Genomic DNA, 275365 nt, shown 5'->3' with positions numbered 1-275365 from the left:
AGATTTGCATATAGACTTAAGCTACTAAGACTACTTATCTATAAGCTTAAGTTAAGAACTTTAAGAATAGCTAGAATAGTAAGCTAGCCTTTAATAAGAGTAACTATAAGAGTTATAATTAGAGAGATTAGTGCTATAGTAGTTAGTAAGTAGGTAGCTATATAGGTTAGTCTAGTAGAAAAGTTTAGTAATTTATCTACTTTATGCTTGCGTTAATTATTAATAATTACTTCTCTATAACTAGGCGCTAGTTAGAGTAACTAAGATCTAGCTTAGGTATAATTAATCTTTATAGTAGTAGTCTAAATAAAGATCTCTCTACTCTATCTACTTCTTAAGAATTAAATATTATAAATCTTATAAGTTAAGTAGCTATTTAAACTTCTTAAACTATTATTAGGTAAGTAATTTAGTTAATCTATCTATAGGCATAATTATAGTCTTTAAATACTTAACCTTAAATAATTCTTTAGCATATTTCTACTACAGCTATATGTTCTAGATATTAATATACCTAAGCTAAGTATTAATACACTTATTCTTTCTAATAACTAGCTTAATTATCTACTAATTATTACACTAAATAGTCTAGAGTTCTTTAAGATTAAGCGCTAGCTTCTTAAGAAAGCGCCTAAGCGCTATAGCTTTCTTAGTAGTATACTTAAGAGTAATTAGCTCTACTTCTATAGTAGAGGTAGTAACTATACTCTACCTTATAGCTTTCTAGAAGATTACGCCTTTATATAATATAGTAATATATCTATAAGATAATTAGTAGGTCTCTAGATTATTAGCAAAGAATGCGTCTCTAGCAATTATTAGATTAGACTTATTATAGTTACTATACTAGATTGTATTAAAGCAAGTATAGTAGAGATATATAATTACTTACTCTACAGCCTTTTTATACTTATTACTTAAGTTTATAAGAAAGTATAAGAGCTTTAAAGTAGTATACGCTATATTTAGTTAGAGTATAATTACTATATAAAGTATAGAGCTAACTATTTTCTAGTATTTCTTAATCTTAGGCTTAGTTACTTCTCTAGTGTTCTTAATTAGCTTCTCTAATAGTAGAAGCGTTAGAGAAAAAGATTTATCTCTAAGCTTAAACTTCTTAAGTATCTTGTCTATATACGTATTATAAATAAGTATAATTATCTTTAGATATTAGTCTCTAATTACATAAATACTAAGAAACTATTTTATATCTCTCTAATCTTAGATCTTATATTTACTAGAGATCTTAGCCTATATAGCTATTACTTATTACTCTATATTTTTATAATAGAGTAATAAAATATTATTAACGTAGAAGAGAATAAAAATCTTATATTCTTAATTAAAGAAGAGGTAGAGCTCTTCTTAAGAAGCTATTATACTAATAGCTCTTAGCATTTCTAAGAACTTCTTATACTATAATAGTAAGAAGTTTTATAATCTATAGAGTGCGTAGTTAAGCTATACGCACAATTCTAGCTTTCTAAAGCTATCTAGCATTTTATAAATTACTAGGTTTTCTACTATAATCTTTGCGTTAAGAAACGCTTCTACTATATTAAACTATTTAATCTCTAGATTGCTTTAGGCAGTAATTACTATTATAGCGTAGAAGAACTTTATAGTAAGTATTACTATATAAGTTATATTAATTAAGTTCTTCTCTTAGAGATTACTATAAACTATAATTTAAGCTTTGTATTTAAGAAGATAGCTATTCTAATTATACTTATAAGTCTATACCTATTTTAATAGAAGTAGCTAATCTTAGGCTTTTAACTTATAGATTTCTATCTAGATTCTCTTCTTACTTAGCTAATTAATCTTTCTCTTAGAGGTATCTTTAAAGAGCATACGTATTAGATACTAGATTAGTTATTTCTATAATCTAGGTAGCTCTTAGAGATTATTATAGTATTAGTAAGTAGTCTTTAGCTTATACTTACTAAGCGTAGTAGCTATAATAATAGAGTTTATAGTCTTATAGCTAGCTTAATTATTCTAGTCTTCTTAAAAACTAGAGAGGTAGGTCTTATAAAAGTTAATCTAGGCTTACTTATTAACTAAGCCTGTAATTACTACATTTACGCTACCTACGCTATTACTCTCTAGTTAATTACTAAGCTAAGTAGGCTATTTACTCTTGCCTTTTAGGCGTCTTAATAGTTAATAGATATTTATAGAAAGAGAGCGCTTAGGCTCTTTACCTATAACTTTTCTACTATAGTAAGTTCTAGAGAATTTAGCTGCTAACTAATTCTATAGCTATATTAATTATTAAGAGAAGGCTACTAATTTAGATAGCCTACCTCTTAGTTTCTTTAGCGCTTACTCTAGTTAAGCTAGTTTCTTATCTATTTCTATAGAACTAGAGTCTATTACAATAGGCTTAATAGATAAAGTTAGATCTTCTAATCTATATATAGAAGGCTCTCTACCTCTAGGCTCTAATAAATTAGCTCTCTTAGGCGTGTGCACTACTCTTTAACTATTAGAAACTCTATAATTACTTTAATTACTTATCTCTAAAATCTTACACTTAGGCGTAGGTTCTAAGGTAGTAAGTCTAGTAGAAAGCTACTAATTATTAAGAATTTCTAATAGAATACTAGCCTTATATTCTATCTCTATTAAATTAATAGAGCCTTAATTATATTTAATAGATAGGCTAACCTTATTACTTTAATTATAGTCTACGTTACCTCTAAGATCTTACTTAGTAGTTAACAGCTCTACTATACTTACTATTTAATTAATAGAAAGAATATTAAACTTCTCTATAGAATTAATAAGCTTACTATTATTAAGTATTTTAACCTACTTAATTACTTAATCTCTAGTTAGCTTCTCTTTACGCTTGCCTTAATAGAACTTCTACTTATTAAAAGTAATATTACAAGTTGTAATTACCTAATTAATTACTAGTACCTATATATAATATATATTAGAAGCTTAATAGCTAATAAGATATTCTATATAGCTATAAGGCTTAACTTTAAAGTCTTAATAGTGCTTTCTAGCTACGCAATTACTATTAAGTAGATACGCTTAATAGCTGTAAGTATAGATTCTACTCTAATCTAGGCAAAGATTAGTAGCCTAGTGCCTAATCTTAGGTAGCTAATAATATTAGAAATACTTTCTAAACTATTTATGCAATACCTAATCTAGAGATTAATAGCTATAAAGCTATAATAGACTTATTCTATAGAGTTAAGCCGCTGCGTTTATAATTACTAGCTAGAGCTTAGCTAGAAGATTAGCGCTTATGCGCATCTTAATTAACTTAGTAATAAGCTCTTAGCTAGCTCTCTCTGCTAAGCTATTAAGCTTATAAGTATATAGTAGAGGCGTTATAATTATAATTCTCTTCTTTTTAGCCTATTTCTTATATCTTAAGTGCTCTCTCTAAGGCAATATTATAGTATTATTATTCTAATAGATTTCTATAATCTTCTACTAATAGCGGCGCTTAACTACAGCTACAAAAATTGTAATAACTTCTATTATAGAGTCTAGCGTCTTGTTCTTTAGGTTATAATTATATAGCTTGCCTAAATAATTCTTTTTAATAATTAGAGTTTATTTATTAAGTGCGTAGCTTATAGAGAAGTTAAATAAGTTCTATAATACTCTAAAGAAGAGACGTAGCAATAGCTTATAAGAATAATAAGAGATTTTTTAAGACGTATAAGTAGTAGCGTAATTATTACATTTACTATAATATATACTTATAATCTCTATATTCTAGGTAGCTTTTATAAGAGCCTTAAAAGCTTTCTTACCTAGGTAGCTAGATCTTTAGTGCTAAAGATTAGCGTTACTAGTACGTAATTATAGAACTTATAAGTAGGTAATAGTATTTATAATAATAGAATTAGAAGAATAGATAGAAGAGTTATATTTAATAAATAAAAGGTTAAATCTACACTTAAGAGTTATAAGAATAATAGACGCCTCTAGCGTGCCTATTCTAATTATACAATTATAGCCTATATACTATATACTACTATTTCTAAGAAGCTTCTCTAAGATAATATTAGTATAGAAACTAGAGATAATCTTAACGCTAGTAAGCGTAAGATTAGCCTTTCTAGGTTCTTTAGAGGTGCTAAGAACAAAATAAAGTACGCAATTACTAATACTAATTACTAGAAGAATCTAGCTACCTACCTTAACTATTTCTCTATTAGTCTTAACAAAGAAATTAGGCTTAATTAAAGCTTTATTATAGACTAAGTAGACTATAGCTCTACTATTAAGAATTATACTAGCTAAGAGCGCGTAAGGCTTAAAGCCTATACTAAAGATAGAAGACCTAAACTTAGTAATTAGCTTCTTTAGGCAAATAATTATTAAGACTATATTACCTAGATACTTAGAAGCTAGAGCGCTTATCTTCTAGCTAGATTACTTAACCTTCTTGCGCAGGCTGCTTTACTTCCCTTTATAATAGCGCTTCTAGATCTTTTACTTATCTTAAGCTAAGAGTTCTATTAGTAGAATACCTAGTAGTCTAGATCTAGTAATTATAGTCTATAATTAGTAATATAAAATAGACTTCTACTTATACTTTGCGTTAGGTTTACAGAGGCAAGGCTTAGATAGTAAGCTTAACTACTTCTTACCTAACTTAGTAGAAGTAGAGAGTTAATCTATAATAGCGTTAAAGATTATATTAGCTTTTCTCTTTCTAGTAGTAATTAATATCTTCTAGAGAATAACGCTAAATACCTTACTAAGATTATTAAAGCTTAACGTATTCTTTCTAAGAGCTATAGTAAATAATTAATTATATTACTACTAGCAGGTCTACTTAGAGTTAAACTTCTTAATTATAGTAAAAAAGTTAGTAATTGCAAGAAGTTCTTTAACCTCTAAGAGCTTAAAAATCTTTACTTTCTAATAGAGTATTAACTAGTTAGTAAACTACTTCTTAGTAGTATCTTTCTAGATCTTCTTAAGATAAGCGTAATACTTTGCGTAAACTATATATTATATAGTCTAATTAGTAGAAGTAAGTATAGTCTTAAGAGTCTTTACAAGAGACTAGACTATTCTTCTATTATTACTTATAGTTATAAGTAATAGGTAATCTAGCGTAATAGTGCGTATAATCTAGTTCTTAATATTATTAATCTTCTTACTCTTTCTTAACTACTACTTAGACTTATAGTTCTAGTAAGCTATAAGTATAGTACTATTCTTAGTCTTATAATTATAATTTTGTAAGAGAGTATTATACTTATAGATAGCTTTATTATACTTATTCTTTTAATTCTTAGTTAGCTCTGCAAAGAGAGAAGCTAGAGCTATAGACTCTAGAACTAAAAGGTTAGAGAACTTAGGCTTCTAAGTATCTATATATTTAATATCTAGAAGATTAGAATTAATCTCTTTCTAGATACTCTTCTTATTGTAGTGTTACTTAAGAAGCGTAAACTAGGTGTTCTAGTTAGATTACTTCTTAAGAAGCATACCTATAGCTATAATAGCTATATTATAATTACTTATATCTATAGAGTTAGAGTATAAAATTAATATAGTAATATAGAGAGATAGGTAGTAAGTAAGTAATTACGTAGAAGAGGTTCTAATTACAGAACGTTTAGAGAGAGTAGAGTAGAAATAAGATTAACTAATCTATCTTCTAGTAAGCTTTAATACGTAGTAGAAATTAGTTCTATAATTAAGTAGCTAGGCTTATAACTATTAAAGCTAGAGACAATTAATAATTAAAGATAATTAAGTATATTATAATTAATCTACTACAAAAGAAAGTTAGAATAAAATCTCTAGCTATATACCTAAGAGCTAAGTAATTACGTGTCTACAATTAAGCAATTACAACTACTCTCTAACTTTAATAGTTATGTATTAGAATATAATATAACGTATTTAGTAGAGTATAATATTATATTTAGTCTAAGAATAGAACTAAGTTAGTCTCTTTTATTACCTTAGACTCTAAGCCTATATACTTATTCTTTACTATAGATTATAAGTAAGAGAATAAGAATAATAATACTATAGAACACGTACAAGTTAGTACTATAACTAACTCTACTTTAGAGCTACCTTAAGATTCTTCTATAGTTTAGTACCTACACTAAGAAGCGTAGTGTAATCTAATATATAGTTTTAGGTAATATAATATACTATTTCTAGTAAGTATCTAATAGATATAGAGAAGGTAGATACGCTCTCTCTTTAATAATAGCGCAGAGGTACCTTAAGTAGATAAGAATACTAAGCTAATTATTTAGCATAAATAGAAGCTTACTAAGTATACTATTATATATAAGATTAACTATAAGAAGATGCTTAATTACGCGCGTAGAACTTATTAGTAACTAGAGGTTACTACCTTATATAAGACTATAGATAAGAAGGTTTAACCTATTAACGTTTCTTAAGTAGATAAACTAATAGAGTTTAGATAGAAAGACTAGAAAAAGTAAGCTATTTAGCGTTAACAACTTTACCTATCTATCTATAAACTAGATCTAGAACTATATAATAATATCTTTAAACTATAATACGCTATATTTTTATAAGAAACTTGCCTTATATCTAAGAGACTAGCTAACCTTTATATTAGATTATAAGTTACGTAAGAAGAGAGAGATTTCTTTATCTAAATACTCTATAATAGAGAAGTAGCTTTATTATAAAAATTTACTAAATCTAGTAGAATATACTCTAACGTATATCTACTATATAAGATCTATATAGTTAAATATAAAGCTTAGTAAGCGTAAGGCTTTACTATTTCTAAGAAGCTTAAGCAGGTTATAGTTAATATAGCTAATACTTATCTTAATAGAGGTACCTAGAAATGCTATAATAGTTAGTATTATAACTTATAGCATCTAGTCTCTAAGAAGAATAGAGAAGCTTAATAGATCTCTAATGCGCAAAAGATTAATACTATTAGTATACGTAATATAAACCTACTACTAATAGTAGATAAGTTCTCTAAACACTTTACTAGATATCTTATTAACTTTCTTATAGATCTCTATTCTAGTTATAATTAGATTACTCTTTACACTACAAGCTAGAACATAACAGCCTTTTAGATACTAGTTAGTCTTCTTTATTTATATACTATAGTTATAAAAGTAACTAACTTAGTTATAGTATTCTAGCGCGTTATAATAAAGATTCTTAAGAACTATTAGCTAAACACTATAGTATTTATTAATAATATTACTTATAGAGGTTCTAAGATAAACTATAGAGAAGAAATAGCTATATCTAGTGTTTATTGCTATATCTATAAATATATTCTCTAACTTAACTATATTCTTATAGACGTTAAGCGCGTAGAAAAAATAGTCTCTAGTAAGAAGTACTACTTTTTTATAGAGCGTCTAGAGGTTATTAGCTATAAAATTAGCTTTAAAGAACACTATTCTAATAGTAAGAAAGTCTAGAAGCTTTTAGATTAGCTACTTTGCTATAATATATATAATATTTACTTATTTCTTAGACTATATATCTACTACTATATCTAGGTAAAAGAATTTACTACTATTACTAAGCCTCTCTTCTATTTTCTTTATAGAGATATAAAGTATAAGTAGAGTCTAGATTAGAATTAAGTAATATATATACTTAAGTATGCTATATACTTAGCACTAGCGCTAGTAAGCCTTAACTACTTAGATATATTAAAGTATAAGGTCTTTCTTATAACTAACACTAGTTAGAATAGAAGAGAAGCTTATTTTAAATAGCTATAGACTAATAGTAAACGCTACTTTATTTAATTTAAAAGTATACTCTAGTTAGTAAGAGAACGTTTTTAGTATTCTACTAAGTTAGAATATAAGGTAGTGCTGTAGGCTCTAAAGAAGTTTTGTATATACCTATATAGTATATATTTTACTATTAAAACTAATATAGTAATACTTATTACCTAGCTTAATTACTCTTTTACTAATAACCTAAAGTTAGTTATAAATTAGTAGATCTCTACTATTCTTCTTTAGAACTTTAATATTATCTACGTTCTTAGAAAGAAGAACGTTATTATAGACACTCTCTCTTACTACTCTAAACCTAATAATTAAATTCTACTAGAAGAACCTAAGAATAATCTTAAAGAGTTTATTAACTATATAATTAGAAGTATAGAAGAAGAGCTACTACTTATTAGAGCGTCTTAGATACTTAAGTATAAGTATACTAAATAATCTAAATAGATTACTTAGTTTCTTATTAACCTTAAGGTTTCTAAGAGTATAATACTAAAAGAGCTTTATATATAGAAGAAGAGAGCTTTAAACTTCTTTATATGTAATTACGCGCTCTTCTATAAGACTTTAAGAAATATTACTATACGCTGCGTTATTAATAACGCTAATATCTACTTATAAACTATATAGTTAATATATAAGACTATTAGCTATTATAGAACTAATACTATATACTCTATACTCTTCTAATGTTACTAGTAGCCTAATATATATAAAAACGTTTAAGAAAGAATTTAGCGTTATTCTAAATGCTAGCTTTACTTCTCTAAGAGAAGAGTTAACATATTAACTAATATATATAGCTTTGCGATTTAGAAGTTAGTTATAATTAATATAGTTTATATACCTTACTACTAAGGTAAGAAGTATCTTATTATTACTAGAGAATACTTAAGTAGATAGCTAGAGGCTAGAGCGCTTTCTAATAATAAGTCTAGCACTATCGCTAAGTTTATTTATAAGAATATTATCTATTAATAGAGTATAATACATAAGCTCTTAGTTAATAGTAGACTAGACTTTGCTAAGATAGTAAAGTATCTTATAGCTAACTATAAGATTAAGCGTATCTAGTTATCTTTATATAATCTATAGGCTATAAGTAAGATTAAGAGTAGATATAAGCCTATTATTAATGCTCTTGCTAAGCTATTAGGCCTATAGATAAATAACTTACCTACTATTTTTCTTGCTAACTGCATTTCTACTTAGTCTTAGATAGACTATTTACTATACTAGTTAATTACTAGATAAAACCTAGTTCTTCTATTAGAATTAGAGCTTCTAATATAGTAGACTCTTCTATTCTAAGAAGTAAAGAATTATATATAACTTCTAGTAATACGCGTAATATAATTAGACCTCTAGAACTAATTTACTAAGAATACTATTACCTATACTAATTAACTATATTAAGCTAAGAAGAATTATTAGAATAATACTAAGAAGATACGCTATAAGAAGCTTTAACTTAGTAACCTAGTTCTTCTATAGAACTCTATACAGAAGATTAATATATCTAGAGATAAGAAGCTTAACACTAAGTAGATAGGTCTCTATTATATTTAATAACTATAGCTAGAGTAAGGCACCTACTAGATTAAGAATCTTAATAAAACTCTACTTCTATACACTATTTCTAGTAAAAGGCTAAAGCTCTTTTACTAATAAACACTAGAAGATATTACTAAGTAATATTGTAGCTAGATAAAGCTTTATAACCTAAATAACTAGAAGAACACTAATATCTTAGCTAACGTGCTAGCTAGCTCTATTAACAATAATAAGAAAGATAGCTAGAATACCTTTTTCTAACTATAACTTAAGAAAGAGAAGGTAAGTAATACTCTAAGACTTATTAGCTAGCTAAGCATTCTTCTAAGACTTATTAGTTAGCTAAGTATAGTTATTACTAAGCGCCTTATAGAAGAAGAATAGAGAGTATTTAGACTAGACTTTGTTTCTTTCTCTAATTCTAATATATTATTAGTATTAAATAGAGAAAAGGCTTAGGCTATAGAATAGCCTTTACTTAAGAAAAAGAAAAGAAAGTCTACTATAGGCTCTCTTGTCTAAAAGTCTCTTTAATAATATATAGTCTACTATTACTAAGTATTTAAAGTACACTTCTTTATTCTCTTTTTATTTCTTTCTTTTCTAGTACGTTAACTATACTATAAAGAATTTTAACATTATAAATATATATAGACTATATTAGTCTTATAGAGAAGTATTCTATAAGTTCTACTAAAACTAAAAAGATAACGCTCTTCTTGCTTTTAACCTTAATTTATTCTAGCTTCTTTTCTACTATACTTATACCTTAATAGTAATAATAAGTCTCTACTTATTACACTCTCTTTCTAGCTTCTATTAACTCTTACTACTACTAGTAAGAGAAGTGTCTAACTTCTTTATAGTCTTAAACTATACTAGATAAATATATTATAAACTATAAGATAAGTAGTAATAAAGATAGCGCAGCGCTTATAGCAGCGTTTAGCTAGAAGCTACTACTAGAGTCTAAAGTAAACGCTACTCTAAGTACTCTTTACTACCTCTAACTCTTCTACTATAATATTAATGCTAGATAATATAGATAAAAAGTTTACTATATATAGTAATATCTCTTATTATAAGCGCTAAGTAGTATACGTTTAGATACTCTTAGTAGAGTATAAGTACTATAAACTTTAAGATAAAGTAGAGAAGATAGCTACTACTATTCTTACTACCTTACTATATTCTATCTTATATTAGATTCTCTACTACTAGTTTACTAGACTATAGAGTTGTATAACTACTAAGGCGTTGCCTCTACCTAGTAATAACTACCTAGACTTAGTTAATTTACTATTCTAAGCTTCTTAAGCTACTTAAATTAGAGCTTAGAATAGTAATTTCTAGTTATATTAGCCTACTTATAGTTAGGTCTCTAGAAAGTAACTACTACTAAGTAGATAAGAACATATCTATTCTACTACTATCTTAATATACTTAGAATATCTAGAGAACGTAGTAGCTATAATTCTACGTATAATAACTAGCTATAACTTATACGTAACTACCTAGAAACTACTATAATAACTATAACTACCTTATCTTTAGTAACTAATTCTCTATTACTTCTATACGCTCTTAGAGGTAATAAGAGAGAGAGCTATAAGTATTATAGCTTTTTTACAACTTTAATATTAGAAATACTAGTACTAATTATAATAAGCATTATCTTTTTAACTATTCTATCTAGCTTTAAACTCTCTTTAAACTATATTTATATAGCTATTATAGTCTTTTAGCTATAATTCTAATAATTATAAGCTATAATAGTTCTAATATATAAATTTTAGGTAAGTTAGAATTTTATCTAAAATCTAGTTGTTACTACTACAATAATATAACGCTATCTATCTACTAATACTATTATACGCGTAAGAACACTGCTAAGTATAATAGCTAATTATATAATTAATTACTTTATCTTTACTATAATTTTACCTTCTAACTTTACCTATTAATATTATAATATTATAATACTATAATAGATAGAGGTCTCTTAATTATATATATATATATACTTTCTCTTAGCTATTACTTCTTTTTTTCTTCTCTAACCTTCTTAATCTTTTCTTCTTACTTTTATACACTATAGTTACTTCTTAGAAGTAGGCTGTATCTTCTTTCTCTCTTTATTAACTTAACCTTTCTTATTTTTTACTTTAGTAATTATAATAATAACTATAACTATAACTACTACGCCTAGCGTAGAGAAGTATAATAAGTCTATAGGCTACTTAAACCTTCTCTATAACTTCTAGTTACTATTAACTCTATATATAAGAGCGCGCGCTTAGTCTACTATACTTATAACTAATTCTGTAAATAAGTATATAAGCGTAACTATACATATATATATAAGCTTAGTACTATTAGTTCTATACTATAAGCTAGTCTAGTAAGAGTTTCTTTATAAGAGCTAGTCTAGAATTATTAAAGAAAAATACCTGCGCTGCTAGAGGCTTAGTAGAAGATAGCTAGTAATAAGAATAAGAGTAAGAGCAAAGCTATAGACACTAAAAAGTTAACTTTCTTTTATAATTAAGGCTTTTCTTTATAAGAGACCTCTTTTTAGAAAGATCTACCTTTTAAGCTCTATACACCTAGTCTAACTAAGAATTTTACTACTTTAGATATCTATAGCTAAGCCTCTAGAAGTAATACTAGCTCTTTCTTTACTACTTCTTCTAGTTTACGTCTAAAGAAAGATACTCTTATAATTATCTAGGCTCTATACACTAAAGCTAAGAACTAAGTTCTTACCTTAGTCTAGAACTAGAATCTCTAGAATCTAAATATTAATAGTAAGATAATAAAGTTTATTACTAGTCTTAAATAGTAGTCTTCTAAGTAATAGAAGGTTATTCTTAATACGTTTATAACTAACGTAACCTTTCTATTTAACTAGATTACTAACCTTATTCTTAAAGTATCTAATATAGTTAAGGCACTGCTAGAGCTTATAGACAAGTATAGTAGTATTAAAGTATTTAATAGCTAGTATTAAGTCTTAAGCTAAGCTAAGAATACTAAAGATAAGTGTATTATAGAGCTAACTACTACTACTAAGAGCGTTAACGTATTAGAGCCTAGTCTTATAAGCTATGTCTCTTACTTTTTAAGTAAGGTTCTATATAACTACTAGGCTATATCTAATATATAGTTCTGCCTTAGGCGTCTAGATATTAGCAACGCAGCTCTTTTCTTAGTCTAAGTAGTAGCTATTTATATTTATACTTTGCGCAAAAGCACTAAGACTAATATTATTATATAAGACTAGGCTACCTTAAGAGATTCTATTAAGGTAACTATTTAGTTTACTAAGAAGAATCTACTTTCTAAGATACTATCTTTTTAAAAGCATTCTATTAAAGTATTAAAAAAGAACTATAATAAGTGTAGTATAACGCTAAGTATACTTAGCCTTACTACTAGAAATATTATAGTTTCTTTTACTTATAAGTACAAGAAAGATAGTACTTATAATAGTTAATATAAGTTTTAGTAATACATCTTTCTATATATAGCTAATAGGTATTCTAATAAAAACTACTAGATTACGTATACTCTTTATAGTAGTAATAATGTAATAATTACTAACACTATAGCTAGATACTAGATAAAGCTTTACTCTACCTATTAATTAGCTATCTCTATTATAATAGAACTTAGATTATCTCTATATAAGTTAAGAGTAATTAATAAAAGTAGTAATTATATTAAAGTAGAGCTAAAGAAGATTAGAGTAAGATAACTAAGTAGAGCTAGATTAGTTACTTCTTTAGTAAACCTAAAGAAGTAGGTATACTAAGAGCGCTAGGCTAGTTTTAAGGTAGTTAAGAAAAGAGCTGTAGTAGCTAAGTTATAGAAATTAAGGCTTTATAGTACACAAACTAGTCTTTCTCTACTACTACTACTATCTAGCGCTAGCGCTCTAAAATCTACTCTAGCTTACTAATCTTTGTCTAAAAAGATAGATACTACGCTTAATAAAGATAATTTAGAAGATAAAGACTAGAATTCTAATAAGCTTAAAGCTTTAACTATAGCTAAGAACTATAAATGTCTAGATAGAACTTCTAATTTTCTTTAACTAATTCTTAACAGCTACTCTAAGTACACTAAACTTAATAATTATAAACGTGTTAAAGTTATCTAAGTATAGTATTAAGAAGTTTATATTAGTTACTACTCTAATAGCTTATTAATTAATAGTACTTATATCTATTAGACTTATATATAAGTAATAGCTACCTATATAGATCTCTTTAAGTAAGCTATAAATATAAAAGCTATAAATAATATTCTTCTTCTTTTATATCTTTTCTAAGATAAGTAGTATAAACTCTAAACCTATCTAGTTATATCTATTCTCTTTATTAAGCGATATAAGCTTAGCAAATAAGACTCTAATCTTCTTAGCTATTACTTTTATTCTTAAATAGTCTATAATCTATATCTAATTTCTTTCTAGAAGGTAGTTAGTAAAAAGATAGGTTAAAGTAAGCTAGTAGAAGACTTTAAGCAAAAGAGCAACATTACTATAGAGAACTTTAAGTAGCTATTCTTTAATAATAAGAAACTTAAAGAGATTATTAAAGAATTCTTTAAGATATATTATTACTACCTCTAACACATTAATAGTAATAAGAACCTTAGCTAGCTTTATATTATATACTATTTTCTTATTTAATAAGCTATCTATACTAACCTTTATTACTAGATACTCTACTTAGTACTTTGCAAAGAATATACTATAGTTTTCTACTCTTACTACACTAAGTATACTATACTAGGTAATAAGACGTTCTTCTACTATATTAATCTTAATCTAGTATTTGCCTACGCTTAAGGTTAAGGTATAGATATAATCTAAGAATTAGTCTTAATTAATAATAAGAACTCTTAGAACTATATAGAGGTCTTAAAGAGCTTCTACTAATATATAGAGCTATACTTATAATAGTGTAAGACTACTAAGAAGAATTCTACTAGCCTTATTAAAGAATAGTATAATAATATTAATTAGACGCAAGAAGTATAAGTAATAGCGCTAGGTATAAAGTAGAAGAAGTCTATTTATAGAGAAGAAGACGTTTATATTACCTACTCTATAACGCTCTATAGCTCTATAGGCCTAGTAACTAAGATCTATTAAATAATTCTTTTATAGTATATTATAGTACGCTAGAGCGTTATAGAGGTTCTAGCTATAGAAATGTATAATAAGATCTTAAAAGCTTATTATAATCTTATAGCTTCTTCTATAATACTATCTAGACATTATAATAAGTATAGTAGTATTAAGTAGACATTTCTAGTAGATATATATATTAACTTCTTTTTCTAGATTTAGAAGGCTATTCTTATACAAGTCTTCTAGAATAACTTTCTTATACGTAAGAAGATCTATAAACTTCTTAGTAAAAATAAGAATAGTATTCTAGAGTATATCTAGAAAGAGCGTAAGTATATTATTAAGAAGATTAAAATACTATAGCTAGTAGTTAAGAAGCTTAAGAAGGCTGCCTTTGCTAAGAGCGCTAATAGTAAATACTTAGACGTTTTCTTCTTTACTAATAAGAGTATACCTTCTTCTTATAAGAGATAGTAGTATGTTTAGAATTATAATTATAGTATAGAAGATACTATTAGATGTCTTATTAATAAGATTAATATAAAACTAGACATTTATTACTACTTCTACAACGCTACTAATCTTAATACTATACCTACTCTTTTCTCTCTATTTAAAACTTCTTAAGCTTACGCTAGTAGTCTAGTATCTACTTTATTATTACCTTCTAGCTCTATACGCTCTCTAATAATATTACTACTACTAGTTCTACTACTTCTTTCTTAGTTTAAGATACTAACACTAGCTCTATTAGCTTCTGTAGCTAGCCTATCTAAACTACGTTATAGTAAATAAAACGTAAAGTAGACTAGACGTACTAGTAACGTTACTAGTACTTAGATTTTAGGTAAGCTTCTTATTTTACCTAAAATCTAGCTACTAACTACACTATAGTAGTGTATTACTAATATCTTTACTTAATTATTTATTTTACTTTTTACTTTCTTTTCTATACTTTTTCTTTATCTTTTCTTTATACTATAAGTAATTAACACGTTCTAGATAGTATAATAGAACTATACTACTAAAAAGAGAAGGTTTATACTAGTGTATAAGGTGTCTTTATATAAATTAGATCTTTAACAACCTAAGAATTACCTAGAGAGAGAACGTCTTTTAATAAGAGCTCTTTAGAATTATTTTATCTACTATCTTATCTTTTACTTATACTTTTTAGTATTAGACTCTTATATAATACTTTAGATAATAGAATCTTTCTATAATAAAACTCTTTTCTACTAAACTAATATCTATATACTTTCTTACCTGTGCTAACTACCTTACGTTCTTATAGTAATATATCTTTATACTCTTCTACACCTATACACTACTAGTAGTAGTACTTACTATATATTAAGTTAAGGCCTTATATATATTTTTTCTTACTATATTATAGTTTAGTATAGCGCTAATAAAAAGCTAGATCTAGTAGTAGATAGTCTATATATAGCTTTTAGTATAAAGAGTTTTATATACTATTAGCTAGTAAAAACCTAACTATATTTATAGTATTAGAGTACTAGTAAAAGTAAGTAATAGTAAGTTAGTTAAAGTTTTTATAAAGAGATAAGAAAGTAGAGTAGTACTTATTTTAGATGTACTAGTAGCGCGCGTGTAATTATTAGGTTACTTAAAGCTTATAATACTAAGAGATATTAGCTATAATACTAATATTTATTATAACTTATAGAGTTTAGAAAGTAGTAAAGTATTAAGTATAGTACGTTTACTATAGAATAGAGGTGCGTAAACACTAGAAGTACATTATAGTAGAAGCGTAATATTAGTAAATATAAAATTAGATCTTAGTAAGTATACGCCTTAATATTAGATATATAATATAAGTATATTTATATAGAGTAATAACTATTTTTACTTAGCTAATCTTTACTTCTTATCTTTCTCTTACTTCTTAAACTTACTTACTATCTATAATACTAAGTATATATACTATTTCTATATACTCTCTATTAATTAAAATAGTTTTTACTACTACTAATAAATTTAGCTAGTTAATCTTAGATTACTACTTAATAAGATAATTCTTATTATATTCTATTCTTTACACTAATCTTATTAATAACAAGCGTAATAATAACTTCTTTCTAGAATATAGAATTTTAAAAACTCTAAGTAAAAGCTTTATAACTATATATAACTATATAAGAAGCTTAAAGAAGATAACTATAGAGATATTTAAAAAGTATAGTCTAGAGCTAGAAGATAGAGAAGCTATATATAATATAGTCTTATTATAGAAGTAAAAGCTATAAGCTATTAAGAATATTATAATAGGTTATCTAAATTCTTAGATATATAAGTAGAACTCTATAATAGCTATAATAAGTATATAAAGCGTAGCTAAAGTCTTAGATAATTTATATTAAATACTTAGTAATATAGTTCTACCTAGTAATATATAGATATATTCTAGTTACACTTATAAAGAATAAGAAAATATAGAATTTTATACTATACCTAAAACTAAAAGAAGTGTAAATAAAAGTTATATAAAGTAAGTAAAAGAGAATATAGCTACTTATATAGTATACTAATTAATACTTTTATATAAAATAGTATATATTCTAGTATATAAAGCTACCTTATTATAGACTAATAGCTAATACGTCTATTCTTCTTTAAGCTAGTGTAAGTTCTACTAATTAGGTTTAACTAGACTAGAACCTATATTTCTATCTATAGTTACTAAGCCTCTAAAAGTAGAAAAATAAAGTTAGTTAAGTACGTACTAGTTATATATAGTATATTTCTTACGTATAAAAATAGCTTTAAAACTATTTTACTACTAGATATATTACTTATTAGAACTCTTACTACTATATTTAGAATATCTAATATAGATTATAAGAGTAAAGAGATAGTACTCTAGATATAAAATAATAATAAACTTAGAGAACTACTATAGAAGAAGTTTAAGTTCTATCTAGTTTTATATATTTAAAATACTATATTACTTTTACTAGTACTATATAAAAGAAAGTACACTAGCTAAAAGAAACTTATAAATATTAACTATAGTAAGAATATAGAGTTTTTAGCCTCTTATATAATTATAGACTTATAGCACTTAACTTAGTGTCTCTAGAAAGAGTAAAAGAACTCTTTAGCTATCTTATTTATAGCTATATATAAGCTAACTAAATATAGACTAGCTATATTTAATACTAAAGAAAAAGAGTAATATATAAACTTACGCTTAATTATTAAGCGTATATAAGAACTTAGTATAGAAGTATTATTTAATTCTAGATATAAACTACTTATTTCTTATACTATACTTTATCTAGATAAGTTTCTAATATAAAGCTAGCTTTAGTTTAGTGTAGATAGAGATAACGTAGATAATATAGTTAATAGTATAGTAAGCTATAGAATAGCTTATAAATACACTATACTCTACTAGAATAACTTAATCTTTTGTAGGCTATATAAGACGTAAGTTAAGCGTATTCTTAGATTAAGTATAGTAGATAAAGATTATCTTAGAGCTAATTATAAAGTTCTAACTCTAAAGATCTAACCTCTAACTAATATAAAGTACTAAAACTTACTATAGAAGCTGTTTAGCTATATTAAAGCTAATATATAGACTATAGATACTAAGAAGTAGCTAGTAGATATTAAGAATAGAGTAACTATACTATTTAAGATTAGTCTTATTAACTATAAGAACTATAAGTGTAATATTAATACTACCTTCTATATAGCCTTTAAGTATAAAAGTGTAAGCTATCTAGATTAGATACGTACTACTATTCTTTAGTATAGCGTTAGCTCTTTTATATAATATACTACTATATCTATTAAGAAAGTATATAACTCTATTACTCTATAGCTACTAGAATCTCTATTAAATATAAGATTATAACTCTTCTAAGAAACTAATTTCTATAAAAGTAGTGCCTTAGTTCTATAGTAGAGAAATATACTCTTAGATAGTAAGACTCTTAGTTATATTATATAAAAGCGTAATTATATTAAGGTAAAAAAATATAATATTATTCTTAGATATAAGGTTATTAATCTTTACTAGTTATTTAAAGCTTATATAAATATAAATAAAGCTAATATAGATATAAAGCTATTAATAATCTAGTATTAGTTATTTAATAAGAATAGTATAAAGTAGAAATAGTATAAGGCGTTATAGAATACTACTACTATAATATAGATTATAATCTATCTAGTAGAATATACTAAAGTATAGCTAGCACTATATATATAAAAGTATATATACGTTAGCATCTATATAAGTTTATATATATAGAGAGAAGATTCTAGTTTTAATAATACGCTTAATAAGCCTTCTATTCTTTTATAGATATAAATACTCTCTAGTATAAGATTTACTTATAGACTTATTTAGCTAATATTTTAGATATTATAATAGATTCTTATAAGCTTCTATCTTAATAGTAGTAGAAGTTATATAAAGTCTAGGTAGTAGAAATTCTTAAGATAATAGTAAAGTATTAAGCGTATATTAGCTAGTTACTAGTAAGATAGTAATAGAACTTACTATTAAGACTCTACTTTATTAAAGGCTTAGATTCTAAACTAACTCTATAGAGTAGCTATTAGATTTTATATACTTTAGCTATACTAAAAAGAGGTAGTAAGCGTAATTATAGTAGCTGTAAATAGAATAAAAAGCGTAGGTGTAGTAAGTATAAGTTAAGTAGCTAGAACGTAGTAGAGATTTAGATTAATTTAAGTTATATATTAAACTATAGTAGCTAAAGAGCTAAGAGAGAAAGAGCTAATTAAGAGTATAGTTATAAGAGTGTAGTAGTAAAAAGTATACTTTAAAAGAACTTTATCTAAAAGAAAGTATTTTTAAATATATTCTAATAAAGTAAGAAATATATAAGTAAGCTAAAGTATATAGAAGATTTCTATAAAACTACTCTAAGAGGCTAGTAAGTATTATAAGTATATGCGTACGTATATATATAGTTACTAATTAAGTATAGAGAGATACTAGTCTATATAAATAGTAGATCTTATAAATCTAAACGCTAAAACTATTAAGAGGTAGAAGAATGTAGGCGTAAACTATAAGAGGTAGTTACGTAAGATATTAAATAAAGATATTATTAAGTTATTTAGTAAGTTTATTAAAAATCTTAGCGCGTAAAGTATATATATATATATATACGTACGTATATATATATATATATATATATACGTGTATATATACGTATATATATACGTGTATATATATATATATATATATATATATATATATATAAAATAGTTTATAGCTAATAGTATATATATAGAAAGTACTAATACGTTTATTAAGAAGTAGCTTAAGAAGCTAGAAGACCTAAGAGAGTAGGTGCCTTTTAGAGAGAATAAGAAGAATAATAAGTTTAAGAAAAATAAAAAGAAAATAGAAAATATTTATAAGAATTAGGTAGTAGTAATAAGAGTATAAAATAAGTTAGAGCTATACTTACGTATTTTATAAGCGCCTATAAGGCGCGTAGTATAATATATTAGTTAAGTTTTATATTAGTATAGGTATTTATATAGTAGAGTAATTATCTATATTAAGAGTAATAGTATTATAATATTACTAGTAATAGTATTTCTATAAAAGTAGCTAAATATAAAGCTATATTTAGTATATTAGTGTATATATATATATAATATAATATAATCTATATAGTATAGAGTAATTATATAGTACGTAAGGTAGTATATAAAGTAGGCGTATAGTAGGTAAGTATAGATATAGATATAGGTATATTGTAAAGGTACTAGCTAAGTAGCTATCTAAGGTAGTAGGCGCCTAAGGCGCTATATAGCCTTAGCAGGCTTAAGAGCTATATTAAGTAGGCATACGTAGGTAGATTATTCTAACTTAGACTAGAGAGTCTAGATTAAAAGCTTTTAGCTATACTATTTTAAGATTTATTATAGTAAAATAAGTTATCTTTTATTATAATAAATACGTAAAGTTACTTCTAGCCTTTACTCTATCTAGAGTCTAGTCTTAGTATAAGTATATTAAGAATAGAGAGAAGTTCTACTTCTTTACTTTTAATATAGAAGCTAAGTATATATTTAATTCTTTAGCTATTTTTATACTTATAGATATATATTATATTCTTAGAAAAGAATACTTACTTTTTCTAGTCTTTCTTTGTAATATTAGGTATACTTTAATATATAATTAGAAATATTACTTATATCTACGCTTATTTAGCTATATTAGTCTTTCTTATATACTAGTAAAAGCTTCTTAATATATAGTTAGCTCTAAAAAGTCTATAGATATCTAGAAATATAAGAGTAGCTAATACGTATACTAATATTAGTTTATATAAAATATACTTTTAGAACTTTATAACTTTATAGTTTCTTATATACTTTTACTTTAGCGTTAAGAAGAATATCTATTCTAGTAATTTATACTCTAATACTAGGTTTAAGTCTTAGATTAGCGTATTAAGATCTAACTAAATTATACTATTACTACCTTCTAGAACTTAAAGTTTATATATATCTCTATTATATACGTATTAAGTTTTCTATAATAATAATTCTAATAGAGTAGAGTTATAACTTATATTACTTTTAATAGCTTACGTTTAAAGTAAACCTACGTCTCTTCTATTAATATTACTTCTTATTTAGTTAGTCTAATAAGAACCTAGGCGCTCTTATATATATATATTATCTTTACTCTAACTTTTATTTAACTTCTTAAATTTATAAAGAGTAGGCTATTTTTATTATTATTCTTACTAATATAATAAGATTATTCTACCTTAGTTATCTTCTCTTCTCTTTACTCTATTATATACTTACGCTATCTCTATAATCTATTATAAATATACTATAGATTCTCTTCTAGTAGCTATCTATACTAGTGTATCTTAAGATACTTTATAGCTAATACTACGCGTTTATACTTTAAAAAGCCTATACTTATATAAATAGAAAAAAGATAATTAAAAGCTTTCTAAAGTTATAGTAAAAAATTAAGAAGTAAGGTTTACTAGAAAGAAGTAACGCGAAAATTTTATATAAGTTTACTATTATATTATAGAAGATATAACTAGAAAGAAGAAATATTACACTTAAAAAGATCTAGGCTAATATTAGTATAGTAATTCTTTATTATCTAGTATACTATAGCTATAATATATAAAGTACTATATTAGAGTATATATATCTTTAGCTTCTCTTCTAGTTCTACTATTATATATACTATTAACGTCTAGCTATATATTATTACCTAACTCTAGAGCTTTCTTATCTTTATTATTATCTACTACTTTCTTATCTTTATTATTACCTGCCTTACTTAAGCTATTATTAGTAGTATTAGAGTCTAACTTCTTACTTTCTTCTTTTAAAGTATTATTATTTTTATTCTAGTTCTTATTCTAGTCTATCTCTACGTTAGAGTCTAGTACGTCTTTATAGACCTTAAGCTATTTAGCTAACTTATTATTTATATTATTAGTAGGTATTACTATCTTACTCTCTAGCTCTATAGGTATAGTATTATTATTTTATTAGCGCTTTAGTGCTATCTCTAGTAATTTACTATCTTAGCTCTTCTACTTATAGTTTAGATGCCTATTAGCCTTCTTAGACTTATTATTATATTTACTCTTTTTTCTAACTTAATCTCTCTAAGATAGGCCTTTCTTAGTACTATTAGATATTCTATCTACTATCTTCTACTCTTTCTCTATTACTTATAGGCGCTAATTTTCTATTTCTTTCTTTTTCTCTATTATCTACTAGCGTTAATCTTTAATTACTTACTTCTTTTATTAAATAATAGAGTTAGTTAAATACTAGATACATAATATTAGACTATAATTAGGTATATTATTCTAAAAAGATTAGAGACAAATTACTTCTAAGCTATAATAGTAATTCTAAGGTATTTATAGCTAATGCTAAGTTAGCTTAGACTCTTTAAAGCTAGAACTTAATATTATTCTTTCTTTTAGAGTAGATTACTTTTAATCTACTTCTAAGGTTATTTAATAAGCTAAATAAGGTAACTATAGCCTATAATAAGCTATTTTAGCTTATAATAGCCTATTCTAAGCTAGCGTAGATATATTATATCTATAAAAAAGTAGAAATCTATTATAAAAAGTAGTAGTTCTAGAAAATTACGTATAGACGTGCGCGTAAGGCTACTACCTACGCTAGTAGAGCTAGCGTAGGCCTATACGCTCTAGGTATTTCTAGCTAGTTAGATTTCTTTTTTCTATTTTCTACTTTCTAATTACTCTATAATAGTAAGTATTAGCTCTTTTTACTTATTATTTCTAGAATTCTAAGAAGGTTTAAAGTAACCTATTATAGTCTATTTTAGAGTATAATAAGGTAGTTTAGCCTAAATTAAAAGTTTCTAGCGTAAATTATACTAAATTACTACTAACTAGCTCTTAGTACTCTAACTAAGACTATTAATACGCACTTTACACTAATTTACTCTCTTTCTACTTATATCTACTTTTTATACTCTATATTACTCTATTTTAAGTCTTAATAGCTTTTTTTACTTTAACTTAACTATAGTTAGTAATAATTAGATTACTATAAGCTACTTCTATATATCTAGACTTCTTAAAATTAGTTACGCGCTATATACTAGTTACTTATAGTTATAGAAGCTTAATAAGCTTTATACATTTAACTACTATAGCTATACTTTTCTAGTTTTTAAGACTAAGAAAGAGCGCGCTATCTTTACTAGTATAATTAGAAAAGTTACTAGTATACTATCTAGAGATACTATTACCTAAACTATTCTATATAGCTAGTATTAGGCTATAAATAAGTAGTGCTTTACTATAAGTACTTATTTTACTCTCTTCTAGCTACTATTACCCTCTATTAGCTTTTATAAAGCTAATATATAGTAAATAGCTCTAGAATAGATAGTTTTAGTTTATTTTAGCCTATTTTAGGCTCTTTTACGCTAATACTAACTAATATAGCCTCTAGAGAATCTTATTAACTTAGAAGCTATATTTAAGATTATCTACTAATTATTATCTAACTAGAAGCTTATTAGTAAAAGGCCTATTATTCTATATTCTTAAGCCTTTAATAATATCTTAATAACTACTCTACTAGCTATAGAAAACTTTAAGCGTAGTAACTTACACTACCTAAAGATAGACTTAGTAGAGAAGTATAAGAGCGTCTGTAATAATATTATTAAGTAAGTTTTAACTTATTTTAGCTTATTTTAGCCTAATCTAGCGTCTTATAGGCCTTTCTATTCTTTTTAGAGTTAGTAAAGCCTTTATAGAATCTAAAAGAGCTAGATTAGTCTATAATAGTTTATTTTAGACTTTTTTAACTAACTTTAGTAGTAACTACTTCTTTAATTAAAAGTACTTATAATTTTATTTTAGCGCACTCTATAGCTATACTACTACTAAATCTAGCGCGCGTTCTAATAATAAGACTAAAGCTAAGACTATAGTTACTAGCTTTACTAATAGTACTCTTTGCGTATCTAAGAAGAAGGCTAATAAGGTTACTAGTGCGCTTAATACTAGATTACTATTTAAGTAATTAGTAAGTTTTAAAATACTTTCTTCTAGGCTTTTATAGCTCTAATTAGCTCTTTATAAGTTACTAGTAGCTACTTTACTTTTATTTACTCTTTTTTAGCCTTTTATAGCCTATTTTAGTCTATACTAACTTTTTTTATAGTATTCTATCTTAAAGTCTACTAAGTAAGCTATTATTTCTATAGTTAAAGATCTATAGAACGCTATTTAAAAACTTTAGATAGAGCTTACTTTTTAGCTAAAGAGTAATAAAGCTACTACTAAGAAGAGCTAGCTTAAGAAGTAGATTAAGAGTAAGAAAGATAAGATTAAGCGCTTTAGAGCTAGTATTCTCTAAGTTATCTTTAGATAACCTCTAATAGTTTCTTATAGCTTATTTTAGCCTATTCTAGAGTAGTATAAGCTCTTCTAGTATATTTAAGTAAAGTTTAATAGAGTTTATGTAGAATTAACTAGAGTTAAGAGGTATTAACTAAAACTAGCCTTTTTTAGCTCTATATAAGCTATTATAGCTTAGTTTAGTCTAGATTAATATCTATAAGTAGATCTATTCTTATAAATATAAAAAGGTTTATATCTATAATTAAAGTTATTTGTTTATATAAATTTACCTAAAGTATAATATTTAAATTCTTTAAAACTAATTATAAGGCTTAAAAAACTATTAATTCTTACGCTAGAAAGTAAGTTAGAGTTAAATAGTTATAAGCTATTCTAGTCTAAGGTACTATTAAACACTTTAAAAAAACTCTATATAAAGAAAAAAAGTAAAGGTATACTCTAGTTTACACTAGAATAGCCTATTATAGCTTAATATAACTTATTCTCTTTTTTTATAAAGCTATCTATAGTATTACTTTATAAGCTATACTTTTAAAGACTTTCTACACTACTAGATATCTTTCTTATTCTAAAACTTTTATAGTGTATTAGCTAAGATATTTAGACTTAGTTTCTATAAGTTTTCTTTTTTTAGGTACCTAATCTATTTAATTAAGTACTTCTATTAGTTATTCTTATTACGCTATCTTTTAATAATACGTTCTACTTTATATATATTATTACTAAATTCTTTTAAAGTATTCTATTTAGGCGTCTTAGAGTATAAAATAGTACCTTTTAAGTTAAAAGGCTCTAAAAGTAATATATAGAACACTAGATAGACACTATTAAGTTTTAGAAGGCTAACTTAGAAGGCTAAAAAGCTAATCTAGTCTATAATCTTTCTAGGTCTAAAAAACTTCTAATCTAACTTTTTCTTTAGATAAGTACTTCTAATATATTAGTTAGAAACTAGAACTTAGTTTTCTATTTTAAAGAGTATTAGCGCATAGTACTATAGTAAAGAGATTAGAAGTATCTCTATTAGAATAGGTACTTAATATAGTTAGTTATATTATATATGTATAGTTGTTATTCTTGTCTAAACGCTGTTTAGACCTAGCTTTCTCTAGCGCACTAACTCTTAAGCCTAATAGCTATTTAGCCTATTATTATATTACTAGTTTTACTACTATATTCTTTCTATACTTAAGAAGAAAGCCTTCTCTTCTTCTTAAGCACAAATAAAAGAATAGCTCTTAGATATTCTCTTCTACCTATTATATTACTAGATTCTATCTACTTAATCTAAATATACTATGCGCTAAACTCTTGCCTAGAAATCTAAATGCAAAATCTCTTTAGGCTATTTCTATTCTAGTATATCTCTCTTTATTACTTTTCTTATTTTAATTTAATTTTTTCTACTAGCTTATAGCTTCTTTCTCTATTTCTCTAGTATATTCTAAACTTTATTTTAATTACTTTTAATATTAGTAGCTAATAATCTCTTAGACTTAGATTTATGTCTTTCTTAGGTTTAATCTTTACTTTTCTATAGCGCCTATCTATCTAGCGCTTAACCTTCTATAATATTAGCCTTTTCTTTAATAAATATTCTATTATCTCTAGTATATTACTAGTATATCTATAAAGATATTCTAGAAGGTTTATATATACTGCACTACTATTAGAACTTATACGCTAGTTACTCTACTTTTTTACTTAAGAGCCTTTTAGCGCTTAGTAACTAAGCTATTAAAATAATAATATTACAACTTTTCTTCTTATATATAGTAACTACTACTCTTAACTCTACCTTTACGCGCGTAGCCTTTTACTATTCTCTCTCTATCTTTTTCTCTTCTTTTACTTTACTTTACCTTAACTTTCTTTCTTTACTATAGTTTTATCTAAGCGCTCTAAAGGCAATTTAGCTACTACAGACACTATACTAGTTACTATATCTACTTTCTATACTTAAGAGCTTACTACTAAGCTAGCTATTATAGCTAAGGCTAATAATAGCTTTACTACCTCTACTACTATACCTACTCTTAAGCCTGCTATAGCTAAGTAAGCGTTTACTATTACTACGCTAGAAGCTACTACTACTAAGCTAACTTCTACTAATAAAGTAACTACTAAGCCTAAAGCTATAAATAATTCTACTACTATTACTACTTAGCCTATAACTAAGAGTGCTAGTAATAATACTACGCTATTATTCTAACCTTTGCGTACGTCTAAATAGCTATTAGCTAAACCTACTCTATCTACTCTATCTAAGACTACGCTCTTAATTAAAGCTAAGACTAGCGCTAGTGTTAGCTAAACTAATACTATTATAACTAATGTGCCTAATACTACTCTACTACTCTTCTCTATCTATAACGCTAACTCTACTAGCTATTCTTAGCCTAAGTTAGCTCTTAAGTCTCTAATAAAAGCCTTTTAAACGCCTACGTCTTACCTTTCTAAGAAGTAGAAGAACTAAAGTAAGTCTCTACGCTTTTTTATCTTTACTCTAACTAAAGCTATTAAAGAGAGTAGGCGTAGTATACGTATAGCAAAGTTATATAAGTATAAGACTTCTAACTCTAGTTATAATTAGTATATTATCTAGCGTAAGTCTTTTCTCTTCTCTAGAGCCTTTTAACTAAACATTATTCTAATATCTTCTACTTTATTAGTAACTAACTAGTAAGCTTATATTATTACTCTTAGCTTTACTATAGATATATAGAATTACTTATATACCTTATAAAGTATAGAACGTATACTTAGGCCTTCTCTATCTATTCTAGCTACTAATTAGAAAAGCTATTAGTCTAATATATAGATTAACGCTTATAGTAACTTCTACTTAGCTAATCTAGAGATAACTATTAGCAAATTCTTTTAGTTAGATAATAAGTCTACGCGCTAGCTATTTAACTCTAATATAGAGGCGCTTATACTATCTTATTACTTTAGCGCTAAGTTAGTTAGTATAATTAATTCTTTAGTTAAGAATTCTTCTATTAAGATTATTATCTATAGTTAGTATATATTATTAAATTATAGAAAGATGTTTAGCTAGTATATCTAGGTCTATATTAATAGCTAGCTAATAAAGAGTAAGATTTACACTAATTACTTAAAGCATAGTAATTATTAGGTCTACTCTTTTTATAGTAAGTTACTAACTATTTTTTAGACACTTACTTTCTTATCTCTAGTATCTTTACTAATATATTCTTCTAGAGACCTAAGTAGTAAGGCGTAGTCTTAAGTCTACTATAGTAGCTAAGTCTATAGTTACCTCTAATATAATTGCTAGTCTCTCTAAGAGTGTTCTTACTTGTCTTAAGGCTAGTAAGAAGCTAACTACTATATCTAAAGAGAGTAATAAGGCCTTATTTGCCTAGGCTAGTAATAGTATAGCTACTTAGTATAGATACTATTTAAGTAATATTAACACTAGTTATAACTTAGCTTTCTAACTAAGCCTAAAGAATCTTAGCTATAATTTACCTAAAGAGGCTTCTAATACTAAGGCTACTTCTACTTCTACTAGCGTAACTTATATTTAGTTATTATTGCTACGCTTAAAGATTCTTAGTAAGAGTAATAATAAGTCTAGATTAACTATTACTAAGTATTAGAGCTAACCTATAAAGTCTAATCTATCTACTAGCTAGTCTACTCTAGATGCTGTACTTTCTATTAGACTTAATAGCTATTTAGCTGCTAGTGTTCTTAAGCCTATTACGCTAACTAGAAAACTTTATTATTACACTCTTTATACTATTTCTTCTTTTATCTAGGTTCTAGATAGTAGTTATAGTTAACTTTATAAGTAGCCTAAGTCTAAGAAGGCTATTACTAATAAGGTAGATACTATTAGTAATAATGTTATTAAGTCTAAGGCTTTTACTATTACTACTTTTGTTACTACTTTTACTAGAACTACTAAGCCTATTTCTTCTTTAACTTCTACTAATTCTATAACTTCTAGCTCTGCTAGCTCTTCTATACACTAGTAGTTCTCTAGTCTTTTTTCTCTCTAATTAACTCTTAGGTCTATCTATTCTACTCTATAGTTATAGTAAATAAAATTATAATATACTTCTAAGTCTTCTTTTATTACCTTATATTCTTACGTCTATAATATTGTAATAGCTAAACCTGTATTACTTCTCTTCTATACTTAAAAGAAAAAAGGTCTCTTCTTTTTTAGTCTTAGGTTCTAAATATTATTTAGATATAATCTTTCTATTATAATATTCTTAGGTTCTTAGTAGTTATTATAATAATACTAGATTCTAAGCTGTAATTAAGAAGTACTAATAGTAATAGCCTTAGTAGCCTTTATAATTATATAGAAGATCTTCTAATATCTTTCTAAATTAAAATAGTTTTTCTATAAAGTTAAGATCTATTTCTAAGATTCTTAAAGCTATTCTCTAGCCTGTCTAAGAGCCTTTTCTTATTAGTAGATACTAATCTAAGCGTCTACTTAAGATATCTAGTTAGAGTTTTACTATAGCTCTAGCTAAGTAGCCTTTAGTTAAAATTCTAACTACTCTAAATATATTATATTCTATATTATAGTATTATAATATCTCTCTTATATTGCTAATATATTCTAAGAGTATTATTATATGCTAGCTAGCTTTAAAATTCTAGTATTATAATCTAGTGTTACGTAGTAGTTCTTATAAGAAAAGTAGGTCTATTACTATAGACTTAATAGCTCTTTAGGTAGTAAATATATTAAGTAACTTCTTCTATAATATCTCTATTACTACTTTCTACTCTTTCTACGCTTTAACTACCTTATACTTTTCTATACACTTTTCTATCTCTTCTTACTTTTTACTTTACTACTACTACTATTATTCTACGCATATTCTTACTATAGCTTTTAGCTCTATTAATACTACGCCTAAAAGTAAAACTATTAAGTAGCTTCTTATTAAGAGCGCGTTTATTATCTTCTCTAACTTTAATAATATCTACTCTACTACTCTATAAGCCTTTCTATACGCTATACCTAAGTAAGCGTTTACTATTACTACGCTAGAGGCTGCTACTACTAAGCTAACTTCTACTAATAAGATAACTACTACGTCTAAGGCTAAGAACTATTTAGCTACTATTACTACTTAGCCTATACTTATAAGTGCTAATAAGTTTAATAAGCTAGATACGCAGCCTTTTAATAACTTTAACTTCTCTACCTTAGATAATAAGAGATCTCTTCTTAGCTTTTAAGAGTAGATTAATATTAAGACGTTCTTAGGTATTACGTAAATAGATTTTAACCTTAATTATACGCTAAGCGCCTCTTAGGCGCTTTAGAGTATTATAGATAAGAATACTTTATACTTTACTATACTACCTAACTACTATAAAACTCTATCTAATATTAAGAAATTTAGCTCTTCTATTAAGAGCCTTAGCCTATCTAAGTCTAAAGTTCTTTCTAAGTTACTTACAAAAAAGCGTCTAGTACCTAGAGCTCTTAGTAATTAAGTAGTAGAGTTATATAAGCTACTAAAGCGTATTTCTACCTCTAATACTATTATTAGCTAAAGTAAGTCTACTATCTTTCTTTTTTACTTTCTAAAAGACATTCTACTAATATTATATTTCTTTATAGTAATATATATATTACGCGTAGACTTTACTATTAACTAGATTAAAGACCTCTATAAATATATTATTAACCTTAACACTTTAGAGACTCTAGCTAGACTAGTTCTTATAGTAGCTTACTTTCTAACTTAGAGTAAAGAACCTTAGATTAAGCGTAAAATTAATTTAGCGTCTCTAGACGTATCTAAGAACTATTTATTCTTTTATAAGTTCTTCTCTTTTAGTATAAACTATAAGTAAATTATCTTTAAGCCTCTTGTTACTATACTTATATACTATTATCTTGTTAGCGTAATTAAGTATAAGTTAGCCTTAGGTAAGAATAAAGAGCTTAGTAAATATAATAAAATGTATAGCTATTATAAACGTAGTTTAAAGCTTCTATTTAAGTTATATTACTTAGTTATATTAAATAGCTTTCTAATACTATAGAGAACTTACACTAATTACTACGCAAAGAGCGCAAGACCTTAGTACTCTTTTACTTATAAGTTTCTAACTACCTCTTAGATATCTACTTTCTTAGTATTAGTATAATAGCTAACTTGTTCTTAGGTTAGCCTAACTTCTCTAGCAAGAAGGTTATATTTACTAAGCTAGTAGATCTTAATAAGCTTTCTATAGCATTCTACCTCTTTTATTAATTATTCTAGCTATTCTTCTTTCTTAATAGCTCTAATAGTCTAAGCGCACTTTAGTTATATAAGAAGAGTTCTATAGTTTAGGCTTTGCGTGCTTCTAAGAAGCTAGTTAGTAATAGTAACTATAATTCTACTAAGAAGTTCTAGAACTTAGATATTAGTAACTATAGTAAGAGTATCTCTAAGAAGAATTATAAGCTAAGGCTTACTTAGCTAGAGAAGGCTATAGCTACTCTAAAGAGTTTTCTAGCTCTACTATCTTCTAAGCGTAAGCGCGTTTCTTCTAAGAGTACTATAAAGTTTACCTCTACTAAGAAGATAAAGAAACTAGTACTACTATCTACTTTTATACGTACTTTTTACACTTATAAGTCTACTATACCTTCTACTAAGGCTATAGATATTAATAATAATAAGAGTAATAAATTTCTTACTCTATCTAAGTCTAAGAGCTTATTAGTCTAGAAGACCTCTAGTAAGAAGAAGAAGAAGAGTAAGAAGTAAGTACGTTGCTTAGTTATAGGCTAAAATAGTAGTAGCTATTCTCTATATGTATTTATAAACATAGTTTAGAGCTTAGTTATAGTATTTAATATATATATATCTAAAACTACTTAAAACTATACCTATAATATATATACCTAATACTTATTCTAGTTAAAATCTAGCTTCTTTGTTAGAATAACTACTAATAATTACTAAGGTCTAGATAATACCTATTCTATGTCTTGTTTCTCTTTTATATTAACTAATAGATTATTTAGTTAAGCTCTTAGCTATAGGCTTCTTTAAACTTTAGTTAACTCTAGAGTATCTAGAATATCTTAGCTATACGTAGGCTGTTTAGGCGTTTTATTATTATTATTACTACTTACTTCTTAATCTATATTATTAGTTTTATTAGTAGAGAATATAGTTATAGTATAGTCTAGCCTATTAATCTTAGCGAGATCTACTACTATGCGCTAATAAAAGACCTTTAGATAGTTTTCTAGCGTATAACTTCTAAAAGAGGTACTATTAAGCTCTTCTAACTAATACTAATCTTTCTTATTAACGCTGTAAATGCAAAACAGCCTCTTCTACTTAGGTAGAAACTTAGTAAGCGTAGATTAGTTATTTTTATAGAAAGAGTCTCTTAATAGTATAAAATTATCTAAAGAAAGCTTACTAGGCTAAAGAACTTTTAACTAGTTAAAATAGTTCTTGTTTTTATGCCTAAAATATATAGTATAGTTAATAGACTTCTTAAATTATTTATCTCTTTAGTTAAATTAGTAGGCTTATATTATAAGTAGAGTTAGTATATTCTAAATATTATTCTATAGAAGCGTCTGCTAAGTTAGAATAGATAGCTTAATAGATAAGATATGCTGTTAGCCTAAGACTAAGTAAGCTAGTGTCTTATTTATAGATTATTTAATAGTTATATAGTTAGCCTATAGAATGTTAGGTAAGTTATCTACCTAGTTACTAAAAAGCTTCTTTAGAGTAGCTATAATAGGTACGTACTCTTGCTTAATAAGTTCTTACCTCTAAGAGTAGTAGGTACTTAAAATAACTCTATTAATTCTTTATTACTTCTAAAGTTTTTTAATAAAGCTCTTATTCTTAGAGCCTCTATTAGCTAATATCTTAAGTAGAATACTTTATTAACAAAAGATATTATGCAGTAGAAACTTCTAAACACTCTTTAAGTTATTCTTAGCTAAAGTCTTAGCTTCTACCTATTATAAAAGGTAGTCTTAGGTAATAATAAGAAACTTCTTACTATTACAGCTAGGTAGTATGTAAACAACATTAATAGTAATCTATATAAATAGTATTATTAGTAGCTCTATAGGCTAAAGCTCTTCTTAAACTATTACTAATATATATAATTAATACTTAGAGTAGAACTATATATAGCGTTTAACTTAATTATACTATTCTTTCTAATAGTAGCGCGCCTATACCTTACACTAGGTACTTTTTTTATCTTAGTAGCTAGACTTATTATAGAGAAATCTAATAATCTTATACTACTTATCTATTAAGTTAACTACTCTTTGTAGAGGCTAGCCTTCTAAGAGAATTATAAAGAGATATTATTCTCTAATAGTTATTTAGAGTGCTTTCTTCTTAAACTTATAAAACTTAGTAGTAGATATATACTTAGGTTTTCTGTAGAATAGAAGCTAGCCTGTAATTACTTATAACTTATTACTATAGCTATCTACTAGTAGTTAATTATTAAAAAAAAGATCTACTTAGTATATTCTATACGCGTACGCTAGAGCTTTACTAAAGATAAGCTAAACTATATTTAGGTGCGTATTAATAAAGTCTTTTATATCTTTCTTAGGTTTATTAGGTAGCTTCTAGCTATCTAGCTTAGGTATTCTTAAAAGAGTATTAGCTATAACGTTCTTCTTACTAGCTATATAGATAATATTAAACTTCTATATATTAAGAAGTATAAGCTACTAAGTAATTAGAGCTCTAGAGAGATTTATTACACTTTATTAGAGTTACGTAATAAGCGTCTTTGCGTTTATTTTAACTTAGAAGTTTACTCTATAGATATAGAACTAAAACTTCTTTAAAGAAAGTAGAAGAGCCTTATATTTATACTTACTTAAATTCTAATTTCTCTTAGTAGTAGACTAAACTCTACTCTTAAAGCGTATAAAGTAATAATAGCTATTTAGATTAAGCTGTATAATAACTACACTCTAACTCTTTTTACTACTATTAACTATAAGAATAATCTTTTAGATAGACTTAGTATAATTAATAAAAACTAGCGCTAGAGTAGTTATTAGAGCTGCCTTAAGATATTCTATTACCTACTTCTACTCTAGGCTCTATTTAAATAGTGTATTCTTATAGAAAAGCTTAAATAAAGAGGCTATAATAATAGTAAAACCTAGTACCTATACTCTATAGTAAACGCAGATTCTAAGAAATATTTAGACTTTCTTAGTGTTGTAATAATCTAGCTAACGCGTAATCTTATTAACCTTCTTCTTATTAGAGTAGTAGCTATATTTATTAATTTAATAGCTAATAATAATTATAGAAAGGTAGTAGAAGTTAGACTTATAGCCTAATATTATTACACTTACGCGCTTAATATCTATAAGTACTTTATTAATATTTAAAAGATATTTAGTAATAAACTATCTTATATCTAGTTCTACTTTATAGTTGCTATAGCGCTTCTTTAGCCTCTTAATATATACGTTATTAAGGTATAGTATACACTTATTAGAGATATAGTTTCTATAAATCTTTATTATAATACGTACAAACTCTACTAGAGAGTTTATTATATCTATTAGAAGTGTATACTATTATATAAGTTCTAATAGCGTTAAAAAAGCTATTATATCTCTTAAGTTCTTGTGTAGTTCTACTTAGTTATACTCTAAGAAGAAGTCTAATAGGCTTATAATAACGTATTTTATAAATTTCTTTAAAAACTTATTAAGATTAGGTAGTAGGTTAGCGTTGTAAATTGTAACTCTATTAAGTTTTTAAGCGTTATTAATTAGGTAATACCTCTTATCTTTCTTAGTAACTAAGAACTATAGATTATAATACTAGCTCTTATATAACTCTAAGGTACCTCTATTTATTATAGACTAGCCTTAAAGTATAGCTATAATAAGTGTTAGTAAAGATATTATATTTCTTAGAGAGAGAGCTTATAGTAAGCCTTACTCTATATACTAAGCTAAAGCTTAGATAAAGTCTAAGCCTATTATATACTTTCTGTAGTACTTATAAAATTTCTATAATTTTCTATTATAAGCTAAAAAATACTCTATATAGAACTAATACTTAAGAATAAAGCTAAGTATTCTTAACTATAATAGTAGAGGTAAGATACTACGTAACTCTTATAGCTTAAAAGCAGTAATAATAGAATATAAAAAATAGCTTTTATAATAGATTCTCTACGTAAATACTCTAAGAGTAGAATAGGTACGTAATAATACTACTATAGCTAGTGCTAGAAAACTCTATAATCTATAGCGCGCGCGCTATAGTAGTTATATATATAGATTATAGTAGTAGAGCGTATAGCTAGCGTATCTATATTACTAAGACACTATTAGCTAAGTAAGTTTATATAGAAATCTTTCTAGGCTATATATAATAATATACTACTATATATATATTACTATAATATACTTACGTAACCTCTACTACGCTACTCTACCTATACTTTTACTACTCTAATTGCACTCTATATTAGCGCTGCACTATTACTATAGCGTATCTAATAGCACTTAATAGTAGCTATAGCTTAGCCTTAGGTAGGTAGCCTTCTAAGCGCTCTCTAGGTAATTTCTTTAGTAACTCTATACTAGGCTATAGAGCTAATAGTAGAATTATACGTAAGAGATAGACTATTAATAGATTTAAAGTAAATAGTAATAGTAATAAGAAGAATCTTATTCTAGTAGAGATAGATCTTAATATGCTATGTCTTTCTTATATTAAGTTTACTAAGAATTATAGAACTATTTAGCGCTACTTATATAGTAGAGGTAAGTTTTAGGTCTAGAAGTTTACTATTATAGCACTACTAATATACTATTTAGAGATTACTTATTAAACCTACTTACGTAAGAAGCTACACTATAAGCGTATTAATAACTTTCTTACTACTAATAAAGAGCTTTAAGTTCTCTTCTATTACTAGTTTAAACTAGTATATTATAGTGTTAATAATAATAACTCTTATATTATAATAGCTAGCATAATTAGCGCTAGCGTAGAGCTAAGAAGAGGCTAGAGAGCTATCTTTATATCTACCTTTAACTGCTTAGCTAGAGCGTTCTTTAAGCTTCTTAAGATAGTTTAGGCCTAGAGCCTTATTATAACTCTAGCACTTCTTTATACTACTAAGCGTTATAATAACTAGAGTAGTAGTAGTATAGAAGTTTAGCTAGCTCTATTAATACTTTCTTATAGTTATAGTAGTAACACTATAGCCTTAGTTAATACTATTACGCGTAATATAAGTAAGATAATAGCGCAAATATTAGTAGTTTAGTAGGCCTAGAGTAATACTATTACTAACCTTTCTAATATTATAGTAAGTGCTGTTATAGTAAACTTCTAGCTTTACTTACTAACTTAAACTTTACTAGACTACTAGTACTACTAGCTAGTAGCGCTTCTTAGAGGCTACCTCTCTATTCTTATTTAGGTTCTATAGCTATTGCTATTTACGCTCTCTACGCTACTACTTCTACTTATATACTTTACTATACTATAACTATTTCTAAGACTACTATAGTAGTAGTAGTTCTAGTAGGCACTATAGCTTACGCTAAAGTTACTATAAATATTACTATAGCTATTCTAGTTCTTCTATACACTACTTCTATAATAGTGCGTATAGTAGCTATTATAGTTACTCTAGGTCTAGATTTTATTTACTATCTTCTTTAGAGAGACGCTACTAACGTAACTAGCTAGGCCTATTATAGTAGTATTAGAAGACTTAGTTAGAGCTAGATTCTTAGTAGGTAGAGCTATAAAGTTCTTACTTATAGAATATAGCGTAATCTTAGATTATAACTCTAGAATTTAGTCTAGTACTATTTTATTCTTATACTAGTTTCTAGTGTAAACCTTAGTTTACCTCTCTATTCTCTATTATAGATAAAGTCTAGCGCTTTTATAGTACTAGTAATAAAGAAAGCTTTTTTCTTTAAACTTGCGTTATACTATTATAATATTATATATTTCTATACTTTACTTTAAACTATGCTAGCGCTACTATATTTAGAAAATTCTCTAGAGAGTGCTATAATAGGTTAGCGTAGCTAACCTATTTTACTAGTACTTAACATTTACTATAACTTTACGCACTCTTAGCTTATAGAATTTTCTCTACTCTAAATTTCTATAGCACTAGGTTAGTCTCTTTTAATTCTAAGGTAGGCTCTAGCTAGAAATTAGCCTATACCTAGCTAAAAAGTAGATCTTTAGTAGCCTTTTCTACTAAATCTATATAGATAGTTTTATAAAAGTTACTAGAAAAGTCTAATATAACTATAAGTAGTATAGGCATAGTAACTACTATATACTTAACCTGCAGCTAGTTAAGTTTACTACTTAGCTTATTTATCTTAATATTACGTATTAAGAACTAAATCTTATTACTAGATTAGAAATATTCTATAGAATATTAGCTATAATTAGTTACTTTCTACTAGCGCTACTACTAAAACGTAATAGCTATCTGCGCTAACTTAGCTCTACTATATAGATATTCTAGAAACTTTATAGCTAAGCTACTTAAAGAAGTATCTACTTTACTAGAAATTAGTATCTTCTATAATAGGTCTACTATATAGCTATTTAGAAGTAGGTTTAGACTTATACCTATAACTAAGAAGTCTCTATTATTTAGCGCTAATTAATACGTAGAGAGATAAGTAAGCTAGTTAGTCTACTTAAAGTTTACTATTATATAAAGTACTACTTAAACTTTCTAGTTTACGCGCTCTATTCTACTATTAGCTACTATAGCTTTATTACTACAGTTTTAGGTATATAGAGTAGTAGCATTTACTTATTGCTTAGCACTTAGCACTTAGTATTTATTTATAATCTATTACGTTATTATAATATAAGTATAACTACGTAAATACTAATAACAATAACAACAACAACAACAACAATAACTTATTTCTTTCTCTTTCTTCTTAACACGCTCTGCTAGTTACCTTGCCTATCTAAGCCTAATACCTACGCCTAACTCTTAATTTCTACCTACTTATTAATGTATTCTTCTACCTTATTAATTCTAGCTACGTATTATTAAAAACGCGCGCTTTAGTTAGTTAATTTAATTTATATATAAGATAGCTTATAGAGAAAGCTATATTATTCTAAGAAGAGTAGAGAGATAGCTAAACTACCTAAGCTATATGCTAGCGCGACTATTGTTAGCTACACGCTTAAGAAAGTCTTTCTTCTACTCTAGAAAACTCTAGAGCTTACTATAGGTGTTAACCTTTCTAAGTATAGCGTATAGGTTCTTCTTTTTAACCTAAAGGTCTACTAGTTCTATATACTCTTAACTACTAGAAACTAGATTACTAGCTTGCTTCTTAACAATTAATAGCATGCGTAGTAGTTTATTACTAGTAATATAGCCTAGAATTAATCTAAGAGGCTTATCTATAGTACTAAGGTAGTAGAGAGTAGGTATAGGCTTATTATAGAGGCTAAGGTTAAGAAAGAGGTTAGTTAACTAGGTGCGTAGTGTATGCATATTATTCTAGATAAACTTCTTAAAGAGAGTTAAGAGAAGCGTCTTCTAGCATTAATTATAGTAGTTATTTATGTCTATTCTCTTAGTTTGTTAAAGGTGTAGGTAGTTATAATAGGTATCGCAGGTTGTATAGGTTCGTAGTAGATCTAGAAAGCAGCGTAAGATATGTAGATACCTCTCTCTATAGACACTTATTCGCTTAGTAAAGTATTACGTACTATTACTCTACACTTTAGACTAGCTATTTAATAATACATTATTATAACTCTAAGTTTCTAGTCTACTATACTTTTCTGTCTCTTACCTCTTACTTTTATAGGTATAACGCTAATTACACTATTACTTGTAGTGTTACTCTAACCTAATAATAATTGCGCAATAGTTTATTACGTAATTACTCTTGCTTAATACTCTAGAGATCTTAAAGCTCTAGACGATTACGTATTAACTACGTAAGGCACTTAGAAGAATTTAAGACTAAATAGAACAAGCCGCAAGACTCTTCTAGGTCTTTCTACCTAATGCTAGAGCCTATAGAATTACGTATTAAGAGAGTTATTAACTTATAGCTCTTTTAGGCTAGCTTAGAAGTTTAAATTACTACTATTTCTATATATAAAAAAATAGATCTTTCTTACTATATATTTATTAATTAAAAGTACATAGTAAAGTACTAATTACAGCTATAAACATATAGAATAAAAACAGAATAGCAGCATACTTGTAAGAGTAAAAGCTTAGAACTCTAAATAAAAAAAAAAAAAAATTCTACTATTAGTCTAGAGGTAATACGCAGTAGATAGAAGCTAGTTAATATCTATAAGCTAGTAGAGAGTCTTCTAAAAGCTATCTAACTAGTTAGAACTCTAGTCTATAATAATAGTAGTTAGAAAACTATAGAAATACTACTAGGTGTTGTAAAAAACACGCGCGTAATACTCTATAGCTATTAATATTATAGCCTCTAACTATATATACTTTAATAGTTAGTTTATTATTACTAATAGGTACTATAGTAAGTTAGAAGACTTCTAAAAGAGCTTAGTTATAAAATCTATAGAGATTTACGTCTAATATTACGTAGTAACTAGTATTAGCTATAAAAGACTCTAATATTTCTTTCTTAAAACGTATGCGCTATAGTAGTAGTAGTTATAGATATATTACACTACGTTAGCTAATATACTATTCTAATAATAGTTATAGTGTAGTAGCTAGAATATAGTATTCTTTCTAGAGTACTCTACTAGACTCTCTTTATATATACACTAGATAACTATAGTAGTTAAGAGCTTTTATAATAGTAGCTATATAACACTATACTAAAGAAGTACGCTATATACACTTACTATATAGTTACTAACCTACTAGTTAGTACGCGCCTTAGTAGAGAACTTCTAGAACTTATCTAGCGCAGCCTATAGTCTAGGTACGTAACTATAGTTCTATATAATAGCCTTATTCTATAACTATTATATATACGTATCTATAAAGAGAAGACGCTCTTTAGACTAATATATATTACTAGTATATTCTAATAATATAAGCGCTATAATATTAATAGAGTATATAACTACTATCTTATTAGAGCTCTTCTAGAGCTAATCTTATAAGTATTAGCTTAGCGTGTTAGGCTACGCGTAGAGGTATCTAGGCCTAAACTTAAGGCTATAGCAGAACTAAGATAGTAACTCTATCTATCTACTTTAGTACTTACTAAGTTCGCGTAAGTCTATAAAGTACTCTAAGTTCTTATAGTCTATAAACACTATAAATAGATAAAAAATACTTTGTAGTAGAGCTTATAGAACGTAGCTTATACGTTAACCTTTGTAAACTACTACGCTTATAATATTATACGTAGAGTTTTCTTAATTAGTAGAAGTAAGTAGTAGTTAGACTAGGTAATTTTATTTAATAAGTAGTAATCTACGTAAAAGCGCTACTTACCTAACACCTTTTTAACTAAAAGTACTAGTGCGCCTATAGTAGAGAAGCTAGTATAGATCTAGCTCTTATCTATAAGCTCTATAAGCTACTACTATAGCTCTAATAGTTAATTACGTAATATAGAGTAAAAAGAGCTCTAAGAAAGCGTAGGTAAGCTTTTATTAGGCTACCTAGCTAACTTAATATAATAGTCTATAGCGCTTCTATAAGAGAGTAACTCTAAGGCCTTAGATTTATTAAAAAGATTCTAAAAGTCTACTAGCTTACTAGAGAGCTCTATTATAATAGACTCTTTAAATAGCGTAGAAGTAAGTATAATAAAGTATAGCGTATTAATAGTAAGAGTAAGTTTATAAAAGTTTATTACCTATAACGCTTACGCTACGTTTCTATTATCTCTTACGTTCTATATAAACGTAGATACTATAGATACTACTATAGGCCTAAGCTTTAGAAGAGATAGGCGCGTAGTAGTTTTCTTTATAATTATACCTTCTACTACTCTAATATAAAGTTTACTCTAAAGTATATTAAGAATAATACCTTTGCAGCGCATCTATAGTTTTTCTAAAATAATATTATAGATAAGTTTTAGAATAACGTAGACTACTAGCTATAACGTCTAACTATCTAGATTATATGTTATAGCTATAAGTCTAGAAATATTAGCCTTCTCTAAGAACTCTATAGCCTAGCAAAGAGTTTAAGAAAAGATTATAATATAATTAGTCTATAGCTATAAGGCTGCTGCCTTACTAATAGTGCTATAGTACTTACACTCTAAGTTTACTAGAGCCTATACTACTTTAACACTATCTAGTAGTAGTAGAATAAGAAATAGGCTTTTATTTATAGACTACTAGATCTTATAGATATTATTAGTAAGAAGGTTACCTATAAACTTCTCTACTAAGTTAGCGCTTACTTACTCTTAGTCTAGACTTAGACTAGAGGCTACTAGTTTTCTAAAACACTATGTCTCTCTTTTATTATAGTATATCTAAACTCTACTACTTATAGTATAGTTACGTTAGTATAGCTTTAGTAAAGATACCTTTACTTACTATAGTAAGTGTAAGTTTCTAAAGCGCGCCTAGCATTAAAAACATTCTAGAGAATCTAGTTAGCGTAGACGCTACTTGCGCTACGCTCTAAAGAGGCACTAGAAGTCTTTATAGCGCCTATATTTACTATCTAGATATTACTATTATAGTTATAAGCTAGAGGCGCTAAGAGCGTAAAGTTATAATATAAACTTTCTACCTTAGCAGTCTTAATATCTACTATAATAGCTTTATACTTCTAGATAGCGCTATTAAAATCTAAACGCTAAACGCTTTAGTTAAGAGTAACTACTTATATACGCTTATTAAGCATCTAGTGTAGTTTAGTAAGCTTCTAGTTACTACTTTAGCTAAGCTTATCTACCTGCGTAAGAAGCTAGCTAAAGTAAATAAAAAAGTTAGTAAAGCTTTGCTTTTTACCTTATTATAAGTAATCTAACTATACCTAGGCGTGCTTCTAGAAGTGCTAGTTACTATAATAGAACTTAAGATACTTTAGAAAGGTAATAGAGTTCTAATAGTTTTATTTACTAAGCTTATAAAATAGAGTAACTTTACGCTATACTATAATTAAGAGAGACTACTAAATATAAATAAACTAGACCTTTACGTTTTTAATAAACTTCTAGTTTATATTTAATCTATATTCTATTATAATACGCTATAAATAAAAGTATATTCTATTACTAGTAAATAGCTTCTCTAGAGGTAAGGCCTTATAGTAGAAGGCAGAAGCTACTATAGTAGTAGAAGAACTTAGAGGTAGTAGTACTACAGCTGCTAAAAAGAATAGCGTAGGTACTAATAAAATTATAGTTATAGTAATAGGTAGTAATATTATAGAGCTAGGCGTAGAGTGTATTAAAGTAATAAGGTTATATAGTTTCTTGTTCTAGAAGCGCAACGTTGCTATTATAATATAGTTCTAGACCTATACCTTATAGATAGCTACTATCTACTTAGAGAGCTAATAGAGTAACGTAAGAAAAGAAACCTCTAGAGACTCTTAGGTATTCTATACACTAGGTTCTACTATTATAATACTTAGGTATAGCGTGTAAGAAGAAGAAATATAAATATTATAGACTAGCCTTAAAGTGTAGCTATAATAAGCGTTAGTAAAGATATTATATTTCTTAGAGAGAGAGCTTATAGTAAGCCTTACTCTATATACTAAGCTAAGGCTTAGGTAAAGCCTAAGCCTATTACACTATTAATATAGTTCTAAATTATATTAATTATAATCTACTAAAGCTTTCTTAGAATAGAGAACTAGTTAGCTCTCTAGGCTTAATATAGTACTATATTAATAATAACTAGAGAGATAACGTCTTTACTAACTCTTCTAGATTCTCTAAAGTTCTAGGCTAGTGCTACTTCTTATTAGTAGAGAACTTCTAAGAGTATATCTTTCTCTACTAGTAATAACTCTAATAAGATTTTTATCTCTAAAATATATTTAGGTATTATTTAAGTGTCTTAGAGAAATATAGCGTATTATAGCTTAAAATACTTAGTAAATAAAGCTAATTAGCTATTAGTATTAGGTATTTACTTTACTACTACTCTTTTCTTCTAGTCTAACTACCTCTTAATAGATTACGTTAGTTAGCTAGAGTTATTAATAAGTTTAATCTTAACGCCTTTACGCTTATAAGCTCTATTAATCTAAGTATTATTTAGCTAACTTACTATATACTTAGTAGGTAGGCGCGTAGGTTTACGCAATACTATAACTATATTAACCTTTAGTATAAAGCCTTTATCTACCTTAGCTAGGTTCTTTACCTAGAAGAACACTTTACTTTATTTTATAGTGTTTTTGTTACTAATACTCTTTGTAATATTACTTAGAAGTTAGGCTAATAGCCTATTAACGTCTCTTATTTTAAAAATATATAGGCTTTTATTATCTCTTATTAGTAGGCTTCTATTAGGCCTAAGGCTTATTAACTTACTATTTAATCTTAATAAGTACGCTATTAGATCTTTTTTAGAGGCTCTACGCTTCTTTTATAAAATCTATTTACTAATAAATTATATAGGTATCTAACTACTATTTAGTCTACTATCTCTAATCTTTTCTATTATTATACTTACTACTTCTATATACGCGTACGCTGCGCTACCTACTAGCTCTTTAGTTACGTACTAGAGTGTAGTGCTAGCTACTATACTTCTATATCTTTTTCTAACGTAGGTCTAGTATAAAAACTAGAAGCTATAAGCTTATTACTTCTAGTATATATAAATCTTATATTAGCTTAGCTATCTACACTAAAGATATAATAGTATATTAATCTATTAGTTATATACTTAATACGCGTCTAAGCGTTTGTTAGAAAAGAGTTATCTAGAATAATTAGATTAGTGTAGAATTCTACAATAAAGAAGTTTGTTTAGACTTTAATCTACTCTATAATAATAGAAATACTCTAGATAATATCTATAAAGCTTACTATACTTCTATTTATAGTAACTATCTAAGTAGCCTTTATACTACCTAGTAGTAATATAATTAGTAATATAGCTCTTTTAGCTACTTCTCTCTTAATAGTATTTAGCTTAGCGCCTAAGTCTAAGAAGTAGAAAAAAGAGTTCTCTCTAATATTAATAGAGACCTTTAGGTAGTCTTAACGTAAGTGCTTAATACCTATTAGTTAGTTATACACTTAATTATCTCTTAGGTAGTTATAATCTATGTCTTTAGAGTTATACTCTTAGCCTTAATCTATAATAATGTACTATTATATATAGCTAATCTTCTAGTTAGTCTAGTATTCTATCTTTAGGCTATAGTAGTTAACTACTCTACTAGCTTCTACTTCTACTAGTATATAGTTAGAGAGAGTGCTAAGAGTAATTATATTAACTACAGCACTTAAGAGCTTATTAAACTTCTATTCTTCTTTCTCTTCTTAAAGCTTCTCTTATCTAGCCTATTACTTTAATATCTTAATAATATTAACTTTAAACTTATCTAGCTTCTTATTTATATAGTTAGAGTTAAATAGCGTCTTATAGACTTTAGGTATATTACTAAGAAGAGTACTAATCTAAAGAGAGATTAAAGTGCCTAGAATACTATAGATTATAGCCTATATATTAGGCTTAAGCTTATTAATAATCTTACGCTTTCTTAGTTACTTATTAGTTATCTTAGAATTTAGTTCTAATTATTCTTATAGTATCTTAGATACTCTATTATCTAGTTATATAAGATTATCTTCTTTACTAAATTAGATAACTCTCTTCTTATTTAGCGCCTAATAGCTTAAAAGGTATTTTATTCTATTTTTATAATCTTAGAGATAAGAGATATAATTGTTACTAGGTCTTTATAGTATTATCTTCTTCTAAACCTTAGAAAGATTATAAGATACTACTTTCTTAGGTTCTAAGAATGCTCTAGAAATAGTTACTACTATAATAGTATTATTATATTAATTTAGGTTCGCTAGACGTAGGTAGTAGTCTAATTTGTCTTTAGTAAAGATGCTTAAAAGCTTCTAGAATTATTCTACGTTATCTACTTAAAGGCTTCTAGTAAAGTCTAGTATAAGCTAAACTAAAATAGCGTTATTCTCTATACTAATTAGAGCCTTTAGGTTACTAAACTAGGCGTTAACTATAAAAGAGTTAATATTCTTCTTTAGAAATTATTACTTAATCTTAGCTAAAATACTCTTAGCCTATAGTCTCTAGTCTAGGTTATTAATACAACTCTAGAGGTTTTCTAGCGTACTCTACTAAAGTATATTCTATTTATCTATATAAAGCTAGCTCTTATCTATATATACTTAAAGAGTTAGGTAGTTCTACTTATAATAATTACTCTTATTATATACCTAATAATTTATAGTTACTCTAAAAGCCTATCTATTTATAGTATCTTAATTATATCTAGTTTCTAGATTCTAAAAGCCTTAGAAATTATTACAGAAAGTCTAACTAGTGTTCTATTAGTAACTACTATATTACTACTACTACTACTAAGGTTAATACTAGTTATTTAGCTAGAATTGCCTCTAGCCTTAGAGTAGGTACGCTCTTAGATAGTTTGCGCGTTTATTAGCTTAATAGTCTACTTTACTATATATATTAGAGTTATTTATAAGTTTAGTTTTATAGTAAATCTACTAGATCTTCTATAGTTCTATCTCTAGGCTAGCATAATTAATCTTTAGGTTAAGTATCTTATTAACTAAGTTATCTACCTCTATATTAGTAGGTGCCTTTTCTAGAGAAGACTAGAAGGTATAGAGTCTAAGTAGCTTATTTTAGAGTAGAATATTAAGCTTAGGTAGCTAGAAAGCCTATATGTAGTTATCTTAGAAAGTTAGTGCTAGTTACTAAGATTACTAATAGGCTATTAGCTACGCTAGGTTAAATTTAACTTCTAAAATAATCTCTTTAACTACTTTAGAGAGGTTAAGTATATAAGCTTCTTCTTCTACCTCTAGATAGGTAGTAAGATAGTTACTAATCTTAGTGTAGTTAAATGCTTTAGAGTTATTAGTCTTTAAACTAAACTTATTAAGTATCTTTATAGTATATCTAAAGAGTAGTCTCTTAACTAGATAGAAACCTTAGTAATCTTTATTAATAGTTAATACTTTAATACAACGCTTACTATAAATCTAAAACTTTTATAAATACTTCTTAATATTTAGATTAGACTTTGCTTAGTACTAGAGAAGCTAGTGCTTAAAGTACTTAGTCTAAGCTTTTTATTAGTCTTTGTTATTAGTACAAAAGAGCTTTCTAAGAGCCTCTCTAAACTTCTTCTAGAATTTAGTAACTAGAGCGTTAGAATATTTATTTAAGGCTTAGATAATTACTCTTTACTTAGGTTTATAGTGCGCTAAAAGGTAATTAATCTTTATCTTATCTATAAACTTATAGTACTTTAATATATTCTTAAAACGCTTAAGAAACGTAGTAACGTTAGTTCTATTAAACACTAGAACTATCTCTAATAAGTATAGAGAAAGCTAAGTAGAATAGACTAGAGAGTAATTACTTAGCTACTAGAGAGACTAAGCTATTATCTAAAGAAGCTTTACTATATTATTATTTTAGAGTTATACTAGAGGTTATACCTAAGGCTGCTAGCTAGTAGTACTTAAGAACTCTAGAATGTTTAGTATCTTAATATTCTTCTAGAATAACGTAGGTATTACTTTAGATTTTATAGGCTTAGTTTAGAAAGGTAAAGATAGTTATTTAGTAAACTAGGCTTTTAAAGGGGCTTTAGCAACTAACTTAGATTATTTATTAACCTTAGCTTTATTAGACTAACTCTTACTTATTTATATAAGATAGTATATAAGTATTATAAATAGTATAATAGCTAGTGTAAATATTAAACATATAAGTGCTATTAATTAGATTTAACTATTTGCTTACTAATAAAGTTAGGTATTCTTTACTAGAAGAGCTATTACTACCTTTTTTATATACTATAATAGCTCTCTACTACTATCTTATTATTTAGCCTCTTTCTTTCTAGCTATACTAGAATTAAGATCTACTATATTAGCCTTTCTAACCTTTCTTAGGTCTTGTTATTTATTCTTAGTAGAATAATATAGCTATATACTTTCTATTATATTATTTTCTATCTATATAGCTATCTAAGAGGTAATTAGCCTAGTCTAAACTTTTTATTTAGCTCTTTATGTTACTTAGCGTAGCGCTACTATAGCTATATTATCTATTAGCCTAAGTAGTAGTTATTATTATCTAATTATTTATATTATTAGAGGTCTCTTAGTGCGCCTACTTCTTAGGTGTCTATACTATTAAGTTTCTATAGCTTATAGTTTACTTTTACGCGTCTTTTAGATATACTATTCTATATATTATCTTATTCTCTATTTTATATACTTGCCTATTACTTATTTTATTATATTACGTAATAATTATATCTCTTCTAAAGCTTAGTTAAACTATTATTCTAATAAGCCTTTAGTAGGTAAAATGCGCACTTAAAAGTAGCGCGCAGCCTTTCTAAGGTAGAAGACTAAATAGATTAAGTTTTAGTTAGTTACTATATATAGTAGAGAGATTAGAAGTATCTCTATTAAAATAGATACTTAATATAGTTAGTTATATTATGTGTGTATAGTTGTTGTTCTTGTCTAAACGCTATTTAGACCTAGCTTTCTCTAGCGCACTAACTCTTAAGCCTAATAGCTATTTAGCCTATTATTATGTTACTAGTTTTACTACTATAGTACTTATTAGCGTACTCTTTCTAGTAAGTATTTACTATCTTAATCTTTTTATAGCACTTTTACTATAGTTTAATTACTTATTTAGTAAGGCTAGCCTTTATAAAGCTTTCTCTCTTACTAAGAGCTAAATTAAGCTAATCTACTTTATAAGAGTGCCTTCTATAGTAGACCTAGAAGAGAGTAATTCTAGTAGTAGAGTAGATACTATTATTATACGTAAACTCTCTAATAGATATCTAGCGCGCCTAATTATTTTATTCTAGAAAGTAATAGTAGTAAAGATACTACTCTAAGGTCTAGTTCTATCTTTTAGTTTAGCTATTAGTCTAAGAATAGAAAGTAAAGGTAAGAACTCTTTTAGTATTTAGATAGTAAAGAAAAGAATTTTAATACTTAGAGTTTATTAAAGAGCTTTAATCTAAGATAATATACTTTAGTATACTATAAAGCTAGATAACTTTACGTATTTAGGTCTATACTAGGTTAGTACTATTCTAATTAGCTTATGCTAGCACGTAATAGGCTATTTTAGTTAATCTATTTATAATAACTAGTATAGCGTTATACTTTATACTAGAAACTATACTAGATAGTAGTTCTATAATAAAGTCTATTATTACCTTCTTCTAAGAGTAGTTAGGTATTAGAAGAGGCTATAGTAAGCTATAAGGCTTATACTTTATAGAAGTAGACTTTCTATATATAAGGTAATTCTTATAGTATTACTTTATATTCTTATATATACTTTTCTAAAAGTAGCGCCTCTATAGCTTTTCTAGAGTACGCTTTACTTTAAAGTAGCTTACTAAAGAGTTATTATAATATTTTTAGAAAGCTTATAACTTCTCTTTAGTAGTTACTAGTATTCTTACTACGTAATAGCGTGTTTTAGCTCTATTTAGACTAGACTAGTTAACTTTAGACTTAGACTTGTCTAAAGTATCTAAGAAAGCGTAATTTATTTTATTATACTTTTCTAGAGTCTAGAGCTCTAGTATAGTATATCTACTAGCCTAGTTAAAGCTTTCTAGACTCTTAGTAAAGTCTTATTATTTTTTAGTACGCTTAGTAGAGTATATTTACACTATAGCTACTAAAAGAGAAGTTCTATTACTATTAGTTATAAGATTTCTTATAAGCTAAATAAAAGCTTTATTATACTTCTAGATAGGTTTCTAAGCTTCTACTATATAGTTAGAGTAGTAAAAAGGCCTATCTATAGAGTTAGTAGACTCTACCTTATAGTAGATGTTAAAATTAAACTTAGATAGTATAATATAAGATCTAATCTATTAATAGTTAAGAGTCTTAGTCTTTATAAACTATTTTAGATTCTAATAGTTAGTTTAGAGGTTAAAGTATATACTCTCTAAATATTAGTGCTAATGCTCTAGGCTCTTAACTATTATAAGTAGCTTCTAGTTATATATATTATAATTATACTCTACTATAATAAGCTTACGTAAAAAGAAGTTAACTAAGCGCTATTAGTACTCTCTAGCTCTATTTAGTATATATTAGCTTAATATACTTATAATTACGCTACCTAAGATATTTACCTTAGCTTTAGTCTTTCTATTTTACTTAAAGTAAGTTAAGATAGAAATACTTAGAAAAGAGTCTTTTAGCTTCTAGAAGACTTTTTTAGCTTTCTTATTAAGGTTAAGAACTTAACTCTCTTCTCTTTACTAGGCGCAGCTACTTTTAGCTACTTCTAGCTTCTTTTAGATTAGTTTAGTTAATAGTAAAGTAAGTTAAAAGAATCTAGTAATAAACTATCTATAGTAGTTTATAAAGCTAATAAATACTTAAATTTTACGTACTATACGTAGTTTAGGCTATTCTTAGATTATCTTAATTCTATTCTTATTAATTTATATTCTCTTAAAGAAAACTATGTACCTAAGATACTTAGTATATTAAGTATACTACTTATACTTTAGAAGCTTTAAAAATAGCTTTATATTACGTAATCTACATAAGACTTCTTTAATATAGCTTTTATACTTCTCTTTAGTATTAGAGAAGATAAGAATATTATTTAAGTATATAATATAGGTTATATTAATTAATTTTATAAGAACTTAATAGATATAAGTCTAGAACTACGCAGAAGCGTTTATAAGGCTAAAAGATATTATAGTATACTTAAAACTACTATATCTTATATAAAAGGTAGTTTTCTACTTATTACTTTTCTTAATATATACTCTATAGTAAGCCTCTTTTATATTAAGTTTAGTGTAGAATTTAGTACTAGCTAATTTTTTTAGAAACTCTATAATAAGTAGTAAAAAGTGCTAATTCTTAATAGTAACTTTATTAAGGCCTCTATAGTTAACGTATAAATATATACTACTATTTTTCTTCTTAGTAAAGAGTATAGACGCCTTTACTAGAGACTTACTATACTTAATTTACTTTTATACTAAGTATTTATCTAAATACTTATATAAGAGCTTTAACTTTATTTTAGAGAGATTATATAATAGCTAGTAGAGCGCTATAGTCTTAGGTAGTAGATTAATAGCTAAGTTTTATAGACTATAGTTAGTAAAAACTCTTAAGTTATCTTTTAACCTAAAGTACGTAAACTTAGTATATTATAAAAGTAAACTACTCTTTTTAGCTTTTTCTAGGCTAGACTAAAGCGTTAAGGTAATAAGATAGCTATATATATCTACTATAGAATTACGTATAGTCTTCTTAAACTTCTTAGCCTCTTTTAGCGTAATCTTCTTATAGATAGTTTTTTTTTTAAACTTAGTACTCTAAAAGAGTAGTCTTTATATAGAGTAGCTAATCTTTAGATAATACGCGTCTATCTAGAGTAGACTTAAGTATACTTAATACTTATAAACTTCTATAATAATATATAGAATATTCTAGGTCTTTTATTTTTTATAAAAATCTACTATCTTTATAGTTACTATAGTAGTGCTATAAATCTTTAATTCTTTACTATTTACTCTATCTACTAATAGCTTAGGTAGAAAGTAAACTAGTAAGCTTTACTTTATAGTAAGTAACGCTAAAATAAAGTTTAACTAAAAACCTCTATCTACTAAAGCTTTAATAGGCTCTAATTAGCTAAGTAATACCTTTACTATTAGTAGCTTTACTAGCTTAGAGTAAAGTATATTATAAAAAAGTTTTAAGTTCTAGAATACTAGGTCTAGAGTAATATAGGTAGCTAAGAAGAACTCTAGCTTCTCTACTTACTATCTTTTTTTAATCTCTAACTAGATAAGCTTTTAGAGTTTCTCTTAGACTTTAGATAGTCTCTTTAGAAGTATCTAGTCTTATTATACTTCTAATAGGTTATATTAGAGTTTTTTAGACTATTTTAGTCTAATTTAGCTAGTTATAAGTTAGATTTTACTAAACTAGCCTTTTTAGCTTTTTTCTAGGTCTAAGAAGACTCTAAAAAAGAGTTCTAAGTCTAATAGCTATAGAATTTATTTTTATAAGCTAGATGCTTAGAAAGCGTAGTAATACGCTTTATTTTACTTTAATAGTAGTAAGCTAAGGTATTAAGCTTAAAGACTATATTATAGTCTTCTAGGTCTTAAAGTAAGAGTTCTTTCTAAATATTAGAAAAAAGAGCGCTTATAAAGTTTATATAGCGCTACTCTTTAGCGTAGTTACTTAGTTTACTCTAAAGCGTATTAAGGTAAGCTAAAAGAGAGTTAGAATTCTAATCTAGCCTCTATTTAGTCTATTTAAGCTTATTATAAGCTATAAGATATTATAATAACTTAGAACTAAGCGTGTTAAGTATAACTATCTTAAGTTTCTTCTAGGTAAGTATCTAAAACGCTTTAAGTCTTATATAGTTCTAGAAGTAGGCGTTTTAAGTAGAGTAAGTAGTTTTGTCTAAAAACCTTATAGTAAAGTCTACTTTCTAGGTACTTATAAAGAAAGTAGAGAGTACTTTTCTAAAAATAGCTTTATAATTACGTACTTAGTAGTTATACTATAAGTAGTTACGCGTAGTAAATATCTCTAGGTTCTTAGAGTATAAAGCTTCTAAGTTTAACTAGAGCTTACCTCTTAGAGCTAAGATATAGTAGGTAATATTTTTTTTAAGAGCTAAGTAGTTACTTATAAGTACTTTATACTTTAATTCTCTAAGATAGACTACGTTTTAATAAGTACGCTCTAATTATTTCTACTTACGTAACTTCTTAAGTTTATAGATTAAGATAGCTTATTTATCTTTACTTTTAGTAGTAGTAGCTTATAAAAGTTTAGTTAGCTCTAAAATAAGCTTTAATAGCGTATTACTATCTTTAATAATTAAGGCTAAGTTAGTAATACCTAAAGAGGCTTCTAATAAGTCTATAAGTTTCTTAGTAAGTAGTGTTACTACCTCTAAAAATATAGAAGCTAATTTCTTTTAGTTATTATCTATTACGCGTAAGAATAGTGTAGCTTACTTACTACTACATTATATTACGCTAGAGAGACTTACTTTAGAGCTTATTATATCTAAATAGCGTATATAAAAGTATTATAAAGTAGAGTAATTTAAATATTAAATAATAAAGTTAGTTAAATACTAGATATATAATATTAGACTATAATTAGGTATATTATACTAAAAAGACTAGAGATAAATTGCTTCTAAGCTATAATAGCGATTCTAAGGTATTTATAGCTAATACTAAGTTAGCCTAGGCTCTTTAGAGCTAGAATCTAATATCTTCTATATATTCTATAAGCGCTTATCTTTCTCTACCTTATTAATATCTTCTATTTTATCTCTTATAGTAGTAGCGTTATTATTACTTTATCTTTTCTAAACCTCTAATAATTCTCTATTATTAGCTTACTATTTATTATTCTTATTATTTTATTCTTTAGCTATAACTCTCTAACTAATATAGTAAAATCTCTTCTTATAGGTATCTAAGGTATAGCTATCTAACTTCTATAACTCTATATCTAAGACGTTAGCTAATAACTAGTTAGAATTATACTTAATTTTAGTAGAAGGCGCTAAATTAGTGTAAATAAACTAGATAATAAAGTTAGTAAGTAGTATATATATAACTTCTAGCTAATAGTACTTATAAAAAACTTTATTAGCTACTTATATCTACCTCTAATATGCAAAGCTTTAAGAGTAATACGTAGAGTAATATTATCTTTAACTAGAAGAATTATATTTCTATAGTATATATTCTAGTATACTATACTATACCTACGCTATTTATCTCTAGTAATATAGCTATTCTTTCTATATACCTTCTTAATTAAAAGACTAAAGTTAGCTCTATCTAGAGATAGCTTAGAGTTAGAGTTTTTTTAGTTAATAGAAATAATTTTCTCTAGCTAGATAAGATATAGATCTTCTTTATAGCTAGTAAGTAAATATAGCTTAATAGAAATAGTTTCTAGGTCTAGATAATCTTTGTCCGCGATTAGTAGACGCTTTATAGCTAGACTAAACTTTAGATAGAATATAAAGTTACTCTAGTTTAGAATAAATATTATTATCTTACTAGTTAAGTTATCTAGATTAGTAATTAGAGTAGCTTTTAATCTTATCTAGTAGACTATGCTAATAATAAACTCCTTAATTATTACTTATCTCTAGTATCTATAGACTTATAGGCTATTAAGAAGAGTATAGTTTAATATATATTTCTTAATATAAATATAGTAGACATCTACTACTAATAATTTAGACTTTTTATTTTTATAAAGTTTCTAGTAGAGATTATTCTTAAATAAAACTTATATAAGCTTATACTAAATAATATAGAACTATGTAGCTATAATATTAAAACTTTTATAGAAAGAGTTAATACTAAACTTAATCTTATAGAGTTTACTCTTAGAAGTATTTTTTAGCTAGAAGTTAAAGTTATTATATTAATAGTAGTTATAGCTAGTCTAAGAAACCTTATAGCGTAGATCTCTTAAGGCGTTACTATAATCTAGGTAATCTAAGTACTAGACGTTTTTAAATAAATACTAAGTTAGTATCTTAGTAGTAGATATCTCTATATTATCTATTAGAGTAATATCTAATAATACCTAAACCTAAGACTCTAGAGCTTACGTGTTCTAGAAAGTAAAGTGTAAGAGTAACGCTATAGATATATTATTTAACTATAACTAGAAATATCTAAGTAAAGATATTACTCTAGATATTATAGCTTTTTTTAGACTATAGTCTATAGTAATTAGCTTTTATACTAAGCTAGCTAATACCTAAGCTAGCGTAATCTCTTCTTAGCTAAACGCGCTTACTATCTAAGTAACTATAGAGCCTAGCTAGCTAGAGGTAGCTAGTATCTTATTTAAGACACTCTTTAGGTAAGATATAGTATCTAGAAGTTTAGTTAGAGTGTTAGCTAGCTAATCTATTATATAGTCTAGTTTACTAGAAGTACTAGAGCTATATATAGGCGTCTAGAACTTTAGATTCTTAAACTTATAGAATTTTAGTAAGAGGCGCTTTATAGAAAGTAGCTAAGTAGGTAGTAGAGAAGAAGGTAGAATTAAGAACTAGAACTTAAGTAATAGTGTTTTAGTGTAAGAATCTAGCGTTTTATAAGCTCTTATATTAGATGTACTCTTTACGCTAGGTTAGTTTACTAGTTACACTACTAGCTAAGTTAGTAGAGATAACTTTTTATTATTATCTACTATAATTAAGTCTAGAATATAAAAAGAAATATAATACACTAGTAATTATACTTAGATAAGCTACTCTATAAGCCTATACTATATATAGTTAGATATATAGATATAGTAAAATGTAACTATTACTCTAACTACTAGAAAAGGTAAACTAAAGAATTATATTATACTTAGTTCTTAGTTTTTGTATATCTACTTAGTAAAGCTATCTACTAGTAATATTATTCTACTACTATAGCGCGCATAAGAGTAAGAGATAGTAATATTTCTAGTTAGAATAAATCTATATAGAAGCTCTAGGTAGTAGAAAACTACTTATTAAGTATAGTAGTTATAGATATAATAGAAGAGGTTCTAAGTACGTAGCTATATAATCTAGTTAATAAGTACTAATTCTTATAGATTTTTATATAGTACTATAACCTAGTCTAATAAAAGGCTAGAGAGGTTAGATCTCTATATTTACTTAGCTACTCTATAAGTAGATACTATTATTAGTATAGTAATAATATTATTCTTTTAGATTAGTATTATCTATACTTCTAAATATAACTTTATTTTCTTTATAGCACGTAACACTCTTTTAAGTAAAAGATTACTACCTTTTCTTTACGCTCTAGCTCTTTACTAACTTATCTATTTTTACTCTTACTATATATTAAACTATTAAGATAAGAGTAGCTAACTAGAAGCTATAAATTTTTACTTTATATTAACTACTACTACTTATAAATAAGAGTAGCTTAGAGGTAAAGAAGATCTAGATAAGTTAAATACTACTAGCGCTAAATCTACTATTATCTTCTCTACTCTAAGGCTTTAGTAATAACTCTTAACTAAGCTATATCTAGCGTAGTAATTAAATAGCGTCTTTTACTACTTAACTAGTACTCTATATAACTATAGAAATTAAGTAATCTACTTAATCTAACTTAAGTAACTTAACTTATATAGAATAGGCCTTAATAATAGTAATAGTAAATTTAGTATTAGATTATAGTAAGACACTAAAAGCTAGCGCTATTCTACTACTATATACGCGTAAAAAGCTAACTAACACTAGAAGTATATAATATTCTATATCTTTACTTAAGATTCTTAGCGCGCGCTATATAATTATAAATATATATCTAACTATATAAATATCTCTATATTAGTATATACGCTTTATTAATAATATAAAAATAGAGAATAGTTTAAAGAAAGGTAGAAAATACTTAAAAAGATAAAAGAAATTAGCGCTATAGCTATAGGTCTATAAACTTTATAGTCTTTAAGAGCGTAGTAAAAGAACTAGTTAGTAATATATAAAAGTTTTAGAGGTAAGTATATATAGCTAGTAGCGTGTAATTAAGAGAGAAGGTAAGTAAATAAAAATAATATATATTATTAGATTTAATATAGTCTTTAGTTATATATCTACTTATAAGAATATTCTTTTATATCTAACTATACTTATAAATTCTTTGCTACTAGTAGTATATTTTATATAACGCCTTATCTACCTTTAAGTAGCTTACTTATTACTCTTCTCTAATATCTAAGTCTAATAGCCTTTTCTATACTCTACTTTTTATTAGATAGCTAGAAGAAATAATAGTAATTCTTTTCTAAAGATATAATTCTTACTATAAGCTTAAGCTTATCTTTTAGATTATATACTAGCTTAAGAAATATATACTTAGAAATTATAAATAAGTTTATCTTAAGAAAATTAATTACTAATAGAGTAGCTATAATAGTAACCTTATAACCTATAGTAATCTCTATATTATTATTAAGCTCTTTAATATTATAAATCTTATACTTATTAATAGTTATATTAAATAGAAAAGCTTATTTCTTCTTAGTAAAATGTTCTAGTAGCTTTAGAACTTTATAATTCTTAAAGAGGTTATTAAGTACTTCTATTACTATAACTATAGAGAATTCTTCTCTTAGTATAACTAATATAGCGTAATTATTTATATTAATAACTATTTTTCTATATTTACTTTTAAAAGCTACTACTTAGTAGACTATAAATTCTAGCTACGCTATACGTATAGAATTACTAAGAGACTTAGAAAGAAAAGAAAGTCTTCTATACTTAGCTTAGAACTTATACTTCTATATATAAGCTAAGCTTAAGTTAATTATATAAAAGCTTTATTACGCGTTTAGAGAAATATTAAAGTTATCTTTAACTTACTAGTTCTTAAAGGTAGTATTACTAAGGTACTTTACAATCTTTAGTAGTGTTATTATTATCTAATATAAGTAAAAAACATAACTAAGAGTATATTATATATTAGGTATTAGAGAGTTAAGTAGCGCACTAATAAAGGTTTTAAAGTTTACTATAGCTAGAAGTAATATCTTCTTCTTTTCTTTCTTAACTAAGATAATCTACTTATTATAAAATACTAAGATTATAAAAAATAAGAATTAGTTCTTAATATTAGTCTATAGATTAACTAACTTAGCCTACTTATTATTAATTAATAGTCTATACGCTAACTTATAAAATTTATATAACTTAGATTTTATAAAAATAATTATATTCTTATTATTCTTAACTACTAGATATATTCTTAAGAGTGCGTTAGCTACCTATACTAATATAAACTTAAAAAGACTACTATAGTATTTCTATTATATATATAACTAGAGATAATACTACTAAGTCTAGGCAGCTAGAAAGTATAGAGTAAACTTAGTCTTATTCTTCTAGTCTGCGTAGTTAATAAAGAAAATCTATATAGGCTTTTTAATCTAGTTAGCTTCTAGGTTATTTATTTATAGCTTAGAAATATTAATAATATATTATATAGTAATACTCTTATAGAATTATTAGTTTATAACTATACTACTTATACTCTTATTAATAACTAAGAGGCCTATATTAATACTATACTTTTAAGAAAAATCTATAAGTATAGTAAATATAATAGCTAAAAGATTCTAGATAGATAAGTCTTAACTATATAAGTTATTACAGCTCTTAACTATATATCTATTAGCTATTAGAGATATACTATAAACTAGGTATAAGAAACGCTTATTAAGAGAGTTTAAAATAGTAATATATATAGTAGTTATTATAAATTTAGTAAAAATAGTAGAGAGAGTATCTAGATAGGTATATATATCTTTATAACTAGTGTATAAAATAAGCGTTAAATCTAAAATAGGCGTTTAGAGGTAGGCTAGCAAATTTAGCCTATATAGGTAGTAGATAGATATATTCTTATTAGTAGTGTATATAGTATCTAGTAGATTATCTTTCTTATAGTGTAAGCTCTTTATAGACTCTAGCTACTTTAATAAAATACTTATAGCTATACTATTTATAATCTAGTGTTACTAGATTAATATTAATATAATACGTATCTTCTAGGTATTATTACTATATTTAAAGAAACTAACTATAGTATTTTATAGTATAGAAGCCTCTTAAGCTATTATTATAGTATTCTATATTATAATTTTAGCTACGCTAGTAGCAACCTTAATACTTATATCTAGATTCTTTAGTACTACTAAACTAATTAAAAAGTACTTATATACTAGTATCTAGTTAGTATTAGACTAAGGTAATATAAAGGCATCTATAATAGATTCTAGAGGTATTATTTACGTAAAGAACTAGTATATAGTTTTAGTAAAGCTATTTTATAAAGTTAAGATATTAGCTTTTAGCGTATAAGTAGAATCTAGTAGTTAGATTACTTCTATACGTAGATAGAGTACTTCTATAGATACTAGAGGCTCTTCTAGAGGTAGATATTATATAATCTTTAACTAAAAAGTTATTACGTTAAACTAGTGCTTATTAAGTAGTACTATAAAAAGAGCACTACTATTATAAAGCCTTACCTACTAGAACTAGTCTAAGTAAAGTATAACTATCTTTTCTTCTTTAGATTTATAAAGTACTAGTAACTTTTATAGCTAGTTATATATAGACCTAGAGCTATTAGAGTTACTAAAGTAAGATAAGCCTCTAATAAACTTAGTAAACTATAGTAGTAGAGCGTTACTATCTCTATTCTATATAGAATTCTAGCTAACTATAAGTATTATCTAGCTCTACTTAGCTATATTCTTAAGACTATCTATAATAGGTTACTTAGAAAGAGGTAGAGCTCTAGAAAATATAAAGAGTAGATAACTAGAATTATAATAGTAATTAGTAAATAATATAGGTATTAAGGTTAGAAGACTATATATAGAATATATTTATATAAACCTTTTATATATTATATAGTACTTATAAAGTAGTTAGAAGATACTACGTAACTCTAAATTACGTATAGAAGGTATTAGATTATAAGTATAGCTATGCGTAATATTTAACTATTTAGATATAGTTAAGATAAGAAGTTAAAGATATACTAATAGAATCTATAAATATATAATATTATGCTATTAGCCTATACTACTATAATATTCTAGAGATATATCTATAACGTTTCTATATTAGTATATAAGTAGTATATATTTATAGCTCTAAGGTTGCTTATTCTAATATTTAATGTACTTATACGTATAGAGCTTATACTATACTAGTAATTTCTTATTTTACTATTACTTTTACTAAGCCTACTATTATAACTTAGTCTAGTTTCTATATACTTTTATCTTACTCTTATCTAGTCTTTACTAACGTATACCTTTAATATACCTTTATCTTTACTATTACCTCTATTTACCTACTCTACTTTATAGCTTATACTAACACTATATACTTCTAAATATATTCTTTTTATTTCTTTATTAACTTATACTTACTAATATATTTTATATATAGACGTATATTATAGTTATATAATATAAGTATTACGTAACTTAGATATCTAATCTAAAATAGTTATATTAAGTTTTATTATATTATAAGCGCTATAAAACTTCTTATTATACTCTACTATTATATATCTAGTTCTATATAAACATTACCTTACGTGCTATATATTAGCGTGTATAGTTATAAAGGCCTAAAGAATTTTACTACTAGTAATTAGTAATAAACAAAACTTAAGAAACGTATATTCTATTTATAGCGTCTTACTTAGCCTAATTAGAATAGCTATAAAAGTAATAATACTACTAATAATACTTATAATATTCTTAATATAACGCTACGCTAAACTCTAAGCTATAATAATACCTCTCTAGTTATTATAGTAGACCTAACTAATATAAAAGCGCCTCTTTTAGCTTCTAATATTAATCTAGAGATTACTAGTAATAAGTATATCTAGCGCTTGTATAGTATTTAAGTCTAACTAGATTAGAAAGTATTACGTACTATATAATCTAGCAAGACTTAAATAGCTCTAGATAATATCTCTAATATTAGTAAAGTAACTAGCAACAATATAGTAATTATACTTAATAAGCTTTACTTACTTAGCCTAATATCTAAATATAATAATAATATAAATAACTAAATTCTATTAGACGTATAGAAGGTAATCTATTAGCTATAGAGTTTATACTCTTAGATAGTAATACTAGAAGATTTTAAAATACAAAAACCTAAACGCTATTCTATTAATACCTACGTAGTAATACCTATCTACTTTATATAAAAAGAAGTAAGCGCTTTATTAGATTATAAAAGTATTATTTTAGTAATTAAGAATTATATTAATTATCTTTATAAAGTAGAGATTAAAAAGTTTATTTATTAAAAATCTTATTTACTAGTTAAGTAGAATTATATATCTAAGAAAAAGAAGTAAGCCTATAAGAAAGTAGACTATAAAACTATTAGCTCTAATAGTCTATTAGCTTCTAAGAAACTAAAGTAAATAAAGAAAGCTATTACTCTATATAATGCTATAATAACTACTTTAACTTTCTAGCTTAATATACTCTCTAATTTAGCTCTACCTATTAGGTCTAATATATCTATCTAGCTAGCAGCGTTAGCCTAGCCTAATATATCTCTCTACTTTATAGTAGTAGCCTAGCCTAATATACTTCTTAAGCTAGTAGTAGTAGTCTAGTCTAATCTACGCCTCTACGCAGCTCTAGTTACACTACTAAAGCTCTCTAAAGTTCTATACTATAAGAACTTTATAAATTAGTAATTTATTAGCCTTATAGTAAGTAGAGATACTAAGTAGAATAGCACTAGCTTTACTTTATTAATATATTATTTAACTATAGCTACACTCTATATAATTATAGATATTCTATTTTATAAAATAGTAGCTAATATTATATAATAGCTACTTAGCTCTAATATTACTTAGAACCTAAAGATATAGTTTATTATCTTACTATTATTAGGTAGAGTAATTCTTAACTTACTAGATAATAATATTAATTACCTATTATTAGGCGTAATTAATATTTATAGAGAGAATAGTATAATATTTAAAATAAAGATAGTTAATTACCTAGACGCTATTAAAAACTTAGATTCTATTATACTACTAGTAGACGTAGCTATAGCGTCTTTCTAAGCTATTAATAAAGATCTACTTATTAGAGCTATTTACTACTCTATATATAATAACTATAAATTTAATAACTAGCTTATAAGCTTTCTTAACTAAATATTTAATATAAAAAATAAAAACCTAATTCTACTACTACTACCTCTTATATTAGCTAAAGATATAAATACTATCTATATGTAATTTATAAAAGATAAGTATAACTAAGTATAGGTAGTATTTAATCTTCTATCTATTAGATAGTTTAAGGTAGAGTTAATCTAGATACTATAGATTTAGTAGATATTATAGTTTTATTAACTTATTTAGATTATATAGAGTATAGACAAGTTTAAAGATCTACCTATATACTAGCTTATAAATAAGTAAGAGCTAGAAAAGACTATAGAAGAAATAGTAATACTTTAGATATATAATATTATACTTTTAATAAATAAATTAATTAGTAAATAGCACTATAACTTTACAAAGGCGTACTATAGCTATTATATACTAGATACACTAACTAGTATAAAGTATTTATTTTAGAGTTTCTAGCCTATTAGGTATAAGTGTAAGCTAGAGTTGCTAACTAAAAATTAGAAGTCTACTAATAAGCTCTTACTTATTATCTATATAGTTAAGTTAACTATTAGAAATTAAGCTAAAAAGATTAGAATATTCTATAGTAATAACGCCTCTTTTACTCTTTTTTCTATTATTTACTATAGATCTAAGAAAAGCTCTAGTAGAAGTACTACTATACTTAAAAGTAATAGCTACCTAAAAATCTTTTATAATAATACTATTAAAGTAGCTAATTTAATCTATAGTAAAAATAGGTAATACGTAAAAATAGTTTATAACTATATTCTAATTACTTCTAAGTAGAGTATTAGTAGCTATATTCTAAACTTACTAGAATTAATAGATAAAAATAGAAAAGTAACTAAGTAGCTACTAGATTTCTAAATTAGCTTAGTTAATAAAAGTTACTAGGCTACTAGAGTAGAATCTAGATTTGCTAAAGCTTTAAAGCTCTTAGTATTATTAGCTAAGCTTATTAAGTTAGTTAAGTTAGATAATAATAGTAAAGTTCTATTAAAAAATTATCTAGTTAAGTTTATCTTTATAAGTAGTATAATATTTATAGAAGTAGCAAACTTAGCTCTATATTAAGTAGTTATCTAAAACCTAGTATAATCTCTCTAAGTAGTATAGAAGTATAAAAAGAATATAACTAAACTAGACTAAGTAAAGAAAAAATATATAAGAATTCTAAACTATAATATTACTACTATAAAAGTTATATATACTAAACTAGCTAAGAGTTTAGGCAAATATAGTAAAGTAGAAATAGACTCTAATATTAGTAAAATCTTAGTAGATATCTTAATACGTAGGTAGTAAAATATAAGAATTTCTAAATAGTAGCTATTTAATATACTATTAGTTTTATTACTTATAGTCTATAACTTAGTTAAGAAAATCTTATATCTACCTAAAGTTCTTAAAATGTATAATAACTAACTAGTTAATCTATTTAAGAAGATACTTAAAGATAAAAAGAGTAAGTCTAAGAAGATTATAACTATTAAATAAAAGCTTATTAATTAAAGCTACACTATATAGATATTAGAAAGTTTTCTCTTACTATATAGTATAATATCTAACTTTAATAGTTAGAACTAAAGCCTAATATAGATTAATATAAATATAAAGTTTAGTAGAGTTAAATACCTTACTATATCTCTAGATAATAACTCTTTATGTAAGAAAGTTTAAAATACTTATAGTAATAACTTAAAGATAAGAACTCTTTATAGTCTAATTAATACTATTTTTACTACTAATATAATATATAATTAAAATATAAACATATACTAATAGAAGAATTTTAAGTTATTCTCTAGCGTAGTAGTAGATTACTTAGAGAAGATTATTATTATAGTATAAAATATATTTACTACTATAGCTACGTATAATATCTTATAAAAGGCCTACCTCTATATTAGTATTACTTTATATTATTTAGTCTTAGATAATAATAAAAAAAAAAGTAATTATTAAAAGCTTTATAAATAAAAAGAACACTAAAAGCTAATTTAAGTAGACTTTCTACCTGCGTATTCTAGTAGTAGTATAGTTTCTAATATCTACTAGACTTAATTTATAATATATAAACGTTATTATTACTCTAAAACTATATTTAAGTTCTATCTAAGAATTATAAATAAAATATAGAGTATTATAAATTAGATAATATTAAAAATGCTATATCTACTAGTTTTATATAAAGAGGCTAAAGTTTAAGAATATTATAACTAACTATAAAATATATAGAGAGATACTAAAGAAGGCTACGTACTTAACTAAGACGCTAATAGAAGATTAGGCTATATTATATCTAAGCGCGACTCTAGCTACGTATGTATGCACGTTACTCCTGCTACAAGTACTAATCTGCTAGTATCTTGCTTGTATTAGTCGCCGCGGTGGATGACAAACCCTCACTTGGGGTGATGGCGAAGTTACCTAGGTATCTAAGAATTCGAAGTGGGGTCTTTGCAGTCCTCTTGGCGTGTTCCGAAGTTCTAGTCTGTGGGCTACCTCCTGAGTGAGCTGGGATGCATTGGCAGTCAGTTGGTGTCTGTGATCGTGGGCAATGCTGATAGCGCGAGTCAGGCTGATCACATGACGTCGCGACTTCTTTTTGTCCCGCTCGTGCAGTGCCGACATCCCACTCGCGACAACGCGCCGGCGATGCGCCCCACCCTCCATGTCCCTCTCCAAGCATGCGAAGACGTACTTGGCGAACCAGTCGAAGTACAGACACTTCAACGCGTTTAATTCCCTCGTCGAAGCGTCCATCTCCCAAAGCAGCGATGCCTCCAAATCCCGTACCCTCCGCCGCCAACCCGACAGCGTCGCCGACAAGCCAATCGCAATAAAGGACAACATCTGCACGAAGAACCTAAAGACTACTGCTTCCTCCGGGATACTCAAAGACTTTAGCAGCCCATATGACGCCACGGTGGTGAGGCTGCTCCAAGATGAAGGTGCCGTAGTGGTAGGCAAGACGAACATGGACGAATTCGGCATGGGATCGCACTCGACACATTCACACTTCGGACCAGTGAAGATGCAGAGATACAAAGGAGAGGATGCAAGTGCGGGTGGAAGCTCAGGTGGAAGCGCGCTTGCTGTCGCGTCGTCGCAATGTTGGGCGTAAGTGTTTGACAGCCGACGAGGACGGAGTATGTGTGCTGAGACGAGCAGCGCGTTAGGTACCGATACTGGGGGGTCGGTACGGCTTCCTGCTGCATATACCGGGGTCGTTGGGTTCAAGCCAAGCTACGGACTGCTGTCGAGATGGGGCGTGATTGCCTATGCGAACTCTCTGGATACTGTCGGGATCTTTGGCAAGAACGTGGCGAGTGTGAAGAGCATTTTCTGTGAGTCTATAGAGATGTAGACTATGATTTCCACATCTCTGACTGAGTCCAGCCAAGGTCAACATCCACGATGCGCAGGATCCGACGTCCGTTCCCAACACAACCCGAGCAAAATTCCGTACAGGGAAGCGACCAACTTCGTTGAAGATAGGCATTCCTCTTGATTACAACATCGACACATTGCAGCCCGCTGTCCGAAAGGCATGGATTGACCAACTCAGACATCTGTGGAATGCTGGTCATACTTTGCACCCTATTCGGTTACCCACAACACAACAAGCACTATCAGCCTACTACGTCCTTGCGCCAGCCGAGGCATCGAGCAACCTCGCAAAGTACGATGGTGTGCGTTTCGGAAGTAGAGCCGAGGGCATCGATGGTACACCAGAAAGTGTGCTCTTTGCTAAAACCCGGGGTCAAGGTTTCGGTCCGGAGGTTCAGCGGCGTATACTCCTTGGAGCCTTTTCACTAAGCGCCCAGGCTATCGACAACTACTTCATACAAGCACAAAAGATTCGGAGGCTCGTACAACAAGATTTCAACAGGGTGTTTGTCAGTCCAAACCCGTTGCTCGATGCCGAAGAAACCGTGGCAGAAACAGAAGGAGTGGACGTGATCATATGCCCCACAGCTCGATCAACGGCACCGTCTTTGGCTGAAGTCGAGAATCAGGATCCAGTGCACTCATACATGAACGATGTCTTCACCGTACCAGCTAGTCTTGCCGGGCTGCCAGCAATTTCTCTTCCCACATTTACTCCTTACAAGGAAAAGAGCCAGAGTTCGACGGTCCCGGATTCATTCTTCAACACTGTAGGACTGCAGATCATTGGTCAATACGGAGACGATGAACTCGTTCTGTATACTGCAGAACAGATGGAGATTTTCAGAAGTACTCCGCAGCCCAATGGCAGACCGGAAATAACCGCATGGGGCGGTGGTCTTGAATGGCTTGTGGACGAATTCCTTCAAGCGCTAGGGCCCAGACGTCTTGACGCCGGTGCTGCTATGTGTGAGATGAGCCGGACAGCGTATGTGGCCACTTTCGCTGATAAGAAGAATCCGCTTGCTGCTGAGAGGAAACAGTTTGAGGCGGTTCAATACATTCGGGGAATATGGGGTCATGTGTATGACGAAGGTCGGATATAGAAGGCAAATCGATCTATCAGCCGCACGAGGGTGAATGAGTTGCCTAGATGCATGTGATTTTCAAAGATGTAAAAGCATTTGCTCTGATACGTTCACCACCCAGTCACCACCAGTGTGTCTAATACGTAAGACCTCTCTTCTCTCTGGAGATGTCATGTCAAATGACAGAGACCATCGTTTCCATCGAGATCCTCAAAAGTGTCACTCACTCACTCAAGCACTATTGGGACTCCCAACTATAGCTCCATATTACGTATGCTCTCGCCTCACTCCAAAGGCAACGCATGCCTGATCCACCTCACTTACGCCGTCAATCTCACAAGTCTCGCGCTCAACATGAGCGTCACCTTCCTTGTGCGGTCCTTTGAGGATGTCAAGTCCGAACGTATCAAGGGGCGCGGTCGATGTACCGCTGGCAAGACTACCATATCATTGTATGGGCTTGGTGACAAGACATGTGGAGCCGTCTTCTGCCTTGGAGGCTTGCTAGAAGATCCTAGTCACCTGGTATGTGCGACAAAGTCTGAGCGAACCGCGGCTGCCGCTCTTATGTTAATATGCTATCGCTTTTCAAGAGTTGTTGGGACCGGGTGGGTGTTTGGTATGGAGTCCACTGGTGTTAGGGGGATGACATACTTAGCAGCTACAACTCACCATGTACCGCCGCAGCCGCCATCAACTCCCGAGGTCACACGCCAACGGATTGGAAACTACGTCACATCTGGGGAGTGACTAATTGCTTAGACGCTGTTGTGTGTAGTCAAAAGATACATCTCCTGATGTATCATGTCACTTGTCGTTTTCCAGGGTCCCAAGGTTTGCCTAGGTACCTAGGTAAAGTGAAATGCGAGGCTTCTCCCCACGTGTTGCCCACTAGCTGCATCATAGCTCCACTGACGGACCGTCGCGATTGGCTTCTCGGCCATACTACATTGAGCGCTACCCATCGATGCATCATCAGATCACGCGCTTGAACTTGGTGTAGATCTAGATTCTTGACTTCGGTCGCGCGTCCTTCCAGGCATATTCACATGCATGTAATTGACAGCAAAGATCCCACTGAAACAGGACACAGTTAGGAACTCGCTATTCGAGTTGTATGCACCGTACTATGATTCACATGAACATACAGCGAACTGCCAAGTCCGCAATCAGATAGTGCCCAGAAGCGGGGAATGCGTATGCAGTGCCACCACTCGATTCTGATGCAGCCAGTGGACGTTTGAGACGTAAGCACCGGATTAGGGGTCACCAACATCATCCCACGTTGGTGGTGCTGTGCCCGTGCCGTCCCATGGCTCTCAAGGCTCCAGAGCAGCGGGTCGTACCTAGGTACAAGCGATCTGCATGATGTCTCACACGTGCAGTGCGTCAACTCAAGCGCTAGAATACGGTGAGGAAGTCAAGGCCGAGGCGTCCTCTTTGTCAGTGGTCAGGCTACAGCGTCGAGCAGAGCGAAGGTGCCGTGGAGCCCGATGCACTGATACGGTTGCAGCGGCAAGTGACTCCATAGCCAATACCATCAAGAGATGCTCGTATCAGCTTGAAGGCTGACGAAGGCTCCTCTGCAACCGGCCCGGTTGAGTATACCGGTAAGTGCGGCATATATGCGAGAGGCAGCCTAGAGCGGTACGTCTCAGCACCTAGCACACCCAGTGGGTGAGCTATCCAGCCATTCACCGGTGTTCCTCAACCAACCAGATGGTCTTCCCCTCCAAGTTGTCTGTTGTGTATGGTGTGAGACGAGCGTGGCGTACGCTTAACCGCGGGAGGTCGAAGGACGGTGGCTCTGATGGGGCGGTTAGCAGGTCGATATGTCACTCTCCATCGGACCCCACCGCCTCGCGCATGACCATTTCGAGTGACAGGGTCTCCACCGCGGCGTGGGTAGGGAGTCGTTACCAAGTCGCGAGCTGGTGGCCAGGTGCTCTATATAAGTGTCTGCCCTCAGCACCTTGATGGCTCATCACGCTCCAACACTTCTACAATCCAACCAACCAAACAATCCAACAACCCAATCAACCAATCAAAATGGCCCCCTGGTACGTCTTCCGACCGACTTTGGTGTTTGACACACGGTGGTGTGCTGCTGCTTCAGGGCTAGCGCCAGCACCGTGATGGACACTCTACTGGGAACATGGAGGGGCTCTGGCTAACAAACGAACAGCAACTGCTCCTCCTGCAAGTGCGCTGGTGACTGCTCCAGCTGCGGATGCGGATCCTGCTCCGTAAGTACATCTTGAGATATACCGACGCGGTGTCTTCCTTACGGTCTGGAATGGCACTAACAACCCGAATAGCACTAAGCGTCAAGCTACCCTGAGCCTCGGAACTCTTCCAGCAACACTTCCATCGAGCGATTCGGAGATGGAACAATGAACACTGTTGGAAATCGGGGTGAACTGCCAATACCAAGGGCCATGACTGCTGGGAAATATTAGATGAGATATGATCATGAAATAAGGACACTCACTTGAAAACCACGTCTCCCCACGTGCTGTGAACATGTCAATGAATCTGCTTGATTTCTGAACTTACCTACTGCGGATGAAGCATCGATATTGATGCACCACAACAACACGAGAGGCAGGCTATGCGATGAAAGGGGAACACGCCAGCAATCTGTCGACCCTGTTCTTCTCGGTCATGCTTTTGGCTAGCACATGTATCGCTTTAATCGGTGTTTGGTACATCACTTGACGGAAATCGAGTAAGTTCGTATCAAGGGAGAACGTAAAAACTATGTTCATACAACAAGTCAAGGTAATCATCGAGCGCTCCAACTACTTCAAATATCAAGATGTTGACGAATGTCATCACCAAGCCTCCACTCCTCATCCTTCGCCATGCGATCGAGAGGACTTTGCATGTCGTCCTCGTCACTTCTACGCGTACCAGTCGTACCCGTATCGCTGACGACTGTCGCGCCACTCACACTACCGCTAGTACTCTTGCTCCGCCTCTTCTTAAACCAACTCCGTTTGCTCTTTGTGCTCGCTGCATCTGTATCCGACGCTATCGATGCGGCATACTCGCGTCCATCACCCTCGACTAAAGTAGGGTCTGTACTGGATGCTACACTGAGATTGGAGGAGAGCTTTGTGAGTTGATTAGGGTCAAGGTCTCCGGAAGTATCGATTGGGCCAGGTTTAGGCGTGGGCATAGGCGTTGTGTCTGTGGACGATGTCGATTCGACGAGCTCGGCGTCGCGATACCATTTCCGACGGCGGGTATAACGCCCCCAACCATCTTGACCTCTTCGTCCGTCCCTCCACTGTTGAAGTTAGTATCAGAAAATTATACCAAGTTACTTTGCTTACTTTATTGTCGTAGTATATCCACGCCGAATCCTCCTTGGACGCGCCTTTGTCAGCTTTGCTGTCTTTCTCCGCGCCTTCAACCTTCCATTCACTGCCTTGCACCCACCGCCATCTCGACTGACCTCCTTCAACTTCAGGTAGTTCGAACTGTTCTTTAGGTGGAACCGGGTTCAGGTGCTCATCCGTCCAAGACGCTCGCTCGTAAGCAAGCATAGACGATGTCCATCCGATACCTAGCCATCTTCGCTGGTTCTCATAGATGGAGAAGGTGAAGCGTACGCCTGTAGATTCGGGCCGACGCTTAGCCGCCAATGAAGCTGCAACCTCCTGCGTGCTCTTCTTTCGAGGTGGCAGAGGAGGCGCACCCTTCCTATCTACTGACACAATTTCGCCAAAGTCTAGTCCAGTTATGAAGGCGCAGGTACGTCGGACTGTTCTCGATCTCCACAGGAGGGTTCGGGTTACGCGGGCTGGTCGTGAATGCCAGCTCAGCATCACTGTGCCTACCGCCAGTACCACTCGCTTCGTAGTCAGGATATAGAACGGCGGTAGCGTGAGTGCTATCCATAGCGGCAACACGAAGAGGATTCGGATAAACAACACAGTGAGCGCCGGACGTGTAGTAGCCGAGGTCGCAGTTCTCTGCGTGGATAAGAAGTCTGTGAGGCGTAGAAAGGGATCTAGTAGGATGTTGCAGCGCGAAGTGAAGAGCTTCAGACTATCCACAATTTCTTCCAGGCTTTTGTGATGCTTGATGTTGGTGTCCGACTCGACGCGCTTGTGCGCCTTCTGTCCCTTCTCGCCTGTCCACCCGGTCGACGATAGTGGAGAATATCTTCGCGTGTACATGCCCAGTATCAGTCCAGACACGACGATAATGGGCCCTGCGTATCTTGTCACGGCATCACCGTACATGACGACGGCCCAAAAGCTTGCGACCACGAGAAAGCTCTCCCATGGGTCTCCGGTCGTCCATGTCACCAGCCCAGCAAACTTGTTCAGAGGTAATATGAAGGGGTGCGAATAAGCGAGCACGCGAGTGATCTGTGGTGGTGTAGCCGCAAGTAGGGGCGACTTCTGGTGCACGAGTATGGCGGAGCGCAGTTTTGATTGCGGTGTCGTCTGGCCTAGGTTGGCGGGAGAGAAGCTGGCATACGTCGGGTTGGAATTCGAATCACCGGTTGGCGGCGGGGACGACGCATCGTTGCTGGATTTTGAAGGGGTGGACATGTGCTGTATCCAGGGTGTGTCTATGTGGGCATGAGCATGTTGTTTGCGCAACTCGGTTTTACTTGCATGTGGTTGCAAGTTTGGAAGTTACCAACCTAGTGCTGCCATGCATGGGGTTGTGCGTCATCGCCTGGCTGAGCAGTGGAGGCTGAGTGCCGCGCTCTTGTCAAGCCACGCTCAGTGATTGTACAGGAAGGAAGCCTGCAGCGATGCACAACTGAAGCTCGAGAGATGTTGGAAACTGTCATGCAAAGTCGCACATGACGTTGTCGCCGGGAGTGATGCGGGGATCTTTGAGCATGTGAATGTCTTAGTCCGAGGGCGACTTGCGGAAGCCTCAAGGTGCCTCCCCCGGCGCCAATATCCAGAAGCACTCTGAACGAAGGGCGCACACGGGATGCATCACCGTCATTACCATGTTTGACCGGACTGCACGACTATAGCCATCGTCAGGCGCGCAGAGATGCTTGCGAAGATCGCAGTTTGCGATCGTGCTGTGATTGGCTGAGATCACGTGCCCAGTTGCGGAGGCAGGCCGAGAGCGCGGAAGGCGACCCAGAAATTTTGGAGATGCCCTCATTGCCAACAGCACCCATCCGCCCAAGACAGACAGGCGTGGCTCTCGCATAGGATTCGACGGGAATAGCATATTACACAGACTCTCCTTACCTCGTCACCTCTTACAATGGTATGTTCCTATTCGCTGTCACACCGTCTGCAACTAACACGTACAGGCCCACCGCATAATAACACAAGTCGTCTTCTCCGGCGCTCGAATAATAGGTCGCGCCGTCTCCGAATCGTACCGTCAAGCCGCCGCGTCGCAGAAATATGCAGCCGCCAGCCAAGGTGGTGGAGGCAGCGGTGGCGCCTTCTCGTCTTCGAACATCACCATGGACGAAGCCTGCCAAATCCTGAACGTGGGTCCCGGAAAGATGGGAAACATTGAAATAGAGGCTGTCACGGAGCGATTCAAGAGGCTGTTCGATCTAAACGATCCGAAGAAGGGCGGAAGTTTCTATCTGCAAAGCAAAATATTGAGGGCACGAGAGAGGATAGAGAGAGAGGTGCAGGGACATCAACGGGTGGCGGAGCGCGAAAAGGAATTAAGGGAAGGGTGTAAGTACCCATGCACGCACCGCATGTGAGACACATACTGACCTGGTGCACCTACTTCTAGTCAAGCCTAAGTTTACGAAAGAAGATTGAGATGGCTCTACATGGAGCAATCTAACTTGGCCGCGGTTCCTCTCGGTCACTCGACCTCGAGGGCGAGACACACAAACTGGACTATGTTCCTGACGAACTACACGGAGTGATGAAGGGAGAATTTGTTGCATTTTGGGCGTTGGGCATAGCGTTTGAGCCTTCTATGTTCTATGGGCACAGTAAGCGATGGCGCTTCGTCATCGAGAGTGTGGTTGGATGGGCATAAGCATGCTTCGGTCTCTCTCCACTCTCCTGCTTCTTACATTTCTTTGCGAGTGTTCAATACTGTATTATCACATGTAACGATGCCATATCCATCAATCGAAGAATACCCCACGGAAACGTTGATTTCGATCACCACCTCGCAGCAGCAGCAGCTGGCACAGCAGAAAGCTGTCAGAGATCAGATCCTATCTGAGTGCCCAGGTGTGGGATTTCTTCATCGTACGTATACCGTCTGATGTGTAGCTTCACAAGCTTTGAGCAAGTGTCAGACATGACTGGATGTACATCTCATCCGACATTGCAAAAGCGGAGGGCGTTAGCTTCAGTAACTAACTTTGTCTACGGCTCCAAGCACTGACCAATTCAAGTTGCAGTGAACACCGGGTCCCGGTCGCGGGCACCCCACAAATTCACTGGGTCGCGCTAAGGTCTTGGCTTACTCGCATTGTCGTTGGACAAATCTTTCGCGCCTGAGACCTTTATCCCTCCACAACCCACCGCTATCAGCACCAACCCACAACAACCACTCATCAATTGCGCGCGACAAACCCTCCTCACACTACAAACGCGACACGCCATGGGAGACTCATATCGTCCGTCGCGACCTGCGCGCGACCGCCCGCGACCACTTGCAGACCGCATGACGTTCACTGGCGGTGATGGCGACAACTACCGACCAGGCGGTGCGCGCAACGGCAATCAGTCCCAGTTCACCTTCGAGTCTAGTCATCCCGCTCCCCGCTTTCCGCCTGCTAGCGATTCCAATGTGCCGCGGGGTCCTTCCGGTTCTGCATCGTCAAGAAGGCGCGGTCGTGGTGGGGCCTCGCGAGGCTCGTCTCGCGCGGACGGCAGGAACAACACAAACGGATTCCGTAGGGGTGGTTTCAAGAAAGCTGCCCCACACGAGCGCGCCCTTCTGACCCATCGCGACGGCGGTAGTCCGGAACGCGCTCTAGGTGTTGCCGACGGCTCCAACCGGTTCCACAACCCAGATGACATTTCTGACGACGAAGAGGCAGATATGCAGGTAGAGAGCGCGGATTCTGCCGATGAAGATGGCGACGGCGACGCTCGCGAGCCCAAGGCAGCCCGAACGCAAACCAAACGTGCTGATGGCGATTCTGTTCCAAAGTGGTCCAATCCCGACCCGTACACCGCCTTGCCGCCTCCCGATGAGACTACGGGAAAGAGAACCGACTTTGTCAAACTGATCCGGAAGGCCAAGAATCAGGAAGCCGAGAAGGCCGCTGGACACAATTCAGTTGTTGCCAACGACGATTTCATCTCGTTTGGTGACGAGGACGATGGCCGCGACGCTGTTCAAGGCTCCTTGAGCGAGTTCGCGCACATTGACAGCATTGTTGATAGGCAACAGGCTGCTGTAGCTGAACATCGGGCACCACGTCCTGCTAGAAACAACAACAAACGCAAAGCCAATTTGAGTGGTGTCGTGGACGAGTGGCTACCCGTTCCTAACGTCAATCCAACACCGTGGCTTCCCTCACGCGACCCGTATGCGCATCTCGCTAGCGAACCTGAGAAATGGTAAGTTCTCTTTATTTCCACGACTGCATCTGTGGCAGTTATGCAATACGCAGTCTACCTTGCAACGCGATTGTTGGACTAACACTGTGACAGGCTTCATAACGAGATACTCGACTTCTATGACTTCGTCGCACCAAAGCCCTTCGAGCACGAACAACGTAACCGGCTAGTCAACCGCGTTAACAGCGCTATGGGACAACGCAGGTTCCCTCAAGAAAACGGACGCATCTTGTGTTTCGGCTCCTTCCCTGCGGGTCTTTACTTGCCTACGGCCGACATGGATCTGGTATATGTCTCGGATAGGCACTACAATGGTGGAGAACCTGTTGTCGACATGTCTGCGAGAGGGGCCAACAAGAGTCTGCTCTACAAGGCAGCCAGACGGCTCAAAGACACAAGGTTGGCGGCCAACAACAACGCACTGGTCATCCCTGCGCGCGTTCCCATCATCAAGTTCGAAGACGAGCTCACCAAGCTTCAAGTTGACATCTCGTTCGAGAATTTGAGCGGAGTGCAGGCACAAGCGACATTTGCACAGTGGAAGCAGCAGTACCCCGACATGATATACATGGTGGCACTCATGAAGCAGTTCCTCGCCATGCATGGCTTGAATGAAGTCCATACTGGCGGGATTGGAGGGTACAGTATCATTTGCTTGATCGTCAGCTACATTCAGCATTCCCCTAAACCGGACAACCTCGGAGAATGTTTCCTAGGATTCCTCAAGTACTACGGTGACTTCGATCTATCCCGCAAACGCATTCAGATGCATCCTCCTGCTATCATTGAAAAGGTAAGTCTTCCCATGTCGCTGTGGGATGAGCAGTGGCCTCCGGCTGCTTTTCCCGCTTTCGTATGCATAGCTAACAAACGCAGACGAACTATGGTATCGATGGCCGCCCAGAAAAATATGACGGCCTGTCCATCCAGGATCCTAATCGCCCAGAGAATAACATTTCCGGTGGATCCCACAAGGTTCAGGTTGCCTTTGATGCCTTCAAAGAAGCGTACTTTACCCTCAGCGATCGTATGCAGGCCGCTCGCTCGGGACAGAATATCGGACCCAGCATTCTCGAATGCGTTTTCGGTGGCAACTACGAGACATACACCAAGCAGCGAGCCCACATGAGAAGCCTCAAGTGAGTGACGTTACGCTGGATTCATTCGGGTACCGGAGACCGTTCTGTGCGAAGCTTGGACGAAGGTTTTGTCCTATCCACTAGCTTCTCTGGGATTTCATCATTCCTTTTGCTCTGAACTTACCTCCTCTGCAGCCAGAATCGGATCAGGACAGTCATTGATAAGAAGATCGTGAGGCCCAAACATGGATTGACGACTGGGCAAAAGCCACGAAGAAAATGATTCAGGCGCAACGGAATGGAACGACGATTGTGGTCTGACGCGCCCACAATAGTTTCAAATGCCAGACAGGTGTGGTATGAGGCGGTGTTGTGGCTAGGCGAGTACGAACGCTCCGGCAGGTCCACTCACCATGCGGACAGATTAGGGCGGCATGATTGTTTCCACCATTGCGCGATACCCAGAGCAATCCACGGCGCTATAGGCGTTTGAAAGCTATAGACGTACAACACCCGGATGGATGCCTCATCGACCGGAACAGGCCTCGCACCACCATGTTGATCCCACCAGACCTCGACGCGGCGACACGAGCCCTCCCCGCCACCGATGTTGTCTTCTGTCCGGTTTTAATTGATCGGGAGCGACACGAGATGTCTAATCTCTATACGTTTTCCAAGTCTCTGTTTCTTAGTATTGTAGCTGTCCCATGATAAAAACCGTTCTTTTTTTTTTCGCTGTTCTTCTGCTCGCTCTTAGGAGCACCTAGATGATACTAACGATACGCTTTATGCGTGCAGTCATACCCAGCCCTGCTACTGCGAGGCGAGTCCGAAGCCTGGTCTGATGCAAGGACGTCGCATTGCGGCTTTCTACGTCAGTCCTCTCTTCAGAAATGTCGCCAGCAACGGGACGTCTTTTCTCATTGAGTAGCAGGCTTTATGCATGCGCTCGAGGAAGAAAGACTGGCCTATTGGAGCAAAGGTAAAATCATGTATGAGCTTCAAGAGGCCCTAACAGGCGTTTCACTCGATTAGAGCTGGTCTGCTTGGATATGAGCAGGATTAGAAAGACTGGATGGTGGATCACAACAATATCAAGATCATTGCCAGCAAGATCGATAGGCTATCAAAGCAGACGCTTTCAAAGGCAGAAGTACTCCAAATAGCGCCAGGCTAATAATGCTCGAGTTATAACATAGGAAACCCACCGTCTCCGACTCCATCAGACGCTCATCACAGCCTACGACATGACTGCATCTGCTACCATGCTCTACAACTCCTTCTTCGTCTCCATGACGGTCTCATTCTGCGCCCTGCTGATGAGGTCCTTCGCAACCGCCGCGCTCTCCCTCCAGCTCCTCTGGCGCTGCCAGAATCTGATCTCGGCAGTACTATCCCTGAGACTGCCCTGCCTAGCTTCTTCTTCGAGACTTTTCCTAGTAATCTCGCCACCCTTCTCACTCAACCTGGGCATGTTCTGCAGCTGGCTGAGGTTCTCCTCAAAGTATTGCTTGCGTACCAGGAAGCGTTCACGACGTTCCTTCTGTAGGCCAGGAGAATCGAGTCTGGACAATACCTCGCGAACGCCCCAGCGGAAGAAGATGAAGAGGTGCTCGGAGAAGAAGACAGTTAGGAGGAGGGCCCATAGCTGAATGTTGGAAGGACTGCCGCTGGGTCCAGTGCGGTCGTTCCAGAACATGTAGACGAGAGCGGATGTAGTGAGGCTGCCCATCCAAGTGAGGAAGGAGAGAGAGTCCAGCCAGGGGCCAATGGTATCAGCGCGCCATGGGGTCGGACGTCTCATCTCAACACAGATCTTCATAGCATCGGCACGAAGCTCGATCCAGTCGTTGATAAGGAAGGAAACAGCGGTAAGTGGCCAAACCACGGAGAAGAGAGACAGGTAACCAAATTGCACGACCATCTCACGAAGGTCGGCGGTAACATCGTAGACGTCGAGTTCAGCCTCCTTACGGACACGGTCAAGGAAGGCAGCGTCCTCAGCTGGGTCATTTTCGGTAGCAGCTGGAGCGGAACCACCGTTCTTTGCAGCCCTGTCGGATTGCATTTCCTTGTACTTAGCAAGACCACGACGCTTGAGGTAAGGAACGATAAGCTCCATGCCAAGGTTGACGACCTGGGCGGTGACTGTAAAGTATATGACTTGCTTGCGAAGACGGTCAGGGTTGATGCTCCAGCTAGAGCTTGTCGAGTTGAGGTGTAGCTGCTTCTCGTCTTCGGCGAAGGGTCGCACAGCAACATTGAAAACGTCAAGGTAGGGTACAATGACCTTGCCAAAGGGTACATAGACGAAGGCAGTCAGGAAGATTCCCAAGTACGACATGATGAAGTTCATGACAAAGATCTTCTGAGTCAATGCTTTCTCGTACGCACCCGCGGTCTCGTAATTCTCGAACTGGGTGAGGCGTGTAGCGGCTTGCGTTAGGAGGGTGTTCAGAATAGGGTTGACGGTTGTGAGAATGCCAGTGGGAATGAATACCTGGCGGAAATTAGTTGCATTCGGATATGTAGGTCTGGAGTGATACTTACGAGAACGCTCTTGAGCGGCCCATTGTAGACCTCAGAGATGAAGACCTCAATGCCAAAGCAGGTCGCAATGACAGCTCCGAGGGAACAAGCCGCGATGATAGCGAACGGGATCTGCAGCAACTGCCTCTGGAAGCGCTTGGATGCCGGGAAGAAGCCAACCTGCTCGCCAGTGACCGGGTCGGTGATGGTCTTTTCAGGTGCAAAGTCCTTCTTCCTGACATCGATCTTGGAGACGCCCTTGACGCCCCAGCGAACGCTCAGGTCCACCTCCTGTTGTTTCCAGTATTCGGTGAAGACGGTGCACCACAGGGCGCTCGCGAGGCCGTAGATGGGGGAAAAGGAGCCGAAGAAGAGCCAGGAGAAGAAGCCGAAGCCGGCAGCGGGGATGAGGAAGGTAAAGTAGGACTGTGTGAAGGCGAAGTAGAAGGCAATCTGGGCAGGTTAGCTTATAGCCTCAGGGGCGATGTTGTGGAGACTTACCTTCTCCCCCAGACGGTTTCTGATATCATCCAAGTCCTCGGTAGTCAGGAAGTACTGCGAGGTCCACTTCTTGATCCAGTCCTTGTTGTAGGCGTGGTCGTGCAGCGCAAAGACGGATTCGACATTCTCCCACTCTCCCTCCTTGGGTGTGATGCCAGCGCCGCCTTCGGACGGAGGGTTGGTAATGAGCTGGTATATTATACGCAGTCTCTCGGCCTCGTAGAGGGGCTCTGCTTCGAGCGATTCGCGCGTAACCTTTTCGGGGGCAGCCGTTCGGACACCGTGGATCCAGTCGCGGACTCTGTGCGCGGTTTAGCCACGGTCCTTCCTAGACGCAGTAGCGGCTTGCATACCTGGACCTGTACACCTCGCCAAACAGGTGCTCGTCGGAAGCGACCCTCACGAAGAGCAGGATTGAGTGCGACTCGCCATTGCGCACCTCCGTCTGCAGCCCGACGTTTGCGAGCGCCTCACAAAGCTTCTCGAACTGCGCAATGGCCTTTGTCTTGTCCGTCTTTGCAAAGCGGTAGCTGATCACGTAGTCGACGTCCAGGTTGCTCTGCAGCGCCTGTGATTTGGCCATGTCTGACGACGTGCCCGAGGTCAGCAGGGCAATTTTGATGCGGTAGATGGACCAGGCGAGGTTGGTGAAGTAAGGGATGGCAGCGTCGGTGCTCGTCCCCTCCTTCTGGGTCGACATGCCCAGCAAAGTTGTAAATGGGGGTTGGCCAAGCTACCGGAAGCCAAAACGTCATCGTCGCCTGCATCCCCGCCTGCGCCATCCCTGCACCACATCACTGAATCTTGCACCAGACATAACCAAACAAGATCTCTGCCCATGCGACGACGTATGTCATGCTGCAGCTCCGCATTCCTTCAACTGGAAAAATTGTATAGACGATTACTGCACCAGAACCTGTAAGAACAATACATCTATTGGTGTGTTAGCGAGCACGCACGCTAGACAGGGAGAAGTGTACTGTAGCCTTTGCCAGTACAGCCTGGCGAACGTCTATCTCTACCGTCGAACTAAGTATACCAGTCTTTGTGCTATGAATTTCAGTATAGCCCCTTCGCTGGTACGAATGAACGGCGTGCTCAAGGTCAATGATCGACTCACATGGCTTCTTGCCGCAAGAGGTCATCTTTAACTGCAACACGGGTAGCAAGATGGCCGTTCTACTGAGTGATCTGATAGGAATCCTGTGGACTTTTGGGATTGCAGTCGAATGCCTACCTATGTCTAGACTATAATTATGTTCCGTCGATGCTCGTGCTCACGAAGCAGGAGTTTCGACATCTTCTCGTGCAGTCCGCACAGAATATCGATCAGTCGATCAACACATGCATCGTATTGAAGTTAGCACATGGTACCCCTGATTCTCTGACTTCCAGATGTCGCCAAGTACTTTTCGGTGAATTTTGTGATACTGTATTTATTGTAAAGATATGGTGAACTGGCTGCTGTCCCTTTCCGCGAGGCCATGTTTGCTGCCTTGGGTGTTTGTATGAGAACCACACCTCTCGATGCCTCGCTTGGGACGGCGTCTGATAGTCAAATTGTCCTCAACTAAACGATCTGTCGGATTGACGCCCTTTGGGCTACCCGGTGATCCCTTGCATGAACAGCGACAGTAAAGCGCATACCAGTACCCCTATCCAAAAAAAAGAGGCGGTTCTTGGACGAATAAGACAGACAACCACTTGACCGGAGGGGCGTATTCCATGGTGTTTGGAGCTTGTTGCATAACACTGCATGCACTATTTTCGACCACCAGCCGCATCCGCCCACGTTGATATGCAAGGCCGGTGTTCGTGTTTGCTTGTGGGAGGTTCCCGCTGTAACGGGCAGATATAGGCGAGTCTGCCTTGTGAGGCAGCCTTAGGCAAACTTCAGGCTTTCAGGCACTCATGCACGGAATTTACCCCTCCTTCGTGGGACGACGTTCACAAAGAGGGGTATTCAGGAATTTTGCTCTGATGTATAATTACTAGGTATTTGATTGCTCTGAAACTAGTAAGTGAAACTTACTGTCTTTGCCAGTCATAAACGTATGGAGAAGAGTGAAAAAGGAACAAGAAATGACCAGCTATCATCGACCTAAGAAGTCTCTAGCTGAACTTGGAGAACTGCATGCAAATACCCACCCAACCGCTTTATCCAATATAGAGCCATGCAGAACAGGGGGTATCGTCGTGCGTATGCAGAAGCGACCCGTAAAATGAGGATATCGAACCACCAACGCCCATGATGACACCACCTCCCAAAGCATACAGATAGCACCACCCAATCAACGCCTGAAATCATATCGTTAAACGTATCGAATTGATGGATTACGACGACCCCATCAACTGGTCCACCCGTGAAGCACACTGCGCCTTTGTAGAAACTAGCCGCGCCCCGCTATTTTTGATGTATTCCCTTAGAAGTATAGTCCCATCGGCGATTGATAGCTCCCATAGTGGCCTTGAGTATTCCTGTGCCGGTGAGCTCAGCGTTCCCGTCACCAGTGAAAGGCACCGTGTCGACAATGTCCCGAGGAACTCCCAAGCCCTGGCTCTGCGCTATTTTGATAAGGCCATCATCGAGTTGCATGAGATGCTCCCTCGCACCAGGTTCCTTGCCAACCTGGAAAAATTGGATGCCAAGTTGGTGTGGTTTTGCATCCTCATGGTCGAGCTTCCTGGCGGCGTTGATGATGGGAGTTTCAAGATCATCGGATGGCACACCATCAGTGATGACGATGATGTTCATGGGCTTGATACTATTGTCGAGCATGAATCGCTCGAGATAGGACTTGAGAATCTTGTTCAGGCGCTGACCGGTCGGTGTTGCACCCCTGGGACGCACTGTCTGAAAGATCTCGATGACGGTACTCGCCGATGTGACGTTCTTGTAAATGCTAGAATCGGGGTGGTTGAGGAAGTAGATGTCGATTCCGTCTGCATCACGCTTGGTGCAGATCGGTGCAATCACTTCAAGAGCCTTGCCAGTCTCCTTCCAAGAGCGGCCGGCCATGGATCCAGAATCATCGATGAGAAAGACTGTATCGAAGCTTCGAAGGAAGTCATAGGGATCGTCTTCTTCGATATCGGTAGTCGGGGCTGGGTATACTGCGGGGGCATTCTGAGCTGGGCCTGGTGTATACGCCGGCGGGGCATCGCGGTTAGAACTAAAGGGATTCATGCTTGAGCTGTCTGGCAAAAGGTCAGCTTCAGGAAGAGCAATCGTAAAGTGTATGTATTATGTGGGGTAGTGCTTACTGGGCCTTCGTGTAGCAGGTGACGCCGAGTCAAACGGGCCAGGGTATGAGAACGGTGCAAGGCCACTGTCGCGGGATGCAGAGTTTCTCTTGTTCACCGGTGCACCTGTAGGCGCATTACCAAGCATCTGTCCAGCGCCTTCTATGTCCCGTGGGCTATAGCTATTGGTCGACTTGGACGCCTTGCGTGTCGAAAAGGTCTTCTTCAATTTGCCAAACATACTTCCAGACTTTGGTGATAATGGGTAGTGTTGAATGCAGGGAGTGACAGCGTAGGATAGAGAGTTGGCGTTGTCGAAATACTGAACGGTGGCAAGTGAGACAGACATTGGAGCAGTGGCCAACGTTAAAGTGAGTCAGAGCAAACGGTAAGCACAGGTGAAAGCTGGTTTGCGCAGGTTACCAGTGTCCTGATGGAAGGGACGTGTTGTTCCATGGTTCAGGTGAATCTATATACTATTCACAACCCACAATGCGAAAAGTGTATATGCGCCTTGTGTGTGCCTTACGATCGGCCTTGGCCATCGATGGATTGGGAATGGAAGAAATATCCGGTAGTCGCGACCAGAAGCTGTGCTGTGCAGAAAGAAACTCAGGCTGATTGCTCAGCCACCATGGGTCCGAGGGTAGGCCCAATCACGCCTCTTGCATAGCCGAGCCAGCCTTTCACGAGTCGGCTCACAAGCATTTACCGTTCAAAGAACGAACCACGAGTAAAAGACTTGAGAATTTAAGGGTGCAATGAACCATTGCACTTAGTCCAAAGAACATGCGTCACAAGGGTGCAGGCACTGACTGGGTTAACAAAGCGGGTTAGACTTTCTCTATCCAGCGCCTCAAACGGGAGTATCCTTCCTTCCTTCCAGGATCTCGCGTGTTATTGAGGTCTCAAGGCAGACACAAAACCTCATATTCCTCTAGCTTTGCGATCCCTAGATTCTATGCGGCGCCTACAATATCGCGTGGCTACGGCACAGGATTCCTAGCAAAGATTCTGTCCTAGCGTCGAACACATGATCGAGGCGTTTTGAGACCATAGCTGTATGAGGCTCAAAGGTCTCAAAAGCTGCCTTGATGGTGTACTGTCTTCTTAATACACGTCCCTCGCTGTCCAGTCACGCTCCACAGCCATGAAAAGATCTCTGACCGCCACATGCCTGCTGAGACAGCTACTTGGTGTCCTCTGATGACTCTTACGCGCGACGGCAGTAGTAAGCGCCCGATTACCCGTTAAAGACTTTGGGTGAGCCCACATGACCGGTCGCTTGGCTAGCTGCCAGGCATACTCACTGCGGTGGTTGTTCCAACATTCCGCGCAGATTCCAATGTCGAGACTACCTGTATCGAGGCTGAGCTGATTTTGTATAAGGTCAAGAAGTGGGAGTATGCGTCCGCGCAGTCCGCAATGTCCGTGATTGCTATCGACCTGGTAATTGGAACACTGGCGAAGTGATGACAGAAGTCGATCGATGTCTCCAAGGTAGTACGTCGGCTCTGTATTATCGTAGATTTTGCCTTGCAACCGTACAGTATCGATCTTGGAGAAGAAGCGAACCATCTCTCCTAGCTGAAACGAGTCGCATTGTAGCGATGTATCGTACCAGAGCTTGCATTGGCGTTCGCCAGACGTGTACAGCTTGAGGAAGTGAGCCTGTACAGAGTTGATGGTCTCCAGTATGTACTCTCGTCTCTGTATCAGCTCGTCTTCGACGCCGTTTGGTATGTCCCACCACAAGGCTTTTGTGTGATCCTCCTCTGTCCCCGGTCGCCACTGGACCGAGTCGCGTATGATCAGATGCTTCGAGTACCGCGTTACCCACGATGGATGATCGAAGAGGAGACCGACGAAGAGCTTCTGCCGTATCCTTTCTTCCGTTTGCGCTGGGGCTGGCTTGCCTCTCGACCTGGCATCGATGAGCTGCAGGTATTTTTTCCTTTGTATGTGCTTCGACAAGCCCGCAACAGCATCGAATCGGTCGGCTACGACGGCGAGATTGGCGAGGTTGGCTATGGGCGGGTTCGTGACGGCAAGATCGAGGCCATGGATGGCGCGGAGGAAGTCTGCAACCAGGTTGCGGATCGAAGAGGCTTTGGCAACGGCTACACGACCGACGTTGACGATGGCTATGTGAGGAAGCACGTGGGCAGGCGCATCTGCAATCTTGCTATAGCTACTCAAGGCAAGTGCTTCCAAAGCGGCCGTCAGCCGCTGCCCTTCGTTGAAGCGGTCACTCAGCAGATTCTCAAAGTACCGCGAGTTCTGCTGCAGGGTCTTGGAGTCTACGCGATACGAGAAGCGCTGTCCGCCCTCTTCCTGGGCGACATCGAGGATGAGGTCGCCATCCGCCGCGATGACTAACGCATCCTCGTCGTCCGACATGGTTTAGGATTGGTGCTGTGAGGTCTCAAGGCGGATTTCCTCATGGGTAGGGCCAGAACATTATGACTCGATGGGATGGCAATTCGCTTTTCGTGTGTTGGGTGAGGAAGAAATTGGGAGAGAGTGAGGTCACAGCCCGCCCGCAGCTGAAGGCTGAGCGGCGGCCGCTGCGGAAACAGCCAATGAGCGGAGACTTGCCAGCTACGCCCAGTGGCGTTGGGCCGACAGCTAGGCGGCCTCTACACCACTTCACACCGCAAGCAGACCATCACCATCCATCGCCATTTGCACTGCCGCTGCTTAGCTAGAGTCCCTAAGCAGGCTATTCTCTCGTTGTGGCGCGAAAGCTTTGGAGCACGTGACCTACATCCCATGAGGTAAGATATCATCACACTGTCAATCATCATCAAGGCAAACTTGTAGTCAAAAGAAATGTTGATTTGAGCAACGTAACAACTCCACGCTGAATGCATATGCCGGGTATCCTATGCGAAATGGCCACTGATCTGACGCCCCCAAACCCATTACAAAAGAGATAGTAGCATGAGGAATACACCCCAGCCACACTGAGACCCAGTAACCGGAATCATGGTCCAACTGCCTCCGCGACGTGGTGGACCTTCGTGTGTTGGCAGCGGCCAGCCACTTGTGCTTGTCTAGCACTTTCGGGAAGGAAGCTTCATCCTCATCCACTCATCGCCGACAATGGCATGACCCACGCGTGACTCAAAGAACAGACGTTGCTTCTGTGCGCGTTGGACGTAGGTAAGACGACGCCTGTGTACCCTGCCCTTCTTGTCGCGTGTGTATTCGTACTTTTCTTCTCCCTGTACAGTCGTTAGTATGACGTTGTATCAAGACAAAGATTAGAGGGGCACTTACGATAAGGGCCCAGAGGGACTGCTCTTCCGGGTTCATGTTGCAGTGGTAGGCTGGCTTGGGAAGGGGCTTCTCGCCGCTGAGCCGGCTGTAGATGCTGTCGACACTGGAGCGGACGGACAACATGGTGAAGTGTGTAGTGGCTTTGAAGTGGGTCTCGAAGTGGTGGCTGGAACGCTCGCCGCGGACGGCTTGGGTGTACGTTACCGGACGAGCTCGAGGTCGTGGTTGTAGTTGAGGTATACAGGAGTGTGAAGTTGCAAAGGCATGAAGGAGGGACGGGTGAGTAGTTTTATGCGGGTGAGATTGTGCTGCACAGTGTTTGCAGCGCGAACCGTAGTTCGCTACGTTTGTTGAAAAAAAGCGGTGATTTTAATCGCGCAAATCGGTAAGCGGTACCGGCTTTGTGAGGACCGTGGACCACACGATGCAGCCAACACATGCGCAAGGGATTCGTGGGGATTATATGTGAGTCGGCCAGCAGTGGAACGGAAACAGGTAAGCCTGGGGGCATCATGGGACACCCACGGGGCTCCCAGGTTAGTTGCGCCAACCGCGATAGGCGGGCAGTGAGATGTTCCAAGCCGCATGCCCAGCGCGGCCAGTCCAAAACGCATCTCCAACACTCTGACCTAACCCAACCACGAAGCTGCCGATCGAGTACAGATTGCACAACCAGCGGCCAGAGATTGCATCACAATAGTGCGCTTATCTTGGCGCGTCCCGCTACGCAACGTCGTTGCGCGGCGCCCAGAAACGCGGAGGCTTGTCGCAAAAAAGCGGCGGGCTACGACGACTTATATAGAGGACCGCGCACTGAATGTGAGGCGCAAGAGAGGATCTTCATGTCCAAGACTCTTGGCTGTGATCTACAGGTGAGGATGCGTGTAACGTGGAGCCAGATCGGGGCTTGGAGCTTGCGTGTGGGAGAGAGATCTGCGGAGGCTGGCGCACGAAAGGTTAGAACGAAGCGCCATCCCGCGTTCATCACAGAGCCTCCACGACGCATCAGTTCGGCCTGCGGCCTCTTCCATCACCCTTTACCCCACGGAGTCATTGGTTCTAACTGGTATGGGATGATGGTTTAAACCTTACTGTCCCAATTCAACGTGTCGCTTACCCAAACAATCAGCTTCTAATCTCCCTGTCCTGCAGCGTCCAAAAGTAACCTCTCCCAAGATTGCATGGCACGTCGTGATCGGCTTCTGGCTGTCACACGCGGCTTCCAAAGGTTGGCGCTAGTGCTTCGTGGTGACAAGGAGTGATGTGACGGCAAGTGTTGACCCCTATCATACGCTTCCGTGCACTGTTGTACCTGGAGAACCATAGGGGCAAGCGCACTGCATATTAATGGCTCTTGGCACTCTTAATGAACTACGACGCGATAGTCGTTATACACACACTCGCTGGAAACGTCGCAAGCATCGAGACCATGCCCTTCCCCCTACCTTAGTGTTCTGTACATGCGCTGTTCGTATTACACATGGAAAGTCACGACTACAGAGTGACTTCTCAATCACCGAAACCGCTTGCGACATCGGAGTCCTTGCAAACGGGCTGAAAAGAGCATTCACTGTCCATGTTGCTGAAGCGTCAGGGCGTTGTAAATAATAGGCAGTCGTAGAGCGATGCTCGGCACAAGGCGGCCGACGTCGGAGGGGTTGCGATAGCGGGGCAGGGAATACTGCTTCGTGGGGTAGCTTCACGAATCTTTGGCAAATCCTCGAGAGCGCGCAACCCCCTTTGTTGGATTCCAAGCATACTCAACTCATCATGACTGCCCACAATATTGTTGTCCTTGCCGGTAAGCCACATTTCCAAGTCCGTACAGCTGTGCGCTAATTCCATACAGGTGACGGTGTCGGCCCAGAGGTAGCAGCAGCCTTCGCACTTTCCCAATGCGCCTACTGACGCACACATCCAGGTCGTCGCTGAGGCGATGAAGATCCTCAAAGTCATCCAAAAACATACCGACAACACCTTCAACTTCAAAGAGCACCTTTTTGGAGGAGTAAGTTTCAAGCTATGACGTATGGGACTTGTCTTACTAGTTCTAGTGTTCGATAGATGCACACAACAATCCTCTCACGGATGAAGCCCTCGAAGCTGCAAAGTCGGCCGACGCCATCATCCTCGGTGCTGTCGGCGGGCCGGTACGACTCTACAACTCCACACTCACCCGACGCCATCTGACAACTTGTATAGAAATGGGGAACCGGCAAGGTGCGCCCTGAGCAGGGAATCTTGAAACTACGCAAAGAACTCGGTACCTTCGGAAACCTGCGGCCGTGTTTCTTCGCCTCCGACTCGCTCATCGACGGCTCACCCCTAAAAGCCGACAACGTTCGTGGCGTAAAGTTCAACATCATCCGCGAGTTGACTGGCGGTATATACTTTGGCGAGCGAAAAGAAGATGAGGGTGATGGCAAGGCCATGGACACAGAGCCTTATAGCGTCGAGGAGATTGAGCGCGTCGTACGGTTAGCGGGTAGTCTCGCGTCTGTCGAGGACCCGCCTGTCCCGGTATGGAGTCTGGACAAGGCAAACGTTCTGGCGACATCGAGATTATGGCGGAAAACCTTTGAGCGCATCATGAAGGAAGAGTACCCACAACTCGAGTCCGGCACCCACCTCATCGACTCGGCGGCTATGCTTATGATCAAGAGCCCAAGGGCACTGAATGGTGTCGTGGTAACGAGCAACTTGTTCGGCGACATCATCAGCGACGAAGCCAGTGTCATCCCTGGAAGTCTTGGTCTGCTTCCAAGTGCCAGCTTAGGTGGCATCCCAGACGGCAAGACCAAGCTTAACGGAATCTACGAGCCTATCCACGGTACGTTTTTTTTTTGTTGGCGCGCCGCTGCATCTACGCTTGCTTACAATCAATAGGTTCCGCACCCGATATCGCGGGCAAAGGCGTCGTCAACCCTATCGCAATGATCCTGTCCCTCAGCATGATGTTCAAGTACTCTTTATGTCAACCAGAGCTTGCGCTGAAGATCGATGAGGCCACCAAGATTGCCATCGACAACGGCATCCGAACACGCGATATCGGCGGAAAGTCAAGTACGGCCGAAGTCGGTGATGCGATCGCTGCGGAGCTAGAGAAACTTCTTTAGAAGTAGATTGGCCGCGAACAATATACCTCAATAAGCGTTAAGCGTGGACAATAGATCAGTGCATACGACCTCAACTAGCAACACGGAGAGGAGACACGTCTCGCTTCAATTCGGAGTGTTCACTCTTGTCATACATGTCAGGTCAAGCTCAAGATCTAGTATGTTTGAAAACACCAGGAGCAGTGACATTTTGCGGATCATGTCCGGGAGGGGTCCTCTTCGCGCTTCGAAATGTCTTTGCTGTTTTTTTGTGAACCCGAAGAATATCATATTTCAGCACAAGTTTACCATCGAGCTCATTGATGTGCGTCAGGATAACAAGATCGTTGTTCGTGGAAGACATGTCGTTGTCGGCACACAAGAAGGGATTGCCGATTACGTCCTTAGCGACGGCTTACTATTTACAGGGTAGCAGAGCATAAGTCGACGTTCATTAGCCGGCAAATCAACGTTGTGAAGCTGCTGGGCACATTGAAGTAAGTCAATGTCGAGCAAAAGTGCTCGTATACCAGTGTTACCAGCTGTCAATATCATCTTGTTCTATTGACTTGCCAAAATTGATCTTCCAAGCAGCAGTACCGAAGCAATACGTCCAGTGGTACGATATACATCATCTCTCAAACGTTCAATGTGGACAGATAAGCAGCTGAGAAGATGGATGCGTGAAAGCAATGGAGGGTGTCATCCTACACCTGTCTCTATCTCGGCCAGCGGAACTTCAGCCTTGAGTACGAAAGAGAAGACTTAGTCATCCTTGTGTACGCCTGTCTCATCCGTGCGCTGAACAGTATATACATTCAAGTATCCTACATTCCGATCGCCGAGTACGTGAACTCGTAGGATACAATTTAGCGACATATCAGTCTATCACTGCACAGCTGGACACAGCCTTCACTTAAGACAAGTATGCAGAGTGGGGGACTGGGTTCAATCATGTGCAGTAAAGCGCAGTAATTCCAGGTTTGAGATATGCAAGGTAACGACGCACGGGTTCATATCCGCTCTCTTCATCATTCTGCATCATATTCATAACGGCGTATACTGCAAAGAGTATGTTAGTCTGGACAAAACGACTCAGTTGCCGGATTTTAGACGGCCTATGCTGCACCTCAGAGAATAGGCTGCAGACTATGCCTCATTGCTTGGGACCGGAGGGTAAGACCATGAGATGGTGGGTGGGGAGGAGGAAAGCTGAGTGGTGGAAGTTCAGTGCTTGTGGATTTCATGGTCTGCCGAAGGAACTGAAACATATCACCTCAGCCGAGGCGCAATCAGTCACATGTTTCTTCGCGATTATTTTCTTGTATAGGTTTTGTGGCTCATTGGTACTCTACCTTGGTATCAGGGTGGAGGGTGATCTCGGACACACGGGTACCTAGTGGGTGGGACAGGCCTTAGGAATCTGGAACAGAGTGCTACGACAAAGCAGGCACACGCGACCTGACAAGCTGCAACGCTAAGGATACAACGGTGCCTTTTAATTCGAATGATGTGCTGCCAACGGTCGTGCGTATTCCCCAGCGGCTAGAAGTACTGGATACCGATGGGAGGGATGTTTTGCTATGCTTTTTTGAAAGAAGTCTCTAAATCGAGGGAAAATCCGACGCCAGGGTCTTCGAGATAGTGAAACCGACACAGTAAATTTTACATATTTTGTGTGGTTTGCTTCTCATGCAAGAGTGCAGCACACCTCTCGAGATGTTGAAGTACTGGGCAGAGCAGGTCCCTGAGTCTGTGGGCAGGATCACGGTGTTACGGATTTCGTGGGCGTCATAGCTGCGAGGCGCATCACAGTCAGTTGTAAGATTTGCTTTTTTACTTCAACGGCTTTACGGTATGTCATTGGCTCACACCAGATTCCAGGGCATCCCACAAACGCCCCGGTAGACAAGTCGAGTATAAAAAGTGGGCTCTAGTGAAGAGGTGTCCCGGGGGACCCGGGGAAGCGAGACAAGGAACATCTCGCCTGTCACTCACACTGGCGGCCCGCGATAGGTATCCGTGCAGATATCACTCTCCAATCGATAAGTTAGGTGGTGTCGAGGTGAAACACTCGGGCGGCTCGGGTTGGTGGAACTCGTTAGCTGTCCCACCAGGCGCTTCAAGGCAAGTCTGTGTTTGTCAGCCTGGGCCATGGAATGGCTGGTCTAAAATGGCGCGGGATTCTGCAATATCAGAAGTCTGGCTGAGATTGACGGGGTAGGTAATTTAGGAGCTGGGATGCTACAAACGGTTTTCTCGGGTCATGGGTGTTTCCAGTGAAATGGAACCAGGATGCTGTCAAATATACCGTATGATGATGCCACCCAGGCACGTCTTTTCTGTCACAGTTGACGATGACGCCCGGTTTGAGGCCACGGCGAGGAGAGCCGATGCCATGGTAGCGGCCAAGCAAGCGGCGTTCTCCTGAAAGTCCTCGTGGAACCTGCCAGAGTCTTGACATTATTCAGGAGACCCTCCTCGTATTACGCTGCGTCCAACAAAACTGAATTTGGAAGTCGTGCCTAGATGCCGCCTTCGATGCCCAGTGCCGATATTCCCGAGGCTGTATAACCAGTTCTGGTGCGGACGGATGCTTGGAAGCGTGTCACCAAGCTCCCCTGCAGCCTGCTGTGGGTACACGATGACACCCGGCCGGTTGAAATGGTGAAAAGCTAGACTCAGGTATAACAGTTGCGAAAGGCGGCAGGCGTCGCATGACGGCAGCCGCAGCCCGCTTCGACGGCATCTTGTGGCAAATTGTGTCGCGCAGCGCTGCATTTGTTGACGACCATGTATACAGCATCGGAGCCCGTAACGGAGAACAATCACAGAATGGGAAAGACAACACTACAGTGAAAGCAAATATCGGCAAGGATTATCACGCGCACGTGGTTAGATGAAGCGAGCGATCTTATCGATATGACTTGATGTCGTGCCGATGCATTCCCTGCACGTCAGCCCGAGAACCGAAGAATTCTGAAGATCTCTGATGGTGAAACAAGGGCCCTCGGGTTCTTTGCTAATCATCACAAGATGGAGTTTAAACAGCAGGCAGAATCTCGTATGTGATTCCCCCGCCCTAACGACCTTGGCAGAAACAAGCGCCGTTGCTACGCTCGAAAAAGCAAGACGTGAAACCAAGTCCGAAGCTCGTCAGCCAGGAACAGACAAAACACCTTTGCGGTGCTGAACGGAGCTGCTCCGAAACCCCACAGACTCCCGCGCTTCGCTGTTTCGAAACAGTAAGGCCAACTTCGTATCCGCACGCACGCGAGCTGGCCTTACGCACATTGGCCGCGGCCTGGTCAGGAGATGCCACTGCTGAGCAAATTCGACTAGCATGCTGGTCCCGCAACGGCCTCGAGGCGCTTGAGAGTGACCGTGCTAAACGGGAACGTAGACGAGCCCGACGGTAGTCTTGGTCAGTCGTCAGCAGATGATATAAAGGATGAAAGCCGCCCGATGTGGAAGAGGCCATCACTTCCAGTGACACACAGTCCCTCCTGACAAGCTAGCCTTCGTCGTCATTCATTCTACACTTCACTCTTTTGCATTCGAAAACGCTGGGTCGTCTTTTTCTTATTCACTGGACTTTTTTGTTGCTAAATAGGAAATACTTCTATACACTCCCTGTATTCACAGTGGAACATTGTCAACAGACCACCGTTGTGGAGCCACCAGCACTTGAAGTCTAGAAATTCTTCATTTGATAACCCCCCAAAAGTCACACTCTACGTACACGGTCTTTACGAATCCACCAACAAACTCAACCATGTACACAAACATATTTTCTGTTCTCGCCCTGGCTGGCGCTGCTCAGGCCCATATGTCCATGTACTACCCAGCTCCTCTAGGAGGCGCTCCTTCCATCAACCCACAATCTACGGAGCTAGATCCACAGTTCAACTATCCGCTTGGCTGCTGCGGCCCCGATGGCGGTGACAGCAAGCCCTCTCCTGGCCTTTGCCGTGGCCATCTCGACAAGTTCGACACCGAGGATGCCACTGTTACCTGGCAGCCTGGTCAAGACGCCTACTTCCAACTCACCGACTACGACTACGACCCCGAGGCACCTGGCGGCACCCACTACGGAGGCTCTTGCCAGGTTGGCTTCTCCACCGACAAGGGAAAGACATGGAAGATGGCCGCCTCATACCACGGCGCTTGCCCGCATGCCACCGAGGATGGATCTCCCGAGGCCCAGACCTTCGACTTCAAAGTCCCCACCAACATGCCAGAAGGCGATGCCATCTTCATCTGGGTCTGGCTCAACCGTGAGCACGAGGCCTTCGAGAACTGTGCCAAGGTCCACATCGGTGGATCCGGTTCCGGCTCTGGCTCTGGCGATACCAGTGAGCCCAGTGAACCATCACAGTCTGCAACTCAGCCCGAACAACCCGCTTACTCCGAGACTGAGCCCGAAGAGACTCCCGAGCCAACCTACGCACAGCCTGAGGCACCTGCTGAGGACGAAGAGGAAGAAGATGATGGTGAGCGATACGAGCAGCCACCGGCCCCTACTCCTGTTGAGAACGGCCCACCGGCTGTTGTCGTTACCACCGTTGTAGCGACCACCATCTACGAGCAATACCAGGCTACAGAGACACCCACAGCCGAGCAGAGCGACAACTCTGATCGTGGTCACTGGTGGAACCGTCCTCACAAGGAGGTCAAGGCGAACACCCGCCGCTATGCAGTAGACGGTTCGAGCTGTGAGTGCCGCCGCGACGAGCTTACTCTCGCAGCCCGTTGCGCTTGCGATTCTGCCAACAAGGCCATTGAACGCAAGGCTCTGCGCATGCATCGCCGTACTTTCTACAAGCGTGTCGATGCTTGCGACTGGAACTCTGCTCCTGCCATGGAGGTCTCGTACTATACTCCCGATGCCAACTGCGCACCCGGTGCCAAGGACCGCATGCCGGAGAGCGACACTTTCGAGCTAGGCTGGGACGTTAACTGCGGTGTCGTCGAGGGCCAGAGCGAGTATGAGATCAAGATGATGAGCTGCGACATGTACGGTTAGGTGTGTCTGTTTAAGTCCATATTTCCTCATACCTTATCTTTCACTTCTTCGCTTTCGTTCATCATGTTCCTGAACGCTGGGATACGTTTTACTTCTTCTTAAAGCACAGTGGGGATCACCCTATGCTTCCAAACTTTTACACACTAGATTCGGGATGGATTGGCGTTTTCGTCACACATGGGAGGCTTCACGACGTTCACGCACATAACTTATGACGGTTGGGCTGCGTCAGAGCCTGAAGGGACACATTGTAGAGCACTGGCAATACTGCAAACAATTGATCACTTTCGCAACTAAACAGACTTCACATTTATGAATTCGTGCACTGATACTTATTACAATTACTTCATTGGCGACTACTCAAGGTTCCACAGTCATCCTCTTGGGTGCAAACCAGGAGAAATATCATTGCTACACTCGTGCCAGATTGAGGGACAGAGGAGCATCTAAGACGACTGTCCACCCTTCCTGCCGGCCTCCTTAGCCTTCTCACTGCTGGGCTCGAAACTGCCAGATGAGGCCTTGCCACCCATAGAGGCGATGTCGTGTTCTGTAGTCATGTCAATCCTAGCTATTTAGTATACAAATGTACACTTACGCTTGTCAGCATCCATAGATGCGAAACCGCCGCTATGGGAGTGCTCTCCACCTTTCTGTGCTGCGGCCTTGACTTCGTCCTTGGGACGGTTCGCAAAGTTTCCGGGGTTGTCGTTACCAGACATTGCTTGGTTTGTGCGAGTGGGTTGAGACAGGTATTTATGTGTGATAAGGTCGATAGTCGTCTCGGATTAGAAAGATGCTGATGTGCTCATCAGTAACCTATCGACTGAGCACTTTATATGCCAAGGTCTCCAGGTCAGGATCGTATATATGTCGTCAGTGCTCCGTCACAACAATTCGCATATTACTATGATGAAATTGCATCTTTGTTCGACGGCTACATCACACGTAGCCCAGACATCCAGCTACATGCAATTTACCCGCATCCACATAGTTGCGTACAACGCGGTGCTTAGCCTCGGCTATGTCATGACGGTAGTAAATGACATAAGAAAAAGCCTCTCGCGGTACTCAATGTCGTAGTGGAGAGGCTGACGACATGACGTGACCATTTCGTTAGTCGCTAGCACGGACGCGTCTCAAGGATCGCGTTGATGATCGATTATCGGATCATGGTGGACGCTTTGGATGGAGTGTAGACAAGCAAATGGTCGCAGGTATATTTGTACTATGTAGATGTAAGTGTCATGAGATTAGGATGATAGTCCTGAGCAACTCGTGTGATGTGCGCTAGGCCGATTCCGATGTGTCACGTGACAGCGCGAAAGCGCGCAAAAGGTTAGATACATCTAAATAGGGCGATACTCCTAGGTGGAACAAGCCAATACACTTCCTTGAGGGGAATGCTGAGGTTTATGGGAACTGGAGAGCGGATGAGACATGAGCATGGCTGGTGAGAGCATAGACTGGTGGGAAGATTCGATTGCACACACCTGCGTGGTATGACCACGAGTTCGCGCTCCAACGTATTTGAGAAACACAATAAATACATTTCAACATGGATAGCGGGCAACAATAGACACGAAAGAGCTTGACTGATGAGTCCCAAACAACGCCAGCGTCCAAGTCATCATCGTAACCAAGTGACTCCAATATACACCGCCGGAAATACACCCTCTTGACCCCATATTTTCATTGGGATCTCCATATACCCAAGTCTGATCCCAACCTCGCGACCGGTACCTCGTATCCAAGACCCTTCATAGCACGTACAATAGGAGGCCAGGTATTCTATTCCTGTGTCTTTCCCCCACCCATGCGCTCGATGTTGGACAGTAACCTGCTCTTCCCACCACTTTGACTCCGGTTTAAACCGGGAGCACCTTGGAACTTAAGGCCACCTGGTGCGCGAAGTCCTGATGGTTTAGCGATTCCACTGCCGGTGCGCTCGTTCATGGCACCTAGACGGTCACCCATCGCACTGCCGGGACGTCCACCGCCCAGTGCGGATCCGGGGCGTGAGGCACCGGGGCCACCGGCCAGGAAACCCGTGTTGCGCATTGCTTGCTGAGGCGGCGCTTGTTGTTGGGGGGCAGCAGGTGGTGCGGAAGCCATTTGTGAGCGGCGAAGGTCTTCTTGTTGCATCTCTTCCATCTTTTCTCCACACATGGAGAGCATCTGTTCGGCGGCCGCTACGAGCTCGCCTTTCTCGATGCGCTCAGCTTCAAGGTCTTCAACAAGGGTATCGTGGGATCTGCGAAGAGACTGAAGTTCCGACTGAAGCCCGGCGAGTCTAGCCTTGAGGTTCTCAATTTCAGCTCTCTGCGCTTCTAGCATCTGAGCGTCTTCGGCGTTTCGTGTGGTCTTTGAGGGAGACGCTCCTTGGCTCTCGTCCCTGGAGTCATGCTGGCCTGGATTGATCCTACTGAAAGTGTTGTCACGCTTCTTCTCTGCGTCTTCCACTTGCCCTTCGAGACTAGCAATCTGCGCCCGAAGCTCTTTGCATTTTTCGTCGGCCTTCTTCTGGTAATTGTCCTTGAGGGCTTTGATCTTCTTCTCGTGTTTAGCCTTATAGGCTGTGTGCAGGTCGCGTGCAATCTCATTGACCTTCTCGGCAATAGCAGATTGGCATTCAAGTTCTGAGTAAACCTTCTTGTTCTCATCGCCGTCATCGTTGTTGATGAAAGTCGTCATGTCGACGTTCTTGCTTTCAGCCTCGATGACCTTGGTTTCAAGCTCAGACGAGCGGCTCTCTGCATCATCAGCACGCTTCTCTGCATCGGCCAACCTCGCTAGGAGATCTTCGCGCTCAGCGTCGTTGCGTGCCATCTCAGCCTGGACGTCCTGCAGCAGTTTCTGGACCTCTTCGCCTTTTGATTTCCAGTCAACCATTTGTGTCTCTGCATATTCGCGAGCTGAGCGTTCGTCACGGACGGTCTCTTGGGCTTCGCCAACTCGGCGTTCAGCATCGGCGATAGCTTTGGAAAGAGCGTCGATCTCAGCCTCTTTTCCAGACAAGCTGGCGGTGAGAGACGACACCTGAGACTGAAACTGGGACTTTACAGACTCAAGCTCGCGGATGGTGACAGTAGGTAGCGATCGTGGTGTAGGCGGTGGAGGCAGCTCAAAATCCAACAAATTCAACATTTGGCTTCTCTGGCTTGGTGTTGCAGGTACTTGCGATCCACCCTTGGCCGGCGATCGCTGGTCTCGGTAATAGGAGCGGAGATTTGGCTCTGTAATAGACTTGCTAGGCGAATTGCGCCCGCGTCCGGGTGACGCACGGCGGGATGAAGAGAAGGATTCAATCTGGGCGGTAAAGTCCAAGAGTAAATTTGTGGTATCGTTATCGTTATACGCGCGCCGTGGCGTGGGACTGGGAGTGCGTTTGGAGCGGCGGACCGTAGAGGGTGTCATTTGAGGGCGAGCGCGAGGTGTAGCCTTTCAAACTGTTAGTATGCTACGTGAGATCAACAGCACATGGACTTACATCTGGCATGCCGCTCTTTGTTGGGCTCTGTTTCAGGGATGCGAATTTCGTCATATCGATCCCCGGCATCTCTGAGAAGTTGCTGAAGCAGGTATCATCGATGTCCAAGGATGTTGGCTCTGGCCCGTCTGGATTGAAGTCTGTGTTGTCCATGCTCAGATCAATCTCAAATTCATGGCCCCGAGATGTTCGCTTTCTGGGTGTCTCGCGAGTTTTAAAGTTGCTATCCTCCATGAACTTCATCGCGGTAGTCAAGCCCTCGTTGTCGCGGAGCGGAGACTCTTGGTGAGAAGAGGCCGGTCGCTTTGACGGTGTGACCGATGTTTGCCGCTGATGTGTATGGGTTGGCTTGCGCTGGACCGTTTCGGGCGAAGGTACGCGTGACGATTTCGAGGGCGATTGGCTTTTGTAGGAGTGGCTACTCATTGCGGACCCGCGTCGCTCGGTAGTAATCTCCTTGATGGGCGAGATGTTCTTCTGGGGAGTCTGTCGATCCGCACTGCCAGTTTTGAGTGCCGGTTCTTCAAAGTCGTCCATCAAATTCTTTGCTGGCAGCGTCTTCATTGGGCTTGTGCGCTCCTTCAACCCAAATTTCTTCTCCGGAGACACTCTGAAAGCGGATTGGGGCACGCTGTCCTCAAAGTCTATTAGCGGCTTCACCGGTGTGGCTGCTGCTCCAGGGGCAATGTTCTCCTGGTCTTGGACTCCGATGTGTTCGACGAAAGGCGACGAGGGCGGATCGTTGTACGCCATATCAATATCGTCGACGATGATGTTGTCAGAGTAAGTATTGAGCTTCTCGGGCGAAAGATTCGACATTGGTTCCGCCATGTTTGCGATTCGGGAAATGCGGTGTCTGGTGTTCGCCGGAGCGCGCAATTGTGTGTTGTGGTTGCTTGTTTACAGTCCGTGCGCGCTGGTTGCCCCTTCCCCATCCGGTATCCCCCGTTTTGGCCGAACCCCAACCACCATCTGCGGCGCAGTATGTATGTTGCAAGTACCGTCATCGCGAAACAACAGGACGTTACATTATGCTACTCAAATCCACACAGACAAATCTATTACCAAAGCTTCGTGTCTTGCATGTTGATGCACGTCATTGCAACCAAATATGTGATGTATTTCAGTAGTTAATTGCTCCTCGTAATGCACCCGCCAATCTTTGATACTCTTTCAACAGCTCGTCAACCTCCTTTAACTTCAACTCCTGGGCATCTTTGGCTTCCAGAAAGCGCTTCGCTGGTGGTGTGGTCTTCTTTAGTTGCTCCAAAGCCGCGATCGCTCTTGCACCCTTTTCATCTACTGGTGGCAACTCGTTCGTGGCTGTACGACTGAGTGGTTCTGGGGAAGGCGATGCTTTCGCTTGTTCCTGGCCCGCTGAGGGGAGAACAGGTGTGCTATTATTACTTACAGCGCGCGCAAAGCGAGGCAGTACATTCATGCTGGGAAAGCGGTTTAAGGGGTTGAAGTTGTTGCCCATATTGCGCAGAGAATCCACCGCGGAGGTGTTGCTCGGTGTTGGAGGATCTGCCTTGATCGGAGCTGGCGACGGTATCTTCTCCTCTACGCTCTGGCCTGGGGCGAATGCAACGCGCCGCCCACTGTTGCTACCGCCGGACTTGGTAGAATCGACGCTGCGATCTCTGATCTGCCTCCTACCAGCAAAGAGATCAGCCATTTTGGCATCGAGTCCTCTGCTAATTGGAGCCTCTGTTGGCTCATCACCCTGCACTGAACTTGCTGCACTGATACTCAAGCTGTCTTCATCGCGCTCTGCGCGAGTTGGGGAGCTCACGAGCTTCCTTGCATCTTCCAGTGTCTTGGGAAGTACTGGCTGTTCTTGCACAGGGCCATCGGGATTCTTCTCCTTTAGACCACCAAAGAAGAATTTGAAGCTGGTGTCCAAGGTGTTGTTGATTCTCCCAAGTGCCTGGTCAGCAGAGTCAAGAATCGAGTCCCGAACGGCATCAGAGGCAGCCTCGATCTTGTTGGTCTGTGTTTGAATAAGGTTACTCAAGCGACGCTGAGCTTTAGTGGTCGTTGGGCTGGAGGGTTCTTTGGGAATTGTCTTGGAGATGGGCGTGGCTGGGGTCTGTATGAGATCTGGCGCATCCGAAAGTCCAAGAGACATTGGGGTGATCTCGGATTTGGGAGTTGAAGGTCTGGAATCTGGTTTTGCGGGAGTGACTTCGTCGGCGCGCAACGAAGAAAGATCGACGGTTTCCAGGAATGAGATGGCTGCCTCGAGATTAACCAAGCAATATGCAGTTTCACCATCCATGCGAGTTGAACCGCGGAAACGATGGATGAAGTTTAGATCGCTAATTACGTTCAAGTTGACGGGTGGCATAGTAATGAGGGCGTAAATGAGGGTTGGCAGGATTTCATCAGCAGACGAGGTCGAAGGGAATATCTTGGACAGAGCTTCGACAATGGACTTGTGTGCAGCAGTCAAATGTTGGACCTTGCCCAGCGGGTACTTCTCCTCATTCATCTTCAGGATGTCTTCGCGTGCTGCAGATAGGTACTCGCGAATCTCGGGCTCCTTCTCCTTGGCTTTCTGGCGCTCTTCCTCGGTCAACTCCTCGCCAGTCATCAGGAGTTCCTTTAGACCAATGCCGACGAGGGAGAGAGCAGCTGTGCGTGATCTGAGTTTATGATCCCTTTCCTCGTCATCAGTACTCCTGTGCCGCCATATCCTCTGGTAGACCTTCTCGCATACGGCGCGCTCGACGGCCTCTTCTAGTGCGAACCGCTTGAGCTCGAGCGACCTGCGCGCTTTCTTGCGGTCGGCCATTTCAGTGGCACTGAGCATTTGTTGTTCCCCTGACGGGTCGCTACCCTTTCTTATCGACGATGGCTTGCTCGACGAAGCCGACGCTTTCTTCGCATTCGCGACATAGTTGTCGCTCGTTAGGCGAGCAGAGAGAGTGGCTATGTGTGTGCTTATCTTCGCGGAGGCGCGTCCGTAGAAGTCTTGGAAGAGGTCGGCGAGAGCTTCGGCGGACAGAGGGGTGGGATGCACTTTGGCTGTGAGGGATTCGAGGAATCTAAGGGTGTTACTATCAGAGGACGACGCATGCTATGGGCAGCAGAAGGTACCTCTCGGTCAAGCTACGGATCTCGATAGGCAGCTCCTCGAAAGTGTCGGGCACTTTGGTCTCTTCGCTGTCTTCGTGCTCGTCCTCGTCTTCCTTCTTTGCAAACACGTCGCCGTCGGGGTTCTCGTCTTCCTCGGGCACCATGGCAGCCTTGAGCGGATCGAGCATGTCTGACGCATTCGGTCCTTGCAGCGTATTCGCTCGGCTGCGCGAGAGGGGGCTCTTGGGGGCAGAGTCGAGGCGCGTGAAGGAGCGTGAGGGATGCAGGTTTCTAGGCCGGTCGGCCATGGTGTTATTGCTGCAGAGGGTCTAATGGAAATCTAAAAGTGTCGTGTGCCTGCATTGGAAGGATGCTGCTGTGAAACGGTGCGTGAACGGAGCGCATGCGTTCACGTCATGCGGCAGCACGGCACTTCCGAGGGAACCGAAAGTCGCGGGTGAGCACTTGAGCAATGTGTTGAACGATTGTGCTTACTAGCGGGTGACGGAAGCGGGCGACAGGGCGAAGAGGCGCCGTCTTGGTGGTGATGGAGCTATGGGGGAGCTCCCCGCACGGCGCGCACGTGAAAAGGAGCTGGGCGGGCCTGGGGTCAAGTGAACCATCGATCGTCATCGATGTCCGACGGAGGCAGCCATCTCAGTTGGCGCCTGCTAACGCCTCCTCTGCGCAGGTCGCTCGTTGCAACTCCCTCTCTTACAACCAGAGATCCACCATGCGACGCCCAAGACCCTGCCCCTCCGCCTCGCGCGTGGCTGCTTCCTTCGTGCTGGCGTTCGTCGCCGCAAGCGTTGCGAGCGCGGCCGACATGCCCGTGATGCCGCCGCCGCCTCTCCCGCACAGCACTCCCCACGCCGACAAGGACTTTACGCTGCGCCACATCTTCCACCACGGCACCTACAAATACCCCGAGCTGCACCGGCGACTCGATATTCCAGAGCACGCCGCAGTATGGACCGCCCACGACGACGACGCGGCCAGTCGCGAGCCCGTGCCGCGGTTGCGCGTCAAGTCCGAGGCCATGAGCATACAGCGCCTGGCCGATAGGAGCAAGGAAACCATCACCGGCATACTAGAATGGGGCCGCATCACTGGGAGAGGCGTGGAGCTGCCGGAAGAAGACTGGACTATCGACGAGATAGCAGGCCCCAACGTGACGGACCGCGAGACCGTCCTGAGCTTCGCACGCATGGCCTCGGACGCCTACATACTCGAACCCGGCACGGGCGAGTGGGAGCCTGTTGGCGGCGGCTTCAACTACACAGAAGACTTTGGCTGGGAATCCGACGGTCTGCGCGGGCACATCTTCGCCGACACCGAGAACTCGACAGTCGTCATAGGCTTGAAGGGCACGTCGCCTGCCATGTTCGATGGTTCCGAAACCACTACCAACGACAAGATCAACGATAACCTGTTCTTCAGCTGCTGCTGCGGTCAGGGGGGACAGTACTTGTGGCGACAGGTCTGTGACTGTCAAACGTCGGCCTACACCTGCAACTCTACCTGTCTAGTCACTGCGCTGCGAGAGAAGAACCGCTACTACTACGCTGCACAGGACCTCTACCACAATGTCACAGCACTGTATCCGGATGCTGAGATCTGGATGTCCGGACACTCCCTAGGTGGTTCTGTTTCGTCCTTTCTTTCCCTTACATTTGGACATCCGGCCGTCACCTTCGAGGCTGTGCCCGAAGCCATGCCAGCGTCACGTCTCGGGCTACCCGTTCCCCCTGGCCACCAAATCGGTTCACTACAGCAGCGCAAGTTCACCGGTGGCTTTCACTTTGGGCATACCGCAGACCCCATATACATGGGAGCGTGTAATCAGGCCACCAGCGCCTGCACCATTGGTGGATATGCTCTGCAGAGTGTCTGTCACACCGGGCAGAAATGTGTATACGATACAGTCAAAGACTTCGGCTGGCGCATGGGCATCGGCACCCACAAGATTGTCGAAGTCATCCGAGACGTTATACTCAAGTACGATGCGCCTCCTAAATGTGAGGCTTACGTTGATTGCACTGACTGCTATATGTGGGAGTACTTTGACAGCAACGGCACCGAGACTACTACTACCAGGAGCTCAAAGCCGACAGCCACATCAACATCAACCAGGTCCAGTCGCACAAGAACTGAAACTTGCAAGACGCCAGGTTGGTGGGGCTGTCTTGACGAGGGTTCCACGACCAGATCACACACCAAGACTACGATTACGACGACATCATCGACCTCGACGTGTAAGACACCCGGTTGGTTTGGCTGTAAAGATGAGGACACGACATCTACAACCATGACAATCACTACCACACCTGCTCCAGCACCTACTGTCACAACAACCTCGGCGACACCTACCTCTACCTCATCGTGCAAGTATCCAGGCTGGTTTGGCGGCTGCCTCGACGGTGACGAGCCGCCTGCAAAGACACATCACACACCCAAGCCAACACCCACAGCTACCCCGACCAGCACGTCATGCACATCCGAAGGCTTCTTTGGGCTCATATGTTATGACAGGTCGAAGAAACACGGGAAGACGACTTCAGAATCTCCTGTGACAGAGAGAATGGAAATGTAGAGACGCAAGGTAGGAAGTGACTAGGCAATATTATTTTGACTTTATGGTTCAAGTGTAAAGGAGGCGTAAAGGAAGGCATTATATCCAGGCGCATGGGTTCTTACTTAGGCATTTAGATGCATCGCAAATTCATACAACATCGTTCAATACAAACAATACATACATCACGATATGCCGTCTATTTTTGGCGACTGGTGACGGTGATGCGGAGATAGCGGGAATGCATGTTCGGTAGGTTCTCTTCGGCAGCACCGCGGACCGCTCATGTATGCAGACAAGCTTCTGTTTGACACCTTGGTCTAGAGAAGCCCCTTGTGAGGCATTGGTGGCTATTTGTGCCGAAATTTAAATATCGCTCAACGGCTCTAGTCTTTGGCCGGACGGTGTTATTCAAACTAGTCGAACATGTCACGAGCGCGCGGCATGTCGTACCGAGTGGTCGCGTCATACGCGGTATGCAGAAACACGCCATTTTGAACGTGACATCCACCCGGCTGCAGATGATGTATTCCTTGATCCTGTGCAGAGCTGCAATGTTTGTGGATTTCAGACACGTATCGAGCGAGTTGGGCAGTACTCGTAGTGTCCGAACCATGTGGCAGTACGAACTACGGATCTGCAGCCCGAACAGCATGCGCAACCAGGATCTAGCCAGAGCACGATGCCTGCTTGGTCGCCATTGGCGGCTGATGTCGTTGGCGCGACAAAGTGGCGGTCTGGGTTTGGTGGCAGAAGCTGTCCATCAGTCGCTCTAGAAGATGTGAAGCAGCCGAATCGCCTCGCGCGTGCTATCTAGCATCCCCACCTACCCTTTCGGCAAAGAGCGACGGCGAGTTTCCTGGATGCAGACGTAGCCTCCTCCTCTGCACGGTTCTCGGGTGCTGATCGTCAATGTAAGGGTCCCCGAGCGTCTTGCGGTGGGGCCTGTCGAGAGGTTTCAGGATTGCATGCTGGCTACCGGCGCGCGCGGATGCCCACAACAGGTTTCTGCGAGGACTTGAGGCAGTATCTCGGTGTGTTGCCCTCGATCAGGTGCACTGCAGAGCTGGCCACGGCGGACGTGGTGGGAGAAGTCAGACAGTCGTTGCGGCGTCTCGCAGCCGTTGGCCTGGCCGGTGACGCTAGATTCGCAAATGTCGCAATAGACCAGGGGCCGGTCGACGATAGCCCATACAGCTGACAAGGCGGTTTTAGCATGCGATTGTCGGGCCCAGAGCAGGCCAGCTAGTCGTCGTAGCCGTGCCTTGGAAGTGGCTTTTTCGTCGATTCCTCTTAAGTTGCTCGATCGCCGATACAGCAGCTTCTGTCTCCTCGATCTTTCCGCTCTCCGCCCCGTCTCGTTCGCCCCTCCGCTGGGCCTGTCGTCCGTTTCCGCTCTCTTGTCAGCCCTACCGGCTAGAGTCACGGGACCGTTTTGTTTCCAGGCACCCCTTTGCTGGTTCTCCTAGACCCTGCAGCGGCGGCCTCTAGCCAGCTTTTCCTGCCCTGACGACATCACGCCTACGCACTGCTTTGCGCCGCCTCGCCCTACTGTCGACTCAGCCGCAGCGTGTGGCATCGCATCTGACTGTGAATCAATTCGGCGCTTCTGGGCGACTTTGTGCGCGCATTCGGCAGCACCCTGGGCTGTGCCTGCACATCATCGCTCGTGCCCTCGCTGCAAGGGAGATTGCCTCACTGCACCTACGTCATTGCTCAGCACAGCGGCAATCCCCACCAAACCAAGCCCTAGACCCTTCACCCACCTGCACCGCACCAACCACTCCTGCATTTCAAGTCCCCCATATTCATGCACCTATCTCCTACAACAACCTAAGCTGCCCCTCCCGCCCCTTCGACACTTCACCCGCCCGACGCGTGTGAAGACATTCGCACCATGTCTACACCCGCCCTGTCGCCCAGGCCCAGAGGCTCTTCGCACACATCTTCTCGCCCACGAGGCTCAGGATCGACGCCCATGACGAGGCCAAGTGCCTCACTGCACCCGACGTCTGCGCTACCCCCCCTCACGCCCCGCATGAATGGGGTAGCCAAAACCCCGAGCCATGTCGCTTCACAGAAGACGAAGGAACCCTCGACCCCCTCACCTAACTACTTTGGTCTGGCCGTCAACAGCAATGCCGACCACTTCTCCTCTAGTGCAGCCCAGCACATTCGCGGCAATTGGAGCCCGCCCACGTCCAATGTGCGCTCGACAGCCGCTGCCTCTCCACGCATAATACCCGTGGAGCAGAATCCCGAATTCGAGCAATTTAGGAAACAGTCGGAGAACAACCGAGCGTTTGCCCTGGGCAGCTTCGACTTTGCCTCGCCCGGCCTGAAAGCATCCTCCAAGAGCCCCTTCTTCAACAACATCGAGTCGGCGCAGCCCTCGTACCCCCAGTCACACTCAATGCCACCACCCGACCACCCAGGCGACAAGAGCGACACAAGCGACGAGCAAGAGTTCGCACCCAAGCCACGCTCCCCGAAGCGCATGTTGTCGACGGAGTCCTCCATGTTCCCTGACCGACCACGACGCAACTCTCCTGCCAGCTTTGATGGACCTGGCCGTTCAGACGCCGTAGCTCAGTTCGCCGAACCTCGCATCCCAAGGCCATCGCTACCTTCGAAAAAGACACATCCTTCACACATCTCAATAACTACTCATCGCGCTGAGACACTACCCGCACATTTTGAGGAAGAAGGCAATACCAGCGGCCCCAGCATGGTCACTGCTCAGCACATCATCAACATCCTACAGTCTTCCATAGACGAGGTCCTTCTGCTTGATCTGCGCGTGTCAACACAGTACGCAAAGGCCCGCATAACAGGCGCCTTGAGCCTCTGCATTCCTACGACACTGCTCAAACGCGCATCCTTCAATGTCCAGAAGCTAGCCGAGACCTTCAAAGACGATGAACAAAGAGACAAGTTTGAGCGATGGAGGAGCAGCAAACACATCATAGTATATGACGCCAACTCGTCGCAGATGAAGGACGCAACAACTTGCATTAACACGCTCAAGAAGTTCACCAACGAGGGCTGGTCGGGCGGCACGTTTATTATCCGTGGTGGTTTCTCGGAATTCGCTGAGAGGTTCCCTTCTTGGATTACACACCAAAGCTCCGGAAGTCCAACATCGGGTACAGCTGCTCTCAATCTCAACTCCGACCTACCTGCTGTTGCGCCCGTCATTGGTGGATGTCCTATGCCCGCAACCCAGAACGCTGCGAACCCTTTCTTTGGCAACATTCGTCAGAACATGGATCTTATTGGTGGTGTTGGCCAAATGCCCGTGAAGCTGCCATCCGGCATGACGCAATCGGTAGAAGACGACCTTCCCCAATGGCTTCAGACCGCTTCCGAAGAGCAAGACAAGGGCAAGACCGTCGCGGAGCGGTTCTTGCAGATCGAGAAACGCGAACAGAAGCGTATGCAGAAGGCCTTGTCCGGTGAGGTCGTCTACAATGCACCATCGTCATCAGGAGGTCCCGGGAAACACATTCAGATTGCAGGTATCGAAAAGGGCTCGAAGAATCGCTACAACAACATCTGGCCATACGAACACACACGCGTCAAGCTCGAAGGAGTCGCTGAGGGAAGCTGCGATTATGTCAATGCCAACCACGTCCAAGCTGCCTATTCCAACAAGCGTTACATTGCAACGCAGGGACCTATACCAGCTACTTTCAAGGTAGGCTCCCTCCCAACCCTCACCATGTCATTCACTAACTCTTTGATAGGACTTCTGGAACGTTGTGTGGCAGCAGGATGTTCGCGTCATCGTTATGCTGACTGCAGAACAAGAAGGTGGACAAGTCAAGGCTCACAATTACTGGTCGGATAAGCGATACGGACCTCTACACCTCAACCCGCTTGGCGAACGCAGGGCATCCTTGGAGCCATCGAAGATCTACCGTCACAGGGAACAATCGAGGCCAACGATGGGTCAGCGCCGGTCAACGAACCCACCGAAGCTCGCCAACTTTACCAAGGAAGCCACTACCGGCTCTCCCAGCCAAGAGCAGCCCTATGTCACCGTTCGCAAGTTTACTTTGTCCAACGATGATGAACCTTTCGCACGTATGCGTGAGATCACACAGCTGCAGTATTCCCATTGGCCTGACTTTGGCGCACCGGCTCATCCCACCCACCTGCTCGGTCTGATTGAGCAGACAGACGCCGTCGTCCGCTCTGTCAACGGTGGCTCGCCTTCGCAGCCTGATCCGCCTAACAGCCGTCCGATCATTGTCCACTGCTCTGCTGGATGTGGCCGTACAGGTACTTTCTGCACAGTCGACTCGGTCCTGGATATGCTCAAGCGGCAACGACAAGCTCGCAACGCCAGGCAGAACACGCCAATGGATGCCGACTCCAACGATAAGCTCGCGAAGAACGAGCGTGAAGACGACAGCTGGGTGAACAATGAGGACATCGATCTCATTGCAAAGACGGTGGAAGACTTTAGACTGCAGCGTCTGAGCATGGTACAGAGTCTGCGACAGTTTGTGCTATGCTACGAGAGCGTAATGGAATGGCTTGTGGAGCAACATCCCAAGTCTGCGTAGAACGCGGCAACTCAGGTGATATCTTCCTGCGACGGAAACACCTTTGTTCCCGCAATCATAATATGGAAATGAGAAACACGAATTTGTTAACGACCATGGAATCGGGGCAATGGGCGGCGTATGCATCTTGATTGGTGTAAGACTGGGGCTCATTGGGAGGCGTTCTGCATGCATGCGGCATTGCTTGGCTTAGAGCATATACATGGGTATGCATTGGGATGGGTGTCCTGGTCATTTCGGCGCAGAAGGGGGTCTGGGATAGTTTTTTGTGACTTTGTTTAGATAACTTGAGAATTGCATCCTATTGCATTTTACCTTCCTATTCTACTTTGGCTGTATGTCACCACTGAATGATGGCATAACTGCGACATGAAGAACACTCGTACTGGTGAATGCCCTGAAAGGAGATGGTGCTTCAGCAATCAAACTTATACATGTGCCAGTGGTTTCTCTTCATGATGATATTATCTGACCCATATAACAACAACGTCCTGGGGCTAGTTATACTACACGATTCCCACTACCAGGACAGAAAGAGAACAAACAAACTCAGCAAATTGCACACATCGCAATGCCCGCACGCAAGACAGGCAACCTAATACGCAGCATTCCCCTGATCATGCTCCTTGATGTACTCAGCACCCTTTTCCAAGAACTCCTGCCTAGTAATAAAGTGTTGCTTCGATTCCTTCCTGCCCGCCCATTGCGCTGCTCCATGCCAAGCATCCAGGACGCAATCCCCTGCTTTCCTCACATTGATTGCTTGCTCGGCGGGTAATACAGCGCGAAGTTCAGAGCGCAGGCGTTCCTCGAAGCCTTGGAACATGGTGTTGCCACCGGTAAGGAAAATGTCCTTCAGAACGTTGTCGCGATGAGGTGAATCTGCCAGACGTTCTGTAAGGATATTGGATGCAATTTCGACGATGCCGGCTTGGTCGAGACCCGCAATGGTGGGTTGGAAGACCACTTCTGGTACGCGGATGCGTTCGACGTTGAGATGGATCTGGTTCGTCTCCTTTTGACTTTCAGCGTCGTAAGGGTAAGGGCCGTGGAGGAAAGAGTGGAGGATGGATTTTGTCCAGTCGGTTTGTGCTTCGCGAGTGGATTCTTCGGTGAAGTTTGGGTCGTGTTGGAGAAGTTGGGATTCGATCTCCTTGAGGTTCTTGGAGAGGTCTTCCTCTTCTTCATCGTCGGAGCCTTCGCCTGTGGCGATGGTGCGGTAGACGCCCCAGTCTGCATCGTCGGCACCGAATGTGTCATCATCGCCGCCGCCTCTTCTCCGTTTCTTAGTGGGTGCGTCTGACGCGAGATTGGCAATCGACTTCATGCGCATTTGGTTGGCGAGCGACTTTCGGTTTCCAAGTTCAGCCTTGAGGCGCTCGCGGTCCTTCATCTTCTGAATAATGGCTTGACGGGCTATCCGGCGTTCTTCTATCCAGCCTTGAGGGTCTGTCTCTCGCCGTTGATCGTCGAGTCGTTGCTCTTCTGCTTGGCGCGCCTTCTCCTTCTCCTTTTCGATCTTGGCACGCTGGCGTGCATCGTAGTTGGACTTCATTAATCGCTGCTGTCGCTTTTGCTTAATGCCCTCCTCGTCGAGCTGATCATCCGGAACTTCTAGCAGGGGGAACGTAGGTACTTCGACTTGTTCTTCTTCAACGTCGCCGAGGTCCTTGTTACGAGCCTTCTTAATAGCAGCTTCCAGTTCCTTGACCCGCTTGTTGAGCTGATTCTCGTCGTCAAAGTCGTTCGACTCTAGTACGCGTGCCTTTTCCTTCTTGGTCGTGATCTCCTCCAGTTGCGCCTGCAGTTGTATGCACCACTCCAACTCTTCTTCCTTCTTCTTCAGCTTTTCAAGCCGCATCTTTGCAGCCTGAGCCTGCAATCTTCTACCACTCTCTTTCCGCTTTTCTGCCGCGGCAGCCAGCTCTTCTTCTGTCTTTTGTACTACAATCTGCTCGGTGTAGGGGAACTGGATAGTATGATCTCGGTCTTCGAGGCCCGTCCAGTCCAGATAGTGGCTAAGGTCGTTCTCATAGTCTTGTGATACGTAGCAGTGCTCACGGACGAGATCTTCGGCCTGATTGTCACTGATCTTTCCGGGGAATGTAGGGTATTTCAGCCTCAATAGCTTCAGCAGGTATTGCGCGGACTGGAAACGTCCCCAGTTCAGGCGAGTAGTTTGGGATAGGAGCGGCTTGGAGTTTACCACAGGGATAACATGTGTGGAAGTGTAGGAGGAGTCCATGACCAGACCGTTGCGACCGCCGTTGTAGGAGTAGGAGAAGAGCGAATCGATACCGTATGCGACGGATGGTGCGCCGTAGCACTCGAAGAGGATTTCGGACATGGCTGTAGGATGCATGTTAGCTATCGACACGATGTTATCCAGTATAAGCGCACGTACTCTTTCGTGAGTAGCCCAAATTGGCAACAGGCTCGGTCATAACGATGGGCCTGTCGATGCGCCCAGACCGGCCGTCTACACCCATCTTGACGAAGCAGTAGTCGAGCACGCCCTCCATGACATCCCAGTTGTTCACGATGTTGCTGCCAGGCTCATAGACGGGCTTGGATTGACCTCGCGCGGTGCCGTCGGCGTAGACATCTGACCCAACAAAGGTAAAGGTGCGGTTGAGCTTGCGGTCGCGATACCTAGCCATGTTGGGTAGTACTGACAATCGGGGTTTGGAATCGAAGGACCATCCGGCGCGGACTGCTGACGAGCCTGTGGTGTGTTAGTCGGCATGGCAGCTTTGGCGCATGCGCAGCCTGTACATACCATTGTCGATGACTATGGCGGTTTCGCTGTTGCTACGCGACCAGCCTTCCTTGTCGATGGGCCGGAAGCCCTCAAAAGGCGGTTCCGACACGCTCCAGAGCTTGGGTGGAGGTTTGGGTGGATTGCGCCCTGCGAGTTGCGGCGCCTCGTCGATGGCCGAGGGAGCCATGGTGGTGAAGTGGGAGCTGGAGATGGGGATGCGACAGGTCCAAGATCAGGGTGTTATCTCATGTCGCGGGTCGGAGATGTGGCGTGTGTGCCTGGCTAGCGCGATGGGTGCTGAGGATGCGCGGCATGGCGACTGCGGTGTGGTGAGGCTCTTGCAATGCTCGGTGGTCCGAGCCCGTCTCCGTATGTTAGGTACGCTACTTCACATGCCGACGGTCTGGATTGCAGTCTTGCACATAGTGCTAACATGATCATATCTCATTACTGCTATCTACTGGCCTGTTTGCTGTCCCCACGTCCTGTAATCGAATTTCTCACCAGACTTGGCCTTGCCTTGGGTATTGTCCCCTTCACACCAAGTATATCTCATCTTGCATGCTTAAGCAGGATCCTTCAGACCATTTGTTGCTATGGCTCGTTAGCGGTATTACAAAAGCATCCCAGCATGACTTTGTAGATACCTTCCAGGTGGAAAAGAACGTTAGATTGGTAGTTCTTGAACATCTGAGCCACAAGCTCCGTATCCATGTTTTGGATGTTGATCTCTTGCAGATTCTTGTTCAACATCATGACGGCCTCGTTCAGCTTCTCCTTTCCGGTAGTCAGCATTGTTTCCGTTGTGCATCGAGATGTTGGATTGACTCACGACGTTCACAATGATGCGAGAGAGCAACTGGCTCTGTTGGTGCTCGTGAGGGCTTTCCTAGAAACGCGGTCAGAACTACGCGCCGGTTGCAATAGATTTCTCATGCCGTCCTACCATTCTGGCGACTCGATAGTGTTGCAGTTGATAGTACGCGTTGGAGCTGTTTGGTGGGGAGGATGAAAGCAGTTAGTGCAGAGGATGCACATGCAGGTCCCGAGACGGAACCTTGGAAGAGCTCCACCTCCGCAAGCTCCATCGCGATACAAACACCGAGACTCTTCTACGCCCCCAAACGTTCTTGCCACAACGTACACCCGAGCATCACGACACCTAGACACATCCCATCGGAACCTCGTTCCACAATATGGCACCCCTAACAGCGGCCTCTGACGACAAGACGCATCAAGCGCTCCTGGACAAGCTTGACGTCTACGCGGTACCCAAGCCTTTCCGCAACCCCAACTGGAAGCCTCCACAACGCCGCAACAAGAACCTCAAGCAGATTCTCGGTGAGGCATCGCGCAAAGAAGCCTCAGTAATGGCCACGCAGAACAACAGTGGCAACTCAACACCTGCTGTGGCCACTGAAGGCAACGCAGGCCGCCAACCCAACATCGCCCAAGCAGCACAGAGCCTGAGCACGCTGGTGCTGGAGAAGAACGGCAGGGCTGCTGCCGGGCCGGCGCCTACATACACCAACATCGAGTCAGCCCCGAGCTTCCACCCGAGCAGTCAAAAGAAGTACTGCGACATCACCGGCCTTCCTGCGCCATACACCGACCCCAAGACGCGTCTACGCTATCACAACAAGGAGGTCTTTGGAGGCATTCGGACCATGCCGCAGAATGTATCCGAGGCTTATCTCGCCGCCAGAGGTGCACACACAGTCTTGAAGTGAGCATGTCTCGGTGCTGGCGTAGCTATTGCTGCTCCAAAGTCGACTCATCGGCATGCGTCTTGCACGGGTGGCGCATCGCTCAACTCATCAAGAATACACGACTACTCGTCCATTCGTGGATATGAGCGAGACCAAGTAAGCTAACAACATGCCTCTGAGCCGGGCGAGGAACACTGCTCAGATAGGGTCTTATTCAAGGTTTATGTATGATCATCAAAGTCAAACTACTCTCCACCCACCACATGCCTTTCGGCTTGTGGCTCAAGGAGGTGCTCCGGCTTAACCGTGATCCAGTATTCTTCTGCGCCCATAAGACAGGATACCAGGGCCTCGAGGGAGGATTCCTAGTTACAGCAGCTTGAAGCATGCCGTTGTCAGGGCGGGATCTATGTTGTAATGATAATTCGAGTGTCTTGTAACTACAAGCGAACAATAAATCGATTGCTCTTCCCTGATGAATATCAGAGCCTTGTCTAGCTGCTCTTGCGTTAGATGGACTCGAGAGGTGTAGAGGTTGAGGAGCATGCCACCAGAGTTTTATGCGATTACCCGCGGGAACTGCAGCGCTAGCAGGGGTGAGCTTCGGGCCGACCGTCGATTGAGCGCGCCGCGTCTTCACTCGCAAGGGGACACGAGACAGCAAGACGAAAGGTAGCACCTTCATGCCAGATATACATCGAGACTAGGCGCCACTCTACTACTTCTCCTCTCCTACGCCGTCTTCTTCCACATCGCTACGGAATTTCGCACGCCGCGCACTGTACAAACAACAAAATACCAAGATGCCGACTATGTGGCTTTCAGACACCCAGAGTAAGTTACGCAAACATGCAGCCTCAGTCACCGCATAGGACATGAGCTAACAGCAATGACAGAGATTGGGGTCGCCTTCTGTTCAGGGGGTAGGTACGCGCCCACCACCACGAATGCGCCCACTACTCAGCAGAAGATTGACAGCATGAACAGGCGGACTCTTTCTGATGGGAGGTGTCATGATGTTTTTTGATCGCGCAATGTACGTTTCAACTCTGCATATACGTACAGCCTTTACTGACATGCGAACAGGCTGGCAATGGGAAACGTACGTCTTCGACCTCCTCGAACCAAGTCCTCCGCTATCGAACCCTCCCTAATACCCCCAATAGATACTCTTTCTGATTGGTCTCACACTCATCATCGGAACAACGAAAACCGTCGCCTTCTTCGCACGCAAGCAGAAATGGAAAGGCACAGTGGCATTTGTCGCTGGTATATCGCTTATCCTGATGCGCTGGGCTTTCATCGGTTTTATAATCGAACTGTACGGCATACTTGTGCTGTTTGGGGACTTTCTCATGACCATTGCGGGCTTCGTCAGCAATGTACCGGTGATTGGGCCATATATTGCCAAGGCACTGGAAGCGATAAGCGGTGCGAGGCGAAATGCTGATCTGCCTGTATGAGATGGGAAGGACAGTATTAGGGCTACGAGTTTGACGAGCTATGGTTGGGAATGTTAGGATATTGTATTATACGCAGTTGCACAGGTGGCGGCCGGGAGTTGCTAGATACACGAGTTTGAATGAGCATGAATGGAAGGATGGCAAACACAGTGACCAGATGGCTCACGGAGCGCTTGTCTTTGTATCTTCTACGAATCACTAGGTGCCCGAGGCATGATTCCAGAACACATCCGTATGTGAAGACAGTGGATCTATAGTGACTGCATACATTGCAAGTGTAGCTTGTCCCATCAAAATGCTGTTGTATAATGGTGGCTTGGAAAATGCTCCGAGACGCAGGTCGGGTAGATGGCATGGAACACCTTCACGTGGTTTCGCGTTGACGCGTTTTCAGGTTCCCCGCGATCGCGTAAGTGATCCGTTGCCGCACTTACCAAACTGCTGTCGCGCAGTCAAATTACGCGTCTTTACATCTCACTCAAAGTTATCCAACATCCTTCTCACGCAACATGTCTCGCGAAGAATCGCCCTTCGTGCGCGCCCCGGCCGAAGAAGAAGGTTACAACGGGATCCATCGCGCATTCTTACAGGCGTTCCATACGCACAGCGTCCTCACAGTAGACGAAATAAAGTCTATCCTTGCCCATGTGATGACTGCACACAGTCCGTTTCCTTTACGCCATTGCCATCGCACAAGCTGACGACACCGACAGACCCCGAGCGCCCATGGACAGCAGGCGACGTAACCCAGCCAAACATCACGTCCACCATACAAACCATAAACGCCAAAATCGAAGCCTTCGACTACGAGATCCGATCAACACGCGATCAACAAACCAAAGAAAGCATATACGCCCTCGTTAACAACGCAAGCGACACCGTCACCCAATTCGCTACCACCTTCTCCGCAAACGAAATCGCATACATCAGACGCGTCCTCGACCAAATGTTTGAGACAAACAACACCAACATCCGCGAAGTCATGGCGGTGAAGCATACAGAAGCCTCACAGCTTGCTCGCACCTCACGCCGGAACAGACAGAGTCAGGCAAACAGCAGACAGAGCCAGATCAACGGCGATGCAGACGACACCCAGGCCAGCGCTGATACGGGAATAACGATAGCCGAGGCAGATCAGGTCCTGGAAACACTCGTCTCGCAAGCCTTCTTCCAAAAGTCCAAAGCGGGTTACTATTCCCTGGCTCCACGCGCGCTCATGGAACTCCGCGCTTACCTCAAGGAAACGTACAATGAGTCTGCCGAAGAAAACGAGGATGGGCGGGAGATTATCAGGATCCGGGATTGTGAGGGATGTAAGGAGATTGTTACGTTTGGCATAAGGTGCAACAACAAAGAGTGTGGGGTTCGGTGGCACGATGCGTGTGCTAATAGCTACTATCGAGGCAGGAGCGGGGATCGTAGGAAGTGTCCCAAGTGTCAGACGGAATGTACGGGAGACGTGTTTGTAGGAGAAAGGGCGGCTTGGACGGGAGCAAGGACGAGCACTGGCGGTAATCGGCGCAGCACGCAGCAGCAGGAAGTGGTGGACGAGGAAGAAGATGAGTGAGAGCACGTGATAAGAGCCAGGAACGTCAGAACGAAGATACCCGTGGGCATTCAGGCGTTGGATGTTTTGTGATTTGGAGTTGAAGCCAAGAATTTTGATTGGTTCAATCATGTATCTCGTTCATCGATCATAAGTCAGTCCCTATCGTCTCATCCATATCCCAAACTCTCTAGACTTTTGCCAACGCCAAATACCCCATACTATATACATAATCTAACCCGAACACTGCACTCGACAGATGCGTTTAGTGTGCACCGTTGGACTTGCTCTGGTTTGCCCGCCTCTCGGCGACGGCAGATGCAAGGTTCTCGAGAGTGTCGACGGTGCTGTCCCAGTCGATGCAAGCATCTGTGATGGAGACACCCTTCTTCAGACCGCTAGGTCCCTCAGGTGGGACCTTCTGGTTGCCCTCGTTGATGTTGGATTCGATCATGACACCAACAATGCCGGTCTCACCGTTGCGGATCTGGTCGGCAATGTCCTTAGCTACGAGGGGCTGGTTGCGGTGGTTCTTGTTGGAGTTGCCTATCAGATATTAGTGTGTGTTGGTAGAGCATTCTTGTATACAGGAACGTACCGTGTGAGCAGTCGACCATCATGACCTCGGGCAGGTTCTTCTTCTTCAAAGCCTCCCTGGCAGCCTTGATGCTGTCCTTGTCGTAGTTGGTACCCTTGGATCCACCACGGAGAATGACAAAGCAGTGCTCGTTACCTGCCGTCCTGGTGATAGCAGCCAGACCTTGCTTCGTTACGCCCATGAAGTGGTGCTTGGCAGCAGCAGCACCAATCGCATCTACCGCCACAGTCAAGCCTCCATCGGTGCCGTTCTTGAATCCAATAGGGAAAGAGAGACCAGAGGCTAGCTCACGGTGCAATTGTGACTCGGTTGTTCGCGCACCAATAGCACCAAGAGAGATAAGGTCGGCGAGGAACTGTGGAGAGATAGTGTCGAGCATCTCGGAGGCAATGGGCATGCCCGCGGATGTGAGGTCCACGAACAACTTGCGCGACACTCTCAGGCCCTTGTTGATTTTGTAGCTCTCGTCAATGTCTGGGTCGTTGATCAGGCCCTTCCAGCCGACGGTTGTGCGTGGTTTCTCGAGGTAGGCGCGCATGATGATGCAGAGGTTGTCTTGAAGCTTGTCGGCGAGGGCCTTGAGGCGCTGGCAGTACTCGAGTGCCAGCTCCGGGTCGTGGAGTGAGCAGGGCCCGACCATGACGAGGAGGCGGTCATCTTTCTGGGTAATGATGCTGGCGGCTTCCTTGCGACCTTGAATGACGGTCTTTTCGGCATGTGCGGGGATGGGGATCTCGGACGCGAGAAGTTGGGGTGGGATCAGCGGGTCGTAGCCAAGTACGCGCACATCGTCGCTCGGGTTGATGGACATGTCGGGTGTTTCTGTTGCAGCGGGAGCCATTGTACAGTGGGTAGGCTATCTTTATGTATATTAGTAGGCTGTCTAAGCGACTGTCGATTTGCGGTCAGTCTTACTTGGACTGTGGCACAGACGTATGCGGATGTGCAGCAGCGAGGTTGTACAGGGCGTGCAATAGAGTGCAAGGAGGGGCGTTGAATGTCTCAAGTCAGAAAATCAAGCGCGCAGATGGTGTATGCAGGCGCAGGTCCGAGGTCGGCGAGAATAACAGGCAAAGGGTATAATGAGGGCGTTGCAAATACAGTCATATGCCACCAAATTATTTGGGAAACTTTAGGTCGGGGTGGGGCTGATGGTTGGTTCTGGTCCCGCAGGCTATCGATACACCGTCGACGGAGCTTTGCAGCTGCATGTGCGCCAAGCTCGTTACCCTGGAATTGGGAATCGCCCTCTTCCTGTTGGTCAATGTACGTGTATGTTGCTGCTGGAGCTCGACGACGGCGTGAACATGACCTTTTCCTCTTGGTGTAGTCTGCAGATCGGCCTGGTTTTGAATTCTGGTATGAGGTGGCAGCTGGCAGGCTGGATGGAAGCGTTGGCGGCACTGTCTGACCAAAGCTGCAGCAACGGCTCACTCAGCCCGTATCCCTTCCAACAGCATCTCTCCGACCCCTAGAGGCCTGCATTCAGCTTGCGACATGTCCAGGTGGCTACACACACACGCCTCCTGCCACATCCCGCCATGACAAGTGAACGCATGCTCCTCCCCTTCCCCTTGGGACATGCAGATACACAGCCCACGTGATGCCGTACCTGCCTCGGTTTCGGCGAGTTCAAGGTTTGGCTTCAGTTGCCAATCACCACTCCGCCACGCTAAGCCACACCAGCGTCGACATCATCGCGACTATCTCTCGCACGCACCGCCGGCAAGCGACACCTCGGGCTGGATCTGGACGGGCCTCCAACTCCCGGCAACCAAGTCGCAAGTTCCCCCCACAGTCGCTTGAGGCGCGCGACTCCACCATCCAAGCCTTGGTTCTTTTCATGCGACCTGAAACAGCGCCCCTGATAGTCATATCAACCCCCCGCCCGGCTTGCGTCAAACATACCGACCAGGTCTCTCGATCGCAGTCCCGCTTCCTCAGCCGCACCCCTCTCGACCCTCACTGCACCACCACAATCATCTCGTTACCATTCCACCGACGCGTTGATCGCGTTGCGCCGACGTAAGGAAGGACCACTCGTTTAGTCTACATCACCATGTCTGCATTTCACTTCATGGCCAGGAAGCGAGGGCGCGACGACGATTCAGACTCGGATTTCGACGAGGAAAGGTACCTCAAGGTATGTCGGCAATATCGTGTGCCGGGCTTTGGCTAATGGCGGTACAGAAATCCCGACCGGGCAGCAACGAGCCGACCAACCTTGACCAGTTCCAACATCAATCGCTGTCGACCCCACCAAGACTCTTTACGGACATCCGGTCTATGACACCGGCACATTCAGAATATGGAGGAGCGAATTCGCCGGATTCGATATACGGTGGACCTGTCTGTATATCAAGAGAATCAAGTGGCATGGACATGGATATGGATATGGACGACGATGACATGGATGTTCGGAGCCAGCCGCCAGAGTCGCCCGCCTTCAACTCGTTTGGCAGCAACTTCATGCGACCGCCCATGCTCCAACCATCGCTATTCAACTCAGACGCCGTCAACAACAATAGTCGGATACCCACACCCATACACCCGACTTTTAAGAGAGGGGGGATGAGCGGATTGGGTTATCCGATGAGCGGATCAGCCGGTGGCATAGCTATGAACAACTCGAATGTACCGTCAATGCAGGCACCTCCACCAGCCTGGAAGGGACAGAGGCAGGATGTAGACGAAGATCGGACTAGACGCATGCCTTCACCCATATCCGAGGACGATGACATTCCAGATACGCCAACCGCTTTCACCCAGTCACAACTATCGCGACTTAGTTTTTCGCACACCAGTACGGCCGATCAGATGGATACCGAGTCATCCTCCACCTTGGCCCCACCTTCGACGCCTCGCGGAAGGAAACGAAGCGGTGCTTTGACCGGTATGGGACGTTTCAGTATGGGTTACCGGGAAGACTGCGAGAAGTGCAGACAGCGGGTTCCAGGCCACTATTCACATTTCCTACCATAGAGAAGGTGGGCCTAGAGACAGCGGACTCGGGTCATCGGGGTACGGCAGCGTGGCGAACCTTGGTATTTGCCCATGACATTCGCACCACGATACTCACCTACACGGGCTCTTCAAACTTCGTCATCATCATTATCCACACTTACGGCGTGGCGTTTTCATGCCTCATAATCGGCGTTTCATCAGCATGGCGTTCCAGGAGTCTTATCATGCGTTAACGATATCCCTCTAAATGTACAAGTATTCTACTATTCGACGATAGCAATTCCACAAAAGACACTCGTCATCGTACTTGCCACTTGACTGAACGTATCATTGTGCACCGCTCTGTTTCTTAACTGTGCCCAACTATAGCATGTCAGAAACACTTATCGGGCCTTCTTCTCCGGCACCACGAAAAGAAGACCTGCAACAGTATACATCAGCAAGTTTTTCCAAGATGCAATACGGTATAGCGTTACGGTTAAGGCCAGCAGAACATGGTACTGTGTGAAACAAGTGGGACCTGGGGTGTAGTGAAACGAAACGGCACAGCGCTTCCTGTGGCGCAAAGCGAATCTGGTCATTTGTGAAACGAACGATCTGAGGGTTCAGAGTAGGTCTAGACCAGGTTCGCGGGTGTCTTGTGCCGTGGTGTAGATATCGAACGACAGCGAAGGGACTAATCAGGAAGGTGCGACGGGGATGCTTTATGTGAGGCATGTAAGGCGGCCATTCGGGAGTTGGCAAAAGAGTGCAATTTCCGTAGACGATGGTGTCAGTTGGGGATTTTGTATTGGGAAACCCACCAGTGGTGTACGTCGAACGGAGAGGATCAATGATGTCGATTCATGAAGAAGAGTTTTGTGCACTTGTCTCTACATTACGGGACATGATCAAAGTAGCTTAGTATGTTGGCGCGGTCCTTCTACAAGCAGACGCTTATTTTTTAAGATGCATCATATGCCGGTATACTTGATTGAGAATCTTATAGGAACGGCGGGCATTTTAGGATGTATCCTAAGTCCAATAACAACGAGCAAACTTAGTTAGGTGGTAGTAGCATAACCATCAGGATCAAACTTTGACATCAACTCCTGGGATAGAGCAATACAAAACAAGAGAAACCATCATAGTGATTGTTGCCAGTTCCCATGAACTCACCTACTACCGCCTAGCTAGAATCTTCCTCGTCGGCTGGTGGCAGCCATCGTATGATGCGCCATATATCCCTGATCTCATAATAGCATTCATAATGTTTCTTTGCGTACCGAATGGCGCGTGAGCGGTTATCCATAGCACTGATGTCAGGATCAGGTAAATTCGCGAGCAGCCTCTCGTAGTATGGGTTACTGCGCTCCGCGGGACCCCGGGGCTTCTCTTTCATATACTCACGATACCGGTAAGCTAAGGCATAGGGGTCTTGTCGAATCGGAATAGGTTCAGTCATGACTACAGTGGTTACAATATAGATGTCGTTCCGCGCGAGGGCGAAGTTGATGTGGAAGTTTGTGGCCTGGTAGAGTAGTAGTAAACCAGGCTGACATCAAGCGTTTATGAGTAGGGACACGCTCGGCTGTGTGACATTGTGAATTTTCGCGCAACAAAGGTTGAATAGATGACCTTGATGTGAGGAGCCCTTTCTATGCACAATGTCGTACTAGAGGAGCAGCGGCCTGGGAGGAATTTGTCAGTGGTGACTGAGTATACCTCGGGTGCCGAAATCGCTCCAAACGCTCATGTAAATCGACATGAGATGGCGGCAATATCGTAATCTTCTTCGGAGAAAAACCGAAGGAATTTTGCTGCTGCCCGTGGTGAGCAAGGCGCTCCTTTGCCGGGCTTCATTGAGATCGGTTTGAAGACCAATGGCGGAAAGGCATTCTCAAAGCGTGGCTGTCATCGAGATTGCTCTTGTTGGCCGTCAAAAAGTATGTGAGATGACCATAAAAGCGATGACAGGGAGGAAAAGCAGCATCAGTAACAGGGGACTCTGTTGCAAATAAAGGCATAAAGACCCGTGGACATCAGAAGCTCGTACGTCCACGGGTGGACGCAACTCGAGAAAAGGTTGCCAAATGCATCCTATTTAGAGGTATGATGTAGAATGGGATACGACGGAGTACAGACTCTACCGTATATGCTCAGCGACGTAAACAAGGTGTACAGCGGATATAATGCGAAGCCGTTGGAGCGCTCATGTTCCCTTGACCTCGGTCGCGGCTGCATCTGTTTTTGTGGGGCGCAGCATCTTGGCGCCCGCGCTTGCGGGATAGCGGCTAGCGCTAACGCTAAGAGTCTGGCAAAAATTGAGCTTCCGAAGAATTCCTCGAACACCACTTCAACATGTCGTCGAAGTCGTACGTTGTCCCTACACCACGCGCAGTTTCCAAAGCTAATCCTTACCCAATAGAACTGTTCCCACACAGAGTGAGATCACTCTCGTGCCTGAGAACCTCCTCAAGAAGAGGAAGTCTCAGGAGAAGGCTCGTGAGGAGCGCGCGATCGCAACACGCGAGAAGCGAGGTACGACCAACCCCAGCATGCTTTCGACGATCCATGAGGGCGATTACGATGATTATAACTACCACACTATCGGCTAGACTACGGTCAATGTTGTCGAATTGTTAACCATCTTTCGGGAATGATGCAATCGTCCTCACTGGAGCTCATGGCATGACACACTGTTGCAGACAGCGCTGACATGACACAGACAAGAGCAAGAAGAAGCGCGAGGTCATCTTCACGAGAGCCGAGAAGTATGTGAAGGAGTACCGCGATGCCGAGCGGGAGCGCGTGCGCTTGTCGCGCGAGGCCAAGAAGAGCGATAGCCTATACGTCCCCGCCGAGCCCAAACTCGCCTTCGTCGTCCGGATAAAGGGTATCAACAAGATTGATCCCAAGAAGCGCAAGACGCTGCAGCTTCTGCGGTTACTTCAGATCAACAATGGCGTCTTCGTCAAGCTTACCAAGGCGACTATGGAGATGCTGAAGATTGTTGAGCCCTTCGTTGCTTATGGCTACCCGAACCAGAAGTCGGTTCGTGAGCTCATCTACAGTAAGTTCGGTACAGATGCAAGTTTACTGCCAGATATTAACTGGGATACAGAGCGTGGCTATGGCAAGGTCGACAAGCAACGCCTTCCTCTGACGGACAACGAGATTATTGAAGAGAACCTTGGCAAATACGGCATGATCTGTATGGAAGACCTCATCCATGAGATCTGCACCGTTGGGCCGAACTTTAAGGCTGCTTCGAACTTCCTCTGGCCGTTCAAGCTTAACAGCCCTACTGGTGGCTTCCGCAAGAGGAAGTTCAAGCACTTCATCGAAGGTGGTGACTTGGGCAACCGGGAAGACAAGATCAACGAATTGATCAGGCAGATGAATTAGACCACGCGAGGTCAATATTTTTTGGGTTTCGTCTCTGGTTTGGGCGTGAAAAGCTTTGGGATATACCACGGGAGTGAGCATTTACATCGGCGTTTGGGACCTCTGACCTTTATGTATCACGGTCACTTGACGAGTCTACGTGCAAAACGCATGCAATCTGAAGGAATTTGAACTGTTGCGCTGTGTTCGCCTCATACAACTTGGCCATCAGAATCTCGTGCTCCTTCGGCAAGGACATTGCTGTCGTCGTGTATTTGCCAGTGTCATGCGATGCAGATTAGCGGCATGTATTGCCAGCGCACCACGAACGCGTTGGGCACTGTGTGAGCCGAAAACGCGCGTGCGATCAATCTTCCAAGCAGGAGCCTTGGGTACCTTTGAAATGCGCAGGATATTCGCAGTAATTGCTTTTCATGGCCGGTCTGGAAGGTACCACAGGCTCAGACGTTTGAAATGGGTAGAGAGGAAATATCTCACTACCGCCTCAGCCATCTCACGATGCCTGGCTACCTAGGTATCCTCACACTCGGTCACGTGCTACTCCTGCGCTAAGCCACTTTGATTTGAAGTTATCTTAGCAACATCGCTTGCCAATCCAGTACCGCGTGCATCTCCTTGCCGGCACTTATTTATTCCTTCTCCAGCCCATAGTGTTCGCCCTCACCGCATCCCTGACGTAAACTCAAGTGCCGTGAATATCGTTGTGGACGACGTAGCGTTCGACTCCACACGAGACAAATATTGCCTCCTACGCGGGATGGTGAAGTCAGCTGCATGACCAACACGATGTTTCTGGTGCCTGATGGAAAATCACGGTAAGGGCTGCAAGCGTCACTATGGGTATTGATGAGCTCGAGGGGCCAATCCGCGGCCAAGGACGTGGGCAAGAAATATGTTGGACGGTGTGAGTGGAGCAGGTGCCGGCCTCGAAGGCTCGAACATCCTCACATGCATCCCAGTGCATACAGTGGGCACCTGCTTACGATATTGCACCGAGCCCAGAGGGGGGCGCCGAGCGCTTGGGTTGCCAGTGACGATTGCACGAGCAGCAATTTGGCGACGAGGACGTTGATGACGCTCGCCTACAGGCACCAGGCAGTCCGGTTTCGCCGCCGACGTTGTCACTGCCACGCTACCATGGGCATCAGATTCGGGATCGATTTGCATAAGTCGCGCTGATCGCGACACCCTCCGTCTTGCCCATGGTAGGACGTGGCCCCGCCCGACGGACAAGGCCAGGCGTCGCAGGAGCGCTCAACGGCCGCGGCACAATTTTGCACTGCGAACGGGTCCGAGTCGGTGGTGAAGTGCGCGATGGCAGTGCTATTCTTGGGCCCGGCGTATTGCCACGGCCACGACACGAGAGCAGCCATCAAAACAAAACGCAGACTGGCACGGGGCTGCGCGTCGCCCAGTGCAAATTGACTCCTGTCTTCACAATTCAGGCACTCGAGCACTGTTCACAACCCAAGCAGCTCAGATGACAGGTGCTCACCACGGCGCAGCGGACCAGTGAGGCCGCTACTGCAGGCGCGCCAAAAGAAGAGGGCGATACGTGGCTGGCTTCTGTCGCGGGTGCAGAGGGTGTCCCTGGCAGCGTTCATTGGCCGGGCGCGGTGGAGTTGTGCAGCGCTGCACCACGACTGCAGCGCTCCTGCGGCGAGAGTCATGAGTGCCAGTCACCGCAAGACGCGGGCTGGAGTCGACGCTGCGACCCACTAACTGCAAGAGGCAGAGTTTTCATAGCACATGAGTGGAGGAGCGGGCAAGTAATGAACCATTCTTGCAGGTGCGGCCTTCGGATGGCGACGGTCTTGCGGGCGTCCCAGAGCCCCTTCGCTGCTGCTGCTGCTAGGCCTTCGCTAACGGTGTGTGTCGAATACACCCACATCACCGCCCTCTGCCCTCCCCATCCTCACTCTCCCCCGTGCCCCGTCTCCCCATCTCCCTCGTCCTGTCGTCGTCGCAGGCGTTGCTCGTCGCGACACAGTCCCCAAGCCCCAACGGACGTGCGCCCCCAATCTCGGCTGTCCGGCATCCCCAGCCCGCTCACCAGCACCTCCCGACGCTTGCTCTGTCTCGCGGGCTTGCAAACGAGCACACCTGCACTCACGGGTAGACGTGTCCGTCTGGCTCCGACACCCAACGCCTCGTCCCCTCCGCCGCTGTCCACACGCTGCGAGTGCTTTCTTCGGCTTTGGTTTGGGCTTGTACTGTGTAATAGTCCTTGGTTTCAACCTGTTTTCTTTTGCCGCCCATCCCCAGGGACCTCGACTCTCCGCGACATCTCCCACCACGACCTCGCATCGCCGGATCTATTGACTTAGCCCCGGTCTGCCTGCGCTCCATCACACTCGAGCTGCCCTTCACCTCTCGCCGCGCCCTTTGCCTCCCTTCCAGGCACTTCTCCGGCCACCCACCGCCTCCGCGCAACCACCAGCGCGACCCATTTCCACCACCCACAAACACCTCCCGGACGTCGCATTTCCTTGAATGAGCACATCTTTCTAGAGGGTCCGTAGGCAATTCTAGAGGCGGCGCGAACGAGAAGACTGTACGTCACAAGCCCCAAGCCGCTGGCCACGCCCGTCACGCCAGCACTCACTAACACGACGCCAGGAGCCTCGCCAGTCTTCTCTCTGCGGCAGTCCCACACCATCATGCCCTCCTTCTACCCCCGGCATAACATGCCACGGCTATCTCCCCAGGAGTTCGTCCCCAGCTACCACTCTGCCTGTGGCGCGTCATACCCACCGCAGCAGCCCGCGTACGCTGGCCCCGCGATCCGGCAGCAAGATGATGGTTACGACTTCGCAGACCGCTACGGCCAACTGGCCATCGCCATGCCTCCCATGTACCCGCAGGCCGGCACCTACCTCAGCAGTGCGCCTCCCAGTCTTCCACCTGCGAGCTCCTTCTACGATCCCATGGGCGCAACCACCCTGCCACCCATGCGCGCACAGTCCGGCCACGCGTTGGCAGAGGCGGCTATGCAGCAGCAGCGCGTGCACGAGTACAACCAGCGAATGAGTCAGCCCGCCAAGGAAGAGAAGCCTGTCGGCGGCGTGTCTGCAAAGCTGGACTATGACATGGACGTCATGACCGACTTCGTGTGCGAGACAGCCCTACGACTCATCACGCCCGGCCGCATGATGCCCTCGTCGTTCCGCAAATGGGTACACCAGGTGCTTTGCGCCACACGGCTGCCCTCGGCTACCATCCTGCTCAGCATGTACTACCTGTCCAGCAGGATGCCTATGCTAGCTCACGAGCCCAAGACCGACACTCACCTGTTCCGTCTCCTCACCATCGCGCTTGTTCTTGGTAGCAAGTTCTTGGACGACAACACCTTCATCAACCGTTCGTGGTCCGAGGTTAGCGGTATTCAGGTTCATGAGCTGAATGAGCTGGAGCTAGAGTGGCTCGTAGCAATCAAGTTCAAGCTTCATCGCGATCCATCTGAGCAGCATGGTTGGACATCATGGTCAGAGCACTGGAAGGACTACCAGAACAGTGCTGCTGCCCGCTCTGGTCGCAGCAACAAGCTCAGCCCTATCGACACATCAGTACACCGACGCTCACTCAACCCCAACAAGCCGCTTCCTCCTCTGCCGATGCAACAGGCCTACACTCCACCGTACGACTATGCGCCCAAGTCGGCACACTCTGCATACAACCCTCCGACTTACTCGCAGTACGACCCATGGCGGTCCGCTAGCGAGCACTCTCCTGCGTCAGCACCGACCACGGGCCCTACCACCCCAGAGTACTACGGCACAACGGGTACTTGGGCTCCAGCTGAGGGATACTCGCGTCGCACCATGTTCGGTTTCCCACCCTTGTCTCAGCCCGCCCCTGCGCAAGCGCTTCAGCAGCCGTCCAATTATGGCCCCCCCGCCTACTCCACTCAGTACACACCGTCTGCATGGAACCAGCATGGTCTCAGCTGCGGATGTGCCTACTGCGTGCAGAGGCACCCGCCTTACTACATGGCTCCTGGTTATGGCCCACAGGCTGTTGCCGTCTAATTGCCCGCCACCTACCGGCCGCATATCAAAGCGACATCGCCTTGCCACACCTTCACGGATACATATTCGGCTGCCCATTCCAGCACTTCCTATGTTCAAAAAGTTACCTTCTGTTTCGCGAAGTACCATGGCCTACCAAGCCGACCCAGTTCCGATCACTGGACACATCTGGCTACTTCGATTCCCTCGAGTCTAGACTATCAGACACTCTCAAGGTGCCATTGCCTTATTCCTTCTGCTATCTGCAAGCATATTGGTGCGCCTCCGGATCTCACGAAAACGCACAAGGCTTGCGATCATCTTGCATGATAGATTTCACTGGTTCTTTTTCCTTCGTTTTCCTTCACTCTTTCCTTGTATCACCGGTATTACGTTTTAGACTTTGGTTTGTCCATGGTCTAATAGGAGCATGTCAGCGAAATTGTGGGTTACGGCGTTCCTGCTTTTACCTGGGTGTCATCTCGCACCTTACGATTGTTCATTTCTCTAGCGCTGCCTCAAGAATGTTTACGGGGCTGCCTATCTCGGTTTATGGATTTCTCTTCTCTGGAGTCGGCTTTTGCACTCGGCACACCAAGCCTCTCCATGCGACCAAGCCTTCGGTAGCGACCAGCATCTCGCCACCACCGCAGGGTCGCTTGTTACGTTCACGACTTCTTTCCTCGATCCTCGCCTTCCGCTGTAGTCGGGTTGTAATTAATGGCACAAGATCAGCGATGGGATTCGCTTTATTTCTTTCGGAGTGGTGGAAAAAATACCTCTTGCTTTACACGGTTCTGTTTGGGCATTGCTTTGGGAAACGGGAGGAAAGATTTGCTTAGTGTATAACTGTCATACAACGAGATACCCTGACAAGGGGGTAACATCAGAATGCGAAAAAAAAAAACATCCTAGAAAAGCGGCACAGTCGCACAGGAAACGCCAAATTCAACTCTACTTCTTCTGGCATCCGTGGCTCTCATTGTATGTTCGATTATGTGACAGGTCTTGAAATGTGAGTCAGTCACACATCCTTCGTTTGAGCAAGAAGCCACGGTGCTAACCCCGCAGTGACTGTCATCACGGAAGCAACCCCGACCGGCTTGTGTAAATCAAGCAAGGATGATGTTTCGGTCATTTCGATCTGGGCGTAACATAGCCTGGGTAGTTCGGTCTCAACGCCACCCGGCACCACTATCAAGCGTTCCCGCCATCCCGTAGAACCCGTTCTGACAGACGACGTTGGAGCACTGGATCCCGTGTGCTTCCGCAAGAGCGCATTACACGCGAGCGTTTTAGATCTGCTCCAGCCGTGTGTATGTGCAAGCCTCACGGATGAGGTCGAAATAGATGGCCGCGGCCGAGTTGACTTGCGACTGAAAAGTAATCAGGGTTTGTTTGTATACCCGGTATGTATGAGTGACCCAAAGCTAAGCTTCACTCGATCGATGCTCGTCTTCCAACACGTTATTCGGTGAGTAAGAGCAAACCATGCAGTAACAAGTTGCAGCAGGATTGGTGTAGCCTAACTCTAGATCATCTTAGCCGTCCTGCTAAGTTTGTTTGTTCCGATCTTGGCTGGCTCAAACAAGGACTATAGATCAAGATGCATTTTGGCTATAAATCGTCTTCTAGAGTATGCTCAGGTCTCTAGTACATCTGGAGAGAAACTGAAACTCGCATTTGTCTTATTACGACAAAAGCATGTGTGCTGAAAGATCGGCAGAGTGCTTAAGTAGACGTGCGTGAACTTCCAGAGCGCGTCTGTATCATGAGTTTATATAATAATAGAACCACAATGGAATGCGGCGAGATCGACTTCACGCTTTCCTTCATGATTGACAGGAATGTTGTTATCGGAAATCACGTCTTATAAGTGTTGAAAGGTAGCCTGGAGGGCTCTCGGTAGTAGCAAGTATCTAGGTACTTGCGTGCCAGCCAATGTGCATAGCTGATCATGTGGCCTCCCCAGGCCATTCTTCAACCCACCCGACTAACTGCTTCAACACTCGATCTTGCACCTCTTTCACTCCCGCGTTGACCTTCCCGTTCTTCGTATTCAAGTCACTAGTGTGAACACCGTCAGGCACAATTTCCACTGGTACCTGCTCGGTACTCTGCAACGGACCTCCGGGTCTCCCTTTTGCCGAAACACTGATCTCTCTCCACGGGTCGAATTCGCCGTTGACGAAGATCAGCCGGCTTGTGTTGGTGATATTCCAGCCTCCAAAGTACGTATTGAAGTGCTCTTCGGTTCTCCCCGCTGCGAGACCATATGTTTCTCCATTCGGTCCAGGGGGGAAATATAGTCCGCACTGACGAACCCAGTAGTCTGTTGTTATGAGGCGAGAAATGAGCGATGGCCGTCCTGAGGGAGCGCCGACTTTCCAGTTTCCGAAGGGTTCGTTGCAGTTCATCCAGAACCATTGCCGGTTCATGGCGTTCCTCGGCGTCGTGTCGGTGAATAGTGGGGAGCTTGCATTGTAGGTATTGAAGCAGTCAGTATTACCTGTAGTGTTGAATTCGGGATAAAGATCCCCGGCGCAGTAACCGGGAAGTTCGACCTCTCTCCACCATTCCGCGTATCCTTCGAGCGCTTTATCGACACCAACACCAGCTTCAGACGGAAGGTCGTTGAGGGTGGCATTGACTGCGTTTTCAATATAGTCGCAGAACGTGAAAAAGCCCGTGTTGTAGGTGAACTGATTCCCTAGCCAGAGATAGGGACCACGCGCTAGAGCGTTCATGAAGTCGTCGTTGTGAGCGACGTCTTGCATGCCAAATTTGGCCTTGAGTTCGTGTTGCTCATCCCGAGAGCCAGCGCTGAGGATATCATCCATATGGTCGATGACAAGAGAGATGTCTCTACTACAATTCTTCGGCATAGCTTCTTGTATAGGAAGGAAGTAGGCCCAATAGTCAGAAACAGATTGAACTGATGCACTCGAAGCGTAGTAGGCCCATATAGTGCCCGGGTCGAGGCTTGCAATCCACACTAGCAGGGCAGCGAAGTAGCTACCTCCTATAGCTACCCATGGAACATCTTTGGCACTACTGCCAATTCTCTCGTCGGTAGCGAAAGGTAATTGGACTTGACGTGCGAAATATGTTATATCCTTCATGCTGTTCTCGACAGTAAGGTACTTCAGGTTTTCAGTGGTGAAGTTACGGAATGGTGTGCTATCGCCCCAGTAACGATGTTCGAGAACAATTGTAGCTGCGCCAATCTGCTCAGCCAGGGCTCCTGTTGCATGGCTGGGGGTTAAGAAGCTGTGGTACATAGTAGCGTTGACTTCTCCGGGCGAAAATAGTATCACCGGGGAACCAGGACCCCTCCAGTACGTTGTGTCGTAGTAGTAGAACTGGTCAAAAGTCCCCAGGCTAGGGTTGTTGTGGTCTATCAACTGCTTGAAAGTGCTGTTGTCGTAGTAGTGTTTCTTCGGCGGCGATTCGCTGCCTCCCACGGGTGGAGTACAACCCCAGCCTTAATCGGACGTTAATAGACCTAGTTTGTACTCTACCCATGTAAAGACTTACCTCCATAAGGGCCGCAGTCATACCAGTCCTCGCCATGAGATTTGTCGGCATAGCCGATATGAACGTGGTCTTTCTGAGCTCGAGTGGGAATCGAGAGAGCTGCTAAAACCCACAGTCCTTTCATGATAGGCAAGATAGATGGAACAATTACAAAGTCTACTGGATGTTGCCATCAGCTGTAAGATTCTTATAATCACGCTATGTACGTCAGCAGCATCCGTGTGCCGAGTGCAACCCGAATAGCTGAGGTACCTAACGAATCGATAACACAAGACTGCTGCTATGCTTTTGTGGATCAGCCCCAGCTCTAAATTCGCCTATGAAAGACCCCCATGACGACAATACATGTCTATTTCTCCGATGTGCACACCCTGTTGCGTTGTGTAATGATCGACGATGTCCCCAGGCAACTCAACGTCGCTCAGCACCCGGGTAGGTATTGTGGGCCACACTCGCCTCATCTACAGAACCATCTTTTTTTATACTGCGGATCCGATCGATATCGAAATGCGTTTGACAGCTGCTCGAGATCGCGCTCAGCTCTGTCTACCAAGTCAACGATCAAGACAACGGCCCGTAGCGCTTATGTGGACGGCTCGTATAGTTCTAGAAAGAGGGGTAATGCGAGAGGTTCCTACATAGGTCCGAATTTTGCTTAGACGGTCGCAAGAAAACCCGAGGTGGCTGCAGAAAGCTTCCCGCGTCACCCTGCTGTTGGGAGTTTGGAGGTTGTCGGCCCGGGCCCAGGAGACGGGGCCCGTTGCTTGGCAGCGTTCTGATCGGCCGCTCACGCTCACGCGCACGGACACAAACATCGAAGCTTCACGCGCGCAGAAATCCTCAGAGGTTTTCATGTCTCATCGAATGGCTCAACTTATTTCGAGGCCCAGATTAAGTAAATTATCATCATTGCTAACATAGCATACACAGCTTCAGATCATGTGCTACGCGGCAATGCGGCTGCCTTAGGCATGGCTTCTATACCCCAGCCCGTACTGATCTCAATATCTCTTAATGCAGAGTATTCTTCTCCTAATTTAGGAGCTTGGCGGCTGATCGTATGTGACGAACTACACCACTTTCTTCCCCGAATATTCTCCCGAACGACTACTCATAATCGTCCCGCTCGCATAGCACGTGTCTTCTTTCATCCACTACTCTTGCATACTCTAACAATAGCCGTAGCCAGTATAGCTCCATATCTGCCTTACGGAGAACTCGGCGGCTCCAGATCGCCGCGCCCTCGCCAATGGCTGCGGCATGCCTGTCATGATTCTCACAACTCTTCCCTCGACAACATCCGCCGATAAAGAAGCAGAGTTTGTGCCAAAGGTCGGGAAGACTGCCGAGGTCAAAGGGAACGAAATGTTTATACGGTACGAGCCGCGAGCGGTGCCATTCTTCGAAGATAGTGGCCTTCAACACTAGGGAGCCCGTCATGAGCAATGCGCGGAAACGAGCTATAACTGATGTTATGCCACATATCATCATTTGTGAGAACAAGAGTGCCTACCACTGTACGCGTTGCCATCAATGTCTGGTAAATATTTGTACGTGGCCATATCAGCCATGGATGTATGCGCTGCAGTTCGGAAGTGGTGATCAAGGTAGCTGCAGGCATCCCCGACGTCCCAGCCTCGCCCAGCGCAGCGCAGTTGTGTAAAGGCACCGTCCAGATGCTCGTCCAGCCATTCAGAGTGAGGTGGCTCGGGTGATGCTTGGTTCAGAGAAGCATTGGCCCAGTCGATCTGACCACTGCTAACAGCTTTGAGAAAAGTGGAGTTCATTGACGCAACAAAACGATGGCGATGAGACTTCATCCAGGTCAAGGAATTATGTCTGCCACCAGTATTGGAGCCACGCCAGATAGCCTGCAGAGACGAACATACGAAGTCAGTATATATCTCATATGCATCTGATACAGCCAAAACTTACCTTGTTATGCTTCTCTGACCACGCCACACCAATAGACGAGTTGACCAGATGTTCGGGGAGGGTAAAGCTTGGTATATCCACCCAGGTATGCAGGTCAGGGACCGTGATTTCGGCGCTCACGTGTCGTATGTGTGTTGCCGAGAAAATAGGAAGAAGGGTAGACGATGTCGACACAAGGTGAGGTGCCAGCATCGTGCCGTGGACAGCAGCCAACTCTGGTCGATTGCACACATCCTGAACAGCAGAATCCGAAAGCGGTACGTGATCGGTTGACGCGTTTCTCGGAGGGCAGACAATGCTGCGGAAAGAGTATGGAGGGATTTCTACGTGTAGTCCAAACTTTAGCTGGCGAAGCTTCGCATATGACGGTACCGCAGCTTACCTCGATTCCACCCTTTCACTACGTCTTCCGTTCTAGCATAAAGTGCTTTGCTGACCCCTCCATGAATATGACTTTGTGCGCCTGCTGAGCGAGACACTAATCGACTATGCTGGCGTGCCTGCTGTCGGGCTCTCTCCATGACGTCCCAAGGAACGAGCACACGAGGCGAGGCATGCACACTCACAGCTACGTCAATGTCTGGTAGCAACGGAGCGATTCGTCTGAGCAATCCCAGTTGATCGTCACAGGTCATGTCTTCTCTCGGGCAGTTGGCCCGGACTTCTCCACGTCGGAATGAGAAACCCTGGAGCCGTTCGATTTTCTTTTGAAGCCCGGCGAGAGAGACCAGCGAGGCCGCAGCAGTTTGCGTGGCCTGTGCTGTGATGCCCCAGAATGGCTCCAAGTCGTCATAGATTTGATCCCAGAATGGCTCAATTGATATCCCTTTCAACTGTTGGAGGCGCTCATGAAAGGCCCGGAAGCCTGGAGGTGGACATCGTGCGCGTCGGTGCCGATATGATTCTACCGCCTGTGCGTATGTGTGCGTTTCTTGAACCGCCAAAGACTGGAAGTAGTCCTCGGCATCGTTGATTGAACGCTCGAGAGGGTGCAACGGAGTACGCGTTCTTGGATACGTGATAGACACACTATATGTTGCAATCACAAGAAAAGCACACGCCAGAAGTCGGTAGTGTTGCATGGTCGTAGCGAGTACAGGCACGGTAAAATGTTCAGTGTGAAAAGAAGAACATTTAGATTCATTCTCATTCTTTTATTTCGAACCAAGTCGCCTTGTCCTCGACTCTTCCTTCGTCCACTAGAGCGGCCCGATCGTTCCCTGCTCTCTAACCTCTTCCAGCGCTGGAGCTGGTCCATGATCCTTGAACAGATAAACTTAGGTCTCACGCTTCTCCGATCCAGCGTCCGGCGCGGGAGCTGGTCCGTCATCCTTGAACAGATCGATGTAGGTGTCACGTTTCTCCGATCCAGCGTCTGGCGCGGGAGCTGGCCCATCGTCTTTGAACAGATCGATGTATGTGTCCCGCTTCTCCGACCCAGCGTCTGGCGCGGGAGCTGGCCCATCGTCTTTGAACAGATCGATATAGGTGTCACGCTTCCCCGAATTGGCCCTTTCAGAGCGTTTGTAGGCGCCACCACCCTCTTCCGGCGCGGGAGCTGGCCCGTCATCCTTGAACAGATCCACGTAGGTGTCGCGCTTCTTAACGTCCCTCAATTCTTCTGCATGAGCTTCGACACTTAGTAAGTTTACTTTCTTATCCGTGGGTCAGGGAAGGACATACGCGAAGCGGTCGCTGCTGACAAGCCAGCCAACGCGACGAGAAAAATCAAACTCTTGTGCATCTTGGAAAATGTGCGTAAACGAGAATATGATAATCGTTTATGAGGATCCGTCTTGGACAATACAAGGCGTTTGTAGGGCGAAAGATGATTATTCTGTGGGGTTTCTGCTCAGCTATTTGTACATCACTCTCCACTGGTAAAGACATCGATGATCGAACACTTACCTGGTGATAGAGCTGCTCTTCTGCATCGTGACGCGGCCCGTCGAACTTACGAAAGAGCTGACCGAGCAGCAACGCATATCTTGAAAGCTTAAAGAAGTGCCATGAACCTGTACTCACTACGCTGGTTTACCATGCGATGACTATCCCTACTTGATGGGTAGTTTGATAGTAGTCGGCCGAGCCGTGTCTCGATTGAACATGATTGAACATTGATTGTAAGGTTTGTCACTTGCATAGTGCATAGTGAGGCTACCGATAGGACGTATGGGAGAGTGAGCAGAATAATGACGTATCTCAAGCTTACCGCCGAACTGCATACTGAACCGGAACTGCCGTGTTGTGACTACCTAGGTACCCCCACTCATTCGTTGGGATCTGTCAAGGTGCCTTCTGACCGAATCGAATACTTCGAAAGTGAAGCTACCGTCTATGACGGAATTATACTGCATTCATTTGGTGGGCGCTAATCGCTCCTATACACTCAATGTAACTAGATAGACTGAAGCTCCGGCTAACCTGACGACACTTCAGACGGGTATACCAGCTTGGTTCGCCTCTCTTCCAGGCTAGCGTTGAGCATGAACATCTCACCGCAATGTCTGATATGTCCCTCATCCGATGCGGTCATATGCATCACGATGCCTGTGAATTGCTGTCGGAACTGCTTCCTCCACGAGAAGATGCAATGCACAACATGTTGCTCGTAGGTAAACCATATGGTCCTCCCGGGCTCGATCAGCATGGATAGCTCGGTCCCGTTGATGAGACGGTACTTGCCATCCATCTCCGTCTGGTATAGCCAGGCGCCCCCCTTGTCAGAACGAGAGGCTGTCGTGAACTCATGCGTGAGATCGAAGTCAATGCATTCCGGTCTCAACCAACATAACTCAATCTCATCGAACTGGCAGTTCCGCGAAATTCCCTCGGCAGTTGTGAATCCGCACAGGCATGGGGCGTCATCCCGTGTCAGCGTTTCGATCGCTTGGGCTCCGACCGTGTAAGCTCCGCATATAGCCAGGGTAGCAACGAGAACGGCAGCAACTGTTCGTAGGATGAGGTTCTTCCGTGGCTTGGATGTGTCCTTGCTGCTCTTTGGGTAGAGTGAGGTAAGGCCGATTCGCTCCTCTATGGTGCTTTCAGATTCGGCTTCCGCGCCCATGCTCGACTGTTGGAGAACAGTCATGAAGCGTTGGAACATTGATCCTGTATACTTATGATTAAGCTGAGTCCTGGCTCCGCATTCGTTCCATGTGGGTTGGTACCTTTCTTCCTGTTTTACGGGTTAAAAAGAGAGAAGTGGTATACTTCACGAGCGAGAAGAGTACGGGCGTGTACGTAAAGACTGCACAATAGTAGCGTGTCGCTCCGATGGTGATGTTATTATCTTCGGTCGATCTTCTTGTAGTTGGCTTCAGCTGACATAATATCCAGGAAACAACAAAGTTTGACTAGAAAACGCGCAGTCTTCGGCTTCGGCTTCGGACGCGGAACTCGACCTTCAACAGTTCTAACGTGGTACCTAGGTAGCTTTCGACAGGCCCGCGGATGTGCCGAAGCAGGACCGTACCTACGCAACCTGCATGCAGTACCCCTCAGTAATGATGCTCCGAAGGCTCCGTCCCGCGACATCGATCGTAAGTATCTCATTGTGATGCTCGTTATCGTTGTTGCCCCCCAAAGCGCGCAGCGGGCTCAGCTATCTCCCGATGACTTTGTATGCTGAAGGCATTGCACGTAATAGATTCTCACACTTTTTCAGTGCTTACCCTGCAATATGAATCACTCATCGCGTAGAGCGCCTCGAAGTGAAGACCCCGAAGAGTCAGAGGGGCTTTTGCCATCCACGGTTCCAAGCGGTGAAGCTCGCACCAAATCCGCCACGTCTCTCCCACTGCTTTGCTCATGCTTGAGGTACGCTGTGGTGGCTATCTTGTTCTTCGTCTTAGGCTTGATATCCAACAGTGGATACCTGCGCAATGAACAGGGCTCATCTGGTACGTGGTCTTCCTGTCGCTGAATACGTGACTAACACAGTATGATATAGAGCCATCGTTTTTGGAAGAGATCAATCGCAGCACTCACCCCAACCATACCAACGTTCCTGTCTTCGCAAGAAGTAACGGACCCATCTGGCAGCAACCGCCAAGTCCAGAAGTTGACGCAGCATGGCATGCGCTAACCTCCGGTTATCCATTTTTGATAACAGAGGACGACATGCGCATCCTTGGCAAAGATCCAGACCGCTATATCAGTGTCCCCCAAAGCTTCGGCTACGGCGAAAAGAAGTTCATCACCCGATTCGCGCATCCACATAACATTCACTGCCTCGATCACATCCGGAAGCGCCTTTACCGTGATTATTACGGATACCCAAAGTAAGTTGTAGCCGCGCAAATTGCATGTGAGATATACACTGACTCCGTATCTTCACATTTGTAGCGATACAATGGATTGGATCCATACCGAGCACTGTCTCCACGCCTTGGTGGATCATTTGACGTGCTACGTCCAGTACGATGTTCTCAACTACATGTGGGTCGAAGGAGAGCCAGCGGCGGAACCTGAGCTCACCTACAATCGTCAATGTCAAGATCTGGACGCGCTGCTACGCTGGAGCAAAGATAACCGTGTCGACAAAGATTTGCGAGTATACTATATTCAGCCGGCTGCGGGTGATAAGATCTTTCCCGCAGACGCAGAGTTCCGCAATATCGAAAACGAGTACGACCAGAACAACCCCGACCGACCGTCAATGGAGGATCGACGGAAGACTTACCAGAAAGCATACCAAGATGCGATAAGCTATTGGAAAACAACAGGAGAAGTGCCGATTGAGGAACGACCTTGGTAGTAGATGTTACTTCTATCACTTGAAGATACCGAAGCGCACAAGGGGATTTGGTTGCAAAGATATCGCTATCGGACGAGATTGGGATATGCACTGTTAGTATGGAGGCAGTGTTTCGTCACTTACACGGGTATGGGCACTGTATTCACACTCCCCTACTGTGTGGTATGATCTGTTCAGGCATCACCTCCAGTCAGCCATCAGGAATGCGAGTTTGAGGTGGGTGTGATCGCCAAATTCCGAATTATCAGCACTGGCGATATCTAGTCAGCGCTGATGTAGCATCCAGCTTGGCCCATTATTTCATTATCGTTATGAATGTATTACCTCTACTCTCTCTTTCAGTTGAATGGTATCGTGGGTGGACACAGTTTAGTACAAGCTCCGCGTATTGTATGCGGCGCAGGATATGCGGCGTGCGACGTGCGTCATGCGGACGACATCGGGTTCCGCCGATTCGACCGCGATATATCGTGCGCTGCGATCGCGCAAGCTGAAGAGTGTCTGCCCAAGCGAATTTGGGCGTGCGCGCATGGCGAAAGATTCGGACAAGGAGACAAGCCGCTCATCCATTGCTGTTGTTGCCTGGTGGGCCCGGCCAGTAGCGAGCGAGTTGCATGACGACTTGTATGCATCTACGGCCTTAACGTCGACGATGGCTATCTCCGGTCTGGCCCAACTTTTCGCCGACTACATGAAATGCGGCCGAGGGTGGGCGCGCATTGTTTTCCTCTTTCGCGAATACAATATAGCTCCTATTTAGGCCGCTTGAGTTAGTCTAGACGCGTGTATATATCCAATGTCTCGCCTGTCGCTTCCGTCTCGCATCATACGAAGGCTACTCAGTGAATCGCGACACTACCAGGTTTGGGGGAAACGTCAGCCCTTTTGGCAAAAACCACACTTTGCTCGGACGCTCAAGATGAGTTCAATAGGTGGTGCAAGTATTGGCGTAGGTCTTTACGCCGTGGTAAGCAATCCAGCACAGATTGCTGCGAAACCCGAGGAAGCCGATGAAAAGAGACATCACCTGAAGAACGGCAAGGGGTTTACGAACCCGTGGGATAGCTATATCGAGTCAAGTGCTTGGGAACTGCAAATCAAGGGTATGCTCTGGTAAGTCCGGCATACGGGAATTTTATGAAGACTTTACAAGGTGCGAACTAACACTCCGTGGTAGGCGCAAGATTACCGGTCAAGCCCACAATCCAGACACCTCGCCACCGACAGTACCAGTCCACAAACCAATGTTCCTTCCCTCCCGAGAGACACCACGACTTCGTGCAACATGGCTCGGTCACGCATGCTACTATATAGAGTTCCCGAGCGGCTTTCGTGTTCTCTTTGACCCTGTCTTTGAAGAATGCTGTGCACCGTTCACTATAAAGAGCCTTAAACGCTACACGCCCCCTCCGTGTGAGATTGAAGATCTACCAATTGTCGATGCAGTAGTTATAAGCCACAATCACTACGATCACTTAAGCTACCCAACAATCCAGCGCTTGAAAAAGAAATTCCCCGAGGCGCATTTCTTTGCGCCCCTAGGAAATAAAGAGTGGTTTGAGAAGAGCGGGGTTACGAAAGTCACAGAATTGGATTGGTGGGAGAGTAGAGATGTCAAGTTGGAGGAATTGTCGCAAAAGGGGGGTAGGGCTGGCTCTGTTTCTGTGAGTTCGGTGGACATGGGCAAGACTAGTGGTATTACAGCAACGATTGGTGCGCTGCCTTGTCAGCATATCAGTGCAAGGACGCCCTTCGATAAGGCCAAGACGCTTTGGGCAAGCTGGAGTGTGGAATCTGGCGGAGCGAAGGTCTACTTTGCTGGGTACGTCTGCTTTGTACCACACTCATGACTCATTCTTTATGCTGACCCTACCCAGTGACACAGGCTACCGCACGGTTCCGGCTAGCATTCCAACCACAGAAGACGACTACTCGGCTGCGTACTCGCACTTACCCACTTGCCCGGCTTTCTCACAGATCGGTCAACATCGCGGCCCCTTCGATCTCGGTCTTATCCCTATTGGCGCCTACGAACCTCGTTGGATGTACAGTAACGTGCATGCTAGCCCCAAAGATGCGGTCAACATCTTCGTGGACACGAAATGCAGGAGAGCGCTAGGCATGCATTGGGGTACTTGGGTGTTGACCGAGGAAGAGGTCATGGCACCGCCAAAGGAGCTGCAAGAGGCTTGTGAGTGGAAGGGGATCAAGGGAGGCAAAGAAGGTTTTGGGGTTTGCGACATCGGGGAGAGTACTGAGTTCGAGTCCGGACAGGCTACAAGAAACTAAATGTGAAAGCGGCCGACACGATCGAGTTGTGGAAAATCCAAGTGCGTAGTTTGAAGGACAAGGCGTTGGGTCAGCTGGGTACATGAGTATGCACGTAATGTATATATTTTTGACTTCACGACGTGCATTCTACACCTATATGTTATGATCCGTGTCCACTTTCATGCGTATAATTATCGCAGGGCTTTCCTTCAATATCTACTAAACCCTTGATGGGTTCTACTCAGAACCTCAAGTTTCCTGAGTTTTCTGCAAGATGACCTTGATCATTTCATTCCCTAACTTGGTCGCCTCCGGGAACCTCGGTTCGAAGTATCTCTGGATCTCCTCAAACTTCTCCCGGTAGCCATCAAAGTTACCCAGACTGACACGCGAGCTCCAGTCCCGGGCGGCAAAGGTGAACTCCAGGTCGTCGGCCCGGAACGTGTTGTCGTCGATGGCCGTGTCGATGGCTTCCTCGAGGAGCGTGGGGTTGCAGAAGAGGTACTCTGTAATGCCGAGCCACATGCGCGAGGGCTGAATGTGTGTTAGTGGATAAGAATTTGGAAGAGTAATGTAAAGAGGAAAGAAAACTGGGGACCTACAGGCGTCGAACAGATCATGTGGTCGTAGGGGACTATGCCTAGCTTCCACCAGCAGTCTACCATGGCGAGTAGACTGAGATGGTTGTTTTTGAGTTTCTTCTCTGGGATTGTGCCTAAAGCGAATCGGTCAAGCAAGTCATCTCGAAGGAGCAGCTTCTTGCCATCCTCGTTATCGCCAAACACAGCCTTGCGAGCGGTATGCACACGTTCACGGAGCTCGTCCCGCTGCCCTGCGAGCATGAGCTTGAACAGCTCGGTCACAGATTCGGCATACTGCTTAATCTGCTTCTTCGCGTCTGGGTTGAGGATCGCAAGACCTGCATAGACGTGCCACTTATTAGAGTAGATGCGGAGGGTAATGTTCATCTTGACGTTCTCAATACCACCGACGTAGCGCGAGCTGTCCCACGGGAATTGGTTGTTCGCGAACCATGCACCGCCCATGCTGAGGAAAGCGGCATGAGTAACAGCTTGTGTGTCCGCTGTAATGCGATCATGCTGCTCGGCGGAAAGATAGACGTGCTTGGACCCGAGGCAGGACATAACATTCTCCACGAACGCAAAGTCAGCATCCGAGGCGCGATACTTGATTAGCACCAGTGGCTGCCCTTTCGGGTCTATGCCTGGCCCGTGGAGGGAGTGCACGGAGACAATGCTGACGTCTTTAGGAAGGTGTTTGTCAAAAGCCTCCATCTCCGGGGCCTTGCATGAGGTCTGACCACCGACTATTGCGCCGACCTTTGTAGCTGAACGTAGGCTCGAGTCAGTAACAACACTGATCCGTGACAGGAGACGGCATACATGGGCCGAAGGTCTTAACGACCGCGTCGATGTTCTTCGCCTCGACGCTGTATATGATGAAGTCGCTGCAGCGAGACACAAGATGACCACTTTGCATGATCTCAACTCTGGGCTGGCGCAGTCTCAGCATGCGTTCGTTCATTGATATATAAAAGCGCTATCCTACAAAGTCCCGAAACTCTGCCACTAATGTATCAAACTTGTCTGGAAGATCGCAGGCGTGAACCCTTCAACGAGAGCATGTCAGCGCGTTCGACGGAGAGGAATCAATCTGTGAGCCACTGGTTAGCAAAGTTCGCGCCATAGTAATGAACAATGCGATGTAGTTGGTCGTAGTTCAGAGGTGTATAAAATAAGGTAGCGAGAATTCACATCATGGACGGCAACATGCCCAATTACTGCAAACCAAGACGGCAGCAGTGTGGACATGCGCCGTACTCGAGCCAAATGCACTCACGGTCATCATAACGGGGGAGGGGAGGATGAGAGAGTGAAGGACTTACCATTTGCAGAAGACACTGGAGCTCCGAAGCTATCAGTCGCGAGTGCACTCACTTCCAGCCAGCTGTGCTCAGCCGGCGGGCGTACATCTTGCCCATGTCGCCCATGCCGATAATACCGACGCTCTTGCGATCGTCCATGGCTGCTGTTGTGTCGCACGCTCTTGTGCGTGAGTGAGGTGGAGGAAGTCAGCCCATTGTAAAGCGATGGAGGAACTGCAGGTCGCTTGCGGCAGCCAAAGAAAAGTTAAGTAGGCGGCTTGGCGCGCTAAGCACGGCGTTTTGGTTACTCCGACACCCGCGAACAAGCGAAATTCCACCTCCCACCACCGAAAGTTCGACTCGATCGCCGTCAGTGCTACGAACCGCCAGTCACGTCAAGAAACCCATATTACCGCCAACATGCCTCCCAAGCAGAAGGTCGCCCGCGCTCCCCAGGAGAACATCCAGCTCGGACCCCAGGTCCGCGAGGTGCGTGACCAGCAGACATTGGAAATCGCGACGACACGGACTGACAGCAACGCAGGGTGAGCTTGTCTTCGGTGTCGCCCGTATCTTCGCTTCATTCAACGACACCTTCGTCCACATCACCGATCTTTCTGGCCGCGAAACCATCTCCCGTGTCACCGGTGTAAGTGCAGCCATACCGATTGCATGCGACAGCCACTGACCAGTACATAAGGGCATGAAGGTCAAGGCCGACCGTGACGAGAGCTCTCCCTACGCCGCCATGTTGGCAGCCCAGGACGTTGCTGCCCGCTGCAAGGGTAAGATGATTGGAATGGATAATCTGGAACGGGAACAGGAGCTAACATATGCAGAACTCGGTATCACCGCTCTCCACGTCAAGATCCGTGCCACCGGTGGTAACGGCACCAAGACTCCCGGCCCCGGTGCCCAGTCCGCCCTCCGCGCTCTTGCCCGTGCTGGTATGCGCATCGGACGTATCGAGGACGTTACTCCCACCCCATCCGACTCCACCAGGAGGAAGGGTGGTCGCCGTGGTCGTCGTCTCTGAGCATGTGCGCAAATCATTGGCTCAGTGGTGGAATATGGCATGGCATGGTATGCACGATTTATGGTTTCATGACCACAATCAAATAAAGTCGCGGGGAACGGCGAATCGCCTGGTCTCCTTGTTGTACTTGGCTTCTCCTACGAGATAGTCAAGCTAAATCAACAGAACCCTTTTTAGTTCGAAAAGAGTTCCCGACAATCAAGTGCTTACTGCTGTGTTGATTATGAGGTTTACACATTACGATTACGACTGCTTTGGGTATTACGTGACGGACAATATCAAATGTCGACGACTTGGATAGGATTGCCCAACTTGCCTGTATTTCCACACGTCTGGGCTGCATTGACCATGATAGTATTTGGACTCTGCCCGCCCCACACGCGATCCCAGAGCAGCTCTCGCATGCCACGGTACGCGACCCTGACTACATTCCACCAAAGCTTTGGATTCAGGATACCTCGCGTCCACTTGGACTTGATTGAAAGCCCTCGCACATATGCGTCGTGAGCTCTGTCCCACCAAACTACAGTTTGCCCTGCGCCCCAATGCACATGGCCGAACACGTGTAGTGTTGGCTTCACTCGCCTGACCTCAGCAAGGAGGTGCTCGCAGCCGATCCCCGTCGGCAGGGACAGATCCAGATGGTATTTCGGCGGTGTATGTGTGACCAATATATCGATATCTTCAGGCACAGTTTCTGACCACGCGTCTCGTCCCCTTTCATACTGGAAGGCATGCACGTTCATGTCTCCACACGCTGGTATATGTGGTGCGCCGTAGATTCGTATCCTTCTCTGACCTGGCTCCGCTGCGAGCAAGGGTGTGGTAACATCCATCTGATCGCCGTCTTTAGGCTCAACCTTGATCGTTAGGCTCAACCGTCGGTGCTGCAGGTAGTGTACCCTCTTCCAATTGAGCCTTCCAGTCCTGTGCTGTTCGGACAGCGATGGTCGTGTCCTTGGATCCAAAAAAGTATCATGGTTCCCACTGATCACTACAATCTCTCTATGCGGGAGCGAGCTCAGCCAGTCTATTTGTTTCTGTATTTCCGCCACACTTCCGTCATTCGTCATGTCACCAGCGTGGATGAGCAGATCGCCTTCCGGTACATCTTCCGGTATCAAATTGTGCGTATCGGATATGCAAACGACTCGAATGGGTGGGCGTTGTAGAGGCTTCGGGGTTGAGCGCAGACATGTGATAAGGTGGTATGCATGGTAGAGGAGTAGCTTGACGGGAGCTCGGAAGAAGAGGGCGATGAAGGGCGTTGGCTCGAACTCTGATGCGGGGCGATACCAAGGATTCAGATGCTCGAGAAGCATTTCCGGGGGGCCAGATGCCCGTCGTAGCTCTGGTGACCGGTTCGCCTGTCACTGGTTTGGTGGTGAGCAAATGGGTGGCAGCATGCGACGCGTCGACCAGGGTCCATGTTCGCGTGGCTTCTTAGCGTGGCTGTGCGGGCCGCGGCTTTCCTCGAGGCATACACCCGTCAACCTATCACCTCCAGGTGATGTCTCTGCTGCACCTAACGAGTTCAGCAGAACGCTCCTCAGCCACGATTGCAGCCTTCGTCATGTATCGCAAAACGCCATCGCGCTGTTACCCTTACCGGACCCCACTATTCCAGCCTCCTGGATTGGTCTGGGATGTGATGACGGCCTTCAGCTCGAGGCCACGGGGCAGTGTTGGTTACAGATCAGGTTGCGCGCCTGCATCGCGGCGTGCTATGCTCTCATGTCGCCATGAAGGTTTGATAGAAATATCAGCCTTCTCGCTGCTTACCCTTGAGTAATTCTCCAAGTCTGCGTTCATCTCATTGCTTTCCTCTCTCGGCGAGACCGTCCAGCTGTCCCTTTCAAAGGTTACTCCGAACAGCCTTAGAGATGGCAGAGTTGGCTATCGGAGGTGTATCCTTCTTCTTCCAGGTGTTTGCGGGATGTATCCAAGGTTGGCATACCCATTGACCTACGCCTGAAGATGCATTAATAATCTTGATTAGGTTACGAACTGATCGCAGATGCTTGTCATCTTCGCAAAGACTGCCAAGCGCTTCTGGTCAACTTCAAAGTGGAAGAACATCGACTTCTCAACTGGGCAAAGCTTGTACAGCTCGATTATCGAGACGACAAACTGGTCCTGAATCACATGTCGAAAGGCCTCATTATCAACATCATGGAGCAACAACAAAAGCTTCTTTTCTCATTCGGCCGACTAGACAAGAAGTACGAGAGACTTACAGAGCCTCTCCTAGAGGAAGCAGCTGAAGCATTCGTCCTACAAAATTTTGATCGCCTGATCGAAGACGATACCAACGGCTCTGGTGAAGGGAATGCAAGGTCTGTCCGGTTCCCGCCTACTGACGAGCTGGTAAAAATGTCCCTCAAATTCGTGCAACAGTTCAAGGATGTACCAAAGAGGCTCAAATGGGCTGTATTCGATCACCTTAAGATGGAGAAGCTAATCGCGAGACTGGCCGACTTCAACGACAAGATGCACGAAGCGCTCGACAAAGCTCAAGTAGACCTGCTCATCGATATGCAGACGCGTACAAATGACCAAATAGTCTTGCTGAACCGGACGATGTCGCACATGGTTCAAATCTACCAATCCCAGCAATCAGAACAGATTGGCTTTCGAAGGGCTTATTCACTGATAGAGATGGAAGATTCCGAATATGATGGTATGATGGACAGTGGTGCCGTCGCAGCTCGTGGTGCCGCCCGTCAGCCTCTTGCTGCTTTAGCCCAGCAAAACTTCATTCACCTTGCTATCGAAGACTCTCACGAAGATCTTACCACAAGCTATGCAGAAAAGATCAACATGCCAGATCTTCCAAAGGACATTCGTGATACCCAGCTCCAGTACATGGACATACGCCCTAAGCTAGGCAGTCAATTTCCCCTGGAGATTGATGAAGGTGTACGCACGGAGGCATACTACAAGAACACACCTGTGTGGATAGAATGGAAATCACCCGATACCACGGGTCCCATGCAGCAGGATGGTGCTGTGGACGCCAAGATCCACGCTCGCGTCAAGAAACTGGCCGCCTTACTCAGTAAGCACAACAGAACAGTCCGGTTTAGAGCACCCTTCTGCCGAGGCTACTTTATCGATGAGGACGAAGGACGTTTCGGGCTAGTCTTCGAAAAGCCCGCGTCCGTCCCGGCGGACACTGAACCGACATCTCTACACGCACTCATCGCAAACCCCGAGAACGATATACCTTCGCTCACTGACCGTATCACACTCATGAGACTTCTTACCGAGACAGTTGAACGTCTCCATGCGGTGGATTGGCTTCACAAGGGCCTACGCTCGGCCAACATCCTCCTCTTTCCGAAGAAGGGAGGAAGAGTTGAAAACGGTCAGGTCACGCACGGCGAGGTCAACTACGCGGATCCTCTGATTAGTGGTTTCGACTATTCTCGTCCGGCAACCAGCGATGATATGACTGAACGGCCTCTTGACAATCCCGCTGCAGACATCTATCGTCATCCCTCCGTACAGCATAGAGGGAATCGCGAAGATGCCGGCGGTCGTGAGTCTTACAAGAAGTCGTTCGACCTCTACTCGCTCGGTATCGTGCTACTGGAGATCGCTTACTGGAAAACCATTGACCAAATTCTGTCTATCGATCTTGAAAAGGCGCGGCCTAAGCATACGTGGGCTGTGGAGAAGAGGTTGCTACAGACGGAACCACAACATCTACGGGGCGTAAAGAGTTATCTAGGTAACACGGTGGAGGGTGTTATCAGGGCTTGTTTGCAAGGGCCTACCGCGTTTGATCTCGATGAAAATGCAGATGAGAAGAGAGAGGTTGTTGCTGCCCAGCTACAGGAGGCATTTGGAGAAAAGGTCGTGAAGAAGTTGGCATGTATGAAGGGTCTTTAGGCATTTTCTCTCTCATTTATCGCTAGGACACCATGAACATATCTGACCCATGCTTGTTACGTATATGCCCCATGATGAAATGATGTGAATGCGCTTGATCATACATGTGCTCCGGTGTGCTTGTCTCTTGTCGCTGTTGTAGTCAACATGTGAAGCTAGACTGGCATGTTCGGCGGCGAGATGCACAGTACTCTTTGGGACCTGCAACAAACAAGGTTCTGGTTTAGGGGTTGAGAGTTGTCATTGTATCGAAGAGGATCCTCCAATGCCGCTATTTCATCCATCGTCAATCATATATATGTCCATGAGCAGTCGCCCATGATGCCATCCATCGCTCCGCAACTCGGTTATGCAAATATCCCTAAAGTACAAACAGGCTCGAATCGAAGGCGCTTTACATTCCGTGCTTCTTCAGGTACTCGCCGAGCTCAACTACGGAGTTGAAGGCGTTGGGAGTCTGGATGGTGTCGGGGTGGTGGGCGATGATGACGGCTTGGGTAGTCTTGAAAGCGACGATGCCCTCTTTTCCCTGAGGTCGTTGTCAGTGCTTGAACACTTGATGGTGGGCAATGTCTGGCACCTACCTTCTTCGCCTTGAGCGAGTCGTCGCTTGCCTCGATGGTCATGTACTTGACACCGTTGACCTTGACACCTTCCGAGATGACCTTCTTGGGCTCTGACTTGTCGTTGAAGGATTTGGCGATGGCAGCCCTTTCCTCAGCGGACAGCTGTAATTGGTCAACACCAATCTATTGTTTATGCGCCACCGGAGCTCTGATTCTGGAGTACTCGCTGTGTCCGGCGCGTATTGTATCGGACGACTTACCGAGAAGTCGGCGGAGGCGGCCCAGGCAGTCGAGCCCTCGATGTCGCAGATGAGGGCCTTGTCGATGTTACCAGTGCCGACGAGGCTGTGATAACGTTAGTCATGGACAGGTGATAGATTGGGAGGCTTGATGTACCTGGTGTCAACGTATTCTGCGCTCAAAGTTAGCCAGGACCTTCCAAACTCGACGCCTCGAGCTGCTCACCTTGCCAGGACATGGTTGCGGAGGGTTGATGTGCGTGCTGTGGAAGCTTGTGGTGATGGGAAGACGAAGAGGGATGCGGCGAAGTAGATGCAGGTACTTTTGACTAAGCAGAGCAAGAGGGTAAATGCGGTGAGGGTGTTCAAGGCTGCGTTGTTGGGCTAAAGTTGCGATTTGATAGTGGGGCTGTTTTGACCCCGCCTCTCGCGATGAAATCTAACGGACGCAATTCACTCCTCCAATTCCAGCACGCAAACCTCTGAGCTTCTAATCTGACGACCCGTCACGCGTCCTACTTGCGCTATCATGCAGCTGCTTACTTGGTGGGGGTCACCACTGCCCTCGATGCCTAACGCGACGGCACTGAGCGCGCCGCATTTAGCTATGCCCACCGCGATACCCGCCTAGTATCCGCCGCGCTCTGGGGTCGAGGACGGATAGCGGGTCAGAGTGCTGGCAATTCAGCAGTCGCTCCAACAGTCACGCAAGAGCGGACACTGGAACCGTCCATGTCCAGGTCCTTCACACGTCTACTATTTAACCCGTCTCTGGCCTGTTTGGAAGCAAACGTTGAAATTGCAGACATGGCAAATCGAGCTCCGCGGCAGATATGAAAACGTATTAGCTGGAGTTTGAGGGACGACTGGCTTTTCATCATGCACCTTGTGCAAGCTGTACAAGCTGGCGATTCAATTCTCTTCCCACATTGCCGATCTATTCCCTGTGGTGGCCCTTGACTATGTGATGGCTGTTTGCGAACACGTCCCGCTAGTCACGTGCCAGCGCTAAGACGAGCTTGAAGCTTGGAGCTACCATCCAAAAGTTACGTCGCGTTAGACATGACCAACAAAGTAACTACAAGCCCAACCACCGAGTGTACATTGAAGAGCACGCGATAGGACACTGCTACGACTGAAATTGCGCGACAGCCAAGACATGCCATCTCGTTCTCCATCTCCCGCACGCTCGCGCACGCGCAGCCCTTCTCGCGACCCGTCGCACACAACATCACCCAGCCGCCCTCGGTCGGCGCAGTCAGGCTCGCCGCGCCGCTCCGTCACCCCTCGCTCGCCTACACGGTCTCGTTCAATTACTCGATCGCGCTCGCCGACATCACCGTCTCCACGGCGCAATGGGCGACGGAGCTACACACCAGAAAGCAGATCGCGCTCGAGAGGCAGAAGTTATTCCCGGAGTTTGACTCCAAGAGATCGGTCGCCAGCACCTAGAAGCGCAAAGGTAAGCATACTCCCTGTGCTAGACGCAACTTTCAGAGCTGCCTTGCCTCAGCCTTCCTGCACCAGCACGCTGACCCACCAACAGATCGTAGTTGAAGCCTTGACCAGGAACGTCAAAGAAGACCACGTGCGGGAGATATTCGGAAAGTACGGTGTCATCAAGGAACTCACCATGCCCATGAACCCCACCTGTATGTTTCGCCCTACCTCCCCACAGAGCAGGACTGACTATTGAACAGTCAACATCAATCGCGGCATAGCCTACATTCTCTACGAGGAGATCGACGACGCCGAACGCGCAATCGCGAAGATGCACGACGCACAATTAGATGGAGCCAAGATCCAAGTTTCCATTGTCCTTCCCCGCCGTCGTTTCTCACAGACACCTCCGCCCGCGCGTAGAGGCCCGCCGCCACGCGACGACTACGAAGGTGGCTATGGGCGCGGTGGACGGGGACCGAGGGGCGGAGGCCCACCTGGCGCGTACAGGCCACCACCTATGGATGGCCGTTATCGATCTCCACCGCGTCGAATGTCGCCCGATCGAGGTCACTGGGGTCGGGGCAGAGGCGGAGGCGGTCGTGGTGGACGAGGGGCCTACGGAGGACGGCCACGGTCGTACACACGTTCTCGCAGCCGGTCACCACGACGAAGCCTATCGCGCTCTTCTTACAGTCGCTCGCCATCCAGAACACCACCAAGACGAAGTGGGGGAGGAGGCTATGGCAGGCGGGACAGTCCACCAAGGAGGGGAGGTCGCGCGGGTGCAGGCGGCGGAAGGAGGAGTCCAAGCTATAGCTCCTATGGCAGCGACCGGAGTCGAAGCAGAGACCGCAGATGAGAGACGCAAGATTGTCTTCATTGTCGGCTGGAAAAGCCTAGAGGCATCCGCACAGTCAAGTAGGAGCTCGGTTGGACTATTCGGTTGGCCAGACCAATGGTATACATTAATTGAAATCGGTCGCAGGCTCAGTTGGGCGAAGTCCATCTTGCCTTGAAAGAAGTTTCCTACATGCCCACGCGTCTTCGCAATCAATCAGGTCATCTTCAACTGAAATCCTGCTCCCTTCTCTTCTTCCTCTCTGCCCTTGAAAATACTACTAAAATCCACGTTGCCCTGCATTCCGGGCGCCTCTCCTCTCTTTGGCGCATTCGGACTCTTCTTCCTTCTCCTCTCCTGCCCGGCCTTGCTTGGAAACGTGGGAAACATCTCGGTCGGTTTCGGCTTGGGTTGCTCTCTGAAGTAAGGATGCTCCAGTACTTCTTTCGCTGTAGGCCTATGGTCTGGATTCAGGGATAGCAACGAAGAGAGGAGTTCAATGCCAGACGCTGTCAAGAAGGGAAATTTTGCACGGTTGAAGCCTGGGGCGCTGCGGTGGTCGCGTGGTAGCTTTAGTGATTTGGAGTTGGGCAGGCGGTAGAATTGTGGCCAAGACTTCTCTGATGGGAGACCACAAAGGGAGAAGATGAGTGAGAGCTCGTCGACCTCGTTCTTGCCTTGTAGTAACGGCTCTTTTGCAAGCAGTTCGCCGAATATACAGCCTACGCTCCACATGTCGACTTCCGTCCCGTAATCTCGAGTCCCTAGTAGAAGTTCAGGCGCACGATACCATAGCGTGACGACCAGTTGTGTGAGGGGTGCGTTCGCCGGCGGGATGTATCGTGCCATACCAAAGTCTGCAAGCTTCAGCTGGCCACGGTTGTTGAGTAGGATGTTTGATGTCTTGAGATCGCGGTGCATGATGAAGTTCTCATGCAGATAGCCGACGCCAGAGACCAACTGTCGTAACAATGTCTTGACTTCACTTGCCATGAATGGCTCACTCATGTCTTCTTGTAATGTCTTGAGGTCATGTTCGAGGAAGTCCATGACCAGGATACATTCTTGCGGGTCGTCACCAGATAGAACCTCCAGAAGATCGACGACATGGGCATGTCTGCAGCGTTGCAGGATGGAGATTTCTCGTAGCGCGGTGATAGGGAAACCGTCTTGGTTGTAGTCCATTTTGACTTTCTTATGGGCGACCACGGAGCCTGTAGTGATGTCGCGCGCTCGTGAGACCCAGCCGTATGAGCCTTCTTCGATCTGATTGAGGGTCTCGAAGTTGGAAATATGTCGACAAGGGTTCCAAGCTCCGCCTTGAAATCGCAGGAGCTTCCTCTCGGTCTCTTCTTCTTTGGGCTTTGCGGCTCCCTCGTCATCGTCGCCTGTTGATAATCTCCTGCGCTTTGCAGGTCTCGATTCCGCCTCTTGCGTTGTTCGTGAGGCTGCTTCCGCCTCTTGATGTTTCTGAAGCTTCAGGCGTTTCTTCTCTTCTTTCTCTTTCTTCCGACGCGCTTCCTCGGCTTTGTCTGCTTCATCATTTGCCCATCGTGATGCCATAGCTCTTTCTCTTTCCTTTCTGACCAAGAGACCGACTTCCACTATTATCTATGTGCAAAGGCGTGTATTGAGGTTAAGTTGGTTTGGTTTTCCCAGAAGGACCCGGTTGGTGTGTTTCCGTGTAGATGGCGCTGGTTGGACCGATAGCACGTGTGAATCGTTAAATGGTGGTCATAGCTTCGTTCACGTTGGCGTTCCGATCTAAACTTTCTGTAGTTCCGAACGCGCCAACGTCATGGAGCTTCGATAAACAAGACCGACATGAGGACCAAACCTCTGAACCTACTGCGGACAGCGACACAGTGTTGTCGATCGGTACCACGACAAACGTCGATCCGAATAACGAAATGTGCCTCCCGGTGGTCGTCGACTTCTGCCTCTACATCTTCCGACTCGGAACGACAATGGTCGACGCCGCTGGCGAAGACGCTGGCTGAAGCTATTACAGTATGAGTCCCCTTCCCAGTATGAAAGCAAGTCTAACATTAGCTTCAGACGACAGGTCCAATCTCGGTAGCGGCGTATATGCGACAATGCCTCACTCACCCCGATGGCGGTTACTACACAAGACAAACATCGACTGGACAGGATCAATTTGGCACAAAGGGTGACTTTGTGACATCGCCAGAGATCAGCCAGGTATTTGGCGAGCTTATTGGTATATGGCTATACGCAGAGTGGCTTGCCCAAGGAAGGAAAGACAAGGTGCAGATAATCGAGGTTGGGCCCGGACGAGGAACGCTAATGGACGATGTACTGAGGGTATGGTTCTCTGCCAATAGTAGAGAATGCGAAGCATGCTTACAGGATGGCAGACCATATCTAGTTTCAAGGCTTTCACAAATAGCATCGAGGCTATTTATCTCATCGAAGCATCACCTTACCTACAGAAACAGCAAGCAAAGTTGCTGTCTGACACCGATGATCTGAAGAAGAGCGACATTGGTCTAACCGCACAATGCAAGTACATGCCTTCCTGCAGGATCGAGTGGTGTGAAGACATCAGGCTGGTGCCAAAAGGTACGCGCTCGACTTTACTCTCTTCATCAACAGCGTACTGACAACATACACAGAGCATACGGCAGCGCCTTTCATACTAGCCCACGAGTTCTTTGATGCACTTCCAATCCACGTCTTCCAGAATATCTCTCAATCTTCGGTGCCTGCCTCATCGACCATCATCACGCCAACCGGCCCTATCAAACCCAAGCACGGCGTGACAACCCCCAAGAATACCTGGCATGAGCTGGTTGTGTCGCCAACTTCGCCGTACTCGGATATGGGCGCAAGTGGCCCTTCGCCAAAGAAAGGGGATGAAAAATTGGACTTCGAATTGACCGTTTCGAAGACACCGACGCCACACTCCTTATACCTGCCGAAGTTGTCTGATCGCTACAAGAAGCTAGAGAATACTCCAGATGCGATCATCGAGATCTCGCCTGAATCTTTTGCCTACGTATCTGACTTCGCTGTACGGATAGGCGGCAGCGCTCCTAAGCCTAGCAACACCTCAGCATCCCATACTTTCTCGAGCAGAAGTGCTCCTGTTGAGGAAAGCTTCGTAAAAGCGCAGCCGTCTGGTGCAGCTTTGATCTTGGATTATGGACCTTTGGATACTATCCCAGCGAACACTCTCCGGGGCATTCGCTCACATACCACTGTCTCGCCTTTTGCATCGCCCGGTCTGGTAGATCTCTCGGCTGATGTGGACTTTCTCGCCCTTGCAGATGCAGCTTTAGATGCTTCTCCGGGTGTTGAGGTTCACGGACCCGTTGAACAGTCTTTCTTTTTATCGACAATGGGCATTAAGGAGCGCGCTGATCGCTTACTTAAGGCTGCTAAGGATGAAGATACGCGAAGACGCTTGGAAACAGGCTGGAAGCGACTTGTCGATAGAGGGCCAAACGGCATGGGTAAAACGTACAAAGCTATGGCTATCGTGCCCTATAAGAAGCAAAGCCCAGTCCGACGGCCGATCGGGTTTGGCGGAGACATCGTTGGCTGAACAATATGATAGCTACCAAATCAACAGTTTTAGCCTTGGACATTAGGTGATAGGCGTCTGATGACTAAATACGATATGTATTCCCATACTGCGTGCCGCAGTTGATTGCATCCGATTGATCGATCGAATTTCTTCAATGTTAGTTCCACTCGACTGGCTCTCACGATGGAATGATACTTCGCATAGCCATCCTACCATGATTGATGCGCGATACTTCCATCACCGGTACCCTACGTAAGAGAAAGACCATCCTATGGGTACACTCATCTTGCAAGGAAGTCTTGGTGTCTTTGAAGGACAGCATCGAGGAGAGGATTCCTTCTGATCGTAGAAGGAAAGAACAACGTCACGGATGAATGGACGAGTGCTCTGCACGTCAATGATGTTAAGACAATTTACTCCTGAAAACTCCAAAAGAATAGAGTTTAAATCGTATAAGGGGGCATAAAAAGGGAAGAATCTACATACAAAACATACTAATAAAAATCGTTAGAACACACACTGGCATCGCTAGCCCTCCGACGTCTTCCCTTGCCCAATATCATACCCACATTCAGTGCACATCCCTGAGGCACCTCGTCGTCTTCAGGCTCACCCCGCTCCCAGTCCTCAATCTCATCTTCAGCAAGTTCTTCATCGATCACGTCGAAACGCGCAGAATTGAATCCTGCGTCCCCGAAAGCAGAATACATAGACTGGCGCTGCGGCTTCGGGAAGACAGAAGCGTTGTCATCCTCATATTCAGCGAACGGTTCGGGGTCAGGATGGCTAGATAGAAGCTGTCTGTACTTCTCCATGCGCTCTTCTTGCGTCTCAATGTGGTCATAGATCGGGTTGTCGAGAGGATCTATGTATCCCGTGCAAGAGGATGGGCCGCCGGTGTAAGACGCGATCGTGTGCGCTGTGGTTGCGAGTGATCGGCGGGAGATCATTGAAGCGGGAGGATTGAGGAAAGAGTTCTCCTGCCTGGTAGAACCCGCGACTGACGGTTGTGGCACAGGCCTGCGTCTGATCTGTAATGGAGCTGGACGGTCGTCCGAATTGTGGTGCCGAGGAAGGCGAACGGTAGGGAGGCTCATGGTATCATCAGGCGTGATAGTCCTTTCTGGATTATGCGAAGCCATTGACTCGTTATAATGCCTTGACGCGTTTGTCGATGAGCGAGAAGGTATGAGTCCAGGCTGGTTTCGCAAAGCCGGATGGACATCTTCTTGGTTGTGAGGAATAGTGTATACCCGCTTACGCATACCGGGCATCTCAAAACCAAGATCCTCGGCCTGTGACTTGAGCTTAGTGTCTGGAGGCCGGGGATTAGGACCCAGTTTGGGGTCGAACAGGCTCGGAGCTGTTAGTTCTTGTTCTCGCCGCCGTCTTACAGTTCTGGTCGAGGCAGAACGGCTAAAAGTGCGCTGATGAGCAGGGACGGTAGATGAACCTAAACTTTGACAGGGCATCGGACCGACGGAAGTTTTCTGCGTTCTCGTGCGGCTATGTGCACGAAGGTGGCGGTGTTGCTCATGCTTCCACTGAGCCCGAAGATGTTTGAGATCCATGCCCAGATCGCATGCTCTTAACATATTGCTTTCTCCACTCGCCTTCCTGACCCAGTAACGCACGAATCGAAGACGTTTGCTCTTAGTGCTGTCCCAGCCAGCAACGCTACGGATCGCATCCATTGTCGTGAACGCCTTGCTGTTGAAGCGACCGACCATACCGGCGAACAGAGCAAAAAGAACATCCGAATCTGATCCCATCCGCGCCATCATACAAGCCGGGCATTGGTCTGCCTGATAGTGCCACTTCGATCCGCACTGAATCGGCTCATGACCAGGGGGAGCGGAAGCACCCGAACTAAAGTTGGGTTGCCACATCCGTAGCACAGGTTCTAGTTGACGGACTTTCAACTTCTGATCCGTCGTTAGAAGGCCGTGGGTCATTACAAGTGGATAGAGAAACTTGCCGATGGCGCCATCGTATTCGTGACGGATCCATTTGAAGATGTCATTGACAAGATTTTGGTTTAGGCCCTTGTGTGTCGTGCACAGGTTCGTTGAGCCGAAAGAGAGCCGCGAAGCGCGTAGCCGGCTAGGAAGCCGTTGTATAGCTTCCTTGGTATGTTTACGATACAGCGCTTCCTTGCGCTCATCGCGCAAATCATTGGGAGTAGGGACATGCCGAAAAATACGGACAAGTCTCTTCATGTCGCTGTTGTGGAGCCGGCGAGTCTCCATCCTGTGTAGGAATGAAGGCATCGTGAAATGTTGTGAGATGTCTTTGTGGTTGTAATGCATTGTGGGTGCCTTGTGATAATGGTTGTGTTTGGTCTGTTGTAAACATGGAGGAATGTGGAGAGGTTAAGAACACGCACGGGACGTTTGCAATGAGACAGAGTGGTTTCATGATGCAGCGTATATTGCGAGTGATAGGGCGCGGCTGTGTAGTATGTGAAAGTTATCAGTGTGTGTATATCATAGGACAAGCGAAAGAGGAAGAAACAACTCGAACTCAATAAAGTATCAGTAGAGATACCTGCTCATATGATCTGTTGGAGTGAAAGACAGTATCGGTGAGACACTATCAGTAAAGCAGCTAAGGCTGATTGGCACCAACGATCGAAACAGCGCAACGTGAAAAGCCGTCGCTAACGAGCGAAGGTTGTAGTATTTTGAATGGGAACTCAAATTCGATGTAATCCAACCGTCCAGCAAACGCCGTCCCAGAATCGTACAGTCCGTGAATGAATGACGACAAGATACAGGCCGTATTTCAGAAATAGCAGGAGAATATGCACCAGTGATGCAATGCAGCGGATGTGATAGAACCATCCGGAAGTTATACACCCGAGACTATACATTACCTGCTGCAACAGCATGATGTTTGTTTACACATAAAAAAAAAGTACAGATTAATGTGAGCTTTCCAACCCCAGAACATTGGCTCTCCTGCCGTGCAGGTTTTGATTGACCTTGTTCGTCAAATCTTTGAAATTTGTGCCAGCCGTTGATGAGATGCTGCTAGCCTTCTTGCGCGAGATGCGAGGTGTCGATGCGCCTTGTGGCACTACACCCTCGTCCTGTGTCAGGCCCGAGGCTGCCGCGGTCGACATGGGTACTGCAGTAGCTTCGTTCTCTTTTTCTTGGTCGACCTTCTGCTGTGCTGTAAGACGAGCACGCTCATATTTGGCAGTCACATCGCCTTTGTACATTGTCCCGCCAAGTCGGTCGAGGTATACGAAGAAAGGTTGCGAAAAGTTGGTCTTGATACCCCAGCTCTGGTGATGAATGTCGTGGTAAGCGGCATTGTTGGGGAAGATCCAGTGGATAGGGTCGTAGGGGAATGCGTAACCGCCGTGATCAAGCACTGTCTTGATGGTAGAGCCAGTGAAGAACCACATCGACTGTCGCATTGTCATGCCGGTAAGCAGATAGCTCAAGCCAGCACCCAGGGTATCGAGCGCGAACCCTTCGATCGGGTGGTTGTACAGAGCGCCGTAGGCATATGGCACATAGAGACGGTGATGCCGCGAATGGAACGTTACTGCGTGGGTTAACAAAAGTCGAAGAGCATGACACGGGTTGGAACTTACCATATAACCATCTGTTCAGGTGCATGGCACGGTGCAGCATGTACTCCCACGCGTCCATGATGACTATGGCAGCACTGAACTGGATGGCAGGTATGGCATACCAGTACGCAAAGCTAGCCACGGCCATCTCCCAAGAAGCAAAGGCGGGGACGAGAGTCTGCTCGCCCGCAACTGTCGCTGTCTGCAGCAGCGCGGGGTATTTGCCTCCGATGACAACGGAAGAAAGTATCGGCTGTGAGGTAGCGACCTTGGAAGCCAGCGCGATCGGGTTGACACCTACCGCAGACAAGACGTAAGGAACCGCGCGCTGGGCAAGTCTGAGCTTCTGCGCGTACCAAGCCACATCGTACTCGGCTTTGCCGGTTGTCGGCGCCTCGTCGATTAAAGAAAGGCTGAAGGATGCGAGAATCTGAATGACTTGCTGGAGTATGACGTCGCGCAGCACTTCGTAGCGTGAAACATGGTTGCGCTTCAGAACCTCTGCTGGCGTGTGCAGCCGATACTGCGGGAAGAAGTCGTACACGTCAATGACGTGGAAAACCAGGGAGACAACCCAGTATCCGACGACAGGCAGTGCGGCTTGTATGAATGCATCGGAGACCCACGACGTGAGAGGCTGAAGGGGCTCGAGGGTGTATTCGGGAAGCGGCGGGAGGTCGTAGGACGTGATGTTTGCGCTCGCCATGATGCGGCAGCGGTGCGCTAGGAGAGCGGATTATCGATTACAACTGTATGTATGCGAGACTGAGGAGTTGCGCAGCGCAGCCGGCGAAGACGTCGAAGGTGCAGCGTGCTCGAGGCGAGATCGCGGTGCTGGGCCAGCTATGGGGTGACAAAGACGGAGCCGGAAGCCGCGGACCAAGGAAATTAGGGAGAAGGCGCGATGCGACGGACGAGTGATGTCGGTATTCGGGCTGGAGGGCGGATGGCGCGCAATTGACCAGTCGAGCTCAGAAAGGAGAGGCTGAGGTGGGCGGAGCGAGGGTTGGGTGAAAGTCGTGTGAGAGTGGTGCAGCAGCGTGCCTGTGACAGCACCAAGGCATGACGGGGGTTTACGATATACGCGCGCATCATGACATTTCGCCGCCGGGCGCCCGGGCGGGCCTAGTCGCTCAGCCACTTCCACTTCCACCCCTTGCGGTTAGCGCGCTTTTCACACCCAATTTTCGACCCCACCAATTTCTCCTTCACGCCTACAGGCCAGCGCTTCTTTTCCGCTCCAGTCTTCAACCCCTCGCCTGCCCGCCCCGACCAACCTACACTCTTTCTACACATCCCCAGACCCTACTTCCCTCTACCGCCAACATGATCATTTTCAAGGTACGTTGTGCCTGCGCTGGGTCGCTCTTACCTGCGCCCTACCCCGCCTTCCCTGCTGCACTTGATGCTGCTTTGCGCATGCAAAGAGCCTCTTGTCTTCTCCACTAGTCGCGTGGTACTGACTTCTTCCAGGACATCATCACCGGTGACGAGATCATCTCCGACTCCTACAACCTCAAGGAGATCGACGGCGTCGCCTACGAGGCCGACTGCACCAAGATCACTGTCGGAGGAGAATCATTCGGTGGGTACTGCCAAACGAGATGAGGATCTGGCAGGCTAACGACGTGTAGACACCGGTGCCAATGCTTCCGCCGAGGAGCAAGAGGAGGGAGCCGACGACCAGAAGGAGACCAAGATCGACGTCGTCTACTCTTTCCGCCTGAACGAGACCGGCTTCGACAAGAAGGGCTACCTCACATACCTCAAGGGTAAGAACGCTAGGGCAAAATCCTCCAGACCCAGGACTAACGATAGACAGGTTACATGAAGTCAGTCAAGGAGGCCCTCAAGAACAAGGGCGCCGACGAGGCTACAATCAAGGACTTTGAGAGCAAGGCCTCCGGTTTCGCCAAGAAGATCATCGGCAACTTCAAGGACTACGAGTTCTACACTGGCGAGTCCATGAACCCCGACGGTATGATCGTCCTCCTCAACTACCGCGAGGACGGTGTCACACCCTACGTTACCGTCTGGAAGCACGGTCTCGAGGAGATGAAGGTCTAAGTCCAAGAGGACTTGGCTATGGGAAAGACGAGGCTTGGTTCACGGTTCATTGAATTCACGATTACCTATTGCATGTTTGGGAAATATCCGCCATAGTGCGAAAAGCGGAATGGCACAAATCTAGACGATCTTAAGGAGCCGTACACGATACAGCATATTATTCTCTACCCATGCTACAACCTGCCCTCTAACACCTGTGATGGGGCTTGGTGGAGGCGACTATAAATGGTGAAATGTCGAGTATCAAGCAAGTCTCGCGGCGATGTCAGAATCAGTATCGGACCATATCCAGGGCTGGCACTTGAAATTTCGCCTAACTCAGCTTGGTGAAACATCTCATCGCGTGACCACGCGATACCGCGTATGTGCACAGACCATAGGTTTCATCACCTAGCAACAGCAGCCTCAGGCACACATTTAGCAATCCTCAGCCTTCCGCGACTCACCCCGCTATATCATTACGTCCTGAACCTATTCATTCTTCTTTTTTGTCGCCGCGATCCTGCCAATCTTACTGTCGCATGAAGTCCAAGGTACGAAGGAACATTGTTGCCCCGCGTCATGACGGGTAACGGTGGTCCCGCCGTTTCGCTACCGGCAACTCCGCGCCACCGCTCTGGAGCAGCCCTCAACGAGCTGATTTGCTCGCTGGAAAGACAGTGGAACATCGGTCTTAGGCTTCGTGGTAATGGATGGTCACCAAACAAAGCCATCCCGAGCGATGCGGCCGACAAGGTCAATGCGCTTATCCAATTCCTCTTCTACAGCGCACCGACGGCGCTCGAAGAGGCGATTGAACAATTCAAGGGAGACGCCCCTAGTTTGACGCGTGAGGAGCGCTTGGAAAAGCTTCGTGAGATTCTGTCCCGTGTTAAAAAGGGTGAATTGGAGTCGAAGGGCAGGACGCCGAGGAATGAGCCGCCTAAAGTGCGGGCGACACCCTTTAGTGGTAAGTACAAACTTGCTTTTTAAGTTTCCTTCAGAATTAGCGCGTACATTTCTTCCATGACGGTAGACTATATCGGTGCATGATGGGGAACCCATATATCTTGCGGACTCTGTGATAGAGATGGTCCACGTTATGCCTTCCTCGAATTGTAATTGCTTCGTGGGTCGGACTGTCAGCATGAAGCAATTCCGTCATCATGTCAGCTACCATTCTTGATGCATATCAACGAATGCATATTGTTTGCGTAAATAGTAAATTAGTCAGACTGTAGCTCATCGGGACTGGACTGGGAGAATGTCTTTGCAATAGCTAATACAAAGACAGGGGCCAAGCCTACCTCGCAAGTAACAACTAGCTTGCATGATGTTCAGCACGACGAACATGAGTCTTGTGCTACTGCTGATCCAGGATCACCCACAGACGTTGACACCGACGATGAGACGGATCAAGAATACGAAACACCGCGATCACCGTCCCGGTCGCCGTCACCATCACCCTCTCCATCCACTAGGTTAGGACAGACGCTCTTTCAGGCAAGTAACCATGCCTCTTTACATGTCTCTAAGAAACGGCCATCTGAAAGCTCCAACCATTCCGAGAACTCGCAGAAATTGACCAAAACCTCGAAAGGGAAACAGGCTGTCAAATCCTTCAACACTTCGCCGATTCCACCACCGCAATTTGACTTCAAGAAGCCAACACTCGATATGGCTCGGTCTTTCCAACCCGTAAATTCCGTTTCATCTTCGGTCAACACCTCCTTCAACAACACCACATTCTCCTCCCAAGAGACAGCAAATACAACAAACACTTCATTCACCTCGTACGATGGCGCCATCGAGTTACAGGAGAATAGGTTCTCTAGGCCCCAATTGAAAAGGACGAGTTCGACTACAATCGGTTCTCTGGATGATGTGGAGCTTGACCAGGCTATGTTGTATCCCGGGAGCGAAGTGCGTGAGAAAGATATACAGCAAGACCTGAACGAACACTTTACTCAAGGGAGTAGCGGTCAGAACAGATCTACTTATGGCTCTGTTGATGAGACTGGTCTTCTTGAAGCATCTTTCGAGGTTGAAGAGAAGCAGACCGACCCGCGAGTAATCCCACATGACAAGATGGAAAGTTCCAGACCACCCGCCGTTGTTGACAATCGCCATGGGCAATTCCGTGCATCATCGACGCCACGGTTTCGATCTAACGGAGTTCCAAACGGTCAAGAGAAATCGCCGGCTGCTGTGCAATCTCCCTCGAAGATACCACACGAGATTCGCGATCTACCTACCCAAAATCTCTTCGTGGACGCGCTCCCACCAGGGCTAGAACATATCCCATACCATATCTTGTTCATCTGCGAACGTCTAGCGATAGACCACTCAATCTCAATCTTGGACCTGGTAAGCGGTATGGATATCGCTACTGTATCCTCCGATGCAGAGGCGTTTTGGTCTTTCATTGACGAACATCGGAAAATACCGCGTATGAAGCTGCGGGAGTCAAACCGTCTCTGGCAAGCTGCGAAACGCGACTTTGATGGGTTCACTTTCAGAGGACACATCAATCTCAGCCCCAAACGCACTGGCCCGATTCTAAACCTTACATTGTTACCAGTACAATCGGATCGATCATGCCGACTAGAGCGAATGTTTGGCTCCGACCGATTTCTCTACTTATACACGCCAGTCTTCGACTTCTCCGAAACAAATCGTTTCACGGGTGAGCGGCTTCAACAAATTTGCAATCAATTTCAAGCGTGGCTACTCACAGAACACCACTTCTTGAACCGCAAGTGGAGAGTCTTCCATGTTGAAGATGTGAAGAAGCCCAAGACCGCTCGACCCAAGGACATGGTCTATGACAAAAGGATCGTGCTGTTCGCCACCGAAGGATGTGGAATTGAGCAACCCTATTCAGTGGGTCAAATGCTCGATCGATTCCTACCATTCCACATCAACAGACACCAAAGCTTTTGCAAAGCCTTCGCTCGTATTGAACTGGGGCTTTCTCGAACCACCTCTACGTTGTGCTTTGAGACGTCACAAATCATCCACGTGGATGACGACTTGGCCACAAACGATCCGGAGGACACTATGTACAATGACTCGGACTTAGAGTGGCAGGCGATTCCGGATGGCTCGGTCATGAACGATGGATGCTCAGTTATCTCCGTTGGCGCTGCATTAGCCATATGGCAGCTATACAAGAAAACAACCGGGATGAAGGGACCTTTGCCCAGTACATTCCAGGGACGCATTGGCGGAGCCAAGGGACTTTGGATGATTAGCGCGGAATCCTACACCAAAGATCCGGAGCATCTCAAGCACTGGATCAAGATCAACAGGAGTCAGTGGAAGTTTCATCCACCCGCCGACGATTTAATGCATCATCATCGAACGTTTGAGGTCTCCAACTTCAGTTCTCCGCCTTCACAGTCGGAATTGCATATATTGTATATACCCATTCTGGCCGATCGAGGCGTGAAGAAAGAGGTTATTGCTAGTCTCATGGAAGAGCGACTCGAAAGCGAACGCGAGAAGCTGCTACATTTACTACCAGATCCAGTCAAGGTCTACGAATGGGTTCACCAGAACGGTACGAAGACTCAGGCTGAACCTGACTGGCAAGCTGCACTGCCGGTATCCTTAGAGGAAAAGTTGAAGTTCTTGCTCGAGACGGGCTTCGTACCTACCAAGTTTCCCTACCTTGCCAGAAGTCTCGAACGCTTTATCCAGACAAAGCATGTCTTCCAGGAATCCAAGCTACGTGTGCCTCTCGCAAAGTCCGCGTACTTTTATGGAATAGCAGATCCTTTTGGAGTCTTAGAACCAGGAGAGATTCAAGTACAGTTCTCCTCCTCATTTGTCGACGAGGATACCGATGAAAAGTACCTCTGCCTTAGGGACATGGAAGCTCTCGTCACTCGTCAGCCTGCCTGTCGCCGCTCGGATATCCAAAAAGTCCGCACGGTCATACGACCTGAACTGTCGCATCTGGTCGACGTAGTGATCTTTCCTTGCAAAGGCCGGTTCCCACTAGCTGGGAAGCTACAAGGAGGCGATTACGATGGTGATATGTTTTGGACTTGTTGGGAACCTAAACTTGTGCGCCCTTTTCGGAACGCTCCAGCGCCAATGACTACACCCAAGCCTGCGAAATACGGCATAGAGACACGGACTGAGAAGCTCGAAGATATCATGAACACCAGCGAACCTGAACAGGTGGACAACTTCCTCAGTAAAGCTTTCGAGTTTCGTAACAACTCCTCGCTGCTTGGTCTAGTCACCACTTTCGCAGAGAAACAAGCATACACCGAAAACCGCATTCATTCTCAGATACTTGAACGACTGTACGATATGCATGATTTGCTAGTCGATGCGTCTAAACAGGGCTACGTATTTACGCAGACGAAGTTTGATAAGTATGTAGCCAACTTGAAACCAAGACAGCCGCGATATAAGGAAGAGATGAAAAAGTGCGCCAGCAAGGGGGACTCAGCAGGTGTTGAGAAAATCCGTAAAGCAGATCGGCGAGTTCGATCTAACCATATAGTCGATTACCTCTACTTCGACATCGTAAGAGCACACAACATCGAGACAATGAGTCGAGTCAGGTCCATTCTCTCGGAAGCTATTGAGCTAGACGACGCGCTTTTGTATCCAATTGATCACCTCGCCAAGAAGGGATCGGAGACTATTAAGCAAGAAATCCTCTCTCTGACAAGAAAGCTGGACGACGTCAATTGTACTTGGAATTCCGGCTGGCATGGTGATGTGAGCACGACGGAGCGGCTAAACGCTGTTGTAAACAACTGCTACCAGAAGTTCCAGGCTATACAGCCCGAATACCCGGACGACACTGATATCCGGCCTCTGCTTGATGATTACCTTACGCCCGGTTCATGCATGTGGGACACCATCAAGGCATCAGCATTATATGCACAGTTCAAGAGGCCGGAGAAATCCAGTTTCGTTCTGAAAATGGCAGGACGAGAGCTTGCGAGTCTCAAGGCAAACAGCTCTGAGAAATCCAGAGCTATAGTCTCGTGTATACGCATGAACATGAAGCCGAAACCAATCAAGGCACAGGTTCAGTACGAAGAGGAAGAAGAAGACGACTTTCAGACCGCGCTCGAGGAGCTCACCTTGTAGTTACCTCCAGGTCGTACGGAAACGGTGTTCATCTTACGACGCTTTCACGTATCGGCCACCTCTCACTTTGGCACCATACACACATTATTCGCGCAGGATCATTACAGTTATTTGGGTGTTCAGGAGCGCTTATACAATCATTTCGACAGGGTCTTGATCTTTCCACCAGTGTTCGATCCACTGTATTTACTCATTGGGTACTCGAAACATCATTGCACCATCCATGGTTGCCGTTGCAATACCATGTACAAATCAACGTCTCTGGAGTCAGTCCAGGAGTCTCACTGAGCCATTCATAGCCACATCTTTTTAGATGGTGGCACAAACGTAGTATTAGGAGGACGAGGACGAAGAAGGAAGGAAAATGAAGACATTCCGGTTGAGAGTCTGAAGAGATGTATAGAGGGGGTTAGAAGATGGAAGTGGAGGTATAATTCGGGGTCTGCTCCATGTCACTCATTTGTCTCTCTTCCAATGATCGTAGCTCCAAGCCAGTTCATTGTGATTTCGCTCCTTGCTCACAATTCGTTGCTTTTTATACTCTTCTACTCGATCGTCATATGCATAGCTCTAAATGATATAGACCTACACGTGATGAATATGCAGAAGCGCACGCATCAACCAGTGCTTGTCGCTTTGAGCAATAATTGGGTATCTTTAAAAACATCCACGACTCTCCAGTACATCTTTAGCACACGGCTCACCCCATCGTAGGAGCAGCTGCTGCAGCCTTGATCTTCAGATTCCTCCTCTCTTCTTCTCTCCGCGCTTCCACACCAGCCAAAAACTCCATACGACCCAGATAGGCTTCCTTGGTCTTTCCATGTGTATCCAATTCCTCTGCGATGCCCTCTTTGTCCACGAAGCCTGTCCAGTCCATGCGCGATTTGTCCACGACATTGAGCTTCTGCGCCTTCTCGACCTTCTTCGCGACCGATATGTCTGTTTCTGGCGGAATTTCCTGCTCGCGTTGTAGATCGGCAGCGGCGGTACGGGGCCAGGAAAGTTGGTGTTCGGGTGCGAGGGCGCGGACGTAGCCTGTAGGGTTGGGGTCGAATCGGGATGGACGGCGCAGGGGGCGACGGATCTTGGGTCCACTAGACTCGGAGGGATCTTTGGGGGACTCTGTTGTGGGTATTGTCGCTGCGGACGCATCGAGTGTCGTCCACCCATCTTTGAGGTATTTGTCGAGCTGCGAGCGTGGAACTTGCTTCTCCTCGGTCGTGTCCTGCCCAGCGAAGGTGAAGACTTTCTTGATCGTGAGCTGTTCTTCCTCTTCCGCTGATACTGGGATGTTGGCTACGGGTACGTGATTTTGTTGTGCAGCTGATTCATGTGATGCTGTGGAATCCAAAGGCTTCAGAGGCGCTGCTGTCATTTGGGCCCATAGCGCATCGACATCTACAGTTGCGCCCTCGGTCCTTGCAAGCGGTCTCCGTTCTTTTCCCTCAATCCTCCGTTGCGCCCGTGTTTTGACAAGTCCACCCTCCCCGCCTTCATCATCTGATATGATCAGCTCGTCTGCATCATCGTTGCCGCCTTTCTTCCCCTTCTTCTTCGCTCGCTTCTTCCGCGCAGCTTGTATTGTCACTTCGTCTCCAGAATCAAGGTCTTCATCGGCAGGTGCTTTCCGCTTGCCCTTGCGCTGTGTGGGTTCTATCGTGACATGGTCTTCGTCTTCGGAACTGGATGCCTCTTCGGGAGGCGCGGCTTCGGGGTTGAAGTCCTCATCGGACGACTCGTGGTACTTCTCGTCGACGTTCTCGAGGTCTTCGTCGCCATAAGTGTGTGGCATGGTAAAGTGGGTATTGAGTCGGAGGCCTGGGATCGCGTCGCGCAAGCCAAAACGAAGATGCGCCAGATCGACGGCCAAGGCCAATGGGGTCTAGCGTGGCGCAAGGGCGAGCTCCAGACATCTGGAAGTTCATACGTCAGTGACGTGGGCGGGGAGGCAGGCGCGTTCCAGATCAAAACAAGCGAGGCATGCCTCCAGCTGGGCTGGCTTGCTTCTGTCTCCTAACCTCACCGTTGCTGTCGCGTAATGCGCGTTTGACTCTATCACTGATCGCATCACCCAGCCAACATCATGGCGCCAGTCGATACAGTCGCATCTACGCGGAGTAACTCACTCCCCATCGCCATCTTCGGGGGCCAAGTGCTCCTCGTTACAGTACTCACAGCTCGTGTACTTCTCACTACTCGACGCGCCGCCAAATCTCAGCCACCATCAACGCGCACGCGCTCACAAGACTCGGCTCGCCGCCGCCATGCCGTCACCTTCTCCGTCATTGCGCTTCTCTCACTACTCTCCGTCGGTAGCTTTGCCTTCCTCTGGCGCGCCATCTCCTACGTGCGATGGGCTGGAGAGAATACACATGACATTCCAGGTAGCCTCTGGAGTGGCTGGTATGGCACTGGCGAGGAAGGGAGATGGTATCTAGCCGACTGGATCGCGGACATCGATCTCGTGCGCGAGTTTGACAAAGTTGGAATAATGAAACCGGAGGGGTTTCTGTATACTAGCCAGTATTTCGTTGGACTGATCGCGAGCTCCATATTCATGGGCGCTGAAGGTATGTGCAATGCGATCGACGCAGATTCTCCAAGTCCCTCACTGACTGGTCATCTTTAGGCCGCAGGCGCAATCTTTCCAACACAACCATTGCGTCGTTCGTACTACTGAGCTCTATTGGAAGCTTAGGGTACTCTTTGAGCTTGTTCTTCATCACCATCTTGTATACGCCTTTGACCATACACCACGATGATACCCCGTTACACGACGCGCTGTTCACACCATATGCTTTCGTATACGACACTGGCATCGTTGCGTCGCTCATTACTCTGAATCTCTTTCCACAACTAGTCTCCGAGTTCGGCGACAAGAGCATGATGCGACTCGGATACCTGGCCATGCCACTTGCCTTTGCATTTGCGCCACAGTTGGTTCCCTACGCACTGGGTCATCAGCATACGTCTAAAGCAGCGGCTCATAGATCATACGTCAAAGTCTTCCACGCGCTATCAATTGCCTCTATCCTCGTATACTGGCGTGTGTGGACTACTCTGGTGTACGTCAACAGACCTGCCCAGCGCTCCCACGTTTGGGATCTCTTCGCGAATTCTATTGCCAAGAGCGATTCGGCGAATGCAAACAGGCTTCTCGCAAGTATCAGCAACGCGGGCCAAGCTCTCAAGCACATCAGCATGCACCCGGCTATCAGTGTCACCAGCCTCGACGTCCTCTTTGCTGCCATCAGCTTGCTGACGTGGACTTTCACGCGCGATCTAGATGTGCATGCGATCCTAGAAAGCAGCATACTTTCTTTTCTCGTTCCCACCCATGAGAAACACGTCACATTCAAGCAAGACCTGGCAAGAGTGATGGAGCATGCGAGCGAGCCCTCGTCCCCAATAGAGCCTCTTACGCCGAGGAAGCCTGGGCGCCCGGCAAAGAAGGCTGACGTAAATGGTACATCCACTTCCGCATCCACGAGTGCGTCTCTCAGACGCAGCACACGAGGGAAAGCGCGCACTTCAGATGTGGATTCTGACGCAGGCTCATTTGCTGGTGACCCTGATGCTACATACCAACCAACAGAGCAGACCAAGCGCGCTATACAGGGAATGGAGTCAGACGGCTCCGCGCCTGAGGGCGATCTAGTTCACGCGGGAGAGTCGACTGCACTAGCTATGTTTCTTGTCTTCTTCGGTGGACTGGGTCAATTAGCTGCGGGTACGCTGGGTGCCGAGGTGACAGGACCGCGAGACTGAGGCGGTTGAGTGTATTGTACTTCAGATCGCCCGAGTAACGAACGGGAATTATTTTCTTATTGGAAACCTGAAGAGTACGCAATCTATGAGCTGTTTAGGGTAGGCGTACAGGGCCTTTGGTGTACGGGAACAAGGATGGATGGGAATAGCGGCTTTGGCTTTTGATTTTGGATACCCCGGGTGCGCCGGAGCGTCGGGTCGTTTTGATATTGCTTTTTTGGAATACAGTGTTTGCAGGGATATAATGTACATTTTGCGCAAAGTCATCAAGTTGACGAGCAGAGTGACGATAACGCGCATGTTGACATGTCCTACTGACTGGACTCCTACACGTGTGCGACGTCCATCTGACAGTAAAGGGGCACACAGCGCTGTATCAATGACGTTCGGAAATAGTCTCTGCTACGCTGTGTAACCTTGCTGCCGCGGATAACAAATCCTTGTCCACCATGCGGCGTTGATATCGTCAGCTTGACTCAGGTAAGGTTGGGCTGACGGAGGTTGACTTCGGCACAACACTAATCGGGTAACTGTCCCAAGCCACAAAATACCAAGACGTTCGCTCTTCATCGAAGTTGGGCTGGTGTTGGAGAGCTGGGACGAGGACAGAATGGTGGTGCCTGAAGATCTTCCCTTGTTACCGTAAGCGAACGTGGCCTGCACGCGACCAACCGCCTCCTCACAATGACACTCTCCGTCTTCTACGACGGTTCCAGATGCTTCAGCGTCGTGCCACTGCAGCTATTTATCAGCAGCACTGACTTGTCTCCGACCCGGCCTCGAAACGTGTTACAGTGACGCTCTGGTGCCCGACGACTGGGCGCGCGCGGAGAGCCATCCTTGCCGACCCGGCTTCTTCGGCTGCTGGCTGCCAACAGAGAGTGGTTGCGAGCAGTGAAATTGCAGGGCGGGCATCCTGTCAGAGGGCAATCCAAGCATTCCTGGAAGAGTTGTAGTACTCCCGAGCGTTTGGCTGAAGGCGTGATTCGGGTTGGGCGTCGGCTCATCAGCAAGGACAGCGGTTCTGGGGCAGTGGCAGGCTCGGGCCTAAAGACTATCACCACCGTGCGCAACGCAAAGACGCTACACTACCACTGAACAACCATGGAGGTAAGCCCAGATTCCTTCTTTTACTCCTTTGCTTTCCCCACGTGTATCGTCGTCTTCCCTATCTAGCTAGATTACTGGCAAAGCCCCGGCGGTTGCGTCGCGACTTCCTCAGCCCTATGTACGTCTGCACCATGGCCTGAGCTCCCTGGGTGCCTTCCGCTCGGTGTCGACTGCCTTGCGCGCATCACCGACTGTTGTTGTAGAACATCACGGGGGCTCCTGATTGACTCGTCGCTTCTCTGCCACCTCTCCTTTGCATGTACCGCCCGTCCTCGTGGCCTCTCCCTGCTGGTCTCGTACCACACGTTGTCGCAGCGTGCCTGTCACTTCCCCACGAGAGTAGCACGCTTCACTGCGCAGATGCCTGCCAGCTGAAGGGCGATAGGAAGGGCCGGCTCTCTGTTTTCTGTCTTTTCTCGGCGCGGCGCTTTCTTCACCCACGATACCCAATTTTCTCTTAGTTCTGCGACTTCTGCTCTTAGCGATATACACTGTACCACTAAGCACCACCATGGAGAGCCGCTTTCTTTCACACCGCCCTTCAGCAACCTTCGATGCTTCTCGCGACATTGTTCGAGACGATGGCGCTGAGGAGAGGCGGACATCCGCTAGCTCATCTTTACTCAGACCAAGTGCTCAATTGACCATGGACCGTTTTCTGCAGGATCTATCAAACGCAGAGCAGCCACCTGTTGACTTTGCGCCGCAGTATCACACTGGTCGCGTCCCCAATAGCAAGGCGGGAGATGGCAAGCCGCGATTGCTGCTCATGGGCCAGAGAAGGTGAGATCCGTCAAGGTCAGCGTGTTGAGCGCGCTAACCATCCATCTGCAGGAGCGGCAAGTCTTCGATATCAAGTGTCGTCTTTCACAAGCTGCCGCCAAGTGAGACGCTGTACCTCGAAACGACGTACAGGATAAAGAAAGAGTCCATGCAGTACGTTAATCACCAAGTGTACGCATACATGGCTGACTAATAACGCTAGCTCGTTCATGGACTTTCAAGTCTGGGATCTGCCAGGTCATCTGGACTACTTCGATCCAGCTTTCGATACCGACAACATCTTCGAGGAGATTGGAGCTCTGATATGGGTTATCGATGCCCAAGATGAGTATCTCGATGCAATTGCGCGACTGAACATGACCATCCTCAACCTTCAGCAATCATACCCCAACATCAACGTGGAAGTCTTCGTGCACAAGGTCGACGGTCTTTCAGATGACTTCCGCGGTGACACTTTCCGCGACATCATTCAGCGCGTGCAAGACGAACTATCGGATCACGGCTATGAGCAGGCGCCCATATCTTTCTACCAGACTTCCATCTACGACCATTCCATCTTTGAAGCCTTTAGCAAGGTGATCCAGAAGCTCATCCCACAGCTTCCCACCCTCGAAGCGCTGCTCAACAACTTGTGTGGTGCCTGTAACATCGAGAAAGCCTACCTCTTCGACATCATGAGCAAGATCTACATCGCAACAGATACAAGCCCGACCGATATTGGCAGCTATGAGATATGCTCCGACTACATTGATGTAGTCATCGATGTTAGTGAGATCTATGGCTGGGATCGACCCGATGAGGGCGAGGATGAGAGTGAGACTGGTAACAACGATGCCGAGAGTCTAATCACCATGGAGAAGAAGAACAGCAGAGATCTCTACTTGCGGGAGATTAACAAGTAAGCAGACTACCTGCATGGTTATGGAATCGTGAGTGTACTAACGATGGACACAGGTATCTCGCTCTAGTATGTATCATGGGCCAGGATAATCCAGCGGAAAAGAAAGCCATCATCGACTACAACGTCGGCGTCTTCCAAGCAGGACTCAAAAAGGTCTTCCCCAAGAGCGACAGAGAAGCGCAAGTCGAGATCCGCGATATTCACGACGGCGCTGAATGAGTGATTGAGGTGATGCTCATTAAATGAGGAAAGACCACTGAACGATTTCGTACTCTAAGAAGCGGGAAACGCCACGATCCCTACATCATGCAAATCACACAACTAGTGGAGAGAAGATGGAAGATGGACGTTGTATATACACACACGAAGGGAGGGTTGTATTACTACAAAAGTGAAACATTCGCATGACACCTGCGATATCGTACAGTAGCCAGATTACAGAAATTTGCATATTGACTCTACGAGTTATGCGATTCCAAGTCTTTCATGCCGATCTCATCCATTGCAAGTTGTCCAAAAGTGATAGTCCAGTAGTAGCGTCTTGGCCAAGATCGCCAATGACATCAATCTGAAAGTGGCCAATCATCGGAACCGAGATTGTGGTACTTCCCGACAGCAGCGCCTCGGAACGCGCAGGCGAAAGCAATCTATTCTCCGCATCGCGCATCCGACGGTTCCTGGCTTGCGGACACGTCTCCGAATACTTTCTTCGGTGGCTAGTTAGGGTTGTGCCTCGGTATCTGAGTGACGTTGACGCGGGAGTACCACACTTTGAGCTGCGTAACTGTTGGATGAACAGGTATGAACGTCTCCGAGCAACTCTCGCTATATGTAGACTGACCACGCAAATAAAGCAGTGCATCTGAACGCATTACCGTCACTACCACCGCCATAATGTCCTCATCACAGCGATACCGCCGTGCTGCGAAAGAGGAGCCCACAGACACGACCACGTCTTCTATTCCTCCGACCTCCTCGGGCGCTCAAGAGAAAGCAGAGCTTAAGAAAGCCGTCAAGGAGCAAGCCGCTGCGACGTCAAATGGCTTCTCCGTGCTGGACATACTGCGCATACTAAGTGGCGTCCTCCTATTGAGTTGCGGGCTGAGCTATCTGAGTACAAGTGGAGAAAGTATGACATGGGGATATAATGCATGGTGGACCAGAGCTCGAGAGTGGAAGAGCCTCATGGTAAGTTTCTCTTTCACATTCCAACAAGCTCTCGTAGCTAACATGACACGTAGCAAGGAGAACTCACCCTAACCGATGCTGAATTGGCTCTATATGACGGCAGCGACCCCTCGAAACCGATCTACCTCGCTCTAAACGGTACAATCTACGACGTTTCCATTTCGCCTACGACCTACGGACCCGGCGGCTCATACCACTTTTTCGCGGGCAAAGACGCAGCGCGCGCCTTCCTTACGGGTTGTTTCGCCGAAGACACTGTGCCCGATCTACGCGGCGTAGAGGAAATGTTCATACCCGTTGAGCCCGAAGAGAAAGCCGGTCTGACACAGGAAGAAAGAGAAGTGGAAATGGAAAAGGCGCGGAAGAGGAAACCATTGAGCAAGGGAGAACTGAAGAACAGGCGTGCACAGGAACTCAAGAGCGCTAGAAAACAGATGGTTGCCGGTCTGGAGGGCTGGCATATGTTGTTCCGTGGAGACAAGGGTAAGCCGTATAGGCGGGTAGGCTATGTCAAGAGGGAACCTGGATGGCAGGACAGAATGCCTAAGAGGGGCTTGTGCGAGCAGGCCGAAAAGGGCAGGCCGGTTCGGAAATATGAACAATAGGTCGAGCTTCCCTCGGCATACTGTCCTGGCCTTCCAGGCGTATATCCATTGTATATACGCACAAACTTGATGCCCGCGTCCCCAGCCTTCCTACTGTAAATCTTGTCTAATAACTATTCTCACACTCGAATCTTGTCCTTCACTTGCGCGGCAAGTAAATATAGCTATGCTGCAATAAAGTATGTCCTTCTCAACCGACGCAATTTGTGAGGCATCTGATGGGCCCATGTGGCCAATCTATCCTAACAAAATACCAGTATATCCTTGAGTCACACCGTCGCGTGACTTCTTGCAACTTGAGAGATCGAGCCTTCCATACTACAAGCGAAATGATGTGATCCAAAACGCAGAGCAAGCAGGAAGGGATAGCTATACTATACCTACCAGAGGTTCTGACTTCCACAAGCGTATAAGGAACGAACTTGGCATGCCTGACACTTGATGAGATAGAGTTCTAGTTTTCCAACCAGTCCAGATCAAGAGCCCATTCCTCCGCCTCCGTGTACTCTTACTATTATCTAAGATCGGGACGAAATAGGAAGTGTGTAGTAGGAGAACGTGCCGCCTCAGACAGTATACGGGCCTAAATCAAGGAACCGCGGCATGGATTAAATCCATCTTCACAGACCGATGGTACATGTCCGCAAGTTGATCAATACGTGCTCGCGCTCTGACCGGACATATCCTTGTGAGCAGTCATAGCAAGCACGAGGTGTAAGCAAGACAGAGACCTGTCGTCGGTACGTCTCTAGGGAAAAGAGCAGAGTGCTATGGCAATTTCAAGCTGGAGAGTAAAAGCGGTGGAATTCGCGATTGACATGACGCCAGACATCAGCGCTAGTATGCTTGCAAAAGCCAGAACAAGGGGAGGGGACACGAGGGCTGCAAGTATTGACAAAACCAAGACAAGGACAGTGGTACGAATGAACACTCTGTAGTGTGGACTCAACATTAGCACACGAGCGCTTTCACTAATAGCAAGGTCAAGTTGGGTGGTGGTGTTTCGGAAGTCTTTTCATTCAGTACATAACCGACACCTCCAATGGACCCTAGGTGCTGTACCCGAGCCCGTTCCTCTCATTTCATGTCCGCTATGAAGCATGCATCCCAATGTAGTATGACCCGTTCATTTCATGAAGACGCCGATTGGTAATGGAAAGAGGAATGCCGTTAAAAAGCCGAAAGAGGTATCCGAGATTCGCATTTACGTTCGTTTAATTGTCGGTTGCGTAAGGCTTACTCGGCGGCGCCGACAGCTCGTGCTGCAGTGTGTTAGTGAACGCTCATACAATCTCCAAATATTCCAAGGTTTCGTAACACGTGGATCTTTCGAAATGCATTTGTGGTGACATACTGTAGATGCTGAGCTTGGAGTGTCCGACAACCTTCTTGATCTGACCGTTGGCCTCAAGGTCGTTAAGAGCTTGACGCGCGAGCGAACCGTTGATCTTCAAGCGATCGACGAGAGTGGCAACGGTGATGAGGCGGTAGGACTGGACATCCTTCTGGAGCTTGTCGTTGGTCTGCTTGTCGAGAACGACAGCGTGCTGGGCCTTGTCCTTGACTGCTTATGTGTTAGTGGCAAATCGACTCTGGAGTCATGTTGAAGTGCGCGATGGTGAAACAGGGTTGCGGGAGTATCAATAAGGCTTTCGAGCGTTTCCGACGTGTTCGCGAGGTGTATAATTATGCTGAAGGTGTGCAGTGCTGGATCACGTACCCTTGCCCTTGGACCACTTCTTCTTCTGCTTCTTGCCTCCAGTTGCTGCAGGTGCCTGTCTAACGGTCAGCGCCAACAATCTTCGTTTTCGGAATCTCGACCGCGCATTAGACGTACCATTTTGTCGGTTGTTGTGTGGTTGCTGAGGAGAGACGGTCGAACTCAGGTCAATTTCGACTTGCTCGGGGGCGGAGAAGGTGCGCTTTCTTGGCGCGCTAACCAAGCGAGCTACGTCCCCACGTGATCAATCACTCCACCGTCCGACCTACTCGAGATAATGTCTAAGGCATGTGTGACGCAATTCTTATTTGCTACTCAAGTATGTGCGTCAATTCGTATGAATTTGGGTTTCACGTCCACCACGGAACTCCAGACCACAGACACGTGCAGCACCTGGGCGTTGTTCTCCAGAGATACCTACCATTAACAGCGCCACCCAGGCGCCGCACGCTACGATTCCGATCTTTTTAGCGCTTATAGACCGTTGCCAGGAATCACATGTCGCACATTATGAGGAGGGATCACGCGTTCCCTTAGTCGGCGGACATGCTTCCCAAACGATGCTTTCAATGAATTGGAAGACTAGCGCCTGAACCGCCAATGTATGCAACCAATGCGGCGTGATTATAATGATGTGCTTGAACAGGAAGGTGTGGTTTGCTGAACGGCGACAAGATCATGAAGTGGTCTTGACGACTATCAAGGTGTCGGTGGCGGATAGAAGAGGACAATGTCTGTGTGCGAACTTCTGGGGGGCTTCGGAAATTGTTGTCGAAAACTACCAGAATAGACATGGATGCGCGGGGGTCTGACCGTCAATGCAACGCTGCAGGGCATGAGCATACGAGGTTCGGAGAGATGTGTGCACCAAATTTAGCACGCGGTTGGTTGACCGTGATCACGCATTAGTAGAGTGCAGTGTAGATCAATACATGTTCCACACGGACGCGAAGCCCTGCGCCAGCACGCGGACGAAGTGCATAGGGGAAATCCCATTCGATGTCAACGTACACCATGGAGCAAAGATGCGCCGAAGATTGTTTTCCAATTACAAGCTAATCAGCACAAGTCACTACCAAGGACTCTTGCGCCAGCCAAGTGCGTCCGACTCGCCTTTTCGCATATTGTATCTCTCCGATGTAGACAACGCAGATACCCCTCAACCATGACTGATACTGACTCAAGGAAAGTAATGAGAGACAAAGACACGTCTGACAGTAAAGGAAATGGACGTCAACATACGACTGAACCACTAATAGAGACGATGAGGGCAAGGAAAAGGTTGGCTTCAACTAGAAAGATCTCCCTCCGTCTTTTTTGCAGTCCGATGCCAACAATTACTTCGCCCGCTGAGCCCACACGCGAGCACGCGTTCTTCCTCTACGTGATTGCAAATGCTCGCTAAGATGGAAGAACAGTCCGTAGTAACCAGAACATGGAACAGAGCTGACAACTGGTAAATGCTGATGGCTCCAATCCGCAAGTGCAACGATGAGAGGTATTCGCCAAGACGCCATGTCCAAATGATGGATGCATAATCATTAGAAGAAATGGGTGTGTGGTTTCGAGAGCTCGTGAACTTCCATCTCCTGTTCGAGTGGTTAGCTTCGCTCCGGTAACGATACTCTAGCTGCAGTACATACCATCTTAAAGGAGTTCAGTTCCTCCTTGATCTGTTGCGCAAGCATCGGTGTAAGCCTATTACACGTTGCGATGTCGCCTCTACGATCGTAGTCCTGTGGTGACCATGCATCGTGGAATTGGATACGTGGGCTAAAACTGATGTTTCGAAGACCTCCGTGAGGTGTGGTAGGAAGACTCCTCGTGCTGCCGTTGGGAATACGCGGTGGTTTGCCGAAGTAGTCATCGTTGCGAGCTTGCCCAACCTCTGTTTTTGGCGTAGCAGGGGAGCTAGATCTTGATGAGCCCACATTTGGGACGGCATCGACGGGCTTCAGAACAGGCGAACCTGAATCTGAGTTTGTACCGGTGCCTGATTTTTCGTCAGTAACTGCATATGAGGAATGCGTAGCACACGTACGTTTTAGGATGCCCTTCTTCATCGAGGAAAGAACCTCGGCACGATCGCGATCGGACCCAACGATGCTCTTCCTTGACATAGCCTCGTTGCCCAACGCAGAGGGGTTTACAATCTCTGCGGACCGTCCGGCGTCAATCGAATTGCGCTCCAATCTAGGATAGCCAGTGCCGCCTCCGATCTGCTCGTGAGGGTTTGCGTTGACATTGACCTTTTGTCTCTCAGCCTCGACGGTGACAAGAGACACCTGACCCACGCTGGGTCTAGTGATAGGGCCATCGGCGGCAGGGACTCCAATGACCGACTTTGGCCTGAAGAGGCCCTTGATGGATTTTGTGCCCTTCTTCATCCCATGACCCATCTTGCGGAGCATGACCGATGCAGACGACGCGGCTGACTGTATTGAGAGGTTGTCAGTAGAGCCTATGCCACCCTGTCCTGAGTAGATGCCAGCGCCAATACCTGCCGCCTCTTGCTTTGCGATAATCGCCGCTTGTTCGGCATCCTCGTCGTTCTGGTACTTGTCTTTCCTCAATCTTGCACGCTCTGCCGAGATGTTATTCTCAGCAGAAGCCTTTCGAAGCTCAGCTGCGCTTCCAAAAGAAAAGGCCCTGCGTAGCCGGGACTTCATTCCCTTGTCCTTGTCGTTCACAGCGTTGAGGTGTTGCATCGCTGTGCTAGGTAGTACAGGTGCCTTCGCAGGGCTTGCAGGCTCTGATGGGGAGACCGGGTGCGACAGAGGAGATGGAGCTTGCCGCCTGTTAGGCTCAGGTGCTTTGGAAGGACCGCCTGCTGCTACGGAGGCATAGCTGCGCTGCGTGTTCACCACAGGGCGAGACTGGATTCCTTGTCAGCTTGCGAAAGTCTGGTGAAGTCACTCTACTCACTTGAGACCTTGAAGAGTTGTTAGAGGAAGCACTGCCTGCACTGCCTTGCCGTTCATGACTGTGACTCGAGTCGGGGCGGCTTCCTGCACGATTCGAATTCGAGGGCGTGGTGGTGGAGGCGCTCGGTGTCGTGCTTGAACCAGCTCCTGAGCTAACCTGCAATGATGCCATGGCGGAGGTAACGTTGTTGTCTCCTTCCAGTCCGTTGAAACTGCGTCTTCTATATCGCTTAGCGGGGTCTATACCGCCTGAGCGAATAACTTGCGTATCATCTGCACTGTTCGCTCGGTTGTGCCCTGGCCTGAATGGCTGTGGGCCGTCATTCTGCGTGGGTCCCATCTGGGAGTTTCCTCCTGATGTAGAGCGTTGCGTCGGGGTAGAGGCACCGGTCGGAATGCTGTTGGACGAGTCTGTCCGTCCAGCGCCTCGCCTGTATCGTCCTGGTGAGGGCTTGGCAGGCGTATCGCCTATTGAAAGCGAGAGATCGGGTATGGAGGTGGATAGCGTGATGGAGGGCGCAGCGGAGTCGTAAGGTTTCTTGGTGTCGCGGTCATCTCTGGCAGCTGTGGGTGGCCCAGCCGACGAGCGGTTGGACGAGCCAGAGGTGGAGACTGTGGAATCGGAGGATGAGGAGGGGTGAGAGGGGTGGCCGAGTCGTGTCTGGTTGGCGTGGCTGGGAGGCTGCTGCAGGGTTTGGGGGGCTGGAGTCGAGGCAGACCTGTTGTCCTGGCGCAGCTGGGGCGTGCTGTTGAAGGCATACGGGGCTATGGGTGCGGCGGTCCCCCTGTATCCAGTGCCTCCCGAGTTTCCATTTTGCTGGTTGCGCGGCATCTGCGAGGCCCGCTGTTGTTGTTGGTTGGGGTGGTTGGGCGGGTTTTTGTAGGCATCGGACGGCGAGTAGGGCATTGTAATGGGTCCTGTCGTCTGGATGACTGATGTGAGTACCTGAGCCATCGGAGGCCTGCGAGGTAGCGCTATCAGGAGCTCGACGGGGGTGGGCGAGGACTCGTCGGCGGCAGGAAGCGGCGACCGAGACGGGCAAAGGAAGATCTGTGGAGGGCGGGCGCATTAGCAGGGGGCTCTGAGAGTGCGAAGGCTGCGGGTGGTGGAGCGATGGGCATGGTGGCCGCGGTCGCGGACGGGAGGCAGGCGACCAGAGCGTGGCCTTTAGGGACGGGGCATTGGGGGGCAGGCAGGCCTGTGTCGGGGCTCCTGGGGCGGCGACGGGCAGCTGGGGGAGGTGTACCTGCTATGAAACAAAACGGACAAAGTATTAAAACAGAGAATAGAATGTAACGTCGTCAAGCGCTGGGAAGGCTGTCGTGAATCGACGGAGATGGCAGCGTGTACCAAGCCTCCCGAGCAGTTTTTCAAGCCTGCATTGGTCGGTCGTGGAGAGTCGGTCTTCTGCTGCTGACAACGACGTGCGATTCAACAAGCAAGCAGAAAAGGAAATAATAGAGGGAGGGTAAGGTTGGCCGTCGCGGTGAAGAGTTGAGGTTGTCAGGCAAAGGGGCCGCACTAGTCTCTGGAGCACGCACGGACGGGCGCGGCTGGGTCTAGGAGATTCAATAACTTCCTCACGCCAGACAACGAGCACGTTGCCCTGCCTCGCCAGGTGCAGCAGCGTCGTTATGCCAGGCTGCCTGTGCGGCCAACCCGTCGCAGGCGTGTGGGCGACGCTGGATGCCGTGAGCCTCTGCTGGATAGCCTCAGGGCCTCGCGGCTCGTGGCCCAGGGCAGCTGCCGCTCGTCGTATTCACGCAAATCTTCATAGCCGATGGCCGCTGAGCTTCATCCGCCCCGACGTTGTGAAGACAGCGTCCGTCACCTCACCTCACCTCGCCAGCTTCACTTTGACCCTGGTCGCGCCCCCGTCATATAGTGCTCGGGCGCAGCCGATATAAGCAACAATATCGCGGCGGCCCATTTGCACCTCTAACCACATGTTGATCCTGCCACATTCCCACCCTGCCGTTCGGAAGCTTCTCGCTGCATGGCAACGGCACACTGCACCAGGCCCGGCCAACGTCACGGCTGCCTGCAAACCCTCCAGCTCCTGTCGCGGCTGGTGCGTCGACGCGTTGCGCTTAGGCCGAGCAGATACGACGCGATCTGGTAAACACTTACGAATTCGCCTCTGCGAGGGTCCCCGACGGCCAATCCGCAGCGCGCGCCCGGCGTCGCGCGACCCACCGCACCTGCGGCTCAGCCGTTTGCAGCAGTTGGTGAGTAGCGGTGGGCTCGTTAGGTCGCTGGCGGGCTGCGATAACGACGCTCCAAAGCCCGCCCTCGCCATGTTGATGCTTCACCGACACGTCTGTACCCCGCTCCTCTGCACGCCAGTCTCCCGTCCCTCTGCTACGCCGTGCCTGCTCCTACTGTGCCTACCTGATGCCACGGCTCTACCACCACTCCCCACCTCTCCTGCTCCCGGCACTGCATGCATGGCACCATTGCAGAGGGTCCCGGCACCACGTCGGGCCTTCCGCGAGACTCGTGCAGGATCGCATCCCCGTGATGAAATTTGCGGATTGCGATGTTCCCCAAGCCGTGGGGAACGGGACGAGGATGCTCGGCTCAGCGAGATGAGAGCTGTTTGATGTGCATTGTCGAGGCACAACATCATTTCCTCTAATTGCGCAACCGCACTCGAGACACGCCTAGCAGTCCCGTCTCTGCTGTTGTGCAGAAATGGCAGTGGTGCGCGGCGTCGCAGCTCATGGCGTTCGAGGGTGGGTTTTCTCCGTTCCACCATGTCTTTTTGTGCCCCGCTTTTCTCGCCAGGGTGACGCGATCAGCAGAAAGACGCGATCAGTGCGGCTTCTATTTTGAGCAGCACCACCAATCAACGACTCGTGTGGAGAGATCGAGGAAAACCTCCTGCTTCTTCGGGAATCATCTACGCTCACTACCAGCCCTCACCCACACGTCTTCACGTCCTCTTGTGCATCTTTTTTCCTCGCCTTCTTCGGCAGTAAGAGAATCCCGAGACTCGTCCAGACGGAGCATTTGCGCTAGCCTTTAGCACAACGCATATAGAATTGACTCTCGCGGAGCTAACCAGGGTCCCAAATTGGCGGTACTTCATTGTCGTCGCAAGGAACCATCCCTCTCGATCAAGGCTCTATTACTATTCCTATGCTGAGACGCAAATCCAGCTCGCCGATCAAAAGCTGCCTGCTGTATCCTGGACACTGCAGGGAAGGCAATTGCAACCGATCGTTGTGCGTGTCAACACATCACCATGTCTGACTTCTCGACCCGACGGCACCAAGGCTTGGTTGGTTGCCCATGCTCTCGACTGATCCACTGCATCTCTGGGGTATTATCATACCCAGTCCATCCGCCAGTATCCAAGTCCAGATCTCAATCGCCACGATGTCAATGTCGACGCTTCTCCGCGTCCGCGGCAGCTGCGCAACACACTTTCATACCTCAATACACCCCAGCGATTGTAGCCGTTGTGTTTAGTCTCCACGCGTCCATCGACCTAGAGCACTCCCAACGAGTATTCGGGGAGAAATTCTTACCAACAACCAATCAAGCATTTTGGCTCATCTACCCGTCTGGAACCCCACATGCATCCAATCGCTGTCTAGACCGGCCAAGCACGCACGAGGAAGCTTTTGTGGCTGCTCTGATTAACGTCACACAGGGTAAAGCCCTTTACTAGCAATGTAGTCTGCGCATTTGTTAGCAGAACAGCCAATTGGAACGCGCTTGATGTTTGAACGTCTCGCTTGGATGTTTCTTCCGATCGTCGATTGCCGTCCAGCCGCTGTCTGCGGGATCTCCAATGCCCATGCACAGTGCGCCATGGAACTGGATCTGCTGTCCTGTTGTCGGTGTAGTAGCTGTGCAGCTCGGTGCACACGACCTCTTGGGACGATGAACACACACCACAGCACACAGGCATGTTCCATCCTTGCAAGCAACCCACGCGAAGAGTGCTCAGCACGAAAGCTCTGATGTAGTAGCGTTCGCGGCTGTGTGGATTTGCTGGTCAACCGCCAAGGACGGGAGGCAGCGCTGATGTTGCTGTATTCTGACCGCTTCAAACAGCTTTGTTAGGTCTGGGGCGCCTCTCGCATAGTCGTTCTGTCGGGGTCCAGGGATGCATTACATCTTGGCCTATCTGTGGCTGGAAGATCCATGCTTGTCCATTGGAAAGATGACTGATTGCTAGGGAACTTGGCACGATGGCGGGAAAGGACTTCTGCTCACCATCTGTCTACTCTAGCAAATGCTGTATACTCCACAGCCCTTGGAAAGCGCAGGACTCAAAACTCCGCGCTGATCCCAACCCCGTCAGCGTCGAATCTCACTTTCTTCACTGATCGCCCATCTGACATCATTGCGAAGACACGTCAGCCTCCGTGTCGTTGAGGAGCCAACCCACATGCACCGTTGAGTCGCATCCACTCTTTGGTCACCGCGTTTCAGATTCAAGGTTATCGGATCGACAAGAACGGGTATCATAATTTCCCGAACCCTGATTTACCCAAGATGACGCAAGGATCTTCCGCTGCAGACCCGGCAGGTTTGTTTATGTGCGTCAAGTTGCTTGTCTTAATTGCCTTGACAGCAACGCGACCAGGTCGCTGGGTTGGGAAAATGTATCTGAAACGTGACGATCGATGGCTGCACGTATATCGTCCCGCGTTCTGCCACCGGGAGGATGCAGATATCAACAGCCTGCTTGGCATTATAACGAGCGTGTGTGGAATGTCCAACTGCTTGCCGTGACTCGTGTTCAGTACCCGAAGCGACAAGGTAGAGTCGATGGTGGAGATTGCAAAAAGAACGGCCACAACAAAACATGCAACTCCAGACAGAGCATCAGCGTGTTTGAGGAGCGTCTCGATTGAAGGAAAAAGCAAAAATTAAGCGAAGCCCATGGGGATCGAACCCACAACCTGTTATCTGTTAGAGTCTGGTGGGTGTCTCGGGGCGCGGTGAACCATACCTTTGGTGTTTGATGTTTTCAGCCGAAAACCAACGCGCTACCATTGCGCCAAGGCTCCTCTTTAGGAAGTATAGAAGACTGTCGCGAAATCTGCCCTATATAACTACGCTCAGAACTGTGCGTCCTTGCCGTGCGAGCTTCCAGCCAGACTAGAGGGCAAAAATGCGGACTCCAAGTGACGAGTTCCTGCATTCTACCCCGCTGTTAGCCAGGCGCTTAGAGCATCCGGCGTTGGCGGCACCCCACTGGCACGTGACCCCGCGCAGGTCTGCAAAAAGACATGCTCCTCCCTAGGACCACCACCACAACGACGCGCAGGATGGCAAAAGGAATGCATCGGCCGGGAATCGAACCCGGGGCTAGCCGAAACTGTGCTGTGAGGCATGGCAACGGCTAATTTTACCACTAAACCACCGATGCGAATTGGAGGTGTTGTTGATGGAGGATTGAGCAGACGGTAACACTATAGTCCCGGCATCACCACGCGAATAAGAAGCATTGGGCGATAAGATGTGAGAACTGGAGCATTTTGAGTTGATTCGGGTTGTTCAGGGGTAGTGAAGGATTTGCCTGGGCTGTGGGTCTGGAACGCCATGGACTTGTACCACTGAGCTACCCCTCTATCGATAGTAGCGTTGCAAATTCTTAGACGTCTTGACCCGACTACAAGGCTCGGAAGCAGACATGATTGTTTGATTGCGTTGCCGCGGCTAGGTTCGGTGACAGATATTGAACAATCGCAAAATCTACACTCGAGCAACTACAATGGGATACAACGGCAGCGTGAAGCCTTCCTCTAATTCAGGTGCCTCACCCTCACAGAGACTATGTGTACCATTCTTCGAAAGATACCGAATCATCAACTTGGCAAGGTGACAGCATCAATCATCAGATTCTGGCCTTACAGCAGCCCTCAGGTTTCAGCGCTGTACCTCTAATTCTCTTTTAATGCCACTCAATACCTTCCTCGATTACGCAGAGAGAACTATGAAGTTAACATGAGGACTCTACGTAGGAATTACAAACCCTTCGCCATTACATTCACTCCCTCGATCGTTCGGGACCGTTCTTAGCTCGACTCCACTCACGTAAACTCATTCATCCTTCGAGAAAAAGCCAACATCTCCGCTCTTCTGTCCCATCTCCACGAGCCTCTCTCTCATCTTCTTCGCCCTTTCTGCCATGTCAGGTTCAAATCCCTCGAAATCGTATTCCTTGGCCCTGAACGTAGGTGTAAGAAGTCAGTGTATGTCTCACGCGCAGTTCGTATGGGATACTTACCAATCACCGACACCGTGCTGCAACACATTCCTCGCTCGCTCGCTCCCCGCCTGTGTCGTTCCTATACTTCCATGCAACGTCATCCTTTCTTTCGAACTGTCGTACACGCCGCGATGTAGGATGTTGTTATTGTAGAAGGCCACCTCGCCTGCCTTGAGTTGCACAGTAATCTGGTCGGGCATGTGTACTTCGTACGGGTCCGCATTTCGTTCCGTCTCAGTGCGTGCGCGTTTATGCGATCCAGGCACAAGTACAAGGCTGCTGTCGTCGTACAGTGCAAGGTTCCACTGTGCGTGATGCCCTGGCTTCTTCAATCGCTCGAGCTCTTCTTCAGGCGTTGCGGTAGCTGCGACATCATCTCTATGCCAGCGCAGACTGAAGTCCTCGTCTGGTCGAACCAGCATGTTGTATAATTCCATGGTCAAATCGTCCTCGCCACACCCAATTAGTGCTGCGACGTACTTCAGAAGCTCGCTGTCAAAGTACGATCTTGCGAATGTGAGATGATCGGGATTTGACGGGTGGAGCAGATGCTGCACGCCCCAGATGCCTTTCGAGGGATCTTGTGGCCATGGTGGGAACTGCTTCGGCAATGTGCGTATATATGGCCATTTCCCAGATCGTGCCGCTTCTGTCATGCGGGAGGCAGCAGCGCGCAGGGCGTCGAGATCAAAAGACGGGAAGAGCGAAGCCGATAAGACCACGAAGCCATCGCGATCGAGAGCTTCGCGAGCTGCTTTGTACGGGTCGGCGCTCGATGAGGTGATGTTGTTTGAGTCCGAAGGCCCATTTGATGCTGGCTTAGCGGCTGGTTGCGCTATCGGTAGCTGCACCCTGGCCCTTGCACTTCCTTTCGGGCCTCCCATGTCGGGCTGGTGTTCGAACTTCCGCATCTTCTCTGTACCTGGGAGGAAGTGTGATAGAAAGAAAGCGCTGAGAGCTACAGACTTTTGTACGTTCCAACGCGCAGTTCGATGTCGATGTGCTACCCCGCTAGTGCTGTTAGCCCCGCAATGAGGCCCATTTGGGCATGCCGTAGTACAGACGCAAGCCGTATTGTACATCCAGCTCCGACATCCCTACTATAAGGCTCTCGGATTAGGAGATGATGAGGTCACGAGGTTATACCAGCGAAAAAACAGGGAAGAAAGACATGCCCAGACATGGTAGACGCGTTCAAGAGTGGGCGAGTCTCTTCACTTATGAACAGCAATGAATATTGGAGCTGTGGTCTGGATAGTTATTTCCAGTCTGAAGAGTAACGCTTGATTGAAATTCCGAAAAGAGCGACTGTCGCACTAGAAGTAGGAGAGGTTCGTCGACACGTAAGCACACAATCCAACACTGTTTCCCCTCTTAACATGCATCTCAGTCCAAGACCTCGATGTCATCCTAACCAAACTTATTCCGCAATCTCAAAAGCCTTCACCGACTCATCCAGGTACCCGTATCCTGCATTCGCTTTGACAGCTTCGACGAGAATGGTGGTGACATCAGAAGGAACGTCGCCTCCCATCTTAAAGTGACGGTGCTTGCGTTCGACCGCATCCCAAATCCCAGCCACATTGGGCTTGACAGCATCAACAGACCTCTTGGCAAATCTTCCCTCCAGACGTTCGTCCCCACTGTGCCAGAGTGAGCCTCCAGTCTCCTTTGCACCACATCCTTCTTGACCACCACCGGTAGCCCAGCAGAAGTCTTCGAAACCTCCGCCGCCGCCACAGTAGCCTTCCGTAGTCACGGCGCATGGGTCGCCGTCTTCGCCGTTGAATACGGCGAATGAGTCTGGATCGCGGCCATCGACCTGGGTGTTGTTGAGGCCGCGACCTAGAATCGAGCTTGTAGTCTTCCAGAAGTTCGCACAGCAGGTTTCAGCAGGGATGTTGCTGCACATAACTAAGGGTTGATGTATAGAATAAGTAAATGGCCCACACTTGGCCAGCACGGGGGACATTGCTTACAGTAGGCGCCGTCAAGGTCGAGGTTGCACTCTGTGTTAGGAACGCTGTCTTCCCAGATGGCGAACTGGATAATGTCGACAGCATGAGCCATAAGAGGCAGAACCGCAAGGATGAGACTCTGAGTGTACATGGTGAGTTTGGTGGTAGTTCGAGCCGTTTGTGTGTTTGAGTGGTGGTTGATGAGGTGAAGCGAGGGCTAGAAAGCTGATGTTGATATCTGAAGGCCTCATCGTAACTTTATATACACGACTTCAGATATTGACCCACATGCTTTACCCATTACATCTATTCTCAAACGAAGAGATGGTGCTAGTAAGGCAGACTTCCACGCAGTGGTCCATCCTCTACGCGACCATCGCGAAGGATCACAAGTTTACGCCCGTGGCGGAGGTCCAGAGGTTTAATCCACTCCCAACGTCCCTCTTTGACTTGACGCTGCTCGGTTGCGTACGCGATATTTACTTGCTACGCAGGTCTTAGGCAGGTAGCCAAGAAATAATCTGCCGGTCGAAGCACGCATCAAGAAGCTAATCTTTCACCCACGGGAACGGCTCAGTGACTGCACTGCGGCCTTGCATGTGGTCGGTGTTGAATCTGTTGTCGCGTTTTTGAGGCGGAGTCCACCTGGGCACGGTTGCGTCGCGAAGGATCTGGCGCTAACGCAGCGAGGACTGGAAACTCCTAAGCACGGGGTAATGACCCCTATAGGACGCATGTCCGCTTGGTTCAATCAGCTTTAGCCGGTATAGCTTAGACAAGTCGACGCCCTTCGTGTGCGCGGTCGCGGACCCGAGTTAGACGGCCGATTTGTCAGGCCAGGTTGTGTGAATGAACATGTTCGACGGGTGTATGATCTCCGTAGTCTGCACTTTCAACAACTTGTTACCAGTTGGTGTAACCGGGAGATTTGCACGGGTATGGCCGGGCCAGATCCTCGACAGGCCAACAAAGCAGTTGCAATATCGGTCTAGGCCATGGTCTCCGACGTATGCTGCCCTTGACAACGCTGTTCTTGTACCAATCGTCTTGAACTCTGCAAAGGTGAACAGAGTAGCCTCCAAGATGTAGTAGAATACCTGGGAAAGGCCTTGTCTACTGATGGCTGCTGAGCTCTCAAAGTACACTAGGGACTACGTTTCCGTTACAAGTTTGCCAGCCTGCATCTAGGATTAGTGTGACATGCCTACATAGGGTTTTAGACATAGAAATTGCGATGAGATGAGACACAGACGTCCCTTCTTTGGTAGCATCCCTTCGACTTCGTGTGCATGCAAGCAGTGTTTTATCGCAGCCCTTAAAGGACGGATTCTCTTCGCTCATCTTCCACAGACCGCCCTTGGTAAGATCCGGGATCTTTCTGATCGATGAGTTAAGCGTATCGCATTCGTTTATGTATCCACGTTGCGAATGATTAACGAGATGCCTCGGCAGGGTTGACGGTGTAGGTATTGCCGAGAGCCCATTCCGGATCCTCACTATTGGACGAGCACGCTGAGGAGCTCGCAATAGCGGGTTGATGTGACTTCGTTGCTTTCGACGCGGCATTTGATCTTGTCAGACACACGAACAGAGGCCTCGACGAGAGTGATAAACCCTCATGACCTAGAAGCCAGGATGGCTTCACCCCGTGCGGCATTTATAGGTGATCAGCGTGATGTCTAGAGGCTGACGGTATCCCAGGACATAACACAGGCGCTTGCAACTCTAATACGAATTGATGTATGTGATGATACACAACAATCGCGAAAGCTCATTGATTGAAGCAGGACCCATTCTTGAAAGCAAACGGCAAGAGTTGGAGGGCCCCGTGGTGACTAAGCCCCGCGCCAACCAATCCTAGAAAGGAAGCCCCACCATGGCTGCCTCCAGCTCCCAAGGTCTCTCTCCATTTTGACTATTTTCTACCTTCTTTATTCATCAGCTCCTGATTTTCAAAAGGATCGCAAGATTGGAGTCCTTAGAGAATAATACGACGAAATGGGGGATGTGAAGATGGCGTATTCTACCTACGTAAAGACAGTCGGAGACATCGCCAAGTCTAACGCGGCAGCAGAACGCCAACGAGAACTTGAAAGTCAGCTCTGCTTGAGCCACACTTTGTCAAGTGGGAGTTTTCAATTTTGAGTGTCGTAAGCGCTCTTCCGAGACCCATGCTCATTAGTGCAGCCTTCTTTTATCAGTGCCCGTGTATTTGTAAGCACTGTGGACGCCTTACAGGAGTATTCCCACGAGTTTCTACTCGATCCTATAACTGCGGGAAACCTATATAAGTGCCTTCAAAAGCCATTAGTAGAAAAACGATGGCACGAAGAACGGATCCAAGGGATGATGAGTGGAAAAATGTCCAAGATGCGAAGAAGAGGAAGCAGATACAGGACCGATTGGCACAACGTGCACGCCGTATGTGTGGATCATCGCGCATGCATCATTTTATACTCATATAATGTAGGGCAGCGACTACGTCAAGCTCAAAACGAAACCAGCATATCGACATCGCGATTGCCTCAAACCCAACGCCCGGAATCCTCCACGAATGATACATCATCTGAGATCGCAATTAGATCCAGTCCAGACGATATCGCGCATCTCAATACGTCGAGATCACCCTGCCCACATTTCCAGAACGTAGAAGTACATTCTAGCGCACTAGAGATTGATTTAACGTGCAACCCCTACCCCCAAACTTGCTCAATACCTTCCCCACTAGCCCAGACCATGATCCCCTTGACCGTCTTTGCTGCACTCTATGCAAACGGCGACATCCAAGGCATTTCCTGCGCTACTACCTACTCCTCACGGACTCCCATGCCGAAGCCGCATATTCCATTACCTCTGCATCCAACAGAGCTGCAAATGATGATTGTACATCCGCGGTGGATTGACCGGCTCCCATTTCCGCGAATGAGGGATAGTTTGATAAAGCTGATAGGTGTGGTGGACGAGGAAGAGCTGTGCAAGGACTTGTTTACTATGCCGAGTTGGGCCATTGAGCCGGGATACGCATCCTGGGATCCTAGGGCCTGGAAGATGGAAAGGGAGTGGGAAATGAAATGGGGGTGGTTAATGATATGAGGGTATGGGTTACTGATGAGAAAATGCTTTGTTACACAGCCAATGAACCTAAGAGATCAAGAGAATCTCGCATTTATTTTACAGAGGCAGTCTTACTTCCACCGCAGTAGGTACCTGGAGATATCTACGCGGTTTCCATCGTTTGAGCTTGCGGTGTCGCTCAGCCGTCAACCTTCCTTCCTTCCCCTCCTTCAAATCGATGCTTCCCAATTTCCAACACGTCAATCTTATCACCCACCGCGACGGCTCCTGTATCCAATGGCGTGACTTGCATACCCAGACACGCATTCTTAGACCCCTCATCGATAACCCTGTAACTCCTCAACGTAGTCAGAGGCTCGTTCTTATCGGCTACAGCAGTTTTTGGGTCGACGTTAGGCAACTTGCACCTGGTCGTCCGACACGAGATGTGCAGGTTCATGGAGGATGTGGAATCAGATGAAGTAATTTGTGCCTGCTTCCAGTCGTCTTCGGCAAAGGCAGGAGGTCCAGTGATGTAAATGTTTGCGCGGAATCGCAGCGCGTCGAGGAGGGTAAGATGCCTTTGCCAGAGTTCTGGAAGTTCGGAAGAGGGATTGGGGAGCTTGGATGCTACGTCGTGGACCGAAGCGAGATTCAAAATATGGATCGGGTACTGTAGTACTATTAATCATAATGCCGTAGAAGGTCAGGACAGAATCTCCAAGATTCAGGCGCCTGGAACGGCAACAGCTGAGATCAAAGAATAGTAAGACATGACTGAAAAAATCCATACGTACCGAATCGTGCATTCCAATGACCGTCTCAAATCCAACATCCTCCTTTTTGGGCGCGCATTTGTGTACTTCCCGATACGCATTCGTGTCAATTCTGAAGAGCGCAATTGGATTTGCTGCACCAAGGGTATATCTCAACTTCTCGAAGACTTCGCGATCAATCTCCGAGCTAACATTGAGTGCAGTAGGGCTGTCTTTCCAGATACGCAAAACTTCGCTCCGATATCCCTTGCTCTTGATCCTCTCCGGCGAAGGGTTGAAAGGTACTCTGAACTCCAGCATCGGCTCCGATTTTCGACTCAATCTTGCCAACATGATTTTTCCATAGTTGATCAGACCCTCGATCGTGAAGTCGGTGTCGGGAGAAAAGGGGAAACGAATGACCAAGCATCCCTCACTTTTGACCCATTCTCCGTCTTCTTTGTAGCCTCTTGCGGAAGGATCCGGAACCCAGATCTCAGTGTCGACTTTAGCAAGGCGAGGGAATTTCCTTTGGGTCATAAAGTGCCATTCACTGGTCACCTTGCCGTCTAGCGTGGGCAAGCTCGTGACTTGCTGGGCGAGGGTGAACTGGCGATCATATTTCAGTCCTGTGCGATCGATGTCGCTCTTGCTCAACTCGACGGGTGCACCTGACTTCAGGGGGTAGACGAAGAGTGCCTTGACCGTCCATGGCTTCTCTGGAGTGGGGTCACCGCCCTTGGCATATCTCTTAGAATACTGATCCTCCAGGTTACTGCGTCCTTGGAGCCCGAGTTTCCTGCAACCAGCTGGCGGAGGTAGTGGCTTTGGTGTTTTGAAGGCAGCGAGAACAAGCAAAAAGACCAGAGGGGCGATACAAGATGCCGTCGTAAGGAGGACTGCCTGGAGTGTTATGCTGATGCCAGCTTCTTTGAGCATACCATTGGCAGCAAGTACGAAGTTTTCGACATTTTCCGCCATGCTGGTGTAGACGTTCACACGCTACTAGGGAGAGGAGTGTGGCGTGTGGTCAAAGGAGAGATCTAGAAGCTCGAAGATGCGACTCTTATCGTGAAAACATGCCAAGGTATAAGCCCAAGCAATATCGTCGGCGCTAGAACACACAAGGCAGGTGTGCTTGAACGAGTGAAAGACCAGATCACCCAAAACGCGTCTCTCCTGGGGCAGTATGTTTGTCGCGAGAAGGAAGCAAGGCATGTGGAAGTGAGGAGAGGGTGCGAGTCATGATAAACCGCGGCCCGCATTTGCTCTCGACAAAGTCTCCCGAACACCCACCATACGCACCTTCTACCTACACGAAGGCTGTCTCGACCCCATCGCGCACAGGGCAAGCAGAATAACGCGAAACGTCATGCACGTCAACGCGAGATCACGAGACTACCGCACCACCATCGCAATCCGCTGAGGCTCGACCGCAAGCCACGACACACCATGGCCAGTGAAGAAGCACCCCAGCTGTCGCCCTCGTCGCGTAGGCAATTGCTCCTCTCGCGCAGATGGCATAGATAACTGACACTATCACAGACAGGCTGCCCACCGTCTCGGCATCCCAAGCCCTCCAAAGCCTCCATGCGCGCGGAGCCCGCACTGTATCGACGGGCCTGGCACAGCTCGACCAGGTCCTCTCACCGCCGAGCCTACCGGGCCACCATGTCTCGGGCGGATACATACGCGGCAAGGTGACGGAGATCTTCGGCCCGTCCGGAGTCGGCAAGACAGCATTTGGGTAATTGTGCCTGCGTCACAGCTTCACGAGAGACGGCGGCTGAAGGGTTCAAGGATACAGGCTGCAGTCTCTGCCCTGCGCGAGGGCCAGCGAGTGATATGGATCGGTATGTATATGTCCACAACTGCGGACCAGGGCTAATTGATTGCTTGCAGACGCTGCCTGTGCGCCTTTGGTCAAGCATCGCGTCGACGACATGCTCACTGCGCAACCCGATGCGCCCGGTATCTCTCGAGATGAACTGCGTGCTCATTTCCACTACTTGCCCATGCCGACGCTTGCCCATTTCCTGGCGCTGTTCATGCACGCGCCCGCTGCCTTTCCTCCGCACGGCACCAGCCTGGTCGTCGTAGACTCTCTTGCAACCCTCGTCGATAACGCATACCCCCGCAATGTCGACGACCGCCTACCCAAAAACAAGACAGATCAGGCACGGTGGGCTGCGGGACGTCGATATACCGTCATCAACGAGCTGATCGCCACACTTACGCGCTTCGCTGCACTGCACGACATCGCCCTACTAGTGACGAGCCAGACCATTACACGCATCCGTGGCGCTTCACGCGCATTGTTGGTACCGGCAATATCAGGGATCGAATGGGAGAATGGCGTTTCTACTCGTCTGGTTCTCTTCAGAGACTGGCCCCGACACGGCAAGGCCAAGAGCAAGGTACAAGCCGACAGCTTGCAGAAAGCGCGATTTGCTAGCTTGGTCAAGGCGAATGGTGTAGCTCTCGCGGAAGAAGGCAGTGTGGGCAACGTGGTATCCTTCACCATTGACCATGTGCGTCGATATACTACCTGCAGAGCGTTCATCTACCACGATGCGCTCCAACATCCTGTGCGATGAGCTCCCGCTGACGCTATACAGCACGGTCTTTGCGACATGAATGTAGCAGCCGACGATATTGCAACCCCTCTGTTCGTCCCAACAGAAGCCAGACCGCCTAAAAGATCCTTCGCCGAGATCGACGAGGACGTGGCTCGAGAACCAAATTCTGATGAGCTCTATGGCTGGATAGAAGACGATGAAGTCGCCACTGAGGGGTTGTTGATGGATGAAGCAGCCGTCAACGAGAACGACGCTGTGGGACCTCGCCTAGATGTTGTCGCAGAGGGCCATAAGAAGAAGGTAACACGGACATCTACGCTTTGATTGTAGGGGCACCAGTCCACCCTACACCTCTGCCACAGTCAAGACCCGCCAAGTTATTGCTCTGTCGCGACGCGCGTTGCTCGTCAGACGTGTTCTGCTTACATCTGGGGTAAGCTCGTATGTATCTCCCTTCTCTTCATATGCAAGGTCTAAAAACTGGCAAATCTACCAGTTAGAACGTAGATCTCGCATTTCCACCGATGATACAGGCCTCCGGCCCGCGGGAATGGGTCTCGCTATTCAGCCGTGTGGGGTCATACAGTGCCACCCGGAATGAACACCCACACCTTGTCTCCGCACCAACCCGCATGCTCGCCTGCATTCGAAGCGCTCTGACATCAGCACCGAGATGCGTCTCCGCGCGCTACGGTCAAACACTCTCGTTTCCGCGTAATCCAGCTCGGGCATGTACGTATTCTTCCGGCGGTAGATTTGCTTCGCATCCGTCCTCCACTTATACAAATCCGGACACAGAGCCTATGGGTGTCGTCCCCAGGCTAGCGGTATCCACGAAAAGCAACAAAAAGCAAATGCACAACACAAGCCTCATCAGCCTTTACACGTGCATGCATCACCCCGGAACTCCGGTGCTCACAGGGATCGGGGAAGCGCCCGCAAACCCAAAGCCCTGGGTTTCTCACCGGCAAAAGTCGTGCTTCTTTTGGATGATGATGGCTTGAGGCTTCGCGAGTCCGGGGTCAGCGGGGTTGGTGTGTCGCCTGGGCGTGGGGGCTGCCACCTACCTGCTTGTTTCACGTTCTGATTGCTCGTGGCAGACCACCTGACCATGTGATAGGCATTTTCGCGACAGTGTTATAGCAAGCCACTGATACAATCGCATCTGATTACCCCACGGGGAGCATAGCGAACTACACAATCCTGCCGGAGAAGCACCTGCTTCCAATGTGGACTCCGCAGCAAGCGATAGTTCATGTTACTGTCCTGTCGCCAAGGGCGCATACGTGAACGAAATCTAGATTTACTTGCTCACCGCCAGTCAGCCACACAAACTGCACAAGAGATGGTGATCTCCTCTTTCCACAACAATCAGCATCTGTCATGCCAGGCAGAAACAGCTTCAACGCATATCATCGGCTCCACCAACAGCAGGGGCGTCGTTTAACGCCAGATGCAGAAGGTCCTTGCCTTAGTATCAACCGCGCAATGTCACTCCTTCCCCACGCTTCTCCACAAACGCACTACGCTTCGCTGGTCACCGTTGATCCCTTGCCCTGATGGAGGCGGAGGCTGCGTGAAGAGACGGCATTCACGGCCCTAGCGGGCGACTGACACGCGGTATCCGGGGCCGACCCGCCTGTGAAGCAAGATGTTCGCTTCGCTTGGACGCCTGATGTGGGGATCGTGGTGTTGATCCTGAATCTGGTGTTTGGAGGTTTGCAACGCTGTTGCCTCTTCGAGTAATCCGTGAAAGGAGGTGCAGAGGAAGACGGCGTGCGTACGTAACGGTATTGTTGGTCGGGTAACGGTGTCCGAGATGATAACGTAGTGCACACTGGAGGATGGTGATAGCGGCTTCGTATGTTGTTCTGCAATATGCATGTTAAGGCGAACTTGAATTTTAGGAAAGAGAGGCTAGTGACTGGTGTCAATGCGATGAGTAGTACCTACTTTGTTGTCCGAATGATTCGTTTCTGATAGTAATTACGCGCTGTATGAGTATGGGCTGGCGGTATTGATACTTGCTGCTTATAAGACACTTGATACCACGGCCTGTATTGCCTTTTCTGTACATTTGCTAGTACCGGTAGTCAGCAACCCGCCTATGAACAAGATGTGCTCCTGACTTAGATGTATCTGGCTGCTACAAGACACCGCATGGCGTTGTCGTTTATAACATAGTGCTCTGGTGGTATTACAACAAGCATGCGAATCGACGCGCTTACAAGCGAGGGCAGTATTGCACCGCAGGAACATGCAGATCGTGTAGCAAAACATACTTTATCGATTGCTACCTTTCTTGAACGATTATTGTTGCCTTAGCCTTTAAGGACGTAAGGGATAGATAGGTATAGTGCAAGACCATACGCAAACACTAGTGCGAAGCTGAGTCGCTAGTAAAACAAAGTTGAGTAAGACTTTGCACCGAGTGCACATTTTGGTCCTGTTAAACACAAAGGTGTCAAAGTTAACAAGCGGAAGCCGATCTATGGCTATGCAGGCGCCTTGGCTCAGTTGTCATACGGACTAAAGTTCGACATGAAGTGGGTATGCACAAAGGTCTTTGCTGACTGGGTTTCTATCTCCCGCGACAAGCGGAACGGAAAGACACCAGAACCATCCAAGATTGGTACTGAGCGCAGCTCATATCAACATAGGCGCTTGCACAACAGCTCAAGCATGAAATGAACTCCAGTGCTGCGCGGGCAGATATGCGAGACGCGTTCGCCATCGACAAACCAGGCCGGCGTAATAGCGTGCACTCAAACAAAGACCATTAACATCCGAAACAGTACTATGTGGCTCTATAGTACCCGAACGGACAGAAAGAGGATGAGGTCACGAGGGACCAAGCCATCAATTAAGGACATCCCCAGTCTGTCAATCGTGCTCGTGAATACGAAAAGCCCATTATATCAATTGGTAGGCCACTTCCGATCGACCAAAGACTGGAAGCCTCCGTAGTGTACCATCTTCTGTGTTGATCCTCATCACTGTACAGCTGAGAGCCTCGCAGCGGCCCTCGTGTAAGTAACTCTATCCCCGGCCTCAGAAGTTGCGATCATCCTGGCATAACGCGAATCTCCCCGGGGCTAAAGGCAGATCGACATTCTCCCTTCATCCGCGGGCTGCATCCGATTGATTGTTCCCAAGATCACGATCGGGGCTTCGTAGATCCATGAGGGGTTGCTAGTGAAATGCTCTGGGGCATTAGAGCCTGGAGAAGCGCTCAATAATTGCGATAGGAGGTCTATTGAGTTTGTCAAGCGCAGCAATTGCGGACAAGACGACGATCTTTATGCAGACTTGTGGAGATCGTGGTCTGACGTAGGATCGACATGTGACTGGAGATTTGTTCATGTTGGGTGACTGCATTAAAGAAATTTGCAGACCTCGAATTCCGCCATCGGTCCATGTCAACCCCAGCTATGCAGCATTCGTAATCTGTTCCCACCATCTGTGCACTGGGATTGCCACCGAAGCTTGGCGTGATGTACTGGGGTCGTCGCGTCGTTGCGTCTTGTCACTATCTTTGAAGACGACAGACTGACATCGAGTAGTGAACAACATGGCCACTACGGTAAGTCTAGGCAGAGAAGGTCGGATCTGATGAGGTGGCGGTATCATCGAAACAAAACCCCTGGATCGCCTTCGCCTCGTCTCGGTCCATGAGCCACTGTCAACGGTGCGGGGCCCCAGAGCCCGACCCGTAGATCAACCGATACTATCGGGTACTGTTGGCTTTGACGCGTAATGGGGTCTTCCAGACTTGCGAAACACGTCAGTACAATGGGCCAAAGAAACCCTGGGAATTCCAGTCTGAAGTCATTAAGCGCTGCAACAGTTGGTGAGTGTCAGGTCTCGCTGGGCGATGAGAAGGTAAAACCCTGGCAGAACTGGTCCCACTGCGCAACAGCTGTCAGTCACCCAGGGGATTGGAAGGTCGACGGGCACTGGTCCGACCGACGTCGCAGATGGCAATCTGCCAGGACAGAGGTTGCTTGGAACTGTGCCTCGGCCGACGTTCGCTGTCTTCACGAGCGAAACGCATGGTGGAAGAACGTCGGCATAACTAAGCTGGAGTTGTGCTGGTTTCGGGTCTAGCACTGTGACGTCTGGAAGGACAGTGCTTCTACAAAAGCTTCCACAAAGGCGTACCTTGCATATCGGAGGTCCAGAAGCAGCTAAGACGTCACCGAGGTGGAATTGAGCGGAGCCACAACTCCAGCGACATGCGTTCCGAGAATCTCCGATGCCACGTTTACCACAGAAACAGCTCCTGGCTCTGCTGGCGTGAGAAATTTCTGTCGGCTCGGCATAGGCGTACGCTCGGAGGAAGCGCCACAAAGCGGGGCGAGCTATCGAAGGGCTAGCAGTACTCAAAAATTTCTCGAACAAGAGATAAGAATAGCGGACCCGATATTGAAATTGCAGCGTAGCAATTGCATCAGTGCTCTGCGACGGCATCGGCGACTTTAAGGGACGTAGTTAGAGCCGTGAAGCAGTTCTCACATTGGCAACAATACCAAGGAAGTAGGCGTCATAATGTTCGGGACCGCCGGTCCGTTGCAAAGGTCCCCCACGATCTGCTGCAAAGCCACTCACAGGGGTACGGCAGGGTGCGTTGGAGATAACGAGCAGCGGAGATGGGCTGCGGGACCGAGGCGGAGACCACTAGTCAGCGAGGGGCTGCGATAAGTACGGAGTAGGGAAAACTCGTCGCACAGTATGAGCTGATGGTGAAGCCATGCTGATGCTGCTTTTGCCGATGCATCGTCAGTTTTGGGCACGTCTCGGCAGAGATCGCCCTCGCCCTGCGTTGGTTCACCGACTCGCATCTTCATCTGTGACTGTGCGAGTGCACAGGCCGGGAAGACGCATAGAAGGCGGGCCGTAGTATAAGGCAAGGTGGCCGGCTCGGTAGCACGGGGCTACTCCGCTGCGCATGTGCTGGTGTGTAGATGCTGCGAGAGATATTGCGATGCTGTGCGAGGCACTGCAACGAGGGGTCTCGGGGCGACATGGTGGCTCACTGTTGCTTGCTGTGCCTGCCGTACCCCAGGAAATGATCCCCCACAGCCATGGACGCGTCTTGGATCAGCCCCCGGGCTGCGGTGGAACGCGAACAAAGCCAGTGGGTAAATCAGGTGTGCTGCGTGTGTTGGGGAGCGTTAGTGGTCGTCGGCCAGGGCCAATGGGTGGAGGTGATTGCGGAAGCGCTCAGCACAAGTAACAGCAGCGGGGATGCATGGCCGGATCCCTGAGGGTGGGTGAATTCCGTGGTGTTGTGCTGCGGTGTAGGCAGGCACGGAGGAGTCAGGGCCACGAGGGGCAGGCGCACCTATGGCTGAGGAAGGAGCGCCTGTGGCCGCTGAGGAAGGCGCATCCATGAGATGCGGGAGCACAAACAAACCCCAGATGTGTGACGTCTCGAGCACCCCATACAAAGGCCGCCGTCTCCTTATCTCTGTGCCCCAGCTTCGCGGCGCCCGTCACTCGCACCGCAGCGCCCGCCCACCTCTCCGCAGCGACGTAGCACCATCTGACCTGCTGCCTCACTCTGCCCACGTACGCCCACTCGGTGTCCTGGCCTCATCACGAGAGTTTGGGGGCCCCGGTCTGCTGCGCACACCTGTACTGTAGCCCTCTGCAACCTCTCGCCGACACTCACCGCTGCAAAATTTCAGCTGCAGAATTCTCACGATTGCAAATTGCATCGTGCGCTCAACCAACTGTCGCAGCTCCACCGGCGACTGCGCCATCAAAACCAGCGTCGGCCCAAGGCAAGTTCCGCTGGGTACTGCGCCATAGCATCCCATCCCCCATCTCACCCGCGCCCGCCCAAAAAGGCCTCGGACGCACTCAGGACTCGCTCCAGCAGCTCCCTGCACCCGCTGCACGCTCCTCTCCGCAAGTCATCACGCAAGCGTTCAAGGGCCCGCATTTCTTGATACGTCTCCACGACTCGAGCGCCCCCCGAAGGAAGCCAAGCCGCACTGGCGCACCGCGTTTCTTTCTGCGCTTGCTCCGGCATATCCTCGCCCGCGTCAGCACAGACAGCCCTGACGGCCATCAGTCGACCCCCACACGCCCGCCTCGTTGATCCATACATATATCCGAGCCCCCCATCATCCCCCTTCCCCAAACTTTCACCCTCGGTCACATGCAATCCAACTCTGCCTCGACAGGTTTCGCCAACCTGCTGAACCCCGACACGTCCTCCCAACAACAGCACCAACTACCCACTACCACCCAGCACTCCAACTCTATGGCTACTGCTACCGTGAGCCTCATGGCTCCTCTGCTGCAAAACGCCCCGCAGCAGTCGGACGAGCCCCGTCAGGATCTCCCCAGGCCCTACAAGTGCCCTCTCTGCGACAAGGCATTCCACCGTCTGGAACATCAGACTCGCCACATTCGCACTCACACTGGAGAGAAGCCCCATGCCTGCACTTTCCCCGGCTGCACAAAGCGATTTTCTCGCTCCGACGAACTTACTCGGTATGTCACAGCAACCACGTCTTGCCAACTTCCAGCTAACTCTCCATAGACACTCGAGGATACACAACAACCCCAACTCACGGCGGGGAAAGGGCCAGCAACATGCCGCTGCCCACCAGGCCGCTGTTGCTGCCGTTCAAGCTGGCCTTATGGAGCCTGGCTCTGGCCTTGCGCACATGATGCCCCCTCCATCCAAGCCCATCTCCCGCAGTGCTCCAGGCTCTCAGCTTGGCTCACCGAATGTGTCACCTCCTCACTCATTCTCCAACTACTCGCCAAACATGGGCAACGACTTGGCAGCGTACCACCAGGGCGGCTTCAACAGCAGTAACAGCAACAGCCCCAGCGGCTTATCCCGCCCCATGGATCTGCTGGCAGACGCAGCCTCAAGACTAGAGCAGCGCCCTGGTCACTACTCGCACTCAAGTAGACACCACATCACGAGCGGCTACCATCCCTACGCCAGCCGTCTGCCTGGCCTCTCTCAGTACGCGTACTCGTCGCAGCCAATGTCAAGATCTCATTCACACGAGGATGACGACCCGTACTCGCACCGTATGACAAAGAAGTCGAGACCAGGCTCGCCAACGTCGACTGCTCCTCCCTCGCCGACTTTCTCTCACGATTCTTGCAGCCCCACTCCTGACCACACCCCACTCGCAACTCCTGCGCACTCACCCAGATTACGCCCGCACGGCTTCAATGACCTCCAGCTTCCTCATCTACGTCATCTGAGTTTAAACCAGAACTTCGTACCAGCTTTGGCGCCCATGGAGCCATCTACAGATCGGGAACAACCTTACGTGCCCAGTCAATCTTCCGGGTTGCGCATAGGCGACATCATCTCAAAACCAGAGGGCGCCCAGCGAAAACTGCCGGTTCCACAAGTACCCAAGGTGGCCGTCCAGGATCTCCTCAATGGCCCGAGCAATAGCGGCTTCTCCTCCGGCAACTCCTCGGCGACTGCTTCGTTAGCCGGTGAGGACCTGTCGCATCGCAACTAAAACTTTCAACTCCACTCCACTCCACTAGCATGGCATCGGCGTTCTCTATCAGCATTTTCGCATTCCGTCATTCACGTTAGCAAGCGATGAGATTAGACATGGACAAACTTTCATGAGGAGTAATGCTTGCGGCATTTCACGATTTCTGTTACATCGCAGACCCCACCACCCAGATAGACCTTTCTTATTTGTTTTGTTGGATCCAATACCCCGCGAAGCCGCATCTGGCGATTCGCAATCTTGTATAAGTTCCACTCAGCCTTGTTTCATCGGCCTGGCTGTTGTGAGGGAAGCGCCTGCTTATTCGCAGTGCCGAGATGATTAGACAGTATCCCCCAGCTTGGCGCTTAATTGAAATACCAATCCACACTTAGTCACTCTATCTGCATTTGAGCATGTAATTACGAGATGGTTATGTTAGGGTGAAGCATGTCGCTATGCGTGACGTGATTTAGCACCATGGTGATGCAAGTAACGAGAATCATCAGCAGGGAACCAAGCATACTTGCATACACAACCCGGAAAGGTGGAATTTTCCAGCCTATCTTTCTAATCTCTCCACACTGCCCAACCACCACGCCCAGTGTTTCCCCGCAGATAAGTTTTGTCGATTGTCTGGTACACCCACAAACAAATCTTACGATACGGGTCGGACCAACAGCACTCAAACAAGACCGGCATTTCCCCACATTCCGCTGTCTGGTACTACCACACTCTGTCCCGAACACGATCCTCTCCTACGCATGGTGTCTTACCCCGGAGCAGGTAGGGCAAATGTGCGGTGAGGAGAGGCAGGCTAGCCACCCTCCCACCCAACATATCCAGACATGTTTCATTTGCTCACTCATCTTGTGTGAGCAGCTAATAGCTATTCTTGTCCCTTTCCGCATTGTGCGATAAGCTCCGACCCATGACGACTCTGGCACGCACACCTTGCGGTACTGGCGCTAGCAGAGCGATGACACGAGGGCCCTGAAAGTTTTTTTTTTGCGGAGAGGACGGAACATGGGAGGAGTCAGACTGTGGAGTACGTGGCACACGCAATAATAGTGGCGCTTGCCATGCTTCACTGTCGCAGTCCGAAACCGGAAGGCGCCTTGGTGCCAAATGGACAGAATCAACAACGTTGGCAATCTCCGAGATGCTTTGGCTGGGTGACATCCTTGCGGGGATCTATCGAATCGTGCTGGCTTATCTCTGGTCCTCACCACAGCACGAATCGCGACTTGGCTATCGGCAGACGCCGCGTTTCCATGTGAGACTATGCGATTCGACAGCCTCCAAGCGACTCGTCAGATTGTATGTCTCGGATTTGCAAGTGCGAAACTCCCATAGCCTATCTTCACTCGTCACATTTATTTCCCGCCGGTTGATTGAGGCGATCATCTCTGGTACACCTGGGCATGCACCCCGGACTGCAGAGTGCAGCAGCGCCGTCATTACTCCACAGCGATGACGATCGTGACAGTCTCGAGTGTGCGAATCGGCAGGTCTGGCGGGATCTTCTCCGCTGGCTGAGCGCTAGATATTGCGGCGTTTGAACAATGCCCAGGTGTCGGGCCGGCGGGCGCGAAGCGAAGATACATACGTCTCTGTATACAACACCTATCAACACGACCAACAGTAGGCTTGCATTTCGAGCAGCGAGACGCACCAGACCAGCACGCCGCAACCAGACGGCGACATTTGCAGGAGGATGGAGCTGGCAAGCAGCTTCAGCATTACCACGCGACTCCGGCACATGCTTTGAATTGTCGACGTAGCTCCGCCGTGGGTTACCCGTTACAGAAGTGCAGTGCACGCCAATCTGCTCACGTACCTGACCATCGTGGGCCCTTAGCTCGCACGCCTTGTCCCGATGTCGACTTGGCAGCTAGATCCGCCCCTCTTTCTTGTCAGCCCAGAAAAGCAAAGATAACGCACGACAAAGGGGAAGACAAACTTCTGTCCCACAAAAGTACTCTCCATTCACCCCAGAGAACACAGCCGGCGGGACAAATACCACACTCTACTAAGCCTTCCGCCCCTTGCTTGCTGACTCGGGACCGCATAGCAAAGGGCGTCTAGCGAGCTTCTAGAGCCGCCCATCCAGGCCGCGAATCCATCCTAAGTACCAGAATCGCTTACTTGTGGGGTCTCCACACTGGCAATCCGGACCTGCCTGAGCAGGAAATCGCGGCGGTTAAGGCTGGCGACATGCGAGTCACACACATAGTATCTTGGGGGTGGATCACTTGTGCAAACGTACTCGCGTCGAGGAATGCATGCTGCCGACAGTAAATGCACCAGTCAGAGGGAAGGACGAGGTGTCGTGGACTGTGGAGAGGATCCCTTCTCCACATCTCGATCATCGCATATACTTCCCGATACAGCTGGGTTTCCGCCAATTGTGCAGTCGGAGGCAGCACTTGACTAGCATCGTCACAACCGGCATCCTCTCCGATCCGATGCGGCTCAAAGCCAAGCAGAACTGAGCCAAGTGAACAATGCTCAGTCGCAGTTCTCGCTATCGAAATCATCCGGGGGAGTTTCATTGTCGGTCTCACACGCCAATATCCTTCCGTCCGCCCTTGCTCCGTGTCAGCCGAGGGTATCGAAAGCTCGTCGCACGTTTTCTGCCTCGATTCACCCTTTCTGACTCAACCTCCGTCCATGCAGGGGCAACATTACCCTCAAAGGTTTGAAATATGGTTTCCAGAGTGCTCGTTGAGGTCAGCCGCACTTGCACAGCATACGAGATGCAGGATCTAGCACAACGCTCTCTCATCTAAACCCAACACTGTGCTGTACCAGGCTGTTGGTACTGCACTTAAGCGACCGCAACCAGGTCCACGCAAACACTTTATTCCGCAGATCGGTTCTATCTAGACGGTAATATATATTGCTTCCGGTGCCCTGCGCAAGGGCGATGCACAGATGCTTTGCAGCTTGGGCCGCTCGTTCGCCAACCATCCAATGCCTTCACATACGAGTCGAGGTTACATCTCCGGCATAACGATGGAGGGCTTCTGCACTCCATATCGCGGATGTGTGGTCCCGTGACAGCCGTTTGTACCGCCTACCAAGCCGCACAGAAGGACACTATGCAACTATCATGACACGCTAGATTCCAGGATCGCAAGTCTTGGTCTCACTTCATGATGACGCAGCCTGATTCTCACACCTGAGAATACCGTCAACAATCAAGGCAACAGTCTGACAGCTGTCTCCGGAGTCTTGCAATTACATGCACGCTGCTCTAAGCGACCGCGCATCGCATGTGCATCGCGGACCATATACGTCCGATCACCTCTTACCGCTGTTCTTATCTCAATAACCGACTTCTGCGGCGCATCAAGGCGCAACGCTACATATAATCGTTTAATCTAGATTCGTATTTACCCGACCAATGTCGCGGATACCCGAGAGAATGGGTGTACATTGGGATAGATTGCTCAACGCATGTACCAAACGCCCAAGCTACTACTCCTTCAAATTAATTGAGGAGGGGCAATGTACCAAAGTATTTCTGGACGACACGTCGGTGGTTCGAGATGGTCCGACCGTGACATGATAGCGGCGTGCCTCGCTGCACATGCAATCTACTGCTACGATACCGTGAGGTGTACAGGTAAGGCAAGGCATATTGTTGAGATACCTGCATGTCGTCAGATCATCATCACTAGTATAGGCATCACCATCTCGGAGCTCAACAGCGTCTTCAGAGCTTACAGCCCCCCGACATGTGAAAATGACCCCCACGCCGCCAATGTCGAGGCCTCGAACCTCTCCAGCTCTCCAGCCGTTCAAGCAAGGGGCTTCCCCAGACAAGTTAAGACGCGTAATTATGCCGGTCCGAGATACCGCGGGTCCAAACGCGGAAGAATTCTACCTTTCTTCTCTCTGTTTTTGAGACTGGCCGGAAAAACTAAGGATGTGACTGTACCTCGGGCTAAGTACAACGCCACCAACATTTTGCGGGTGAAATACCTCCTCGACATGTACCGCGTCGAATTCATCCTTTTCGGAACACTTTTGACCCAAGAAAGTAGTGCGGACACGGCGACCAGGGTTGAGCATGGGTCAAATATTGCGTTGCGGCTCAAATGGCACCCACGTGCAGGACTTTCAGGGTCTGTGGGGACGATAACGGCGCTGCATCTGTCTCGGCGATCTCGTCTCCAGGATATATGTGAGCTGCAAGCGATGTGTATTGCGCGAAAATGAAGTTCCGGTGGCTGAAAAGGAAAGTCGATACAGAAGATGTGGAGACGATAAAGTGACGCTGACTCAAGTCGTATCGGAGAGAGATGAGGAAGGATTCCTCTTTCTGGATGCCCGGGAGACGATTGCGAAGTTTTTCCGAAACTCACGATGCAATGCGAGAATCCCCAATATCACGCTTTTGTGAAGTGATTTGAGCTGATGATCTCGGCAAGGCTTGACTGTCTCGAGTTTAGTATTTGCCAAGCGCAGATAGACGCGTCATCCACTTCTGATGCTAGTCTTTCGGATTGCTTTGTCGGCGCTTTGCCAGACACTGGGACAACATGTTGAGATATGCAGAAAGAGGAAGATCTTCGAGGCAACTCGGCTTGGGTCGGCCTATGTACCATCGCCTTCCCTTCACTCTGGCCAAAGACCCAGCTGAGGGTTCTCAGGAGCAGGATGAATTCTTGCACAGAAACCACAACACCTGTTGATTATCGCTGCACCTTGGGGTGGAAACATATTTTCGTTCTGTCATGAAATCGTTCATTGGAGGACTGTAAGAAAGAAAGCGACTGGTTCTTAGTTCTCCGTCCTCTTGCGTACGGCATACACCTGGCCTCAACGTCACACGTAATCGACAGTCTGTCCATTTCTGTTGGATATATTCAGAGCCCACGATACGCTCATTATCATACACATCGTCATCTGCGGCGAACTGTTCCTCCTCATTACTCGCAAGCAGGGTTCAGAAAGCTCAACGCTGCTGTTGCACATGTTAGCACTTTCGCATCCAAAGGTGTGGGCAGGAATAAGGGAAACGTACCAAGGTTCTCGCCCATACTACATGTCGCCGCTGAACACGACGTTACGGCATCGAAGAAAGGTCCGCACAGACAGCTGTCGTCTGCGTTGGGATCGCAGCCTGCTACCACTGCGGCTTCGTTCCAACAGTTCATCTGCGCACGCAATCAGCACACATTCTCTCCATGACATATAATGGTGAGTGTGCGACATACCGGGCAAGGTCCTGCTCCAGCGACACCAGCGCCCGGTCCCATAGGTCCTCCCATGGATCCCTTGGGCCCTGGAGGACCTTGTCTCCGCGACACAGGCGAAGACGATGTGATGGGTGACGCAACAGCAACGGAAGCTACCACAGCACCGACAATTGCAATACTGACGCGCATGTTTAGAGTAAGGGAGGCTTAGCAGTAACGATCGTGGGGCCTTTTACAAGCACAAAGAAGGTGAATGATTGGTTTTTTGTTGATTGGATTCGAATTGATTGAGCAATGCGATAGTCATGCAACTTCAAGCCTGCTAACTACACAAGTTCCTTATATGAATTCGACAGCGTTGACCGTGTATTAATTAGGTGGGTGGCCCAAGGCGATGGTGTTAATGCGGGCTTGTTTCGCATTTCTGCCGCACCATCGGTTACAAGTTGGTGTTGAAACGACACCCAGATTCCGACATCCCGCTTGCTAGAGTTCACGAAAACAGGGACGAGACGGAACTCAGAATCGTTTGCTTAGTGTGGCGCGGATAGCGGAAATGCGTGGTTCTTCGTCCATCTCGAACGAGCATGTTGCGATAGCTATACACTGAGGTTTGGAACGGCGACTCGTATCGTCGCGCAAATCATTCTCACGTTGCGAAGTCAAGGTCTTTACCAATGGAGGACAGCAGGTTGTTTCTTATCACACTCAACACGATAGAAACGCATTAAGTCAACCTTCCAGAATACGCCGCAAAGTTCCAGATCTTGTTTTCGCATCTTCAGTACGCTCAGCACCTTGTTTTGTTGCATATCCATCCCAAGGCATCGATTCTTTGTTTCAGTTATATGCGTTCATGCCTTGTTGGTTCTCAGATCAAACGCCTGGCTCCGCCTTGTTGCCTCGGAACATTGCACTCTTCAAGGCATCCCCATCAAGCAGGCGCTTACGTCTCAGCCCTACCTGATAACCGCTCTGCGACAGTGCGTATTGGTGACAAAAGCTAGCGGCAATGAAAGTCGAAAAGAGGTCAGGTGCGTGCAAATTTTGGGGCTACTTGTTTAATCCTCACGCTCTACGCAAATGAACATTCCCTAAAGAGTGTCTTAGAAGCGCCCCAGATATTCGGAACGGTCGTCAGTTTCCAGTTCTGCTTAATCTTTGCATAGACATGCGAGCGACAAAATATCCCGTGTCTTGGGTATACTCAACACCATACTAATGCTATCTTACCCCCATACCGCATCGAGGCAGATTTCCGTGAGCCCGTTTCAGCTTCACATAACTCCGTCACACAGCCACTCAGTCTAGCTGCTTCGTCTGTAGGAGAGCCTGTGCATACATCGCCAGGAGAACGACGAGCAATCTTTCTCACGGTACTTGTGGCAAGTTGAGTATACTTGTAGTTCAAGGACCATGGAGATTGGGATTAGATGTTTGAGGCACCGTCTCAGCACCTTGGTGCGCCCGTCTGTGGCATTCAGAAGAGATCATTGATAGAGAGGAAGATGGGGCAAGAACTTTCTTTGAGATAACATGCTACGCTATATATGCACTGTACAAGCACATCCGATTGACGTGTCCAGAAGCCAGTTGCTCAAGCATTGGAACTTATTCGTTTCCACTGCGGTAAAGGCTCACCACGCGTAACTATTCGCGGCCTCCTTTCTCGACAAGGCCCTCAATCCAAACACTCACTTGCTCTCTCTTCTCATCAAGAACGAGGGGAAAGTGATCGCAGGCGACCTTGGTAACATCCACCTTCATCCCGTCCCTCTCTGTACCGACCCAACTTCCCTCGATAACATCGATGGCAGTTTGCTGTACCCTTGGTACAACGATAAGGTCCTCTTCTGCGAATAACCAAGACACAGGAACATCTTTGTAGCCAGCGTGGGTAAGTACGTCACCGAAACAAGCACCGTGATGCTTGCCAAACTTGGCAACGTACGAGATGCCGTCTTCCAGCGTGAGGTTGTTGAAGCAAAGTGACGCTGTAGCGGCAGGATCGGACTGCGTTACCCATCCGTTTGCATCAACCTCGATTGGGGCACTCTCTTCGCGTGCAAGGGCCTGACCGCAGGATTCGCCGACACGTGGTACGGCGGCCGTGAGATACGCAAGGCGTACCACACCACCAGTCCTGCCCTGATGCTCTCGCTCTTTCTTCGTTACGTCTTTGATACCCTCGGTTGCTGGGCAACCTATATGATATCAGCATTAGTCATTCCTTCATCTATCAGAAAAGGTATGAAAAATCTAGGACTTACCACCATAGCTATGCGCAAGTAGGATGACTTCCTTTCCACCGTCTGCGAGCTTTCTCACAAACTCGTTGACATAAGCTGCGTCGTCATACATGCTTGGTTGAGTAACGGAGTTGGCTTTGTAGCCAGCAGGATAGCAGGGTGGTTCGAGAACGTGGATATCGTAGCCTTTGGCACGAAGTGGCATTACGAGAGGGTCGTACATGCTTGTAGGGCAGAAACTGCCCGGAACAATGACGACGCTTGGTTTTGAGGACATGTTCTCAAACTGTACTGATAGAACAATGTGGGAGAGAGATGGATGTCGGAATGAGATATCAGTGAGTGATTGTAAGCTATCGTGCTGCGTGCGTGTGGATGCTGAGAGTCGAAGTTGATCGAGGGCTGGTTGACATATTTCCTCTTCAGCGGCGCATCTCTTTATATACTTCCTATACCGTCCTTCCACTAACAATCTGGTTATTGTTCGGCATCTGAGTTGCCGCTGATCCTGCACCCTACCGCGATTTAAGAGGATGGCTGCCGAAAGCCACGCACTAGCCAGAATTCAGTGCTAATATTGCAACTGCTTTACAATCTCATGAATTGTCATCATCGTACATGTGGAGAAAGCTGTATATCACGGCTTGACAAGTTCAGAAAAGAGTTGCGGAGTGGTCGTGCATTCTGACGTTCTGACATGCACGATGTCAGAAACTAGTGCCGGGTGGGAAGGGCCTAAAAACCCAGCCAACCGTCGCCACAGCGACGATCAGGATTATTAAGCAAGGAACATCAAGTATTCCCTGTGGTTTTCCGTGTCTGCTGAGTTGCTCCGGGGCGACTGGAAGTAGACGGGGACATTATTGTCAAGCAATATACCAAATCGCACCAAAGCTGTTTTGCATCAAAGATCATCACATAGACTTGGTCAAAGCAGTGACAAAAAGTTCGTTCAGATGCCGAAGCAAGCACGGAAGCAGATGTGTTGGCATAGCGATTAGATTAGAACATTAAGCTAACAAGGAACAAGCTGAAGACATTCTATCCTCCATCAGATCATCACATACTTGCTTTATCCCCTAACAAGAAGCCGCAGGAGCTTACGCCTCGTTCTTTCCAGAGTCAGGTGTGCTATCGGTGTAAGAAGCAGCGCAGATGACGGAGTATTCATCGTCGCCGTAGTAGTAGCCAGTGTTGACGGCATAGCTTTCATCCCAGTACTGAGTGTAAAGTGCGCAGTAAGTACCAAGAGGAACACCGTTCTTGGTCAAGATGTAAGAGGTGAAGAAGTTGCAAGGCTTGTATTCGCCGTTGGCGTCAGCAAGGTGCTCCTTGTCGAACTGGGTCTGCGACTCGCAAGCTGCAGCGCACAGGCTGGGGTCGTAGGGGTTGGTGTTGAAGAGACGCATTCCGTTGTAGGTGTCGTAGTCCTTGCCTTGCTTCTTGATCAAGGGAGCGTTGATGGCAGCGGGAAGGTTGGCGGGAGCGTTGAAGCCCTCGACGGTAGGGGCGGGCTTGCAGACTCCTTTGCCGGCCTTGGAGTAACCTGAGTATATGTTAGTAAGGAGTACTCAGGGCGATGAGCAGGGTTAGAAAGCTTACCGTTGCTGCCAGTGATAACAACATGGAAGTCACCACGGTACTGGCCCTGGTTGGTGGCCGATGCCTCAGCCACGGGGTATCCGTAGATTGAGCACTTGATGTTTGTGACGGGCGCTGGGTCACTGCATCCCTCACCGGGGTCGACGCTGGGGTCGCGCTCGAAGAAGAGGTTGAAACCAAGGCAGTACTTCTCGCTGTTGCAGAAGGCGGCACACTCATCAGGGCTGTAAGTGTCGAGAGTCTTGTAGGTCAAGTAGCCAATCTGTTCGGTGGACCCGATAAGATTGGTAAAGGCCTTGGTGTAACCTTCGGGAGTGCCTGCGGTTTGGGCAGCTTTCCGGAGAGAGTTCTCTTTGTTCAGGTATTCATCAACGGAGCCCTGTCCAGGAACATACTCGGCTCCGGCACTGTGTCGATTGTCAGTCACTCTGCAGTAAAGGTGTTCAGCACAACAACGTACCCAGCAGGCTGAGCCTGGCAGGCATCACGCTTCTTGAGCTCTGCACCACTTGTAGCAACTACTGCAGCAGCAGACGCGGCAGCGGCAGCTTGGTTGTAAGACACTGGAAGCTCAGCAGTCTCCTCGGCCTTGGGTCCAAGAACGGTGGGAGTGGGGACGGCCAAAGCAGCCTCGATGTTGATCATCTGGGGTAGGGCAGCAGCTAGGCCACTGAGGGCGGAAGTAGCGAGAAGAACGTTACGCATGTTGAAGGTTGGTTGGAGGAGATGGTGATGGAGAAGGATAGTGCTGATGAGATGCCAGTGAAGCTTGCTGAGTGCTGCTGTGGATGAGGATCTTCAATTGACGAGCAGAGACGTCTTACTTATACATTGCCAGGACATCATCATGGAATACATGGGGCATGATTTAGCCGAGACCTGTATTGTTAGTTGCAAGCCGCTGTTGTTGCTAACGCCGCTCGATAGCGCTTGGCGGAACGTTTCCAGCTGGGCGCGTTGTGGTGAGGCTCGAGAACTTGACCACATCGGGCCCAGAATCGCGAGCGTGTCGACTCTCATGGAACAGAATGGACGTTTTGGTACCACGATGCAAGTTCCAGCCGTACGCCGCTGTCTGGTGGCTTGTAGCCTCATCGTGTCCGAAAAGCACCGTATCACAGTAAGCATGGGTGGAGCAAGGGATGTTATTGAGAAGTGATACGATCGCAAGCCACAAGTGTGGTGAAGCGCCGCATAGATCGCGTCCACCGAAGAGCCCAGGAAGAGTGCCGGGTGTCCATAAACAACCCGAAATAGTGACGGGAGAGCGCCTGAGGCTAAAGCTTGACGCACGAGCGGGCCCCTTGTCAGTTGCGTCGCCGTGCTGATCTCCTTTAGCGAAGTCTGGATGAGACGGGAGATAGATCAAGCCAATTTCCACAAACGTGTTGGCATTCAGGCACCGTTCCCGCACCACCAACAGCAAGATTGGCTAGCGCGACCGGAGCGGCCAAGCGGGCCCCACTCTCGATAACGCTAGCACGCTGGCTTCTGCAGTTTCGAGAAATCCTCAACAACACCCTTACATGACGACAGCTCTGTCTTCATCTGAGTCGATCATCGAAATCGTTCCAGAGAGTCGGTTGGCGATATTGACGCCTGCCAACGGCGAGGGAAGTATAATGTCTACCAAACCTTCACCACCTACGCTAAGATGCGCTATATTCGGCACACTGATAATGCCCCAGTATGCGGATGCCAATTGCGGCGTTTCTGGCAAGGCGTCGAACCCAAAAACGGCCGGTGAGCCCACGCCTGCCACGCCACGAGGCTGGCGTGGAGCTGTCAATATTGGTCTGCGGTGCTCACCCCCGTTAGTGCACAGATTTCGCAGCCCTTCTCCATGGCAAACGCTATCTTCCTAGTCATTTGACCTGCCAGTTCGGGGTCATCGACAGGACTTGTTACCGATACCGCGTTTTCAAATTGCTGCCGGCTCCGCTTGCACCAACTAACTGGCTCGCGGATTTTCAGAACCATGGAAACATCAGAGCTTAGCTGCCAACCTTGCAGTCGGAGACATTAGCCACCCCACATGATTTCTAACAATGCCATTACCCTGAAGACGTTTCTTCGGTATCCTGAGTTAAACCCGACACAAGTCCTCGCCCAGCGCCGCGTGTTGTACAGACTTGGCACACATTACTCCGCGGATCTAGACGCCGCGCCCACGACGCAAAATGTCCGACTAGACCCTAAAGCCTGTCGCGATGGCTTTTTCTAGAGGCGAGCTGAGATGCGGAGCTACTCCACAACAGCAAAACAGCGAGGATGAAGTCGACGGTGAAGCCGATGCTGGCTGTCATGCATGCACGACCAAACAGCGTCACTTGCATGATGCTAGTCTTTTGTGGAGGCTCAGAAGCGAGCAAATGTCCACGTGTAACTGCCGAGATCACTGATGCGAGGCTGGTCTCAAACAATGGCCTTACAATGACACATGCCAGTAAAGAAAGAGCACTGTTCGCGGTTGACTAAGAGACGTTCGATCGGAAAGTGCGGCACGTTGTGCTCCGCACAGTGTACCATGGTACTCGTCCTCTAGAGATTGTCTGGTATGGAACGCGAAGCTCCATGTACAATGACCGGCGTTAGGGTCTTACTTCACCCCCGCCTTTGTTCCTCTGGTACCTTTAGGCTGGTACCAGACGATCGCGTTCACGCCAAGTGGGAACCTCATGAATCAGCCAGCCTTATTGGACCCCAGCTTCCTACTCAGACATGCCCAGCCACAGACACCAAAAAAGACGTCAAGCGTATGCACCGGTGAGAGTGGGCCCAGACGAGCCACAGCGGTGTTGCATATGTTTAGACCCTTACTACACGTCCACCAGAGGCGAATATGCCGAGGTGCCACTCCAGCTCCCTTGTGGGCATGTTTTCGGTGACGCTTGCATTGCGGAGTGGATGCAAACCAAGCGAACATGCCCCCTCTGCCGATTTGAGTTCTTTGATATTGAGTTTGACCACAACGACGACGAATACGATCTATGGATAAGCGAGACTGAGTCAGCAAACCAGCATCTCGGGACCTCTTCGGGTCACATTTCCACATTTTCGTTTGTTCCAGATTTTCCAGGGGAACGAATCGCAATCGATGGGCTAGGCGTTCCTGCGACTCGCAGCAGCACAGCCGCACACCGCTCCTTCCACACCCGTTTGGGTGGCTCTCTCTCAGCTCCCCCACAATACGCCAGGCAGCCTTATCGCCATGCCCAGACAGGTCGCCGCTATGGCCACGGCAAGAACTCTAGATCCTATTTCGAGAGGGAAGATGTCTGGATCACAGCGCTAACTGACGAGAGGGATGAGCTGGCTGCGACCGGAGTAGGCGATGGCTGGATCATGGCGCCCGATGAGGATGAAGACGAGGCCTATGAACTGGAGCTATATCGGCACCTGTACCTTTGCGATGCGTCAATGCAGCAAGCATGGCTTGAAGACTCACTCCCGGATTATTTGTTCGACGAAATGGTCGCTGAACACATGCAGTGGATGCATGAGATGGGTAGTGAGACCCAATACGATGTATACGACGAGTTCGACTATCTCGTTTGATACATGAATGCGAAGTTCAGGTGCTCAAGACATCAACGTGGCTTATGTCGATGAAACGCTTCCTACTCGGGGCAGCTTCAGCTCATGCTATATACCAGCATTCGATGGGAAAGTGCGGATTCATTCATTCATCCAAGTTGTTAGTTCGCTTTTCACGCCATATGGTGTGCATACGTCTTTTGAGAAAATAGATCTTCTTTGCTATTTGATTTCACTGCTAATAATGCCATTTACAATCTCCTCAAAACGAGGCAAAGCTCGATAACCCTTCCTCCATGGCAAAGCAGATTCTGCGTGCGCAATTTCAAACTCTAGTACCATGGCCATCCTGCAGTGCTGCGATAGCTCACCAACAACTCATATACGACGAGTCACTTACGACTTCCGCAATACCAGCGACGCAATCGATGCCAAAAAGTTCCCATTGCTCAATAGCGACAGCGATGATAACTGCAATTCACCAGCAAAGCTTCGAATCAAATGCCTTTGCACCCCATTCAAACTCCACATCGTCACCTTCCCAAGAAGCCAAACTGCTCCAGGAAGCTGAACTATTACTCCTGCTACCCAAGCCCGACCGACTAGTTCTGTTCCCGTAGTTGCTTCTGCAGGCTTGGTCCAACATGAGAACGCTTTCGAGGGGAGCCGCATCCCGTCCTTCTCGAACAGCTTGCTCCTCGTGCTCTGCACACAAAGGATCTGCAGGAAACCGTGCTGTAGCAGCCAACATTGAGCTAATTGGAAGACGGGTGCTGCAATGGACATTCGAGCAGCGCAAGGTCCCCGGTGTCTTTGGAAAAGCACTGCGTATGTCGGTGTCGGGATCTTGTGTGGAAATAGCGAGGCTGCGTCGCTTGCGGTGACTGGTATTATCGGAGTTTTGCGATGCTGGTGTTGGGGCGGTTATCAGCATGTCGTATGCTGCTAACGATAGCTTGTCGATCCATATCGACGGCGGCTCCTGGGAGGTAGAAGCGGGTGGAAAGATGAATTGTGAGAAGTCTCGCGGGTAGTGTGAGTCCGAAGGGAAGATTGGACGAAGGAAACTTGTACATTCCTCGCATGAACACGCGATATTCAGTTCTGCTGCTGCTGCTGATGATGACGATACAGATGATGGAGAAGACATGTCTGCTACTTCGGACTGATCATCTTCCGACTCAGTACAATGTATTTTTTTTCGTTTTTGTATATGGCAACGTCCTTATCGTAGAGTTCCTAAGAGACAAACGTGTTTCAAAGACACCATCTCCCTCTCTCTCCTACTGTCTTGCCTCCTTTGTTCGTCGCTTGAAGTCTCGACGCAGACAAAGCCCCTGCTCGTGGTATGGGCGAGCAAACAGACTGTACTCCGTGTTTTCGGGCTACTTGTCGCTTTGTTCGCTCGCCTGGTCATCTATGGCTGTCCTGCAGCTTCCCTCGATACGAGTACTGTACGTCCTTCGAAAACAAAAAGACGATGCATGGTTGCCGTGCAGCAAGCGCAGTATGGTGTAGTGCAAATAAAACATTTCGGTAGCGCCCACGTGTTGCGAAAAAAAGCAAGTAGTACCAAACAATACATGCCCGGCAAGCCTTGCTGTCCCTGCGCAAGGCCAACGCGTTCCTGTGTTTTTGTTTCTTTCTCCGGCAGAGCTACCGGGATCGATTTTGGCGCGGGCTGCAGCTGTGCCGTATCTTTGGTCGCGTTTGCGGCAAGCGCTGCGCACATTGCAGACCCTTTTTGGGGCTGGCTTGCGTGGGGGGTTTCTGCACTCACCGATGTGCTCGACGAGGAGGCGCTGCGCACTCGCGACAGTGTGGGAATTGGAGGTTTTCTTTTTGTCTAGATTTTCGAGTTCTCCATGACCATGGCAAGTACTCGTGGCAACAGTAGACTAATAATGAGCGTAGAGGGTGTGACTGTTGCTGATGAGATTTTGTGCGGGCCCCTAGAACCGCGTCGCTGGTCTCCTGCTCTTTTCCTCTCCACCTCAATCCCGCAATCATCCTTCAGGCGTGTAATTTGGCGAGGCTCCCCGTTGGACATTACCATAGTTCCACCAGTCATTGTAGAACTCATGGCATGCATCGAATAAATCGAGCCAGTGTAGAGCGCAGAGGTAATCGCCGTTGTGGCCTGCAGCTATGTTTGAATCCCTTGGAAAGCTACGCGTGCAGCCTGTGTGCCCACAGAGAACGGAGTTCTCGTGCGGTAAGGGCTCTGCGACTGTTGAGGGAGTGGCCGCGACGTGGTCTGGAGACGCGGTGGTGGGAGTCGACATGGTGGAAGATGCGGAATCGTGTGAGTTTTGCGTGTTGCAAGCGTGCATGATTAGTTTAAGTCTGCCTGGGCGTAGTGACTTGCCGAAAACTGCGAGTAATGGTATTGCTTTTCTGTGATAGCGCTTGGAGGGGTGTCGGTACTGTACGAAAGGTTTCGGTACGTTGTGATGGAGTTGGCAGACGACGCAATGTTTGGGAAATGGTGTTAGAGATGAAAGAATATTTGAGAAATGGGACAGCTTTCATGACGGGCAACTTTTGTTTGGTATTGTTGGGGTGACGAACCACTAGTACGTGGTTGGCTGCCTGCGACCCTATTATGATCTTACTCCCACCAGCATCTCGTCTCCGCATCTTTCCTACTGTCACCTCCGAAACGCACATTCGGTAATTTGGATTAGCTATTGTAACTCAATGACAATAGATTGATTGTATTCACTGTGTATTATGCCATTATCGTGAGTCACAATAGCTGAGACCGTGCCGACGAGTAAGGTTAACGGTCGCGTTCGAATATTTGTGGTTGTGTTATGGGGCCGCGCACCCAGCTATCCACACGTGTTCAGCTGTTTACTTCCCAGTCTGAATCACCGCTCGTACATTGAACGTGCGAAATCTCTCTCGTGACTTGGCAAGCTGGACACATATTCATCCAGAAGAGGTCGCAGGTCTTCGTCGAAAGGTTCCCCTTGATCCGCGGCCATCTGCTGCCGGAGTGCATGTGCCTCACATAGGCCGTCCAGCGAGTCCGTGATCATGTCTTTGTCTGCTCGTACTATGTCAGTTAATGCTCGTGCTGAGTCCGACATCGTTCGTGCGCGCGGCTGATGTTGGTGTGCGGTTGGACTGACTGATCTGTGGGCCGTCACCCTCCTGTGTAGGTATTTCCCTGTCTGTATCGATTGGAGGAAGGGAATCCCAACGGCTGAATATATTGATAGTCCCACAGTCACCGGCGCCGACGCACCATTGACCATCACGACTCCAGGAGAAGTGACGGAACGCGAAGGCTTTGTACTTTGGAGTCTCGACGATCTTGTGTGCTTTGATCGAGCGAAAGGGGTCGGATATGCCTCGATCGTGAGATTGCTCATTCAGCCGCTTCTGTTTGGTCTTGGTATTACCCGAGCCTGTACTGATAGCAGATGAGGCAGTAGATGCCGAGCTTCCTTCGCGCACGTGTCTAGGTAGGCTGAGCGGTAAGCCTTTCGAAGTCAGGGAGTCATCTTCTCCGGTACCCGATTTCTCTAGGCGTTGTAAGTCCCAAAAGAAGGTCTTGCTTCTCTCGTTGCCCGCAACCAAAACCGGATGACGACCAAGCTCGTGAAAGATGGAGAAGCGAATGTAGAACTGGTTCGTGTGCGGCAAGTCGAATTGCAGAAGTCTCTGGAAGCGCCCGCCCCATGCCGACCGTGTATTTGAGGTCGAGTTCGCTGGAATTGTCACAGGGGTTCTACTGTGGACCGCGCTTGATGTGGGGACTGGCGGAGGAGGCGTAGACCGATTGGAATTGAATCGATCGATACCCCAAAGTATGATCTTGTTCTCGCGACAGGCATGGCTGAGGATCAAGTCACCATACCATTGGACACTGCATGAAGTAAGCAATTGTAGATCGGTTTCAGAAGGGGATCATTACCAGTCGATGAAGTCAGTGTGTATCTCGGTAGTGGAAAAGTGCGGATAGTGCACTATGGCCGGCTTGTCGGTGCCAGCGTGTTCCTTGAGGTCTTCGGGTACTGCCCACTAGACTTGTCAGAGCATTGTCAAGCAGTAGGCCGGGGTGGTGCATCCTACCAAATTGATCCTGGTATCCATACCCGCTGTTAGGATGTACTGGCCTTTCGGGTGGTATGCCTGGCAATATCAGTATATTAATTGGGTATATTTGCAGGTCACACACAATGGTAAGCACCTGGTCCTTATGGCCTTGCCCGTAACAAATGGCTCCGAGGGGCTGCTTTTCGTGATTGGGGTGGAGGCTCCATATTCGGAGACTATGGTCAATGCTCACGGAGGCGAGAATGGTCGGGTCTATCGGCGATATGGCGAGATCGTTCACGGACTGTAGGATGTTAGGAAGGCAGCTCGCCGCATACGACAGATGATATCCATACATCGCCATGGCCTATCAGCGTCTGGGTGCAAGGTCAGTGGATGCAATACAATCAGTGATATGGCCCGTACTGCTGTGAGCTCCCCGGTCTGGACATTCAAGACCTTGATGCGAGAGTCTCCTGTGACGCAGACGAGCGGGTCGCCATTTTCAGCCTGAGACCATACGATACTGTTGTAGTTGACCTGGTGATGGTTAGACAGGCCGCGCACAAAGGGTACGTGCCTACTTTATCGTCGGACGTGCCGTGTTCAGTAGTGGCCTCGTCATCTTCAAACCACCGCAGGATCTCGACGGTGCCGTTGCTGTCAAGTTTACACCGACATATGACGGTCTTGGCCAATCAGTAGACGGCAGACTGCACACAGGGTGATACATACAAATGGACCTCCGCACACGGCGAAAACAGGGACCTGGCCGGGAGCGGTATAGGGATAGAAGTCTACATCGTAGAACTGAGCTGCAACGTGATGAGTATTGCATGGAGTGACGGCTGACGCGCATGCTTCCTGACTCACTAGAGCTCAGCCTAGACTTGGTTGGGGCCTGTCGAGGAGTTAGTGGTGGCTACGCGCAGGACGAGAGGCATGGGTTACGCCTAGTCTCAAAGTGGCCCTCAGCGAAGGCAGTTCAAAGTTGCAGTCCATCTTGGCGTGCATACCATGGGAAAGCTCGGAAAGCACAGCCGTAATGGCTGATATGCAGGGCGCGGGTCTCGTGAGGTAGCCCAAGTGCAAGGTAAGTGCAAGGTTGTGTGTGCCAATCGGGGGTTAGAAAGAAGCGAGGGCGAGGGACAGGGCTTTTAGTGTCATGGAAATTAAGCTATCACTTGCAGCAAACAGGTGAATGAGAGACATGCGGCGAGCAGCAGGCGGACGGAGGTGGTGCCGCCAATCAGGCGGGGGCCCGCAGGCAGAGACGGTGAAGCAGTGGAAAGAGGCCTTGAGGGTCTTGCATGTGGCTTGTGGCGTAGTTTGGGGAGGATCGTCGATGATGTTGTTCGGTTGAGGGCTTGGGATGACAAGTAACAGGTCCGTACCACGCGCCGCTAGACCCAGTGCCGGGCGACCAAGGCAGGGACGACCAAGGCAGGGACGACCAAGGCAGGAGACGCGCAGGCCGGGCGATGCTGTGGGCAGCGGCAATCGCCTGGGTAGGTTTGCCAGAGCGCTGGCGGAGGGGCATCCGCTCGCAGTTCGCAGGCTGGCCGTGGTTGTGCTGGTGGCGCTAGGCTAAAGTTTGCATGCAGGCACCTGGGCGGCCATGGAATGGATATGGATGTGCATCATCGACGTCGGGTGCGCCAAGGCCAGTCGCATGGATTGACAGTTGGGCTCTTCAGCACACCCGGCGTGTGCAACGCGCGGACAGTTGGAGGCACGACTCGAGGCAGTCCTGACCCGAGTGGCCTGATGCGCACTCCTTCGACCAGAGGTGCAGGGCGACTGCCGGTGCCCCGCGCCGCTGCCGACGAGCTGCTAACCGCCGTTGCGCACACGTCTCGCGTCGATCCTTGGGCGCGGCAAGGGTGAGCAGTTCGTCAGCTCACTTTCTGCACCTCTCTTGCATGCCACGCCGCCTGTCGCATCCTCCACTACATCCACCTGTCGCAACCGTCCTCTTACTTACTCCCAGCCCTCTCTTTGGCCCGCCTGCCGACACAGACGCTGCTGAGCCCGTTGGCGCTCCTCCGGTCCCGCCATTCTGGCCGTCGTCACGCTTCCGCTCCTTCTCCGCTGATTTATTTATGCACCCGACCCAACTGCTCGCTGCTAGCCCCTTCCGGCAGCCCAAGTCCGCGAGCTTTCTCATATATTTCCTCGCTGCTGCCCGCGCCTGCCCTGTCGCGGGTGAGGGGCGCCTGCTGCTTCGTGATCGCCCATTACATCATAGCTCCTGACTCGTATACGTTTCGACCTGCCATCTGCATCCCATCCCATCCCATCCCCACCCCGTGCTCTGGTCGCACCGCCTGAACGGCCTCTAGACACCTTACCCGCACCTGTGCGCCTCTGTGCCACCTGGACCCTGCCTATTTGACCCGCCGACAGTCCCTCGCCTCTACTGCCCAACCTGCTCTTATTTCCACCGCCCGTCCCAGAGCGAGTTATTAGATTCGACAGACCAGGGCGCGTGCGGTAGAGCAGGAACGACCACCACCCCCGTTCTTGCTACCATGGATACCACCTTCATCACCATTCACGGTTTGTCACGTCGACCCTGCCTTTTGCCTGCCAATTCTCACCCAAGACAGACCTCTCCGATGACGCCCACATATTGTACTCTTCCGACTCCATTGTCGACATCCTCGGTCATACACCTGACGAGGTAGTCAATCGGTCCGTGTGGCAATTTTTTCATCCAGAGGAACTCCCGCTGGCCAGAGCTCACCACAGCCGCGGCGTGAGACTGGACAAGGCTGCTGTCTTATCCTATTGCCGCCTGAAGAACCGCCAGGGCGAATGGGTCGGTTGTGAATGCTGCTTCTCCGTCGTCTACGATGTCCTCGTTTGCTGCACCAGCATCTACAGACATGGCATGCAGAGCCAAAGTAAGTCTTTCAACCCGTTTGGGCCCTGCGTCATGCTGATTCCAGCCAATCAGAACGCGCAGTCGAGGCTCCTATAGTGCGCAAGCTATTCGCCTCGTCACCAAAGGACCCGCGCTACCACATGTTGTCTCACCTGTCCAGCAAGTTTGACCTCGGCCCCGATGATCAGACCCATGAGCCGCGAGCTGCCTTGTTCCTCAACAGGTTCACGCGTACCCTGACCGTCATGTACGCAACCAGTGGGATCGAGCAAATCATTGGCATCTCCGGAGAGGCTATGAAGGGTCGCAGCTTCTATTACTGCATTGCTCCCAATTGTCTTGAAGATGCAGTCCGCTGTCTCGAATCGGCCAAAGGCAACGATTCCATTGCATACATGCGCTTTTTCTTCCGGGACCCGCGCCAGGACGATGCGCCTGAAGCTTCCTCGTCTGAGAGCGAAGATGACATCATGACGGATGTTACGGGCTCCGACGATGAATCTGAAGGCGGAGTGGACCTTGACGGCCATTCCACGTCCAACGGCACAAGACATCCGTCAGACTCAAACCGCACCACGGATAACAGTGAAGAGCGGTCTGCGTCGCGCACCAACTCTGGCGGGAACAATGACCCCAACAATACCCACCAAGCCATGTTCGGTGGATCCGCTGCCCGCTCGTCGTTATCGTCCGTGAGTTCGCCTCGTTCCGAGATCCGCGACGATCCTATCGAACTCGAGGCTGTCATATCCTGCACCTCAGATGGCTTGGTTGTGTGTCTACGTCGTGCCCGCCCAATGTTGCCAGGCACCATGCCGGTGGCCCAGCCAGCACAGCAATACAACGGTATCTACGCCGCGCCATGGGCAACACAACCCGTGTTCCATCCTGCTCCACAGCAAATGCCCCAATACCCTCTTGGCGCTCGGCACCCGGCCATGGTGCAGGCAGGGCCGTCTATGGAATTCCAGAACAACTTCATGCAGAGCATTCGCGATGTCGCCGTCTTTGCTTGGGCACTTACTGGCATCAACGGCAGTCTCGTGGACTATGCTCGCGGTAAACCACTAGGTGAAAGTCAGCCGCCTGAGGGCTTTCCGGTCTGGAATCCTTTGCCAGACCCTGGGTTTGGCAAACAAGCATCTGCGGCACCGTCGGGCTATGTTTCGGGGTCCAATAGCTCCTCGAGCAACGATCCATTTGGTTTTGGCGACCCGGGCCTGCGCTGAGAGCTCAGCTTTGCACTTTTGCATCAGGCCAATCCAACACAGAGTAGGCCGCGTGCGACGCGGTGTCGTCAGCGACACTGACGAGCGCAACCTTCTCGATGACCTCAGGCTGCCACAGTATACGACTTTGATGATGGACGCTGTAGACAACTTATGATTTAATGCGAGCGAACAGCGCGGAATATACCAAGCCATATTGGGCTATGTTATCACCATATGGTACGATTTTTTGGACCTCTCCTCTCCTTGTATCTCAGCTGTGAATAGCAGTTAAAAAACTCAATACCTTCAGGTGCTTTTCCGTTCTGGGTCTTTTTCTCTTCCATGTCGTGTGAGTAAGGAACGCGTACCGTCATCCTTTGCTGATGCCGGAATGAACGCCTCGAGTTGTGCCATTGACTATGAGTGGATGTTGTTTCGCTTACCTGCACGTAGTCCTTGGTCTTACGACGCGGCGGGGCACTCGCATCCTTGACCATTGCCAAACTTCAAATTACGCGTTCGAGTGGCCACATTCCCAGATGCATAGCTATTGGAGATACAAGACAGATGAGCTTTGTTGACCTTTGTCGCCCTTGCGATGATCACATGAGGTCACCGAACCCTTGCAAAAGACACAACTCTTTGTCGTAACATCCCTTGAGGCCGACTTCTGGCCACCTTCCAGCGAATAGCAATCTCATATCTACGCCACAGCCACAGAAACGTACCACCATGATTATGGCGTACATGTCTCATCCTGTGCCGTTCTTTTCGTCAATTTGGCCGCTTGGCCTGTTTACGATCCCTTGTTTGCAACGCTCCTACCATGATAGGCTGGCGTATTGCGTCTTTGAATATTGATTTTCACTCTGGTGTCTTCGTCTTCGTCAGTCCCACGGTCCTCTTTTCTCTTGAAGCTTCCGTCGTCCTCTCTGCACGATCGCAACTCTTCTCAGGTTTCATACTGTTATCTTGACGATCGCAGCACTGATTATGTTGTCCCGAGTGCCTGTACTCTCCATCTTGTCTTTGCTGTTCAGTCTGCTTCCTTCAATATGTCTAGCGCAAGGCAACGATGGCCTCAGCAGTGGCAGTCCCACAGCCTCGTTGAGCACAGCAAGCTCGACGACCTCTGCAGCTGCGCAGACACACACTATTTCAGTCGGTCTAGCGGATCACAAGTTCAGACCCGAGTCGACAAACGCCAGTGTAGGCGATGTAAGTAGAAGCTTCATTCATCATCTCGATCGGGCCTCCGTACACATATCAACAGATGAGGAAATACTAATGTGCTAAAGATAATAGAGTTTGCCTTCTATCCACTAAATCACAGTGTCGTCCGCGCAGAATACGGCTACCCATGCATCCCATACGAAATGACGGGGCAGGGTAAAACTGGTTTCTTCAGCGGTTTCGAGCCCGTCGACACTGTCCTTGATTTCCCACCCACCTACAGCATCGAGATCAAAAACACTGATCCCATTTTTTTCTACTGCTCAGCACCAGGGTCTTGCATAGGCTATGGCATGGTGGGCGTTATCAATCCGAATGCAACGACGAGCATCGATCAACAGTAAGTTTATCGGTACGCACTGCATGTGAGACATATACTGACTTAGTACACCCTTATTCAGACATAAAATGGCGCTTGACAGCAGTTACATGCTTAACCCTGGCGAGCCCTTCCCACCAGAGAGTACTCACAAGACACCCGGTGCTGGCCTCACGAACAACGACACCCAAATTGATCTTTCAGCGGGCGCTATCGCAGGCATCTCCATCGCAGGCGTCTCCGTTTTCGTCATCGTAGCCCTACTGTACTTCTTCTGGTGCCGCACAAAGAGCCTGAAGGATGAAGTCGACGGAAAAGCAGAAGTAGCTGGAGCTCCTCGTCTGGATCCAAATCACAGGGGACCAGCAGCCATGGTGGAAAGAGGTCCCAATCGTTCTACCGCCATGGCCGGCAACGGAGGAGACTTTTATCATCAATACCCGCAAAGGTCTATGCTATCGCCGCCCATGGCAGACCCCGCCTATTCACAGTATAACTACAACCAACCCTACAAATCGGCAGCACCATCTTACTACATGCCACAGCCCCCTCCTTCGCATTCGCCGCCACCGCCACCGCCACAGCAGTACCATCCCCATCAGTACAAATACGACATTAACGCACTCATCGACCACCGTATGCATACGTTACCTCCCATCCCACAGCAATCCCCACTCGACATCCACGATGCACTCGCCCACCGCTCCGTAGGCAGACCATACGAACTCTCACCATTGGGAGATTGCATGCGCAGTCCTCCAAACGACCGTCACCACGACAATCACGACTACAGCCTTGACTCGAACGTTGCCGGTGACACTGACGTTATATCTCCGGCTCCTTCCGTTCATCGCTACGCATCACCACCACCGCCGCTCCGCGTCCTTGACGAGACGATACCAAGTTACTACGAAACGGTGTACAGGCCCGATCCCAAGCATATTAATGGCATGGGGACAAGCCCTATAGAGATGGACGGAAGGGCTTTGGCGGGGAATGTCACGCCGGTGAGAATGGTGGCGGCGAAGTGGGAGGAGGTTGGGGAGAAGGCTGTTGGCAGTGGAGGGACTTAGAGGGCATGAGTGGTTGTGTTCTTATGTTGCTGGTGTACTTCTGCTTCTTCTTCTTCTTTTTCTTTGCGTGGTATAGGTTAGATTATGAACACAGCCTCTTCTTTCACACAGTGGCGCTTGATACGAGGGCGAACCTCAGAGTAAATTGATTTGAGTTCTTGTTTTCATTTCATCTCAGCTAAACACAGACGCTCAGCAGTAGAGGACATGGCTTCGCTACTAATCTCCAACCCGCACGGTAGAGGAGGACGGGGCTGCCCGTCTTCTCAACTCTCATTTTCCTCGTTTCTTAGATGCCCAGCGCGAGAGCCAACCAATGCCACGCCAGATCCTTCCGTACGTAGATAGGTAATGTGTGTTTGCATGTAGTAGAAAGCCCATTGGAAGTATCCCGCTTTTTTGAAAATCCCCATCAAATCAATGTATAGTAAACCCGACCGAACACTTCAAGTCGTTGGAAGTAAAAGATAAGAAAGAAGAAAGATAGATAGGGAAAAGTGAGAAAACAAAGGATCGTTTGACTTGTAATCATTACATGTTGTTACACTCCAAAAGGTAGAATCGAAGAACCACGGGTCGCCCTGCGGCCCGCAAGTTGGTTCTGAAAAGGAGCAAAGGTATCGTGAATCATAGCGCTCATGTCGAAGTGGAGGTAGTCGTCATAGTAGGCGCGACAGATACCTCAGACGGCTTCGCCTCCTCGGCAACTGGTGGGAGGATCGGTTCGACAGCCTTGGGTGGCGGTGAGTTGGTATTGGGCAGGCTAGCCGTCGATAACGTGGGTGAGCTGGTTGATTGCGATTGGGCCAGTGGAGGTGTAGCGTTCGAGCCAGTCGACTGCGTTTGCGCCAGCTTGGTTTTTCGATTGCGGTTGGTGTAGTCGCTTAGACTGAGCTTCTTGCGTGCCGGTGCAGGCTTGACGGCGTTGTTAACGGCAGGCGAGAAAGGCGATGCAATCATTGAGATGCCTGGTGATTGCGCGACTGCGCTCTCGTTGAGAACAGACGAAGTCGATCCAGGTGTAACGGCGCGGTTGCTGCTAGTGTTGCCAAAATCAAGCTTCGAGGGCATTTCGACGTGTAGGTCTGCAGTCTTTGGTGTGAGACCGGTGGTGGACTTGGGCGATGGTTCAGCGGGCGTCGAAGCTGACCACGGAGGATCGAGTGGTTGTATTGATGGCTGTGGAGCTTCCTTGGGAGGCTCTGGTGCAGTCACCTCAGGTGCTTCCTCTTGTTTTGGGTCGGAGGCCTTGGGACTTGTGTCCTCGGGTTCGGTCATCTCCACGTCGACCGTAGGCTGCGGTGTAGGCTCCTTTGCTGGTGTAAGCTCTTTGTGTCTTGTATCGGGTACGGGGTCGGCAGATATGTCCATCGCTGTAGGCTCCTCGAGCGGTGGAGATGGGGGCAGTGGCGACGGCTTGTTCGAAGATACGTCCTTCAAAGCTGGTGATTTGGCCTCCACTTTAACGGACGTGGACCGCATTCGCTCGCGCTGCAGCTTGTCTTCTTGCGCTTGCTGCAAAAGCTTACGCTTGAATGAAAGTGGTGGTTTCATTTGGCGTGGCTTGATGCAGATCTGGGATTTTGCGTTGTTGTCTTCGATCGTTTGCGTCGACGCATCGACATAGACAGGCTTCGGACGGGGTGGAGGACGGCCATTCGTCTTTGTAGAGCTGCCCGACGTTTTACGTGCTACACCGTGACTATGTTCGCGGTGCCGTGCCGACGGCGAAGGTTCGGGGTGTCCGAGTCGTCTCTGTATATCTGCATTAGCAGGAGGAAGCGAGTAGGTGGATAAGCGTCTTACCGAGGAAGAGATGCTCGGCGTGTTCAGGTTCGATCCAGCACTAGTCCGTTTCCTTTTGCCTTTGTGCTCATCATGATCAAGCTTCTGGAACAGGAGTTCTTGGTGCTGGATCTTTCTCTTTTCGCGCTCGGAAAGTTTGTCGCCTTCCAATGAGAAGTGGGTTGCTGGTGTGATGTCACGACTGCTGGATTTGTGTGAGCCAGATGTAGAGCGAGCGTCCATTTGGTCTTCGTCGACAGCCTCGCGGTTGACTGTTTCGCTACCAGCACGACTGTTGGTTGCGTGGCCTGTACTCATTGGAGAGATTTGTGACTTTTTGACCTTCTTGCCCTTGGTCTTCAGTGTAGCCGGCTCTGTAATCGTATTGCGACGAGCGCGCTCCAAGAGGCACTCGTTGCCGCTGGATGTATCGCAAGCGCAGCCTCCAAAGTTTGCCAAGACACAAGACACCCACGGTTGTATCCTCCTAAACCCTTCTTTGGCACCGTTGGTTACGACCCTGAGAAGCTGTTTCTTTACCTCAGAATCGATATCCCAGCCGACTGTAAGTTCCTCACCGGGGCTGATCTCGCGCGTCGCTAGGAAGGAGAAGTGGTAGTCGTTGCTGGAGTCAATCAAGATCTTCATAGACATGTTGGGGTTGCAACTTCTCCGGGCGTATCGGAGGATGTTGCCTTCTCGCCGTGTGTCGATGTATATTGGCAGATGGGGTGGGAAGAAGACGAAGGGTTCAGGGTGTCGCAGCAAGTCCCATCTGTTGGATGCATCGGAGTAGTAATCTGCCTTTCGACCGATGAGACCTTTGAGCTCTCCAACATAGCCACCATCTGGTACCGGAGTTTCGGCGGTAATGAAGTGCCATTGTGGGTGCAGACCATGCGCTAGTACACCCGAGTCGACATCTGTCTGTTTCACAATCTCTGGCGCAGTTGTCGTTTCGAGTTCCTGGATGGTCATATCAATGCGTGAGAAGATGTCCTGTGGCTTCTTGCCTCCGCTTGCTTCGGCCAGTGCTTCGGGGTCTTGTAGCCACATAGCAATGTCGTTTGCGACGTCGATTCGGGTGTAAGAGTTGGACTCAGCGGAGGGTGGTTCTGGCTGCCGATAGAGATGTATGAACTCGGTTGAGTAGTCCTCGGTAGAAGCCTCTGGGTTAGTGGGTGACTTCATGGGACTGTGGCCATTGAGCATGACTGAAGCGCCTCGTTTCCGTGATGTTGGCACGAGAGCTGGCGCTTGACTAACGACGCCTACGGAACCCGATGGACGATGGTTTGTCTTTGGACGCTTATTTGGCGGTGGCTGATCTCGTGGGCTACCACTTTTGCGGTCGGGGGTATAGTGCAGGTCCCCATTGGTTTGCACTGGCCATCCATTGGGTTGTCCAGGGCCATGGGCGTCCTTGGTTCGCTTCTTGGGGTTCTTGGCGGAGGCTTTCGGTCTGCCTTTGCGCTCGCCGATGCTGTGTACTTCCCTCCGGATGCGTTGCTTCTCGGAAGCGCTTTTTGCGTCGATAGCTCTGGGAAGGCAGTCGGCGCACTCGTGCACGTCGGGGACGTGTTGGGCAGACTCGTAGTAACACACGATGTGCTGCCACGTATCGCACTTCTCGCACAAGACTGTGTTGCCGTCGTCATCTGAGTATCCGCAGATGCATTTTATCGTGGATGACTCTTCGTCCTCAACGGTGGGTTCGAGTGGAGGCGAGGCGGTCGCGAAGGTGGGTGGTGGTGGGCCAGCGTAGAGGGCGAGAGGAGCCGGCTGATGATCAGCATACGCCTGGACCGACGAGACGTCTGTCATAATCTGGCAATGACGCTCGCTTGTATGTGGTGTCATGTAGTGGGTGCTCAGGCTCTGTGTTCGTGGGATCGCATGACGCCCAACGCGCGACGAGAGAGAGCAGGGCGACCGACGGCGACTCGAGACGGATCAAGTGACCGCCGTCAACGGAGTGCCGGGCTTTGTGACGAGTGGTCGAGCTACACAGAGGGTGTGGCTAAGGGGAAGAGGGTTGCGTGTCGGAGCGCAGCGTGTGCGGATAGGGAGCAGGAGGGCGATGAGGGCTCAGGAACGTCACTGTGGGCGTGGAATCGAACGCCTATCATGAAGAGAGGATATTGAGACTGCGTGTGTTCGAGTTGGAGCGATGCGCCGGCAGGTGAGGCAGGGTGGTGAGGGTGGAGGGCTCGAGGCGGCTTCGGAGGGAGGAGTTGGCTGAGGCGTGCTGTCACAAAGGAAGCGGCGCGCGCACAACGAGAGGCGAGGGCGTCGACAGTCGGTGCGACTGTGCGGTTAGTACTCCAGATGGCGACGGCAGGGCAACGACGGCATCAGGCGGTTGGGGAGTCAGAACGGCAGTGGAGAATCGAGCGTGCGAATGTCCTGAGAATGAATGGCCCCAACTCTCGCGAGCGAGAAGGGCTTAGCTTGCGAGGCCCGTGCACCACCAAGGACATGGCCAGGAGTGAACGCTAGATGTAATTAGTGAACGAGGGGTTACAGCAAGTGCGAGATCAAATTCGTGGCGCGAGGGGCCATGTCGACGCCCGAGCAGAGGCGCCGCCTAGACGGATATCCCGTGGCTGGGACATGCGAGATGGCCTCTGGGGAAGCATCAAGAGGATGATGAAAATGCAAAAACATGTCACGGCCTGGTGGTTTGGGCAATGGATGTGACGAGAGAAAGCGGCGGAATCCTGGAGGCAGGCTAACGCGGCGGGCGAATGAGAGCGCGGCCGGCACGAAGCCTGCAGCCGCGCCAGGCCCGATGCAGATGGCGCTGGTCAGACTGTCGCGCGCAGATCAAGTTCGGAGGGCCGAGCGCCGTGCCAGGCCCCAAGGCTGCGAGCAAATGCAGGCCCAACGTTCTTCTGTGCTTCATTCCACGTCTCTTGAGTCGCATCAGCATGGCGTGCTGTGTCTGTGTGAGCGGTGCTGGCACGGAAGGCGCGAGCGCGAGCGGCTGGTCGGGGCAGGCGCACGCATGCGCTGAAGCGAATAAACAACGATAAGGGCCCCGCCTGGAACGCGATGAAACATGCTGCATTGCTTCGCCACCCCAAACGTCATCAACGGCTGGGGTCCACCGTCGCCGCCTGCTATCTATATGTCGTCGACGCGGAGCCTGCCTGTTGCGCCCAAACGATAACCAACTTCATCCGCCTTGTGTCCTCCGGCTCCGCACCGTGTCCTGCACCTGCACCTGCACCAGTCGCGTCACCCGTTCCGGTTGCTACCAAACAAGCTGACGACTGCACATGTCAACAAATATCAATGCGCCACTAACAATGCAATCGCAGCAATAGATTTTGACGACAACACCACTCTTGCCCGAACCGAGTCGCGCCGGCGTCGATTCTCAACCACCCTCTCCGTCGTCTCATTCGTTTTTGTGATTGTAAATCATGGACAAGGAAAACAAATATTACCTAAGGAAAGATTGAAGGCAGGAGCGTCTGTAGGAGCTGTGTTGGTACCACCGCAGGCATGGGACAAGATCCTAGGGCCATTTAGGACGGACACACAAGGTATCCGACAACATAAGAAGCTATGAGTCGAAATGCGGCATCCATTGAAGGAGAATGTGGACGATTGAGGGCCGAGGACGTTGTTACTTGCCTACCGAAAACACATCCTGCTGCTCTGGTACCGATTATGGACGGCTTATTGCCTCCAACGACGATTGCATGCCATGTCAATCATCCGTTAACGTCTCTATGACACGAACCTCGACTCGCAATTCGAATATCCTCTAGACAAATTCAAGGTGAAAGCATACATTATCTTGGGTTATTTTCACCTGATAGAATTTAATAGTGTGTATGCAGCAAATGCGACACAAGTTTTATGGTCCCTCGGTAACGTGAATCATTCAGTACTTGTCAAACCGTTCAAAAATGCGTTATCGAGAAGATGTATTGAAGGCTGTAGCTGCTTGGGAATCAGCCAACGCGGCAAGACTAACGCTCTAGTGGTGGTGCTAAGGCAGGACTGGAATGAAGGGGCTCAGAGGAGAGATCTGAATAACTGTTTCTAAACGAGGGCAAAGCGCCATAAGTAGGAAAATGGACAACACCGACACATCCTGATGGCATGGCGCCGAATATCAGCGTCCTTCTTCTAGTGCTCGCGCATGCGTAAAGCTCGCCTGCAAATCCCTCTTACTGTCAGTCACTTCGTTCCCCTGGGTTCATAAAGTCAGCGATATACACAGGCGGCATTCATCTATGGGTTGTACCCACTGTATTATGGTTTCCAGCCATCTCATCTTCCGTTACTGGCACCTTATCCTTCATAAAGTCCGCTTGCGCCTCTTCCTTTCCGTAATTTTGGGTGTGTACTGCAGTAGGAGAATAGCGTGACGATGGTTCTCGCGCCCACTCTGCTATGGTGATAAGAAGTGATCGGTAGAGCCATCTCGATCGACGTTGGTGTGAAGGGGTTGTTTGGTCCTCCATGTTGCTGGGCGAAGATGTAGATGAAGTTGTTCTCGAAGATGAGATCGATGTAGACATAGGCATCTCCACCGCAGCATACGAATACTGACAAGCGAATAACGAAGGAAGGAGGAAACCAAGCATCTGTTCTGACTCTTTTTCTCGAGCCCAAGCCGACGATGTGATCTAGTGGAAGTTTTCGAAGAACGTTGAGAGGCTGGTGATTGAGGGGGTCAGAAAATGAAGAGATTCAGCGTACATAGATACCTTCTAAGCATCCAAGATCCGAGTCCTGCGAGACACATTCCTATATACCCAAACGCCTTGGCCCCAAAGTATAGTGGCGGCGCAGCAGCAGGCAGACAGATCCCACCGTACAACGTCATACATGGCGTTCTCCCCCTCCCTAATCTGACATTCTACAGCCAAGGGTTCTGCGCCGCATCCTAATTTAGACATACCTAGGGTTATCGTGTCTTTTGGCCCTCTCCTGTACAGAGCCGCACCAGTCGGAGAATTGTCAAGTACGAGCGCTGATAAGCTCATGCGGTCTTGCTCATTAGCGGTAATAAGCGTGACGCGTGAGATTTGCGAAGCATAGCGCTGGATGTCCAGGGGCAGCTGTGACGATGTCGCGATGCTGCGTGTGGAGAAAAAACAAGGAGGAGCAATATCGGCAGATGACTGACCCGATGCAACGGTTAGTGGACATGGCGAAAAACAAAAGAGAAACAAGGCTTGCGAAGCAGGTATCACGAGGTACATTGTACGAGCAAGAGACATGTCATAATGTACGATGGTTTCTTTATTCGATTCTACTTCGAACCACAAATGTTATTCGGGCAGTCCTGTACTTCGGCAGCCTCCCAATGTATACAATACAGTGAAACTCGCTCAAGGTGCCTCCTGATGCTGTCCCTTCATGCTCTCATCGTGGCTTTGTCGTCAAAGTATGCTTGCCAGACCAATACAGCCCCAAGGGCAATATTAACACTCATATCCAGACGTCAGGGCTGGACCTGCTCTCCTCTCCGAAATTACCCAGGGTCTTAGAAAAGGCATCCTATAGCTGCTCTTCTTTTACCCTAGTGACCTCCTCCCAGAGCTGCTTTGCGTTTTCGGCTTTCAGCTGTCGACAGTCAGTTGCATTCTATCTTTCAGACCAAACAATGTACATACCTTGAGCAGGTGCATCTCCAATTCACCCTCCAGATTAGGCGAATTGAAGAGCAACCGGGTATCCTTCGGCTTGTCACCCTGTGCATCGCCTCCAAATACCAAGCTCTTTGTGACCGCAGCATTTAGCAGCAGTCGGTGGGTACCTTCAGCACGGAGGACAAAGCGGGCCTTCTTGGGTTCATCGACCGTGATGTTGAACTTGAATGTTCCCACGCCACGCTCTTTCCACCCTCTATTTGATCCTTCGCCAGACATGTTGTAAAGCTTTGCGCGGCCGGCCCAGATGGTCTCTTCGCCTTCTTCACCAGTCTCGTGTGCTTCAGGAAGGTTAACAGGATGACATGAGGTGGCGGTGATTGGCTTACGTTGTTGCGAGAGGAGCGGCTGACTTGACTGTCGCTCTTCCTTGTCTGCGTTCTTTTCTGGGTCTTCGTCGTCGTCGCCCTCTTCATCATCAGAAGGCTCGCCGATTGCAGCAGCACCAAAAGGCTTCTCTTTCTCTTTGAGACCCTTAATCTCCAAACTGCCACCAGGAGCAGCGAAAGAGCCTACGGGCTTGGCTCCACCGAAGCCTCCAAAGCCCCCACCCAGCGATCCGCCAAAAGAGCTGCCTCCAAACCCGGATGTACCAGAGCTTCCCAGTGCTCCGAAGCCACCACTTGATGGCGTTGAGGAGGCTACGCTTCCTGCGAAAGAGGACAGTTTGGCCGCGCTTGCCCCACCGAAAGGCGAGCTAGAACTTGGTTTAGAACCAGCAAGGCCCCCGAATGGAGACGCAGCTGAGGTTGCAAAACCGCCGAAGCCAGATGACTTGAACTTTTCGTCCGACGTTTGAGGTAATGATTCGGCCTTATCAGAGGTCTTCGGCGGTTGAGGTTTCGCTGCCATAGCGGCAAAGGGCGATGCGGCGGAAGTGTTGGCAAACCCACTGCCTGGCGGTATCTGGCTCGAGCGTTAGTCTTTGACATTCACGCAGCGCTAGTTAGCTTACCTTGGTCTTCGACTCTGTTGTGTCCGTTGTTGAATCGGCTGCTTCCTTGTCTCGTAACCGCTTGGTGTCTCGCTCCTCGCCTGCCGACTTTTCTGCAGGTTTGCCATTTGCCGAGGCGTCTTCCGCCGCTTCTGCGCTAGCATCTGTATCCTTCTCGACTTGATCGCGTGTGCGCTTGTTTTTGGGGCTTGTTCCGGCTCCTGGGGCCTTATCGGCCGCAGTGGTCGTGGATGTGTTCTTGTTGGGCGATGTCATCTGCTCGTCCCCGTCGTTCTCTTGGATACTTGAGATAGTACTTGGAGAAGGCTTTCCGGGCACACCAGCCTCCAGGTCGGCTGTGATGTCCCTTGACCTCTTGCGCGCATGTCGCTCAACCTTCTTTTCTGGGTGCTTGTCCGCTTCGGCTTCCTCCTCAAAGTCTTCCCGGCTGCGCTTGCGTCGTAACCGTCCGCGCTCGCTGTCTGAGCCAGAAGCGCTGTGTTCGCCAGCTTTAACGCTGCCGTTGGGTGCGTCGTTCATGGGCCGATCGGAACTCGGGACGGGATCCGATGTGGCCTGCGCATCGATCTGTGTGTCCTTGAGCTTTTCCCTAACATTCTTTCCTTCGCTATCGCTGCTCTTATCGCTCCGTGCTGGGGACGTGGGCGCAGCTTTGGTAGTGTCGTCGGAGGCGGCAGCAGCTGCAGTTGTCACCTGCGGCTTCTCTGGCGCGTCTGTCATGGTGCAGGACGGGTTGTGTTCCAGGCGTGGGGTATGATGGGAGTGCGCTTGGTGGATGGTGTAGCAGAGTAGTAGTAGGAGTCGCAGACGTTGGTGCGTGAGAAGGCGGTCCTTGGGCGGTCGCTGAAATGTCTGTGTGGTTTGAGGTTGTGAATTGAGACAGTGCAAGCTTGAATAAGGACAATAGTAACTATGCTCCGCGGTGAAGACCAAGTTGCGGTCGACGGCAGGGACAATCGCAGAGGTGGTGCTCCGCGAGGCTAGTGGCGACCTTGTAGGTGGACAATGCAGCGTGATGGCTCGTTGGGTGTGCGGCGGGCAGACGATGTCGGAAAACAGGTGCAGATATGAGCTGCAGGCTTGGATTGTCGAGCGGACGGAAGCAGAGCAGATGGGCCTTGTGGTTAGTGGAGTCGGTCAATGCGCTCTAGTACCAAATTTCCACTACAATGCGCCGAATGCAACAGTGTCTAATTACACCGTCGAGTCCAGAACGCGACTGCAACGAGAGGAATGCAGACAAGGCGCGCCGTGTGTGTTGAGCGGTTAGGGGGCCGAGTGTTGGCGCTTCAGTCGGCGGTCGTGGTCGAGTGTGTTGTCGCTGCAAAGACCAATGACGAAGTGGGGAAGACAGACGGCTAATCATGAACACGGGTAGCAGCAACAACAGCGTCTACCGCTACTTGGGACATGTACATCAAGTTTACTGTAGACGTCTACTAAGTGCTACTGATTGTATTGGAATGGATTTGTGACGCCCATGAATAGCTATTTCTACAGCTTGTCCGTAACGCCAGATACCCAGCCAAACACTTTTGCATGCACAACAATGCTGCACTAGCTGATGAAGCACAGGCAGCCCAGAGCAACATAAAATACAAACAAAGGGTATACTGCGATGCCGACGCGGTTCCTTACGACTCCAGAGCCGCCCATGATGCTCACTCCCGCTGCTAGCGACCAGGCGATGAGAACGATGTAGACGGGGATGCGCACTATCATGGGTATGCCAACGGCGCTGAGGATGGAGGCAATGACGAGCGGGAAGAGCGTGTAGCCGATAATAGAGATGGACTGGAAGAAGGCACTGGACACGATTAGCATGTCAAAGGCGTAAGGTAGGTGTGCAGAGGGGACGTACATGTTGCCTCCCAGCAGCTTGATCTGCAGCGTCACGACTGCCTCGCCTATCCAGACCATGGCGAAGACGCCGGAGAAGACCAGGTCCTTCTGGTCGCCCTTTGCTCCCCACGAGAGGAACAGGCTCAGCAGCAGGCAGAAGATGAGCGGGCCCCATAGGTCCCAGTCGCGCAGGCCCTCGCTCATGCCGCCCTGCAGAATAACATCTGCGTCCGGCCATCGCCCTGCAATGTTCCTGAGCCCACCGCCAAAGCCGTCTGCCTCGCCGCGCTCTGCGGCGCCAATGCCTCCCCCGCGCTGCATGATGCCGCCCAGCAGGTACTTGGGGTACAGCACCTGCTTCATCTTCTCCCAGATGGCGAAGATGTCGCGGGACAGCGTGTCCCATACCGTCTCGTCGATGGTGTTTGTGGGCGCACGGCGGTCTTCGCCGGGGATGCTCGACGTCAGGTACGACTGCGTCTGCGCAGGGTCGCGCTGGATGTTGCCCGTCAGCGGCGCGCGGTCCGACGTGCCCTGGAGAGGATCGTCGAGGTCATCGAGGGTAGCTGGTGATGGTTAGCCTCGTCCCCCGTCTCGTCGCGCAGGCAGGTGTGGATGCGACGCACCATCGTCCGGGTCTATCAGGTCACGCTCCACGGCGTCGCTGTCATAGGGGTTGCTAGTTGCGGCACTTGGCATCATTGCCGCCATGGTGGAAAACTGAAAACCCTGCGTTCACGGGTCGCGGGCTAATGCTCCAATCGGCAGCTATCGTGGGTTGTTGGAGAGGCTCTGCTGTCCTCAAGCCTACGCGCAAGCTCTCGGGGCCTCACGCCTGAGGGTGCGCTACTCGACTCGGCTAGCATCCCGCCAACGGGGAAAGCTTGAGCGGCTTAGCGTGCAGCCCTTCACTGGCCGGGCGTCACTCCCACCGTCTAGCTCGCGGCCATGCATACTGCCCCTGCGGCCGTTTCGCCGTATTTCGCACGCGGTATATATACACCTAACCACCATCGTCCGCCCTAGACACACTCCACACACATTTCGGCCATCATGACGGACCCCGTTTTGAACGACATCTCCCACAGGCGCTTCAACCTCCTGCGAGGAAGCTGGATACTAGTCTCTCCCCACCGCACCAAGCGACCATGGCAGTAAGCATATCAGTGATACTGTTCACGGGACGACATACTGAAACCCCACAGAGGCATGCAAGAGTCGCCGTCCAAGACAACCCTCCCAGACTATGACCCAAAGGTATCCCTTCGCCCGGGCCATGTCTAATAACATTCCGAAATTAATCAACCCCAGTGTTATCTATGCCCTTCAAACACGCGGGCAAATGGCGAGCACAACCCCAAGTTCGACAACACTTTTGTCTTCGTCAACGACTACAGTGCCGTTATGGAAGAGCAGCAAGAGTACAACCCTGACAACAAGGACGGATCTCTCGCTTCTAGATTACTCCGTGCCGAGGCCGTCACTGGAAAGTGCTATGTCATTTGCTTTTCTCCGTCTCACAACCTCACTCTTGCCGACATGTCGCCGGCGGAGATCGTCCCCATAATAGAGACCTGGACGAACATTTACGTTGCACATCTGGACCCAAAGTCGCCTCTGGCCAAGCTTGCGTCTGCCACTACTATACCACCACTATCACAAGGCACTCTCGCAGTTCCAAATGCTCAGTATCGGTATATGCAGATCTTTGAGAACAAAGGCTCGGCCATGGGCTGCTCAAATCCCCACCCACACGGCCAGGTCTGGACGACCACATCCCTACCGGAAGAGCCCGCCTTGGAGCTGGTGCAGTTGAGCAAATATCGCAAAGAGAATGGAGGCGCTCATATGCTCGTCGATTATGCAGAGCTGGAGTCAACACAAAAGACCCGCACTGTGTATGAAAACGCGAGTTTCTGGGCTGGTGTACCTTACTGGGCAGTCTGGCCGTTCGAGATAATGATTGTTCCTAAGCAACACAAGCGCTCGCTGGTAGACTTCTCTAAGGAGGAGCGAGCGGAGTTGGCTGAGTGCATAGCGGAAATTACGAGGCGCTACGACAACCTGTTCGAGACCCAGTTCCCCTACAGTAAGTCCAAAACAGTCATAATAGAGAGACATGGCTAACGAGGTTGAAGGCATGGGTCTTCATCAGGCTCCCCTTACTGGCACAGCCGATGAGATTGAGTCCAGTCATTTCCACATTCACTTCTACCCCCCACTACTGCGAAGCGCCACCGTTCGCAAGTTCCAGGTTGGCTACGAGATGATGGCCGAGCCTCAGCGCGACATCACCCCAGAGCAGGCTGCAGAGCGTCTTAGGGCGTGCGACGGTGAGCTTTACCGCAAGAACCTCGCATCTTCGCCAGACACCAACGGCGTAAACGGGGACCACTAGAGACCCGGCACGTACTTGTTATTCAATTTTGCTTTCACATGCACATAGGCCAGTCGACACAGAGCCTGGCTGGTCACATACTAAGTGCACGAGCTATTGGAGATGGGAGAGTAGATACCCAAGAAGACGATACACGATACACGATAAACGTAGAAAGTTGCATAAAGCGGAGTGCTGCAGCGGCGTTGGCAGGCATAACAGTGCATTACATTATCTTTTCTCGAATACACGTTCAATCTCAACTGTATCACATACTGTGCGCATGGCCTAGTGAGCAACCGCACCATGTGCTGTGTCCCGCTAAAAACGTCATGCCGCGGATGCTGCCCTGCCCCACCATGATCGTGCGAACCTGATCTCGACCCCGCGCTACTACCACTCGGCAGCAAGCCCCCAAGCTCTCCTTCAACTAGTTCACCGACAAACAATCACCACCACCTACCTCCCTAAACACATCTACCACCGTAAGATTACCCCACGGTCTGGATACAGGAGTAACAGACAAGAAGCTAACAGCAGGACTCCAGAACAATATGCCTGGAGCCAAGTACACCGAGACCTACAAAAAGGTCAGCGCCATGGGCGAGAAGCTCAAGGCGGCTGGAAAGCAGGGACCTAGCAACGACGAGCAGCTACACGTACGTACTTCCTTATTTCCCCACCCTCCCATTCTCTCCCCTTCTCGTATACCCACTATCTACCACACGAAGTCCAGATGCTGACAGTCGGTTGTGAATTCTAGTTGTACGCGTACGCCAAGGTAGCAGAGGGCAAGGACTTCAGCGAGGCCAAGAAGCCTGGCATGTTCGATCTTGCTGTACGTTTATGCATACCTTTCCTATACCTTCGTATCCTCCTTCACGACGTACCGCCTGCCAGCCATACATACCGGTCCAATCCCAACAAACGTACGAGGACAATAACTGATAATATGATTAGGGCAAGGCCAAGTACAACAAGTGGAAGGAGGTTGTTGACGCCGGTACCACCCAGAAGGAGGCCGAGGACAAGTACGTCGAGTTGGGCGAGCAGCTATTGGCCAAGCACGACAACTAAGTGCGGGTGGATCATCAAGGCAAGACTCATGTGCGATTTAAGTATTGCTATGGTTATACCATCGCCTATATATTGTTATAAGGATCAACGATAAGAAGTGCCTCATCGACATATGTGTAGTACATGTGCTTCGGAAATGCAAGGGCCTGCATGCGCTCGGTACGGAATCTGAGTACCGGAGCTCAACGTCCATAGCCGGCCCAGGCGTGCCCCTCTCTGTCTGGCTCCATGTATTGCATAGTAGCACACCAAGGCCTCTCATCAGCCGTATAAGAACGAAGTGGTAAGTCGTATGCCATGCGGCAACCCACGACTGTCATCTTCTTCTCTTCAGCTGCCGTTCCGCTGCTACTATCATCAAGAGCATTGAGACTCTCAGGACCAGGCATATCCTCCCCAAAAACAGGAACCATGATGACTTCCTCCTGTGTCTGAGCACACAAAGCAGGCCAGACAACAACCCCTGCCTCCCACGACTGTATCCAGATCTCATCCTTCTTGTTCACCACATCGCCCCACGCTTGCTTGCTCAGGTTTGCGCTCGTCACCATTGCCCAGTCGATAGTCTTGTGCTCTTCGTCACTGAAACGTATGTATGTTTTGATATGTGGCGCCGCAGAGCCACGATGCGCTTCCTGTCTTGCTGGACCGTTCGAGGACGAAGAAGACGCGTGACTCCAGTGGCATAGCATCGGATGCATATACTCCAGTTGTTTCTGCTGCTGCGCTGATTGAAGTTTCCAATGAATTGACCCACCAGATGCGTAGCCGTCAAGAGAACCCCGGATTTCCTCTGGAGTTGGGAAGATGACACTGTACTTAGGAGTTCGCGACTTTCCTACGTTGGACTCACGTTTGGCGAAGAAAGATGAGGCTTGCGTCGAGGAGGGTGACTGTTCACCGGAGTTGGCTACCGCTGTTGCCGAATGGGATGCAAGCACTGACTGGAAGTTCGAGAGCCATGTGGGCGCCGCACCCAGTGTCGCTATAGAGGAGATTTGCGTCACGATATGAGGGCGCACAGAGTCTCTGGATCCTGTAACAGGAACACTAGAAAGCACCTCCCTCAATCCTAGCCACCCAAAGGAGGTTACCGAAGGGCTAACTGCAGCGGGCTTCTGTCGTGATGGTGCACTTCCAATGAACGCGGCTCTGATACTTGAGAAATCATAGTCCCGAAGTTGCGTAGTCAGTCCTCTCAATCGTTTCTCGTATGCACTCAAATATCGGAGGATATCAACTTTGAAGCGCTCGCCGCTCCCAATAGGGTGAACTTGAGGAGAGTCTGGCTGGGATGGCGTTGCTTGAACCAAAACAGGTAACAAAGGCGACTTCCATACTGCTTGAGTCATGTTGGCCCAGTCGCGATAAATCATATTAGCTGTATGGATAATGATTTGTGCAGTGTCATCATGGCGAAAGAGGATAAGCATCTTCGTGTGGTGAGTTCCGAACGGATCCGGAATGTAGGCGCTCAGAAGCTCGATATTCGGATACCGCTCCGCTGTTTCCTGGATCATTGTCAACTCCTATCAACACTGTGCGGGCAAGAGTATTCACGAGTAGGGCGATCCTATTACCATCATCCCGCTTCCAGAAACCATGCACGATCTTGACTTTGATCATGTCTCTCACATCGCTGTCGAAGTGCTGCCTGAATATGGTTAGCATCAGGACTCGAGCCGGGAGCTGCGTTTAGTCTCGGCGATAGCTACGGGACTTACATGACAAAGTCTAAATCGAACAGAAAGTTAAAGTTCCAGCATTCCTTAATCAACGGATCACCGAGCAAGTCCGACAAGCACACAGCATCGACATTCTGATGTGCCGGCAGCTTCTCGATTTTCGTCAGCTGTATTGGCGAAGGGCAATATCGTGGTTCCCCGGTCCTGTCGCTATCATGATGTGGTGTAGCTGGTTTGGCTGGTCCCGACGCCAATGCTGGTTTCGGTACTCCATCGAAACTCCAAGTCGGCGTAAATGACGGTGGCTCGGGGCTTTTGCGCCGCGGTAATGGTGGGCTGATTGGCTTGTTGAGTCCTGCATGATGGTCGGACTTCGTGACTTCTCTGCTCGGGGAGTCGTCATCAAGCTTGCGGCGTTTTGATGGCGGGGCATCGCTAGGTTGTTGGGACGCCATTACGGTCACGGCGCGATGACGGCAATGCAGTCGCGATCAATCGTAGCTCGGCGCTGTGTAGAGTTGGGTGTCAGGAATCGCGTTGCATCTTGTTGACACGGCGGAGGCACGGTCCACTTGACCATAGCAGGCAGTCACTGGTGTCAAATAGATCAGGAAAGAACACATAGCTGTGGTATAAGGAAACATCGATAACGATCAGACATCACAAAAGAGCAGTCACGACAGCAAATGATGGAATGTGAAGTGTAAATGGATATCATTCTTGATTTAGACCGTAAAGCTCACTTTTCAAAGCTTGTGCTCATCAAAGGCTACAAACATACGCCGTCTAATAGTGTTTGAGCATCGTCTCCATGATGCTTGCTAGCGAACGCTGTGAAATGAAAACATAATTATGCCTACACAAAACGAAAAGGCATCCCAAACGCCGGGCATCGCTAAATGGAAATGAAGAATACTCTAGGCCGCGCTGGCGCTGAGCATAGGTTGTGCGACCTTGGTAACTTGGTTACCCGCCCGGATTATTGGGTTGCCTTGTTCGTCCTTGACGATGTTGACCTCCTTGTTCTCCTTCTGGGCACGCTTCCAGATCTCAACCTCGCATCCACCGCGGATGACACCCACCCTCATTGTAGAGAGCAGGTTGTGGGCGGCGTTGGAGTGGAAGTAGACACCACCGTTGAACATGGCGGTAGCGTCCTTGCCGATGCCGCTCTTGATGAGGGTCTTGCCACCGGGGTGCTCGTTGATGAAGTCGGTGACGTCGTGGACAACACCGGCGACAGCGATCAGACCGCGACCGTTCTTAGCCTGCTCAACGTAGTCGTCCCACTCGATGACGGGAAGCTGCTCAAGAGGAACACCCCAGTCGAGCTTGGCGCGCTTCTGGTCAATCTTCTTCTGTAGCTGCTGGACGCGACCCTTCTCGATCTCGTTGGCACGGAACTGCTTGAGGTTGGAGGCGAGGCCGAGCTTGCTCCACAGCCAGATGGACCACTTGGTGGGGTCGTACTGGTGCCACTCGATAGCGTTACGGTAGTCGGAGGGGAACTCGTGGTGGAAGTTGTGGTAGCCCTCACCGAGAGTGACAAGGGCGGTGATGACGTGGTCCCTGGGGCTGTTGCGGTCGTCGAAGGGCTGGTCGCCGAGCCAGTGGGCAAGGGAGTTGACGCAGAAGGTAGCCTGCTGGACGAAGAAAATGCGGAGGATACCGGCGTAGATGAAGCCACCCTTCCAGTCGTTCCAGAGGAGACCAGCGACAGCCGAAGGGAAGATCAAACCCATGAAGATGACGACCTTGATGTAGTGCTTGTGCTGCCAAACGACGACGGGGTCCTCGTTCAAGTCGGTGATGTCGGTGCGGCCGATGCGCTTGGGGTTCTGCTTCATGACCATCCAGCCAAGATGGCTGTAGAGAAGACCCTTGCGGACGCTGTAGGGGTCCTTGTTGGTGTCGGTGTAGCGGTGGTGGGCACGGTGGTCGCGGCTCCACCAGCGGATGGAGCCCTCAACAGCACCGCCGCCAACGAGGGCGAGGAAGACGCTCAGTGGGAGGGAGGCGTTGTAGGACTTGTGTGCCCAGAGACGATGGTAGCCGGCGGTGATGCCGAGACCAGTCCAGAAGTAGTACACGACGGCCCAGAGGGCGGTCTGCCATTTGAGAGGGGTCCAGAAAGCCGCCACGCAGCCGGCGAGAGGGATGCCGATGATGAAGGTAACCTGATCCAGTGTTAGCCAATGGCTCTGATTTGGGGGGCAAGAGCAAACCTACGTTGAGCCAGTTGACGTGCTTGTACCAGTTGGCCTTGGTGATGGGTGTTTCGGTGATGTGTGGCTTCTTAGGGTCGTACTTGGGGTTGCGGTTCGGCTCCGAGGTGCTCGCCATGGGAGACGGCTGCTTGACGTATTCGGGGTCGACGGCCATCATGCCGGCGGTAGGCTGGTGGGAAGGCATGGTGAGGAGGTGGGTAGGGTGGTTGTAGGTAAAGCGAGGGCGGTCGAAGAAATTCGACGGGAAGCAACTAGCGGCTCAAAAAAGTTGAGCTCCGGTCAGCCTCCGGTGTGAGTACAAAGCTCCAGCAACGATGGAAAGCTTCACCACGATCAAGTGAATGACGGGGTAGAAGATGTGAGGGAAGGAGCAGTGGAGGGAGGATGAGGGGAGGCAGAGACAGCGGGCGGCCGAGCGTGTTAATAAGGCGGCGGGACAGTCTTGAATCCCAACACTCTGCGGGCGTGTAAGCGAAAGACTGGGACCTTGCATTGTCGCTCGAGATCCAGCAATCGCCGCAACTTTGGTCATAGCCAGCCTAGCGCGCCGCACTAGCCGCTGTCTCAGGGTCCCGCACAGGACGAGGGACGGCGCTGGCTGCAACAGCGCGAGAAAATTTCGGGCCTAACTGGCACGTCGTGCTGATCTCGGCATCGAGACAGTCGCTGGGTGGCGGTGCGCGCGCAGACGTGCAGAATATCCAGCAATCCCAGGCCGCCACCTTCCCCAGATTCTGATTAATCCCACACGCGGCGGCCCTATTTCCTACACATGGCCCGGCTGCTGCTTCTAGCCGCGACGTCGCGAAGACGATCGCAAAGAGCGGTCTGGTGCAGACGACCGGCAGCGCGAGCCGGCGAGAAGGATGCCTCACTGCCCAGGTGGGCATAGAACCTCACGCCGTGGTGAGGCCACACGTCTCGTCATCGCTAGCTCGCTAGCTGTCCTCTCCGCTTGATGCCCCGCTGGGCCACGCCTGCAGTCGAGGAAGGGTGAGCCGGATGCAGACGCGACACCACGTTCGTTGGGAAACTGTTGATATCGCTCTGCATCCGCCCTACCCAAGTCTTCTGCAGCCTTACGTAGGCGGCCGCTCGCCAGCCCCAAGTGTCTGGAGAGCATGGCCGCGACGACATGTTTCATGCAGTGGCAAAGTGTTCGGCTTGGATACCCAGTGGGTCTCAGACGTCCATGACTTTTTCGATGGCGCTTGTGCTTGGAGAAAATCGTCAGTGCTTCACAACGTTGTGGAAACCGTGAAGGGTCTTCTTCCGCTGGCGCAAATTCCCCGGCACGCTCCAAGCTCGGGTGCTGGGTGCTGGTGCGCCATCGCAAGCTCTGCTCGATTGGGAAACGGCCCTCCTCAACACCTGCTCTGCCTGTCTCCAGCCCATACAGACACACGTCCATATCAGTCAAGACGCGCGCCCACCATCGCGATGTCGATAGCATGCAACAGCCTACGAATCAACGTGCGTTTGCTCACCTCGGCTCCCGGAATCTGTTGCGTCACACCCGCTGCACTCTTCGTGTGGTCTTATCCTCATGCCACAAGGTCAACGGTCGTCCCAACGTCCTAACGGGTAGGGCTGAAGGCAAACTGCTGGCGTGCGCTCAAGCTATGACGAGCCATTCTTGCAAAAGCTGGTTGCGGCACCCTGACTGCGTAGCCCTCGTTGACCCTTGCCAAGGCGCAGTCTGTGGCAGAACTTGCGCTGCGTTTCGTTGATGAAATAACTGCTTCTTCGCTGTCTTCTACGTCCTACCACGTCGGCACAGTACATGTTTTTCCATCTAGCAGTGCTTTCATGTTCTGTCATCTGCAACCGAAACACGATCAGCCAGAGACCAACTCTTGAGACTTACAAAAACCAGAAATTCTACCTAGAACGTACTCACTTGCTCTACACAAGGAAGTACAATGACCTACGATGGTACTGTACATAGTTGCTGGAATTGTAAATTGGAAAGCTGTGGAGGGAATCAACGTAGTCCTGCGCAGTCTCTCTTGGTAGGTCTCAGCGAGGCTCCGATCACCGGCTGCTGCCAACCAGAACACCAAGTCGCCCAGCATGGACGCGCTCAGCACCGCTGCATCGGTATCCGGCGAACAGGATCTTCTGACAGCAATCGGACTCAGATCTAGATGCATATTCCTCCAGTACAGTGTGGGAGGCCTCTCCTGCAATATCTCCCATCCTCTATCGTCGGAGTGGTCCGCCCGCCAAGTGGACACATTCGCCCAACAGCCAATCACCGTTTTCCTACCTATCAGTACAGGCGATCGTTTTAGCACATACGCGGGTGTCGCCCCTCTGCCACTGCGAAATGCGCGCCGTAGCGACGAATCTGCCGTGGAGAAGAGTAATTATTCGCGGCGGCTCACGACTATCTTCGGCCAGCTCCAATCTTTGGCGGTCCGTGAGTGGCCTTGGATTCGGGGCTAAGACGTTGTGGATGAACAATTGTGTATCGTGAAGGTTGGTGCAGGAGATAATACTCTTTCTCCACATGTTCTATATAGATGAGGAAGTAGCTCGTTGGGTTCACGCCGTCACTCTACGGCACAGCGACTAACGTTCCCACTCGAACTAAGATCCGCCATCTTCACTTCACTTCCCCGCATATCGAACTTCAAGACCACCATCCGAGCATTTCAAGAGCCTGTCATCGGTAGCGCGTTACACTGCACGCGACAGCCCTTAGTCGACCAAGAGGCACGTCTGATCCTGCGACTGGCCGTACAACTGGGTATCTTCAGCCACCTCGCCAATCTTATCAGGATCTTCCTTATCGGAGGTTGAACGGCCGAATACAAAGATCCGGCTCAATCTCGACATCTCTGCTTCTGTTCGGACACGCATCTGGATTGCAGAGTCTCTAAGCAGCCATGGCAGACAGGATCGGTCCCGACCATACGCCAAAGCGAAGCTTTGGAGAGCAAGCAAGACGCGCCATGAAGGCCTTTACAACCAAGTATGATCTTTTGTCACAATCAAAATCTCATCTAACATACTCAACAGAGATGGTCTGGTTGGTACTTATGACTACGCCTTTCTGTTCCGACCAAACCTGCCATTCATGAAGAAGGAGCGAAGAGCTGCACCCTTCTTCGGTCTCCATGACCGTATGCCAGTGCTACTAGCTCTTCTCCTCGGATTTCAACACGCACTCGCCATGTTAGCAGGGCTGGTGGATTCATTTAAAACTCTGGCAGAACTTCACGATAGTCTATGGCCTTTGTGGCCCTCCCCGACCGCCGCATCGGCGGCGCATTCTCCTTGTCGTCGTCGTCATCCTCCTCCTCCTCGTTGTCATCGTCGTCGTCGTCATCAACCTTGCTCTTCTTCTTGTTCTTCTCCGTCTTCTTCTTGGTCTTCTTGGCCTTCTTGGCCTTGCCTTTGGCAGGCGCGGGTTTCGCTTTTCGCTTGCGCGGAACGACACGCGCGGGTTCGCCCGTAGGCTCTATGATGGCTACATCTCGTCAGCAAATGTCTACATTGTTTACAGTGACCTCTATGACAAAGACAATGCAAATGCACATCAGATAGAAGATAGTTGGCCCTTAGATAAAGAGCTTGGATATGTTGGTCCAGATGAAGGAGGTAGGTAGTGCGGCATCCATTGTGGGTGAGTTAAAGTAGATTGCTGCGCTTGCGATGCTGCATCCTATAAACAACCCGATTATGAAGGCGGTAGATTCCATGCTGGGTGGGTGCATCGGATTGTTTGCAAATGATGGCTTTGACAGGTACACGAAATCCTCGACCGATGATTTGGAGGGCGTTCGGGGAAGAGCTTTCCGTGTGTTGATGTCTCCAGGGAAGAGCATTCCGCGTGTTGATGTCTCCGGGCATGAGCTTTCCATGTGTTCACGTTTGGGTAGGACTGGAAAGGCTCGGGTCACTTCGCATGGTGTACTTACAATTTTCCTGCACCGCCGAAGCGACCGCAGCTTCTTCTTGTTCTTCTTGTTCTTGTTCTTCTTCTTCCTCCGCAATTGGCTCGGGGACTAACGTAACGTTAACAAACTAAACTCCGACAGCACGCAAGACTCTATGGGGGTACTCACAGTAATCGTTCGCTTGTACTGTAAGTAGCATGCCTAGTTAGCAACATTGTCATACTGAAGGAGGTGTGTGCAGTCAGGGACTAATGAGCATGATGCGTATAGATAGAGACGGAAGGAGACACTAAGAAGATAACATACGCCAGAAAGGGTGGTCGCCGTCAGGCGTCATGCCCGAGGACTCAGCCCAGTCGGTCGTACTGACCGCAGGGAAGGTGGTAGACGACAAGTAACTACACGTACAACACATTGTTAGTCTCCACAACCATCGTATATATCAATCGCAGCAATTGCACTCACCTCATGTTGTCTTGGGTTACATGAGGTGATTGAATCTCGCGCTGAGGTTTACAACCTGCGCCCGAAGGCGGCCGCGCTAACACTGAGGGAAGGCACGACTGCCACCCATGAAGCAAGTACACCCGCTACCCATGAAGCAGGTACACCCACTACCCATGAAGCAAGTATGTCTGGTACCCATGAAGGCTGTACGCCTAGTGTCCACAAAGTCAGTGCGCGCATTATACACGAAGCAAGTACGCCCAGTACACTGAAAGTCAGTACACCCAGTACAACGGTATCTCTGAAGTAAGTACGTTCGGTACCCTTGAATTCAGTATATCCCGTACCCACGAAGCAAGCATGTTGCATTCATCAAACAAACACTTACACAAAGTCTCCGAGAGACACGAAACGAACCATTATCCATCTCTTACTGCTAATAGTGACTGAATGTCTTGTCCCGTGCTGGTGTGGCAGTGCGTTTCTACAATGGAGTTTATCTGTTTGTCAGTAACTGAAGATACCTCGTGTGTTGCGGGCCCCAATAACAGGAAAGAAGGTACTAAAATCAATTTTTCAATTCGCAAATATGAGCTACAGGATAAGCATGACTTGTTACTGGAATCATGTATAGAGATCGCTATCATATCCAGTGCCCAATAGACCCATGACATCTGAACGCATGCCTGGGTCTAACATGGAAATGACCGCATGTGCATCCCCAAGATATGCTCAGCCCAACGCGAAATGAAACCAGTTGTGAACAGGAACTAATCGAGAACCGATCACCGCTCAGGGTGACCCACCGAAATCTGCATTCATGTTAGCATATACTTCGAGTACTAGCATGAATACAGGTAGCATTGACTTACAAATCGGACTACTCGATTCTGGTGATCATGGCGCAGAGAAGGCTTAGAACTCATTTTCGCCATCGTCGGCACTCTCCAAATCGTCCGACTCGTCCGACTCAGGCTCATCCGAGGTGACCTGTATGTCCGAAGGATCCTCTTCGCGCGGTCCCGACAGATCCAACTCGGCCAGTTTGTTGCTGAAATTCTGGTTTGCTGTACCGAAGATAGAATAGAACTGGTTGATCAGGGCGGGATGCACGATTTTCCAATGTGCCACGTCTTCAGCTGACAAGCCATGGGCATCCTTCGCTGCCCCTGTGATTTCCTTGGTGGTAAATTTACCAGGCTCCCGGATACCCCCAGTGCCCGTCCAAGTACAGCAAGGGCGACCTAACATCTCACAGACTTGACACACGTTCGAATTCCCAACCCTCTTGCAGCCTCTCTTGAAGACTCCGTTGGCGAAGGCTACGTCTGGGAGCATAGTGCACACGTCGCATTGTTTTCGATGACTACCAAAGGAGCGAGTTGAGAACTTTCCAAACTCACCACCAACGTTTTGCAGCTGCAAGTGACTGGATTTGAGTTCTCTCAAGATGTCGCTGGAAGGTCTGAGCGTTGATGGCTGTATAATAAATGGCTCGTTTGAACGCTTGATCGTGATCATCTGGTTATGGAGGTCGAAGTCAGCGAGGAGGACGTATGCACGGCCAGACAAGCGAGGTATCCATGGTAAGGAGTGGTTTGGCGCTTTGCCGAAAAGCCACTGCAGGAAGGAAATGGCGGTAGCATAGCTCCTCAATGCTCCAGGAACACTGGTGTCCACAAATCTAAACATCTGGCTAGTCTGAATGTATCGATAGCGCCATTGTCCAGAATTTGGAGGATGTTCCCACTCAATTCGAATTGCAAATGAGCTTGCCTGTGTCCAGTTCGAGAATGGGCCAATTCCAGAAAGACGCGACCATGCGTGTGGGTGACGGCTTCCATCCTTGTAAACCTCAAAAACAAGATGATATGGGACGTTGGCCAGCGGTGCCTTGGTGCCATCCTTGCTGTCGCTCCAGAAGCTGAGACGGATACCCTGCTTGCCGTGCATCTTCTCCCAAACAGCCAGTTGACGCTTCGTTTGTCCAGGTTGTATAACACTCGCATGGCTCAGTTTCCTAGGGTTGGCGCTGCGAAAGATTGCCACAGGAGTTGAGCGTCCAGATGCCTTGTCCATGGTTCTCGTATCGGTGCGAAGGAAAAGGATCCGGTTAGTATATGCCGTCCATTCTTGTAAAGGTGAGCTGAAGTTGGCACCTTGATACGCTCCGAACCCTTCCCGAGAAACAGCCCCATGCCACCCGGTGCGTTCAAAGACGTTGCGTGCGATATCAGTGAAGTACTTGGCATAGCCAATGGCCGAGAGTATTCCCGAACCACCCGAGCTGGCAACACGGTCCGAGAACATGAATTTGCGATAGGTTTGACAAAGACAAACAAATATCTGCTCAACGACATGGGCGAGATCTGGAATATCGTCTTCAGAAAGAACGCACATTGCGAACATGTCCAAAGATGCGGAGTTTCGGGTCAGGTCACCATACCTGGACGTCGCTGACTTGTGGCTCTGCGAACGGTGGTAGAAATTGACAGTCTTGCCGACGTATACATAGTACGTGTTTGGTTTCCAGTAGGGGACCACAGAATCTGAAAGATGAACTCGCATGTAGACACCGCCTGTCTCTTGAGTGTAATCGTCGATGACATGTGTGGCAGCACCTACCAGATCCTGCCAACGAAAGCCTGGGTTGTTGAGAGTGTCATAGAGGCCTGCTTCCCTGATGCCCTTGATGATGGTCTTGGTGATAGAATCGATGCTTCTCTTTTTGACGACGTCTTCATACTTCGAGCCCATGAAGTCTGCGGGAGAATCGTGAAACGCGGTCAAGAGCGCATGGATGGTACGCCCCAATGTACTCTGGTCATCAGGAGTATCTCGCATCCACTGAATGGCGTTGAAGTCGAAAGCATCAATACTGATATAGATTGGCCAGTCTTTGATATCGGACACCCAGCGTTTGCCTTTCCATACATCATTGGCTGATACCCATATGTTGTTTACCCACACCCGTTCCTGGGTTTGGGGATTCAATACATAACTTCCCGTGACGCCCTCAATGAAGATCTTGGCTTTCTTCTCGTTATTGAACACTTTCTCTTCTATGAGATGACCTTGCATGCCCTGGAGGAACACGGTGCGCGTCGACTGGACGTTGAAGCTCCGATTGATAGTGCAACCAAACTGAGTCTTGATTCTGGTGTGCGGACTAGTCGCGGGTATACCGGTGCGATTGTCGATCCATGAAGCAAGCTCGGAGGAGGAGAAACCGGCCGTAATGTGAGGACTATCTCCGGGGGGTAGGAACGGCATGATGAGCGTTATTCAGTAATGTCTGAACAAGGAGATCAGTCAGTAATGGGATTGGACCCTAAGTATCATGTTACGCTCAGCTTACGTTGGTGGGGGCCGCCCTGAGAGCTGGCGGTGTTTATCGGTGGGGCTACGGTAAGGTGAAGTAGGTCGGTTGGGGTAGCGAATTGGACGATGTCTGAGCGTTCCGAGCACACTGAAGAAGCCTCCAAATAGTTAGTAGTGAAGAGTGCGAGGAGATGTAGAGCTTACTGTAGCAAGTGTGTAGCAAGAGTGAGTAGAAAGTTGCGGGCGAAGGGCAAGGTTTTATACGTAGCCTCAGCAAACGGGTTGTGGAGCGGCCGGAAGCGAGAGAGTGACTCACCACTACTGCAGGCACCGGGCTGAAGGTCCACGTGAGAGAAATGGCGCGTGAATCCAGGGACCAACGCGAGCTCTGACGTAATACCTAGGTAGCTTGCGAATACGCCGTCACAAACAATACGCGCCTGGCTCAGGGTCTATATCACCTGGGCAGCATGTCAAGATATTTATAAGCAGGCTAAAATAAGAGATCATGGAGTAAAGTCGTGCTTAGCATGACCCTTGTGACACTGTAAAGTATGAATTACCCTGTCCTATGCACCATATCAGACCCGCTATCTAGACGCTCAAGCCAGCGTAATCAGATACGTGAGATTTGAAAACGTAATACATGAATTGAATATCGTCTTCCTGTTTGTCGGCGGTCTATACAATCGGTTGGCCGCCTGGTTTCGAGTAATTGTGGGTGTGCAACAAACAGTGTCTTTACACATCAAGGCGGTCAGCCGCCGGACTCCAAGTGATTGCAGGTGTCCACGGGTGGCATTGTCGCAAACGAAGAGATCTGGTAGGCAGCAGCACAAGCGAAAGACGACATGATGCAGCGCTAGCTCTGACTCACCTAGATATCAAGGTACAGGGCATATAAGAAGGCCGCTTCTCTCTTCCGATAAATTGAACCGTCACTGGCGATTACTTGTGGAAGCACTGTGTGGATCAACAATACCTACTTCGGTAAGTATCGATAGACCTTCACTTTCACAGCCTCGTTCTGATACCTGCGGAATCAGAACAGCTTACTTCGCATCATTCCAAGCTCAGATTGCCAAAGCCCTACACGATACCTAGGTAGGTTGGCAATTCACCGCTCAACGAAGACTGATACACTGCTGACACGCGATCCGACTGAACAGCGAACCTTCAAGACAACCCCAAAAACTACGCCGTAGGTGCGTTCGAGCGCACTTACGTCTGTTTGTTTACCCCCAAGCGGTCGATATCAAATTCAACATGAATACCTACGATGAGGATGCTATCTACAACCCTACCATCAACCGTCAGCTCAAAGGTGTCTCAGTGAGCGGAAGCCAGCTCGCCGCAACGCACGCACGCCATATCTGTGATCATGGTCCAGTACCCAGGAACTATTACGTAGAACGCAAAGCTCTTAAGGACCGTATCGATGTGTTCTATGCGGATCATTCCATCGACGACACCATTGTTGCAATGCCTTGGGGACACAAGACGAACCCGACGGGTAGCTACAACCATCCACTCTCTCCCGCCGGTCTGAAAGAGAATCCGAACCCCAACATCTTCAAGGAGTTTACCGACACCCGTCCGAGTGTCCCTGGATTCTTTCAGCCACCCTGCTCGTACGTGCCTGGCGATTTCGAGTGGAAGCACCACGAGAATTGGCACGCGGCATTGGCGGATGCCGCAACGGCCAAAGGAGTGTCCGTTTCCGAGACTACTGTTGCGGATTTGCATGATCAAATATTGAAGAACGCCAAGTACAATCTCCAGGAATCCCATACTCTCTATCACCCAGCCGATCGAGATACCGCTATCTTCAAGGACGAGCCTGCCGCTTCTTTGGTCGCCAGCCAGTTGGGAAGCGAATTCAGCCTGATCATCGTGTGCCCATACGTTCGAGCGGACGGTGTTGACTGGAATCGATTCTGGGACACACGAAATCGGCCTCCCATCATCACGAGATGGTCAACAGGAGAGCAGGGAGTGCATGAGCCTTTGATCTTGGGATGTCTCCCCAAGGAACACATTGCAGGCACGAGGGAATGGTACCACAAGGATGCTTATTGGTTCGCTCTAGAACCCAAGCCCAACACAGCATTCTCTAATGCATGGGACTCGTAAGTGATCCAACTTCAGTACCAACACGTTACTAACTCTATCAGTTATCGTCAAGAGGAGAGTCTTACAAAACTCCAAATGAGTTTTGGGTATCCCGAATCCAGCAACGTGAACATGTTTGTATGGTGCCTTGTTTCCCTCCACCGTAGGATAGCCCTCGGTCTCAACATACCCGACTCGCACCTCGGCTCGTGGATCTGGCAATATGGGAAGCATATCCACGCATGCGGCATGCCACACACGCCAGCTCCCTTCAATGGCGACCCAAATCTGAACTACGGCGGTCGCGCGATCACGTATCGTGAGCTTACTGCATGGATCATGAACCCGAAGTTCAGTACTGTCAGCAAGGAGTATGCCCAGCGTTGGGACCTAGCCATTGAGGCTTTGATTGATCACAACCGTCACAGGAGCGACTTCCATTGGGCTGCGTTCCGTGCGAAGTTACTAGCTGCCAAGACACCTTTTTGGTGAGAGTTTGGTGATGCGGTGAACAGATGGATTATGACGTCAATCCAGAGATCATCAGTCGGTTTATCCAGATGACACAATTTGGAAGAGTGTGCGGCCACAAAGACGAGGGTTTCTATCCAGATATCCATGCGACAATGTTTGGCTGGCTCCTGTCATTTTACATATGGATTTGTTCTGCTTTTTTTGTTTTTGTGTTTTGATCTGACCTGCGCTATTGATTTCTTATTCAATAGGTAATCATACGACGGCGTTGGAGGGTATATGAGCAATGTATTTGCTCATAGATAGGGATTGGGAAGCAAGAGAGGAAGGCTGCCCCCATCTATACATGGAGCTCGGCGGCAGACATGGACTCTGTATCTAGCGTGCTTATGAATTGAAACCTGGTTTTGCATCTTTACTCCTCATGAAGGCTTTCGTGTCATTGCTCTGACGCGCTGTGCGAACCGAAAGGCCGGCTACGCTTGCTGCTTCTGGCTCATTATCATGGGCATCTTCGCCAAGTTTGCGGCGGCCCTTGTTGCCATTCCCTCAGCAGTTCTCGGTGGAATGACAACCTTCCTCTTCAGCGCCGTCGCTGTTAGCGGTATCAGAATCATCAGCACGATGTCTTTCACTCGCCGCAACCGATTTATCCTCACTGCAGGATTCACCCTGGGCTTTGGCGCTACCATGGTCCCAGACTGGTTTGATCACGTCTTCACTTACGATGGACCGAACCACGCACTTCAGGGCTTCTACAACGCTATCATCCTAATCCTCGAGACAGGTTTCGCTGTTGTTGCTTTCATCAACGTTGTACTTAACCTTGTCCTACCAGAGGAGATTGAGGACGAAGAGACACCGGAGTTGACTGCGAATGAAGTCGACGAGCCAGCGGACAAGGAAGAGTGGGCCAGGGTCAAGAAGGGAGCCACTGATGTTGAGGGACGACCAAGTTCGGATATTGAGCCTAGCAAGGCTGCTTGAGCGCAGTTTGATGCATGGTTTTGAGTTTTACGAAAAGCGAATTTCACACTGGATGAATGTCTCGGCGTTATAGTCTTCTTATATTTTACATTACGAAGTCATTTCTTCCTTCTCACCAATTGCCACCCTCGTGCTGCAGCCCAAGATGGTAGTAGTCATCTTACGACACCGATATGCACCACAAAACCACTGCCCTCTCTCAATCCCTCACCCAGCATCCTATCAGGCACCTGCCAGACGTGAAAATACCGATGGAAACTTTTCAACCAAGTTTCAAAGACCTCGGGACTGCGCAGCTGCTGCGCAATAAGACAAAGTGTTGGTTCGTCCTTGTCATCCTTCAACCTACATATTGCAGCACATGTCGTATTGAGCGGCTCAATCAAAGCTTCGTTATAAACGCAATCGCACGATACGATCATGTCCACGGGGTTGAGACGAGAAGTTGCATCTGTCTCCCAATCTAATTGCAGTGTTGTGATGCGATCGCCACTATTTCCTCCTTCTCCCTTCAGCTGACCTTGCTGTTTCTTAATTCCCTTCCCACTCTTTCTTTTTGTCGGTATGACGGTGTCAAGGTTCTCGGCGATATTCTGCCGTAGTATCTTGAGCACATAGTCCTGGTCAGTGGCTGTGTAGCTTGCGACTAGGGGACCTAAGCAGAGTGCGACGATACCGGATACGCCTGCGCCGAGCTCGAGGATGCTGGAGCTGGGTGTGAGAAGGGAGGATGTGAAGAGGAAATTTGTGGGGGAGGCGATCCATGTTGCGAACAACGGGGTGACTTTCCACACTACTGTTTAGGCGTTAGTTGGCGGGAGCGGAGCGGAGTATGGCATGTAGAGCGTGATAGTGCTCATTGCAATGAATTTGGTCCGCTATCTACTAGTCCTGTATGGTCAACCCAGGCCACTATAGCTGAGATGCTATTGTAGGAGCCCGCATGAGAGGTCAAATTCAACTGAAATGGGGAACGTAGGGGGCAACGCGCGACCCCGGAGAAAATTATGGCAAACACAGAGCTACTTACCGGCACCGGTCGTCCCTTCTTTACGACTGGAAGTCAGCAGACCTCTTGAGTGGTGAATGACCAGATCATGGCCCGCCACGCTGAGATCTAGAGTTGCCGCCGGCTCATCGATGAAACCAAGAGACTGAGAAGGAATATCTTGCGAAAAGACAACGAAGGCTTCTGCGTGATTTGATGAGTAACCTATCGATGATGACTTGTTTGCAGTCTTGCGACATGTTCCACATTGGGCGTACGTGAGAGCGAATCGCAACGACACAGCAATATGTTGAGCCGAGGACCAGCATAAGGGTGTGATTCGATGAGTACATTTGTGTACTCCAGGGCGTTTTACACACCTTCTTCAGGGTCCAGGATGGGCCCCGTTGCCAGAATCTCTGTGAGACTCCGCATCTTGGCAACGCTCAGGCGACAGCGGCCTGCGATTATCCGCTCGATCCTTGCACCTGCGTTAAGGTTGGCAACGGAGCGAAAGCGTCAAAAGGAGACAGCTGCGCGTCTTGGAAGAGTCTCCGGATTCCTTGGCCAGCTGCAGGCCGACTCCACTGCGTCTCACGACGACGTGAGGTCGAGCAGGTTTCCAACGCGAAGAATACGTCGACAGGACACGACGGCGGGAGGCTGAGACGACCTGGCAGACCTTGCGATGTGTGCTGCGCTGTCGATCTTCAGTCGCATCTCGTTCGACAGAAAAGAAGTGGAGCAGCGGCTGGCCCCAGGTGCCCAGAGCTTGCGGTGGCTGAGTGAGGTCATCAAGAAGCTCGGCCACCCCAGCCAGGTCGTCGATTTAGCGACCGGGAAAGCATAACAAGCGCATAAGCTCCCAACACACCAACCTCATCACATCCGCCGTTCCCCGCTGGCGACGACACACTCTCCATATACCCTCTCGCTGCTTTTTGCACTTTTTGTGATACCCTTTGCCCTATATCCCTACACATACCCACCCCCATCACACACGGTCGTCACTCTGGACAGCGCCCACCCCAGAGCCGCCAAGATGCCGCAAGACCTCAAGAAGCTGATGCCCCAGGCCAAGAACCACCGGGCGGGGCCCTACACGTGCGAAGCTGCGAATGCAGAGAAGATCGAGGGCGAGACGGTGCCGCGTCGTAACCTGGCCGCGAAAGACGGTCTGGTACTGAAGCCCCACGACAACGTAGAGACATTGTACGACGTGCTGCGACACGCAGCCGCCAAGTACGGCAATGCAAAGGCAGTCGGTGCGCGTCGCATCGTCAACATACATGAGGAGACCAAGAAGGTCAAGAAGATGGTCGATGGCAAGGAGCAGGAAGTCGACAAGAAGTGGCAGTACTTCGAGCTCAGCCCGTACAAGTACAAGAGCTTCGTCGAGTTTGAGAAGATGGCGCTCGCAGTAGGCTCGGGTCTGAAGTCGCTGGGCTTCAACCCGCAAGACAGGCTGCACCTGTTCGCCGCCACGAGCATGCAATGGCTGGCGTCCGCACACGGTAAGCAGCCGCGTGTATCTATACAGGAACCAATAACTCATCATGCTTGCAGGTGCTATCTCCCAATCCATGGCCATTGTTACCGCATACGACACGCTCGGAGAAGAGGGTCTCAGGCATTCTATGCTTCAGACCAACGCAAAGGTCATGTTCACCGACCCTGAGCTGCTACCCAAGCTCGTCAACCCAATGAAGGAGGCCAAGGACGTCCAGGTCGTCGTATACTGCACCAAGAACGACCCCAAGCAGAAGGACATCGATACCCTTACCCAGGCGCACCCGCACTTGAAGGTTATGAGCTTCGACGAGCTGGTCAAGTTGGGCGAGGAGAGCCCTGCGGAGCCTATCCCGCCCAAGGCCGACGATCTGGCCTGCATCATGTACACGTCTGGATCTACAGGCACCCCCAAGGGAGTCATGATCAAGCACCGCAACGTCATCGCTGCTAGTAAGTCTCCTGCTGCGAACATCTAAACGGAGTACTGACCTCTTTCAGTTGCTGGTGTCGATGTTATTGTAGGCAAGTACCTCGGACCGGGTGACGTTCTCATCACCTACCTCCCCGCCGCGCATATCCTCGAGTTCGTATTCGAGAACGCCGTGCTCTACTGGGGTGGTACCATGGGCTACGGAACCATCAGGACGCTCTCGGACCAGTCCGTGCGCAACTGCGCTGGTGATATCCGTGAGCTGAAGCCAACGGTCATGGTCGGTGTACCGCAGGTGTGGGAGACCATCAAGAAGGGCATCGTCAACAAGGTTGAGGCGGGAGGCGCTGTTAAGAGCAACATGTTCTGGGGAGCGTTCGCCGCCAAGGGCTTCCTCCTTGGTTCTGGCCTGCCAGGTAGTGGTATTCTCGATGCCATTGTCTTCAACAAGGTCAAGGAAGCCACCGGAGGTAGACTTCGAATCTGCTTGAACGGTGGTGGACCCATCTCAAAGGAGACGCAGCGCTTCATCTCCATTGCCATTACACCCATGATCAGCGGATACGGTCTGACCGAAACCTGCGCCATGGGTGCGCTTATGGACCCCTTGGCCTGGAACGAGCACGCCCTCGGTGAGATGCCTGCTTCAATCGAGATGAAGCTTGTCGACTTTGCGGATGCTGGCTACTTCTCCACCAACAACCCGCCTCAGGGAGAAATCTGGATCCGTGGCGGTGGTGTCGTAGACGGTTACCTGGACATGCCCGAGGAGACCAAGGAGGCCTTCACCGACGACGGATGGTTCAAGACTGGTGACGTTGGAGAGTTCAACGCCAACGGTGAAGTCCGCATCATTGACCGCAAGAAGAACTTGGTTAAGACACTTGCTGGAGAGTATATTGCGCTCGAGAAGCTCGAGTCTGTCTACCGCTCCGCACCCATTGTCGCAAACATCTGCGTCTACGCTGCAGAAGATCGCCAGAAGCCTGTCGCGATCATCGTGCCCACCGAACCGCAACTGAAGAAGATTGCCGCCGCAGAGGGTGTCCAGGGTGACCACCTCGAGGAACTTGTTCACGACAAGAAGATCAATTCTGCAGTGCTCAAGCAATTGCAGCAGGCTGGCCAAAAGGGTGGTCTGGCTGGATTCGAGATGATTGAGGGTGTTGTGCTAGCAGACGAGGAGTGGACACCACAGAACGTAAGTACCTATGTAACATGGAAGAAAGTCTACAGAGTGCTGACATTACAACAGGGCCTCACCACTGCCGCACAGAAGCTCAACCGCAAGGGTATCTTGAAGCAGTACCAGAAGGAAGTTGACCAGGCCTACGGCAAGTCGTCTTAAAGACGTGTTGTCAGAAGCTAAAAGTTGAAGGACATTTCACGTGATCCTTGAACAACATGCTTGGCATCGTTGCAAATTTCCTATGACTATATGAATTGAGTTGGCGGAATATCCTCTTCCTTAGTATGGAGAAAGCTATGTAGTTATATCCTTGTTGCTATAGCACGGCGCAGGGGTCCTAGTTAAATGCTTATTCTGTGTGAATCTTGATCCCAGAAATTTGTCTCTTTACATATTGATAGATCGCGAAAAAGGTATTCCCTTGCGCATTTAGACATTACATCGACGTGCAGTGGTGCTCGACGAAAGCACCCACTCCCATGCTGCTCCGCAGCGTCTCACATGGTTGAGATACGAGTTGACTGGTTATGTGGTTGAGAAGACAGGTCCACCAAGCGGATAGCTTACTGCTTCTTAGCGTCCCTCTCAGCCTTTCGCAGGGCACGCTTCCGGATGCTCTCGTGCATGCCCCTGTTCACCTTGACAACAGTATCCGAGCGCTCACCCAAGAAGCGCGAAAGGAACCAGTGCATGAGTCCGTGGCTCCAGTACGGTGTGCTCGTGAAAGCTACGCCTTGTGCACCTCCACTCCTTCCAATCTTGCTTAGTGTAGCGTTTACGAATTGCTTGGGGTTCGGAACGAGTGCAGACGTCTTGCGGATCTTGGACATGGCCGTGGTGACGAGGTGAGACTGGACACATTGGACGTATACGCCGTGGGGCTCGAGTTCGGAAGCCAGCGCGGTGGACCATTGTTGTAGGAAAGCCTTGCTGCCGGAGTAGGTCGCAAGGAGAGGTGTAGGGAAGAAGCCGCCAAAGGAGGCCATGGTGAGGACGAGTCCACGCTTGCGAGACACCATCCCGGGGGTGACGAGCTGTGTGACACGGAGAGTAGCCATGCAGTTGATCATGATGATGTCGTTCATCTCCTGCTTGGGTGTCTCGACGAATGGTACTGGAATGCTGTGGCTCAAGCCAACATTGTTGACTAGTATGCTGACGTCGAGACCGTCAATGAGCTTCTTCATATTGTTGTAGTCGGCATCTTTGTTCTGCGCAAAGTCCATAGCCAGCGTCTTGACGGCGATCTTAGGGCCATACTTGGACGTGATGTCGGCGGAGAGGGAGTCGAGCTTCGATTGCGTACGCGAAACGAGGATGAGGTTGTAACCCTTGGCCGCGAGGGAGAGGGCGAACTCCTTGCCAATGCCGTCAGAGGCACCAGTTATGAGGGCCCAGGTGCCGCGGGGTCCGAATGTGCTGAGCTGGTGGGGGTTAGAGATATCCGGGAGGAGTCAAGAATGCTTGGAGGGGCATACAGATTTACCTGGCAGCACAAACAAGCTGAGAAGAACTCGAATAGTGCTAATGACAGGTGCTGCGAAAGATGCAACGCCTACGAGCAGGAAGCCATAGACAGCAGCCTGCACGAACGAGTTGCTTGCGTCGATGTGAACACCGAACGGCTCGAGTATGCCTGCCATGGAGAGCAAATATGGGAGCGGCCAGAGATTGGGTTGGTAAAGCTAAGGAGCAGTTGCAAGCGGATGCAGCATTGAAGTTCGCATACTCCGTTAGCCCTCGCGACAATCTCGCGGCTTCGCTCTGGGCCCTGCCGAGGCTGGCCACTAGGGTCGCGCTAGTCCTCGGCACCGGAGGAACCTTTCTCCACACAAGCGATCGAATATTGCGATCCTAGAGCAACACCGAAAGCTCGACAATACCACCCGACCCGCAACCATGGCGACCGAACTCACGTACGTTGTGCGATACTGCGAATACTCTCGACAAATACTGATTGCGAAATAGTGTCCAGTCGGAGCGCGCTTTCCAGAAGCAGGTACTACACGCCCATTTCGCGAGCCCCCAGCACGTCCGATACTAATGCGATGCGATAGCCTCACATCTTCCTCAACCACAAGGTCGGCGGACCCCGCAAGAACACCCGCGCCAGGAGATGGTACAAGGACGTTGGTCTGGGCTTCCGTACGCCCAAGACCGCCATTGAGGGTACCTACATCGACAAGAAGTGCCCATTCACCGGCATGGTCTCCATCCGTGGCCGTATCCTTACCGGAACTGTCATGTCTACCAAGATGCACCGTACGTGTTAGCCCAATTCTCGGAGCGCGCACACCAGGCCGCAACAGGAATATCAGAAAGAAACGGGCAACAAGAACTAACAGAATGTAGGCACCTTGATTATCCGCCGTGAATACCTTCACTTCATCCCCAAGTACTCCCGTTACGAGAAGCGCCACAAGAACCTCGCCGCACACGTCTCCCCCGCTTTCCGTGTCGAGCCCGGTGACCAGGTCGTCGTTGGCCAGTGCAGGCCCCTCTCCAAGACCGTCCGCTTCAACGTCCTCCGTGTCCTCCCCCGAAAGGGAAAGGCTGCTAAGCAGTTCAACAAGTTCTAAGTGCATAGACAAGGGATGGTGTAACGGTTCATGATCAGCAACGGAAAGAAACTTGGTTGAGGCGGAGTGTGACGGCTTTCGATATAGTCGTCAAAATTCGGCATCAAGGATTGAGGTATCGGAGTCCCATGGGCCATGTATGTTTCTTCAGCTACGATCAATGAAAGTCCTCGAGTGGTCAAACAAGCCCCGAGGCGGGTCAAAAGTCCATTGCTGTTCATGCTGCAGCGTGATGGACCTTGGTACATGTGTTTGCATTGGGAGCCCTGGCGATTAGTGTCTGCATAACATCACGTCTTCCTGTACTATGACATGTCCCTGGTTCAAGGTGTGAGAAGAGACACCGAATGAACGCGTCTTTGTACACATTAACATTACATCACTACCTCCATTTCGATACCCAATACTCCCCAGCCCCCCACGCTAGGCCTTGACGTAGAAATCCCACTGCATCCACATCCAGATCAAACTTGAAGTTGCGACTATCACCGGTCCAGCCAATGGTTTGCCCCATCTTGTAGTTCCATACACAAACCATTCACTCATGAAGTGTCCCCAGGCTATAGCATAAGTCCACAAAGCCAATTGATAGAAGCTCGGATTGTTGATGTTGTATGCGGCGTAAAGTCGAACCATGCCCGTCAAGAAAGTCCATGTTCCGAATGTGCGCGATGAGAGAGCGGTTACGTGTTTCGGCGTGGTAGGGGGCGGATCAATTGCTGTAGGGTTGTAGACGCGCGAAGTGAAGGAGAGCGTGGCGTAGCATTGCAGGCTGTTGCCAACAGAGACTATGGCGACCTGTAAGAATTGTTAGTTTGTGTTACGATGAGAGACTGCATGGAAATGACAATCGCAAGCGCGGAGAACAGGACATACAAATAGAAGCCATTTGGGCAGTAAGCCTTCCGCTTGAGGAAGATAGGATTGTAGCGCGTCCATAATGGCGAGCAATTGGTTGCTTGGTCAGTGAGTAGAGTCGTCGACGCGTGCGCACGTCGAGTGTTGTATTTGGCAAATGTTCGGCCTTCTGTAGAACCAGCGGCATCTAAGGGTCTTGGCCTGTGCTCGTGGCGGAGGTATGCCTGGCATCATACCTCTGCCCATGGCATAGACCTATTACAACAGCATAACAGGAAACGCAGCTTATACCTTTAGCGTCTGATTATAACTGACATTTTTGGTGCAAGGGCGATGATCGTAGACGTGATGATGAGGTGGTTGTTCCTAAGAGGCTAACCAAAGGTGTACGACGTGCCTCCCATGTTAGGTCAGCTGTGTGACAGTAGCTGAATACAATGAGGTCACCAGAAGCAGTAACGACGCGAGATAAGACCATGCACTGCAAAGTCATTCAACTTTCTCTCCAAAAGACAAGGGTGCCCGACACCAGATGGCACTGAGTGAGATATGTTATCGATAAGGCGCCTTGAGAAAATGGCGCTGTTGATCATTCAACATGTTTCATCTCAGACCACAATGTCTATTGTCAATGACTACATTTCTCATGCATGTTCAACTTGCTGCAGCTGACCATGCGCATCTCGTTACAAAGCGGTCCGAACGACAATGACGTTGAAGATGACGCGAGCCACCCTCTTGCTGGAGCCGCTGACAGGGACGAAGAGGCCCATCTGTTGACAAGAGAAGAGATGGACTTCGAAGACAACGCGTTGCCTGCGCGTAGTGGCCGACGTACTTTCCTTCGCTTCTTGCGCGGTCCGGAGCCACCTCGCATCCAGTCCATTCAGCCAGTCTTCCCAGCCATCCAAGCGTATCCGGCCCAATGGACGGAAGCACACGGGTTCAATAAACCCATCTGGCTCTTTGCTGTGCTACTGCTATGGCTTGTTATATTTGTGTGGTTTCTCACTGCACAACTACCGCTTCGCGATGGGGATGGCAATAGCGTGATCAACCTCGATTGCGTAGACACGCTCTGGAAACGAAAGAACGAATGCGGAATCGATGGGATCGATTGCCGCCCTTTCAGCAACCATTCATTCGCCTTCCGGTGTCCAGCGAAGTGCGGCGACGTGCAGATCTTGAATCCGCACATTGTTGGACCTCTCGAAGTAAACTACCGACCGCTTGTCATCGGTACGGGATTTTACCGTGGAGACAGTTTCATCTGCGGATCCGCGATCCATGCTGGCATTGTGGATGGCCGGAAAGGTGGTAAGGAACTGCCCGTACGAACTGTGTGTAAGACATATACTGACATGTTATCTTCATTCTTGTAGGCTCTGGCCGGATTACTCTCGTTGGTGAGCATGACAGTTTCGCCAGTACTAAGCGACACGGCATCGAATCCTTGCCTTTCGATTCGTACTTCCCGCTTGCCTTTTCCGTAGGCTATGACGATAGCTTCCACTCCGCTTCCGACCCTCGGTCAGCCTTGCTTCCTGTTTCACTCCTCGTCACTGCTGCGCTTGCTATCTCCACCACGTCACCCAAGATCTTCTTTGCGATCTTCAGCCTTATTTTTGCCCACGTGAGCTTTGTTTCCGACCCACCGTCAGCGTCTTCCCGAAACACTACTGTTCTTCCGGATCATCTGTCCATGTTCGCGAAGCGACTTTTACCGGCAATGTTCGTGGCCGTTGTCATATACTCCACTACCGTGAAGAGGTCATTACTTGGGATGACTGCTCATTTTGAGAAAGCACTTTTCTGGCTTTCCAGTTTCTGGATTGGCGCACTTTCAAATTATACTTTTGATTGGATACCGATATCTCGACTTACCTCGCACGATCTGGAACAACAACCCGGGGCAAAGCTAGCCTTGGCAATCATCGTTCTGGTGCTGGTGGTCATCATTGTAGGGCAAGTATATTTCTTCTGGCTCGAAGGCCGCCTGCTCCGCTACCTCGGCTTGTATGGACTTTTCATTCTTGGAATCATTGTCTGCTTGACTATCCCAGGCGTAAATCTAAGGATCCACCACTACATCCTCGCGATATTGTTGCTGCCGGGCACGAGTTTGCAAACACGACCGTCTTTACTGTACCAAGGCATTCTGTTGGGTCTTTTCGTCAATGGAATAGCGCGCTGGGACTTTGACTCTGTCTTGCAGACTTCTGCTGCACTTCGCGCTGATGCGAAGTTCAACTCCGTGGTTCCCAAGATAGCGGACGCCACCGTCAATTTTGGTACCGAGGCGCTGGTCGCGACATTTCGGTATGAAGCACACCCGGTCGGAATTGACGGCATAAGTGTCTTAGTAAATGATGTTGAGCGGGACCGCGCGTTCTACGATGATGGGCTAGGTGGAGCTTCTTTTGAGTGGCGCAGGCCACTTGATAGTGGAATCAACGAGTACTTCCGGTGGGCTTATGTAAGAGATGGGAGAACTTTGGATTATACCAGGCCAGGTACATTATCTGGCAACGGCACGTGGATTCCTGGAGAGCCGGTGGAGAAGATATGAGTGCAGCTGGCTGCACGGTTGCAATTATAAGGATACATCGCGTCTAGGCTCATGTGCCTGGGGTGTGGTGGAGGCCCACGAGGTTCGTTGATTGGAGAATATAAGCTTTTACGATCACAAGAACATGTCAGGGTCTGGTCGTTGTTATCGTTCACATCCGAAGACCTGTCATTTGCTGTAGGCGACACCGGACCATGGTATCAGTTCTAAATACCCCACACTCTTCGTCACGAAGCCCGCATCACTATTAGCTTCAACCGCAAGACAGATACGGTCTGAGGCTTCTCCGTAGCCCATATCTCTTCATCCCACCCTTTTCTCTTCCGGCTCATACTCACTCATTCATTCCTTCCAACCCTCACCACCATTCAAGATGGTAAGTCACAATTGTCCAGTTCTGTAGACATGCCGCATATCTTCCGTTCAAATCAGAGTTTCAACACTCCTGGACAAGCCGCAATACAGGATCTGTATCCAAGCAGCGATTTCGGGGCTACATGCGTAATTCCATGAGCTATACTGACCATGCCACAGCACTATACACTCATCGCTTCGACGGCTGCACTTTCTGCACTGGTTCCGCGCCAGATGCGAAACTGCCCCGCTATACCTACATGCCCTCGCTGGAACGGTTGCGTATCTACGTCCACCAACGGTGCTGTATTCCAGCTCACCTGTGCGACCGACTACAACGGCCCCATCATCGACTCCGCCCAGGTACGTTAGAATCCCGAGGAAGACTAGAATACTATTCACACCTTTGAAGGCCGATGTATTCGTCGACTGCGCAGATGCTTGCTCTCGACACAAGGATTGCGTCGCATTCAACATGAAGGGAAGTTTCTGCTACCTTCTGGGCAACCCCAAGGGTACTGCCCGGCCAGCGTAAGTTTGTCTCTAAGGCGTTCATCTATTTCCAACAACTTTCCAACTCATCCTGCAGAACCAACGTGTCCACCGGCAATCAGCTCAAGGGCCCGACCATCGCAGAGCCCGCGCCTGGCTCCTCGACATGCACCGACGTCATCGACTGCCCTACCGATGACAAGTGCAGGTACACCACTGCGAACCAGAAGCCGTTCATTGCACAGTGCAACTGGGACTACTATGGTGGCGACATTGCCTACAAGTCAACCGAGTCCATGACCAAGTGTGTGGACGTGTGTTCTGTTACAACAGGATGCGTTGCCGTTACTTGGTTTGATCAGAACTGCTACCTCAAGAACAACAACACCAACATGATCTACAACAACAATGTTGATAGTAAGCCATTTGTGCAATTGCGAGTTTGATCTCCGGGCTAACGCATGTTTAGGTGTTCATCTTGAAAACTAGACTTCTCATATCTGAGACAAGCTGGATGCCGTCAACGTTGCACATCATCACTGGATCGGTCACCACCATGCCGTGTTGTTGGAGCGGGCGTGTATGGAGTTTTTCAGGCCAGAGTGTTGCATGAAATGCCGCATACCGGCCCGTAGTCTGCTGCTCCAGTCGAGCATTCAATACCACGAATAACCCCCCGTTTCAGTTTCACCTTTCGAAAGTAGTTTCGATGATTGCGTCATTCTTTTGTACTGCGTACACGAGCTAGTTTCACACATCTTTCTCTAGTGGCGCGCCTCGCTTACGATACCTATGCTTGACCGGCAACACAGCCCGAACTTGGCATGGTAGGCTGTGTTCGACACCAACCATCAAAACCCAGCTATTTTGCCCTTAGGTCGATTTTCGACATAGTCGAGGAATTGCGGGGTGATCATCAGGCTGAGACGTCAAGTGCACAGATACGGGACCTGCGTTGAAGGTACGCGCCACGATAAGGCGACCTGTGTGTTGATCAACTTTCTCTTTTGCGCCTTGCTAAGTAGAGGTACTTATAGTGAGAACACATCCACTCAATCTCGCATCTCATTTTATTAGTATTGATATATTGCACTCCCGAGATTCTTCCACAGCTTCATCTACGCGTTACTAAAGTACCTCCAAACATGGGCATCCTAGCATCTTTCACTCGTCCTAAAAGTCCACTTTGGCAAGGACCTCCACGCTTCCATCACCGTGTCTTTCTCGTAAAGGCATTTATTCTTTTTGTCTTTATCATCATCATCATTTCCCACAATGCTTCTTTCAAGTACGGATTTAACGATCGCGACAACGACCCCCGTTGGCAAAGCTATGCGTAAGTCGCAGCACATAGTCTTCCCAGATTCCAAAAGTCAGACCGGTCAAATAAAGCGCATACTAACTGTGTACATAGCAATGATTGGTTCTTCCGCACAGGATTCGCAATGATCCCAGATACCATTTACACCCTCTTCAGCCTCGTGGCTATACCCTCTTCAGCCTCCGCACCAAATTTGTTTCATCCCATCCTTACTCTCACTGTATCTTTGGTCATGGTGTGTCTTTATGGGGCCATCTGCTTTTTACACACGCTCATCATCTACAATGATGAGAGTAACACCTACAACAAGTCGTATTGGGATAGCCTTGGATACGCTGAGGTGGGATTCCAGGGGTTACTGGGCCTTTTACATGCGGGAATGGCCCTGCTGAGTTGCATTGCTGTGCATCAGTGGAGGAGGTCGAAGAAGGGTGCGAGGGCTGATGATAAAGCGGACGTGGAGTTGACGCCTTCGACCAAGGATGGTAGGGCCAGTGATTTGAGTTAGGTGGCTAGTTAGAAGAAGAGGGGACATTGTTTGATGTACTCGCCGTCAGCGGGTTTCGCGGGTTGATCACGCCGGCAGCATCAAAGGGAACGAAAATGAGTAATGATGAGGTGAAATTAGACTACATGTATTTATATAGAGCAATAATGTGTAATTCGTCCTAGTTTCTGCAGTCTCAAGGAGAGAGTTCAAGGTGGGAGTGGATGACGCCTTATCTCCATGATCGCCGTTGATAGCACCCCACTAACGCTGTGGTGACTCAACCAACCACGAGCCATATAAAACACACGACATCTGCAACAGCGTCAATGTAGCCTGTCCAGCTGTCTTTTACCCCGATGGCGCTTCAAAGCCTCGTTGTCAGCGCGATAGCGGCTCATCCCATAACAACCTTGTTCTTCACACCTTTTCTGCTTGTATTGATTCGCTCGGTCTATCGCATCTACTTCCATCCTCTATCCCACATCCCTGGACCCATCTTACCTAAGCTGACCAGCATTTTCCTTCACTGCCACGCCTACATCGGAGACGAAGCAAGCACTATCCACAAACTCCACGAACAATACGGCCCGTATGTCCGAGTCTCACCGAATGAAATCGATATAAGCGACGCGGATGCTATACCCGCAATCTACGTATCGAAAGGAGGCTTTCCGAAAGCGGCGTGCTATGCAAATTTCGACATTGATGGCCACAAGACTATCTTCTCGACTATCGATACGGACTACAGGAGCCCAAGAGCGAAAGCTGTGGTCCCGCTGTTCTCAACAAAAGCATTGAGGGAAAATGAGAGAGCCATTTGGGGATGTGTCGACCGTATGGTGGAGCGATTGAGGGACGAAGCCATGACAAAGCGGCCTGTCAACGTGCTCAACTTGACGCGAAGCCTGGCTGTGGACGCAGTTTCTACACACCTGTTCCGGGAGAATTACGATGGGGTCAGCGAACGTGGTCCAGTACTCAGCGTGAGCGCGTTCGTGGACGCCTTTGTCGCTGTCGGTCGCTTCTTCTACCTCCCGAATCTCGCTTTCACGTGGCTGGAATGGGCCGTTGCCAAATGGTTGCCCGATCCAGAGACTGATGATAGCATGATGCTTGTTGATAAGTTCATCGGCACACTGGTAGCGAATACCTCCGAGAAGTCAACAACATACCCCGGGCGTCTACTCGCTGCGGGGCTCAGCGACTCCGAAGTCAAGGCACAGTGCAAAGACCTCATCTTCGCTGGAACAGACTCTACGGGGATGAACTTGGCAACGATCATGCGCAATCTAGCGTTGTACCCAGATATGTACGAAAGACTAAAGGAAGAGATCAAGAACAACATTGCCCTTGGCCTGGATGGACAGGACGCTCAAGCGCTACCCTATCTCAACGCTATTGTCAAAGAAGGCCTCCGAATCAGTATGGCAAATCCTACGCGCTTACCTCATACCGTCCCTGCAGGAGGTTGGACGTTCAAGAACACCTACTTCCCAGCTGGTTCCATTGTCGGTTGCTCAGCATATGAGCTGCACTTCAACCCGGACATCTTTCCCTCGCCAAGAAGCTTCCGGCCTGAAAGATGGCTGAGCCCAACAGAAGCTATGTCGAAGTACTGGTTCGCATTTGGAGCGGGGAGCAGAGCGTGCATCGCTAGGAACTTGGCAACCATGGAGTTACAATTCGCGACGGAGAGGCTAGGTAGAAGTGGGGTTCTTGATGGCGCAAGTGTCGTACAGAATGATGTCGAGATCTACGAGTGGTTCAATTCGAAAGTCAAGGGCGAGAGAATTGACTTGGTCTGGGGTTGAGTGAGATGGCTCTGCAATCCCCTTGACTAGATGAAGTTTCGACTTAGGAAATGGGCATGCATTACATAAAATGAGAACAAAGGATGTACACTTGTGTCGTATGTCCGGTTTGTATGCGTCCTGGGAGCTTTCATGACAGGCATTCTGCCAGGTCTTATGTCACCCAGTGCCGATTGTAAGTGTATCGGTCAATTGCATGCACGCTTCCAATGCAGGACAGTGTCACTGAAGCAATCATGAGTTGAGTGAGCGGCCTCTTTGAGAACGACTGACCATCGCGGACTCCATCGGCAAGTTGCAAAGCAAGTAGTCAGAACATGCGATCGGTGAGCATACATCAACAAGGAAGCAAGTATCTCAGAAAATAAGAGGATGTAATGTATTCAGAAGAAGCTACAAACTACTAACGCAGAGCAACAAAGGGGAAGATAAACAACAGGGGAAAGAAGCCAGCGCAAGCTCACACTAGCGTGAAACGGAGCGACGCGATCAACGAAGCGTGCAAAAAGACAGCAGAGCCAAAAGCGACAATCCGGCTACCTCATCGGTTGGTGACATCGCAGGATGGCTCGCTTCGGTCGACACGAAGAGAAATGCCCGGCGGAATCGATTCAAGGACGGCACTTCTCGCCTTTCTCGAAGCACAACTCGACAACCTCGCGCGCGCCGTTGTGGAAGCACTTCTTCTTGATGCCGCAGGTGAACTGCCAGTCGCACATCTGGGAGGAGTTAGTCGACGAACTATACCAATGAAGATGATGCAACATTGCAGGGGGTGGGTGGGCAAGGCAGTGACTTACGTTGCAAGACTCATCACCGGACTCGCACAGATAGCAATCCTCATCGGCAAAGGAGAAGTCTGGCCGGGTTCCGTTGGAGATCGCCGGCTGCAAATGGGTGGTCGTTGTATTGGACGTAGGGGCGTCATCGCCGGCGAGCACCAGAAGCATCGCGGCGGAGCCAAGGAAATCGCCGGAAGCCATGGACGTGTCGTATGCTTTGGATGCCTCGGCGTCCTCTAGGAAGCTTATGCAGACCTCCGCTTCGCTGAGAGGGTCTTTGCACAGGAAGTGCTCACAGCCTTGGTCTTCGTCGCAAGCGAAATCGCACCCCTGTTTGTAGCGGAAGTCAGTCAGAAGTTCTATGAGCACGCGACGGACTGGTGCTTCAACTTACATCGCACTCCGCGTTACCGTCGCAAGAGTCGCACATTGGCTTGGCGATAATGCTATCGCGGGGAGACATAGGTGCAGGGGTTTGGTTGGCACGAACTGATCTGGCTACGGTGTGGGTCGCGGTCGTGATCACAGTGACGGGAATCTCGAGCACGTGTGGTGAGCGCGAAGCAGTAACAGTTGGTGGCTGGAGCATGATGGTGGACGCTGGATCCTGGTAGTGATAGGTGACAGTGGAAGTTGTGCCTGGTTGCTGGTAGACGACAGTAGAAGCTGGGTTCTGTACAGTAACGATGGATGTGGTGCCTGGTTGCTGGTAGATTACAGTGGAAGCCGGCTTCTCCACAGTGACGGTATTAATCTGAATCTGAGGGGCTGCCACGACGACAGTGGTAGTCTGAACCCGAGGAGCTGTCATGACGACAGTGGTGGTTTGAACCCGAGGAGCTGTCACGACGACAGTGGTGATCTGTGGACGCTGAGCAACAACTGTCACAGTGCTTGTCTGTGGACGCTGAGAAATAACTGTCACGGTTTTGGTCTGTGGACGCTGAGTAACCACTGTCACAGTACTGGTTACTACAGGTATCGAAGTAGTGGTCGTAGTGCATGGGGAGCTCTGAGGAGCTACGACAACAGTAGTGGTACTGGTAAGAGGGGCGGACACGGTGACGGTGACGACTGGCGAGGACGTGGGGCCAACGACGGTCGAAATGACCACTGTCTCGGTGGTAGTTGTGGTCTCGCTGGGTCCGGAGGCAGAGACGTTGAAGCCCGGGGGCTGCCATTTGGAACGGACGCTCATGCACACCGTCATGTGAGTGGCTAAGTTGTTGCAAAGGTACTTGTCGCACTCTGCGCAGTCGGCGTGGCATTCCTGAGAAAAGATAAGTTAGCAAGCTGAGTACAGGCAAGAAACCTGGGACGAATTAACGTACTGGGCAAGTTTGGTCATTGCAAGGGAAGCATTCCGACTGCTTGAAGGCAGTGCGACGAGTAGGTGACTGATCATCGCCATCGTTGGAGACTAGCTCATCGCGAGGGGCCAGTCCAGTTTGCGTCGGGGGTCCGGCAGTACGAGCAAGCGTGACGGTAGTGGTGATGTCGGAAATCGACGCCTCAGAAGTAGGCATGGCGGTCACAGTGACGACAGAAGTGCTGATGGTGGCTGTCACTGTGTGATTGCGGATGACGTCGGCAAGCTCGGGTTGGATGTCGAAGCAGCCACGGGATTTCAAAAATGCGTCGTAACATTGGTAATGGTCACAGTCCCGACAATCGAAACTGTAAGACGTGCAATACTACCAGACAGAACGTCAGCAAAGATCATCCTATTCCGAAAGAAGAGGACATAAGGAAGACTTACGTCGCAAGGGTCCTCAGTTGAGCACTGCTTGCACGAGGCTTCCGACAGAGCAATGGTACGAGGAGACACTGAGTTGGTGTTGCCAACAGCCACGTCGCCTCCCTGGTAGTAGGAGCAGTAGTTGTTCTTGTCGCAGCCAATGTGCCAGTTTCCGTCCACGACGGGAGTGTGTTGGGCTGGGACAGCATCGACAGGGTCCTCAATGGAACTTGGCTTGACTGCCAGGCCGGCAGGCGTAGCGGCACTGAAGGCGATGAAGCCAGCGATGACACTGGTGGTGAGACGCATGGCGTAGGTCGTGGTTGGAGTAACCAAGCTCTGCCTGCGGAATGCGTTGATGGGGTGGGCTCAGGTATGGATGATGGATGGATGAGCTGGGTAGAAGAGTTGCTGGTAGAGTTGCTGGGCTGAGTTGCGATGTGAGAGAGAAATGGAGGATGGAGACCCGAGGAAGGGATTATATACTCTAGAATGGGCATGCACGTAGCTTGTAGGCGGGCAGCAGCAGTGAGGTGCTGCTGCTCCATGATGTGTTGATGTTTACTGTTGTTGTAAGTGGAGGAAGGTGGAACATGCTGAACCTGACGACGATCCTACTCCAAAGACAGCAAGGCCGACTCCTACACGTGGTAGTCAGAGAAGTCTCGAGTCTCCTCGGTGGAGAAGCGGCCAGTGCCTTGATCTTGCGGCCTCTACTACATGCATCGATAGGCCAGGTACCCAAACATCGTCCGCGGGATGGGCATGCTGCAACAATAGTTGGAACGGCTAATACAAGTGCTGAAGGAGAAGTATTGTCCTTCGAGTGTGGCTGCATCCTCTACAGCCTATGTTTTGTTCATGTCGGGTAGTAGGCGTCGGCGGACGTGCTCCTTCGTGATGAGCGTGGTGTCAGCAGCTCGGAAAGAGCGTATGGGCAGCCTGGGAACTGCATATAGCATGACACAGCCTTGGAAGGGGTGAATCGATGCACTACGAGCGTATGAGTGTGTCCATGTATTAGAGTCATGCTGCCTGGTTGCTGTGGGCTTGCGCTGCCATGTAAAGGTTTTGGGAATGCTGAAGTCTTGTGGCACGCGATGGAAAGGATGACGTTCATTGAGTCTAATGGAGTGGAAGCTGGCCGGGAGTCGCGAGATGGCTGCAGCCAATCAGGCAAGGGGCTGACGTAGCGCGTCAAGCTCCGTGGGGAAGGCGCGACGGTGGGTCAACTGCGACTCCATAGCTACCAGCGACTGCGAAACGACGCATCCAGACCTGAGCGCCCTGTTGGTCATGATGGACCTCTCGACGCTTGGGCGTGCCCCTCAGTGGCTCTCGTCCGCTCCTTCACTTCTGGTCCTGCTCCACGTTGAAGCGTTTCTGGCTACACAAACGCCTGCAAGCCCCGCGCAGCCCACTGCAGGCAACTGCGGCACCAACTTTACTTGAACCCTGATCTCGCCCGTATTCTCTCTCTAGTTTGCTGCCAATCCCGCTCGCAAGCCTCTCTACCTTGCATCTCCCTGCGCAGCTCATTCTACAAAACTCACGCGCGACCAACTGCCCGCCATGACCAACGACAAGGCTGCACCCGCCTTCATGGACCTCCCGCTCGAGGTGCGACACTCCATTTTCGAGCATGTGGCCGCGCGCGACGTCAAGCCTAAGAAGCTGCTCCGCTACTGGTTCGAGAAGAAAGAGGTCAAGGAACTCGTTGCCCAAGACGCCATTGACAACCCCAACGGTCCCACCCCGCGCGTCGTATACGCCAACGACTACGATGATTACGATGACGAGAGTGCTGTAAGCGATCACAACAGTGAGGAGGATGATCAAGAAGAGAACGAAGATGCCGCGGAGGACAGCGAAAACGAGGACGAAGACGACGACGAAGATGGAAATGAGGACGAAGGAGCAGAGCAGGAAGATGGCAATGATGAGGATGAAGCTGAAGATGAGTCTGAGTCTGACTTAGACGGCGAAGATGAGGACGATGAGGTAGAAGGAGCTGTCGCCGGCGCGCACGATACCCAGTCGGCAACTGCTAGCGTCCACGTTCCAGCCCAAGCTACGGCTCAAGTTGACCCCGACCACCACTCCGAAGACGGGATGGCAGCGGAAGAACCTGGACAAGGACATGCCGGTGAGGGTGACAGCGAGGATGAGGGCGACAACGGCGAAGAGACCGAGGGTGCCCAGCTACACAATGACGAAGAGGCCGAAGGCGATAGCGAGGGCGACGAAGATCTGACTGATGACGGCGGCAACGCTGCTGCTACAGTCGTTGCGGCTCAGCCTCCTCCTCCCCCAGCACCCGTATTCCGACCCCATAACAAGTGGCGCCACATACCGAACTTCATGCGCATCACTCACTGTCCTCCGCCGGTCCAGCTCCTGCTGGCTTCCCGCCAGCTGAACAACGAGGCAAAGAACTGGTTCTACGATGTAGCTGTTCTACGTATCGACGCCACTGGTAGCTTCGCCCACACGTCTTTCTTCGAAGAGGCAAGTCATTTTCCTGTGTTAATTAACGTGTGACATTTGCTGACTTCGTACACCAATGTTCAGGCTTTCAGCCAGATCACCGACGCTGCCTTTTCTCCTATGGAGAACATTCGAAAGGTTAATATAACTTTCGTTTGGGATTCAGCCTGGATCCGCGCCGACACTACCGACTCCATCGAGGCCATCTTCCCTGCCCTTCTTCGCCAGCGCTCCAATTTCGTATTCGAGATCCTGTTGAAGGCGCCAGACTTGCGAGAGGTCGTCATTCATTGGTAAGTCAGCCCAAGGTTCGATTTACTTTCGAACAATCACTAACGTTGCGCTCCTAAGGCACGACTCTATTCAAGACGACGAGAGCGCTAACCTCATGCTCGACAATCTTGCACCCTTCCATACATTGGGCGCTACCGTCAACATCATCGAGCACTACATCGCGGCGGACGCCAAGCCCAAAAAGCGTAGTATCGCTGGCAAGCGTCGCGTCGAGTTCCAAAACATACTTGACATGGGTCTTGATCGGCTCTTCTAAGATGCGATGCTTGGCACCGTCGTACGGCGAAAACTCGGTTATAATCTCGTATTTCTGAAGAAGGCAGCCATATGTGGATGTGATCGAGGATAGCTTTCCTTTTTCATGGACTTTCGCCCCAACAAGCCGGGACTCTACGTCCTAGTGCCTTAGCCTGCACATGCCATCGACTCTTGCGGTTACCGTGCATCGATCCATGGTTCCGAATGCGCAGTGTTAGTGGGCTGCAGGGTTCAAGTATCCGAAAGTAGGCCTTCGGAAATTCCAAGATACCTCATTACACTCTTTCACAATCTCTCTTATCTTTTGTGCTCTACGAATGAAGTGTTTGCTAACATCGCCACCACCAGCTCAAATTTGAAAAACTGCGTGGAACACACGTTCTAGATTGTACCTCTCTACGTCCTTCTTTTCACAATTGTTATCCGCGGTTCTCGGACAGGCGCATATGATCGCCGTTAGGTTACGGCCCACGAATGCGGGGAAAGAACACCTGATGTGCTATTCACCACCACCATGGCTGATAGCGCAAACACAAGGCTATTCTGAGTGGACGGCATGGGAGATCGTTCAGTTGTTGTGAGAGCTAATAGCTCGTAGCGTTCCCTAAGCCTTGGGGTCGCCATCTAGATGCGCGGAAAGGGTCCGCTAGTATCACCGGCGCCAAGCCGAAAAGAGCAGAAGATGGGGTAGTGCGGTACTCAAGTTCACAAAAAACCTATGGCATCCGATAAATGGTCTGCGATGGGCTGTAAGTGGCCGAACTTTATTTGCGAGGGGCAAAGAAATACTGAACATTTACTTAAACGGATTGCTGGACTCCCAAATCTGACTCTTGACAGTTGTCTTGTCGTCTGGTATCCGAACATCTTCTCAGAGTGCCCAGATCATAACAGAATTTCATCATGGGTATATACAACAAGCTTGCAGACGACATTAATGAGGTAGATGTCATCATCGCTGGAGGTATGTCTATCATATTCACCCTCATCGAATCCCCCACTGACATCTTTGTGTAGGCGGTACAGCGGGTTGTATCATAGCCGGTCGACTTGCTGAAGATGACCCCTCCCTCTCTATTCTTGTAATCGAAGGGGGTGCGAACAACAAAGATGTCGCCAGCGTTGTCAACCCCGTTTTCTACCTGCAGAACCTACTGCCTGCCACCAAGACCGCTCTCTTCTACAAAGGAAACAAGTCGAAGCAGCTAGCCGATCGTGAACCCATTGTACCTTGCGGTGGTACCTTGGGCGGAGGCAGTTCAATCAATTTCATGATGTACACACGAGCACAAAGATCGGACTTCGATAGCTGGAACACACCTGGCTGGTCAGCTGAGGAGATGTGGCCACACCTAAAGAAGCTAGAGACCTACCATGGACCCGGAGCGAAAGAGCACCACGGCCACAGCGGACCAATCCATGTCTCAGACGGAGGTTATCGCGCAAAGGCTGCTGAAGACGACTTCATAAGCGCAGCTGAGAAGGTCGGCTACCCTGAGATCGAAGACTTGCAGAACCTGGACGACAACAACGGTATTGCGCGATGGCAGCGCTACGTGTCACCAGAGGGCAAACGCCAAGATACCGCACATACATACCTCCACCCGAAGCTTGAGGATGAGCGGTATTCCAACCTTCATGTTCTCGTCGAATCGAAGGTGGTGCGCGTACTGTTCGACGAGAACAAGCGTGCCACTGGTGTCGAATATACACCAAACCCGGAGTTTCAAGCTGAAATTGGTCTGAGCATGCATCCTGTGAAGGCTGTGAAGGCTCGCAAGTTGGTCGTCGTCACATCTGGTGCTTGCGGTACACCACCCATCCTCGAACGTTCGGGCCTGGGCTCCAAGGAGGTCCTTGAACGTGCTGGTGTACCTCTCGTAGAAGAGTTACCTGGTGTAGGAAAGGACTACCAAGACCATCACCTCCTTCTGTACCCCTACAAGACTGCCTTAGCGCCCGACCAAACCATCGATGGCATCCTCAGCGGACGTGCCGACGTTGCCGAGATGATGAAGAACAAAGACCCTATGCTAGGCTGGAACGGCATCGACATATCCTCCAAGCTACGTCCTACTGAAGAAGAAGTCACTGCCCTCGGACCAGAGTTCCAAGACGCGTGGAACCGTGACTTCAAGGATGCGCCAAACCGTCCGCTGATGCTGTGCGGTCTGGTGTCTTGCTTCTTGGGCGACCCAGCAAGCATACCCGCGGGCCAGTACGTCACAGCAGGTAACTACACTGCGTACCCCTACTCGCGCGGACATATGCACATCACCGGCCCGAAGCACGATGACCCACTAGACTTTGACGTGGGTTTCTTCAACGACAAAGACGACATTGATCTCAAGAAGCAAATCTGGGCATACAAGAAGCAACGCGAGATCTTGCGACGTACTCAGTTCTACCGTGGCGAATTGGCTGCGGGTCATCCAAAGTTCGCTGCCGATTCTGCGGTTGCCTTACAAGAGAATGTCGAAGGCCCTCTGGAGGACGTCAAGGATCTGGTATACAGCAAGGAAGACGACGCTGCCATCGAGCAGTGGCTACGTGAGAACGTCAACACAACGTGGCATTCGCTTGGCACGTGCAAGATGGCGCCGAGGGAGGAGGATGGTGTTGTTGATTCCTCCTTGAACGTGCACGGCATCAAGGGCCTGAAGATTGCGGATCTCAGCATCCCTCCGGAGAATGTGGGTGGTAACACGAATAACACGGCGCTTGTCATTGGGGAGAAGGCGGCGGATATCATCATTAGTGAGCTGCGAGGCAGTGCTGGTACCCCGTAGGGTGGGATGGGCTGTAGTATGTAAATTAGCGTTGATCAACTTATAAGTTCCTTGCATTCGATGAAGTTCAATCCAGTATGGCCAATGATTTGAGTGTGAGAAGGAGGTTCGTGCTGAACCGTACGTCTTGCGCCTTCCCATTGGACTACCTATCTTTTTGCCCGATCACAACCTATACCTAAACCGCCTGTTTTCGCGATCCGTCAAATCAAGGAACTCTTCATTCTCAAGATGCGTCCCATCATCCTCTCGATCCCTCTTCTTGTTCTCCCACATGTAGTAGGCTCTCAACACGAGCGCCATAGCAGCCGCGAATGCGCAAGTCACTACGATGGTGACCTTGGCTGGTATGAAATCAGGCCCATCGCCCTGGCGGAATGTCAAAGGTCCGATGATGTTTCCCAAACAGAAAGACATGAGCAAAATAGCGTTCATGGTTACTTTCTTCGTGTGACCGGCAATGTTCGCAGACACCCAGGAGTACAGGAGTGGTAAGCTGGAGCCAATGCAGTTGGTAAGATAGTTCCCGATGAGCTTTCCCACTCTGGATTCGCCGGGGAGGAAAGCCATGAGGCAGCCTCCCAGTGCTCCAGGTATGAGCAAGGAGACGACGTTCAGTGCGCGTTGGTTGAAACGGCCGGCGAGATATGTAGCGATGAGGATTGAGATGACGCTGACGGCGCCCGAAGGTAGCTGTAGCAAAGCTGTAGTCTTAGAGCTGAAGCCAAATGACTTGATGAGCGTGGCCTGGTAGGAAGACACTGCACCATTGGGTACATTGGATGATATGGTGATGATCGATAACATCCACGTCTGCGGATCTTTGAAGCAGTCAAGCACTTGGTGAAATTTGAAATGCGTGTTCTCGATGCCAGTCTGGTTCTCGCGTAGACGTTCGATTGCCCATACCTTCTCTGCTGGGGTTAGGCGAGAAGACATCGGGTTGTCGGGAAGAAGCAACACCACTACGTAAGTCAGTACCATTCCGAGAACCAGAGATAGAGATCAGCATACCAGTTATACCGACTGAGACAGTAACTAGACCCACGACCAAGAACATGATCTGCCAGCTAGTAAAAGTGTCACTTTCGTAGTGCTGAAACCCGAAACTGATCAGACTTCCAATAATTGTTCCAGTTCCTGCAGGGGTAGAGGTACGAAGTCAGCATATGTCTCACATGCATTTCGTACAGCCAGGACTTACCGACTCCCAGATACCAGATACCGGTTCGCAGCGGTTGTTCTTTCTTCTTATACCACATCGAAGTTATCAGGATCAAGCTGGGCGCGACGGCCGACTCGAAGCAACCTAACAGGACGCGTGTAGCGACTAGAGCGCCGTAGTTCTTGCACACACATGTGAGTGCCGTGACGAGACCCCAGAGGATGACGGCTGCACCGAGGTACTTTGCAGTAGGCAGACGCTGCATGCCGTAGCCATGAGGGAACTCGAGCGCGAGGTAAGATACGTAAAAGAAGAGAGCGAGGTTGGAGAATTGTGCCGTGTTGATGTTCGCGTCCTCGTAGAGACCCATCACAGCCGCGTAATTCACTGGTATGAACTGTCAGTATGCTCGCTTACAGAGTAGTGATGCAGTAATGTAAAGATCTGACATACCTAGTGTCTTGTCCAGATACTGCAAGCAGTAACAACACCACATCAATGGCATGATCATCCAATCAATTTTCCGAACCAGTCTTCGCTCATCCTCTGGCGTAAGAGCACCGACATTGTGTGCATTCTTGAGAAATTTGAGCGCCTCATCGCCGTTGTTGGATGGCTCCTCGACGGTACCAATCTCGACATCTGAATGCGGTCGCGATGGAGAAGTGTCGCCCGATTTTGACTCGTGGGCTATCTCTTTCTCCGGGATGCTCATCTTGCCGATACAGAGACGAGGACAGGTAAAGTAGATGTTATTCTCGATTAGTTTCCATGTAGCATGCGGTGCGACATGGTATATGTAACGAACCCAGTACCCTACCATCTCAACGTCTGCATTGCCGTGTCGCCCCTCACATGCATGCCGACCTCATACCCGGCATACAACATTACCTATCAAGGAGCATCTATCGAAGATCGCTTCTGCATTCCCAATGCCAACCAAACATCGTTTCTTCCGACCAGCATCCCTTATCATGAACCCTGTAGCGACAAGCCGATGAATGCGCGATAGGTCCCAGATCTCTAGCCTGCATCGTAGGCGACACAGCGAGATCTTTCTTCCGAGGAATAGCCAAGAGTGCAGCGTGTGATAGCAGATTGCTAATGTGTAGACGTGATGATGTCAGTGGAGATAGTATCGCGGCTGATAACGCTCCCCGTTCGCTTGCGGGGCGCTAGGTGACGTTAGGAAGGTGGTGTGTTGGTCCCTGATGAGGGGTACAACGGTAGCCAACGTCGTGAGCGCCTATGGACTTTGTATGTTTAGCAACTGCAAAAGGTAAGAGCGATATCTCGGAAATAAGCCCTGCAGAACGGAAGTGTACGCTAGAATGCACTTATCTTCACCACTTCCTCTGTCACGAACGCTCTACATTTCTGTAGACCCTGGACCCCGGGAGAAAGATCGATGCAGTATCCATTCTCGCGTATATGCCAGGCGTTCCGCCGGAAGAGCTGGGGATAAATGTATCATGTCTTGCACAAAGAATGTGTACGTCAAATATCGAAAATTGTAATGTCACTTGAAGGATATCTCACTACCGATAGAACAGCCATCACGGGGACTGATCAAAAGAGTTGCAAGTAAGATGGCGTCCACGAGGGACGCTGTACAATATCAATTCTGGGTATCAATCTTTCTGACGGTCTGTGGCCACATCCGAACGCCAACAGCAAATAATTAAACAAGCACACTATCCAGTACGCCTTCGATCCAGGCTTCCCAATTTCCCCTCTTCAGCCCCGCAACCCCTTTCGCCGCAGAGCCCTCGTTCTTCCCAACCTCTTTCTGCAGTCCTTCTTTCGCACCATCGCCCTGCGCCTCCCACCACTCTGCTTCGGCCCTATCTTTGGCCCTCTTGACCACCCTCTCTTCGTCCTCTACGCGGTATAGATCACATTTGTTGCACTCGCCGCATGGCTGTCCGGGCCGTTCGCGGAAGTGTCCACAGAAGTGTTGATAGCCCTCATTCGCAAGACCCTGTCGGCAGATGTAGCACATGCTGTACCCACAAAGACAAACGAGCTTATTGCAGCCCTCGGATTTTACAAAGCCTAGGTTGCATTGAGGACAGGTACGCTTGACTGCGTCTGTGGTAGCACGTTCGAGTGTGAGACGAAGGGACGTGAGTTGGGAAGAGAAACATGTGTGGGGGTCATGCCAGGGAAGGGAGCACGAGAGGCAGGATGCGCGACCGCAGCTTGGGGAGAGACACTGGAACCGAAGGCCGCGACGCTTTAGGTGGACACGCCTGAGGGCGGATCGAAAGGGTGCGATGACGGGCAGGCGAAATGTGATGGTGATGAAGGTGTAGATAAAAATAAATGCGAAAAGTAAGGCTCGCGTGGCTTGGAAGCACAGTAACTCGAACAAAGGCACCGATGCCAGCGAAGCCAGTATGAGTGGGCGGGATTTGAAACGTAGGCTGGCGAAGAGGTTGGTATCTGGAAGCGCGAGGTCATCCAACTCCGCATACGAGCAGAAGGGACACTGTACGAGTGGTAGCTGAGATCTGGTCAGTGCATCGCTAGCGAAGCGCTCGTTGAGTTTGTTCAGGTTGTCCTTTCCATCTTGCTCTTCCAGAAGAGCGCGCTTCACAAACGAGAAGGGTATGCAGCCACGACACTCTTCGGAGCCACCGGTCATAGGCGCTATGCATTTCAGGGTACACAGGTCCGTGTTGATGTTACGCGCCCAGCCCTGGTCGTAGAGGGCAGCGTTGATAGCATGCCGTATGCAACGGAAGCAGATGTAGTGGCCATCGATATCGCAGGTCGACATCTGCTGAAGCGTGTTGGGTATGAAGCAGCATTCGCAGTCGTACATTTCGCCTTCACGCTCGGCCTCCTCTTCGTTCCATTGCATGGCCAAGTCATAGTCCTGTCGCAATTGCGCGTTCCGGTGTTTCTCATGTTCCGGTACAATGAGTGCGTTGTACAGCTCCTGGTTCAGCTCGTCGCTTCGAGTCTTTACGAGAAGTGGCATAGACGGACGGTTCAGGCGTTCGTCGGCGGGAGTCCATATGACCAGGGGGTGATCACTGGCCGTCGGCGCCTTCCGGCGCATCAGGAAGTTGGTGATGCTGGACCTCCAGCTTCTAGTTGACAGATCCAATAGCGTCGGTCGTGCATGCGTATAGCTGTAGTTGTATTCAGCCAGCACAGCCTTGATGGTCGAGTGGCTCAGGCCTTTGAATTCCTGATACAGCGCTTCTTTGGCAGCCTCCTTATACCGTCGTGACCGGAACTTCTCTTCCAGCGCAAGGGGTATGCCTCGAGTATCCCTCGGTGCGTCTTCTTTGCGGTATTTGTACTTCTGCGCCGTCTCCCGCTGCTCTTCCTGCTCAGCAGGCTTCCTGTACCGGCCCCGCACGTACTTGTCGCCATGCTTCAAGAGCGTCTCGGTGACGACTTGCAGCCTGCTCTCTTCGCTAAAAGTAGACAGCATCTCTCGGAAAACCTCGGGTTGCAGGTCGGGGAAGATATCCGTAAGCGCTTGCAGGGCGGCATTGAGGTCGCGCAGGTCGGGCTCGTCGAGACCATGACTGTCGATCGAGGGCGGAGGCTGGGCCGCGGGCTGCGTAGCTGCGGAAGCGCGTCGCAGCTTGGGCGGGCGTACCAGGGAGGCGAAGACGGTCGACATTGCAGATAGTGCGCCTAACGCTGCGGCGGAGGAGGTTTGCCAAGCATGCGGAGGCGACAGGCCAAGAGACGTGTGCAGAAGTTAACTAGACATTAAAAGTAGTAGGGGGAAGTAAGAAGCGTAGAAGTGAAGCACCAAGCCCGGAGATGGTCGTGTGCATCGTAGGAATTAAGTTGAAGGATGCTTCCGACTCCGAGAGGAATGACGCGTAACCGATCCAGACCCTGCCAATCATTATCGCCTGCGCACGTGAGACCTGCACCTCCACAAACGGGGGGGGGGGGGGGGGGGGGGGGGGGGGGGGGGG

General features: G+C 46.8%; 78 protein-coding genes and 2 non-coding genes across 80 annotated transcripts; 38 read left to right on the top strand and 42 right to left on the bottom strand.

The window, feature by feature from the left end:
- Positions 1–63045: 63045 nt before the first annotated feature.
- On the top strand, positions 63046–65602 carry J4E92_009498 (uncharacterized protein; the record flags this gene model as incomplete). Its single annotated transcript, XM_051500844.1, has 4 exons — positions 63046–63494; positions 63621–63721; positions 63774–64806; positions 65113–65602. The coding sequence occupies 4 exons, from the start codon at positions 63046–63048 to the stop codon at positions 65600–65602; spliced, it is 2073 nt and encodes a 690-aa protein (XP_051348995.1).
- Positions 65603–67658: 2056 nt separating this feature from the next.
- On the bottom strand, positions 67659–69105 carry J4E92_009497 (uncharacterized protein; the record flags this gene model as incomplete). Its single annotated transcript, XM_051500843.1, has 2 exons — positions 67659–68144; positions 68191–69105. 2 exons carry the CDS (start codon positions 69103–69105, stop codon positions 67659–67661), a joined length of 1401 nt encoding a protein of 466 aa, XP_051348994.1.
- Positions 69106–70105: 1000 nt separating this feature from the next.
- Positions 70106–70629, top strand: J4E92_009496 (uncharacterized protein; the record flags this gene model as incomplete). The annotated part of the gene is made up of 3 exons (XM_051500842.1): positions 70106–70108; positions 70155–70539; positions 70601–70629. 3 exons carry the CDS (start codon positions 70106–70108, stop codon positions 70627–70629), a joined length of 417 nt encoding a protein of 138 aa, XP_051348993.1.
- Positions 70630–71431: 802 nt separating this feature from the next.
- Positions 71432–73542, top strand: J4E92_009495 (uncharacterized protein; the record flags this gene model as incomplete). Its single annotated transcript, XM_051500841.1, has 3 exons — positions 71432–72399; positions 72493–73192; positions 73276–73542. 3 exons carry the CDS (start codon positions 71432–71434, stop codon positions 73540–73542), a joined length of 1935 nt encoding a protein of 644 aa, XP_051348992.1.
- A 1206-nt stretch (positions 73543–74748) lies between these two features.
- J4E92_009494 (uncharacterized protein) lies at positions 74749–77208 on the bottom strand (the record flags this gene model as incomplete). Its single annotated transcript, XM_051500840.1, has 4 exons — positions 74749–75978; positions 76029–76460; positions 76509–76809; positions 76862–77208. The coding sequence occupies 4 exons, from the start codon at positions 77206–77208 to the stop codon at positions 74749–74751; spliced, it is 2310 nt and encodes a 769-aa protein (XP_051348991.1).
- A 1704-nt stretch (positions 77209–78912) lies between these two features.
- Positions 78913–79695, bottom strand: J4E92_009493 (uncharacterized protein; the record flags this gene model as incomplete). The annotated part of the gene is made up of 1 exon (XM_051500839.1): positions 78913–79695. One exon carries the CDS (start codon positions 79693–79695, stop codon positions 78913–78915), a length of 783 nt encoding a protein of 260 aa, XP_051348990.1.
- A 1166-nt stretch (positions 79696–80861) lies between these two features.
- Positions 80862–82151, bottom strand: J4E92_009492 (uncharacterized protein; the record flags this gene model as incomplete). Its single annotated transcript, XM_051500838.1, has 1 exon — positions 80862–82151. One exon carries the CDS (start codon positions 82149–82151, stop codon positions 80862–80864), a length of 1290 nt encoding a protein of 429 aa, XP_051348989.1.
- A 656-nt stretch (positions 82152–82807) lies between these two features.
- Positions 82808–83156, bottom strand: J4E92_009491 (uncharacterized protein; the record flags this gene model as incomplete). The annotated part of the gene is made up of 2 exons (XM_051500837.1): positions 82808–82978; positions 83034–83156. The coding sequence occupies 2 exons, from the start codon at positions 83154–83156 to the stop codon at positions 82808–82810; spliced, it is 294 nt and encodes a 97-aa protein (XP_051348988.1).
- A 1647-nt stretch (positions 83157–84803) lies between these two features.
- J4E92_009490 (uncharacterized protein) lies at positions 84804–86149 on the top strand (the record flags this gene model as incomplete). Its single annotated transcript, XM_051500836.1, has 6 exons — positions 84804–84834; positions 84883–84902; positions 84955–85041; positions 85088–85183; positions 85236–85863; positions 85920–86149. The coding sequence occupies 6 exons, from the start codon at positions 84804–84806 to the stop codon at positions 86147–86149; spliced, it is 1092 nt and encodes a 363-aa protein (XP_051348987.1).
- A 3754-nt stretch (positions 86150–89903) lies between these two features.
- J4E92_009489 (uncharacterized protein) lies at positions 89904–91154 on the top strand (the record flags this gene model as incomplete). The annotated part of the gene is made up of 1 exon (XM_051500835.1): positions 89904–91154. One exon carries the CDS (start codon positions 89904–89906, stop codon positions 91152–91154), a length of 1251 nt encoding a protein of 416 aa, XP_051348986.1.
- A 446-nt stretch (positions 91155–91600) lies between these two features.
- Positions 91601–91876, bottom strand: J4E92_009488 (uncharacterized protein; the record flags this gene model as incomplete). Its single annotated transcript, XM_051500834.1, has 2 exons — positions 91601–91704; positions 91753–91876. 2 exons carry the CDS (start codon positions 91874–91876, stop codon positions 91601–91603), a joined length of 228 nt encoding a protein of 75 aa, XP_051348985.1.
- Positions 91877–92945: 1069 nt separating this feature from the next.
- J4E92_009487 (uncharacterized protein) lies at positions 92946–95475 on the bottom strand (the record flags this gene model as incomplete). The annotated part of the gene is made up of 2 exons (XM_051500833.1): positions 92946–94595; positions 94645–95475. The coding sequence occupies 2 exons, from the start codon at positions 95473–95475 to the stop codon at positions 92946–92948; spliced, it is 2481 nt and encodes an 826-aa protein (XP_051348984.1).
- Positions 95476–95767: 292 nt separating this feature from the next.
- Positions 95768–98033, bottom strand: J4E92_009486 (uncharacterized protein; the record flags this gene model as incomplete). The annotated part of the gene is made up of 2 exons (XM_051500832.1): positions 95768–97694; positions 97747–98033. The coding sequence occupies 2 exons, from the start codon at positions 98031–98033 to the stop codon at positions 95768–95770; spliced, it is 2214 nt and encodes a 737-aa protein (XP_051348983.1).
- A 518-nt stretch (positions 98034–98551) lies between these two features.
- On the top strand, positions 98552–99879 carry J4E92_009485 (uncharacterized protein; the record flags this gene model as incomplete). Its single annotated transcript, XM_051500831.1, has 2 exons — positions 98552–99743; positions 99809–99879. 2 exons carry the CDS (start codon positions 98552–98554, stop codon positions 99877–99879), a joined length of 1263 nt encoding a protein of 420 aa, XP_051348982.1.
- A 2456-nt stretch (positions 99880–102335) lies between these two features.
- Positions 102336–104868, top strand: J4E92_009484 (uncharacterized protein; the record flags this gene model as incomplete). The annotated part of the gene is made up of 2 exons (XM_051500830.1): positions 102336–103994; positions 104044–104868. The coding sequence occupies 2 exons, from the start codon at positions 102336–102338 to the stop codon at positions 104866–104868; spliced, it is 2484 nt and encodes an 827-aa protein (XP_051348981.1).
- A 595-nt stretch (positions 104869–105463) lies between these two features.
- On the bottom strand, positions 105464–107816 carry J4E92_009483 (uncharacterized protein; the record flags this gene model as incomplete). The annotated part of the gene is made up of 3 exons (XM_051500829.1): positions 105464–107217; positions 107273–107593; positions 107648–107816. The coding sequence occupies 3 exons, from the start codon at positions 107814–107816 to the stop codon at positions 105464–105466; spliced, it is 2244 nt and encodes a 747-aa protein (XP_051348980.1).
- Positions 107817–108194: 378 nt separating this feature from the next.
- J4E92_009482 (uncharacterized protein) lies at positions 108195–108424 on the bottom strand (the record flags this gene model as incomplete). The annotated part of the gene is made up of 2 exons (XM_051500828.1): positions 108195–108223; positions 108277–108424. The coding sequence occupies 2 exons, from the start codon at positions 108422–108424 to the stop codon at positions 108195–108197; spliced, it is 177 nt and encodes a 58-aa protein (XP_051348979.1).
- A 401-nt stretch (positions 108425–108825) lies between these two features.
- J4E92_009481 (uncharacterized protein) lies at positions 108826–109359 on the top strand (the record flags this gene model as incomplete). The annotated part of the gene is made up of 1 exon (XM_051500827.1): positions 108826–109359. The coding sequence occupies one exon, from the start codon at positions 108826–108828 to the stop codon at positions 109357–109359; it is 534 nt and encodes a 177-aa protein (XP_051348978.1).
- Positions 109360–110431: 1072 nt separating this feature from the next.
- Positions 110432–110801, top strand: J4E92_009480 (uncharacterized protein; the record flags this gene model as incomplete). Its single annotated transcript, XM_051500826.1, has 2 exons — positions 110432–110440; positions 110505–110801. 2 exons carry the CDS (start codon positions 110432–110434, stop codon positions 110799–110801), a joined length of 306 nt encoding a protein of 101 aa, XP_051348977.1.
- A 509-nt stretch (positions 110802–111310) lies between these two features.
- Positions 111311–112368, top strand: J4E92_009479 (uncharacterized protein; the record flags this gene model as incomplete). Its single annotated transcript, XM_051500825.1, has 2 exons — positions 111311–111464; positions 111515–112368. The coding sequence occupies 2 exons, from the start codon at positions 111311–111313 to the stop codon at positions 112366–112368; spliced, it is 1008 nt and encodes a 335-aa protein (XP_051348976.1).
- A 244-nt stretch (positions 112369–112612) lies between these two features.
- AMT16_2 (Phospho-2-dehydro-3-deoxyheptonate aldolase amt16) lies at positions 112613–113786 on the bottom strand (the record flags this gene model as incomplete). The annotated part of the gene is made up of 2 exons (XM_051500824.1): positions 112613–112893; positions 112946–113786. 2 exons carry the CDS (start codon positions 113784–113786, stop codon positions 112613–112615), a joined length of 1122 nt encoding a protein of 373 aa, XP_051348975.1.
- Positions 113787–115004: 1218 nt separating this feature from the next.
- Positions 115005–115927, top strand: J4E92_009477 (uncharacterized protein; the record flags this gene model as incomplete). Its single annotated transcript, XM_051500823.1, has 2 exons — positions 115005–115088; positions 115136–115927. 2 exons carry the CDS (start codon positions 115005–115007, stop codon positions 115925–115927), a joined length of 876 nt encoding a protein of 291 aa, XP_051348974.1.
- A 2322-nt stretch (positions 115928–118249) lies between these two features.
- Positions 118250–119296, top strand: RPL7_2 (60S ribosomal protein L7; the record flags this gene model as incomplete). Its single annotated transcript, XM_051500822.1, has 4 exons — positions 118250–118263; positions 118317–118429; positions 118617–118961; positions 119013–119296. The coding sequence occupies 4 exons, from the start codon at positions 118250–118252 to the stop codon at positions 119294–119296; spliced, it is 756 nt and encodes a 251-aa protein (XP_051348973.1).
- Positions 119297–121956: 2660 nt separating this feature from the next.
- On the top strand, positions 121957–123324 carry J4E92_009475 (uncharacterized protein; the record flags this gene model as incomplete). Its single annotated transcript, XM_051500821.1, has 1 exon — positions 121957–123324. One exon carries the CDS (start codon positions 121957–121959, stop codon positions 123322–123324), a length of 1368 nt encoding a protein of 455 aa, XP_051348972.1.
- Positions 123325–125258: 1934 nt separating this feature from the next.
- On the bottom strand, positions 125259–126891 carry J4E92_009474 (uncharacterized protein; the record flags this gene model as incomplete). The annotated part of the gene is made up of 2 exons (XM_051500820.1): positions 125259–126740; positions 126841–126891. The coding sequence occupies 2 exons, from the start codon at positions 126889–126891 to the stop codon at positions 125259–125261; spliced, it is 1533 nt and encodes a 510-aa protein (XP_051348971.1).
- A 3161-nt stretch (positions 126892–130052) lies between these two features.
- On the bottom strand, positions 130053–131048 carry J4E92_009473 (uncharacterized protein; the record flags this gene model as incomplete). The annotated part of the gene is made up of 2 exons (XM_051500819.1): positions 130053–130396; positions 131045–131048. The coding sequence occupies 2 exons, from the start codon at positions 131046–131048 to the stop codon at positions 130053–130055; spliced, it is 348 nt and encodes a 115-aa protein (XP_051348970.1).
- A 146-nt stretch (positions 131049–131194) lies between these two features.
- On the bottom strand, positions 131195–131866 carry J4E92_009472 (uncharacterized protein; the record flags this gene model as incomplete). The annotated part of the gene is given in 2 exon segments (XM_051500818.1): positions 131195–131848; positions 131861–131866. The coding sequence occupies 2 exon segments, from the start codon at positions 131864–131866 to the stop codon at positions 131195–131197; spliced, it is 660 nt and encodes a 219-aa protein (XP_051348969.1).
- Positions 131867–132457: 591 nt separating this feature from the next.
- Positions 132458–133534, top strand: J4E92_009471 (uncharacterized protein; the record flags this gene model as incomplete). The annotated part of the gene is made up of 4 exons (XM_051500817.1): positions 132458–132594; positions 132646–132677; positions 132728–133058; positions 133123–133534. 4 exons carry the CDS (start codon positions 132458–132460, stop codon positions 133532–133534), a joined length of 912 nt encoding a protein of 303 aa, XP_051348968.1.
- Positions 133535–134453: 919 nt separating this feature from the next.
- Positions 134454–135823, top strand: J4E92_009470 (uncharacterized protein; the record flags this gene model as incomplete). Its single annotated transcript, XM_051500816.1, has 3 exons — positions 134454–134647; positions 134712–135356; positions 135412–135823. 3 exons carry the CDS (start codon positions 134454–134456, stop codon positions 135821–135823), a joined length of 1251 nt encoding a protein of 416 aa, XP_051348967.1.
- Positions 135824–136054: 231 nt separating this feature from the next.
- On the bottom strand, positions 136055–137849 carry J4E92_009469 (uncharacterized protein; the record flags this gene model as incomplete). Its single annotated transcript, XM_051500815.1, has 5 exons — positions 136055–136339; positions 136408–137153; positions 137209–137320; positions 137375–137435; positions 137764–137849. The coding sequence occupies 5 exons, from the start codon at positions 137847–137849 to the stop codon at positions 136055–136057; spliced, it is 1290 nt and encodes a 429-aa protein (XP_051348966.1).
- Positions 137850–138110: 261 nt separating this feature from the next.
- On the top strand, positions 138111–138726 carry RPS14 (ribosomal protein S14, S11; the record flags this gene model as incomplete). The annotated part of the gene is made up of 4 exons (XM_051500814.1): positions 138111–138179; positions 138235–138339; positions 138391–138475; positions 138530–138726. The coding sequence occupies 4 exons, from the start codon at positions 138111–138113 to the stop codon at positions 138724–138726; spliced, it is 456 nt and encodes a 151-aa protein (XP_051348965.1).
- A 278-nt stretch (positions 138727–139004) lies between these two features.
- J4E92_009467 (uncharacterized protein) lies at positions 139005–140048 on the bottom strand (the record flags this gene model as incomplete). The annotated part of the gene is made up of 1 exon (XM_051500813.1): positions 139005–140048. The coding sequence occupies one exon, from the start codon at positions 140046–140048 to the stop codon at positions 139005–139007; it is 1044 nt and encodes a 347-aa protein (XP_051348964.1).
- A 561-nt stretch (positions 140049–140609) lies between these two features.
- Positions 140610–142620, top strand: J4E92_009466 (uncharacterized protein; the record flags this gene model as incomplete). Its single annotated transcript, XM_051500812.1, has 2 exons — positions 140610–140673; positions 140726–142620. The coding sequence occupies 2 exons, from the start codon at positions 140610–140612 to the stop codon at positions 142618–142620; spliced, it is 1959 nt and encodes a 652-aa protein (XP_051348963.1).
- A 394-nt stretch (positions 142621–143014) lies between these two features.
- On the bottom strand, positions 143015–143664 carry J4E92_009465 (uncharacterized protein; the record flags this gene model as incomplete). The annotated part of the gene is made up of 5 exons (XM_051500811.1): positions 143015–143149; positions 143205–143348; positions 143447–143531; positions 143583–143598; positions 143652–143664. The coding sequence occupies 5 exons, from the start codon at positions 143662–143664 to the stop codon at positions 143015–143017; spliced, it is 393 nt and encodes a 130-aa protein (XP_051348962.1).
- A 2258-nt stretch (positions 143665–145922) lies between these two features.
- Positions 145923–147532, bottom strand: J4E92_009464 (uncharacterized protein; the record flags this gene model as incomplete). The annotated part of the gene is made up of 2 exons (XM_051500810.1): positions 145923–147317; positions 147527–147532. 2 exons carry the CDS (start codon positions 147530–147532, stop codon positions 145923–145925), a joined length of 1401 nt encoding a protein of 466 aa, XP_051348961.1.
- A 262-nt stretch (positions 147533–147794) lies between these two features.
- Positions 147795–149274, top strand: J4E92_009463 (uncharacterized protein; the record flags this gene model as incomplete). The annotated part of the gene is made up of 3 exons (XM_051500809.1): positions 147795–147989; positions 148160–148289; positions 148343–149274. The coding sequence occupies 3 exons, from the start codon at positions 147795–147797 to the stop codon at positions 149272–149274; spliced, it is 1257 nt and encodes a 418-aa protein (XP_051348960.1).
- A 2905-nt stretch (positions 149275–152179) lies between these two features.
- J4E92_009462 (uncharacterized protein) lies at positions 152180–153545 on the bottom strand (the record flags this gene model as incomplete). The annotated part of the gene is made up of 2 exons (XM_051500808.1): positions 152180–152811; positions 152861–153545. 2 exons carry the CDS (start codon positions 153543–153545, stop codon positions 152180–152182), a joined length of 1317 nt encoding a protein of 438 aa, XP_051348959.1.
- A 620-nt stretch (positions 153546–154165) lies between these two features.
- On the top strand, positions 154166–154906 carry J4E92_009461 (uncharacterized protein; the record flags this gene model as incomplete). The annotated part of the gene is made up of 4 exons (XM_051500807.1): positions 154166–154180; positions 154313–154424; positions 154474–154611; positions 154662–154906. The coding sequence occupies 4 exons, from the start codon at positions 154166–154168 to the stop codon at positions 154904–154906; spliced, it is 510 nt and encodes a 169-aa protein (XP_051348958.1).
- Positions 154907–155467: 561 nt separating this feature from the next.
- Positions 155468–156210, top strand: J4E92_009460 (uncharacterized protein; the record flags this gene model as incomplete). The annotated part of the gene is made up of 2 exons (XM_051500806.1): positions 155468–155855; positions 156176–156210. 2 exons carry the CDS (start codon positions 155468–155470, stop codon positions 156208–156210), a joined length of 423 nt encoding a protein of 140 aa, XP_051348957.1.
- Positions 156211–156236: 26 nt separating this feature from the next.
- J4E92_009459 (uncharacterized protein) lies at positions 156237–160003 on the top strand (the record flags this gene model as incomplete). The annotated part of the gene is made up of 2 exons (XM_051500805.1): positions 156237–156240; positions 156264–160003. 2 exons carry the CDS (start codon positions 156237–156239, stop codon positions 160001–160003), a joined length of 3744 nt encoding a protein of 1247 aa, XP_051348956.1.
- A 700-nt stretch (positions 160004–160703) lies between these two features.
- J4E92_009458 (uncharacterized protein) lies at positions 160704–161798 on the bottom strand (the record flags this gene model as incomplete). Its single annotated transcript, XM_051500804.1, has 1 exon — positions 160704–161798. One exon carries the CDS (start codon positions 161796–161798, stop codon positions 160704–160706), a length of 1095 nt encoding a protein of 364 aa, XP_051348955.1.
- A 291-nt stretch (positions 161799–162089) lies between these two features.
- On the top strand, positions 162090–163774 carry J4E92_009457 (uncharacterized protein; the record flags this gene model as incomplete). The annotated part of the gene is made up of 2 exons (XM_051500803.1): positions 162090–162576; positions 162636–163774. The coding sequence occupies 2 exons, from the start codon at positions 162090–162092 to the stop codon at positions 163772–163774; spliced, it is 1626 nt and encodes a 541-aa protein (XP_051348954.1).
- A 1621-nt stretch (positions 163775–165395) lies between these two features.
- On the top strand, positions 165396–166787 carry J4E92_009456 (uncharacterized protein; the record flags this gene model as incomplete). Its single annotated transcript, XM_051500802.1, has 4 exons — positions 165396–165667; positions 165719–165820; positions 165870–166565; positions 166622–166787. 4 exons carry the CDS (start codon positions 165396–165398, stop codon positions 166785–166787), a joined length of 1236 nt encoding a protein of 411 aa, XP_051348953.1.
- A 675-nt stretch (positions 166788–167462) lies between these two features.
- J4E92_009455 (uncharacterized protein) lies at positions 167463–168361 on the top strand (the record flags this gene model as incomplete). The annotated part of the gene is made up of 2 exons (XM_051500801.1): positions 167463–167756; positions 167810–168361. The coding sequence occupies 2 exons, from the start codon at positions 167463–167465 to the stop codon at positions 168359–168361; spliced, it is 846 nt and encodes a 281-aa protein (XP_051348952.1).
- Positions 168362–169597: 1236 nt separating this feature from the next.
- RPS25 (40S ribosomal protein S25) lies at positions 169598–170201 on the bottom strand (the record flags this gene model as incomplete). Its single annotated transcript, XM_051500800.1, has 4 exons — positions 169598–169623; positions 169716–169925; positions 170082–170136; positions 170199–170201. 4 exons carry the CDS (start codon positions 170199–170201, stop codon positions 169598–169600), a joined length of 294 nt encoding a protein of 97 aa, XP_051348951.1.
- A 1421-nt stretch (positions 170202–171622) lies between these two features.
- J4E92_009453 (uncharacterized protein) lies at positions 171623–173960 on the bottom strand (the record flags this gene model as incomplete). The annotated part of the gene is made up of 4 exons (XM_051500799.1): positions 171623–171670; positions 171725–172074; positions 172123–172957; positions 173163–173960. The coding sequence occupies 4 exons, from the start codon at positions 173958–173960 to the stop codon at positions 171623–171625; spliced, it is 2031 nt and encodes a 676-aa protein (XP_051348950.1).
- A 3937-nt stretch (positions 173961–177897) lies between these two features.
- J4E92_009452 lies at positions 177898–178033 on the bottom strand. Its single transcript has one exon. It is a non-coding gene; the product is annotated as a tRNA-Arg (tRNA).
- Positions 178034–178307: 274 nt separating this feature from the next.
- J4E92_009451 lies at positions 178308–178395 on the bottom strand. The gene has a single exon. It is a non-coding gene; the product is annotated as a tRNA-Gly (tRNA).
- A 674-nt stretch (positions 178396–179069) lies between these two features.
- On the bottom strand, positions 179070–180122 carry J4E92_009450 (uncharacterized protein; the record flags this gene model as incomplete). The annotated part of the gene is made up of 2 exons (XM_051500798.1): positions 179070–179196; positions 179257–180122. The coding sequence occupies 2 exons, from the start codon at positions 180120–180122 to the stop codon at positions 179070–179072; spliced, it is 993 nt and encodes a 330-aa protein (XP_051348949.1).
- A 536-nt stretch (positions 180123–180658) lies between these two features.
- Positions 180659–181347, bottom strand: J4E92_009449 (uncharacterized protein; the record flags this gene model as incomplete). Its single annotated transcript, XM_051500797.1, has 2 exons — positions 180659–181083; positions 181218–181347. 2 exons carry the CDS (start codon positions 181345–181347, stop codon positions 180659–180661), a joined length of 555 nt encoding a protein of 184 aa, XP_051348948.1.
- A 3102-nt stretch (positions 181348–184449) lies between these two features.
- Positions 184450–185986, bottom strand: J4E92_009448 (uncharacterized protein; the record flags this gene model as incomplete). Its single annotated transcript, XM_051500796.1, has 2 exons — positions 184450–184923; positions 185048–185986. 2 exons carry the CDS (start codon positions 185984–185986, stop codon positions 184450–184452), a joined length of 1413 nt encoding a protein of 470 aa, XP_051348947.1.
- Positions 185987–186457: 471 nt separating this feature from the next.
- J4E92_009447 (uncharacterized protein) lies at positions 186458–187908 on the top strand (the record flags this gene model as incomplete). Its single annotated transcript, XM_051500795.1, has 5 exons — positions 186458–186483; positions 186555–186752; positions 186806–186858; positions 186908–187536; positions 187624–187908. The coding sequence occupies 5 exons, from the start codon at positions 186458–186460 to the stop codon at positions 187906–187908; spliced, it is 1191 nt and encodes a 396-aa protein (XP_051348946.1).
- A 5842-nt stretch (positions 187909–193750) lies between these two features.
- Positions 193751–195092, top strand: J4E92_009446 (uncharacterized protein; the record flags this gene model as incomplete). The annotated part of the gene is made up of 2 exons (XM_051500794.1): positions 193751–194088; positions 194138–195092. The coding sequence occupies 2 exons, from the start codon at positions 193751–193753 to the stop codon at positions 195090–195092; spliced, it is 1293 nt and encodes a 430-aa protein (XP_051348945.1).
- A 6839-nt stretch (positions 195093–201931) lies between these two features.
- J4E92_009445 (uncharacterized protein) lies at positions 201932–202753 on the bottom strand (the record flags this gene model as incomplete). Its single annotated transcript, XM_051500793.1, has 2 exons — positions 201932–202485; positions 202552–202753. 2 exons carry the CDS (start codon positions 202751–202753, stop codon positions 201932–201934), a joined length of 756 nt encoding a protein of 251 aa, XP_051348944.1.
- Positions 202754–203630: 877 nt separating this feature from the next.
- On the bottom strand, positions 203631–204837 carry J4E92_009444 (uncharacterized protein; the record flags this gene model as incomplete). The annotated part of the gene is made up of 3 exons (XM_051500792.1): positions 203631–204076; positions 204133–204539; positions 204593–204837. 3 exons carry the CDS (start codon positions 204835–204837, stop codon positions 203631–203633), a joined length of 1098 nt encoding a protein of 365 aa, XP_051348943.1.
- Positions 204838–207039: 2202 nt separating this feature from the next.
- On the top strand, positions 207040–207690 carry J4E92_009443 (uncharacterized protein; the record flags this gene model as incomplete). Its single annotated transcript, XM_051500791.1, has 1 exon — positions 207040–207690. One exon carries the CDS (start codon positions 207040–207042, stop codon positions 207688–207690), a length of 651 nt encoding a protein of 216 aa, XP_051348942.1.
- Positions 207691–211590: 3900 nt separating this feature from the next.
- J4E92_009442 (uncharacterized protein) lies at positions 211591–212718 on the bottom strand (the record flags this gene model as incomplete). Its single annotated transcript, XM_051500790.1, has 7 exons — positions 211591–211701; positions 211753–211812; positions 211859–212020; positions 212073–212093; positions 212143–212256; positions 212301–212405; positions 212668–212718. The coding sequence occupies 7 exons, from the start codon at positions 212716–212718 to the stop codon at positions 211591–211593; spliced, it is 624 nt and encodes a 207-aa protein (XP_051348941.1).
- Positions 212719–214247: 1529 nt separating this feature from the next.
- On the top strand, positions 214248–215832 carry J4E92_009441 (uncharacterized protein; the record flags this gene model as incomplete). Its single annotated transcript, XM_051500789.1, has 3 exons — positions 214248–214275; positions 214326–214622; positions 214676–215832. 3 exons carry the CDS (start codon positions 214248–214250, stop codon positions 215830–215832), a joined length of 1482 nt encoding a protein of 493 aa, XP_051348940.1.
- Positions 215833–217335: 1503 nt separating this feature from the next.
- Positions 217336–218439, top strand: J4E92_009440 (uncharacterized protein; the record flags this gene model as incomplete). Its single annotated transcript, XM_051500788.1, has 2 exons — positions 217336–217343; positions 217470–218439. The coding sequence occupies 2 exons, from the start codon at positions 217336–217338 to the stop codon at positions 218437–218439; spliced, it is 978 nt and encodes a 325-aa protein (XP_051348939.1).
- A 636-nt stretch (positions 218440–219075) lies between these two features.
- On the bottom strand, positions 219076–222048 carry J4E92_009439 (uncharacterized protein; the record flags this gene model as incomplete). The annotated part of the gene is made up of 1 exon (XM_051500787.1): positions 219076–222048. The coding sequence occupies one exon, from the start codon at positions 222046–222048 to the stop codon at positions 219076–219078; it is 2973 nt and encodes a 990-aa protein (XP_051348938.1).
- A 3699-nt stretch (positions 222049–225747) lies between these two features.
- J4E92_009438 (uncharacterized protein) lies at positions 225748–227574 on the bottom strand (the record flags this gene model as incomplete). Its single annotated transcript, XM_051500786.1, has 4 exons — positions 225748–225813; positions 225864–226180; positions 226229–226805; positions 226855–227574. The coding sequence occupies 4 exons, from the start codon at positions 227572–227574 to the stop codon at positions 225748–225750; spliced, it is 1680 nt and encodes a 559-aa protein (XP_051348937.1).
- Positions 227575–228411: 837 nt separating this feature from the next.
- Positions 228412–229398, bottom strand: J4E92_009437 (uncharacterized protein; the record flags this gene model as incomplete). Its single annotated transcript, XM_051500785.1, has 3 exons — positions 228412–228661; positions 228716–229262; positions 229323–229398. 3 exons carry the CDS (start codon positions 229396–229398, stop codon positions 228412–228414), a joined length of 873 nt encoding a protein of 290 aa, XP_051348936.1.
- Positions 229399–229749: 351 nt separating this feature from the next.
- On the top strand, positions 229750–231094 carry GAL7 (galactose-1-phosphate uridyl transferase; the record flags this gene model as incomplete). The annotated part of the gene is made up of 4 exons (XM_051500784.1): positions 229750–229850; positions 229902–229953; positions 230008–230785; positions 230835–231094. 4 exons carry the CDS (start codon positions 229750–229752, stop codon positions 231092–231094), a joined length of 1191 nt encoding a protein of 396 aa, XP_051348935.1.
- Positions 231095–231627: 533 nt separating this feature from the next.
- On the top strand, positions 231628–232150 carry J4E92_009435 (uncharacterized protein; the record flags this gene model as incomplete). Its single annotated transcript, XM_051500783.1, has 3 exons — positions 231628–231732; positions 231837–231911; positions 232034–232150. The coding sequence occupies 3 exons, from the start codon at positions 231628–231630 to the stop codon at positions 232148–232150; spliced, it is 297 nt and encodes a 98-aa protein (XP_051348934.1).
- A 2602-nt stretch (positions 232151–234752) lies between these two features.
- OLE1_2 (stearoyl-CoA 9-desaturase) lies at positions 234753–236247 on the bottom strand (the record flags this gene model as incomplete). Its single annotated transcript, XM_051500782.1, has 2 exons — positions 234753–236012; positions 236065–236247. 2 exons carry the CDS (start codon positions 236245–236247, stop codon positions 234753–234755), a joined length of 1443 nt encoding a protein of 480 aa, XP_051348933.1.
- A 3019-nt stretch (positions 236248–239266) lies between these two features.
- J4E92_009433 (uncharacterized protein) lies at positions 239267–240438 on the bottom strand (the record flags this gene model as incomplete). Its single annotated transcript, XM_051500781.1, has 5 exons — positions 239267–239538; positions 239990–240076; positions 240137–240169; positions 240275–240366; positions 240434–240438. The coding sequence occupies 5 exons, from the start codon at positions 240436–240438 to the stop codon at positions 239267–239269; spliced, it is 489 nt and encodes a 162-aa protein (XP_051348932.1).
- An 892-nt stretch (positions 240439–241330) lies between these two features.
- Positions 241331–243688, bottom strand: J4E92_009432 (uncharacterized protein; the record flags this gene model as incomplete). The annotated part of the gene is made up of 1 exon (XM_051500780.1): positions 241331–243688. One exon carries the CDS (start codon positions 243686–243688, stop codon positions 241331–241333), a length of 2358 nt encoding a protein of 785 aa, XP_051348931.1.
- Positions 243689–245002: 1314 nt separating this feature from the next.
- Positions 245003–247309, top strand: J4E92_009431 (uncharacterized protein; the record flags this gene model as incomplete). The annotated part of the gene is made up of 3 exons (XM_051500779.1): positions 245003–245865; positions 245911–246269; positions 246753–247309. 3 exons carry the CDS (start codon positions 245003–245005, stop codon positions 247307–247309), a joined length of 1779 nt encoding a protein of 592 aa, XP_051348930.1.
- Positions 247310–249339: 2030 nt separating this feature from the next.
- Positions 249340–251587, top strand: J4E92_009430 (uncharacterized protein; the record flags this gene model as incomplete). Its single annotated transcript, XM_051500778.1, has 4 exons — positions 249340–249811; positions 249864–250259; positions 250308–251440; positions 251495–251587. The coding sequence occupies 4 exons, from the start codon at positions 249340–249342 to the stop codon at positions 251585–251587; spliced, it is 2094 nt and encodes a 697-aa protein (XP_051348929.1).
- Positions 251588–251991: 404 nt separating this feature from the next.
- J4E92_009429 (uncharacterized protein) lies at positions 251992–253071 on the bottom strand (the record flags this gene model as incomplete). The annotated part of the gene is made up of 2 exons (XM_051500777.1): positions 251992–252852; positions 252907–253071. The coding sequence occupies 2 exons, from the start codon at positions 253069–253071 to the stop codon at positions 251992–251994; spliced, it is 1026 nt and encodes a 341-aa protein (XP_051348928.1).
- Positions 253072–253327: 256 nt separating this feature from the next.
- RPS11A (ribosomal 40S subunit protein S11A) lies at positions 253328–254007 on the top strand (the record flags this gene model as incomplete). The annotated part of the gene is made up of 4 exons (XM_051500776.1): positions 253328–253344; positions 253397–253427; positions 253486–253690; positions 253781–254007. 4 exons carry the CDS (start codon positions 253328–253330, stop codon positions 254005–254007), a joined length of 480 nt encoding a protein of 159 aa, XP_051348927.1.
- Positions 254008–254430: 423 nt separating this feature from the next.
- J4E92_009427 (uncharacterized protein) lies at positions 254431–254946 on the bottom strand (the record flags this gene model as incomplete). Its single annotated transcript, XM_051500775.1, has 2 exons — positions 254431–254805; positions 254884–254946. The coding sequence occupies 2 exons, from the start codon at positions 254944–254946 to the stop codon at positions 254431–254433; spliced, it is 438 nt and encodes a 145-aa protein (XP_051348926.1).
- Positions 254947–257807: 2861 nt separating this feature from the next.
- On the top strand, positions 257808–258726 carry J4E92_009426 (uncharacterized protein; the record flags this gene model as incomplete). Its single annotated transcript, XM_051500774.1, has 4 exons — positions 257808–257810; positions 257969–258151; positions 258201–258319; positions 258378–258726. The coding sequence occupies 4 exons, from the start codon at positions 257808–257810 to the stop codon at positions 258724–258726; spliced, it is 654 nt and encodes a 217-aa protein (XP_051348925.1).
- A 1721-nt stretch (positions 258727–260447) lies between these two features.
- J4E92_009425 (uncharacterized protein) lies at positions 260448–261902 on the top strand (the record flags this gene model as incomplete). The annotated part of the gene is made up of 1 exon (XM_051500773.1): positions 260448–261902. The coding sequence occupies one exon, from the start codon at positions 260448–260450 to the stop codon at positions 261900–261902; it is 1455 nt and encodes a 484-aa protein (XP_051348924.1).
- A 1167-nt stretch (positions 261903–263069) lies between these two features.
- On the bottom strand, positions 263070–263894 carry J4E92_009424 (uncharacterized protein; the record flags this gene model as incomplete). Its single annotated transcript, XM_051500772.1, has 2 exons — positions 263070–263858; positions 263889–263894. 2 exons carry the CDS (start codon positions 263892–263894, stop codon positions 263070–263072), a joined length of 795 nt encoding a protein of 264 aa, XP_051348923.1.
- A 112-nt stretch (positions 263895–264006) lies between these two features.
- On the bottom strand, positions 264007–264731 carry J4E92_009423 (uncharacterized protein; the record flags this gene model as incomplete). Its single annotated transcript, XM_051500771.1, has 2 exons — positions 264007–264279; positions 264444–264731. The coding sequence occupies 2 exons, from the start codon at positions 264729–264731 to the stop codon at positions 264007–264009; spliced, it is 561 nt and encodes a 186-aa protein (XP_051348922.1).
- Positions 264732–265994: 1263 nt separating this feature from the next.
- J4E92_009422 (uncharacterized protein) lies at positions 265995–267459 on the top strand (the record flags this gene model as incomplete). The annotated part of the gene is made up of 3 exons (XM_051500770.1): positions 265995–266945; positions 266994–267202; positions 267261–267459. 3 exons carry the CDS (start codon positions 265995–265997, stop codon positions 267457–267459), a joined length of 1359 nt encoding a protein of 452 aa, XP_051348921.1.
- Positions 267460–268364: 905 nt separating this feature from the next.
- On the top strand, positions 268365–270250 carry J4E92_009421 (uncharacterized protein; the record flags this gene model as incomplete). Its single annotated transcript, XM_051500769.1, has 2 exons — positions 268365–268425; positions 268479–270250. 2 exons carry the CDS (start codon positions 268365–268367, stop codon positions 270248–270250), a joined length of 1833 nt encoding a protein of 610 aa, XP_051348920.1.
- A 165-nt stretch (positions 270251–270415) lies between these two features.
- Positions 270416–272130, bottom strand: J4E92_009420 (uncharacterized protein; the record flags this gene model as incomplete). The annotated part of the gene is made up of 5 exons (XM_051500768.1): positions 270416–271215; positions 271265–271390; positions 271455–271802; positions 271869–271887; positions 271945–272130. 5 exons carry the CDS (start codon positions 272128–272130, stop codon positions 270416–270418), a joined length of 1479 nt encoding a protein of 492 aa, XP_051348919.1.
- Positions 272131–273096: 966 nt separating this feature from the next.
- On the bottom strand, positions 273097–275058 carry J4E92_009419 (uncharacterized protein; the record flags this gene model as incomplete). The annotated part of the gene is made up of 2 exons (XM_051500767.1): positions 273097–273418; positions 273788–275058. The coding sequence occupies 2 exons, from the start codon at positions 275056–275058 to the stop codon at positions 273097–273099; spliced, it is 1593 nt and encodes a 530-aa protein (XP_051348918.1).
- Positions 275059–275365: the final 307 nt, after the last annotated feature.

Source organism: Alternaria infectoria, assembly GCF_024043175.1.
Source record: "Alternaria infectoria strain BMP 0036 chromosome Unknown scaffold_24, whole genome shotgun sequence".
Lineage (NCBI taxonomy): Eukaryota > Fungi > Ascomycota > Dothideomycetes > Pleosporales > Pleosporaceae > Alternaria > Alternaria infectoria.
The sequence above is the reverse complement of the archived record's forward strand: the minus strand, read 5'-3'. Positions and strand labels throughout refer to the sequence as shown.